The 288,358-nt window shown below is 35.7% G+C and overlaps 3 protein-coding genes and 1 long non-coding RNA gene across 5 annotated transcripts in view; 2 read left to right on the top strand and 2 right to left on the bottom strand.

Moving 5' to 3' along the window:
- Nucleotides 1-18,968, top strand: part of LOC141504384 (centrosomal protein kizuna-like) — a 44,564-nt gene extending 25,596 nt beyond the window's left edge. Inside the window, exons 4-6 of the mRNA XM_074209338.1 lie at nucleotides 1,952-2,048; nucleotides 17,337-17,380; nucleotides 18,809-18,968. Of these exons, the coding sequence (XP_074065439.1) occupies nucleotides 1,952-2,048; nucleotides 17,337-17,380; nucleotides 18,809-18,912 (245 nt within the window). The 3' untranslated portion in view covers nucleotides 18,913-18,968. The remainder of the gene's footprint in view (nucleotides 1-1,951; nucleotides 2,049-17,336; nucleotides 17,381-18,808) is intronic.
- A 105,731-nt stretch (nucleotides 18,969-124,699) lies between these two features.
- On the top strand, nucleotides 124,700-225,868 carry XRN2 (5'-3' exoribonuclease 2). Of its 2 annotated transcripts, XM_074209336.1 has the most exons (31): nucleotides 124,835-124,907; nucleotides 128,236-128,396; nucleotides 148,978-149,105; nucleotides 153,208-153,319; nucleotides 157,742-157,853; nucleotides 159,430-159,488; nucleotides 159,566-159,655; nucleotides 163,332-163,404; nucleotides 163,513-163,563; nucleotides 164,753-164,910; nucleotides 165,765-165,839; nucleotides 165,927-166,060; nucleotides 166,156-166,213; nucleotides 166,298-166,405; nucleotides 170,071-170,115; nucleotides 173,091-173,222; nucleotides 176,233-176,351; nucleotides 178,334-178,469; nucleotides 179,987-180,094; nucleotides 180,181-180,270; nucleotides 180,849-180,921; nucleotides 185,031-185,114; nucleotides 186,935-187,032; nucleotides 187,115-187,194; nucleotides 189,864-189,920; nucleotides 199,260-199,328; nucleotides 199,412-199,543; nucleotides 202,079-202,203; nucleotides 216,634-216,697; nucleotides 221,319-221,454; nucleotides 223,580-225,868. In XM_074209336.1, exons 2-31 carry the CDS (start codon nucleotides 128,328-128,330, stop codon nucleotides 223,640-223,642), a joined length of 2,838 nt encoding a protein of 945 aa, XP_074065437.1. In that variant the 5' UTR covers nucleotides 124,835-124,907; nucleotides 128,236-128,327; the 3' UTR covers nucleotides 223,643-225,868. The 2 variants fall into 2 exon arrangements, with proteins under 2 accessions (XP_074065436.1, XP_074065437.1); XM_074209335.1 differs by lacking the exon at nucleotides 128,236-128,396 and having other exon boundaries at nucleotides 124,700-124,907; nucleotides 223,580-225,866.
- On the bottom strand, nucleotides 222,650-227,546 carry LOC141504381 (uncharacterized). Its single transcript, XR_012473339.1, has 3 exons — nucleotides 227,408-227,546; nucleotides 226,943-227,096; nucleotides 222,650-224,852 (listed from the first exon to the last, which is right to left on the bottom strand). It is a non-coding gene; the product is annotated as an uncharacterized LOC141504381 (long non-coding RNA).
- Nucleotides 227,547-231,268: 3,722 nt separating this feature from the next.
- NKX2-4 (NK2 homeobox 4) lies at nucleotides 231,269-233,669 on the bottom strand. The gene is given in 8 exon segments (XM_074209337.1): nucleotides 231,269-232,383; nucleotides 232,385-232,815; nucleotides 233,156-233,213; nucleotides 233,215-233,250; nucleotides 233,252-233,344; nucleotides 233,346-233,399; nucleotides 233,401-233,500; nucleotides 233,502-233,669. Coding segments are annotated over 8 exon segments (1,170 nt in total). The 5' UTR covers nucleotides 233,642-233,669; the 3' UTR covers nucleotides 231,269-232,125.
- Between the last annotated feature and the right edge of the window lie 54,689 nt (nucleotides 233,670-288,358).

The raw sequence follows: 288,358 nt of genomic DNA, 5'->3' as shown, positions 1-288,358 counted from the left end.
CTTATTGGGAAAACTTCCATGAATTGATGTAGAATGAAGTAAGCAGAACAAGAGAACAATTTATACTATAGCATTAAAACTGTAAAAAGAAATAATTTTGAAATAATAAATAATCAATGCAGTGATCAAATATGATACCAGAGGACTGATGATAATGCATGCCATCCACCTCCTTTTTAGATTTTGCAAGGCAATGGGGTTAAGTGGCTTGCCCAAGGCCACACGGCTAGGTAATTATTAAGTGTCTGAGGTCAGATTTGAACCCAGGTACTCCTGACTCCAAGGCCGGTGATCTATCTACTGCGCCACCTAGCCACCCCACTGAACCACCTAGCCGCCCCCATCCACCTCCTTTTTAAGAAATAATTGACATATATACAAAATGAGACATTTTTTGTCATAGGCAATATAAGAATTTGTCTTGCTTAACTATACTTATTTTTTATCAAGATTTTGTTTGTTTGTTTCCCCCAGTGGGAAGAAGGGGGGAAAATAAGTTATTGATAATTGGAAAAAATAAAATTTAATTTAAAAAAGCACTCATTTTCTGTATAAAATTGGCCAGGTTCAAGATATAAATAAATTATTATCTATAATTTTTGTACCACCTGAGACATTCCTTAAATATTTTTATACTATTAAATATTTAGCAGAGTAGTGGTAGTTGATTAGCCTAAAATAAAGTTCCTTGTCCACAGTCACAAACTGAGTTGAATTCAGGGGATATGTAAAACAAAACTTAGTGTCCATACTGGCTAAGTTACTTTTTCCATTTGACCACTCTGCATTATTTACAATATTTTCTTACATTAAGATTCTAAAAGTGCTTCATATTTAGTGTGTGTTAATGGAGTTGTAATCTAACTATCTTCTTATTCATCTCTTTCAACCATTATCACATTTAAGCTTTTTTTTTGGTAAACTACTAAATCTAGTATTAGTAAACTAATGATCTAAAGAAAGAGAAAGAATAGATATTTGTTGAGGAAGGAAAAATATATGGTACAGATTACTATATTTGATATCAAGAAGTCTTTCTAGTAGGGTTTTCAGCAAGATGTCTGACTTTTTTTTTTTCTTTGCTCTTGAACTAGTTATGAGACTAATGCCTTATGCCTCAGGGTCCATCTCAGTAACCTCTGACTCATTAAACTCATTGATATTAGCAATGTTCTTGACAGAGGTAAATTTTCATTAGAATTGTTTTACTATTGGGGTTAAAAATGGACTAAGCTTGTAGATTCTGCAGATTAGAAATTTATCAGATTCTTTTCTCAAAGAGGCCTCTCTCTGGTCTGTATTTCTCAGGAATTAGCTGTTGAGGAAAAAACTTGTAGCAAAAATATACAGGAAAGAAGATCATAAAGATTCAGGAGTCAAGGATTCCGTCTACAGGCTAGGAGCACCATGGTGACAGTTCACCAGACTCCTGGGAAAAGACTGACTTTTATATTGCCCAGCAGTGACCTTTCAAACTGGTTAAGGAGTGTCCTTGGTGGGTTTCAGTGGGAAATGCATTTTGTTATTTTCAACTAGAAAGATAGGGCATTTAGCATTGAGGTTTGAGGGTGAGTGACATAGATAGTTCAGTCCAAGCAAAGTCTGTCATTTTTCAAGTCTGGTAAATGATCACTGACCATGTATTATAAAACTTATTTAATATGCATTGATATAAAACATTCATAAGGCTTCTCTAGTCATTTATCGACATTCAGACTAGAGCATTTATGGTTATTTTATTCTCTCCTTATTGTTACTTTGTCTAAGTATCAGAGTCTACAGATAATTCCACCATGGGCTTTCTACAATGTATGAAGGTTCCTTATTTTTGTGCCTTAGTAATCTCTTCTCTTGACAGGGTTCTCAAAGTTATTGTGTCTTTTTTTATTCATCTCATTTTATTGTTGAGGATCAACTAAACATTTATATTTAGCATTTTTGTTTATCACAGGCTTGAATATTGGCAGCAGCACTTTCAAGACAAAGACAAGTAACGAAATTGGTTCAGAAGCTAGTTTTTCATCTAGTGAAGGAAGTCCTTTGTCAAGGTAAAGTCATTTGAAAAGCATTACATTTTTAAAGGCTTTAACAAGATGAGAAATGTCACTAGAAAATGAATAAAACTGACTATATATTATTTTGTTTAGAAACTTGATGGAGGGTTAAGTCTTGTGTTTTTGTTTATGTAAAAATAGCAACTTAAACTTTAGTAATACCTTTGAAAATATTTGCACCAAAGCCAGGTATTGTTTTGCAGCTGTTGTTTTCTCATTTTAAGACTCAATTGACATCTCAGTGAACCACAAATTAGCGTGTACAGCTGCTCGCAGTAGGGCTACTTAGAGACCAGACAATAGAAGTTGTCAGGAAAAGGGCAGATATAGAACATAAAGTCTTCAAAAAATAAAGAGGTACATTTCTCTTTTTCTAGAGGCTTCTGAGATATAAACTAGTCATAGTTGGATATTCATTTTTGTTTTCCTTTTTAAAAAAAATTCTTTAGTGCTAGACTATACTTTTATCTGCCTTTTACTTTCAAATTGAATACATTTAATTAATTACTTAGTTTTCCTAAAGGATACTGTTTATCTCTTTTTTATATGTGTTAATCTAAACACTTCCAATTCTTACTTTGTTGTTCCCCTAGTTTTTCATCAGTGTGAAATTCTAATCAAGCAGTAATAATCAGGTTACTGTTGGGGAATCCCTAGATAAAACTGTAGAAAGCCAAAATATTCCTTTGCTTTAGCTTAAATGTTTAAAGAGAAATTAGAGTAAAGTCTGTGGTGTACTATAGCCTTGTGGGACTAAATATTCTTTATAATATTTCTATTTCAAATAACTTGTAATGTTATTTTTAAACTTATCTGTTCAATTCAAATAATCTACATTTTATAAAATCATATTCTGAAATGTTTTTTCAAATTAAAAGTTTTATTTTAATTTCTATGAAAATATTCAAGTTTTTTTCTAAATAAAGATAAGGAAAATAGATTGATTTTAATTAAATTCTATTCTTTGTAGAAACTTGATAAATTACAATATTCGGATTAATACTCTGAATTAAAATTTTTTTTATTTATATTAATAGTAAATGTATTTTTCTATATAAGTAATGCTTAATATTTTATCATGGGTAATTTTTAAAAAGAGCTTTTTAAATAATGATTCAATAAATTAAAAGCATGAACCTTTCAGAGAGGAAGGGGAGACAGTAAATTCTCCCAATACTTTGTTTTTACCATGGGAATAATCCTACAAATTCTTAATTTGTAAAGGTTATTTTGTTTTTTATTGAATCTATAAATTGGGCAAATTAATTCATAAACTTGGTCATTATACATGGATTTCAGCAAATTTTCAATTATGTTTCTAAATTTTGGAAACCAGGTTTTATGCAATTTTAGTTTTATGTTCTATGGTGCTCATACCTGTATCATGCACACTAAAATCATGTTTTGTTGTTTTTTCTTTAAGAAGAATACACTTTATTATTATTGCCTAATAGTTTTTTTCTAAACAAATGACATATAATACTTAAATAAAAGCATGATTTGTTAGGAATAGTTGATTCTGAGTACTTGACATTTATTCTATACTGAGGAAATCTATAAATTTAGTGTTTGGAATCTTGTTTTTGTTTTTAAAGAAAAGAAACATGCATATTATACCAGGGAGTTCAGGTTGTTGCTTATTTGTGATTGGGACACACTGATATTTCTTCAAGGCTTACATTTAAGGATTCCACTTATTGCAGTCACTTCTTGTGCTTTATTGCTTTTACAAGTGGTCTCGAAATCCAGTACTTGAGAATAAACATAACAGTGCAAGACTGCTGTAGTACTTTTAAAAATTCTTCTTTGCTCTATTTTGTCAGTGAGCTGATGAGTGACCTTAAAAAAGACCCTGTTGGACCTAAATAAAAAATGGCTTCCTCTGATGTCCTAGAGACAATAATTATGATGTGCCAGTTAAGCCCAAACTACAGCTGAGGGATTTTACTTTAAAGCAGAGGCTTGGGCGCAAAAATGCATTTATAGCTCTTTGTCTGGCACCTCATTATGTGTGGGCCTGATTCATTAAGTAATTGGTTTGCAGTTGTTTACATGAGTATTAAGGCTTTCTATTCAGCAGCCTTTGAGAGATACATTGTGCAAATGTTGCATGTTATGAATGCAGAATGAGGGGCAGAGGACGAGTCCTATTGGCTAAACACTGCACTCTGTTGAAAACCAAGAGAAAGAGATTGGGTGCTGCTTTGCATAGCAATGACTTTCTTAATAAGCTTTACAGATTAATACACACAAGCTATAAAAGATGCAAAGAGATACTCTTAGCACATTTATACATGCTCATTTCATTATTATGGAAGTGGAGATGGGAAGAATTGAGTTCTTTCATAGTCAGTTTTTCAGTGCAATGTCTTCAGTGCATGAGACTTAATAGAATCCGATGTTTATTGTATTATAAATCATGGGGAAGTAGGCAGATCTGCAACAGTTTATTATTAAAGATTCTTTCAATGTAAATCTTTTTCTACTATTGTATTTCCTACAGCAAAATCATTTTGTGGTTGAGTGGGGATGAAAGGCATAATGTACGAAGGAGTGAGTCTTAATAGGAAACTGCTCTCTGAGTAAAGACCACTTGTTCCCTTTTGTTCAGAGGTGCATGCCAGAGCTTCCTCTTCTCTAACAAACATTGTCTTGTTTTACCTTCACCAGAAAACTATTTTTACTCTCCTGGATTCATTTACTCAACTGAGAATATATTTTAGCAGTCTGACATGTAACTTAAGTTTAATGGTTGGATAGAGATAACATTTTTCCAAAAGAAAAGAATGTGCTCATGTAACATAATTGCCTGGGGAAAAGGTATCATAAGTCACGCCTGCATCTCCCTGGAAGAGCAAGCAGCATGCTATGTGTGTGGCATTTTATAGCCTTGTAGCAACAGAAACAGCCAGTGGAGGTCACTAGCATTCTAGCTAATGTTGCACTGTAGTTCAGTGATTTATTTCTTCTTGCTTGATTGACTTTGTCATTTTTCTGGATTACATAAACATGGCAGAGGATCAGTAAATAAGCATATCTGATTTTAAAGGCTATTTTATGGCTATAAAAATGTATGTGTATAAATATATGCAGTTTTTTATTTGTCTTAACAAATAAGTATTATCTATAAATTCTATCATAGCAACTGCTTTCTATGGGAAGTCATAAATTTTGTTTTTTGCAACATAAATAATGCACAAAATCACACTTATCTTATTAATGAAGTAAGGTCATTAAGAAAGTTGATAACAGGATACCTTTAAAAGGGGACAATGTATCTTAGTGTAAAGAACCTGGTTAGCCATCAGGGGGCACTCAGACTTTATAAAATTAAAACTTCATGCATTCGGTTACTCAAAACTAGAAAATACATTGGGATTTTCTTTTTCTGTTTTTCTTCTTTCTATAATTCTTACCATCAATGCTCTTTATTACTTTTAAATATTTCTAGGCAATCACCAGAGAGTCAGAAAACAGACAAAATGAATAAAATAATTAACAAGTATTTATTGTCCTTTCTTTTCCCCAAACTTGTTGCACTTATTTTAAGCTCCATAAAAGTATTTGGGATCTTGCTTTTTCTCATAGCAAGGCATATTATCTAATCTTTATAAACATTCTATAAAATCCTGTGCAGTATAAACCTTAGACTGATAAATGATGACACAGCCACAAGAATTTACCTCCTTTTCCCTCTGTATCCCATGGACAGGCTTGCAGGTATCAGGGCACCTGTTTTCACCCACTTTTTTTCCCAACTCTCTGTCCCCCATCTAAATTCCTGTACATGCCTCTTTTTGGATTTTAGTTTGGGGTTATGTTGGGTGAATTGAGGGAAGTCGCATTTGACAAGTAAAAGGAGATGGAAGAAATTTAGTGGAGTAAGTGATTAAGGAATCACTTATGTACTATTCTAGGTGTGGAAGAAGTCAGGGCCAATAAACACCTCTATGTTTTAGGCTTTGTATTAAGTACTAGAGATACAAAGAAGAACATAAGACAATTCCTGCTCTTAAGGAACTCACAGTCTCATGGAATTTACAATTTCTAATAAAAAGAAACTAAAAAACCAGAAAGGTGGGGGCGGGTAGAGCTCACCTTTCTTACAGCAGCTGGGATGGGAGATGTTCCAAAGAGGGCTAATTCTCTGAATTGGTTTCATCTTACAAAACAAATTTCAGGATTTGATGTAGTGCAGGAAAGCAACTGGGTGAGAAATGATGAGGACAATTCCCTGGGTGCCATCCTTAAGTAGAGGAAGATGAAGAAGGAGCTCCCAGATGTCCACCTACTATTCTTCAGCTAGAGGCAAGGGTTGCGGAAGAGGCTGAGTTTTCCTGGTGATTTCATCTTGTTGAATGAGTTTCTGAAGTCCAGGAAAGTAGCTGGGTGGGAAATAATACTATTAGAAGAAATGCTAGAATCTTCAGCAGCCAACTGATATAGCCAGCTATATCTAGCTCTAGATATAGAACTAGAAAAGGCCTTAGAGGTATCTTGGCCAAGCCCTTAATTTTGTAGATGAGGAAATTAAACTACAGAGAGCTTCAGCTACTTGCCCAAAGTCACACAGGGTTTAAATGGCAGAGCCTGGATTTAAACTCTAGACATGTGACTCCAATATACCGTGGTGCACATTTTCAATTTCATTTTCTCTTATCAAGCATCAATTTGCCAACTTCAAGAAGAAAATTAAAACTGCCAACTATTACACTACTACAACACACTTTATTCCTCACCAAAGATGTCCATCCTCACGGAAGTTGCCAACCCATGAAAAGGATTTTTTCTTGGCAAGAATTCTATTCCCTTGACACTCTGGTCAGTAATTCATTTATTTGGTGATCATTCTAATGAAATGAAGGGTACAGGTTCAATTCTGAAATGAACAGTAATAAAAAAAAATCCTTCCATTCAGCATTTAGCAGATATTTATTGAATACTTAAAGTATTGTGTAGAAGTGTGCTGGGATTGGGGGCAAGGTTTATTGATCAGGACATCCCAAATCCCTAAGTCCCTTGAGTTACCCCAATCCACTTGATGAAATTAGAAAAATGCTGAGCAGGTGGAAACAGTGAGATTGTTAAAGTTTTTTTCCTATTCAGATTTAGGTAGTTACATTTACATCTTATAAAAGGTGAGCTCCTTACCGATTTTGAAGCCTTTTTAAAAAAATCTTATAAAGGGTGAGTAGCTCACCTCCTAGGTGGACTTTCTACAGATTGCAAAGTCAGGTAAAGAAACATTTCCATTTCACTGTTCCTTGTGGAAATACAAAAAAAGTTACTGAATCATTTTGAAGAAATGAAATGACTGAGGAATCACATATATTCATGATGAAAGGCAAGCTAGTCAGTCCTACAGAATCCTAAAAGATAATCGTCCATAACAGTCATGAAGAAAGCCTTCTGTGAAGGAATAACCTAACTCTTGAGAGGGAATTATACTTCAGCTTTTCCCTTGTGCATCATCCAAAGTATAGTGTGGAGAAGGAGATTTCTCACTTTCCACTTAAATGGAGCTGAAGAAAACAGGCCCGAAGATTCTAGGTTTGGAGTAGATTTGAGCTGAGAGGAGGAGCAGATCCAGGACAATGTCCACCACTACTAATCCTTTGATATCAAAGAGGACCGTATTAACCAACTAAATAATTGGAGGCATGACTTGCACAATTATGTTTATTATAGTGAGGGATATGCTGTGCAAGATATCTTTCTTATTTGCCTATCCCAGGACCTGATTTAAAGGAAACAGTTCTATTGGAGATGGTTTGGCTGCTGCAGGAGTTTCTTGGTCTTAAATTGGTTTTGCTTCTTTTCATATCATCGAGGAACCATGGTGCATCATCAACTTCAGGCAAGCATCAACATGTACTATCTAGTGACAAAATGTGACTTCCATGTATATACCAACCTGTCTCTCAATGGACATTTTGACCTTCCCTCACAGACCTTCCTTGGTTTCTCTTCCTCCCATATCAGTGAGAAACCACAGTGCACCCCCCAATGCCAGGCAGTACTTATCTGGCAGCAGGATGAGACATTCTTATGCATCCTAACCTGTCACTCAATGGACCAATCTTCAGTATGGTCTTTCCCCTCAAACCTTCCATCTTTGACTTGTGAGCTACTCATCAGTATGATGCAATTAGCAATAGCTTTAACACTAGGACAATGTCAGCTTGTTTTTCATAGACTTATACTGCTCCATTGTCAGTATATTCCCTAGAGCTCAATCTCAAAGGACAGCACCAGAACCATATTTGTAAGAAAGTACACTGCAGGTTTGTAAGCAAGAGATTTGTTACTATTCTTACTAGGCCATTTCAGTTAATGCCTTTGCTTCAAAGCCAAGTTTTAGGAGTGCAGCCCCAAAGAGAGCCTTGAACTTTAGATATTTGCCATTTTGTGGATGTAGGTTGGAAGGCTATCCCCAGAACGGGTGCTCATTATGCAAAGCACTATGCTAACCTATGTGAGATACACAAAGACATACATGGTCTTGACCTTGTGAAATTTGTAATCGCTATTTGCCATAACTTCCTATTTACCAAACACATGCATATGTATATGAAAAATTCAAGAGGTAAGTAAAGAAATTGGAAGAAAGATGTACTTCTAACACCTCAGAATATTTCCATTCCCTGGCTTATTCATTATAGACATAATAGATGTAAATCCGTTTTCCATCCTACAGCATTGTGTGCCTTCTTTTTTTTTTAATTTAAGGCATTGGGGTTAGGTGACTTGCTCAAAGTCACACAGCTGGGTAATTATTAAGTGTCTGAGGTCAGATTTGAACTCATGTCCTCCTGATTCCAGGGCTGGTGCCCTATCCACTGTGCCACCTAGCTGCCCTTATAAGTGTGCCTTCTTATAATGTATAGAGCTAGAAAAGATCTCAGGAAATCAAAAGGTCTGTTCTTTCTTCCCTGCTCCCCTTCTCTGTCTTTAGCGGGCCGTTATAGTATAATCATCCTGATTTCAAGGTGAGATACCTTTCTAAATACCTCCATTCGTAGATTTCTACTCAACATTTGTCTATATTATCATGACTTTTGAAGAAGGAAATCTAAGTAATTTTCAACCCCTCACTGATATTCTCTTTAAATGTCTTCTCTACTACAAATTTACCTCTTTTTCCTTCATGATAGCCTATGTTTTCTCTTTCCTTTCTAACTTCTATAGCCTTAGTTCCATTCACATCTCACAGCACCTGAAACAGTGTTTAAACAATTCTTGAAAAGTTCCAGGTTTGTCCCACCTTCCTCCAGTCCTTAATGTCACAACTAAGGTGTCTTCTCATTTTGACAGTGTACTTTTTATCTTCTCCAATATCCCAACTCCCTGCTTCATAACCCTTCACCAGACTAGCAGAAGTAACATAGATCTCTTGTTTTTACCTCTATGAGGGTTTACTCATTCTCCTATTTGTAGATTTTTGGGATGGAGAAGTAAGTTTTGTCCCCTTCTTCTGAGAATTTAGCTATAATTATTCTTATTTGTTCAGAATATCTTTCTTTTGGGATTGAGATGATTTTGAATGGTATGGCCAGAGCCTGCCCTAGAAAATTTTGTTAAATTAACAAAATATGGGGGTTTTGTCCTACTTTTTTCTCACAACCCATCTTCTCAGTTGAGGGAAAAAGACATTTAGCTGCCTAGGCTGTTTTCTTGCTGTCACCTGCAAGTCAACTAAGGTATTAATTGAAAAATAAGATGTTAACTGACAATGGCTTATGATGTATTCCCTTCTCAGGCATTTCATTTTTTAAAGGAGATTCTTTAGGACCTCTTATTCCTAAGGCCCTTAGCATCAAAGATTTATAGTGCAAAGTATAGCGATCTTCCCATGGGATGTCCCCTACCAGACTTCTGCTAGTTAAATCTACTAATTTTATTGTCCTAAAGCAGTTTTTTAAAGGAATGTGGGGGAGAAAGTAAGAAAGGCAGATGACCATTTCTTCTTTTTGTGAAAGAGAACAGTCTCATCTATACATGCCCAAGTCAGTATATACACGTTTATAAATGAAGACTTCACTTTCTATCAACAGTCAGCAACAATCACTTCTGACCTGAACTTTACCCTCTTTACTCAAAGGCACATTTATGTGGTACTTTCTTTTTTTTAATGTAGTACTTTCTTTATCTAGTCCTGCCATTCCCACTCTTCATCCTTTTAACTTACCCTACCAAGAACAGACTAAACCAAGTATTTTTGTTCCTTTTCAAGCAACTTCTTGATTAAATAGACACCACAAATTTCCCACAGATGAAACTTCAACTACTGTTACTTCACTCTTAGATCTTTTCGTTCAGTCATTGTTATTTTCTTCTGGTGATAAGTTTTGTTTTTGTTTTTGTTTTTTAGGTTTTTGCAAGGCAAATGGGGTTAAGTGGTTTGACCAAGGCCACACAGCTATGTAATTATTAAGTGTTTGAGACCGGATTTGACCCCAGGTACTCCTGACTCCAGGGCCGGTGCTTTATCCACTGCGCCACCTAGCTGCCCCGTGATAAGTTTTTAGAAAGGCAAATACAATTTCTGATTTCAACTACAGTAGCAAGAAAAGTACTTAAATTATCTTTTTGTTGATCAAAGATGCTCAGAGTTGGAGCTTCTTTGAGACTAGAATTGAATTCAGTCCAATTCCTACTTGAAAAAGAATTTCTGTCACATCATGCCCAACAAGTTCAGGGCTTGCTTGATGGCCTCTGATGTAACCTCCTGAGTCAGCCCATTCCACTTTTGGACTGCTCTATTGTTGGAAAGACCTACATCAAACTCAGTTTTACCTCTTTGCTACTTCTGCTAGCTGTTTTCAGTTTTGCCATCTGGACCTACACTTAATAAATCTAATCTCTATTCCACATGTTAACCCTTTAAATACTTCAGGATAGCTCTCATTCCCCCCCTGGAGTCTTCTCCACAATAACATCCCCCATTCCTTCAATATAATCTCATGATCAAGGTCCTTCGCTTTTTACGTCTCTGGGTGGTCTTTAGCTTATCAAGTGTCTTTAAAATATCCTGCAAGGAGATGAGCATGGTATTCTAGATGTGGTCCAATCAAATAATAGGTTCTGCATCTTTAGCTGATGGATAGTTTGCCTTTCTTTTATATTCCTAGTACTTAGAATACTGACTAATATATCATAATCACTTATTCTTATTGACTCACTGACTGATAATTTGGCCCCATTTTTGTTTCTATTTACTGGCTACTCCTAAAGAATGAAAGCATTTTCCCCATGAATCTTTTCTACTGGAAAGATTATATTGCTTTAAAAAAATTACAAAGTAATATTCATGAATGTTTCATGGCTTCTCAATTAATGAATTTAAATGTTTTAATTACTAGTAGTTTTCCATGTCAGTATAGTTCACAGGAGATACCTCTAGCTACAAAAGTTAGGGAAAATAATTGGTTTTATCCAACTACTCAATACAAAGAGATCCTTTGTTATGCATTAATTATGCCATATTTATAAAATGATGCATAAAATGTTTAGTCTTTATGGTGAAAAGAACCTCATTTCCATTGTTTTATTTAGTCCTGACTCAGTGAATTTAGTATAAATATTCTTATCAAGATAAAAAGGGGGAGAACCCATTTATGCAAAAATATTCATAGTAGCCCTTTTCATAATGGCAAAGAATTGGAAATTGAGGGGATGCCCATCATTTGGGGAGTGCCTGAACAAGTTGTGGTATATGGTTCTAATGTAATATTATTGTGCCTTAAGAAATAATGAGCAGACAGAAAAACCTGGAAAGATTTATATGAACTACGACAAAGTGAAATAAACAGAACCAGGAGAACATTGTATACAATAACAGCATTATTGTACAGTGACTTAGCTGTTCTCAGCAGTTGAATGATCTAAGTCAATTCCCAAGGATTAATGATTTTAAAAATGCTATCTGCCTTTCAGAGAAAAAAAAGCTTTCCAAAAAAAATGGAATCCAAATGTAGATTGAAACAAACTAATTTTCACTTTCTGTGATTTTTCTTAATGTTTTTCCACCTTTGGATCTATGTCTTTCTTATACAACATGACTAATTGGTAATATGTTTGTATGATTGAAAATACATATTTCAAATTGCTTATTGTCTCAGGGAAGGGGAAAGCAAGGGAGGGAAATAAAAAATTTGGAGTTCAAAAAGAATTTTTTTAAGTAAATGTAAAAATTGGAGAAAATGTAAACACTGAGTGAAAAATAAAATATCTAAAAATATTCCTATCTCTATTTTGTAGTTACTTGTCCAAGTTTACTTAGCTAAATTAGTGGCAGAGCTAATACCCCAAATTTTCTCGTTTCAAGTCCCTGCTGCCCCTCCAATACACTTACCCTGATATAGTATCATATCAACATGGACTATTCATGTTTGAATAGAATAATAACAGACTTTGCATTTATCAAGTCTTTAATCAGACAGAGAAAAATGTCTTTTGTTCAGCTACCAAAAAAGCAGAACCTTTAGATTTAGGTTTTGATGTTGTATTGTATTTTGTTTTTGCCCAAAATGGATAATTTTGAAGAGATTTGTATTTTCATTCTAGATATGTATATAATCTTGAACCTGTTATCTCAGTGTCAAATAGTTACCTGTAAAACTTGCTCAAGGAAGAAACATGATTGCTATAGTGTAATTATGTTGCAGTAATGCTTTCCAAGATATATGCATTGCTTTCAAACTTCATAAAAGATTAGCCAATATGACTCTAGGGATTTTATAGTACTGTCACCACATTCCTTGACCTAAAACCTTTTCTTTCACTGTGCATGCTTTCACAAGTTTTTTTCTTTTTTTCAAAAAATTTGCTACAGTAGTTGAATAAATTTTTGATTTCCATCACTCAAAGAAAAGCTTTCTAGATCTGTATTGCCTCCCCATTCTCTCAATTAAGCAATCCACAAACTTTCTTCAGTGAGTGAACCCCTTCACTCAAAGTAAAACTTAAGTTGATTGCTGAAGTAAAATCTTGTTAAATGATTTTTTTATACACTTTCTACCAGTATTAACCAAATAGCATTAGGGGAATGAGGAAGGAAGGAAGCCAGGCAGGTAGACCTGTGGAACAACAGAACTCCTTTGGTTGACTTGCCACAACCCCAAAAGCACTCTGAGGGCAAGGCAAAAGAAGGTGGACTTATAGGAGAGAAGGATGAGCATACAGAACTAAACGTGGCAGGTCACCTCAGTGTGTGTAGAACTGAAGTGGGTTGAGAACACTCCTATTTCCTTTAGGGTCCACTACAGGTAAGAGACTTACAGGGCTAAAATTACAGATAAGAATATCCAAGAGGAATCCTTGCTCCAGATTTCCTCTCTAGTTCACTCAAGGGACTCAGTTTTACTATTTATACATTCTCTCTCTCTCTCTCTCTCTCTCTCTCTCTCTCTCTCTCTCTCTCTCCATATATATATATGTGTGTGTGTATATATATATATACATATAGATATCTTCATATGTATGCACATGCATGTAAGTACATGTGTATTTTGGTTCATATATACATGTGTGTATATATATATACATATATATTTCTGATTGGTAAATGGGAAAAATATTTTAAATTAAGATTTTTCTTTGAAAACTCTACTGGCATTGTCACATCACACATGGGGTGACCCCTGGTATAGGGAGTAAATAAAGAGAAAGGAATACAGAACAAGTACATAAATAGAAAAAGTGGTGGAGGATGGGGATTAAGGGATATCATATTGAGTGGAAAGGTTGGATTTTTGGCAGGAAATGGACTTGGGGAAAAGACACAGGCACATGCTGGGCTAGCATAGGGAAAAACAGGAGTTGTTGCAAAGGTTCCTGTCAGCATGTTCACTTTTTTTTCCCAATTTTTGTCCCTGAGGTTGCACGGTTACCAACAGCTCCAGAAAGAGGAGATTGCCCTTCCTCTAGCTCCTCCTTCTTATCTTTAAACCCCTGGGATTGCATGAGCAAAATTTCAAACTGTGGGAGACTTAGAAAGAGGAAACACTTCAGGCCTGCTGCCCTTGTTGATGTGTACCAAACAGGAAGCTGTGACCATTTGCCTCTCCTGGTCCTAGTGCTTAAAACTAACTTTGATGACCATCATAACCGAACCAAGGAGCAGACAGAGCAGCCCCTTCTGGAGCTGCATCCACATTCAGGGGCCAGGAGGCCTGCAGGATGGGCAGCTTGTCCATTGTCACAAGTTTTCTTTGTTGAAAAAGCTTTGAACTGCTTCAGAGAACTCTTAAGATCTGTGGGATACAGATTGAAGAATGACATGTCATGTGCATTAGTTGTATGCTTGGTGGGGGAAAGCGATGTGAAAAATACAAGTTCCTTTATGGAATATCATCCTATTAATTTCAGGTTAATTTCAGAAATGTTTTCCTAAAAATTAATGTTGAATCTAGCATGAATTTTAAATCCTCCTTATATGCCTGACTTAGGTAGAAAGAGTTGGACCCGGCACTGGAAGGTCAAGTTTCAGTCTACCATGTGTAGCTTTGTTACCAGGGGCAAAACCCCACCTTTGCAAGCATACTCTTCATCTTCGTCCCTGTAAAGAAGCATAGTTCTTACATTGCCTACTGACAGTGAAATGTGAAGATACTTTGTAAAGTGCAAGATGCTGTGGGAATGCAAATTGGTCTTAGAATGTTTGCACAATTGCATGGAATGCCTACTACCTCTAGGGCCTGATTGTGTAATGTGGGATATCAAGGATGGATAATATTAGTATTTTAATATTTGCATTGGTTCTGGCTCAGCACTTGAGTTTTTCCAATCAGTTATGTGACTTATTTGACATTTTAGGACATTTTTTTAAATTTTGCTGACTAGGAAAGCTGTAAAGTAGAAACTGTAGTATGCTGTCACTGCATTTATTTATTAAATGTGCTAAAAACAGAATCATGAAAAACAAAATATCCATTTATTCTATATTTACTGAGACCTGACTATAGATAAGGCACTGATGAATTTCATTTTTTCTGATTGGTAAATGGAAAAAAAATACATTTTGGATCATAACTAGGCACCTACCTCCACCCCCTGCCTACTGAAAAGTTCAGTTCTTATGAAAATGAGGTTAGCTTTACTAATGTTCTTTTTTATGATTTATTGAAAGATCTTTAGAAAGAAACCATCTTCCTCACAGTACCTTGTATCAAATGAGTCATGGGTCATAGATTATCCTAAAGACTGACCTAAGGCCTCAGAGGTAGGAACCACCAGAAGTGGGATTTGATCTCAGGTCCTCTGAGTCAGAGTCAGAGTTTTTGCTATTGCACCACACAGTGCTACAGAGTCCTATAGCCTCGTGGTTATTTTTGTTTTTCTTTTTAGCCTCATGGTTTTTTATAGCATTAGTTCATGCACTCCCCCACCTAGAATTACTCCATTTTTACCCTTGGAAATTTTAGCTGTCTTTCAAAGGGCCAGATGTTGTCCTCTTCAAGTGTAGAAATCTTCTTTCCCACTTCTGAACTTCTCTAGCACTTGCTATTTGTACCACTTACATGGCATTTATCACATTTTGCTTCACATAATATACAACTTTTTCTATAACTAACTAGATAGGATGCCTCTGAAGGGCAAGTAGTTAACTCTTCAGTCCCCCAAAATCTAGAGCAGGTCTTTTTTTTACAGAATGAGCACACAGTAAATGTTTGTTTAATGAATTATTGAATAATATAAAGTCTTTACCATAATCTATCCTTGTTGTTATAATGAGTTGGCATACTGTCATTTTTAAAAGTTATTTTTGTCCTGCCACTTGTGGTACCCATTGTATGAGCAGCAGCAATCTGTCAGCACCACCCCAAATGTTCACTATGAATCATGTTTCTCCTGACTGGAAATGGTAGCCATAGGTCAAAAGTCTTCAAGTGAGACCCATTAGGGTTTAATTAAAAGACTCATTACCTGATCATGGAAAATGAAAATGTAAACAGTGACCTAAAGTGAGCTCTTGAGCAATGTTTATTTATCAGTGAGCCTCATGAGTCTTCTCCTATAATATTTAATATTGACACTTATGTAGTCCAAGTCAAAAAGTTAGTTAATAGCTAATTCTTTGTCAAAGAAATTTAAATTCTAAATGTTTAACTTTAGCTGCATTGCAGAAAATATTCAAGATTTAATGAAGGGAGTACCCTCTTTTATGGGTTTTAGTTGGATTGCAAATCAATATATTCCATTTTAAGGAAATAGTTCAAAAGCCTCACAATAGGTTATTTGGCAAAAATCTAAATAGACAAGTCAAAAGGTCAAATAATATACACATACTGTAACTTTTCATTTTGAGACTTTCCCAGGTTTTGTAGTCAATCTCACAGAATTAAACAGTGCTTTATAAAGTAGAGGAGACTTTTACTTATTAAAAGTAGAAAACCTACTAAGAGTGATAATAAACAAGCACTAATTTTCTTTGTAAATACTCTGTACCTTAGTATAAATTCACTTATACAAGTAAATTTATAAAGTATTTTCTCTAAAAGATTCCATATTGAACTACAGATATAAAATATTTTGATAAATAGAAACTTCTAAGATTTCTGTAATGTAATTTTTCTCCATTAGTTTTAAATCAATCTTTTTTTAATTAAACTAAATTTATGGATTTATCTTGTAAAATCTTTTGTGAGACTCAGACCTATTTTGAATGCAGTATTTCCAACTTGTATTTTCTATTCTATTTTTATTCTAATATCTTAAATAGTCATATCATATATTTCATACTCTATCTTTACAAACAAATTGAGATGAAGCTTTGTTTTTTTCTACTTATCACAAGATTGTTAAGGTGGCAATTAATTCCCCTACATCACTGCCCTCGCATGCTTATTTCATACCAACCTCACAATACACATGCAGCACACAAAGGATCAAAATGATTGAAGCTTATTTGAAAGATTCAAAAGCATCCGTGATACTCTAGATTCCAAAGGATCTGTGATACTCTAGACATGAGAGCAGTCATTTAAGCAAGAATAGAACAACTGCTCATGCATCATAGTAGATAAAAGACTCTAGAAGCAGATTTACTTAGAGGCATGGGAAATAATTTGGGAACCTGTCAACCAAAGATATAAGACCTATCAGATGACTTTTTACTAAAGAGGAAATGTGGTAGTTTTCTTTTTTTTGTAATCTTTTGATTATTTTCTTATTGGGAAAAATCTTTTATATTGCCCTAACTTCTCTTTCATGAACATTAATTAATCTCTACATTTTTGGTTGCTATTGTTTCAGTACTTACACCAATACTTTGTTTTATAGGGATGAAAACAAAAGGAAAGTAACAACCAATTTAAAATCAAAAGGTAAGCAAAAAATATATTTAAAGAACATGTTTTCATTTTGTCTTTTTATCCAATAACCAAAACTATTTTCTAAAACTATTGCATCTGATGTAATATACATATATAATTAACCTATTTGTAAATTAAACAAATATAAATCAGAATTTTAGTTAAAGATGACGTGTTTATGACTTTGTTTAAGACAAATGAATCTTTTGTGTTATAAGCATCCTAAATTCTATAGGATTCAGAATTCTGGGAGGCAAAGATTTACATGGTTTAAATACTTCCATCTTCTTGTTTAAACTACACTGTAGACTATTAAAATTAGGTAAATTTTAAACTAAGGATTTCAGATACAGCCTCAGGATGGTAGATCTCAATGCTCAGAGATTGAAACTCAAAGAGACAGGAAAAGAAAGAAGCCAAATATAGTGAAAAGGAGGTTTGTTTTTTTTCCTTTTAATTTCTGAGTTTTGAGATAAGTAACAAGATTTTCAGACTAGTAAAAATTTATCAAAGACAACCAAGCAGGAATCTACCTTAGATGACATATAAACAAGCAAATATGACCTGGAGTGAATTTAGTAAAGTTTTAGGAAGTAGTTTAGAATGAGCATGATACTAAACAAAACTTAGAATAACCTTTCCCCTGAAAGAACCTACCTGCCTCCTATTCCCTTTACATGATTAGTACTAGGGGTGGCTAGGTGGCTTAGTGGATAAAGCACTGGCCTTTGAGTCAGGAGTACCTGGGTTCAAATCCAGTCTCAGACACTTAATAATTACCTAGCTGTGTGGCCTTGGGCAAGCCACTTAACCCCATTTGCCTTGCAAAAAACCTAAAAAACAAACAAACAAAAAAACATGATTAGTACTAAATTCATCAAAAAGCAGAGAAAAATGGAAGAAAGGAGCAGTATGGAGTGAATATTATTCCCTAAAGGAGATTCTGTTTTTTAGATTTTAGAGTTACTCCTTGATTGCTTTCATTTTCACACAGTTCAAAAGGATGTGTGACCCTTACTCTTACCAAAGAGAGTCAAAAAACCATGTTATTTTAAATTCAATTCAGCAAACATTGGGCCAGGCACTGTGCAAGATGTTACTGGTGCAATAGCAAGGTGAAAAACAACCCTGCCTTCAAGTGGCTTACATTCTAATGGAGAAAAATAATAAAACTATTATAAGTATATCAATAATATACAGATAAGTTTATAAAATATAAAGGACCATCCTTCTCTACTACTGTAAAACAAACAAACCAAAAAAGTATCAAATGGTTTGCCCTACTGATAGAATTTAGTGAGATTTTTGGGAATATATGTTTAAGTCTATCACTGCAGCCTGAATTACTATCGTTTGTGTCTGCTATGCTATATTTGATAATATCTATTCCCTTGACTAAGATGAAATATTGTTAAATAGCTGTTTGTTTTTCTGTCTTAGCTTTTTGGGGAGAATCTGATGATAGCAATTCTGAAATTGAAGCTGCTTTACGTCCTAGAAACCACAACACCTCTATTGATGATTTTGATGACTTCTATGACTAACAAATATCACCAGCTTGGAACTGAAAAGATTTTAAATAAAAATATCAAGTGTCAAACTGTATTATGCTTTGTTTGTGGTTAAAACTCTTATATAGGTTTGATGTTCAAAATTAGCATATCCTTTTAAGTTATCTCTTCAAATATGAAATTACATGGCTTTTTTTAAAATAATTAGCATCTTGGGATCCATGGAATAAAATATAGGTTCATTTCTTAAGTTCTCCAAACTAAATGGAATCTTTGTTTGGAAAACATGCTTCCACTGAGAAGGAAGGAAATGGGAGGGAGAATGGAGAAACGTTTTTGAAAGGTCAGAATATCCTACTCTCCATTTCTCCAAACTAGCTCTATCATAACTTTTGAGATGGTTCAAGTATAGCCTTGTAAAGAATCTGATGGATTGACTGTTACTTTTCCAGGTTTTTTCCTAGCTCTATGCTTTTTAAAAATTTCATTAAATCAATACTTCATCAAAAATTTTATCCAACTCCTACTTTGTGCCAGCATTGTACTAAGCACTGGGAATATAAAAAGAGGCAAGAAGATAGTCCCTGTTCTCAAGGAGCTTATAGTCTAACAGGAGAAACGTGTGTGTGTGTGTGTGTGTGTGTGTGTGTGTATCTATCTATATATATAAAGCAAGCTATTTACATGATAAATAGGAAATAATGTAGGGAAGACATTAAAATTAAGAGTGCTTGGAAAAGTCTTCCTGTAAAAGATGAGATTTTAGTTGGCAATTAAAGGAAGCTGGTGAGATCAATGGGCAGAATGGAGGAGGGAAAGCATCTGAGACACAGAGGACAGCCAGAGAAAATGCCTGGTGCCAAGAGATAAAGTGTCTTGTTTATTTGTAGGGGGGTGAGGGGAGAGAATCAAATTCAGATAGTAATAAGTGGTTACAAATGAAGACTTTTTAAATACCACTTGTCATTGTGATAATCCAATGATCGAGAACACTGAAGACTGTAATTTCCTTACTGTTTTGGATTATTTATTCAAAATAGGTAAAGTAACAACTCTTCAGTGTTTAGGAACCAATCTCAAAATAGAAATAGATTTTTTAGCAGTAGGATTGGGAGTGAGGAAGGGACAATTTTAGCCATCAGTGCTGTTCTTAGATACTCCAGCTTTCTCTCATAAACATGGTTATGTGGTTGGGTGCAGAGAGGAAATGGTTAGAAATTGAGTTCTGCTTTTTTAGCCTACTTTGCCATAGGCAAACAAAGACACAGATACCATTATCTTTTTTTAGGTTTTGTTTTGTTTTGTTTTGTTTCCGAAAGGAAATGGGGTTAAGTGACTTGCCCAAGGCCATATAGCTAAGTAATTATTAAGTGTCTGAGGCCTTATTTGAACTCGGGTACTCCTGACTCCAAGGTCAGTGCTCTATCCACTGCACCATCTAGCTGCCCCCCACCATTATCTTTTGAGTTGGAATTCATAGAACAAAAAATCTTCAATATGGTTTTATGAAGACTTCAAATTTGAATAAATAAAGCATTTTCACTCATGAAGAGAAACCAACAATAATACTATATAAGACATACTGAAAAATGTAGATACATTGTAATTATGATTCCATACATTGATTTGGGCACCTTCTTGTTTTAAAAAACACTTTTACATGCAGTGTCTCATTTAATCTTCACAACAAACTCTCAAGCAAGGGAACAGATTTTCTGTTACTATTTCTGTTGTATAAATATGGGAACTTAATTGCGTTCATCAAGTTTTAAGTGACATGTCCAGTGTCACAAAGATAATATTCAAATTTGAGTGTTGAAAATTCACAATTAAGGATTAGACAAATGCTAAAGGGAACTGTTCCAGTCCTAGTTTTGTATTAACATTAATGTTGGGAAAAAACCAGAGACCAGAACCAACAGAGGCTTTATAGACTTCTAAGGATAACTATTTGTTAGTGGCATGATTCATTTTAAAAACCTTAGTGAAGAATCAAGAAAACTAATCAAGACAGTAGTTTCAATAAGTAGCAACATACCAATTAACCTACAGAAATAATCAGCATTTCTATATAAATAATGACAAAATTAAGGAAGAAAAAATAAATTCCAGTAAAAAAATTACAAACACACACACACACACACACACACATACACACATACACACACACACACACACACACACACACACACACACACACATATATATATATATATATATATATATATATATAGGAAAGAGATTATGATAGCCACAATTCCCACATCTCCCTTCTATTCCACAGCCACCAATTCAAAGGAATTTAACTTCTTTATTTTTATTTAAGGCAATGGGGTTAAGTGACTTGCCCAAGGTCACACAGCTAGGCAATTAAGTGTCTGTGGTCAGATTTGAACTCAGGTCTTCCTGACTCCAGGGCCGGTGCTCTATCCATTGTGCCACCTAGCTGCCGGGAATTTAGCTTCTTAACCTGAAAGTGAAAGCATAATTTCATGTTGACCCTCATAATCCCTGTGGGTAGAGTCTTACATGTTCTCTAGTTTTGGGGAGATCAAGTTTCCTCTATAAAGAAGATAATTCTACTTTCTTTTCTTTTTTCTTTATTGTCTTTCATTTGGGCAAATGTGTAAAACACTTTTTAAATTGTGGAACTATTAATTTGGAAATGAATGTGAACTGCAGGCCTATCAGCTGTGGTAGCCCCAGATCCTCGAACAATCTCAATTTTCAGATTGTTTGTAGACTGTGCCATAAGGAGGTGGTGTGGTTCAATAGAAAGAACAATAACTCTGAGCCAAGGATTTGGGTTCAAATTCTGCCTCTGAAGTCCATTATTTGTATGACCTTGGTTCAACTTCCCTAAGCCTCAATTTCCTCATCTATCAAATGAGGGATTGGATTAGAGGACATCTAAGGTCTCTTCCAGCTCCAAAGCTATGATTCTATGACTTTGCCAAAAAGTCATACAGGTTGATTTTCTTAAAACAACAAATATTGGACTTGGGAGAGTCTAAAGGGGAGGTGCTTTCCCACCTCCTAATTCGCTTGATATATGGTCACTGATGATGAAGAACTGTCACAAGGTGTCAACACATGTCTTTGAAAAAACCCTTGAAAGTATTTCTGCCTATTTTTGTACTCACCTCCATCAGGAAGTCTTCTAACAGCAAACTAGTCACACACAATGAGATTTCCCTTCAGCAATTGGAAAGTCAGTTCAAGATAGTTCAAGGCAAGTTTGAAGGATCAGCTACAAATTCCAGACAGAAAAGGGTACAGGTTACCAATCACTGGAAGCTGTATCCAGGGCCAAGCCTATAGAATCAATGAAGAGATCCAAAATGGTCCTTAATAGTGTGGCTGCAGAGAGACCTGCACAATGAAAGAAATTATTTCAAGGTCAAACAATGTCAGTTGTTTGTTAGTTGCCTTGGCCACAAGTCCTGTACTTAAATGCCTCATTACATTTATATTTAGCACCTACTACCCATATACACTGTATTAGAGGAAGAAGGTTTATGGGGATGGTAGAAGAGGGAAAGGAAAGAAGTAATATTTTGTAGTTACTGTTATTACTTTGCCCTCTTGATAAATGTTCATCCTAAGAGCTAATGAGATCTACTGGCTGACTATTAATGGAAAACATGTAGTGAGTGATCACAGGTTTATACTAAGTTAACTACTCTCTGAGGACTCTTATCAGTGTATATGAGGAAAGAAAGTGCAGTCATAAAATATTAAGGAGTCAATCTACCAAAGCACAGTAAAAACATAAAGATCAAAAGAATATGACTTAATAAAAAGGATATTCATTGTTCATGGCTGAGCCATGCCAATATAATAAAAATATTACTCAAATTTGCCTATGTAAAATCGAAATAAAGAAATAGCATCTAAATATCATGTGTATTTATGTGTCTATGTGTACAGATAGACAGATTGAATTATTAAAATACCAAGGAAATTCTTTCTTGTTCTATCTGTCCAACTCTTCATGATCCTTCATGAAAGTATTGCCTTTCACAGGGTTTTCTTGGCAAAGATTTTTGAAGTAGTTTTCCATTTTCTAAGACAAACAGAAATTAAGTGACTTGCCAAGGGATCATTCAGTTAGTAACTGAATGACTGAGGCTGAATTTGAGCTCAATTTTCCTATGTACTTTATTTTATATATTATAAAAAATTCTGATAATGGATCCATTTTTGTCACTAGATTGTGAATGCTTACTTGATACAAAAAGGGTTCAGAATCCCTATGCTAGTCTCCAAAGGAGATGTTATTCTACTCTTCACCAAGGCTAAACCTTCTACTTATATTCTTTTTTTAAATAAAATTATTTTTCCAACTACATGCAAAGATAAATTTCAACATTCATTTTTTGTAAGATTTTGAGTTCCACATTGTTCTCTCTCCAATATCCCCTTGACCATGAGTATTCTAATGTAGGTTATACATGTATAAGTATGTTAAACATTTCCATATCAATCATGTTGTGAAAGAAGAATCAAAACAAAAGGGGAAAACTATGACAGGAAAAAACCATAAAACAAAACATTTTAAAAATTGAAAATAGTATGTATGCTTTGGTATTTAGAAGTGGTTTTTCCTCCTTTTTCTTATGATCTCTTTAGAATACAGTCCTAGTATCAAAGGATATGCAAAGTTTTATTTTCCTTCATGCATAGGTCCAAATTGTTCTCCAGAAATGATGGACCAGTTCACAACTCCACCAACAATGCATTAGTATCTCAATTTTCCCACATCCCCTCCAACATTGGTCATTTTCCTTTTTTGTCATATTGGCCAATCTAATACATGTGAGATGGTACCTCAAAATTGTTTTAATTTGGACTTTTTTCATCAATAATAATAGAGCATTTTTTCATATTACTATAGCTAGCTTTAATTTCTTCATCTGAAAATTGCCTGTTTGTTCATTTTCATCATATATCAATTAGAGAATGACTTGTATTCTTATAGATTTGACTCATGAATTGGGTATTCCTGTCTCCAGACCCAATTCTCTATCCACTGAGTCATATAGTTGCCTCCAGAAACTTTTTAGAACTGGAAAAAATACATTTGGAGGAACAAAAAGTCTAGAATATCAAGGGAAACAGCAAAAACAAAGTAGAGATGAAAAAACCATAGCACTTTCAGGCCTTAAATTATTTTTCAAATAGCAATAATTATGTAAACTTTTTGGTCCTCATTAGAAATGGAAAAGTTAGATCAGTGGAACAGAACACATGAGGAAAAATCAGAATTAGGACACCTAGATGGTGCAGTGGGTAGAGCACTGGTCCTGATGTTAAGAGAACCTGAGTTCAGCACTTACTAACTGTGTGACCTTGGACAAGTCACTTAACTTCACACTCAGTACTGGACATACCTAGTCCTCCCAATTCATATCTGACCATTTGACTCAGATGGCTCAAGAAGAGAAAGTGAGGCTGGTGACTTAGTGCAGTACCCCATCACTCACATCCAATTCACATGCATGTCATGGCATCACCTCCGTGAATTCATGGCTTTGAGAACAAAAGACAAGCAAAACATCAGTAAGGTCTCAACCAAGTCTTGTTATTTGGCTTATTTGACAAAAGAACTGCTGGGAAATTTTCAAGTCATTTGATGGAAAATTGGCTTAAATTCAAATCCTAATCATATATTGTCACAATAAGCTCAGAACCTATACAAGTACTGAATATAATCGCTCACACCATAAAACAAAATTAGAAAGCAACTAAATCATATGCCTTTAATAACCACAGCTAGGTAAAGACTAGAGAAAAGAATAAAGAAATAACAAAAGATAAAATAGATCATGATCCATGTGAAACTGAAAGACTTTTACACAAAATCAATGAATCTTTGGATAAGAAGGGAAAACATTTTTGAATCAAGGAACTGATAAGGATAAGAGTCTGATATTTAAGATTTATAGGAAACTCACTTAAGATAAGCAGTCAGTGGACAAGAGAGATTTGAAAATAAGTGAGTGTGGGGATGATTGAGAGGGCAATCTGTTGGAGAAGATGGAATTGAATGTTTGTGTCCCTTTATCATATCATTGGAAAATAGTTCTTGGTTATATATCTTTGTCAGTTTCCTGTAAGTCTTAGACTGTTACCTTTAATTTTTTTTAAAAAATTCTGCTGTATCCTTAAGGATATGATTTCTCTCTCATCACATTCAACTTAGATCAATGCATATCATGGGAATGATGTAAAGACTAAAAAACTGCCTTCTGTCGTGTGGGGGGAGAGAAACAAGATGGGGGGGGGGAACTGTAAAACTCAAATAAAACCTTTCCAAAATTAAACAAAGAAATTTTTTGTACCAAAGAAACAATATGGAGTGATTAACCTTGATTGACTTGCTCCCTCCATCAGTACAATAATCAGGGATCTATGATGGAGAATACCATGTAACCAGAGAAGTAACTGAAGTTTAAATGGAGACCAAAGATTATTACCTTCAATTTTTAAAAAGGTTGTCTTATGTACTACATAATTTTGCTATCTCTAATATTTTATTTATTCCTCAAGGATATGTTTTTTTCTCTCAACACATTCAATTTTGATCAATTCATATCATGGAAATAATGTAAAGATTATCAGATTACTTTCTGTTGGGGAAAGGGGAAGTAGTAGAAAAATTGTAAAATTCAAAACCTAAGAAAGAAATTATTGGTAGAAACTACTATTGTATGTAATTGGAAAACAGATAAAGTATATAATTTTAAAAAAATCTTCATAGATTCATCCAGCCCTGCTAATACACCATATCTATTCTACCTTTTGTGAGTAAACTCCTTGAGATGGCCATCTGCAATTCCTATCTCACTCTCTTTTTAATTCTCTATAATCTGGCTTCCATATATCATTCAATGGACACTAATCTCCAAAGTTATTAATAATCTATTAATTGCTAAATCTAATGGCCTTTTCTCTATCCTCATCCTTCTTGACCTCTCTGCAACATTGTTGATCAATCAATCAATCAATAAAAATACATAAAGTTCCTGCTTTGTGCCAGACACTATGCTAACCCCTGGGGATACAAATAGCATAGCAAGAAAAAAATAGTATAAAATTTCCTCCAATAAACATCAAACAGACTTGTACACACACTAAAGTCTGTGTGACTTCCCTACACCATCAGTAAGAAAATTTGATAACATGTAGAAAGGTTATCACTGGTGAAGGAACACAAATGTAGGAATCACATGTAGCCAGAACACACATGGAGAAGTCATTCATATTGCTGTTGATACCTTTCTATTGCCTCCCCTAGACATACTCTCTACTGATCCCATATGTGATTTAGTCTTTGGTAAGTCACACTGTCTTTTTCCAATTTCTGGGAGGCAGTGAAGGTGGGGATGAGAGATGCAGTCAGCAAAATGTTCTCAAGCTAAGTCTTTTATTTTAGCTTATATCTGTGTTTGAAACTGAATCAGTCCTTTAACTCAGACAACTATCTTACTTAGAAGTAGAAATTACTAATTTCCTCTCCAGCTTGGAAGGAAAATGAATTTAAGCTAGAACTAAAGATTAAGGAAGCAAAAAAGGACATCGTCCTCTATCTGGGCTACATTCCTGCCTTTATACAACACCTGACCATGCGCCTCATAGACTTTGAACTGTTCTACCTTTAGGACTTGGAAAGATCTTTAAGGAAGCAGTGACTTGTCCAAGAGGGAACAATTTTTTGAGTAGAAATCCCAAACTACATTCTCCAATGCTAAAGTTCTTTAGATTGTACAATACAACTTTTCGAAAGAACATTCAAGATTTGCCGTGAATACAGCCTACTGTTATTACAACTAATAATAATAACTGCAACTTAAAATGTTCCAGAAACTCTGATAAGTGCTTTAAAAATATCTGATTTGCTCCTCTGATGAATAATGGTTAATATTAATAGAATAACTTAACGTTCATTATGATTAATTTTGACTTCTGTACTTCAGTAAAGTTATTAATCTCATGAAGAAATGAAATTTTGATAATAGCGATAATAATATTTATAAAACATTTTGAAGTTTACAAAACACTTACAAATATTACCTCATTTGATGTTTACATCAAACCTTGAAGATAGGAGCTATTATTATCTCTGTTTTTTAGGTGAGGATAAACTCTTTTGACTTTCAAAACTTCCATGTTCTATTGATACATATTATTGTAACAGTGTTGATTTATGCAATTTTTAGCTTTATAAAGCTCTTTCCTCATAACAGCCTATGATGTTGATAGTATTAAATGCAGTTATCCTTTTTACAGAAGAATAAAACAAGTCTCAGAGAAATTAAGAGACTTGATCAATCTTATATAAAAGAAAGTAGCATACTTGAGGATCAGTCCATCTTTGAACTCCAAGTCTAGTGTACTTTCCTTTTCATCACACAATACAGTCTCTGTGAGTTCTGGATTTTTTCTCCATGAAAATGAAGCAAGTGTCTCTAAAAATCCTAACCAGTTTTATATTGTTCTCAAGCCTTTGTCCACTTTTAATATTCTTGCAGCTAGTATTTGTGTCAGCAGCAGAGTGCTTTTGTGGAAATCAGATTTTGACGTATCAAACTGTGCAAAAACACATTAAAGAGGCGACCAATAATTCCAGCCAAAAACCACAACAGATAAGGATTATATTGCTCAAGAATTTCCAATGAATGGCAGAGACTAAACTCATCTGGGGGAATTCTCATTAGCATTCAGGAATCAAGATTTGGTGGAGTTTTATATAAATAGATATAGATATAAATATATATGTATATATATTTCAAAATCATCTTGAAATCTCTGGCTCCTCAAGGTAAGCTCCCTTTCAAATCTCTTTAACTGATGCAGTGCCATTGTCTCCATACTAGGTGTTTTCCATTTCCTCCATCCAGTACAACCATTGACACAAAGACTAATATTTGATGACAGATGGCTCTGTGAGCTTCTGCTATGGCAATATCTCACTTTGGGAATGCAAGTGATAACCGAGTTCCTCTAGAGCATTATTTATTATACTATTATTGTGCACAAACTCATTAGATATAAAACATTCTGCCAGTCAACTTTATCCTTCTTTTTCCCAACTGTCAACCTGGCAGCTCAAAGATGGTGACAGATGATGCTGATGGACAGTAGGATTGCCATCTCCCCAGCCTTAACAGATTAAGATTTGGATGCTATTCAACCAAGGAAAAGTGCTATAGAAAAGAGGATACTGATATAACTGAACCATAATAGTTCAATCACCATGATGGTTAACTAAATTGTTTTTGTAGTGCTGACTGCAATTAGGTACATAGGATTCCTATGCTCAAATATAATAGACCATAATTTCAATTGGTTTGCCTGCATAGGTTTCATTGAAGGATTCTCAAAGACAAAGAAGTTGGCAATTTCTAGATAATCCTGATAAGTCAGAGCTGCTCTATGTGGCTTTCCCCGGCCTCAGGATCCTACCCACTGTTAGGGAGGTGAAGATCTAGGTTGTAAACTCATTTCATATAAGACTAGATTAATTTTGAGCTGAAGGACTCACTCCTCTAGGAGCCCTTGAGGGACTCAGGACCAAGGACCACATGACAACAAGGATTTGACTTAAATTCAACCTGGTCCAGGTAGTGTCCTGGCCTACACAACCTGGCCTAGGTAGTATCCTGGCATGCTTTTTTTCGCCCTGGGTCAAGTCCTGTATGTGTTCCCAACCTTTGGCAATACATAGACCTGGGAAACTAGAGCTATCTAACTATAACTATAATAACTCACAAATTGAATCTTGCACCACAGTAATTTCAATAGCTACTGAGTTATGAAATGAGATATTCTGCATTACTTTGTGTTGATGACCATGATCATAGGGTTGCTAGGAGTTATTTAACCATTAAATGTTTTATATCTGGAAACTGAGGCTCAAGATAGGTCATACATTTGTAAATGACAGAGCTGGGATTGAACTCCAAACTTTAATGGTACTTACCATATAATGTTCTTTCCAAAACTGCTATAATACATTCCTACAGTAAGTCAGAAGGCAACCTCTTTCACACTTGTTTTGTTCTGCAACTGAGGAAGACTCACAGAGCTCATTAGGCCTGCCCTTTCATTTTATGTACAGAAAACTTAGGCCTAGTCAAATTAAGGGAATTGTCCAGGGCACACAGATAATGTCAAGGACAGCTGAAATTCCAATCCAATTTCTTCAGCTCCAAATTCAGGGACCTTTCCCCATTTTTTTGTACTTTAAAAGCACCTTTTATATCACTGATATAGGAAATCCCTCCAAAGATTCAGATTCCAAACTATTTATGTCTTCTCAATCTTTGTGACTTGTCCATATCCTCCAATAAATCCTTTTAAATAATCCACTCAATGTACTGGTGTGAGTGTGAAGGAGGGGAGGAGAGAGAGGAAGATGAAGGATCTTATACTACTTCTATTAAAATTGTGCAGCCTGCAGTGGGGAGCCACATGAGGTACTACTGGTTATCCCTGGATCTTGCTCTATAACAGACCCATCTTTTCCTGGTCAAACATGTTTCTGATGGCTCTCAGAAGTGAGTTAGGTAGCTCAGTGAATAGAACATGAGCCTGGAGTCATGAGACTCCAACCTCAGATATATTATTAGTTTAAGTCACACTAATGTGTCGCACTCTGATAAAGACTCATTTCTGTCTGCCTCTGTTTCCTCAATTATAAAATGGAAATTATAAAAGGATTATTAAGAGGATCAAATAAGACTATCTTTGTAAAGCATTTAGCATGATGCCTGACTCATAGTAGTAATAAGGTAGCATATTTAATAACTACTTATTCCTTTCCTTTCCCTCTACTGATGACCTTTATACCACTTCTCTTTTTCAGTTCTAGCTTGGTAATATGCTTCAGTCTATATATATCCAGAATGTCCATTGCCTTGTGGGAATGTCTATCAATTTTAATTCTTAGTATAGCAGTATAAGGTAAAATATGGATAACAGGAAAGTGCCCAGGTCTTTTGTCTACCAGGGCTGTATTTAGGGTGGCTTTCATTTGCAAGCTTTCTGCTTCTAGTATGAACCTTCTGTTAAACAGTAAGCTTTGGATATTGACTGAAGACTTTTTTCCCATATTCATTACATTCATAAGGTTTCTCTCCAGTAGCAACCTATTGATGTTCTATTAATCAACTGCTGATAGCTTCTGTGCATTGATAGGGCTCTCATGAATGTCATAAATATTTTAAAAAATAAAATCAACTTTCTAAATGTTATACATTCAGGCTACCACATCCCCCATCAGAGTTTCATTATCTATCACAGGATCTATTTCACTAACCTCCTAACCTTCTGGCCATTTTACTTGAATTTTCCTCTCATTTGCAATCCATCCTACCCAAGACTTCCTAAAACACAGCTGTGATCAATGCTTGTTGACTGAATTATTTCTCATTGTTCACCAAATTAAACATTGTCTGATGTATAAGACCCTTCACAATCTTGTTTCAAATTAACTTTCCACTTGGAAATAGGTATTGTATAGTCTTACCTACATATGTATGAATATACATATATATGTGTGTACATATATGTGTATATATATTTATAGATATCTATGTATATGCTATTTATCCATGTTTAATTGTGGCCTTCTTTAGGGAAGACTAGGAAAAAATAAAGTAATAAGTGCACAGCAGAGAACAAAAGAAAACATACAAGGTAGCACAGAAAAGTCAAAAAGCTTTGAAAACAACTAGTAATATTTATTATATAGATTTTCTTGAAATGGAAATATATTATTTTTGGTTGAATTCTCTCTTATGTCCTGCTGTATACATGACTATTATATGTTTAAAATAAATAAAAATAATAACAAAAACAGTTTAACTTGCTACAAATTGAGAACAGAGGGATTCTAGACTTGAAATTTCACCACTGTGGGTCAGTGCTGTCAAACTCAAATAGAAATGGGGTCTACTAATCTGTATATAAGAATACCTGTGGACTGCATGCTAACATTTTGAAAATATAATATTACCTATATTTTGTTGTATTTTTATTTGTTTTGTTCAATATTTTCCAATTATATTTGAATCTGGTTAAGGATCATATGTGGCCTGCAGGTAAAGTGTCAAAACACCTTTGTATAGAACGTTTAGAGTGTGGAAATTTCCCTGATTGATGTAGATGAACAACTTCTGCAACTTATAGATCACCAAGAGGTTAAGTGACTCACAACTAGTATCTGTCCATGGCAGGCCAGGTTCAAGACTGGTCCTCTATCCTCTAATCCAGACTTCTACCCTTTTCTCACAGAACCTTGCCTAAACTCCAGTCAAATTAGACTTTATGTCATTCCTTTAATATGTCCTATATTTTTCTAAAGTCTGTACCATTATTCATGGCATATTGTCCACTAGAAATATTCTTCTTCGAATACTTGACTATCAAAATCTTGTGCATTTTTCAAAGCCCAACTCAAATGACATGTCTTTCATAAAGCTTTCGCTGGTCCCCATTATTCTCCTCCAAAAGTGACTCCCAAGGGGCAGTTAGGTGGTGCAGTGGATAAAGCACCAGCCCTGGAGTCAGGAGTACCTGGGTTCAAATCCGGTCTCAGACACTTAATAATTACCTAGCTGTGTGGCCTTGGGTAAGCCACTTAACCCCATTTGCCTTGTAAAAAACAAACAAACCCAAAAGTGACTCCCTACCTCACTATTCAGCTGAGAGTGTTCTATCCAAAGTTACCAATGATCTCTTAATTGCCAAATATGATGGATCTTTTGTCATTCCTCAAGTCTCCTTGAGGCAGCCTAAGCACCATCTTCTGAATGAAGCTTTTCCCACTCTTCCCAACTGTTAGGGACTACCTTCCAAAATTAGGTCAGTATATGTGTAGCATATAGGCTCTGGATTCACTTTTCCAACACATTCCGACCATCAGTTCAAGGGGATTACTTCTTGCCTCAGAACTCTAAGGTAACCTTAAGAAGTTGTGTAGTTGCTCTAAATCACTAATTATTAGAAAAATGCAAATTAAAGAATCTCTGAAGTACCATCTCATTCTTCTCAGACTAGCCAATATGATCAGAAAGGACAATGATCAATATTGGAAGGGATGTGGGAAATCTGGGACACTAATACACTGTTGGTGGAACTATGAACTGATCCAACCTTTCTGGAGAGCAATTTGGAATTACACTCAAAGGGCAATAAAAATGTGCATGCCCTTTGATCCAGCTATACCACTACAGGGTCTATACCCTGAAGAGATTATGAAAAAGGGTAAAAACACCACTTGTACAAAAATGTTCATAGCAGTTCTGTTTATGGTGGCAAAGAATTGGAAATTGATTCCCCATCAATTGGGGAATGGCTTAGCAAACTGTGGTGTGTAAATATATATATATATATATATATATATATATATATATATATATATATATATATACATACATATATATATATATGTGTGTGTGATAGAACACTATTGTTCTATTAGAAACCAGGAGGGATGGGAATTCAGGGAAGCCTGGAGGGATTTGCATGAACTGATGCTGAGTGAGATGAGCAGAACCAAAAGAACATTATACACCCTAATAGCAACATGGGGGTGAAGATCAACTTGTTCATTGTGGACTTGTTCATTCCATCAGTGCAATAATAAGGCAAAATTTTGGGGTATCTGCGATGGAGAATACCACCTGTATCCAGAGAAAGAATTGTGGAATTTGAACAAAAACCAAAGACTATTATCTTTAATTTTTTAAAAAACCATTATCTTATTATATAAATTTGATATCTCTTATACTTTATTTTTCTTCCTTAAGGATATGATTCCTCTCTCAGCACATTCAACTGAGATCAATATATATCATGGAAACAATGTAAAGACTAACAGACTACCTTCTGTGGGGGCGCGGGAGAAGGGAAGCGAGATCGAGATTAGGGGGAAAATCGTAAAATTCAAAATGAATAACTTTAATAAAAAAAGAATTTGTGTAGGTCTTGTAGTACTATTTATTCATGATCCTCCCCATTTTTTGTATTCATTTTAATATCATTTGACCAGTTGAAGCATCCCCCAAATCAATTAACTTATTAACATCACTTAGCTCTGGCAAAAGGATATTTAGTGAGAAAGTGTAGCAAAGTGCAGCTTTTTCTCAAATGGGGAGCACCCTCTCATCCCTATACACCTTAGTCTCTGAGAACAATAGGTTCAGGTTTGAAGTTGCTACAAAACATTCATTCCATCAAATTCACTTCTGGATATGGCATATTCAATGGATAAGTTGCTCTCTTGCTCATTAACACAGTGTCCTGAACACTAGGTCAATTTGCTTGCTGATCTGGGTCAAACATGTCACTTCTCAAGGCTAGTTCTTCATCAGACTCTGCTACTGCAAGGCATAAGCTAGTCTGTTCCAAATCTGATGTTTATTTAGCTATCTTAGAAAAGAATAAATATAAACAAAAGAAATGGCAATACCATGCACTCATGGTATCTAACAGTCAGCAGATATAGTGTGGACCTTGGCTATTGCCATTACCACTCCTTTTTTGTTAAAGAGCCACAGCATTTCTCTTTCTTTAGTGAAAGCTGCCTAGAGAATTTCTTTTGAAGCCTTTTTCATGCACCCTCAGATCCAGCTTAAGTCCATTAAAACATTCCATCATTATTCAGTAAACCAACAGGAGATAATTAGAGACATACCCAAGCTCTAAAATGAGAAAAGAAAAAGTCTTTCCATCACTAGAAGGAGACTCAACAAGGCTCCATATTGATATTGTATATGTTTTGAAGACTAGATGATCTTTGGCAAAGTTTTCTTTACTACATTTATTTTTACCCATCTCATATTTATACAATATACTTATATGCACTTGTCTCCCCATTAGAATATAAGCTCCAATACATAGTGTTGTTGTTTTTGTGATTAGTAAATCTTTGCTTTCCTGTGGATGAAGCTGTTTCTATGCTAGGCTTAGCTTGTTGCCCTTTCTCAGTTCTACTCTTTGGGCTAGGTACTAAAGAATCCCTTGATTTTTTTTTATTTAAGGCAATGGGGTTAAGTGACTCGCCCAAAGTCACAGCACTCCTGACTCCAGAGCCAATGCTCTATCCACTGTGCCACCTAGCTGCCCCTTCTTTTCATTAAAAAGTGAAAAAAGTTCCTTTAAGCCTTGGAACCAATAAAACTATTTAAGTCAACTCCCTAGCCTTTCAGGTGGTTTCCCTCCCAGATACTACCCTACAGAGGACAGTATAGGTCAACATAGGGCAGACATGTAAGGGGATTCTCCTTTTTGAAGTCATATATGTCACTAGAGAGTAAGATAACCTTTCTCATAGTTTTTCAAATAGTGGAGGATTCCACTTTCATCATGAATATCAGAGTTTTCCTCTTCAAACCATTGCCCACCATGACCTGCAGAGCCTCTTTCTATTCAGTAAATTTGAGCTTTGCTTTGCTGCTGTTCTCTGAATTCTGTTATCTCAAGTTCTATAAGCAGTTTCTCTCATTGGTTTCTCCCTCTGTCTTTCCTGCCTCAAATCAAAACCTCCTCTTGTGCAATAACCTATCTTTAACTTAGGTTAAGAGACCTCAACTCTACCTTTCTGCCAGATGACACAGTCAATATGCAATTGTTTCCAGAGTCTGCCAACTATTTTTGAATTCAGTTTCCCCAGCAATAAGCTTCCAAGTTCTAAAAATAGGCACATGTTAATTAGCTTTGGGGAAACAATGCATTAGAGCCATCTTTACCAGCAGTCAGTACTTTTGTTTCTGAAGAGCTGCTTTCACTCAAGTCTCTCAGAACTGTATATGTCTCTCCCTAAATAATTTTATCTGAAAGGCTGCTTTTCTCTCAGGTCCTCTTATTACTGTCCATATTTCTCCTCAAGCTGGTGTTCCCTTTGTTTCTCGTACAAATGTTCCTTTTTCTGCCCCTTTTAGTAAATAACATTTCCTTTATGTTATCATTGGCTAATATCTCAGCATGCTGTCTATATTTAGGCTGTTTTATTATTAATAATGATAATGGATATAAATCCATATTTCAAATAACCCTCATAATTATTTCAATTTTTTTGTTCAACTTCTTTGGTCAATTTATTGACCGACCTCTGACTACACCATCATCATTTTTACTTCATAATGGGGTTCATGAAGAGCTCATACAGGAGCAGGAGAGGGTCACCTGTCATTTTCTTTTTTAATTGGTCTCTGTCATATCTTATAGAAAAAAAATTGAAGCCATTGGCTCTGACCTCCATCTTCTCTCCTCTTTCTCATCTCCTTTCATCTCTTCCTTTCCCTTCTCAAGTGGGCTCACTTCTTACCCCTGGGTAACTCCTCAACTTGTTCAAGTGATCCCATTCCACTTTATCTCCCTCCAACAGATCACTCCCTTTGTCATTCCCACTTACCATTTATTTCCAATCTCACTCTATTGCCTCATTCCTTACCTTTTTTAAATCCTCATTCTTTTCAATCTGTCTGCAGGCTTTGACACAGCTGATCACTCTTTTCCCCTTGATAGTCTCTTCTTTTTAGTTTTTTGAGACAACTCTTTCCCCTAGTTTTCTTCCTACTTATCTAATCCTTCTCGGTATCCTTTGCTGTATTCTCTACTAGAGCATACATTCTCTAACCATAGGGGTCCTTCAGAGTCCTGTCCTGGGTCTTCTCATCTCCTTCTATAATACTTCACTTAGTGATTCTCAATATTTTCCACAGACTTAATAACTATCTTGATGCTAATAATTCTCAAATCCACCTATTCTGCCCCAGATTCTCTGCTTACTTCCAATATTACACCTCCAATGACCTTTCAAACAAAACTAGATGACCAGTAGCCATTTTAATACTAAATATATCTAAAACTGAAGTCATTATCTAGAAGTCTAGAAAAGGAAACAGATCCAATTGTCTTTGAATGTAAATATAGTATTCTTTGAGCTTCTCTTCCCCTCATTAAATAAGGATTTGGGAATTAGATTAAATGTCTCTTAATAATTTAACGTTTTCTCAACAATGATGTTATTGACATTAATAGATTGATAGCTTTGAGCTTTTTACTTGAGATCATGCAAATTTTTATGAACCAGACTTGTGCCTCTCATTTACATTGCCTTACCTTTAACTCACTTTTCTTTTTTAAATTATTGATAACCTTTATTTTTACATCATTATAACTTACTAAAATGTGCTTCCCAATAGTTAAGCAACAATAAAGTCCAGTAGGGATATTACCTGAGAATCATCACAAAGACTGATGGCATCAGTGCTGACTACAAAAAAGGCCAGGTTCATTCTATAAAATTGATCTCCATCCCTGAAAAGAAGGGAAGCTGTTGTCTTCTCATATTTCTTCTTGACATCAAGCTGAATCATTATAACTCCACAACATATATAACTCTCAATTATTTTACATGGATATGTAATATGTCCCTTCCACTATTCCATCCCTGTTTGAAAAACAAAGAAAATTAACTGAATAATAAAATTGTCATCATAAGCACACAATCCTACAATAAATCCCATTTCAGCCATGCCAAACATATACATTTTAAGTTCATCCCCTTTCTGGCAGGAAGTGCATGGCATATTTTATCTTCAGGCTTTTGGACTAATGACATCATTACATTGACAAGAACCCTAAAGTTTTTCCAGGTTGTTTTTCTCTATAATGTTGATGTTATTCTATAAATGTTTCTCCATGTTCTTCTTACTCTATTTTGTATCTACCTATTTATAGAGGTTTTCTTAGTTTTTTAAGAATCTGTCTTTTTTTTTCATTCTTATGTTCCTTTATAATATTTTATTATATTCATGTAGCATTTTTGTTTAGCCATTTTTCAATTAGAAGATAACATCCCAAGTTTCCAATGAAAGACTACCTTGAAAAGAGCTGCTATAAATATTTTGTCCACATATGTTCTTTTCCTATTTTTTATTTCTTTATGGCAAAATCTAGTAATATCTCTGAGTCAAAAAGGATGTGCACAATATAGCACTTTGGAGTCGTTATTCCAAGTTACTTTCAAGACTGACTGAACCAAATTAATAATTCCACCAAAAGTGCTTTAGTTTGTTTAATTTCCTACAACTCCTCCAACATTTCTCATTTTCCTCCGCTATCTTTTTCCAATCTTATGGGTTCAAGGGAGAATTTCAAAGTTTACTTAATTGCATTTTTCTATTGATTTGTGATTTATATCATTTTTTCATATTGTTGTTGAGAACTTAAATTTCTCCACTTGAAAACTATCTGTTCATATCCTTTGACTATCTATCGAAAATGGTTCTTAGTCAAATAAACCATTCTTCTTTTCCATTATCACAATCATTTTCTTTATAAAAAGTGAGGGGAGACCCCAAACCAACCAAAATCCTAGGGAATTCATGATAAAATATACTACTAAGTCCTAATAGAGAATGAATTCAGGGTTCAGATTGAGATAAATTCTTTTTTAAAAAATCTGGTCTTTGGGCGGAGCCAAGATGGTGACAAGAAGGAATCTTAGGAGCTCTCTGATAAAATTCATCACCTAAGGACTCTAACTAAACTTTCGAGAGATAGAACCCACAAAGGGACCCAGTGAGGCAGTTCTCCTACTCAAGGTAACCTGGAAAAAAGCAGAAGGGCTCTGCTCCCCGGGGTCAGAGAGGTGGCCTGCCAGAGGGGTGGCCCCGCCAGAGCCAAAGAACTTCAGCCTCCCGGAGGCAGCCCCAAGGCACTGGGGGTCTCAGCTCACAGCAGCGGGGGAGTCTCCTGAGCTGCACCCCGAGGAGCAGCGGGCACAAAGTGGGGGAACAGTAGGGGACCTCTGCCAGAGCAAGCACATGGAGCCCAGCCCTCAGGGCACACAGCAAGTGGCATCATCTTTCCCCAGCCCTGATCCAGGAAACAGAAGCAGGCGGAGCTGGTAAGCAGGAGCCCCCAGGGCATGAGCCCATGGAGCTGAGGGAGGGGAGTGAAGAGAGACTGCCCAGCTCTGTCCTCTGCCCCTGGAACAGGACTCTGGGGCTCTGACCACATTCAGATCCTGATCGCAGTCTAGGCGCCCCCATAGAACAGCAGGGCCCCCCCCCCACCTCAGCCCCATGGCAGAGGGGCGCTTATGGTCATTCACAGACCAGGAGGGAGGACAGAGCCCCACACACTGAGACCCTTGTGGGAGTGTCCCAAAAGCTCAAGAAACACCCCAAACCAGGCCCAGGCTGGGAAAATGAGCAAGCAGAGAAACAAAAAGAAGAGTATTGAGAAATGTTTTGCAAATGAGCCCAAGAAGGACCAAAATACTCAGTCTGAAGATGAGGAAGCACAAGCCCCTTCATCTAAAGACTCCAAGAAAAACAGAAATTGGGCTCAGGCTTTGATAGAGCTCAAAAAAGACTTTGAAAACCAAATGAGGGAATTGGAAGAAAAAACTGGGAAAAGAAAGGAGAGAGATGCAGGAAAAACATGAAAATCAAGTCAGCAGCTTAGTCAAGGAAATCCAAAAAAATGCTGAAGAAAATAGCATGCTAAAAACTAGCTTAGGTCAAATAGACAGAACAGTTCAAAAAGTCATTGAGGAGAAGAATGCTTTAAAAAGCAAAATTGGCCAGATGGAAAAAGAGATAAGAAAACTCTGAGGAGAACAAATCCTTCAGACAAAGAATAGAATTCCGGGAGATTGATGAATTTAACAGAAATCAGGAATCAATACTTCAAAACCAAAAAAAATGAAAAATTAGAAGAAAATGTGAAATATCTCATTGAATAAACAACTGATATGGAAAACAGACTTAGGAAAGATAATTTAAAAATTATTGGAATACCTGAAAGTCATGATCAGGAAAAGAGCCTTGACATCATTTTCAAAGAATTACTACAGGAAATTGCCCTGATATTCTAGAAGCAGAGGGCAAAATAGAAATGGAGAGAATACACCGATCCCCCTGAGAAAGAGATCCCCAAAAACCAACCCCTAGGAATATTATAGCCAAGTTCCAGAACTCCCAAGTCAAAGAGAAAATATTACAAGCAGCCAGAAGGACACAGTTCAAATATCGTGGAGCTGCAGTCAGGATCACACAGGACTTAGCAGCAGCTACATTGGAAGCTCGTAGGGCTTGGAATACAATATACCGGAAGGCAAGAGAGCTTAGAATGCAGCGAAGAATGAACTACCCAGCAAGGCTGAATGTCCTCTTCCAGGGAAAAAGATGGATTTTCAATGAACCAGGGGGAATTTCAAATGTTCCTTTTGGAATGGCCAGAGCTGAGCAGATACAGGACCCAGGTGAAGCATGGAGATTGGAGGAGAGGGGGAAATATGAGGGACTTAATGAGGATGAACTGCATGTATTCCTGCATAGAAAAATGACACTGATAATACTCATATGAACCTTCTCAGTTAATAGAGCAGGTAGAGAGAGCATTTATAGTTGAAGCACAGGAGAAAGCTGAATTCTAAGATAAAATATGGTGTAAAAATGGAGTCAGTAGAAAAAAAAAAGGGAAATGGAATGGGAGAAAGAAAAAGGAGAGGGGGAATAGTCCAAGATATTTCACATAAGATTTTTTTTTATTACAATGAGCTATTGCAATGATATGGAAGGGGGGGCAAGGGGGAATGAGGGAAACTTTGCTCTCATCAGAGATGGCTAGGAGAGGAAACAGCAAATATACTCAATGGGGTATAGACATCTGGAGTAAGAAGGAGGGGGGAGCAGGGGGAAGGGGTGGGGATGTGAATAAAGGAGGAGAGGATGGACCATGGGGGGAGAGTGGCCAGATATAACACATTTTCTTTTTTACTTCTTGCAAGGGGCTGGGATTGGCAGGCCTGTCCAGGACCATAGGGCCAGGTGGATTCTGGGCCTAAGGGGTGGTATGGGGGCTCAGGGCTTCTTGGCCCCGGGACCAGGGATCTGCCTGCTGTGCCACTCACCTACCCTACAGCAGAGTCAGAGTGAAAGGAGAGAGAAAATAGAGTACATGGTAGTGGAGAAATAAGAAAGGAGGGAGTTGCAATCAGCAATGGCAAAGGTGGAAAAATATGGAAATAACTTTTGTGATGGACTTATCATAAAGAATGAGATCCACCCATGACAGAGTTGTTGGTGTTGGAACAAAGACTCAAGCACATTTTTTGTTATGATTATTTGGGGGAGGGTGCAGGGCAAGTAGGGCTGGATGGCCTGCCTGGGGCCACATAGCAGCGTGATCTTTGGGTGTCTGGGGCCGGATTTGGACCCAGGTGCTCCTGGCTCAAGGGCCAATGCTCTGTCAGCCACCCAGCCACCCCTACTATTATTACTATTTTATTTTATTTTGGGTCTTTTTTATTTTTTTCTTTTCTTTTTTTTTTTTTTTGGTTTTTGCAGGGCAGTGGGGAATCGGGTGGCTTGCATGTCACACGGCTGGGTGATTGTTGGGTTTACGAGGCTGGATGTGGACTCGGGTGCTCGTGGCTCCAGGGCTGTTGCTTCGTCCATTGCGCCACCTGGCCATACCTACAATTATTACTATTATTTTTTTTATTTTAATTTTTTTCCTCTCCCTTTTACTTTTCTCGCCCAAACAAGTCTATCTATATTCATCGGGGAGGAGGAGGGGTATTTTGTTTACTTGTAAACAAGAATATTTTATTAATGTAAAAAAAAATTTGTACAAAATGAGAATAAAAAAAATTTAAAAAAATCTGGTCTTGGGGTGGCTAGGTGGTGCAGTGGATAGAGCTCTGGCCCTGGAGTCAGGAGTACCTGAGTTCAAATCTGGCCTCAGACACTTAATTACCTAGCTGTGTGGCCTTGGACAAGCCACTTATCTCCATTTGCTTTGCAAAAACCTAAAAAGAAAAAATCTGGTCAGTGCAAGAATCGTGCTTGACTATACAGATTTGTTACAAGGATTTTCAATTAAAGTTGTGGAGGGGGTAGAAAACAAAGCAGAAAGATTTTTGTTAACTAAGAAAAATAAAATAAAATTTTTAGAAAAGTAGAATGTGACTAAAAAGAAAAATGGTCAATTCAGGAGGAAACTTTGCTGAAAGTTTCTTTGATAAAAGTCTAACTTCCAAGATATCTAAGGAACTGACTTAAATTTCTAAGTATAAGAGTTGTTCCTATTAAATGATCAGAGGATATAAACAGGCAGTTTTCAAAAGAAGAAACCCAAACTATCAATAGCCATATTTTAAAAAATTCTTCAAATCGCTAGTAATTATAGAAACAAATTAACAAACCCTGAGACAACACCTTACACCCATTAGATTGACTAAGATTACAAAAAGGGAAATAAAATATGTTGAAAAGTCTGTGGGAAAACAAGGACAGTAATGTGCTATCACTGGAGTTTGAAATTAGTCCATGCATTCTGGAAAGCAATTTGGGATTAATTCTCTAAAGTCATTAAAGTATATTTTTAATACATCAAACTAGTAGGCCATAGTCATAGAAATCAGAGAAAGAGGAAAAAAGAATTCATATGTACAAAACTATTTATGGCCACCCTTTCTTCAGTGGCAAAGAACTAGAAATGAAAGGAGTGTCCATCAATTGGGTAATGGCTGAACAAATTATAGTATATGGATACAATGATTATCTTTGCACCAAAAGAAATGATGAAAAATGGTTTCAAAAGAAGCTAGGAAGACTTATACAAACTGATGCAGAGTGAAGTGACCAGACCTAGAACAGTTCATAAAAATTATAAAGAAAACAACTTTTGAGAGGCCTAATTCAGATCAACATAATGGCCAGATACAATTACAATATTAGTTGTAGATGTTGTAGAATGTTGAAGAGTGTTACTATCTCCTGATGAGGAATTATGAACTCAAAGATGCTTAATGAGACATACACATAGCCAAATGTTTTGGCTCATTATGTAGATTTGCTATAAGAATTTTGTTTTTATTTTTTAATGGGCAGAGGAAGTTGTAAGAGAAAGTAAATACTTGTTCATTGAAAGAAAGTCATAAATAATTTGGTGTAAATGGGTCCTTCATTTTTATCACTAAGATATATGCCTAGGAATATTATCTCTGGACCAAAGGGTATGGGTATGTTATTCATTTCCTTAATATAGTTCCAAATTTCTTTCCAGAATGATTGGATCAATTTAAAGTTCTAGGGATATAGTAATATAGTAATGCTGTATTTCCACAAACCCACCCCAAAACTGATTATTCCCATCTTACATCATCTTTGCCAATTTTCTGAATATGAGGTAAAATTCAGAATACTAATTCACTCTTATCTCACCTCCATCTTAACCTCAACTTCTTCAATTCCAACATGTACTTCTTGTCCTTGAGAAGGCAACAATACAATTCAGATTATTTGAAATATAAATTGCATTTTAGAAAGAAAAATTCTGAAATACTAATTTTTTAAAATTAGTCAAGATTCAATTACATGAAGAAAGAAACTTGGACAGCATGTGCAGACCTTAGTGAAGAAACGAAGGGGGATAATTGGATGAAGAAAGGAAATTATGCCTTTCTTCTGTGCATTTAAAGAAGGTCTTGTGAAGAAGATGCATTTTATTATTTTTTTATTTTTCTTAAAATTTTTAAATTTTATTTATTTTCCCAACTACAAGTAAAGATAGTTTTCAACAATCATTTTTTGATAAGGTTTTCAGTTTCACTTTTTTCTCCCTCCCTTCCTTCCCTCCCCCTCTACCTAATATAGGATATATATTATATATGTATATATATATAATATATATATATATATATATATAGCCATATTAAACGTATACCCATATTAATCATCAGTCCATGCAAATCTTCCCAGGCTTTTCTAAAGCTCCCCCCCACCATGATTTCTTTCTTTTTAGAATAGTATTCTTTATCGTAAGTCCATCAGAAAAATTGCTCCAATATTTTCTTTTTCCATAGAAGCTATTACTAGCTGTATTTCTCTCCATTCTATTCCACTCCACTCCCATTTATTCTATTCTCTCTTTCCTGTCACCCTATCCCTCCTCAAAAGTGTGTTGTATTTGACTGTTCTCATCCACGATCTTCTCTCTCTCTCCTCTCCCCTACACCCCCTCCTCCCCTCTCCCTATCCTCTTGCTCCCATTCCTTTCCTCTCTTATTTTCCTCTTGGTTAAGATAGATTTCTATACCCAATTGAATGTGTATGTTTTTTCTTCTCTGAGTTACTTACAATGAGAGGGAAGGCTTCCTCATTCCCCCTCACCTTCCCCCCTTCCACTCCATTGCAAAAGCTTTTTTCTTGCCTCTTTTATGTGAAATAACTTAGTCCATGCTATCTCTCCTTTTCCTGTCTCCTAGTACATTCCTTTCTTGCACATTAATTCCATCTTTTCTATTTTGTTAAGATTTTATTTATTTTGAGTTTTACAATTTCCCCCCAATCTTTCTTCCCCCTGCCCCAGAAGGTAGTCTGTTAGTCTTTACAATGTTTACATGGTATACATTAATCTAAGTTGAATGTGATGAGAGATCACATACTTCTGTTCAATTATGTTTTAAGGGAGAGTTCATCCCATTCACATTCAAAGTTATAATTTCTAACTCTTTATTGCCCTCCATGTTATCTTCCCTCTGTTTGTCTTTTTCCTCTTTTTTCCCTTTATCCATATTCCCCAGTATTTTGCTTCTGGATACCACCACCTTCAGTGTGTTTGCCCTCCTATGTCAACCCCCTCCCCTTTCTTTCCCCTTTCCCTTTTTCCCTTTTGCCCTCCCTTCCTTCTGTTAGTTCCCCCTTTTTTCACCCCCTCCCCATCTCCTCCCTCCTCCTTTCCCCTATTAATACTTGAAAGGTAAGAAAAGTTTCTTTTTTTTTTTAAGTTTTTTTGCAAGGCAAACGGGGTTAAGTGGCTTGCCCAAGGCCACACAGCTAGATCATTATTATTAAGTGTCTGAGGCCAAATTTGAACTCAGGTACTCCTGACTCCAGGGCTGGTGCTCTATGCATTGCACCACCTAGACACCCCATAAGATAAGTTTCTTAACTGAGTGTTTCTGTAAATTAACTTTAAGCCAAGTCTGATGAGAGGAAGATTCAAATGGTTCTCAGCTTCTCCCTTCTTCCCCTCTATTACAATTGGTCTTTTGTACCTCTTAATGTAATGAGATTTACCCCATTCAGTCTCCTCCCTCTTCCCTTCTCCTTACTGTTTCCCCCTTTTTAAGGAGGCACTGTTTATAAATCATTCTATCCGGGTCACAGAAAAGTCATGAGTGTTCATCACTTCTGGCTAAGTATATTCTCTCTAATAGAGTTACAGTTCTCAAGAGTTATGAGAACCTTTCTCCCAAGTGGATATATAGCCAGTTTCATCTTATTTGATAGCAGGTTTTTTTTTTTATCCCCCCCCCCTTTTTTAACCTTTTCATGTGTCTCTTGAGTCTCCTGTTTGATGTCCAAATTTTCTATTAAGTTCTGGTCTTTTCATCAGGAAATGCTGGAAGTCTCCCATTTCATTAAATGTTGATCTTTTTCCCTGGAAGAGAAGGCTCAGATTTTCTGGGCAGTGGATTCTTGGCTTCATTCCAAGCTTCCTTGTTCTTCGGAATATCTCATTCCAGACCCTTCTATCCTTTAATGTTGATGCAGCCAGGTCCTGTGTAATCCTTACTGTGGCTCCTTGGTATCTAACTTTTTTCTTTCTGGCTGCTTGCAGGATTTTCTCTTTTATCTGATAGTTCTAGAGCCATTAATTCTATAATGCCTTCATATTCATCTCCCTCCTGTGCCTTGTCTGCCCTAATATATGAGAAGCTTCACATGAGTTACCAGTATCATCTCCCCATACAGGAATACAAGCCCTCATGATTTCTTATAGAAAAAGAGTCCTCCATCACATTCATATACTAAAATTTGTTCTTCCATTCACCAACTGATGGACATTTCCTCAATTTCTAATACTTTGCCACTGCAAAAAAGCTGCTATAAATATTTTTGTACATGTGAATTTTTTATCCTTTTTTGTGATCCTTTTGGGATAGAGACCTAGTATTTGTATTACTGAATCAATGGATAAGCATAGTTTTATTGCCCTTTGGGCATAGTTCCAAATTGCTCTCCAGAAAGATTGGATCAGTTCGTAACTCCACCAATAATACATCAATGTGAGGAGAAGAAGAAATGTTTTAAAGACATTTTTGAAAGAAATCACAGAATTCCAGAATCATAGAATTGGAAAGAACCTGAGATAATATCTAATCAAAACTGAAATCTTTACCATAATATACTAGACAATGGTCATTCAGATTTTACTTGAAAACTTCTAGAGAAGGATAAACTATTGCTTCCTGAAACATTATCAGCACTGCCTATTAAATATTTCATGCTATATGTCCCAGAGATGTATGAAATTCAACACATTCAAAACAAAACTCATTATCTTTTCTGCTGAATTCACTCATGTTCTAAACTATTACTATAAGAGGTACTACCATATCTCAATCTTCCATGTTCTGAAGCCCAGGATTATTCTGGATTCCTTACTCTCATGTATCTCACACACCTAATCTGTTGACAAACTTGCCCCACAACAGCTTTCACATTTGACCCATTCTCTCTACTCACACAGCTAGGATTTTAGTCCTTGTCCTCATCACCTCTCACCTAGACTATTGCAGTACCCTCTGGACTGATCTCTTTGTCTCAACTCTCTGCACTCCATTCTCCACCATAGGATGAATTCTTCTAGAATACTTTACTTGACTTTATAAACCCTTTAAAACCTGGCCCGCTCTACTTTTCTTTTTTTTCTTTTTTTATTTTGTTATTCTCATTTTGTACAAATATTTTTTTACATTAATAAAATATTCTTGTTTAAGAGTAAATGAAATACCCCCTACCCCCCATGAATATAGACTTGCTTGAGCGATAAAGTAAAGGGGAGAGAAACAAAAATTAAAATAAAAAAATAGTAATAATTGTAGGTATGGCCAGGTGGCACAATGGATGAAGCACCAGCCCTGGAGCCACGAGCACCCAAGCCCACATCCAGCCCCATAGACCCAACAATCACCCAGCCGTGTGACATGCAAGTCACCTGCTCCCCACTGCCCTGCAAAAAACCAAAAAGAAGGAAAAAAAAGACCCAAAGTAAAAAAAAATAGTAATAATAGTAGGGGTGGCTGGGTGGCAGACAGAGCATTGGCCCTTGAGCCAGGAGCACCTGGGTCCAAATCTGGCCTCAGACACCCAAAGATCACCCTATGTGGCCCCAGGCAGGCCACCCAGCCCCATTTGCCCTGCACCCCCCAAAAATAATAATAAAAAATGTGCTTCAGTCTTTGTTCCAGCACCAACAACTCTGTCATGGGTGGATCACATTCTTTATGGTAAGTCCATCACAAAAGTTACTTCCATATTTTTGCAACGTTGCCATTGCTGATCGCAACTCCCTCCTTTCTTATTTCTCCACTACCATGTACTCTATTTTCTCTCTCCTTCACTCTGACTCTGCTGTAGCGTCGCTGAGTGGTACAGCAGACAGATCCCTGGTCTTGGGGCCAAGAAGCCCTGAGCCCCCATACCACCCCTTAGGCCCAGAATCCACCTGGCCCTATGGTCCTGGACAGGCCTGCCAATCCCAGCCCCTTGCAAGAAGTAAAAAAGAAAATGTGTTATATCTGAACACTGTCCTACCATGGTCCATCCTCTCCTCCTTTATTCACATCCCCACCCCTTCCCCCTGCTCCCCCCTCCTTCTTACTACAGATGCCTATACCCCATTGAGTATATATGTTGTTTCCTCTCCTAGCCACCTCTGATGAGAGCAAAGGTTCCCTCATTCCCCCTTGCCTCTCCCCTTTCATATCATTGCAATAGCTCATTGTAATAAAGAAAAATCTTATTATATGAAATATCTTGGCCTATTCCCCCCCTCTCCTTTTCCTTTCTCCCATTCCATTTCCCTTTTTTTCCTATTGACTCCATTTTTACACCATATTTTATCTTCAAATTCAGCTTTCTCCTGTGCTTTGACTATAAAAGCTCCCTCTACCTGCTCTATTAGCTGAGAAGGTTCATATGAGTATTATCAGTGTCATTTTTCTATGCAGGAATAAATGCAGTTCGTCATCATTAAGTCCCTCATATTTTCCCCCTCTCCTCCAATCTCCATGCTTCACCTGAGTCCTGTATCTGAAGATCAAACCTTCTGTTCAGCTCTGGCCATTCCAAAAGGAACATTTGAAATTCCCCTGGTTCGTTGGAAGTCCATCTTTTTCCCTGGAAGAGGACATTCAGCCTTGCTGGGTAGTTCATTCTTGGCTGCATTCTAAGCTCTTTTGCCTTCCAGTATATTATATTCCAAACCCTACGAGCTTCCAATGGTAGTTGGGCTAAGTCCTGTGTGATCCTGACTGCAGCTCCATGATATTTAAACTGTGTCCTTCTGGCTGCTTATAATATTTTCTCTTTGACTTGGGAGTTCTGGAACTTGGCTATAATATTCCTAGGGGTTGGTTTTTGGGGATCTCTTTCTCAGGGGGATCGGTGTATTCTCTCCATTTCTATTTTGCCCTCTGCTTCTAGAATATCAGGGCAATTTTCCTGTAGTAATTCTTTGAAAATGATGTCAAGGCTCTTTTCCTGATCATGACTTTCAGGTATTCCAATAATTTTTAAATTATCTTTCCTAAGTCTGTTTTCCATATCAGTTGTTTTTTCAATGAGATATTTCACATTTTCTTCTAATTTTTCATGTTTTTGGTTTTGAAGTATTGATTCCTGATTTCTGGTAAAATCATCAATCTCCCTGTATTCTATTCTTTGTCTGAAGGATTTGTTCTCCTCAGAGAGTTTTCTTATCTCTTTTTCCATCTGGCCAGTTTTGCTTTTTAAAACATTCTTCTCCTCAATAACTTTTTGAACTGTTTTATCCATTTGACCTAAGTTGGTTTTTAGCATGCTATTTTCTTCAGCATTTTTTTGGATTTCCTTGACTAAGCTGCTGACTTCATTTTCATGTTTTTTCCTGCATCTCTCTCATTTCTTTTCCCAGTTTTTTTCTAACTCCCTCATTTGATTTTCAAAGTCTTTTTTGAGCTCTGTCATAGCCTGATCCCAGTTTCTGTTTTTCTTGGAGTCTTTAGATGCAGGAGCTTGTGTTTCCTCATCTTCAGACTGAGTGTATCAATCCTTCTTGGGATCATAGATAATGTATTTCTCAATGGTGTTCCTCTTTTTTTCTCTGCTTGCTCATTTTCCCAGCCTAAGCCTGTTTTTGGAGTGCTTCCTGAGCTTTTGGGGCCCTGCCACAAGGGTCTGTCCTCTGTGTGAGGCTCTGTCCTCCCTCCTGATCTGTGAATAACCATATGCGCTCCCATCTGCCATGGGGCTGAGGTGGGGGGGGGGCTGCTGTTCTGTGTGCGGGGCTAGACTGAGATCAGGATCTGAATGTGTTCAGAGCCCCAGAGTCCTGTTCCAGGTTGCAGAGGACAGAACTTGGCAGCCTCTCTTCACTCCCCTCCCTAAGTTCAATGGGCTCATGCCCTGGGGGTGCCTGCTTACAGGCTCCACTGGCTTCTATTCCTGGATCTGGGCTGCCAGAAGACCATGCTGCTTGCTGTGTGCCCTGAGGGCTGGGCTCCACATGCTCCCTCTAGCAGAGGTCCCCCGCTGTTCCCCCACTTTGTGCCCGGTGCTCCCTGGGGTGTAGCTCAGGAGACTCCCCCGCTGCTGTGAGCTGGGGCTCCCAGCACTCTGGGGCTACCTCCGGGAGGCTGGAGTTATTGCGCTCTGGCAGGCCGCCCCTCTGACAGGCCACCCCTCCGACCCCGGGGGAGCAGAGCCTTTCTGCTCATTTCCAGGGTACCTTGAGTAGGAGAACTGCCTCACTGGGTCCCTTTGTGGGTTCTGTCTCTCAAAAATTTAGTTAGAGTCCTTAGTTTAGAAGTTTTGTCAGAGAGAGCCTAAGACTGGATCCTTTCTTGTCATCATCTTGGCTCCACCCCCCACCCTACTTGTCAATATACACTTTGAAGTCTAAGATCTGGCTAAACTGACCTTCTTTCGGTTCCATTCAGACAAGGCACTCCAATTCCTAGACCCATAACTTTTCATTAACATTTTCCATTTCCCCCTCTTCTGGAATGTCCTCCCTCCTCAATGCAGCATGGTGTAATTGATAGAGATATGGACTTAGATTCAAGAAGACCTGGGTTCAAATCCTGCCTCTGATGCATACTGTGTGACCACTGGCACTACCTCTCTGAGCCTTAGGTTCCTCATCTTTAAAATGAGAAGGTTGAAATAGGTGACTTCTAAGGCTCTTTCTAGTTCCAAAGTTATGATCATACAATTCTTGTCTTTCTCAAGATAGGCTTAAATATGACTTTCTACACAAAGCTTTTCTGATCCACAAACTGCTAATTCCCTCCTTCCCAAACTAATATTGTATTTATTTCATATTTATTCTGTTTTCATATATATATATGCCATCCCCCCAATGGAATATAAGATGCTTCATTGAAGAGATGGCTTCATAATTTTGTATGAGTAATCCCAGAATCTATCTTGATATCTAGTACATTGTAGTTACTTAAATGTTCGTTGATTAGTCGAATGATTAATTGAAGCAACAAATTCTATTTTTAAAGTTCTATTAGTTAAGTTTTTCCTTATATGAAGCTTAAACTTGATTGTCTGAAATTTCTACCTATTGTTTTTGGTTCAGTAAATCTAATCCCTTAACCACATGACAGACCTTTAAATACTTGAAAATAATTTTCAACCCACCTTCCTCCCCTATAAATTTTCCCTTCTTGTGACTAAATATCATTAACTGCTTCATTCAGTTCTCCTAGTGTGATATTGAGATCCTGACTGATTTGGTTGTTTTCCTCAAATTATATTCTAGTTTAACTGAACCTAATATGCCAGTTGTTACCTGATCAGGCCCTAGTATACAGAACTATCACTTCTCTAGGGCTAGATATCCCCTTTATTTTAATGTAGGCTATGATCACCTCAGCTTTTGAATACAACACAATGTTGATTTACTGAGATTATAGTCCATTAAACTCCCAGATATTTTTCAGGTAACTAGTGTCTAGTTCCAACTTTTACTTGTGAAATTGATTTTTTGAACCCAAGTTTAAAACTTTATGTTTCTTTTTATTAAATTTGATCTTATTACAATTAATTCAAAGATATATAGCCTATTAAAACCTTTTTTGGGGTCCAGTTAGATATCTCTCACAGTTTTATGAAAATAAAGTTTCACTATCTAAACTTTTATCTAAGTCTTTGATAGAAGTTTTAAATAGTGTTATTCTTGTTCAGTCACTTCTAATTATTTGTGACTCAATGGAGCAAACTATCCATGGGTTTTTTTTGGCAAAGATAATGAAGTGGTTTGCCATTTCCTCCTCCAGTAGATTAAGATAAACAGATTTAAAGTGACTTGCTTAGGGTCACATGGCTAGTAAGTCTGAGACTGGATTTGGATTCAAGTCTTTTTGATTCCATTGCTAATACTCATCCAGGGGAGTCACCAAGCTGCCACCTAAGAAATATCATAGGGATATACAATCTACTCAAATAGTTTTAACTTTGGATTGAGGGGAAAGATTGAGATTTTTACATCATTGTCCTTTCTGGATGGTCCAAGGACTCAAGGTGTTTAAGAGAGGTAGCAAAACTAGGTAGATTCTGGAATGTTTCTGAATAAAAGACATACCCATGGATGCTTTTATAATAGAGAACATTGTAAAGGTTAATGTGAATGGGGTGAAGCACAATATCAGAGAGAAAAGATTTAAAATTCATCCTTACCCAGAACTTGTTGAGAACCACGAGCATCTGAGATGAATCCTGCCTAGCAACCAACTAGGATTAGACTGGGTGGATCAAGAATCTGATTTTCCTTCTCTCCTCCACTCCCAGACATTTGGACAATGTTGTTAGCATTTTAACTAGAATAGCTTGATGCCATATGAGAATAGAAAATATATTTGTTTTACATCTAATTGTTTTATTTTTCAAATTAAATGTCAATAATATAGGGGGTAGCCAGGTGGCACAGTGGATACAGCGCTGGCCCTGGAGTCAAGAGTACCTGAGTTCAAATCCGGACTCAGACACTAAGTAGCCTTGGGCAAGCCATTTAACCCTATTGCCTTGCAAAAACTAAAAAAAATGTCAATAATAATTCCCTGAGTAAATTCTTTGGAATTGTAAGGGCAGAAAAAAATTTAAAAAGATAAATATTCAAAGAGGAAGAGGGATTGAATTAAGAAAATTGGAGCTATCAACTTTAAAAATATTGTCATAATCACTGCTGGGAACTTAGGAAAATAGATAGCTGTAAGTGAATAGACTATCTCAGGTTTTTATTGTCCTCTAGTGGTTAGTATGGATAGGGCAACCTACTGAAATGTTGAGACACCTGCACATGGGTAGATCAGGAAAGAGAACAGCACAAGAATACTACTCCTTAGGGATGAGTAAATTTTACACACTGAATCATACCACCACGTTTTAGTTTCATTTTGACCCATTTAATAACTGTGTCTCTATATGACTAAGATAGCACCATCAGATCACTTAATTATAACATTTAGCCTGGAAATGTATTGCATGAATGAACAATTCTGGAATCTTCTCTGCCTAGGATCAAAATAACATCAAAAGAAACTAGGCTAAGAGAAAGAGAAACCAGAATGTCAATAATGAAAGAAAAGACTCAAAATATACAAAATATTTCCCAAAGCATATTTCATGTTAGAAAACAACTAGGGTGAGGGGATGGAATGGTAGAATAGACGCCCATCAGATGGGGAAACTCATAAACAAATTGTGGTACAGGATTGTTATGGTAGGGGTTGTGTTAGCTTTGTGGAGGCTACTAAATGGTCCCTGCAGTCCATCAATCTCCACCAATGGTGGTCTCTATGCATTGCTGAGGTAAAAGTCCTATTTTTGCTCTCCTATAGGCTAAGGATAGGAGTCTTTTTTCCCCCCTCTTCTCCTTTGTGCCAATGTCCATTCATTCTTCTTCAATTTCAATGGGTATCACTATTCAGCATCCTAAATGCTGGTCTGTAGTTCCATTGAAAGATGAACTAGGCAGATCTTTCAAAGGGGGGGGGGGGTTATTTGACTTTCCCCAAAATATAGATAATCTGGGTCTAGAATGATAATGAGGGGAAGAAAGTCTCTCTCTCTCTCTCTCTCTCACACACACACACACACACACAGAGAGAGAGAGAGAGAGAGACAGACATCCAAGGTTCCAACTTCCTGTGATTCTTATCTGGTAACTGTAGAACTATGGAAGAAGGGGGTGTAAGTAGAAAGAGCAATTTTTTAATATCTTTTTAACTTTGAAATCATATTCTTTTTTATATACCTTCTGAGTAAATGAAATTTTATTGTCTTCTAGGGCCTTGGTGCATTTTAGCTAAGCCTAGGATCAGAGGACTAGCCTAGGTTAATCTCAGCCCAAAATAAATTTAATGTAACATTACTATGCTATAAGAAATAATGAATACATTGAATACAAAAAAAGTTTAGAAAGACTATATCAATAACTACAATGAACATGGAAACAACAGCAATGACTATAATAACCACAAAATAAATGAAACTTTTTTCTTCTTTATTAAAAATAATTGCTCTTTGGGAGAGAAAGGAAGAAATAAAGTGGGAAATAAAGGTAATATAAAAATGCATCAGTAAAAATTTAATTGTCTAGTTTTGATTTTTCTTTGTCCAAGATGATGATTGCAACTCCTGCTTTTTTTTACTTCAACTAAAGCCTAATAGAGTCTTCTCTAATCCCATATTTTACCTCTCTGTGTATCTTTCTGTTTCTTATGTGTTTCTTGAAAACAATGTATTATTGAATTCTGGTTTCCAATTCATTGTTATCTTCTGTTTTATGGGCGAATTCATCCCATTCACATTTCAGTTATGATTGCTAACTGAATAGTTCCTCCTATACTTATACTTTTTTACTTTATACTTCAGGAATCTATTTTATCTGTGTCTAATGTCTCCTTTAAACTTATTTGTGGTTCAATCATTTGGTCACATCAAACTCTTTGGGACTCAATAGACTCTTCATGGCTCCATGGGCTATTCTGTCCATGGACTTTTCTTGGCAAAGATATTGAAGTGATTTGCCATTTCCTTCTCCAGTGGATTAAGGTATACAAAACTTGTTTTTGTGCACTAGTTAAGTGCATGAAACCAGATTTGAACTTGATTATTCCTGACTCCAGGCTCAGTGTTCTATCTACTGACCCAGCTAGTTGCTCCTTCCCATAAAATTCCTTTCCTTTTAAGGAACCCTTTGCATGCTATCTTTCTCCCATTGGAATTTAAACTCCTTGGGGGGTAGGGATTATCTTTCCTTTTTCATGCATTTGTATTTCCAGGATTTGTCCATTGATTGGCACTGTACAAATCTGGTCTCAGTCACTTACTAGCTGTGGGACCCTAGACATTTCATTTAACCATGGTTACTTCACTTAACCATGTTCTTCATCTATAAAACGAGCTAGCAAAAGAAATGGCAAACCATTCCACTATTCTTGGCAAGAAAACCCTAAATGGAATCTGGGGTTGGACATGACTGAAAAACAACAATGGCACAGAGAAAAGGTTTAAGAAGTGCTTTACTTAAATCTTATCTAGGCTTTTTTGGGGGTTCTCCTTTTATGATTTTTGTTTTTGAATTATTAGAGTCAACATCAATCAGCTGACCATTACCTATTTTTAATTATCAGTTACCTTTTTAAAAATAATTTAGGATTGAGTTGCTTTTTAAAAGGTGCAATACAAAAATAAAGGGTATACCACAGAATCAGAGATAACTGTAACCAGAAGAGAAGTTAAAAGGATTAGAGTCCAAATTCTTGAATTTATAGATGAGGAGACCATGAATGTGAGAGCTTATGTGACTAGTCATCAACAGCTAGGGCACTGTCCTGGAGTCACATGGGAACCACAAGCATGTCATGCCTCTCCACTAGCACAATATGTTCATCTAGCAAACTATGATCATCAGAGTAGATGGAATTCAAGAAGTGGCAGCTGAGACAGAATATCAAGGACAAGGACAGATTTAGTGTCTTTTAATCTGAATCACAGAGCTGAGGCAGGTCCTAAACTAAAGAGCTTGGATTCCCTTTTTTTATAGGCAAAAGTCTTTGTAGTACCTGAAATTATGTAGAAAACCAGAAGATGGCAGCACAATGGAGAGAACTACCAACAGAGACCCACCTCCCCTTCTCTCTCCCCCCCCACGCCCTCCCCCTCACCCTAAACAGTTAATAGAAGCAGAAAATGAAGTTCTGTGTCCATTGACAGCCCCAGACCTGGAGCTATTGGCAGTTATGCAGGAAAACCAAGACATACAGGCAGAAAAATATTCTTTTTGTGTGGGAACACAGCCCTGAGATGATGAATTAGCCTAGCTTTGCATGTTCTTTAGTTAAAGGGGTTCCCTAATTGAATCTTCTTCAAATGTGTCACCCTGACCAAGTGGGCTCTGGGTGTGTAGGACCAAACTAGCCTGGATTCCCTGTTCCCCCATGTTTTATATGTGTATTTCTATGTGTTCTCCATGTACCTAAATATATGGTGGTGTGCACTCTCTTGTGCATGTGGATTTTTTTAATTTTTTCTTATTAAATGTCTTTTTGCTTTAAACTGATTAGATTAGTAAAAAGGAAAAATAAGGGGAGAGGTTTCAAGCTGTGGTTTTGAGCAGATGCTGATTTAAAGCAGTCCTTGAACCTCAAGTAGCATTAGGGGAGGGAAGAACAGGACATGCCTAAGAAGGGCCAAGGCTATCCTCATTCAGTTTTTGTGGGGAAATTCTATTTAAATACATGCCTTAAAGCAAAAATATGCATCAGCATCTAGGTAAGAGGCACATTTCATAACAGAGCATGTCTCTATTGAGACTTATGTAGAAGTCAAAGCAAAAAAAAGAGTTAGGGAATGTGAAACAGTAATTTCTTTCTATTTTGTACATTAAATTACCATGATTTTTTTCCCTTTACATGTTGTAATTGATTCACAAAAGCAAAATGGGTCTTTTGATGATTTTTTTAAAAGGGAACAATTTTATTTTTTTCTGTAAATGCCACTTCTCATTTTTACAATTGTAGTTACACTGATGAAGCCATACTTTAGACCCAGAACATGTTATATGACCAAATCTTTCACAAGATAATCCCATTTAATAGCTGGAGATTTTATCCTATTTCAGCATCATCAACTGAAGATTTATCTTTATTTGCTTAAACAGTGAATGAATGATGTGACAAGGTAGGCTGGGCTGTTCTTTTTCCTTGCTCCTTGTAATTGTCACGAATCATGCTTTCCAATTTTCCAGTTTGTGCTTCTGTTAAAATTGCATCAGCCTTCTTAAGTACTTCAGCCTCTCTAGGAGCAATCTTGGATTTTTTTGCTCCTACTAGAGTGAAGTTAGTGCCTTACTATTTGCATCTCCCTGGGAGACAAAACAATTTTGTATCCCCATCATGCCTAGCTGGTAGCAGATACTCAAATATTTATTGAATGAACAGATTTATGAACTCTCTATGAGGGGGAAACGTGCCACACACCCCTACTGCTGCCTGCCAAAAAGGACTTTTAAAATTCTAAAAGGGTTTTCCTTTTAAGTGTATCTTTACCTCAGTATCAAAGAAAAGTTCAAGATTCATAATGCCTAGTCAACTTGCCATCAGAGAACTATCCAATGTTGAATGGTGTGCAATTCATTCTGATCTAACTCTTTCTAATTAGTTCTGTAATTGTGTCTCATTGAGAATGATGAAGATGGGAGTGTGGGAAGGAGAACAAGACAAAAAAAAGAACAAAAAAAAAAGACCAATACTTGATTGAAACTGTTTTCTCTAAGGTTACTAATGATCTCAATGGCTAAATCAGATGGTCTACTTAGACCTTTTCTTATCGGCTCCATCTGCAGGTTTTTAAATAGTCAAATATCCCCCTCATCCTAGATCTTGTCTACCTTTAGTTTCCATGACATTGATCTCTCCTGGTTCTCTTACCTGTTTTTCTTTCCTCTGTGTCCTTTTTAGTCCATCATGATCTATCTCTAGGCCCCAGAGTATGGATACTGTTCTACCTTGGGCTCCCATCTCTTTAAATGCCTTTTTTTCCTCTGGTAATCTCATTTGTTAAGAATGTTCATTGTTCACAGAAAGTAAGGATGTGTGTTTTAACTGATATTATGGTAGCAATATTTTTCATTGTAGATGACCTAAATTTTATTTCCATGTGTTACTTTTTATTTATATTATTGTGGTCTTTGTGAGTATTCTTTTGACTCTATTTTCTTCATTCTGCTTCATTTCACATAAAGTTTTCTGAGTTTCTCTCAAATCTTGACATTTGTTCATATTTAAAGCACAATAATATTCATTACATTAATGTACCATAGTTGTCTCAGCAATACCACAAGTTTGACACACATTTTGTTTGTTGTTATTGGAACACCTCCTTAGATAAGTTTGTTTTTTTCCTTTACCATCTCCTAGTGATTACAAATAACAAAAGGAAACAGGAAATACATAGTATCAGGAATAGATTAACTGAAACTGTTAGTATAAGGGGAATTGCCCATTATTGTTGTTAATTAACATACTGAGAAAATATTTAAAAAACCAAAGCTCTGCTAGGGAATGACTGAACAAATGATGATATATGGATACAATATGATGTTATCATGATATTAGAAATGATAAAAGGCATGTGAAGACTCATCTGAATTGATACAAAGTAAAAAGAGCACAATTGGGAAAATAATTGATTCAGTAATAATGACATTGTAAAGATAAGCAATTTTGAAAAATTTAAGAATGCTAATTATTGTAGTGAGCAACCAAAATTCCAAGGAACCAATGATAATGCATTATGTTAACAATCTCCGAACAAAGTGGTTATGTATTCAAATTATAGAGTAAGACATTTTTGAACAAGGCTCATATAAGAATTTATTTTGCTTAACTATACATATTTGTTACAAAAGTTTTGTTTTTCTTCCTTTTTTCAGTGGTAGGAATTAGAGGGTGAGAAAAAAAAGTTAAATCTTCTTAGTAGAAAATAGAAAAGAAAGTTCTGAACTACTCTTCTTTTAGTGTTTTAAGATTTTTTATTTATTTGTTTTCCCACCAGCATGCAATGGTAGCTTTCACCAATCATTTTATGTTCAAGGTGTTGTTTTGCATTTTTCTCCCTCCATTCCTTCCCCTCCTCCTGACAGAAAGCAATTTAATATAGGCTCTACAAGTATAATTATGCTAAACATAGGCCCATACAAATCATGTTATGAAAGAAGAATCAAATCCAAATGGAAGAAAAAACAAACATCTAAACTTATTTTAAAAAAGTGTACCAGGTGATTTCCGGCCAAGATGGCAGAGAGAAGACAGGCACAGTTCTAAAGTCTCCTGATCTTTCCCCATCTATCATATGAAATAAACCTCTTGACAGAAATCCGACCCACAAAACCCAGAAAGAAAAGGCAGGAGAAAGAACATCTACCTCAGGATTTGTCTCCCTCAGCAGCATCAGACAAATTCAGGCCAATGAGTCTGGGCTCAGAGGGAGGATCAGCCCAGATCAGCCAGATTAGCAGCTGAATTGGAGCCAGGGAGTCTGAGAGCCCTAGAGCTGGACCTGCTGGATCAGTGGTGGGGCTAGACAGCAGGGGCTTGAGTCAACTAGGGAGCAGGGGTGCGCTGACCCTCTGGAACTTGCCAACAGGACTGGGGGTAGAGGTCCAGTGCAGGATAGCTGTGGACACAAAATCCCTGGGCTCCTCTGGTCTGAGGAACTCAAGAGTCCGCGTCTCCATTACAGCTGAGGCCTCTTCCCAAAACAAACAATTCCAGACTACTTCTGCCTCAGGCACAGGTGTATGAGCAGAAGAACCAACCCAGCTGACAATCCAGAGAGAAATGACCTCAGGCCAGGGTAAAGAGCACCATTGATTGAAGGTAAAAGAATTCAATAGCTCCAACTCCTCATCTTTAAGCAAAGGGAGCAGGCCTCAAGCAAGGTCACAGACACTCCAGAGAAAGCAAACAGAACTTCCTACTGGCCAACCAGAGAAATTGCATTCAGTGAGTAAAGCCTCTAGTGATCCCAAGCCCCTGGGAACCAACCACACCCCAACTCAAGGTCTTAGCAAAATGAACAAGGGTCAGTGGAAAGGTGGATCCATAGAAAAATTTTTGGAAGGGAAAGACCCTAACTCAGAAAGACCTATAATCTCTGAGGAGAATACGATCTGGTCTTCAGCACAGAAAGACTTCCTTGAAGAAATAAGGAAGGAGCTTAAAAATCAACTGGAAAATTTGGGAGAGATAATTAATGCCTTGCAACAAGAAAACAAATCCTTAGAAAAATACGATTGGACAAATACAAAAGAAGAATAAATCTCTCAGATCATCAATTGGACAATTACAAAATGAGAATAATTCTCTCGGATCCTCAATTGGGAAAATGCAAAAAGAAAATAATTCTCTCAAAACCTCAATTGGCCAAATGGAAAGCTCTTTCAAAAGTAGAATGGACCAATTGGAAAAGGAGTTGCATAAGGTTAATGAAGAAAACTCCTCCCTAAAAAAAAGAATGGAGTCTACAGAGACTGATGACTCCATGAGATAGCAAGAGTCAGTTAAACAAAATCAAAAATTAGAAAAAATAGAAGAAAATGTAAAATACCTCATCAACAAAACCAATGACCTCGAGAGTAGATCGAGGAGGGGCAACCTGAGAATTATAGGACTTCCTGAAAACATTGAAGAGAAAAAAAGCCTGGACTTAATATTACAGGATTTAGTGATGGAAAACTGCCCTGATATCATGGAACCAGAGGGCAAAGTAGTTACTGAAAGAGTACATCGATTCCCTCCAGAAAAAGACCCTAAAATGAAAACACCAAGGAATGTTGTGGCTAAATTCAGAACTATCAGATAAAAGAGAAAATCCTGCAAGCAGCCAGAAAGAAACAATCTAAATATCAAGGAGCCACAGTAAGGATTACTCAGGACCTGGCTATGTCAACATTAAGGGATGGAAGGGCCTGGAACGAGATATTTCGAAGAGCAAGGGAGCTTGGAATGCAGCAAAGAATCTACTATCCCATAAAGCTGAGCCTTCTCATCCAGGGAAAAAGATGGACATTTAATGAAATGGAAGAATTCCAAGAATTCCTGATGAAAAGACCAGAACTAAATAGAAAATGTGGCCATCAAACAGGAGGTTCAAGAGATAGATGAAAAGGTTAAAAAAAGGGAGAGGTGGTTAAAAAAAATTGCAAGCTGTGGTATATGTATGTCATAGAACACTATTGTTCTATTAGAAAGCAGGAGGGATGGGATTTCAGGGAAGCCTGGAGGGATTTGCATGAACTGATGCTGAATGAGATGAGCAGAACCAGAAAAACACTGTATACCCTCACAGCAACATGGGAGTGATGATTAACCTTGAAGGACTTGCTCATTCCATCAGTGCAACAATTGGGAACAATTTTGGGCTGTCTGCAAAGGAGAGTGCCATCTGTATCCAGATAAGGAGATGTGGACTTTGAACAAAGTTCAAGGACTATTCCCTTTAATTTAGAAAAAAGAACTGATATCTTATTGTCTGATCTTGTTACCTCTTAGACCTCTTGTCTCCTTTAAGGATATGATTTCCTCTCATCACACTCAATTTGGATCAATGTACAACATGGAAACAAAGTAAAGACTGACAGATTGTTTTCCGTGGGGGGGGAGATGGGGGGGAATTGTAAAACTCAAATAACATCTTTAATAAAAATAAATTAAAAAAATAAAATAAAAAGGTGTACCAAGGGGTTGCTAGGTGACACAGTAGATAGATCACTGACCCTGGAGTCAGGAGTACCTGATTTCAAATCCGGCCTCAGACACTTAATAATTACCTAGCTTTGTGGCCTTGGGCAATCCACTTAACCCCACTGCCTTGCCAATAAAACCAAAAAAACCAAAAAGGTGTGCCAAGATTTTATTCCAGACAGTCATGGCAGAGGCATACTAAAGAGAAACCACAAGGATAGTGAACTTGCAGCCAGCTGGGTGGGGGTATTTCTATCTGAAGAGCGGTCTCCCCTTACTTCTAAGTATTTGGGGAGTTGGAAGTTGTAGCTGCTGAAACTACAGAAATATCAGTGATAACTGTTGGGGCCCAACTGGAGAAGAAAGAGACAGTGCGACAAATTGCTAAAAGAGATTAGGTGTGTTATGGAGATTGGGGAAGTTGGGGACAGGAAGGAGAGTTGGAAGGCAGAGAAAAGAAAAATCTAGCCTTGGTTGAAAACCAAGATAGCTTCTCATCCTGAATACTCAAATGATCTTTTAATGAAGTCTGGGAATTAGAGTATTTGCTCTTCATTTCCCAATAGTGACACTCCCAGATTCATCTCTACATCATTGTGTCAACTCCAGGAAAAGTTCATCACCTGGACACTCATCATTCTGGAGAGTACATCAGCTTTGAGGTATGAGTACCTCATCAATACCTTCAGTGGCCTCTACCTTCTTGAGGACTTGAAGGCAGAGCAAAAGATTTCTCCCAAGCCTTCTATTTAAAGAAACCTCTGAAGTTCAATCAACCCTTCATTTACCACATGCTGCCCTTGGATTCAAGTGTGGTGCCACTGGTACTTTTTGTTTGGCAAGTAGTAAGTGCTTTATAATTGTTTCTTGAATTAGGTTAAAATATTTCTCCTTGGGGGACAGAGCCAAGATGGTGGCAGAAGAGTCTCTCTTAGGTACTCTCTCCAAAATATTTCAAAAACCTTAAAATTATGACTCTAACTAAATTTTCAAGAGATAGAACCCACAGAAAGATCCAGTGAGGCAATTCTCCAACCCAAGGTAACCCAGAAAATAGTGTAAAAATTCTGTTCCACGGGGGTTAGAGAGGCAACCCTGCCAAAGCAAAGGAACTTCAGCCTCCCAGGAACAGCCCAGGGTGCCTGGGAGTGCCAGCTCCCCACAGCAGAAGCAGTTACCTGACCTGAACCCCAGGGAGCACCAAGCACAACTTGGAAGATCAGTCTGCCAGAGAGAGTGTGAAGCCCAGGCTCTCAGTGTGGTCACAGCACTCTGCAAAGTCCAACCAGTGTGGCAACCCAGATCCAGGCAGCTGTGCCCTGAGTGCCTAGCCCACTGAAGGTAAGGGAATGGAGGGAGACTTTTGAGGTCTGTCCTCTGTCTCTGGAACAGGGTTCTGGGGCTCTGACCACATTCAGATCTTGATCACAGTCTAGGTCCCCCATAGAGCAGGGAACCCCCCCCCCCAGTCCTGTGGCAGAGGGGAGCACTTGTGGCCATTCACAGATCAGGAGAGCAGTCAGAGCCTCACACACTGAGGTCCTTGTGGGGCTATCCCAATAAAATGGAAAAGCTCAGGAAGCACCCCAAAATCAGGCACAGGCTGGGGAAATGAGTTAACAGAGGAAGAAAAGGAATCATACTATGAACAATTATTTTGTCTGGGATCTCAAGAAGGATCAAAAATATTCAATCTGATGATAAGGAATTACAAGCTTTTGCATCTAAAGACTCAAAGAAATATAGAAGTTGGGGGGGGGCGGCTAGGTGGCGCAGTGGATAAAGCACTGGCCCTGGAGTCAGGAGTACCTGGGTTCAAATCTGGTCTCAGACACTTAATAATTACCTAGCTGTGTGGCCTTTGGCAAGCCACTTAACCCCATTTGCCTTACAAAAATAAAACATGCCTTGGTTAGAAATATAGAAGTTGGGCTCAGGCTATGATACAGATCAAAAAAGATTTTGAAAATCAAGTAAGGGAGATAGAAGAAAGATTGGGAAAAGAAATGAGAGAGATGCAGGAAAAACACAAAAAAGAAGTCAGCAGCTTAGAGAGATCCAAAAAATTCTGAAGATAATAACATGTTAAAACCAGCATAGGTCAAATGGATAAAACAATTCAAAAAGTTATTGAGGAAAAGAATGTTTTAAAAAGCAGAATTGGCCAGATGGGAAAGGAGATAAGAAAGCTCTCTGAGGAAAACAAATCCTTCAGATTTAGAATGGAATTAAAGGAAGCTGATGACTTTGCAAGAAATCAAGACACAATAGTTCAACACCAAAAGAATGAAAAATAAGAAGAAAATATGAAATACCTCATTCAAAAAAGCAATTGATCTGGAAAACAAATTCAGGAAAGATAATTTAATAATTATTGGGATACCTGAAAGCCATGATCAGGAAAAGAGCCTTGACCTCATTTTAGAAGAATTCCTACAGGAAAATTACCCTGATATCCCAGAAGCAGGGGGTAAGATAGAAATTGAGAGAATCCATTGATCTCCCCTGGAAAGAGATCCAAAAAAACCCCCAACAACCCCCAGGAATATTATAACCAAGTTCCAGAACTCCCAAGTCAAAGAGAAAATATTACAAGCAACCAGAAAGACACCATTCAAATATCATGGAGTTGCAGTCAGGATCACACAGGACTTAGCAGCAACTATATTAAGGGCTCATGGGGTTTGGGATATAATATTATTAATATATTAATATATTAATTAATATTAATATAATAATAACATTAAAGGCTCAAAAGAGCTTGGAATGCAACCGAGAATCAGCTACCCAGCAAAACTAAACATCCTCATCCAGGGGAAAAGATGGACTTTCAATGAAATACAGGAATTTCAAATGTTCCTGTTGAAACAACCAGAGCTGAACAGAAAGTTTGACTTTCAAATACAGGACTTGGGTGAAGCATAGAGAGCAGAGGAGAAGGGTAAATTATGAGGCACTTAATGATGATGAACTGCATGTATTCCTGCATGGAAAAATGAAACTGAGAATACTCATATGAACCTTCTCATTTAATAGAGCAGGTAGAAGGAGCTTTTATAGATGAAGCACAGGAAAGAGCTGAATATGAAGATATATCATAAAAATAGAGTCAGTGGCTAAAAGGGAAATGTACTGGGAGTAAGAGAAAGGAGAAGTGAAATAGGCTAAGATATTTCATATAAAGGATATTTCTTTTGCAATGAGCTTTTGCAATGGTATGGAAGGTGGGAAGGCAAGGGAGAATGAGGGAACCTTCACTCTTATCAGAAATGGCTCAGAGAGGAAACAGCATACATACGCAATAGGGTAGAGACATCTAGAGAAAAAAGGAGAGAAGAGGTGGGGGAAGGGGGGATGTGGGTGATAGAGGAGAAGGTAAATTAAAGGAGAGAATAGTCAGATATAACACATTTTCTTTTTCACTTTTTGCAAGATTCTAGAATTGGGTGGCCTGTCTAGGACCAAGGGGCTGGGTGGTTGCTGGACTCTGGAGTGGTATGTGGGCTTGGGGCCTCTTAGTCCCAGGACCAATGCTGTATTCGCTGCACCACGCAGCTACCCTACAGCACATTTTAGAAGAGGGACAGAGTGAAAGGAGAGAGAAAATATAGTAGATGGTAGTGGGGAGGAATGGATGGAGGGAATCAGCAACAGCAACTGTGGGAAAATATAGAAGTAATTTTTGTGATGGACTTATGTAAAAGAATGTGATCCATCTAAGACAGAGCTGATGGTATCAGAACACGGACTGAAATACATTTTTTTCTTTTTCTTTTACTTTACTCCTCATGAAGTTTTATATTTTTTTGGGGGGAGGGCATAATATGTTTACTCTTAAGAATATTTTAGTAATGTGTAAATAAAAAATAAAGAAAAAAATTAAAAAATAAATTCATATCTTCAAAAAAAATATTTCTCCTCTTTTTGTTCCTTAATTTTGAAAATGAACAGTAAGAATTAGTTTCCCTAAAAGGATACATGGTTGACCCTTAGGGATACCAAGTTGCAGATTTAGGGAAGTGAAAGTAGAGATTTTTCTTTATTTCTTTTCATTATTGAAACAACTGAGAGAGTAGAAGTTTTAATAGTGTAGCTTTTTAATTTCAATTTCATCTAATAAATCTACTATAATATATATAAACATATATGAATATGCATGTTCTTTACATATATATATGTGAAGCTGGGAAGAAGCTAAGAATCTTAGTGGGAAATGGGCATGAACTGATTGATAAATTTATCAAATATATCTTAATTATTTTACATTTTATCCTATTAATAAGGAGTTGAAGTAGTAAAGGCTTGAAATAAGCTAAAACTGCAAAAATAAATTCCACCAATAAGCTGGAAGAAATTAAAGGAACTATAGTCAAGATCACATTATATTTATCAGTTATGAGAAAGAAAGAAAATGGTATACAATATTCCAAAAGATATAAGATAAAAGCTTACAACCAAGAAAAACTTCCTCAGCAAAACTGAATGTAATCCTTATGGGGGAAAAATAAGTCCTATTTTAATGCCTTGCTGTCCTAAGTCCTTTTCAATAGGATGAACCATAAATATTAATACAATAGAAGATTTTCAAGCATTCCTGATAAAAAGATCAGTTCGGTAGAAAATTTGAAATAAAAACACAGGAGTAAATATAGACATAAAAAGGTAAATATAAGTGAGTAAATGGAAAATATTTCATAAAGATAAAGGGTTTCTATTGTAATGAGGAATTGGGGCAGAAGACAAGGATCCCCTAAGAACTGTTAAGTCTGTGAGAGTCATAGATGGAGTCAGTATGAAGGATCTGTGAGTCTTCTTATGCTCTTATCAAGATAGAACAAAGCATCTTAAAAGGAGAAAAGAAAAGGTGAGAAGGATAAAAGGGGGAAAAACTAATGGAGGAGGTATTTATCTCACATTCTCAAAGGATGCAAGTAAAATTTTATTCAAATGATCAAATAGAATTATCACTGAACTGAGAGAGTAAATTTAGCACATTATCTTGCCCCAAACTAAGACTCTGCCTTGTTTCCCCAGGCACTAGCTTCAAACACACCACCACTACATAGAGTCTCTCTCCCCACTGATATCTTGTTCCCCTTTATATGTTATCTTTACTCATTAAAATAAACTCCTTAAAAGCAAGGGCTACTTTCCTTGCTTGTATCTGGTCCATGTTGTTTTTCAGTCATTTCCGTTGAGTTTGTCTCTTCCTGACCCTGTGGGCTTCTGTCTATTGGTTTTTCCTGGCAAAGATAATGGAATAGTTTGTCATTTTCTTCTCCACTGGGAAACAGAGGTTAGTAGTTTGTCCAAGGTCACTCAGGAAGTTTCTGAGTCTGGATTTGAACTCTGATCTCTGGTACTTAACAAGAGCTTAATAAATATAGTAGACCCTTAATAAATGCCTTTGTTCTGGAGTAAGTTTCTTTTGGTCTCTTCTCCCCCATCCTCAGCTGCTACAGCCTTCTCCTAATTCTTTTTTTTTTAACCATGATTCAAAAAATACCTTAGTCATATTCTGACATTCCATTCCTTTTCTCTACTGATAATCTCTCTTGCAGCAAAGAGAAACTATTCTCTCTCTCTCTCTCTCTCTCTCTCTCTCTCTCTCTCTCTCTCTCTCTCTCTCTCTCTCTCTCCCCTAAATAATTATCTGTTGATTACTTTTTAGGGGTCAGCCAGAAACCTTAATTAGTTCAAAGGAAGAACATTTAATGGAATAAACAGGCAAGAAAAGTAGCAAAGTAGCAACCAGTCATTTCCCAGATAAACCTGGCACTCCATACCTTTTGATGCTGAAAGGTCACTTAAGTGTTCTGGTGAGGATAGGCTTGCTCCCTTATGTTGTCAGCTGAATGCTATGGAGATGAATGTATCTACACCAGACATTGCTTTGCTAAAAGTATAATCCAGTACCTCCAGGCTTTAGTTTAGTTGAAATCCTTACTAGTCTCTTCCTTAGGGAAATATTGGATACTGCCTGTATGCTTCCAGCCTAATTAGAAAAGATAGACATCCTTGCCCAAGACCAGCAAAAACAAAACAAACAAAAACTTTCCTCTCAAGTTCTTTCTGGTTCCCTCAGAGCCTTTGCTATTAAAACCTCTAAGTACCCCTCTAAGTACATTGTCAACAGCAGGTGTTAACCTCTTCAGAACAAAGTGCATTTTCCTAGTTAGTTAATGACCTCATGATTAATCTTGGATTATTCTGTCAAAGATTGCATTCAAGTGTGTGATGGACATTCCATATATCTCCCAAATTTAATCTCTGAAATCTAGTCTATAAACCAGTTAATAGTGACTACAAAGTTCTAGGTTTGAGATTTCCCAGATTTTTAGCCTTGAATCTTTTCTGTTCTTTCATGTAGATGAGTAATTGCACAAAAGGCTGAGAATAAACACTAGGCCTTGGGTGCAAGGTCATTGTCTCTTCTCTATCCTCAAATTTTTCCTGGCTCTTTCATTTGCAGATATGGCCAGCAAGCATATAAACATTTTTTAAATCTTATTTTTAAATTTTAATTTATGGAATAAATCAAGCATTTTTCTTATAGCATAATTTTTAAAAAAGATTACACATGCAAATGTGTTATGTAGAATTTGCTTTTCCTTTTAAAGATATACTATAGTAATCATGTAAATTGATATTTTTATCTTTTTAAAATAAAGTCTATGACTTTTTGATATCTTCCCTCTTGTATGTCTCAAAGGTCAGTCTTTTTATAATATTTTTATCTATTTGTTTTTCCAACAACATGCAACAATAGTTTTTATCAATAATTTTTGTGAGGTTTTGAGTTTTGCATTTTTCTCCCTTTCTCCCTTCCCTCCCCCTTCACCAACTAGTATAGGTTCATATTAATCTTGTTGTGAAAGAAGAATCAAATCCAAATGAAAGGAAAAAGAATTAGAGAGAAGAAAAACAATTTATTACATGATAACTTTTAAAAATTGGAGATATTAAGAAGGGTAAAATATGAGGGACTTAATGATGATGAACTATATGTATTCCTGCATAGAAAAATGAAACTTTTCATTTAATAGAGCAGGTAGAAGGAGCTTTTATAGATGAAGCACAGGAGAGAGCTGAGTTTGAAGATATAATGTAGAAATGGAGTCAATTCTAAAAGGAAATATAATGGGAGAAAGAAGAGGTGGAATAGGCTAAGATATTTCATATAATAGATGTTTTTATTACAATGAACTATTGCAATGATATGGAAGGGGGAAGGGGAGGGGAAATGAGGGAACATTTGCTCACATCAGAGGTGGCTAGGAAAGAAAATAGCATATGTACTCAATGGGGTATAGACATCTAGAATAAGGAGAGAAGGGGGACGGGGAAGGGGGAGGATGTGAGTGATGGAGGAGAGGGTAAACCATGGGGGAGAGTGATCAGGTATAACACATTTTATTTTTTACTTCTCGCAAGGGGCTGGGATTGGATGGCCTGTCCGGGACCATGGGGCCAGGTGGTTGCTGGGCCTAAGGGATGGTATGTGGGCTCAGGACCTCTTGGTCCCAGGGCCAATAATCTGTCTGTGTACCGCTCAGCTACCCTACAGCACATTTAAGAAGAGGGACAGGGTGAAAGGAGAGAGAAAATATAGTATATGGTAGTGGGGAAGTACGAATGGAGGGAGTTGTGATCAGCAATGGCAAGTAGCAATGGAAGTAGCTTTTGTGATGGACTTATCATAAAGAATGTGATCCACCCGCAACAGAGCTGGAGGCTCTGAAGCATATTTATTATTATTATTATTATTATTATTATCATCATCATCATCATCATCATCATCATAATCATCATTGTTGTTATTATTGTTATTATTATTGTTATTATTATTATTATTATTATTATTATTTGGGGGGTTACAGGGCAAATGGGGTTGGGTGGCTTGCCTGGGCACACAGTTGGGTGATTGTTGAGTGTCTGAGGCCGGATTTGGACCCAGGTGCTCCTGGATCCAGGGCTGGTGCTCTGTCCACTGCACCACCTGACTGCCCCATTATTATTATTATTATTATTTTCATTCTAATTTTAATTTTTTTCCTCTTTATTGCTCATGAGGGTCTATATTTTGGGGGGTATTATGTTTACTCTTAAACAAGAATATTTTAGTAATGTATAAAAAAACCATCATTTGTACAAAAATAAAAATAAATAAATACAAAAAAAGAATCAGTCTCTTGATGAGAACCTAATTGGTTCTCCTTTTAGGAATCTCGGATTGTCAATCAGGGGTAAAAATAAAAAGAATTGCTTAGCAAAAAAGCATAGTTGTCTTTAACAAGGGATTTTGAATTAGCATCAAGCATAGATAGGTAGAAGATAGATGATAGATAGATAGATAGATAGATAGATAGATAGATAGATAGATAGATGATAGATATAGATAGATAGATGATAGACAGACAGATTGATTTAGTCTGAAGCTCTACTCCAGTTAACTTTTATAGACTCTTCTTAGCTAGATATAGTGGTGGATAACGACATTGGCTAAGCTGTCATTCCGTCTTCACCAGGATGATGTCTTCTACTTGTCCCTTAGAATACTTAAATGAAGAGCAAACAGATGGTCCTAAAAAAGATGAAGCATAGTAGATTATAGCACAGGTCACCTTGGCAATCAAAGAGCCCAGAAGAGAACATATGATGCTAAGTGGAGATGAGATGCCCAACAAAGAGAGGTAGCACCCAACAGAAATGACAAAATTTATGGAGAGAAGAGACATGATGACACCCAGCAAAAAATGTAACAGAAAGCAAGCAACATTTATCTAAGATATTAACAGCTCTACAGCTTTTGAATTACAACACAAGTTACCTGAGCATGGGTATATCCTGACCACAAGTTTTACTTGCCAGTGTCCTTTTCTCCATGTACCATATCTATAGGTGTGCCTTAAGTTTCTGGGAGATGTGTATATGTTCTGATCACACAGGTTTTTTGTATCTGCCTCAAGTTTCTCCCCACTACAATCTACCTTCTATTTGGTCACTAAAGTGATCTTTTTTTTAACTTTTATTTATTTAAGGCAATGAGGTTAAGTGACTTGCCCAAGGTCACACAACAAGGTTATTATTAAGTGTCTGAAGTTGAATTTGAACTCAGATCTTCCTGACTCCAGGGCCAGTGCCCTATCCACCACATCATCTAGTTGTTCCTAGTGATTTTTCTTAAAATGCAGATTCAATCTTATTACCACCATCCCCTCCACAGATACATACACATGATAAACTCCAGTGGCTCCTTCTTGTCTCTAGGATCAAAAAAACCCATTCAGAATCCTTCATAACTTAGTCTCTTCTACCTTTCCAATCTTCGTACACCTTACAGACTACCATGTACTCTTTAACCTAGTGGCACTGGCCTTCTATTTCTTTTTTTATTGTTTCTTTTCAATTTATTTTATTTTATTGTTTTTAGAAAGATTTAAGTTATTTTGAGTTTTACAATCCCCCCCATTCTTGCTTCCCTTCCCCCATCCCCACAGAAGGCATTCTGTTGTTCTTTACATTGTTTCCATGGTATACATTGATCTCAGTTGAATGTGATGACAGAGAGAACAAATCCTTAAGGAAGAAAAATAAAGTATGAGATAGTAAAATTACATAATAAGATAATTTTTTTCCTAATTTGAAGGTAATAATCTTTGGTCTTTGTTCGAAGTCCAAAATTCTTTCTCTGGATACAGATGGTATTTTCCATCACAGATACCCCAAAATTGTCCCTGGTTGTTACACTGATGGAAGAAGCAAGTCCATCAAGGTTGATCATCGTCCCCATGTTGCCATTAGTGTGTACAATGCTTTTCTGGTTATGCTCATCTCACTCAGCATCAGTTCATGCAAATCCCTCCAGGCTTCGCTGAATTCTCATCCCTCCTGGTTTCTAATAAAATAATAGTGTACCATGCTATACATATACCACAGTTTGTTAAGCCATTCCCCAATTGAAGGACATTCACTAAATTTCCAATTCTTTGTCACCACAAACAAGGCTGTTATGAATATTTTTGTACAACCGATGTTTTCCCTTTTTCATAATCTCTTCAGGGTATAGACCCAGTAGTGGTATTGCGGGATCAAAGGGTATGCACATATTTGTTGCCTTTTGGGTGTAATTCCAAATTGTTCTGCAGAAAGTTTGGATGAGTTCACAGCTCCACCAACAATGTATTAGTGTCCCAGATTTCCCACATCCCTTCCAATATTGATCATTGTCCTTTCTGATCATACTGGCCAGTCTGAGAGGTGTGAGCTGGTATCTCAGAGATACTTTAATTTGCATTTCTCTAATAAGTAATGATTTGGAGCAATTTTCCATATGACTATGGATTGCTTTGATTTCCTCAGCTGTAAATTACTTTTGCATATCTTTGACCATTTGTCAATTGGGGAATGGCTTGTTTTTTTGAAAATTTGACTCAGTTTTCTATATATTTTAGAAATGAGTCCTTTTGTCAGAAATACTAGTTGCAAAAATTGCTTCCCAGTTTACTACATTTCTTTTTATCTTGGTCACAATGGTTTTGTCTGTGCAAAAGCTTTTTAATTTAATGTAATTAAAATCATCTAGTTTGCTTTTAGTGATGTTCTCCATCTCTTCCTTGGTCATAAAGTGTTTCCCTTTCCATAGATCTGACAGGTAAACTACACCTTGATCTTCTAGTTTGATTATAATATTGTTTTTTTATGTCTAAATCCTGTAATCATTTAGATCTTATCTTGGTATATGGTGTGAGGTGTTGGTCTAATCTAAGTTTCTTCCATACTAATTTCCAATTTTCCCAACAATTTTTATTGAAGAGAGAGTTTTTATCCCAATAGTTGGACTCTTTGATTCTATCAAACAGCAGATTACTATAATCGTTTCCTGCTGTTGCACCTAGTCTATTCCACTGTTCCACCACTCTATTTCTTAGCCAATACCAGTTTTGATGTATAATATAATTTTAGATCTGGTAAGGCTAAACCGCCTTCTTGTGTGCTTTTTTTTCATTGAATCCCTGGAAATTCTTGACTTTTTGTTTCTCCATATAAATTTACTTACAACTTTTTCTAACTCATTCAAATAAACTTTTGGAATTTTGATTGGTAGGGCACTAAAACAAGTAGTTTAGTTTTGGTAGAATTGTCATTTTTTATTATATTAGCTCTACCTATCCATAAGCAGTTGATGTTTGCCCAGTTATTTAAATCTGATTTTATTTATGTGAGAAGTGTTTTGTAACTGTTTTCAAAAAGTTTTTGAGGGGGCAGAGCCAAGATGGCGACAAGAAGGAATCCAGTCTTAGGAGCTCTCTGATAAAACTCATCAGCTAAGTACTCTAACTAAACTTTCGAGAGACAGAACCCACAAAGGGACCCAGTGAGGCAGTTCTCCTACTCAAGGTAACCTGGAAAAGAGCAGAAAGTCTCTGCTCCCCGGGATCGGAGAGGCGGCCTGCCAGAGGGGTGGCCCAGCAGAGCCAAAGAACTTCAGCCTCCTGGAGGCAGCCCCAGGGTGCTGGGAGCCACGGCTCACAGCAGCGGGGGAGTCTCCTGAGCTGCACCCTGAGGAGCACCGGCCACAAAGTTGGGGAACAGTGGGGGACCTCTGCCAGAGTGAGCACGTGGAGCCCAGCTCTTGGGGCACACAGGGAGCAGCTTGGTCTTTCTGCAGCCCAGAGCTGGAAACAGAAGCAGGCTGAGCCGGTAAGCAGGAGCCCCCAGGACATGAGCCCATTGAGCTGAGGGAGGGAAGTGAAGAGAGAGAGAGACTGCTAAGCTCTGTCCTCTGCCCCTGGAACAAGACACTGGAGCTCTGAACACATTCAGATCCTGATCCCAGTCTAGGCCCCCCACAGAAAAACAGGGCCCCCCCACCTCAGCCCTGAGGCAGAGGGAGGTGCTTATGGTCATTCACAGACCAGGAGGGAGGACAGAGGCTCACACACTGAGACCCTTGTGGGAGTGTCCCAAAAGCTCAGGAAGCACCCCCAAACCAGGCCCAGGCTGGGAAAATGAGCAAGCAGAGAAACAAAAGGAAGACTATTGAGAAATATTTTGCAAATGAGCCCAAGAAGGATCAAAATACTTAGTCTGAAGATGAGGAAGCACAAGCTCCTATATCTAAAGACTCAAAGAAAAACAGAAATTGGGCTCAGGCTATGACAGAGCTCAAAAAAGACTTTGAAAATCAAATGAGGGAGTTGGAAGAAAGACTGGGAAAAGAAAGGAGAGAGATGCAGGAAAAACATGAAAATGAAGTTAGCAGCTTAGTCAAGGAAATCCAAAAAAATGCTGAAGAAAATAGCATGCTAAAAACCAGCTTAGGTCAAACGGATAAAACAGTTCAAAAAAGTTATTGAGGAGAAGAATACTTTAAAAAGCAAAATTGGCCAGATGGAAAAAGAGATAAGAAAACTCTCTGAGGAGAACAAATCCTTCAGACAAAGAATAGAATTCAGGGAGATTGATGATTTTACCAGAAATCAGGAATCAATACTTCAAAACCAAAAAAATGAAAAATTAGGAGAAAATGTGAAATATCTCATTGAATAAACAACTGATATGGAAAACAGACTTAGGAAAGATAATTTAAAAATTATTGGAATACCTGAAAGTCATGATCAGGAAAAGAGCCTTGACATAATTTTCAAAGAATTACTACAGGAAAATTGCCCTGATATTTTAGAAGCAGAAGGCAAAATAGAAATGGAGAGAATTCACCGATCGCCCTGAGAAAGAGATCCCAAGAAAACCAACCCCTAGGAATATTATAGCCAAGTTCCAGAACTCCCAAGTCAAAGAGAAAATATTACAAGCAGCCAGAAGGACACAGTTCAAATATTGTGGAGCTGCAGTCAGGATCTCACAGGACTTAGCAGCAACTACCATTGGAAGCTCATAGGGTTTGGAATATAATATACCGGAAGGCAAAAGAGCTTAGAATGCAGCCAAGAATGAATTACCCAGCAAGGCTGAATGTCCTGTTCCAGAGAAAAAGATGGACTTCCAACGAACCAGGGGAATTTCAAATGTCCCTTTTGGAATGGCCAGAGCTGAACAGAAGGTTTGATCTTCAGATACAGGACTCAGGTGAAGCATGGAGATTGGAGGAGAGGGGGGAAATATGAGGGACTTAATGAGGATGAACTGCATGTATTCCTGCATAGAAAAATGACACTGATAATACTCATATGAACCTTCTCAGCTAATCGAACAGGTAGAGGGAGCTTTTATAGTCAAAGCACAGGAGAAAGCTGAATTCGAAGATAAAATATGGTGTAAAAATGGAGTCAATAGAAAAAAAGGGAAATGGAATGGGAGAAAGAAAAAGGAGAGGGGGAATAGTCCAAGATATTTTACATAAGATTTTTTTATTACAATGAGCTATTGCAATGATATGGAAGGGGGGAGGCAAGGGGGAATGAGGGAACCTTTGCTCTCATCAGAGGTGGCTAGGAAAGGAAACAACATATATACTCAATGGGGTATAGGCATCTGTAGTAAGAAGGAGCGGGGAGCAGGGGGAAGGGGTGGGGATGTGAATAAAGGAGGAGAGGATGGACCATGGGGGAAGAGTGGTCAGATATAACACATTTTCTTTCTTACTTCTTACAAGGGGCTGTGATTGGCAGGCCTGTCCAGGACCATAGGGCCAGGTGGATTCTGGACCTAAGGGGTTGTATGGGGGCTCAGGGCTTCTTGGCCCCAGGACCAGGGATCTGTCTGCTGAGCTAGTCAACGACTCTACAGCAGAGTCAGAGTGGAAGTAGAGAGAAAATAGAGTACATGGTAGTGGAGAAATAAGAAAGGAGGGAGTTGAGATCAGCAATGGTAAGAGTGGAAAAATATGGAAGTAACTTTTGTGATGGACTTATAAAGAATGAGATCCACCCATGACAGAGTTGTTGGTGTTGGAACAAAGACTCAAGCACATTTTTTGTTATTATTATTTGGGGGAGGGTGCAGGGCAAGTGGGGCTGGATGGCCTGCCTGGGGCCACAAAGCAGGGTGATCTTTGGGTGTCTGGGGCCGGATTTGGACCCAGGTGCTCCTGGCTCAAGGGCCAATGCTCTGTCTGCCACCCAGCCACCCCTACTATCATTACTATTTTATTTTCTTTTGGGTCTTTTTTTTTCTTCTTTTTGGTTTTTGCAGGGCAGTGGGGAATCGGGTGGCTTGCATGTCACACAGCTGGGTAATTGTTGGGTTTACAAGGCTGGATATGGGCTGGGGTGCTCGTGGCTCCAGGGCTGGTGCTTCGTCCATTGCGCCACCTGGCCATACCTACAATTATTACTATTATTTTTTTTTAATTTTAATTTTTTGCTCTCCCCTTTACTTTTGTCACCCAAGCAAGTCTATCTATATTCATGGGGGAGGGGTATTTTGTTTACTTGTAAACAAGAATATTTTATTAACATAAAAAAACATTTGTACAAAATGAGAATAAAAAATAAATTAAAAAAAAGAAAAAAGTTTTTGAGTCTGCATTGGCAGGTAGATTCCCAGGTATTTTATTTTCTCTGAAGTTACTTTGAATGGGATTTCTCTTAGTTCTTCCTGCTGTATTTTGCTAGTCATATATAGAAATGTTGAGGATTTATGAGGGTTTATTTTATATTCTGCTACTTTGCTAAAGTTACTATTTATTTCTAGTAGTTTTTTAGTTGACTTTTTTTGAGATTATCTAGGTATACCATCATGTCATCTGCAAAGAGTGAGGGTTTTGTCTCTTCCTTCCCAATTCTAATTCCATCAATTTCTTTTTCTTCTCTTATTGCTGAGGCTAACAGTTCTAATACTACATTGAACAGTAGTGGTGATAACGGGCATCCTTATTTCACCCCTGATCTTATTGGGAATGCCTCAAGCCTATCCCCATTGCATATAATGCTTGTTGATGGTTTCAGATAGATTCTGCTTATTATTCTAAGGAACAAAACTTTTATTCCTACACTCTCTATTGTTTTTAATAGGAATGGGTGCTGTATTTTGTCAAATGGTTTTTCAGCATCTATTGATATGATCATATAATTTCTGATAGGTTTTTTGTTGATATGATTGAGTATCCTAACAGTTTTCCTAATATTTAACCAACCCTGCATTCCTGGGATAAATACTACTTAATCATAATGTATTATCCTAGTGATAACTTGTTGTAATCATTTTGCTAAGGTTTTATTTAAGATTTTTGCATCTATATTCATCAGGGAGATAGGTCTAAAATTTTCTTTCTCTGTTTTAGGTTTCTGGTTTAGGTATCAGCACCATATTGATGTCATAGGAAAGAGTGAGACAGAGTTCTGTCTTCACCTATTTTCCCAAAGAGTTTATATAGAATTGGAACGAGTTGTTCCTTAAGCGTTTGATAGAATTCACTTGTGAATCCATCTGGTCCTGAAGATTTTTTCTTAGGGAGTTCAATGTTGAATTTCTTTTTTCTTAGATAGGGTTATTTAGCTTTTTAATTTCCTCTTCATTTAATCTGGGCAACTTATATTTTTGTAAATATTTGTCCATTTCACTTAGATTGTCAAATTTATTGGCATGGAGTTGGGCAAAATAATTCCAAATTGTTATTTGAATTTCCTCCTCATTGGTGGTGAATTCATCTTTTTAATTTATGATACTAGCAATTTTGTTTTTTTCTTTCTTTTTTTAATCAAATAGACCAGTGGCTGATCAATTTTATTTTTTTTCATAAAAGCTGCTCTTGGTTTTATTAGTTCAATAGTTTCTTGCTTTCAATTTCACTAATTTCTCCTTTAATTTTTAGAATTTCTAATTTGGTATTTAATTGGGGGTTTTTAATTTGTCCTTTCTCTAATTTTTTAATTGCATATTTAGTTCATTGATTTCTTCTTTCTCTAATTTATTCATGCAAGCATTTAAAGATATAATGTATCCCCTGACAGCTGCCTTGAGTGTATCCCATAGGTTGTGGTATGTTGTTTCATTATTATCATTATCTAGGGTAAAATGGTTAATTCTTTCTATAATTTGTTTTTTGGTCCACTCATTTTTTAAAATGAGGTTATTCGGTTTCCAATTAGTTCTGGGTCTATATCTCTCTGGTCTAATATTGCATATGATTTTTATTGCATTATGATCTGAGAAAGAGGTATTCACTATTTCTGCCTTTCTGCAATTGATCATTAGGTTTTTATGTCCTAGTACATGGTCAGTTTTTGTGTAAGTGCCATGTACTGCAGGAATAAAAAGTATATTTCTTTCTATCCCCATCCAGTTTCCTCCATAGCTCTACCATATCTAGGTTTTCTAACAATCTATTTACCTCCTTTACTTCCTTCTTGTTTATTTTATGATTAGTTTTATCTAAATCTGAGGGCAGGAGGTTGAGGTCTCCCACTAGTAGAGTTTTGCTGTCTATGTCTTCCTGTAGCTCTTTCAACTTCTCTAAGGATCTGGATTCTCTATCATTGGGTGCATACCTATTTAGTATTGAAATCACTTTATTTTCTATGGTACCTTTTAGGAAGATATAGTTTCCTTTCTTATCTCTTTTAACACTATCCATTTTTGCAGCTGCTTTGTCTGAGATAAGGATTGCTACCCCTGCTTTTTTCACTTCAGCTGAAGCAAAATATATATTGCTCCAACCTTTTACCTTTACTCTATATGTATCTCTCTGCTTCAAATGAGTTTCTTGTAAGCAGCATATTGTAGGATTCTGGTTTTTAATCCATGCTGCTATTCATTTACATTTTAAGGGAGAGTTCATCCCATTCACATTCAAAGTTATAATTACTAACTCTTTATTGCCCTCCATGCTATCTTCCTTCTCTTTGTATTTTCCCCCTTTTTCCCTTTATTTATATTCCCCAGTGTTTTTTTTGTACTGCTGCATTCAGTGTGTTTGCCCTCTTATATCAATCCCCCTCCCCTTTCTTTCCCCTTTCCCTTTTTCCCCTTCTTCCATTCCTTCTGTTAGTTCCCCTGTTTTCCCCCCTCCCTGTCCCCCCTCCCCTTTTCCCCTTTTTAATTCTTGAAAAGTAAGATAAGTTTCTTAACTTATCTGGGAGTGTCTAAGTTTACTTTAAGCCAATTCCTCTGAGATGAAGATTCATGTGGTTCTCACCTCCTCTCTTCTTCCCCTCAGTTACAACTGGTCTTTTGTACCTCTTGATGTAATGAGATTTACCCTATTCAGTCTCCCTCCATTCTCCCATCTCCTTACTGCCCCCTTGTTAAGGAGGTATTGTTTTTAAATCATTCTGAGTTACAGAAAAGTTATGAGTGTCCATCACTTCTGGCTATGTATATTCTCTCTAATAGAGTTACAATTCTCAAGACTTATGAGACTTTCTCTCAAGTGGGTATATAGCCAGTTTCATCTCATTGTATTGCAGATTTTTTTTCTTTACTCTTTTTTTTAACCTTTTCACATGTCTCTTGAGCCTCCTGTTTGATGTCTAAATTTTCTATTTAGCTCTGGTCTTTTCATTATGAAATGTTGGAAGTCTCCCATTTCATTAAATGCACATCTTTTCCCCCCCAGAAGAGAAGGCTCAGCTTTGTCAGATAGTGGATTCTTGGCTGCATTCCAAGCTCCTTTGCTCTTTGTAATATCTCATTCCAGGCCCTTCAATCTCTTAATGTTGCTGCAGCCAGGTCCTGCTTGATCCTTACTGTGTCTCCTTGGTATCTAAATTTTTTTCTTTCTGGCTTCTTGCAGGATATTTTCTTTTTTCTTACAGTTCTGGAATTTGGCCACAACATTCCTTGGTGTATTCATTTTAGGATCTCTTTCCGGAGGGAATCAGTGTATTCTTTCAATAACTATTTTGCCCCCTGTCTCCATGATTTCAGGGCAATTTTTCATCACTAAATCCTGTAATATTAAGTCCAGGCTTTTTTTCTTCTTCAGTGTTTTCAGGAAGGCCTATAATTCTCAGGTTATTCTTTTTTTTTCATTTTTAACATTTTATTTGTTTTCCAATTATATACAGTAGTAATATGTACCCATGATTTTTTGCAAGGCTCTGAATTCTACAGTTCCCCCCTCCCTTCCTCCCCCCCAGAGAATGCTGTCTGACAGTCTCTACATTGCTTCCATGCCATATATTGATGTAAATTAAATATTTTAACAGTAAACATAAGAATAAACATAAACCCCCTCCCCCCAAGAAGATGGGAAACCTCAAGAATAGAGAGAGAGAGAGAGAAATTTTCTTCAGTCTTTGTTCAGATTGCAATGGCTCTGTCTCTGGGGTGAGTTATTTCCTTTATCATAAGTTCACCAGAGAAGTTGCTTCAATATTTTTCCCTCAGTTGCTATTACTAGCTGTACCTCCACTCTATTTCTCCCCACTCTCATTTATTCTATTCTCTCTCTCCTTTCATCCTGGCCCTGTCCAAAATTGTGTTGCATCTGAGTACCCTCTCCCTCGATCTTCCCTCTCTTCTACCGCCTATTCCCCCCTTCCCTCCCTCCATTTCCCCCTCATCCCATCGCTTTCCTCCCATCCTTCTCCAGGCAAGGCAGATTTCTTCACCCTATTAAGTGTGTATGTCATTTCCTCCCTGAGCCATTTATGATGAGAATGAAGACTCACTCATTCCCCCCTTGCCTTCCCCCTTTCCACTCCATTGAAAAAGCTTTTTCTTGACTCTTATGTGAAATCTCTCAGCTTCTTCTTCATATCCTTTTCCTTCATCCCAGTACTTTCCCCATCTCTCATTGACTCTATCCCTTTACCACATCATACCATTATATTCTGCTCCTTCCTATGTCCTGTCTATATATGCTCCTTTTAACAGCTCTTATAAATGAGAAAGTTCATATGAGTTATCGATATCTTCTTCCCATGCAGGAATATAAACAATTGAACATCATCAAGTTCCTCATAGTTCCTCTCTTCCACTCCCTCTATGATTCACCAGAGTCCTGTACTTGAAGATGAAACTTTTTGTTCAGCTCTGGTTGTCTCAATAGGAAAGTTTGAAAGTCCCCTGTTTTGTTGAAAGTCTATCTTTTGGGCAGCTAGGTGGCGTAGTGGATAAAGCACCAGCCTTAGAGTCAGGAGTACCTGGGTTCAAATCGGGTCTCAGACAATTAATAATTACCTAGCTGTGTGGCCTTGGGCAAGCCACTTAATCCCATTGCCTTGTAAAAAAAAAACTTAAAAAAAAAAGTTTATCTTTTCCCCTGAAAGAGGATGTTCAATTTTACTGGGTAGTTGATTCTCAGTTGTAAACCAAGATCTTTTGCCTTCCAGAATATCATATTCTAATCCCTATGAGACTTGAATGTAGATGCTGCCAGATCCTGTGTAGTCCTGACTATGGAGCCACAGTAGTTGAACTGTCTATTTCTGGCAGCTTTTAGAATTTTCTCTTTGATTTGGGAGTTTTGGAATTTGGCTATAATATTCCTGGAAGTTTTTCTTTTGGGATACCTTTCAGGGGGTGACCGGTGAATTCTCTTGATTTCTATTTTAACCTCAGTTTCTAGGATCTCAGGGCAATTTTGCTGTATTATTTCTTGAAAAATGAAGTTGAGGCTTTTCTCATGGTCATGGCTTTCAGATAGTCCAATAATTTTTAAATTATTTCTGCTGGTTCTGTTTTCAAGGTCAGTTGTTCTTCCAATGAGATATTTCACATTTTCTTCTAATTTTTGGCTTTTTTGGAAGAGTTTTATTTCTTCCTGCTTTCTCACAAAGTCATCAGCTTCCTTTCTGCATTTGAAGGGTTTATTTTCTTCAGAGAGCTTCTTTATCTCCTTTTCCAGCTGGCCAATTCTGCTTTTTAAGGCATTCTTTTCCTTATTTGCCTTTTGTTTTGCTTTTTCCATTAGACCTAAACTGGTTTTTAACTTATTATTTTCTTCAGTATTTCTTTGTGTATCTTTCACCAAGCTGTTGATTTGGTTTACATGATTTTTCTTCATCGCTCTCATTTCTCCTCCCAAATTTTCCTCCACCTCCTTTAATTGCTTTTCAAAGTCTTTTTTGAGCTCATCCATAGTCTGAGCCCATTTTCTCTCTTGGAGGTTTAGGATATGGAAGCTTCAATTTTTTCCTCATCTGAGCATATGTTTTGATCTTCCATGGGACTAAAGTAATTGTCTATGGTCAGATTCTTCTTTTTCTGTTTACTCATTTCCTCAGCCCAAGACTAATTTATAGCACTTCCAAGGCTTGGGGTTTTTTTTTGGGGGGACACCCCACTGGGACCTTTATTCTGCCAAGGTCTTATGCTCTCTAGCCTGTGCTTCGATATGTAGATGGCCCAGTACTTCCCTTTTCCCTGGGGCTATGAGGGAATCCAGCTAGTTATCTTAGTATGAAAGCCCAAACCACAACCTGGGTCTGAGTGTAGGCAAACAGCAGAGTCCTACCCCAGGGAGAGCAGAGAATTCTCTGCAGACTTCCCTTACTGTCTCTGGGGGTGCAGGCTGCCTTCTCCTGATTCTTGCTTCAGATTCTGCAGCTGTGCTCCTCACTCCACACTTATTCTGGTGAAGCAGAGTTCTCTCCTTACTCCTTCAAGCTGAGTTGGGCTGCACTGCAGCTTTTCTTCCAACCCTCGGTCCTGATGAAGCACACTTTTCCCATGGAACTTCTAAATTATCTTGGACTGGGAAAATGTATCACTCAGTCTTACAGTGGGTTCTGCCCCTCTAAATTTTGGCTAGAGTCATAATTTGTTGACTTTTGGAGTTGGGGGGGTGGAGTTCCTGGGAAAAGCTGCCATTATACCACCATCTTGGCTCTGCCCCTCAGGTTCTCCCTTCTTGATCTGTTCTTGAGGTCCGTGGTTTTTCTGAGGAGGTATTTTACCTTTTTTCTATTTTTTAGATCTTTTGGTTTTGTTTAACACAATCTTGTTGTCTCATGAAGTCATTAGTTTCTGCCAAATTCATTCTTTTTTTTAGAGAAGATTTTTCTTCATTTATGTTTTGCAACTCCTTTTCCAGTTAGTCAATTGTATTTTTGAAGTTTTCTATTTGTCCAAGTGCAGTTTTGAGAGAATCATTTTCTTTTTTGCATTTGCCCAATTGAAGATTTGAGAGAGTTATTCTCATTTTGTATTTGTCCAATTGTATTTTCTAAGGATGTGTTTTCTTGTTGCAAGATGCTAATTTTCTCTTGCAACATGTTAATTTTCTCTTGAGTTTCTTTTCTCAGTTTTTTCCAATTGATTTTTAAATTCCTTCCTTATTTCTTCAAGGAAGTCTTTCCGGGCTGGAGACCAATTCATAGTCTCCTCAGCAGTGCTAGATCTCTCTGGGTTAGAATCTGGCTCTTCTAAGTATTTCTCCATGGGCCCCCCTTTCTCTGGCCTTTTTTCCAATCTTTCTAGGATCTTGTGTTGGGGGGATGGAGCTGACTCTCAGAGGTTTGCTTTTGAAGATCCTAGAGGCTTTGTTCAATTGGTTTAGTAATTCGAAGGGTCAGTCAGTAGGAGGTGCTGGTTGATTTCTCTGGAGTGTTTAAGGTCCTCAGCAGCAGGGTCTGTGTTGACCTTGAACACTGGGCTGGGCCCTGAGGGAGGGAGTTAAATCTCTTTCCAAGAGTGTATTCTGTTGCCCTGAGGGGGTGGAGGGGTTGTTTATTGTTTGTTCTGGACAAAGGGCTCCACTGAAAGTATGGAGCTTAGATTCCTGGTCCAACTGGTTGTTCTCCAAGCATGTGCTGAAACTCTGTGCTGGAACTCACCCTCCTGTAGCTCCTCTCCCCTCCTGCCCGCCCCCCGCCCCCAGTCAAAGATTCCACATCTAAAGTTGGATCTTGTACTCCCACTCACCGAAGTTTCTATGGCTGAGGCTGGCTGTCTGGCTTGCCCCAGCTGCCTTCCCTGAGCTGATCCTCTGCTCTTGTCTCCTGGATCACCCACAGACCCGTGAGACAGACCTTCTTGTTAGGTGTTCTTCTCCTAGCTTCCCTTTCTGGGTTTTGTTGATCCAATTCCTGTTAAGCTATTCCTCTCATGGTTGTTTTTGAGGGGAAAGAGGAGCACTTAACACAGTGCCTGTCTTCTCTCCACCATCTTGGCCAGAAGTCTGCCTTCCAGCTATTTCACAAACAAATCCATCTCTCAGCTTCAGGCCTTCTTCCTGGAATGTTCTCTTTCTTACAACTGACCTTTCTGGCTTCCTTTAAGTCCCAACTAATACCATTCCTCTGTCAAGAGGATGGGAATTTGAATTTGATCTCAGACACTTGACTCTTACTGTGTGACTTTGGGCAAGTCACTTAACCCTGATTGCCTCACACTCAAGATCATCTCCAGTTATCTTGACCCATCTCTGGCCACTGAACCTAGATGATTCTGGAGGAGACAGTGAAGCTGGAGACTAAGCACAGCATCTCCTCACTCCAATCATGTGCTTGTCATGGCATTACCTCCTTGATGAGATGGTTCTCCTCAAAAAATGAAGGATAGGTGGAGCTAAGGTGGTATGCAGCCTGTAGGCAGGAATTCCCAAAAACTCTTCCCCAGAAAACTCCAAATGCCACAGAACTATGACTTTATCCAAATTCTAGAGTGACAGAACCCACAGAAAAACTGAGTGAAACCATTTTCCGGACCAAGACAACTTGGAAGATCTGCGGGAAAGGTCTATTTCACCTGGATTTGGGTTGGAAAAAGCCGCAGTGTAGCTTGTAGTGGCACAACTCCAGAGCAAAACAGTTCCAGCCTTCCAGGAACAGCCAGTGGAGAGCCTGGGTCCCTGAGGGCACCTGAGTCAGGGGCAGCAGGAGCAGTTTCCAGACATCCCAACCTAGGGGTCACTAAAGACAACTTGGAAGGCCTGTAAGGAAAACTGTCCCACCAGAGTAAGCACAGAGTCCAGATCAGCTGAGGTGTCAGGGAAGCTCCACCTCAGGAACCTGTGGAGTCACCCAACAGCTGCTTCCAGAGCATTCAGCCCACAAATGGAGACGGGATTAAGAGAGACTGCAAAGGTCTCTCTGCTCTTCCTGGGGCAGGGCTCTGTTGCTTTGCCCATACTCAGATCTAGGTTGCAGTCTGGGCCTCATACTTCCATAGAGGAGCAGGGACCATCCTCACAGCTCAGGGCAGAGATTCTGGTCATCCAATTACCACAGCATAGACCAGGATTTGGAAGTAAGTTAAAATTAGATTATAGGCTGGGGAAATGAGCAAACAACAGGAAAAAAAAAAAAGATCTGACCATAGAAAATTACTTTGAACAACATGGAGGATCAAATATATACTCAGAAGATATCAAATTCAAGGCTTCTGTATCCAAAGCCTCTAAGAAAAATAGGAATTGGTCTCAGGCTATGGAAGAGCTCAAAAAGACTTTGAAAAGCAAGTAAGAGAGGTAGAGGAGAAATTGGGAAGAGAAATGAGAGCAATTCATGAAAACCATAAAAACCAAGTCAGTAGTTTGATGAAGTAAATACAAAAAAATACTAAAAAAAATAATATTTAAAAAACTAGCTTAGGTTAAATGGGAAAAAAGCAGTCTATAAGGTCAATGAGGAGAAGAATGCCTTAAAATGCAGAAATGACCAGATGGAAAAGGAGATAAAAAATTTTCTGAAGAAAATAATTTCTTCAAATGTAGACTGGAGCTAAAGGAAGCTAATAACTTTGTGAGAAATCATGAAACAATAAAACAAATCCATGAGAGCAAAAAACTAAAAGAAAATGTGAAATTATCTCAATGGAAAAACAATTGTCCTGGAAAAATAGACCCAGGAGAGTTAATTTAAAAATTGTTGGGACACCTGAAAGTCATGACCAGGATTAAAGAGCCTAGATTTCATTTTTCAAGAAATTCTCCAGGAAAATTGTCCTTATATCCCAGAAGCAGAGGGTAAAATAGAAATTGAGGGAATCCACCAACTACCTCCTAAAAGAGATCCCCAAATGAAAATTCCCAGGAATATTATAGCCAAATTCCAGAACTCTCAATCAGAAAACAAGTTACCAGCAACCAGAAAGAAACAATTCAAATACTTTGGAACTACAGTCAGGCTTACATAGGATTTAGCAGCATTTATATTAAGGGCTCAAAGGGCTTGGAATATGATATTCCAAAAGGCAAAAGAGCTTGTATTACAAACAAGAATCAAATTCCCAGCAAAACTGAACATATTCTCTCAGGGGAAAAGATGAACATTCAATGAAATGGAGGACTTTCAAACTTTCCTGTTGAAATGACCAGAGCAGAACAGAAAGTTTGACCTTCAAGTATAGTACTTAGGTGACGCATAGAGAGTGTGGACAGGAAGGGCAAATTATGAGCAATTTAATAATGAGGAAGAAGATACTGATAACTCATTGGAATCTTCTTATTAAAGCAGTTAGAAGGAGCATGTAAAGACAAGGCACAGTAGGGAACTGAATATAAAGGTATATAATGTATTATAAAGAGGGAGTCGGGTGAAAAAAAGGAATGTACTAGAAGAAAAGGTAAGAAGAGGTAGAATGGGCTAAGATATTTTATGTAAAAGAGTAAAAAGAGGGGCAGCAGTGGATAGAGCACCAGCCCTGGAGTCAGGAGGACCTGCATTCAAATTTTAACTCAGACACTTACCTAGCTGTGTGACCTTGAGCAAGTCACTTGCCTTGAAAAAAAACAACAAAAAAGAGTAAAAAGAGTGGAATGGGGGAAGGTGGTTCAACAAGAAAATGATACACACACTCAATTGAGTATAGAAATTTATTTCACCCAAGAGAAAAAAGGAAAAGAAAGGGATGGGAGAAAGGGACCAGGGAAAGGGGAGAGGCAGTTGTAAGTGATAGGAGAGGAAAGATCACAGGAGAGGATAGTCAGATACAATACACATTTTGAGGAGGAACAGGGCAAAAGAAGAGAGAGAGAGAGAGAGAGAGAGAGAGAGAGAATAGAATAAATAAATGGAAGTGGGGAGGAATAGAATGGAGGAAAATACAGTTAACAATAGCAACAGTGTGAAAAAATATCAAAACAACTTCTCTCATGACTTAAGTACATTTTTTTTTCTCTTACTTAGAGGGGCAATTATGTTTACTTTCATGACAAGATTATTGTAGGAATGTGAAAATGAATCATGGCGGCCAAGATGGCTGAGAGAAGACAGGCACAGTTCTAAAGTCTCCTGATCTTTCCCTATCTATCATATGAAACAAACCTCTTAAAAGAAATATGACTCACAAAACCCAGAAAGAAAAGGCAGGAGAAAGAACATCTACCTCAGGATTTGTCTCCCTCAGCAGCATTGGATGAATTCAGGTGCGTAAGTCTGGGCTCAGAGGGAGGATCATCCCAGGATCAGCCAGATTAGCAGCTGAATTGGAGCCAGGGAGTCTGAGGGACCTAGAGCTGGACCTGCTGGATCAGTGGTGGGGCTAGACAGTAGGGGCTTGAGTCAACTAGGGAGCAGGAGTGCGCTGACCCTCTGGAGCTTGCCAACAGGACTGGGGGTAGAGTTCCGGTGTAGGATAGCTGTGGACACAGCATCCCTGGCCTTCTCTGGTCTGAGGAACTCAGAGTCCACACCTCCATTGCTGCTGAGGACTCTTCCCAAAACAAACAATTCCAGACTACTTCTGCCTCAGGCACAGGTGTGTGAGCAGAAGAAACAGCTCAGTTGATAATCCAGAGAGGAATGACCTCAGGCCAGGGCAAAGCCCACCATTATTGAAGGCAAAAGGACTCCTTAGCTCCAACCCCTCCCTGCAAGCTAAGGGAGAGGGCCTCAATCAAGGTCACAGACACTCCAGAGAAAGCAACTAGCACCTCCTACTGGCCAGCCAGAGAAATTGCATTCAGTGAGTAAAGCCTCTAGCAATATCAAGTCCCTGTGAACCAGCCCCTCCCCAACTCAAGGTCTTAGAAGAATGAACAAGGGTCAGTGGAAAGGTGGATCCATAGAAAAATTCTTGGAAGGGATTGACCCTAACTCAGAGCGACCTAGAACCTCTGAGGAGAATACAACCTGGTCTTCAACACAGAAAGACTTTCTTGAAGAAATAAGGAAGGAGTTTAAAAATCAACTGGAAAATTTGGGAGAGACAATTAATACCTTGCAACAAGAAAACAAATCCTTAATAAAATACAATTGGACAAATACAAAATGAGAATAAATCTCTCAGATCATCAATTGGACAAATGCAAAAAGAAAACAATTCTCTCAAAACCTCAATTGGTCAAATGGAAAGCTCTTTCAAAAGTAGAATGGACCAATTGAAAAGGAGTTGCATAAGGTTAATGAAGAAAACTCTTCTCTAAAGAAAAGAATGGAGTCTGCAGAAACTAATGACTCCATGAGACAGCAAGAGCCAGTTAAACAAAATTAAAAAATGGGAAAAAATAGAAGAAAATGTAAAATACCTCATCAGCAAAACCACTGACCTTGAGAATAGGTCAAGGAGGGGAAACCTGAAAATCATTGGACTTCTTGAGAGCACTGAAGAGAAAAAAAGCCTGGACTTAATATTACAGGATCTAGTGATGGAAAACTGCCCTGATATCATGAAAAACCAGAGGGCAAAGTAGATATTGAAAGAATACATCGTTCCCCCTCCAGAAAAAGACCCTAAAATGAAAACACCAAGGAATGTTGTGGCCAAATTCCAGAACTATCAGATAAAAGAGAAAATCCTGCAAGCAGCCAGAAAGAAACAATCTAAATATCAAAGAGCCACAGTAAGGATTATTCAGGACCTGGTTGCATCAACATTAAGGGATCAAAGAGCCTGGAATGAGATATTTCAAAGAGCAAGGGAGCTTGGAATGCAGCCAAGAATCCACTATCCCACAAAGCTGAGCCTTCTCTTCCAGGAAAAGGATGGACATTTAACAAAATGGAAGAATTCCAAAAATTCCTGATGAAAAGACCAGAGCTAAATAGAAAATATCGCCATCAAACAGGATACTCAAGAGACACATGAAAAGGTTAAAAAAGGGGGGGGGGTGGTTAAAAAAAATTGCTATTCAATAAGTTGAAACTGGCTATATTCCAGCATGGGGAAAAAAAGATTCTCATAAATCTTGAGAACTGTAATTCTAACAGAGAGAGAATATACCTAGTCAGAAATGATAGACAGAAAGGATTTATGCATGAGACTGCTATCTAAAGAGATGTAACTGGATTTAACCCCATTTGGGAGAAAGACTCTAATAACTCTCAAGAATTTTAACTCCATTAAACAGAATGTACATAGCTAGAAGTGACAGAATTTTCTATGACTCAGATAGAGTGATCACTACCTCCTTAAAAACACTACTACCTCCTTAGAAAGGGGGACAGGAAGGAGACAGGAGGAGGGAGGGGATTGAATGGGGGTAAATCTCATTACAATAAGAGGTACAAAATACTTATGGTGATAGAGGGGAAGAAGGGAGGAGATGAGAAATACCTCAATCTTTTTCTCATCAGACTTAGCTTAAAGTCAACTTACACATATTTAGTTAACTTAAAAAACATCTAACCTTTCAAGGATTAAAAGGGGGAAAGGGGAGGGGGGATGGAGAAAGGGAGGGGGAGTGGGGAAAAAGGGGAACTAACAAAAGGAAGGGAAGGGAAAAGGGAAAAGAGAAAAGGGAAAGAAAGGGGAGGGGTGATATAGGAGGGCAAACACACTGAAGGGGGTGGTATTCAGAAACAAAATACTGGGGAATACAGATAAAGGGAGGGGGAAGGGGAAAATACAAACAGAGGGAAGAAAGTATGGAGGGCAATAAAGAATTAGTAATCATAACCTTGAATGTGTATGGGATGAATTCTCCCTTAAAACATAAATGAATAGCAGAGTGGATTAAAAACCAGAATCCTATAATATGCTGCTTACAAGAAACTCATTTGAAGCAGAGAGACACACATAGAGTAAAGGTAAAAGGTTTGAGCAAAATATATTTTGCTTCAGTTGAAGTAAAAAAAGCAGGGGTAGCAATCCTTATCTCAGACAAAGCAGCAGCAAAAATAGAAAGCATTAAAAGAGATAAGGAAGTAAATTTTATCCTCCTGAAAGGTATTTCAATACTGAATATATATACACCCAATGGGACAACATCCAAATTCTTAGAGCAGAAGCTGAAAGAACTACAGGAAGACATAGACAGCAAAACTCTACTAGTGGGAGACCTCAACCTCCCACTCTCAGATCTAGATAAATCGAATCATAAAATAAACAAGTAAGGAGTTAAGGAGGTAAATAAGTTGTTAGAAATACTAGATATGGTAGACTTATGGAGGAAATTCAATGGGGATAGAAAGGAATATATCTTTTTCTCTGCAGTACATGTAACTTATACAAAAATTGACCATGTACTAGGACATAAAAACCTAATAATCAACTGCAGAAAGGCAGAAATAGTGATTGCATCTTTCTCAGATCACAATGCAATAAAAGTCATATGCAATATTGGGCCAAGGAGATATGAACCAAGAACCAATTGGAAACTGAATAACTTCATTTTAAAGAATGAGTGGACTGAAAAAACAAATTATAGAAAGAATTAACCATTTTATCCTAGATAATGATAATAATGAAACAACATACCAAAACCTATGGGATTCACTCAAAGCAGCTCTCAAGCGATATATTATAGCTTTTTAAATGCTTACTTGAATAAATTGCAGAAAGAGGAAATCAACGAAGTAAACATATAACTAAAAAAATTAGAGAAAGAACAAATTAAAAATCCCCAATGAAATACCAAATTAGAAATTCTAAAAATTAAAGGAGAAATTAATAAAATCGAAAGCAAAAAACTATTGAATTAAAAAATAAAGCCAAAAGTTGGTATTATGAAAAAACCAATAAAATTGATAAACCTCTTGTCAATTTGATTAAGAAAAAGAAAGAAGAAAATCAAATTGCTAGTTTCATAAATGTAAAAGGTGAACTCACTACCAATGAGGAAGAAATTAAATTAATAATCTGAAATTTTTTGCCCAACTCTATGCTGATAAATTTGATACTCTTAAGTGAAATGAATGAATATTTACAAAAATATAAGTTGCTCAGGTTAAATGAAGAGATTAAAATACCTAAATACCCCTATCTCAAAAAAAGAAATTCAACAAGACATCACTGAACTCCTCAAGAAAAAATCTCCAGGGCCTGATGGATTCACAAGTGAATTTTACCAGACAATTAAGGAACAATTGGTTCCAATTCTATATAAACTCTTTGGAAAAATAGGGGAAAATGGAACTCTGCCTAACTCTTTCTATGAAACCAATATGGTGCTGTTACCTAAACCAGGAAGAGTTAAAACAGAGAAAGAAAATTATAGACCTATCTCCCTGATGAATATAGATGCAAAAATCTTAACTAACAATCATAGCAAAACGATTACAAGTTATCACTAGGATAATACATTATGATCAAGTAGGATTTATCCCAGGAATGCAGGGTTGGTTCAATATTAGGAAAACTGTTAGTATACTCAATCATATCAACAACAAACCTATCAGAAATTATATGATCATATCAATAGATGCTGAAAAACCATTTGACAAAATACAGCACCCATTCCTATTAAAAAAATAGAGAGTGTAGGAATAAATGGTCTGTTCCTTAGAATAATTAGCAGTATCCATTTGAAACCATCAACAAGCATTATATTCAATGGGGAGAGGCTAGAGGCATTCCCAATAAGATCAGGGGTGAAACAAGGGTGCCCATTATCACCACTACTATTCAATATTGTATTGGAAATGTGAGCTTCAGCAATTAAAGAAGAAAAAGAAATTGAAGGAATTAGAATTGGGAAGGGAGAGACAAAACTCTCACTCTTTGCAGATGACATGATGGTCTACCTAGAGAATCCCAAGAAATCATCCAAAAAACTACTGGAAACAATTAGCAATTTTAGCAAAGTTGCAGGTTATAAAATAAATCCTCAACTTTTCTATATATGTCTAGCAAGATACAGCAGGAAGAGCTAGAAAGAGAAATCCCATTCAAAGTAACCTCAGACAATATAAAATACCTGGGAGTCTATTTGCCAAGACAGACTCAGAATTTTTTTGAAAAAAATTATAAAACACTTCTCACACAAATTAAATCGGATTTATACAACTGGGCATATTATCAACTGCTCATGGATAGGTAGAGGCAATATAATAAAATGAGAATTCTACCAAAACTAAACTACCTGTTTAGTTTCCTACCAATCAAAATTCCAAAAACAATTACTTTAATGAGTTAGAAAAAATTGTAAGTAAATTCATATGGAGAAATAAAAAGTCAAGAATTTCCAGGAGCTTAATGAAAAAAATACAAAAGAAGGTGGCTTAGCCCTACCTGATCTAAAATTATATTATAAAGCATCAGTCATCAAAACTGTTTGGTACTGGTTAAGAAATAGAGTGGTGGACCAGTGGAATAGACTAGGTGCAAAAGCAGGAGATGATTATAGTAATCTGCTGTTCGATAAACCCAAAGAGCCTAGTTAATGGGATAAAAACTCCCTCTTTGATAAAAACTGCTGGGATAATTGGAAGTTAGTATGGAAGAAACTTAGATGAGACCAACACCTAACACCCCTTACCAAGATAAGATCCAAATGGTTACAGGACTTAGACATAAAAAAACAATACTATAAGCAAATTGGAAGATCAAGGACTAGTTTACCTGTCAGATCTATGGAAAGGGGAGCAGTTTATGACTAAGGAAGCGTTGGAGAAAATAACCAAAAGCCAACTATATGATTTCTATTACATTAAATTAAAAAGCTTTTGCAGAGATAAAACTACTGTAACCAAGATCAAAAGAAATGTTGTAAATTGGGAAACAATCTTTACAATTAATGATTCTGACAAAGGACTCATTTCTAAAATATACAGAGAACTGAGTCATATTTTTAAAACAAAAAGCCATTCCCCAATTGAGAAATGGTCAAAGGATATGCAAAGGCAATTTACAGATGAGGAGATAAAAGCAATCCATAGCCATATGAAAAATTGCTCTAAATAATTAATTATTAGAGAAATGCAAATTAAAGCTTCTCTGAGGTACCACCTCACACCTCTCAGATTGGCCGATATGACTAGAAAGGATAATGATCATTGTTGGAAGGGTTGTGGGAAATCTGTGGCACTATTACACGTGGAGCTGTGAACTCATCCAACCTTTCTGGAGAGCTGTTTGGAACTATGCCCAAAGGGCAACAAAAATGTGCATACCCTTTGATCCAGCAATACCACTATTGGGTCTATACCCTGAAGACATAATGAAAAAGGGTAAAAACATCACTTGTACAAAAATATTTATAGCAGCCCTGTTTGTGGTGGCAAAGAATTGTAAATCAAGTAAATGTCCTTCAGTTGGGGAATAGCTTAGCATACTGTGGTATATGTATGTCATGGAACACTATTGTTCTATTAGAAACCAGGAGGGATGGGATTTCAGGGAAGCCTGGAGGGATTTGCATGAACTGATGCTGAGTGAGATGAGCAGAACCAGAAAAACACTGTACACCCTAACAGCAACATCTGAGTGATGATTAACCTTGAAGGACTCGCTCATTCCATCAGTGCAACAATCGGGAACAATTTTGGGCTGTCTGCAAAAGAGAGTGCCATCTGTATCCAGATAAGGAGCTGTGGAGTTTGTACAAAGTTCAAGGACTATTCCCTTTAATTTAGAAAAAAACTGATATCTTATTGTCTGATCTTGTTACCTGTTAGAATTCTTGTCTTAAGGATATGATTTCTCTGTCATCACACTCAATTTGGATCAATGTACAACATGGAAACAAAGTAAAGACTGATAGATTGCTTTCCGTGGTGGGGAGGAAGTAAGATTGGGGGGAAAATTGTAAAACTCAAATAATATCTTTAATAAAAAAATTTTAAAAAGAAATCATGAAAAAAGTAAATGAAGGGAAAACATAATTAATTATTCTGCCCATGTACATATTTGCTTCATATATATTTGTTTGTGTATTATCTTCCTCATTATATTGTATACTTCTTAAGGACAGGAACTATATTTTACCTCTTTTTGCTTCCCTGGTGTTTAGCATAGTTCCTGACCTGTAAGAAATGCTTAATATTTTTTTTATTGCTTGATGCCCTAATCCTCTCTCTTTTCTTAGAGTGCTTTGACATATTTTGAACTCATCTGTTAGCAGCCCATGATTGTCTGTAGATAACTTTCAAAAATTTAAGTTGGTTTGTTCGTTCCCTATGCATCCACATTAGTGTTTTTAAACAAATTCATTTTATCAGAAGTTTCCTTTTGTATATTTAGAATTTCAAGTATTTAGTGGTTGAAGTATTTTCTGGTCATTTTTTTGTCTCCTGATTGTGGTAATTGATTCATATACATCCATTCAAGTTCTATAGGAAATGGTGATAATCTGGCAACATCTTGGATTTTTTGAATTTGACATGTTGATGGGCTAAAACAGCTGGTTTAAATAAACTGTTTGAAAAAGCTGTACTTGATGCCTCCACTTCCTTTCCTCTCACATACTTGTAAAACTTCTGCAATTCACAGCATATGTAGAGCTATTTGGAACTATGCCCAAAGGGCTATAAAACCATGCCTACCCTTTGACCTAGCAGTTTGACTGCTGGGTCTATATGAAATATGGGAAGAGAAGAATCTATATGTATAGGGATATTTAAAGCAGATCTTTTCTGGTAGCAGGGAGCTGGAGATTGAGGTAATGCCCAGCGGTTGGGGAATGACTGAACAAATTGTGGCATGTGTTTGAGATGAAATGCTATTTTCTTTTGTCTTTTTTTTTTTTTAGGATTTTTGCAAGGCAAATGGGGTTAAGTGGCTTGCCCAAAGCCACACAGCTAGGTAATTATTAAGTGTCTGAGACTGGATTTGAACTCAGGTACTCCTGACTCCAGGACCAGTGCACCAGCTCGCTGATCCGAAATGCTATATTCTCTTATGGGAAATGATAAACAGGATGTTCTTAGTTTTAAAAAAAAAATACTATTATGAGTAAATGCATTCAGAAATATATTTTATGCAAAGTAACAGCAATATTCCGGGATGATCAGCTGTGAATCAGCAATGCTGTGATGCCAGAAAACTTTGAAGGACTTATGACAAAGAATACTCTCTAAACCAAAGACAGAGTTAATAGTGTCTAAAAACAGATTGAAGTATTTTTAAAATTTTATTTTTCTTGAGGTTTCTCTTTGGGGGGGTTATATTTACTTTTACAACATGACTGTAGATTTTTATGACTACACAATTTTAACCTACACCATATAACTTGTTTTCTGGAGGTGGAGAGTGGAGTGGGAGGAAGGGAGAGTATTTGGAACTCATGGTTTTGGAAGTAAATATTTAAACTTGTTTTTGCATGTAACTGGGGAGGGCGGGGAATAAAATAAAATGAAATTAGAAAAAAAAAACTTCTAAAATCCAGCTTCTGATCTCATCACTCAAATGAAACTACTTTCTCCAAAGTTATCATGTATTCATAATCAGCTCTATATTTACCTAGATACACATTCAGCCATACTCTTTCCTGAGCTACAATTCTACTGAATTAGCTATTGAACATGATGTGCTATAGACTAACTCCATCTCAATGTGCCCCAAATAAAACTGTCTTTCTCCTTGATATCTTCCTCTTTCTCATTACTCTTTGAGCCCCACTATCTTCCCAGTCACCAAGGGTCCCCAAAATCCTCTTTGTCTCCTCACTTTCACTACACATAGCCAGTCCAAAGATAAATATTGTCATTTCTATACTCATCTCTTCTACCTTCTCTCTTCTCATATAGCAAAAACTCCAATTAAGGTCCTCATCACCTCTTACCTGGACCTCAATTCTATTTAAATTCAATTCAAGATGCCAAAATTTTCTAAGATCTAGTTTTGATCATTTCACCCTTTGATCAATAAACTCTAATGACTCTCTATTACTGTGACTATCAAACATAAAATCTTTTCTTTGTAATTTAAAGTTTTTCACAATCTAACCACTTCCTACCTTTCAAGTTTTCTTACATGATATTCCCCTTCATGAATTCTGTGACTTAGCTCTACTGATCTGTTTGCTATTCTTCACATATAATACTCTATCACCCATCCATGTGCCTTTGTACTGGCTGTCCCCCATGCCTGGAATACTCTCTTACTTCCCCACTGCCTCTTAGAATTCCTGGTTTCCTTCCAAACTTAGCTCAAATGTCATTTCCTGCAAATGCCTTTTACAGTTCCCCCAGCTGCTACAGCCTTCCCCTCTAAAGTTACCTTCCATCTGCTGTGTGGATCATGTATATGTCTCTTTATTTTCATGTTCTCTCTCCCATGACAGTGTAAATTCCTTGAGTGCAAGGACAGTATTTTTTTTGCCTTTTTTATTAGTATTTGATCCATAGTGAGCACTTAATAAATGCTTGCTAACTTGTGGACTTTTAATAGGCTCCAAAATGATCTCTGTGCTTCCAGCTCCAGCTCCCCTCTTCAATTCATGTTCTATACCACTGCCAAACTGATAGTCCTAAAACATCAACCTTACCAGTTTGAAACTGAATGAACCAATTACAAGTCATTTTTTTAGAAATGTACATCTCTTGTCTTGGGTCCAAGAATCAAATCATTGAGTATGTAACCATCAATTATTGATAACCCCCTAAACCTGACCTGGTGCTCCTTACTGGATTAATGTCTTTTTCCTTTGCATTTAAAAGAATACAACTTGCACCACCCTCCATCACCAAAGAGCCCTAGTTGCTAAGAGTTATGTTCCATTGGCACTTAATGCATTTCTATCTTTATGATTTCATTCACATGTTTGAACCCACATGAAATTTGTCTTTCTTTTTTCCTCTTTAGTTATCATTAAAGACTGAGTCCAAAATCCAACTTCCTCCATAAAGCCTTTACTTATTATTCAAGCACACAGTGTTCTCTTCTGCATCTTTCTTATACCTCTTATTACCCATATATTTTGTTTTACCATGAATCTATGCTGTCTCTTCTACTGTTTACTGCTACTCAAATCTTTTATTTCTACTTAACGTTTTTCCTTGCACAGTATTCAATGTATATTTGATTTTGATTTTTAATATCAAAATTGGATATAATTTAAAACCTGCATTGACATAAATTGGGGATGGGAATATTGACTCATGGATACAATATATCTTTCTATTATCCATATTTCTACAGAGCAAAAGAAAATATTTAGGGATGAGGGGCAAAGATATTTGAATATCATTATGAACCATTTAGTATCTTTCCTAAATTCCCCATATAGAACGATCACAATTGCTGTAACATAGCCAGGACTCTTCTTAGGAAATATTCTCAACAAGGAAAATTTGAAATATAGTAAAATAGAAGTTAGCCAAAGATTTCATTTTTCCCATCAGGCCATAGCAGTTAAATTTGTATTCTAGGTCTGCCAACACTCCCCAGAAATTGGGTCTCAGAATAAAACTCACCTTGACAAGTGGATTATAGATGTTCTAGTGAAAGGCAGATAAATGTCATTCATGTCACTATAAATAAAAGCCTGGGCTTCCTTATCAGCTTGTAGGGTTGAGGTCTTACCTACAACACTTCTCAGAGTGCTTAAAATTTTGTTATCCTCAAAATGATGACTTTCCCATTCCTCCTTTCTATCTAATGCTCCAAAGGAAAATGTTATTAAAAACTCTTGAAATATGGGTTCTATCAAATTTGTATCTTTTTTCCCCTTTAGGTGATAATCCTACCTGATATCTTAAACAGCAATCTTCTCTAAGATTTTCTCAAAAAATTTAGAGCTATAAAATGCAACGGAACCCCTCTACAACACTGATATAAATGGAAAAGATGAGCATCTGGTGGCAAGTTTTTGTTCTATGTAATTATATTTTGACCAAATCCATAAAAAAAAGCACTGTTATACTTAGGACACCATTAGAGTAAATAGAAGTATGAGTGCATCTATTACCTACCCATATAGCATACCTATTGGACTTAAATGGAACAGAAATTGGGAAAAGTGATTATCAAGTACTATTTCATGATTTTTATTAGCATTAGTGCTTGTCAAGCCCTTTCTAGAAACTCTATACTAGACTATAGGCTTCCATATATTAGGTCTTTAGCTGAATTTATTTGTTTTGACCTCACTACATAGTATAATGCAAGTTAGTGTACTTAATTTTACTATCTACTATTCAAAACACAATAAACTTAAATATTTTCATCAGCTTGTTTTAAGTCATGGGTGAGGAATGGTGAAGGGACAATATAATAACTCCTAAAGTTGACTTGGTTCCTTCTTGTTCAGCTTTAGGGAGTTTAATTTAGATGAAAAATTTTGAGTTCAGGCATAATCACTCTAATTTTCCTAATTGGGCTCTCTGCCTAGATTTACATTTATGTTCATCTCTAGTTAACCCCTGGCCTCCATGCAAATGAAACAAAAATAAGTTTACTGGGATACTTAGGTAACAAAATAGCAAATTATATTATTGTATCACAGGTCAGACAAGACTAGGAGTAGAAATTTGGTAAAAAGTCATCTTTGTGTGGAGAGGATTTCCCTGTCTGTATAGAGTCTAATGACATTCATTCAAGTCTCCCTTCTCTGCTCACCCTTCCCTTTGTTCTTCAAAAGTACCTGAAATTCCATGTTTGCTCTACTTCTACAAACCAAAACCTCTGAATCTCTCCTCATTATGAAATAGCTTCTTTTTGTAAAAATTCATTAAGTCATAACCCACTCTCACACAATGACTTTGATCATTTCAAGAGGTGTACAGGCCCTGTTCATATTTGGCTCTAATTTCATATTTGGTTTGATTCAATCAAAAAGTATTCTTACTTATAGAAGATTATTATTATTTATGACTAGGTAGGGTAGCCAATTAGGCCCTACCCTTACATACTAAAATCCAGGTTGCTTGGAAATATAAGGTTTGAATAGGTTCTAAGGCAGACTATAGTTGTTCTTAGTCTCTAAACATTCAACTCAATTCAATTCTGCAAGTAATTTATTGAGCACTTTATGTATATCAAAGTATACTTCAAAAGGCGTATAAAGAAAGGTCCTAAATGTATGTGTGTGTGTGGAGAGGGAGTATCTTAAGGCAATGCCCATAAATTGGAGAATGACTGAACAACTTGTGGTCTATGAAGACAATAAAGTAGCATTGTTCAATAAGAAATAAAGAAAAGGATATTTCAGAGTAAACTGAAAATACTGTGAAATGAGTAGAATCATGACAATTATTTATAACAATATTGTAAAAAGAAACAATTTTGAAAAACTTTATAACTCAGATCAATGCAATGATCAAATGTGACTCCAAAGGATCAATGATAAAGAATGCCAACCACTTCCTGACAGAGAAGTGAAGGAGAAAATATTCAGAATGAAATACAGTTTTGAATAGAGCCAATAATAGGGGCAGCTAGGTGGTGCAGTGGATAGAGCACCAGCCTTGGAGTCAGGAGTACCTGGGTTCAAATCCAGTCTCAGACACTTAATAATTACCTAGCCGTGTGGCCTTGGGCAAGCCACTTAATCTCATTGCCTTGAAAAATCTAAAAAAAATCTGAATAGAGCCAATAGGAAAATTCATTTAGCTTAACTATGCATATTTTTTTCACAAGTTTTGTTCTTCTTTATGCTTTTACCCTTAGTGAAAGGGAGAAATGGGAAGGAGAAAAATAAATGTTTGAGAGCTCAAAACATTAATTTTAAAAAGTACCAATATAAAAAAAAGCCAAATTCAAGGAACTCGACAATTCTCCTACTTTCCTTAACTTATTTAGGTCCTTTAAGACTTAGCTCAAATGCCATTTCCATTGTCTTAGCCTATAGGGATCTCCTCCTCTGAGCATCTAGACAAGCAACTACCATCTAAATAATTAATTTGTCCATTTATTATACACTACCTTATGACATCTTTTTTACTATTACACTGAACTACTGCGGAAATCTTTTATTGTAGGTTAGTTTTTCACATGTCTGCATTTTCTCTCTTCATTTATTATACAAGTCCCTTCAGGTCAGGGACTGTCTTTCTTATAAAGTACATTCTCTAGTGTCTAGGATAGTGTCTATCTCAATCAATTTGTTGATTTGGTATGATTAACAATTCTGTATTTTGTGAAGAAAATAATTTTGTTAAGGCACATACATCAGAGCAAGAAAAAACTTCCTGACAATTAGGTATCCAAAATTTGAATGCACTACCTTTGGAGTCCTTCAGATGAAGACTGGATGATGTTTGCTGAAGATATAATAGAGATAATTCCTTTTTTAGATATGTGTTGAACTACTTTGCCTCTGCAGTTCCTTTCAGTTGAGATTCTCTTAGGTAAACAGACCTAGTGCTTGCTACCTAAAGCAATGTCTAGGTCTTTTGTTCTCCTTATTCTGGAGACTAGTTAACATTGGTTAAGTTTCTCTGAGAAATGTTGAGAACAAGTCATTAGCTTTTACTGTTATCCAGTACTCATTTTTTCCTCCAGAGTCAAACAGGTAAAGTTAGGGTAAAACAAGTCAGAATGTAGTTATTGAAGTTACATGTAATTTCTTCTCAACTTTAGTCTTTCCTCTAAGGAGGTATGTGCAATGGAAAACTTTCCATGGTGCAATGGAAAGAAACTTGGATTTGCAAGGACAGCTCCTGATTTTAGATCCTGGCTCTACTATTTAGTACCTGTGCGATCTTCAGGAAGTCATTTAACTTATCTGAATTTATGATTCAAAATTGGGAAGTGAGCAAGAAAGATGTAAGTTGTCACTAAACAAAATATTCTGTTAAGTGTCTGGGACTTTCTCTTACCCTGGTACAGGGGCTACTTTTGCTGGAATGTTTTTTGCCAAACCTCATCCCCTGTACCCACAGACCTTCTAAGTCTGTTCCTTTATGATGACATAAACTAGATTTCTCTCAACAGGATTCACTCAGTGCATTTTTTTATACATGTTTGGGGTAGTATTTTGGGGGGGATGGTGGAGAAAGAGGAAAGCTCACTGTACTTCTTCCTAATATTCTGTCATCTTAATTGAGATAATTACATGAATGGAAATGATATTAAAGAAGGTGAATTGCTATCTGTTTTGTCTTTGCAACCTAAGGACTAAAGTGCAGATCCATCTGACTTATAACTAAAATATTCCATATGTATTGTCTCACACATTGGAATGTGAATTTCCCTAGAATTTTTAACATCATGCTTCACCATAATAAGTATTTAATAAATTCTTTTTCATTCCTTCATTTGTTTATTCATTCATTCATTCATATTTCCTTATGGAGAAAACAGAAAGATATAGATAAGACAATAATGCATTCAGGAGTTAGAAGTTATCAGATAGCTAGACAAAAACTAATGTTTCAACACCAATACAGCAAGTGTTCTTCAGTGGGACACTCCTAGGATCTGTGCTGGTCTTGTAGGGTGTTTTCTTTTTAACTAGTGACTTGGAGAAAGAAATAGATGGTATATTCATCAAATTTGCATATAACTGAAATCTGAGAAAGATAACACAATTAGGATCCAGAACTATATAAAAAAGACATGATTATTGGGTTGAAACCTAATGAGGTAAGATTTATTCAGAATAAATATAAGGTCTAGAATATTGGCATACAAAATTCAACATCATAATTATAATATAAGGAATATGTGGTTAGATGGTAGCTGAGAAAGATTTGGAGTTTTAGAGGGTTCCAGGATCAAAATGAATCAACAGTATGATATGATCTTCAATACAATACAAACTTGGGTTAAATTCTTAAAGGAATAGGCTGGTTATAATTACACTGTCCTTTACCCTAACTAGTTTTTTCTAGAATACTGTGTTCAGTTCTGGATGCCAAAGTTTAAGATAAAAAGAGAGTGTTCAGAGGAAGGTAACTAAAATGGTGAAGAATCCTGAGTCAGATGAGGTTAGGTTGAAAGAAATAGAGATGTTTAGATTGAGAAGGGAAAATAAGTGTTCAGAGAGTTGTCATGTGGAACAGTGATGATATTTGTTTTGTTTGGCCCCAAAGAGCAGAGCTAGGAATAAGAGTTGAAAAGAGGCACATTTAGCCTTGATGCCAGAAAGATCTTCCTGATAATAAGAACTGTCAAAATATGGAATGATGGGGGCAGCTAGGTGGCACAGTGGATAAAGCACCAGCCCTGGAGTCAGGAGTACCTGGGTTCAAATCCAGTCTCAGACACTTAATAATTACCTAGCTGTGTGGCCTTGGGCAGGCCACTTAACCCCATTTGCCTTGCAAAAAAAAAACCCTAAAAAAATATGGAATGATGACAAGGCAGATGGTGGACTTCCCTTTCCCAGTGGAGAGTATAAGAGGCTAGACTAAGACTGTCAGGTAAGCTATAATAGAAATTTCCTTCATGTAGGGATTGGTCTAGATGGCTCCTGAGTCCTTCCCTTAAAATAATGTCTCTGCCCTACCCATTTTCTTAACTGTAACTGAATCACTTGGAAGCTGAAAGACACTAAATAGAGCTGAGGCCCATTTAAAAAAATTTTAATTTATTTCATAGATTGCTATGGCTTCCCCCCAAAAATCCTGTGTTCTTAGCTAGTTTGCTTCTTATGCAATAGAAACAGTCTGTCCCTTACATTGTACTAAAAGCTTTGCTAGCATGATAGAATCTGTTACAGCTTTATACTTTGACCACATACTTTCAAGAACCCAGTGGAACCTACACATTATATCAGGCAGAATGGGACATTGTGTACTTCAATTACAATTTGTTTAATTTTGTTTCAGTTCAACCCTCTTACTAGAGATTATTAAATATATACAATGATGGTAGATTTAGGGTTATAAATCTGACAGAAGGAGAATAGTGGATAATGAAAACTTAGAGTCTGGGAAAAATAGGTTTAAATCCTATCTCTGACCTTCATGTCTCAGGAAACTGTCTAAAACTAATTTATAGAAGGTTGCAGATCCGTTTCAGCGGAGGGAATTTCCTTACCACAAAATCCCTATACTGATTTAATCATGTATCTGGAATGAAAAAAAATCTATGACTAGAAAATCTATTCTCTATCAAAACATGTACTTCATATAAAAATAATTTAAATTCTAAACCATTACAAGAATGAAAAAATGAAAATAAGACTACTGTAAATTGTTGGTAGTTCAGTCAGTCATTCAGTTAGCATTTTTTGCTAAGCAATGGGATCGCAAAAAAGGCAAAAGGTATTCCCATTCCTTAAGGAGTTCATAGCCTAATGAGAGAGACAACAAGCAAATATGTTCAAACTATATACACAATAAATAGAAAATAGTTAACAAGAGGAAAGGCAAAAGAATTAGGAGGGATTAGGAAAGACTTCCTACAGAAGATGGAAGTTTATTTTTTCTTTTTTAAAAATTTCTCTACTTACTATCTTATTTTTACCAGTTATATGTAAATACAATTTTAACATTCATTTTTAGAACTTTGAGTTCCAAATTCTTTCCCTTCCTCCCCAATCCCACCCCCCATTGAGAAAGCAAGCAGTTTGATAAAGGTTATAAATGTGTAGTTATGCAAAACAGTTCTATAAGAATCATATTGTCAAAGAAAACCTAGACCCCCCCCCCAAAAAAAAAAACCTTAGGAAAAATAAGAATGTTAAGAAAAAAGTATGCTTCAATCTTTATTCTGAAAATAATCAGCTCTTTCTCTGGGAATGGTTAGTATACTTAATCATAAGTTCTTCAGAGTTGCCTTGGGTCATTGCATTACTGAGAAAAGCTAAGTCATTCACATCCTCCAATATTGCTGTTACTTTGCAAACAGTATATTTCACTTTGCATCAGTTCATGTAAATCTTTCCAGGTTTTTCTGAGTGCATCCTGGCTTATCATTTCTTATACCAGAATAACATTCAAAGATGGAAGTTTGGTTGAGACTTAAAGGAATCCAGGAAAGCCGGTAGGTGAAGATAAGAGAGAGAATTTCGGGCATGGGGGACAAAGAAAACATCAAGGAGACCTGTGTCAAAGAGTGTGTGGTGAACATATTTGTTTGCTTCTTGTCTCTCTCATTAGATTGTGAGATCCTTGAGGGCAGGGACTGTCTTTTGCCCCTTTTTTGGGTGCTTAGCACAGGTATAAGAGGACAGGAGAAGTAGGAGGGGGCTAGGTTTTGAAGAACTTTGAAACCCAAGCAGAAGATTTTATAATTGATTCTGGAGGCAATAGGAAACCATTGGAATTCATTGAGGAATTGGGGTGACATGACTAGATCTTCAATTGAAGAAAATTATTTTGGAGAGTTAATGGAGAATGAACTGGAGAGAGATCTGAGGTAGGCAACCCCCCAACAGACTACTGTATAATCCAAGTATGAGGTGAAGAGAACCTGCACCTGGGGTGGTGGCAATAGAAAGGAGAGTTAAATCGTTTTTCATAAATATGTCAAGACTGTCAAAGATCCCTGGATAGATGACTAAGTATTTCTTTAGAACTTAATATATGCCAAACACTGTTATATATTACAGACATGTGTTCTAATAGAGGAAGACAAAAACAGAGGAAGGTTCAGTTTCAAGATGAATTCTAAAGATGAATGGTCATAGAATCAAAATTTTAGAGCAGAGAGATCTTAGAACTTAAGAAGTTCAACACCTTCATTTGACAGATGAGTAAATTGAAGTCCAGAGAGATTGGTACTTGTCCAGGCTCACATGACTGGTGTCTGGGGAAAGAGTTGAACTCAGGTCTTCCTGACTCCAAGGCTAGTGTTTCTATCTACTATGATATGATAACTCTTAGAAGTCATTTGTGGGTAAAGTCTTAGGGTTATAGAGGGTTCATCAGTATAGAATTGCAACATCTGGTAGGCAGAGGTCAGGTCTGACAGTGGGATGGAAAGGCTCCAGAATGCAGAGGATGCAGTGGAATTATGTTATGCTACTAAAGAGGAGGATGCTCAGCATGTTCAAAGATGCAACAGAAGAGTTTTTTTATTTAATTCTCTGATTATTACTATCAGATGAGGCTGGTATCACCAGTCTCCCTCAGCATCTTCCTAAACTTCTCATTTTTAATCATTGCACATATCCAATCTGTTGTCAAATCTTATCATCTCTACTTTCACAGTATCTATCATATATGCCCCCATATACTCTCACACAGTCACAATTTCTATTTATTTATTTAGGTCCTCATCATTTCTCACCTTCACTATTTTAATAGCCTTCTAACTGATCTCCTTGCCTCAAATCTCTCCTCCAATCTGTCCTCAGTTGCTAAAGTGATTTTCCTAAAGTGTAGTCCTTAATATGTTATCTCTGTGCCCAATAAACTCCAATGGTTCCCCATTACCTCTAAGATCAAATATAAATTCCTTTTGCATTTAAAACTCCTCACTACTTAGACTATTCAAGTCTTCTCTATGAACTCTAATGGTTCAGTAATAACATACTGTTCCAGGGTACATCACAATTCTTCTCTTCAAGCTTTCCATTGGTTATCCTGCATATTTGCAATAATGTTCCTCTTTGCTGACACTTCTTGGTTTCCCTGGATTCTTTCAAGACTTATCTCAAAAACTACCTTCTACAGGAAGCCTTCCTGACTCCTAGCTATTTGACCTTCCCCCCCCTTACTTCCACACATACTCAATAAGTATCTTGTTTGCATATTATTTCCCACATTACTAAGTAAGCTTCTTCAAGGAAGAAGTATCTTTGTGGTCTTGTTTTTCTTTGTATTCCCAGTCCTTTGCACATTGTCAGGCACATTTAATACTTATTGTTTGATTGATAAAATAGGGAAGGACCATCTGGTGCATTGGAAAGATAGTGAATTTGGAAGTCTCACTTTCCGTTTCTGGACCTGTTTCTTCAACTATAAAATTAAGGTGATCTATTAGATTATACTTGTTGTCCCTTTATGTGATAAATTTTGCTGTTTCTACCTTTTTAACATCTGCCAATTGTGACCCTTTCTATCTACTCACACAGTTATCAAGGTCAGGGCTTCAACAACCCTGATCTCATTTGCTTTTCCCTTGGCATAATCTTTGGGGAAAATATATTACTTCCCACCAAGATCAACTTTACTACTCTGTCTTTTTCCACATCTTTCCCTCTCATCTCCTCTGAAATCTTACCCTTTCCATCATTTTCAGTCTCTTCTTATATAATTTTGTTTTCCCCCTATGCTTCACCATTCAAAAGCCTTCACTTAACATCTGTATCTCTTCTTCCCATCACAGTCAAACACAAAGGAAAGTTACTCAGTGGCACCATGCTTACTAAAACTGGAATGACACAAAAATTAACATGGACCCTAAACAAACATGATGTGTAATTTGCAAAGCAGTTCGTTAAAAAAAAATTGGGGGGGGGCAGCTAGGTGGTGCAGTGGATAGAGCATTGGCCCTGGAGTCAGGAGTATCTGAGTTCAAATCCGACCTCAGATACTTAATAATTACCTAGCTGTGTGGCCTTGGGGCAAGCCACTTAACTCCACTGCCTTGCAAAAAAAAAATTGTCCACATTCATTGTCTGTTTTGTGCCACTCTACTCATTTCTTTAAAAAAAAGACAAATATTTTATTATTGCTCTTTTTTTTAAAGATAAGTGTCACTTCCTCCCCTCCAAAACACAACTATGTATTGGGGGGAAAAACTATATCTAACCAATACAAATAACCATATGGATCATATCTGATAGCACATACTTCATCCCACACCTATAGTCTACAAAAGTGGTTCCCATTTAGATTTCAAGGGGTTCATGCTAAAAGAAATTTCATGGCATTAAATAGTAAATAAGTGCCCAATCATGTTACAGATTTGGTTTTCCTGTTTTGAAATCATCATTGTCATACTTATGTTGATTTTGTATTGTTCATTAATTACATCAAACTCTGACCACTTCTAAATAATTGCAATATACTCTTACAGTTTCTCAACCTATCATCAAATTGTTTCCAAACTGCCATAAAAATTCAACATTTGAGTACAAACTGATTCCTAATGGATAGTCAGACTCATTTGAATACCCTCTTTTGCATGCTGTGTATTATGCCAGAATAGATTGTCATTCTCTTCTGTTATCCAATAAACATATCTCATCAGTTGTGCAACCAGGTTATCAGAATAATATAAAGATTTGATTTTTTTGCAGTGCAAATGTCAGGCTGTTGTCTAATACTTATGATTTCTGGGCATATACATTATAAGTCATTTTAAAATCATCATAGACTACCACAAATGATCTTTAGAAACAAATCTTTCATCATCTCTTGTTATATTAAAACTGTTTTTTGGTGTAAATTTAGCCTTCACATATTACTATTCTTCTATCTAATGTATTTTGAAATGAACTAGTTGGTCACACTGGTTGTTCACTCAGGGGAGTTTCTGCAAGAGTGTGGCCATTGGTAAAAGAAAAAGAAATCATATCTGAAAAGGTTTTTTTTCCCCTATACAAAAGTTAATTCATATATAAAAATTGTTTAAAAAATAAATTAATAGATATAATTGAACTTTTAAGTCATTCTGATTCATATCTGGTCACAGCACCTCCTCACTCAAATCCAAATCATGTCCTTATCATGCCATCACCTCCTTGATATTATGGTCTTCTTTAAGAATAAAGGTCAAGGGGGCAGCTAGGTGGCACAGTGGACAGAGCACCAGTCCTGGAGTCAGGAGTACCTGAGTTCAAATCTGACCTCAGACACTTAATAATTACCTAGCTGTGTGGCCTTGGGCAAGTCACTTAACCCCATTTGCCTTGCAAAATCCTAAAAAAAAAATAAAGGTAAAAAATCATCATCATTAAATATTTCATAACAAAATTAATTATTAGTATTCATTGATTGGTTAGGTAACCTTATCTTCAAGAGTTCACGTCCACAGGTAACAAGAGTGTTTAAATGAGAGTTTTGATGCTTGTCTATGGTTTAGAAACAAAGTTGCTTGAAGGAATAAATACAAGCATTAATTGTACTGATACAGTATTGTATTGCTATATATATTTAACAAAATTTGAATATAAAAAATACTTTTTAGAAATAAATAAATTTTAAATTATAGGATCCATAGTATTCATTGGAAGCAGACCTAAAAATAATATTGAAAAATGTGTTAATAAGGAATCACAAAATATTCATTAAGATTCAGCACACTAAGAACTTAAAAGCTATTTGATAGATCACAGTTCTGAAATAATACAAAAATATGACCAGTATGCGTGTTTTAGGATGAAAAAGAGGGAAAATATTAGAGAATACATTAAATTTGCTTTTTTATTTTTTGGAGGTAATGAATATCCACATCAGCAAATCTGTGGACATGATCTTGCCAATATCAGCTTAAAACCTTCTGCTTTGTCTACAAGTCTTAGTTGATGTAAATTTTTAAGTTGAACAAACAAGATTTTTAAAACATACAGTATTGATTTATTTTTATGAATAAACAAAAATGAAGAAAATCAATCAAAGCTTCATTTTAGGAAGTTTTCAAAGTGTAAAAAAAAAGATTTTCTTGCCTTTCACATATATGTGTGTGTTTATATCTGGATATATGATTGGTTCTTGTCATTAGTTATCGAAGAAAACCAAAATGATGTCACTATGTTTAAGACAAATCACAGTGTGGCTGATCAGCCCCACACAAGCTCAGAGTGCTCTACCACTAGTTGGACACAAATAGTCCATGAGAACACCTGGGATGCTTACTCTAAACATCTGGATAAACACACATATATATTATATATATGCATACACACATACATACATAATATAAGAGCTATATGTGTATATATATATGTACATACATATCTTTGTGTATTATTTCAGAATTGTACCTATCAAAAGACTTTTATTAATTTTCTGGTCACAGTGTGATAAATCTTAATGAATATTTTGAGATATCACATTAACACATTTTTGAAAATCCTTTTTTTTGTACCTTACCTCTTTAGTACCTTTATCTCTATCCTCATACCTTTCTTCTTTCCCCTAATTACTAGGGGAAATTACTAATTACTAGGGGAATTAATTTGGGGTACTTTAATATCCTTTGTATTTGCATACTTGTATGTATGTTCTATTCCATCAGTAGAATGTAAACATAGCACCTAGCCCAATGCGGATATATAGGATATTCAGGGAGGACTAACACCTTTGGAATGAGGGCTTGAATTCTTTTCAGGGATGCTTATCCACCTTTGGCATCTACCTTCACCTGTCACTCACCTGTCCCAAAAAGCTATAGCATGAACAGCATCTATACCCCAATAAACCATCTGGGTGGGTGGGTGGGTTAAACCAGGTTGAGAGAACCAGCAGGCCTCAGACTTGTCAGTGAGTTAGAAGGATATTTAACCTAGGCATGTGAAGACTTTCCCTGGCAGAATGGACAAAGGGAACAATTTGTTCCCATGAAGGTGGCTGAAGCAGGTTCTGTGGAGGACTTAAAGCTCAATCAGACATGAAAGATACCTGTGCATCCTGGGCGATTGTTGGTCATCTTGATTTTTGTTCTGCCATTGGACTTTGATGACTCTGGAAGAGATAGTGAGACTGAAAACTGTGCAACTCTGCCTCACTGAAATCCAATTCATTTGCAAGTCAAGCCATCACCAGTGATGTCACTGGTCCAAACAACAACACCTAGCACAACACCTTTAATCAGTCAATAAGCACCTACTATCTGCTAAGTACTAACTATATATGGTTATAAGTGATGTCCTTTCTCCCATACCTTTTAGCATGATGTTTTCAGCCATGCTATCAAACACCTTCACAGAGGATGAACATGGCCTCAAAGTCAGTTGCCGCACTGATGGAAAATTCTTCAACTTGAAAAGACTACAAACCAAGACCAAAGTGGAGGGAGTGTTGGTGCATGATCTTCTGTTTGCAGATAATTGTGCACTCAATGCAGCTGCAACAAGATATGGATCGATTCCCTGCTGTGTGTGCTAATTTTGGTCTAATAATTAACACCAAGAAATCCCAGGTGCTCCATCAGTCAGCATCACTCCATCCATATGTGGAGAAATTTTGAGGACTGTGGACAAGTTCACTTACCTTGGCATTGGCTTTTCCACATTGACCATGAGGTTGACACTCACATTGTCATGAACTAGCTCAGTATTTGGGAGGCTCAGAAAGAAAGTATGGGAAAGAAGAGGTATTAGACTGACTACCATATTGAAGGTCTACAGAGCTATAGTACTGACCTCATTGCTATATGCCTGTGAAACCAGGACAGTCTACCAGTGTCATGTCAGGAAACTGAATAATTTTCAATTAAATTTTTTTAGGAAGAGTTTGAAGATCACCTGGCAGGAGAAGATACCATACATTGAGATCCTTTCTTGAACTAAATTGCCTAGCATCCCAATATTACCTCAGAGAGTGCAACTACAATGGGCTAGACATGTTGTTAGAATGCCAGATGTAAATTTGCCAAAATAACTATTTCATGGAGAACTCACACAGTGAGGGCACTCACAATGGGGGGGGGGGATCAGAAGAAGCAATACCGAGATATCCTGAAGGTCTCATTGAAGAACTCTAGAATTGATTGTATAACATGGGAGACACTGGCACAGGACCACCCAGCATGGCATGCCCTCATCAATGAGGGTGCTGTGTTCTATGAGGAAAGCAGAATTGAAGCAGTTCAAAAGAAACATGACATTCATAAATTTAGAGACCTCCCCCCGCCAGGTGTTCACATGGAATATTTATACCCAATCTGTGGTAGAGCATTCCAAGTTTGTATAGCTCTGATTGGCCACAGTTGGACACACTGTAATTTGTCTCAAACTGCGATAATGAAGAACAAGAACCAACCAACCAACCAACCAACTAGGTATTCAAAGAAAGGCCCAGAACAACCAACCAAACAAAAACTAGTTCCTGTTTTTATAGAGTTCACAATCTTAATTATGGGCAGGAAGGTCAATAAGGAACAACATACAAACAGGATATATTCAGAGTAAACTGGAGATAATCTCAGAGAAAAGGTACTCAAATTTAGGAGGACCAGGAAAGGTTTCTTGTAGAAGGTGATAATTTGGTTGAAATTTGAAGGAAGCCAGGGAAATAGGAAGTAGAGATAGAAGAGTGTTCCATACATAGGCTACAGTCAATGAAAATACCCAGAGTTGGGAAACAGACTCTCCTGTACAATACTCATATGTATTGTAGCCTTACAGCGAGTGATTTATATATTCCCTCCAATGATGCAGATTGCAGCCAGTTCATAACTTCCTTCCTATGTGAATACTGTCCATGTATTTCCATAATTTTGTCACAGAGGTTCTACCCAATGTGCTAGAGACCTTCCTAACTTTCCTCTAGACATTACAAAAAGTGAAGACTCTTATTACCTGTCATCCATCCCCTCCACCCTATGATCAGTACATCTTATTTTTCTGTCACTTATTTCCCCATTGATATCTCTTACTCCTGTTCTTTGAAGTTCTAAATATGTTATATATTGTTGCTTGCTCTTAACTATCCTACACCTCTCCTTTGCCCTATCAATTCACATATTTTCCATTGGAATGAGAACTCCTTGAGGGTAGGGATTTGTATTTACTTTTCTTTGTAGCCTGAGACCCTTAATAGGGTCTTAATAAATGCTTGTTGACTATATATGACATTTATTTTTCAATTCCTTGAAGGATATCATATTTTATTTTTCATCATCAAATTAAAAACAAATGGAATATTGGTATTTGTTTCTGGGAGAAATTTAGGGTCATTAAAACAGTGTTAAAGTTTCATTAGCTAATCTCCTCTTGTTTGAGTCCATTTGGTTGGCTGTATGGTAAAGATGTTGTTCACAATGGAATATTGCTTGTGAGAGCTTCTTTGTATTCAAGGCATATATACAGATGAATCTTAAAAAAAATCTCTAGATAGGAAAATAGGAATATAGGTTTTAAGTAATATATCTGAGATTTTTCCCATGCTTTTGATATCTTCTGATATTTTGGGAATAAAACCCTTCATAATCTGGTTCCAATCTATTTTTCCTAACCCTTTTATTCACTCTGCAATATAGGTAAATTAGCTTTCTTGCTTTTGCTCACAAATAAAATTCTATCTTTTGTCTTTGTACCTTTACATAAACTATTTCATTCCCTCCCACCAATTTCCTCCCTGCCTTAATCCCTAGGATGCATCACCTCTTCACCTCCGTCTCTTGGGATCTTTATTTTCCTTCAAGGCTCAGTACAGATAATACCTCTACTCCTGTTTTTCTAGTTTATGTTTCCTGTAAGGCAGAGGTGATTACAATTTTCATTTGTTTAATCCCAGGAACTAGCACAAGATTTTGCGCCTATAGGTGCAAGGTACCCTTGTTTCCACAGACTAAAACTACATGCATCTTTCCTTATTTATTTCCTATTACTATCTTCTTTTATCCAGTTTAAAGTTTCAATTTTTTTCAGAATATTGGTACTTAATAAATATTTGTTGAATTGAAATGAAGTGTTGGCACATGGCTGTAATACCTGCTTCTGGGGAACCTGAGACTAGTGAACCTCAAACTGAGTTTAAGAGTACTGAGCTACACTCTGTTGTGGCAAAGAATTAGAAATCGAGGGGGGTATCCATCCACTGGGGACTGACTGAACAAATTGTAGTATGTGTATGTGATGGAAAAGATTGCTCTATTAGAAATCAGGAGGGATGAGATTTCAGAGAAGCCTGGAAAAACTTACATGCCTTGATGCTGAGCAAGATGAGCAGAACCAGAACATTGTACACCCTAACAGCAACATGGGGTGATAAACCTTGATGGATTTGCTCACTTCATCAGTGCAATGATCAGGGATAATTTTAGGGGATTTCTGAAAGAGACTACCATCTGTATCCAGAGAAAGAACTGTGGAATTTAAATGAAGACCAAAGATTATTATCTTCAATTTTTAAAAAGTCATCTTATGTAATTACAAAATTTTGTTATCTCTAATATTTTCTTTCTTTCTTGAGGATATTTTTTCTCTCTTGACACATTCAATTTTGATATATGCATATCGGAAATAAATGTAAAGCTATCAGATTGCCTTCTGTGGGGGGGGAGGGCAGGAAAAAATTGTAAAATTCAAAACCTTGCAAAAAATGATTGGTAGAAACTAATGTTATACATAATTAGCAAACAAAATATTTACATGAAAAAGAGTACTGAGCTGCAGTGGGCAAATTATATTTAGGTGTCTATTAAATTTAGAATCAATATGGTGAACCCCAGAGAGGTGGCCACCTAGGTGTCTAAAGAAAGGTAAACTGGACCATATCAGAAGTTGAACAATTCAGAGTTCCTATGTCAAACAATGATGGAATCCAGACCCATAAGTAGCTTTTATATTTCCAGTCTGGACAAAATAAAGAGACCCAGCATTTTATACACACCTACGTGTATCTGTATTATACAGATATGTGCATATGTGCTAAAATGAATTGAAGGGAAGATAACATAGATAACATTCGGAAATAAGTATTAAAAGATGAATGCAGGAGAAAGGCATAGGATAGCATACTTTGTCAGGTCTTATTCAGTAGGTAAGATTATTATATAATGCTTAACACAATGAAAGACACTTAATAAATATTTGTTGATTAATGATTGGAGGAAGAATGTAAATTTGCATGAATGGGGTGGCATATAAGTTAGACTTTATAGGATGGATAGGAATTTAACAAGTGAAGTAGGAGAAGGAAGGATATTGTCAACACAGGGAAAGGAAAGAGTGTGTTAGGGAGACAGAGTAGTTCAGATTTTTTTTTTTTTAAAGAAGAGAGGTTTGCAGACTTCAGGGAAGGAACCAGGTAGATAGCAAGGGGACTGAGCTTAGGGTGATAGAGGGAATAATTGTGGGAGCAATCTGCTAGAGGAAATGTACCAATCATATAAGTATAAGGAAGAAATTTCATAAGAGTAGTAGTCTAGAAATTTATATTTGTGATCCATCTGCATCAAAATAGTCATTACAGAAGGGAGGGTGAATGAGATTGCCAAAGGGTGAATGTAGAGATGGAAGAGAGAAGTGGGCCAAGGACAGAACTCCACGGAACATTTTGATTATTGGTCAAAGTGTTCTCTAAGCCTGAGTTCTTATCAGTAAAGTTAAGGTTTTATTCTTAATTATCTCTAAATTGCCTTTTTGTTCCAAAAGTTTAATACTCTGTTGTGCTTGGGTAGTCTAGAAATGCTTTGTGAAAGAGAAGTTTGAGTTTTGGCCTTGAAAGGTAGATGGAGAAGGGTCCCTTGCCTCCTAGAGTTAACGATTTTGTATGGAAATAAGAATTATGATTATGATTATTATATTCTATCTTGTTTATATCTTCTATCTTGTTTATTACTTATAAAAGCTAAGTGACACAGAATATAGTAAGTGGTATGAGGAAAGAAATATAATTTTTGTCTCTGAATTTGTTATAAACTTCAAGAAGGTGTTAGTTTTTAAGCTGGGTCGAGGATAGGTATGAGTTCAAAAGTAAATAGATTATCCCTCATACTTCTTTATCTTCACCTCTTGGAAACTTTAGCTCCCTTTAAAGGTTCAGCACAAAGGGCACCTCCAAGAGGCCTTTGTGGACTTTTAATTTTTAATGATTTTATTCTGGAAGCAGCTTGATGGCAGTGGAAAGAATTGGACTTGATGGTAATAGCATCTAAATTCTAATCCTATTAAAGACACTTCTAGCCATATAACCTAGGCAAATCACTTAACTTTCAACCTCAGTTTTCGTATCATTAAAATTCCTCACAGGATTGTTTTGAGGATTAAGAGTATGTAAAGTGCTTTGTAAACTTTAAAATAAATTATTACTAGCACCTATTTTATATTTTATTTTTGTACATCTGCACGCCCTATGGGGAAGAGAAAAATATACACACATATACATAATATATTTATATTCCTATTATGGTCCAGGTAATTCTTAAATGCTTTACAGATAGTTTCTTATTTGAAACTCACAACAAGGTAGGTGCTGTTATCATTTCATTTTATAGTTAAGTAAATTGAGATAAACGGAAGATAAATGATTTGCCTAGTCACACATTTAGTGTCTGAAGCCAGATTTGAACTGAGTCTTCTTGACTTCAAGCTTGGTGCTCTCTTCATTATACCACTTAGGTGAAAGTAATCTAGCTCCTTGAGAACAAGGACTGCTTCAGCTCCCCATTCTCTTAAGTTCCTGGCACATACTAGGCACTAAAAAATATTTCCTGAATTGAGTTAAATCAGACTTTTCAGTCTCTGCTGTGAGATGAATTAGTCTGCTCCCATTATTCTGTACAGTTAACAATAAGAGAAAGGCATGGAGACAAGAAAGTGTAGTCTGAAAAAGCTAAAGCCTCGGAGTGAGTAAGGGAAGGAAAGTAATAAGAAATAAACAAGGAGAGATGCATGTAGTTTCATTCTGTGAAGGGTTTTGATTGTCAGATTGAGGAATTTAGAGTTTGATGGGCAACAGGAACCCATTAAAGTCACATCCCATCACCAGTTCCTGTAAGCCCCAGCCTTAGAAGTGGTACTATTTATTTCCAGAGGCTCTATTCAATGAATAGACACACTAAAACTCAAATTAACTTGCTAGGCAACGGTATTCTGAAATGTTTGGGGATTCTTTTAGTCTTGACCTCTGATTTAATTGGTGTAGGAATTGCTGGTGACGAAAGACTTTCTTCCAATGTCTGGGTCACTGACAGGTTAAGTGATTTGCCCACTGCATTCACATAAGTGGACTTCAACTCATCTTTTTTTATATAACTCCAAGGTCAGTGCTCTATTCACTCTACCACACTCTGTCTTTCATAATCTTTTTTCTATGATAAGTTAAGCAAATTCTTTTTTTGAAGATAGAATGATTCTTAATGCTCATCACTATCCTTTAAAATACAAGTTTTAGAGACTTTAAAGATAAAGAATTAAAAGCATACTAAAAATTCCAATTCAGCCACCAAGAAGTCAAGAAGTCCTTTATTATACATAATCACAGAATTAACAACTATTAAATATGATGCTATTTACATGACCTTTTCTGCCTTACACAGAAACCAATGCTGCTTATAAGCACTAAATATTTAGCCTCTTGCTTTAATCTTATTAGAGACTATAGAGAAAAGGTCTCTATGGTTACACTTATGCTGCAAATTAAAGAATTAATATGAAAAGTAAAAACTAATATTAAAGGTTATAATAGATGACATAGGACTAAAATGCATATTCTTAACTCTTTTCCCTTAGCCTGAAAAATACATTAGAGGAAAAATAATAAAAGACCAAAGGAGACTATGTTGATTTGAAACCAAATGGAGAAGACTATTACCCATTAACCTTTAATTAAATTAAATATTCTAAAATAATATTTAGGCCGATGATTCCTGGCAATAAAGCTGTACTTACAAAACCTTTTTGATACCTCTTGAAGGAAAGGCATCATATAAATATAAGTAAGCAATATCTTCATGACCTAGGAAATTGTAAGGAAACAGTTAAGGTTTATGAACATTAAAGTTCAAAGACAAATGCTAACTAAATTGCCTTCACATGGCTTTCTTAATCTCGCTGTCAAAACCTTTTTTGGTACACACAATTAGGTTGCTGAAATCTTTATAAAGGAGATATGCTGATGATAGCTTTAGAATAGCAAATAGAGAGAAAAAAAGGTCAATTATAGCTTACAATGGCTGTTTTCACAATCTATCCTTATTTCTACTTTGGGAGAAAGGATTTTATATGATGTACATACTTCATTAATCTGAGCTCTAACATTTATTATGTAGCCCAAGCAAGTCACTTAACTTCTCTGAGAGGTGAGTTTCTCATCTGCAAAAAGAACTTAATACATGGTCTACCTACACACACACACACACAAATATATATTAGCACATATAGATTGAATTGGATTTTCTAACCTATACATGCTTCTTGAAAGGGAAGATTACTATCTTTTTTAAATAGTGCTTTGGTAGAAGTTGAGCAAGGCTCTAAAAGGAAAGTGACTTCTAAAGAAAGCATCTCTTTTTAAAATTTATTTTTGGTTACATTTTAAGTTCCAAGCTGTATGCCTCTGAGTTGCACTAGAGAAGGTTAACTTTTGACATCTTCCCATAAACATGAGAAATCATATGATTCATACTTTCATAAATTGATTCTTTCTCTGGAGATGGATAACCATCTTCATTGTTATTCTTTGAACAATATTATTGTTACTGTTTCCAACATTCTCTTGGTTCTGCTCATTTCATTCTTTATTATTCCATGCAAGTCTTTCCATATTTTCCATGATTTCCAAAATCAACTTGCTGATCATTTTTTATAGCATAGTAATATTCCATCACAATCATGTAACTTAGCCATTCCTTAACTGATGGACATCCCCTCAATTTTTGGTTTCTTTGCCAACACAAAAAGCGCAGTTATAATATTTTAAAACATATAAGTTCTTTTCCTTTTTTTCTGATCACTTTAGTAACAGAACTAATAGTGGTATGACTGGGTCAAAGAGTATACATAATTTTATTACTCTTTGGACATAATTCCAGATTGCTCTCCAAAATGGTTGGATCAGTTCACAATTCAATCAACAGTGTGTTAATGTCTCAATTTTCCACATCCTCTCCAATATTTTTCATTTTCCCCCTTCTATAATTTTAGTCAATGTGATAGTTGGGAAATGATAGATCAAAATTGTTTTACTTTGTATTTTTCTAATCAACAATTGTTTAGAGCATTTTTTTCATTCAACTATATATAGTTTTGATTTCTTCATTCAAAAACTGACCATCCATATCCTTTAATCATTTATCCATTGGTGCATAAATCATATTCTTATAAATTTGACAAAGTTCCATATATATATTTAAGATATGAGGTTTTAATCTAAGAAACTATCTAATTCTCTCCCAACTTCAAATTTCTGCTTTCTTTCTAATATTGGCTATGCTGGTTTTGTACAAAATTTTTAAATTTAATTTAATCAAAATAATCATCAAAAGTATTTCTTAAAGACATAGTATCTCCTTGATTCCATTGGGGAAAAAAAGCTGTTCCATGAATTCAGGGAGCCTTAAGAGTTTTTTGAAGACATCCCTACTTTACAATGTCAATCAGTCAATCAAAAAGGATTTAGTATATACTTACTAACTGCTAGACTCTATGCTAAATACTAGGGATATAAAGAACCATTAAAACAGGTCCTGCCTTCAAGAAGCTGATATACTAAGAGGAGAGACAATATATGAATAATATAAATTTACATGCAGAGAACTGGGAAAGGCCTCCTGCAGAAGGTGGCATCTGAGCTGAGGCTTGAGGGAAGCCAGAAATTCCAGCAGGTAGACAGAAGGTGGGAGCATCCCAGGTAGGGGATGGTCACTGCAAAGACATAGAGATGAGAGATGGAGTGCCATATAAGGAGTAGTAAGGAGATTAGTATGACTGGATTGTAGAGTTTGTGGAAGGACATAAAACATGAGAAGGTAAAAAGAGAAGAAATTGTGAAGAAATTTAAATGTCTAAGTTCCTTACATTTGTTCCTGAAGATAATGGGGAAGCACCATATCACCAGATAATACTAACAGTGCTCCTTTGAAAAAATTGCCAATGATGTAATCAGAACCTGACCAGTCAGAAAGGAATTAGCAAGGAGCATCGACAGAATCATAGGGTACAGCTTGATCCAAGCTCTACCTTGTGGCAGAAATAGCATATATTAAAGAAAGTCTAGGTCTTTGTCAGAGTCAGAAAGAGAAAGATTACATTGATGGCTAGAGAGAAAAAAGGAAGAGGGTAGCAGCAAACCTTGGTATTGCAGTTAAAAAAATGCAGGACAGGCATGCAAGAGGAAAAAACCTGAAAGTTTATTGTTAAAAAATTGAAAGCATGGTTGCTTTTCTAGCCTGGTGGCCTAAGATGGTGACACAGTAGTGGGTAAGAAACTTTCAAAAATATTGTTAAACCATAATTATACAGCTAAGTGGTGCAATAGTGGAGGACTGAGCTGGAGTCTGGATTATCTGAGATCAAATTCAACCTCAAACATTTACTAGTTCCATGTCCCTAGGTAAGTCACTTAACTTCTGCTAGCCTCAGTTTCCTCATATGTAGAATGAGAATAATAATAATGAAAGCTTTCTTCCAGGATTGTTTTGAGGATCAGTTGAGATATTAACCATAAAACACTTAGCATAGTATCTGGCACATATTAAGTACTATATAAATAGTAGCTATTATTTTTTATTAGTAGTAATATGAATTCAGGTTTGTTTTTTTTTTTTTTTTGCAAAGCAGTGGGGTTAAGTGACTTGCCCAAGTTCACACAACTAGGTAATTATTAATTGTCTGAAGTCAAATTTGAACTAGGTACTCCTGATTCCAAGGCTACTGCTTTACCCACTGTACCACCTAGCTGCCCCGGTAATATGAATTTAGGCAACAGACTAAACTATGCCTATAGTTTTGCTTAAAATACTAGAACATCTATGAATATTTACAAACATTTTAATTTTTCTATTTCCCTAATGTATTCAGCACTGCTTTCCATTTTCAACATAACTTGATCTCCATCCTGTCATATATACATGCATATGCAAACTCATATTCAAATAGTTCATTAAAGGATATAACAAGAAAATTTTTGTTGGATTATAGAGGTACAGTAATCAAAGCAATCACTCATGAGCTTCCCATGATCTTTACCTAAAGCAAACAGAGAACATACTAGTTCCAAGTAAAGCCATTTAATTAAAAAGCATAGCAAAATAATGACAAGGAATATCTCTTCCTCCAAATGAAAGACAAAATAATACAGGAATGCACTATTCCAGATTCCATACCACTGGTGCAAAGGGGAATGAATACATGTAGAGGACTTGCTTGGCCTGGGCACATTTTACAGGGAACATGCATATTGAGGGCAACTCAAGACTAGCTCTAACATTATTTTTTGTTTCCCTAAAAAGTTGCTGAGTAGCTATGTCTATTGCTGAGTATCTATGTCGATGATCTTTTTTTCTTCCTCTGTCTCTTTCCTCTGCTGTAACTATCTATCTGCTTGGTCTCTACTGAATTCAATTCAATGAGCATTTATTTAAACTCATAGTAAGAACAAAGAACACTGAGAGTTACTAGAGATTGAAAAATAAAAATGCAAAGGTTTTCATCCTCATAATCTTTTTATTATTTAGTATTTGTTTTTATATTTTAGGGGTGGAAAGGCATATAATATATACCTAGAGAAGTAAATACAAAGTTATGGGGGGGGTCACAAACAACTAAGATCAGGAAAGCTTTTGTGTATGTAGCAGTTGATAACTTGAGCCCAGTCTAGAAGGGAACTAGGAATTCCAAGAAGTGGAGGTGAGAAAAGTAAGTAGGATGTTAAGGGAGAACTAGCATAGCTGGTAAAGGACTAGCCAAGCCCTTTTCAGGTCTGCTTATTCACCATTGGTATCTGCCTGTCACCTAGCTCTCACCTGTGGCTCCAAGAAGTGTTAGCATGTGTAAGTGGCCACATCCCAGTAAACCATCTTGGCTGATGGGCTAAACCAGATTGAGGGGAATTAATGGGCCTCCGACCTGTCAGTGAATGGGGGAGGGGGTGTTCAGCTCAAGTATGTGAAGACTTTACCCAGTGGTTTGGGCAAACGAGAAAAATTTATTCCAATGACCATGAAGGTATCAAAAATGCCAAGGTCATATTCTGCATCCTGGGATTTCCTAATTCTACCTCACTGAAATCCAACTCTTGTGAAACTGAAGACATCACTTATCATCCACTACTATGTCATTGGTTCTCTTCAAAAATAAAGGGCAAAGGGGCGGCTAGGTGGTCCAGTGGATAAAGCACCGGTCCTGGAGTCAGGAGTACCTAGGTTCAAATCTGGTCTCAGACACTTAATAATTACCTAGCTGTGTGGCCTTGGGCAAGCCATTTAACCCCATTTGCCTTGTAAAAAACCTAAATAAATAAATAAATAAATAAATAAAGGCCAAACAATAATGCCTGTGTAGCTCCCTCCTCTCCTCCAAGGGAGACATGGTCTCAATTCTTCTAGCTCTTGGCCCTGAGGCTATCTCAGCTTTTTTGAAAGTCAGATTCCCCACTAGTTAGATATAATATGTGAAGAGAAGTTAATGTTTCATAAAACTGGAAAGGTAGGTTAGGGGACAAGTTGTAAAGTGCCTTAAATGTCAAATAGAGTTCATATTTATTCCTAGAAGTAATAGGCACTGGAATTCAGATATTGAACCAGAGAATGAAAGTCAGACCTACATTTTAGAAAAATCCAAATCACCTGAGGATCTTCACTTAGAAAAATTGTAATTGAATGGACTGATGACCTCAGCCTTGCTATTCCTATATAAAAATCATAGCTTCAGAGTTTGAAGAGGATTTAGAGGTTATTTAGCCTAATCTCCCTCATTTTACAAATGAATGAATTGAGGCCCAAACTGACTTGCTGAAGGAAAGGAAGGAAAGAAAGGACAGAAGCAAACAAGCATATAAGTAATTATAATATGCCTACACTGTGTTAAATACTGGGGATGGAATACAAATACAAAGAAAAAGAAAGGCAATCCTTATTTTCAAGTTTAATTCTAATGGGAGAGTCAAAAAAGAGGAGGGGGAATGGCTTTGAAGTCCAGAAGTCAGCATCAGAGCCAGGATCTCTCCACAAAATGGGGTCCCAGAAAGAACTCAACAACGGGCAGAGGGAGATTCCAAAGTGATAAGGGGACAGGGATGATCTCATGTTCCAAAGTGAGGAAACTTCTGAGGCACTGTGGGAAATTTCAGTATTAGAGAGTTGTCTGAAGTTCAGAAATCAGGATCAGAACCAGGAAAGCAATGAAGATAATACTTGTTTTAAGTAGTAGAGTCAGGATTTGAAATTAGATCCTCAAATTTCAAACTCTGAGCTTTCTACTATATAATATTGTTGTTCCTCAAATTTGATACTCCAAACTGCTACAAGCTCCCTTTATTCCTTAAATAGTCAAGGCTATCTTTCAGAATTGAGTCTTTTAAAGTTTGATTTACAGGATAATGATTCTATGAAGCCTTCTCTAATTTTCCCACTTATTAGTGGTCTTTCCTTTAGTTTACCTTGAACTCACATCTGACTCAGTAACTGTGACCATGAGCATTCCTGAGCCTGTTTCCTCAACTGTAAAATGGAGGTAAAAGGGCCTAACTCATAGGATTGTGAGGTTGAAATGAGATATGTTTTACATATTAGCTACAGCATCAAAAAGATTCAATTTCTCTAATTCAGGGTTTCCTAACTGATAACCCATTCCTTTCTAGCCCAATATTAATCAAATCAGTTCTTGAGTATTTAATAACTTTATTTTCATGGCACACCTAATAAATTAAAATGGGTTATCCTTCTGATAATAAATTTGACAACACATCTAGTTTATCTAAGGATGAAGAATTTTTGTCATCATTGTTGTTGAGTTTAGTATTTATTTAGATATCTGATTTTATATTCCAAGATATGCAATTACTTATACCTTAGAATTAATTCAGAGTTCTTATTTGGATATATAGACTGATATTTAAGGTAACATTCCATCTCTATAAACACTATATATACACAAAACACTGCAAGTATAATCTCTAGTAGTTCTGTTCTGTTTCATCCTTCATATAGCTACCAAAGTAATTTTCTTAATACATAGGATTTATTTACCTTATTCAGAAACCTTTATTAGCTTCTTAACATTTACAAGATCATTACAGGATAGATTTTTTAAGATCTTCCTTTTAAAACTTTATAATTTTGTTATTTCTGAGTACAATTTCCTTTCCCAATGAGCTTTCCCTTATAACAAAGATTTAAAAGAACAAAAAAATTGATAGTTCACCAAAGTCAATACTTGGTTCTGACAACACCAAGCAACATTCCAAATCCAGTCTTTTAAAAATGAAGCTGAATTTGAATTATATTCTTCTCCATGGCTATGATCTTTAATTTCACAGTTTTATTTCAGTTTCCATTTCAGTCATTATTATTTCCATGTACCTTGCTGTAGTCACTATGGGCATTGTATTCTTGTAACCTATCTTTTTTTGACTTGTTTCACTTTATTCCTCATCCATATATTTCTCTTTCCCATCATATTGGATTTGTTTTTCAATCTTGTTATATTGTCTCTTAATTTTACAGATCATCCACCATTCCTAAAACGTACTTCCTCCACATTTTGGAATAGTCAAAGTCTCTTCTCTAAGATTAAACTCAGAATTACCATATGTCCTCTGAAACTCCCTAAATGTACTTTATTTTACAGCAAATTTTCCTTGAATACTTAGTTTGGCATGGCCTTGGCCTATTATAGTTTGTATCATACTTATCTGTATAATTATGGTATGGTATTCTTTTCTTCTTCCTCATCCTTGACTTCTCTGCAACCTTTAAAACTTATACATCACCCTCTTTACCTTGGTATTCTCCTCTATGTAGGTTTTCATGATAATATTTTATTGTGGTTCTCCTCCTTTGTTGGATCTTCATCCACATCAACTGATAAACCTAGTTGACCCACAAGGGTCTGTTCTGGTCTCTTGTCTTTATTATATTTCAATCGGTAATCTCCTTAACTACCATGGGTTCAATTGTCCTAGGCTGATGTTTCTTCCATCTACTTATTCAGCCCTTTAGTGTTTCATCTCCAACTGCCTATTGAGCATCTCAGACTGAATGTACTAAAGACATTTTAAACTTAACGTGTCCAAAATTTAATTATTTTTTTCCCTAAACTCTCCTCTTCCTAACTTTCCTGTTACTATCAGTCACTATCATCCTACTGCTTACCCAGGTCCCCAATCTAGGTGTTATTCTTGATTCAAGTCTCTCTTACCCTCATATTTAATCAGTTGCAAAGGCTTATCACTTTGTAACATCTCTCATATATGCTTCCCTTTTTTCCTCTGCAATTGCCACCACCTTTGGGTAGCCCTCATCACCTCATGCATGAAGTATTTTGATAGCCCGCTGGTTGGTCTCCTTGTCTCAAGTCTCTCCTCAATCCAGTCCATTCTCTACTCACTTGTCAAATAGATCTTCCTAAAGCATAAAGGTGACCACGTTACCTACTCTCCCCTAATCAATAAACTTCAGCTCCCCATTGCTTCCAGGATCAAATAAAAATTCTCTTTGGTACTCAAAAAACTACCCTCCCATCTCTATATTTTCATTCTTCCCACACTTTCTACTCCCCATGAAGTCTGTGATTTAGTGACACTCCTTTACACACAACAAATGGACATATTCACTGTTCCTCATGCCTGGAATACTCTTCAATCTTATCTCTGCCTTCTATCTTCCTTGAAGTCCAGGTAAAATTCCACTTTTGCAAGTAGCTTTTCCTGATTTCCCTGAAAGCTAGTGCCTTCCATCTGCTGATCATCTCCAAATAATCTTTGAATGTCTGTACATAATTGCATTGTCTATTTGACTGTGAGAGGAGGGATTGATTTGTCATTCTTTGTATCCTCAGAGCTTAGTTCAGTGTCTGGCACATAGTAGGGACTTAATAAATGAACACTTATTGATTGAGCATTTAAATGACTATTTTCTATCTTTGTATCACTAACGAGTAGGACAAAGCTGGGTAAGTGAATGCTTTTCCTCATCTCTAATTCCTGGTTTCTCTGAATTTCAAGTCCCAACTTCTATAGCTTCTATAAGGAATCTTTCCCAATTTTTCTCAATCCTACAATCTTCTCTCTTATTTCCTATTTATCTTGTATCTAGATTGGAACATATTTTCTTGTTGTTTCTCCCATTAGAATGTGAGTTTCTGCCTTTTTGTGTCCCTATTAGCACAATCCTCTGCACAGTTTATCAATAATCATCTAAGAAAAACCTAACTAGTAGGTGATTGCTGAATTGAAATTTCATTAACTTGTTACCAATAACCTTACTTTTCACCTTAAAATAGTTTCATCATAAAATATGTTGCTGTGGAAAACACCTTGGCTCTGGGTCTAAGAACCAAGTTCAAGGCCTATTTACTATATATATATATATATATATATATATATATATATATATATATATATATGTATATAGCCTGCTGTTAATCTCTCTGGATCAGTTTTCCCATTTTTCAGATGACAGAAATGGCCTCTGAAATCCCTTTCATTTCTAGAGATATGATTCTATATATTTATATTCAATAGATGTAAATATTATTTTCAAAATTTCCAGAAAACAGGGTCATATAATATCCTTAAAAATAATTCGAGTTTTAAAATATTCTAGAGCAAGGTTATTTAATCCTGAGTTCCTAAGGATAGATTACAGGAGAGACTGTGAACTTGCATGGAAAAAAATTTTCATTTTTATTTTAATATAATTGGTTGTCTACATAATCTTATTTAATGCATTTTATTACAAGTTCTGAGAAGGCATGCATGCCTAGACTTTACTGGTCTGTCAAGGGGGTCCATGACAAACCAAAAGTTTTAAGAATTCTTGTTCTAGGGCGGCTAGGTGGAGCAGTGGATAAAGCACCAGCCTTGGAGTCAGGAGTACCTGGGTTCAAATCTGGTCTCAGACACTTAATAATTACCTAGCTGTGTGGCCTTGGGCAAGCCACTTAACCCCATTTGCCTTGCAAAAACCAAAAAAAAAAAAAAATTCTTGTTCTAGATACAGAATTGGCCTACTTCTTTATCTATAAAATAAAGGGAAGTGGCCTCTAGGATTTTAAAGTTCTTTCCAACTCTCACAGCTTAGGCTTCTAATAGCCTGCTTAACACCAGGTTTAAACTTTATAGGTTTTGTAGGTATATATTAAAAACCCACAAGAATTGCAATTTCAGAAATAGTGGAATGCACTTTTAATTAACATAAATGAAAGAGAAGACATTTATGATGGTTAAAAATATATCTTACCTTAAAAATGATTGCAAAAAGAATTAGTCGTCAAAAAAACCTAAAGAAATTTTAAAATATTACTTTTGACCCAAATAATGGTAGCATGTGAATATAAACGTCTGACCCTTAAAGATGAAAATGAATGGGTATAGTAGTTTACTTGTCTTCAACACTAAGACTTGGAATCATTACACATGAATTTAAATCGAGGCCCTATTAAAGCCACATATGACCTTGGGTAAAATTGAAATTCCACAGGCATGTTGGCTCAATTTTTTTTTAGGTTTTTGTTAGGCAATGGGGTTAAGTGACTTGCCCAAGGCCATACAGCTGGTAAGCATCTGAAGCTGGAATGGAAGTCGGGTCGTTTGCTCATTTTTTAATGGGGGATCTGAACAAGTTATTTCTCTAAGACGCTTTCTTTCCAGTGCTAAATCCTGTAATTCAATGTTTCTTACACTTATTACTATTTTGTTGAAAAATCCATTATGATGATGATGATGATGATGAAAGTATTTGACTTCGAGACCCTCAGAAAGAATCTGGAGCGGGGAGGGGCAAGGTTCTCCGGACCACATTTATGAACCCCGCTAAAGTTAGGAGGGCATTTCCCTAGGTGAGCAGCACCGGAAGGATGTGTCTACTGGGTTACCCGTGACCCAACGGCAAGCTTTTACTTTCCATTCTATACCACTTCATTTTTCGACTGAGCCATAATTAATTATTATTATCAATCATTAATTACTCGAAGGCGGCGGGGAGGAGTTCGGACCTGACACCAAGGGGCTCCAGCTCCAGAAAGGCTTCGCGAGGCTGCGGCGCTAGTGTGGGCAGGGCGGCGGCGATCAGGGGAAGGAACCCCTTTTGTGACCACCCCCCTCCTCAAAGGCCAAATTCCCGGGCTGCCAAGTGGGGCTGGATCCAACAAAGGCGTTCCCCAGTGGGCACGGGGCAAAGGCCTCGACCATGCCCGGCCTCCTCCCCACCTGCGCCGCTCAATCAGGCGTGGGGGTGGGGAGCAGCTGCCGCGCGGGTCGCTCCCGCGAGGCCTCCACCCGGGCAGGGCCGGGGTTGGGGGCGGGCGCTGCACGCGCCCACCCGCTCCCGGCAGCCGGAACCCCGCCCCGGCCGGGCGGCCCCGCCCCCTTGGGCGCCCTTTTTTTTTTTCCCGCCGTGCTCTGCCGCGGCGGCCGTGTGGCGTCACTTCCCCCCGCTCGGCCCGAAGGTGGGCGGAAGTGCCTGCCCTCCGCCGCCGCCGTCGCCAGTCTCTCTGGTTACGCTTTATTTTTGTCCCCGGGACCGGGCTCGTCGATTCAAAAAGCGCCCGGCCGACGCCATGGGAGTCCCGGCTTTCTTTCGCTGGTTGAGCCGCAAGTATCCGTCCATCATCGTGAACTGCGTGGAGGAAAAGGTAAAGGGGGCGATCGGTAGGGGGTCGTCCGAGGCGTGGGGGGAGGGGGGCTCCGGCGTGACTAGGCCCCGCGTCTCCCGCCGTTACTGCTCCGCCTGTTGGGGAGCCCGGGTCGAGCCCTGCCGGCGGCGCCACCTCCAGCGTAGCCCGCCGGGGAGTCCCCGCGCGGAAACACGCGGCCTCCTTCCCGAGTTGCCCCCGCGGCTCGCTCTGGCGGCGTCCAGGGGGCTGGGCCGCGGGGAGGCCTTGGGGGGGAGGCCGGCGGCGTGCGCGGTCGGCCCCCGCGCTCCCCGCCTCCTCCACCCCCGGCGCTGCCCGCTGTGTGGCCCCGTACTTGGCGGAGCCTCCGCCCCGCGCCCACCGACTCTGCCCCGGTCGTCTTCCTTGCTGGGCACTATTTATCGTCCAGAAAGCGCGCACGCAGGCCTCCCTGATCGGGGTTTGCCGTCTTATTTGTGTCCATCCGGAGTTAAAATTTATTTATTTTTTTCAATTACCAAAAAAAACTTAACCTTCGTCGCCCCAAAAATAACGTGAAAAAAGCCTTGTCACAAATCTGCCAAGTGAAAATGGCCAATGCCATGCCTAAAAGGTAAACTTCTTAGTCAGCACTTGAATCTATTCCTCTTTTTTCAGGAGGTGAGAAGTCTTTCATCATCTCAATTCACGACTGATCATTTCATTGATCCGACTTTTAAAGTGTTTCAGAGTTGTTTAACTTTGCAGCGTTTCTGTTATTGTAGAAGTGGTCCTCCGGGTTCTGTTCAGTTTATTCTGCATCAGTTCATTCATGTTTTTCCAGGTGTCTTTGAAACCTATGTCTATTAGAGAATTATAAACGTTCACATGCCATGTGTTCGACCATTACTCAAAAAACTGGCACCTCTCAAATCTGTACTACAAAACTAGCTGCTGTAATTATGATTTTTAAACATGGGTCCTTTTTTTTCCTCGTCTTATTGACATTTGGAACTTTCTTGGTCTACAGGATAGGCTCGGTTTAATAACTTTGGGGCATGATTCCAAATTGCTTTCCAGAATAGCTATATCAATTAACAACTCTACCAAGCTTTACATTATTTTTGTGAACTTTTTAGTAAGGTGTCAACAACTTGTTGTTGTTTGAAACTAACAATTTCCACCCTCTCCAGGAATAAGCCTAAAGAAAAATTAAGTAAGAAGGAAAAAATCTGATTTCCCTGAGATTTTGGAATCGTTAACTTTTTGACTAGGGGGAGTTAAGCAGCCTCTCCTTTTTGCTCCTGTTTTCATTTTGAATTTTGGTAATTTTGAATTGTATTTTTTTGTCTGCTTGTGATACTAATCAGACTTTATTTTTTAATCTCCTCTTTGAGTTAAAGGCAGGAAAAGCATTGCAATATCTTTCTTTTTGCATAAAATTGACAATTTACTTTTTTTACTCTTTGCATTTTGAATTTTAATAGGACCTCAATTTTAGTTTTTTCACTTCTTTCAGGACAAATCTCATATATTGCCATGATTAATTCTTGTTTTCCTAAATTAATTGTTTTCCTAAAAGAGAAAAAGGTTCCTTATTTCATTTTCTTTTGAGTTTCTTCACATGCACACATTCAGATGCCAATCAAAATCAAGGTATTCAGATAATTGCAGTGAAGTTTCACTGGACTCCTCATGTTTATTATGCTGATAAAGCAGTCCTTTAAAGTAGACTCCATTGAATTCAAATTTCTATAAATTGGGATTAATGGTTGAGTGAGTATTAATTTAAACCTTGCAGGACTCCAATCAACTCTCTCGTATTCCAGTAATTAAATTATTTTAGTTTTTTTTTGGGGGGGTTGCAAGGCAGTGGGATTAAGTGGCTTGCCGGAGACCAGCTGGGTAATTATTAACTGTCTGAGACCAGATTTGAACTCAGGTACTCCTGACTCCAGGGCCAGTGCTCTATCCACTGCACAACCTAGCCACCCCAAATTCCAGTAATTATCAAGAACTTATTGAAGAGCAGGTTAAGTAACTTTTAAAAACTATGCTGGATGGCAGCTGTTACCCATGTAAGAGTCAAAACCATTAGTAAAAAGAACCCCTCCCCCCATTTATCACACCATGACCCTTTCCTCACTAGTTTGAGATAGATTGCTGGTTATTACATCTGCACTTTCCACCGCATTTTCACTATTTTTGTGTTTCCTCTTCAGTTTCACTTTTTTTTTCTCTCTTGCTTTTCCAAACCCTGCCTTATATGTTGACACTTGGTGGAAAAAGGTTATTGATTGCAGCACTAGGGTAATAGTGACCATCTTCTAGAAGTAACTGAAGGCAGGTAAATGGAGAGATGGCATACATCAGAAAGATCAACATTCTGGAATGTGAAGTAGAAGAAGGCTTCATGAAAGAAGTGAAACTTGAGACTTAAGCTTTGGATTGGCACAGGAAAAAGACTGAAGATGCCTTATCTAAATTTTTTTTTTGTATTCCACAGAAGTCAGTGCATGGCTCTAAATTGGTTGAAATGATAAAGGAAGGGGAATGTTTAACATTTGTCAGCAAGTTTTTCCCCCCCTTAAATTTGCTTAGCACTATACTAAAAACTTTGGGAGATCAAAAAAAAGGTATGGTAATTCTTCCCGAAGGGATTTGCCATCTGCCTGGGCATTTACAAAGATGAATTCATTTAGAACAATACATGACAGTATACCCTTTTGTTAAATTATATGGCATAATATATTAGAGATGGGGATTAATGCTGTAATTTCATTGTCCTGGATGAGAAAACTCTTCTAGGGCATGGTGGTATTTTTGAAGCTTAAAAATCTTATTGAGAGTTGCCTTCAGCACATGCCCAGGGACAAGTAGCCTGAATGTGACAGAGCCTGCTCTTGAACCTTTGTCTTCCAGTCTTACAGTGATCTGTTCTTTGTTTATTATGTCTCTTCACCTTTCATAGTAACAATATTAATAGCTCATATTTAATGGTTTTTAAAGTTTTCCCATGAAATTTTTTAAAAATACTTACAACGTTTTGAGGAGAACTCTTAAGTCTCATAGGAGCTTATTGTCTCAGTTTTACAGGTGAGGTTACTGGTTGAACTTGATAAACTTACTTGCTTGCAGTCACCATGTTAGTTAAGTGCCTTAGACTGAATTAACCCAGATCTTCTTGTCTCTTAAATTCTTTGTTCTTTCCCTCCTACTACTCCAGTGTAATGATTAGGAATTTAGAAAAAGGAAAGATTTATCTCTAGAATCAATGGGAATATTTTCCAGAAGAAAATGGGGCTTGTGCTGAACTGTGGAGGGAGGATGGCTGATATTGGGATCCTTACTTTCCTTCTCTTACCCAAAGTTTGCACTGAAGGCTTTTTGTTATGGATATGGGAGATATAGAAGACTGGGAAATGGAAAATCCCTACTCCCAAGGATCTTACATTCTATAAGATGAGATACCTCCCTGTTTCCTCAGGACTACCAGTGGCACAACTATCCTGCCTTTCCACCCTCTCAAATGTAAGTTAACATTCTTCCTCACTTTTAATTGGCTATCAGATCTTACTGATTCCCTTACAGTGTCTCTTACTTTGCTTTTGACTTGGAATCTCAGTTTCCTCACTAGTTAAATGGAGATGATAATACTTGTCTTATCTACTTCGTGGTTTTTGGGGGAAAGGAACCTCTTAAAATTTTTTTAAAGTGCTTTAGTACTATAAAAGGTTGATATTGCTTACCTAGGTTAGACCCTCTCATTTCACTTGTCCCATTCAACTATCCTCTTTTCCTCTTCAATATTACTTTTAAGTACATTAAACTTTACTGTTTCCTGAATACTTTTACCTGATATTTAATATTTTCCTTAGAATGATACCCGTGAAATATTTAGGTTAGATTTCTTATTCTTTATAAATGGTAAACTAGAATCCAAGTGCTTTTAAGCTTTTATTCCACTGTTTTTTTTTCTTACCAATCTTAAGACTTCTGAAATTTCTTTCAGTTAAGTGGTCTTTTAAATTCTGTTTTTGTTTTAATATTTTGTTTATTTTTATTCTGAATTTAACAAACACAAAATAATATGAACAATTCTATGTATATAGTAGTACAGAAAAACTTATCTAATGAGCCTTTTTCTTAAATATATATATATATATATATATATATATCAAATTCGACATTTAACTGCTTAAAATGAAATTATTTTCTCAGTTAACAAGTATTTTTGTTCTCTTTCCATGTCCTCCCCCACTGGGAGAAGAAAAATGAAAATCCTTTAACAAATCATTTTGAATACTCTGAACACACTCTGAAAAATAGATAGTATGCATTGTTGGTCTGCTGAAGTCATGGTGGTTGAAAATTCTTAAATCTTTCAAAATTGTTCATTTTTATAGTTGTAGAATAAATTCTTCTGGTTCTACTCACTTCATTCTGCATCAGTTCATACAAATTTTCCCTGATTTCTTTGAACCTGTTTTTTGTTGTTTCTTATAGCATAATAGTATGACATTCATGTGCCATTTGTTTCAACATTTCACCCCAAATGAGCAATCCCTTATTTTCCAGTTCTTTTCTACTACCAAAAAGAGCTTGCAATAAATACATTTTCTCCAGTGAAATTTTTGGGGCATGGGCATAGAATTGATATCTCTTGGTCAAAGGGTATATACAATTTAGTAAAATTTGTGGCATAGTTTCAAATTTCTTTCAGAATGATTGTCCAATTTATAGATACACTAATTTTGTGTCAGTGTGATTGTTTTTCGTGCAACACCTTCAACACTATTCTTTTTATTTTTTTTTTTTTGGAAGGTGAATGGAGTGCTCTCCCAGATTGATGGGTAGAACCTCAATTAATTTCCGTTGGATTTCTCTAAATATTGGTTACTGGAGCATTTTTCATAAAACTAGAGATTTGAATTTCTTTTTGAGTATTCTCTGTTTATAGCCTTTGATCTATTGAGAAATGTTTCTTTTTTATTATAATTTGAATTAATTCTTTATGTCTTGGAAGTGAGATATTTTTTATTTTGCAAGATAATGGGGTTAAGTGACTTGTCCATGTTCACACAGCTTAGGTAATTTTTAAGTTTCTGAGATCCGATTTGAACTCAGGTCCTCCTGACTTTAGGACTGGTGCTCCATTCACTGTTCCACCTAGCTGCCCCAGGAAATGAGATTTTTAAAAAGAGAAACCTTAAGGTTTTATCTTCCTTAGATTTATTGTGTAAAACCTTTTAAATTTTATATAATGAAAATGTTACATTTTATGTTTTGTTAGCCTCTCTCTGGTCATGAAGTCTTCTAGTATCTATACAACCAATATAACTTCCTTGTTTTTCTTATTTGTTTATTATATGATATTTTTAATTTTGGTCATTTGGATTTAGTATATTTGTTTCTTTACATTGTATACTTGTAATCCTTTCCACTGCTCTCTTTTTCCCCCTTCTAGTTCCCCCACTTCCCCTCCTCCCCTAACTCTGTCTTGTAAAATTGTTTTGATGATTACTGTCCAGTGTGGAAAATAGTTTAAAATCTGGTATTTCAAGGAAGGTCTCTTCCTGCAAACTTTTTTTTTTCCATTATTTTCTTTGAGATTTTTGATCTTTTATTCTTCCAAATTATTTTTTTCTTTAATTTAGGTAGTATTGTCATTTTTATTATATTGGCACTGACTACCCATAAATGAAGATTTCTTCAACTATTTAGGTTTGGTTTTCCACACAAAATGTTTTGTAGTTGTATTCATAAAATTTCTGTGTTTACATAAAATTGGTAGATAGACTCAAGTATTTTTCTATATACTGTAGTTATTTTAGATAGTTTTTATTCCTGCTAGTTTTTGTTGGTATATGCAGAAATTTTGATTATTTATATGTATTTAATATCTTGCAACTTTGCTGAAGTTGTGTCGATTAATTTTTCAATTGACTTTAATGTACTTTAAATACTCATCTGTAGAAAGTGATAATTTTGTTTCTTTGCCTGTTTCCTCAATTTCTTTTGTTGTCATATTGTTATAGCTAGCATTTCTAGCACTATATCAATAATAATAATAATAATAATAATAATAATAATAATAATAATAATAATAGTAATGTTTGCCCTTCATTCTCAAAAAAGACATTGATATCAGGGAGATGCCATGGCAAACATATGAATTGGATTGGGGGGGGGGGTGACGGCAGCATCAGTGGCAGCAGGGTGTGCTAAGTCACCAGACTCACTTTCTCCTCTAGAGCCATCTAGGTTCAGTGGCCTGGATATCCGGCAATCAGAGTTAAGTGACTTAGTTGCCTAAGGTCACACAGTAAGCAGTAAATGTATGAGGCCAGATTTGAACTCTAATCCTCCTGAATCCAAGGTTAGTGCTCTATCCCCTGTACCACCTAGCTGCCCTAGCACTATATCAAAGAGGAGTAGTTTCAGTGGACATTTTTGCTTTGCCCTATCTTACTGGGAAGAATTATGTTCTGATAGATACAGTATTCTCTTGATTTTAGAGATAGCCTGCGTATCATGTTATGGAAAGGTCCATTTATTCCTTTTTCACAGAACAAGTTGTTTTTCATCAAACTTTTTTCTGGTTTTTAAATAGCATAATTTTTGTTTTTCTTTTTATTAAAGCCACTCATTTTTTATAGTTTACCTAATATTGAACCATTTTGGCATTCATGACATAAATTCAATTTTGTTGTATAATCTTTATAAATGTCATAGTTTCTTTGCTAATATTTCCTTTTTAGAATTTTTTTATTTTAGGCACTGAGCTTAAGTGACTTGCCCAGGGTCACACAGCTAGGCGATTATTAATATTGTGTCTGAGGCCAGATTTGATCTTAGGTCCTCCTGACCCCAAGGCCCGTGGATACACTACGCCACCTAGCTACCCCCTTTGCTAATATTTTATTGCAATTTTTGCATTGATGTTTATTTGAGATACTGATCTATAGTTTTCTTTTGATTCTCTGTGGCTTAGGTATCAAGACCATGTTTCTCTCATAGAAGGAATAGAATGGATTATTTCCTTTACTTGCAAACATTTTGTATAAAATTAGAATTAATGTTTGAGTATTTGCTAGAATTTTCTTGTGAAAATATGTAACTTTTTGGGGCACCAGGTGGCGCAGTGGATAGAGCTCCAGCCCTGAGGGAGGATCTGAGTTCAAATGCTGCCGTCACCCCCCCCCCCCCCAATCCAATTCATATGTCTGCCTCAGACACTTAAAAATTACCTAGCTTTGTGACCTTGGGCAAGCCACTTAATCCTATTGCCTTGCAAAAACCAAAAACAAAGGATGAAGGAAAAATATGTAACTTCCAAAGTTTACCTATTTTCTGTTTTTACTGGTATTTTTATTGTGATAGTCGGTTTGAAAATATAAACATTTATCATTTGCTGCCGAGGCAGATCCAAAAGTAGAGCCCATGATATTCTATAAAATGAAGGAGCTAGTAAGCATTTGCCTTATAGTTAGGTAAAAAAAGTTTTGCAAGTGTCATCCTTGTTTTATATATGAACAAACTTAATTACAATAAAATGATTTGCTTACCAGAACTCATACAAATAGTAAGTGGTAAAACCAAGGCTCTAATCCAGGTCTTTAATTCAGTGCTTTTCATTGCACTATGATCTTCCATAGTAATATTGATAGTGATATCCTTAAATTCATAGTATTAGTGCTAGAAGAAAATAATGGTCTTTTTTTAAGAATGAAGGACAAATATTACTGATATAGTGCTAGAACTTGCTATAGCAATAAGAACAAATGAAATTGAGGGAACATAGGCAAAGAAGCAAAATCACTTTTTACACATGGGATGAGTATTTAAAGAACATTAAAATCAATTAAAAATGAATTAATACAAAAATCGATACAACTTTCAGCAAAGTTGGAAGAAGTGTCATGTGGAAGAGAATAGAGAAATTTTTCTAGTTTGGCCTCAATGTAAAAATTGCTTTTTATGTCATTTTTGTCAGATAACTGCTGACAGAATCTAATTGTTCGAGATAGAAAAGCAATAAATGTAAAATTTTCCATTTAGTTAAAAAAAATCAGTTTTGGTAGTACAGGAGAAAATATGAATATAAAAGTTTCAATGGGAAAGATGTAGGCATGTGAGTGGCCTATAAGCTTATTAATATGAGTAAATCAGCAATTTAGTATGTTAAATGCAAAGAATTGGGCCAGGTTTTCCACGAGTAAAACAATCTTTACTCAAAATGAGCATACTTTGTAAGGGGAGGATACAAGAAGTCAGTATTAAAAACACAACATGAAAATAGCCTCAAAAACATACTGAGTAGTTTAAATATAAGTTAGTGTGGGATGGGAAGCACTAGTTTTTTTGAGGAGAGAGTGGGAAACGAAATATTTCTCACTGAAGATTTCATATACAAGAAGATGTTGCTTTTGAACGGTATTTTAAAAGAAAAGAAGGAATCTCTGAGGCAAAGATAAGGAAGGGAGTATGTATTCCAGGCATGAAAGAAGACCTGTGATTTTTTTTGTGGAGATGGGAGGTAGTGTCATGTGTGAAAAACTGAAAGGCCATTTTGTTTCAATTAATGATTAACAAGCATTTACTGTGAGTAGGCACTGCTAATTACTGGGGTTATAAAGAAAGGCAAAAAACAGTTTCTACTCTCAGTGAACTCAATTGAACATGGTAAATAATGTGTGAACATCTGTACGAATAAGATATATACAGAATAAAGTGGAGGAAGTCTCAAAGGAAAGTATTTAGTTTAAAGAAGATGAGGAAAGACTTTTTGCATATGGTGGAACATTAATGAGATTGGAAGGAAGCTAGGGAAGTCAGCAGGTGGAGATGAGGAAGAAAAGAATTCTAAACATAGGGAGACAAACAGTGAAAATACTCAAAAGTTGGGAGTTGGATTGTGTGAAGAACAGCAAGGAGACCAGGATAATTGGATTAAAAAATTTAAGTTTTCAGAAAATTGGAAAGGTTAGAAGGGACCAGGTTTTGAAAGTCTTTAGAAGCCAAACAGGAGAGTTTATGTTTAGATCTTGTGATAGGGAGTCATTGGATTTGGGAGTTAGGGAGAGGTGATTTAGGCAAATCAATTTTGAGAGAAATTAGACTCAGAGATTTAAGTTAGAGAAACTAAATAGCTGATTATTGCATGAGGTAATGAGGTCCTATACCAGGGTAGTGGCAGTGTCAGAAGAGAAAAAAGGAGTATGTAAAAGATATTATAAAGATAAAAGCCTGAGTAACTTGTGAGGATGGTGATACCCTCAACACTAATAAGAAGGTTAGGAAGAGGAAAGATTGGTAGTGGGTTGGGGGAAGAAGGAGGAAAAGATTATTAGTTTAGTTTTAGATATGTTGAGATTAAAACATCCAATGGATATCCAGTTCAGGATGTTTAATAGTCGAAGTTAAGAAGCTGGATGTCTGGAAAGAGATTAGGATTGGAATAATAGATTTTAGCATTAGTGCTTAGCACATAATAAAACTTATTTGTTTTTGCAAGGCAATGGGGTTAAGTGGCTTGCCCAAGGCCACACAGCTAGGTAATTATTAGGTGTCTGAGGTTGGATTTGAACTCAGTTCCTCTTGACCTCCAGGGCCAGTGCTCTGTTCACTATGCTACCTAATTGCTCCTATAATAAAACATTTAATAAATGCTTATTGACTTGATGGGAGATTTGGGTGAGGGAAAGTGAGGAATCTAGGATAATGCTGTGATTAAAAATCTGACACACTGTAAGGATGGTGGTACTTTCACCAGAAACAAGGATTTGGAAGAAAGGAAAATAGAGGAACAGTAATAAATTAGTTTTAGATAATATTGAGTTTTGGTCTGTCCAGGATGTCAGTTTTGAAATGTTTATTAGGCAGTGGTTGATATGAGTTTGAAACTTAGGACAGAGATGGAGGCTAGATGGAAGTTTTCTGCATATCAATAATAGTTGAACCCACCAAGAGAGAGGCACAGAGAGTATGGCTGGAAAAGAAAAGATCCTGAACTTAACTTTGGGTTTAAAAGCATGGTGAGGAATTTTATATTGTGATGAGCCAGCAAGAGAGACTGATAAAGTGTAGTCAGAGAGGTAAAAGGGGAACTAAGAGAAAGGAAGGAGGAGTATGAAAACTCCAGAGAGGGGAGAGTGACTAGAGTCAATAGAGCCTGGGCCTGAAGTCAGTAAGATTGAATTCAAATCTCACTGCGAACAAATATCAACTGTGTGACATGACCCTGGGCAAGTCACTTAGCCTGTTGTTTGTCTCACTTTCCTGAACTGTAAAATGGAACTGACTTCAGCTCCTGCCTTCCAGGATTGAAGAGTAAATAAGATAGTAGTTGTAAAGTGTGTAACTCAGTACCTGACATGTAGAAGGTGTGATGTGAATCCTGAGACCCTTCCTTTTCCTTTCTTCCTTCCTTCCCCTTCAGAGTTAAGAAGGTTTTTAACTTTGAGAAAGTACTGTTAAATCTGGTAATTAAAGACATTACTAGTAACTTTGGACATCAGTTAAGTGATGTTTGATGCTGAATTGCAGAGTTGAAAGTATGTGAGAGCATAGGAAGCGAGAGCACCAAGTTTCAAAACTTGCAGAGAGTTTGACTTGAGGTAGGAAGAGATATTCATTAGATGATAGTTTAAAAAATGCTTAATGTATTTATAATACATTTTGTTTTGTTCTATTTTCCCTTCAAAATGAAAGAATGGGGTTTGTATGAAGATGCGGAAAAGGAATTAGGTAATAGAGTTGAAGATTTAAGAGGTGGGGATGATTGAAGATGAAATCTACTGGAGAAGATGGGAGGGCATGGGATCAAGTGTGTGTATATATATAGAAGGGTTGACCTTCGCTATACTGTTGTAGACTAGGATACAGGAGGATACAGCTAGGTGGCATAGTATATAGGGAGCTAGACCTGGAGTCAGGAAGACCTCAGTTTGAGTTCTAAGGTACTTATTAGGTTTGTGATCCTGGTCATCATTTACCCTTTCTTTACATATGTTTCCAGAATCACATGAAGTAAGTGCTTCACAACACCCAAAATATTGTGGTAACTATTGATATTATTATTATCATTATCTTGAAAAGTTTTGAAAGAAAGATGGGAAGAGAGGAGCTTCATTTTTTTTTCCAAGGTCCTTAGCTGAGGAACTAGTGTGATCAACTAATGACTGAAAATAAGTTTGGAATAACTTTGCAGAGTCAGGCAATAAAACAAAGTCAGGCACTGAAATAAGTGACTTGGGTTTAAAAAAAGAAAGATAAAAGACTGCCCTTGTTCTTAAGGAACTCATAGACTAATAGGGGAGAGACAACATGGAAAAAAAAACTATACAAAAAGTCAGTAGAGGGAAGGCACTAGCATTAAAGGGGATCCAGATAAAACTTCTTATGAGATTGAGATGGTACTTTAGTTGGGACTTTGAAATTAGGGAAGCCAGGAGATAGATATGAGGAGGAAAAGAGTTTCAGAGATAGGGATTAATCAGTAAAAATGCCTGAAGGTGGAAAATGGAGCACTTTGTCTGAAAGAACAGCAAGAAGGCCAATATTAGATCTCAGAGTATGTTGCAGGATGTAAAGTGAAAGAATTCTGGAAGATAGGGGAGGGAACCAGATTATGAAGAACTTTGAATGCCAAATAGGATTGAGCTGTTGGGTGACATGGTCAGAATTTTGTGCTTTCACAGCTGTGAGCAGATGGATTCGAGTGGGGAAAAGTGATGAGATCAGTCATTAGAGCAGACTATTTCATTAGTCCTTCTATGAAGACCAGACCAGAGTGGTAGCATTATTGGAGGAGAAAAAGGAGTTTGTATACATGGCAAAGTAAAAGGTAAAATAAACCAATTTTTTGCAGGAGACTAGTAAGAGAGTTTAAGGAATCAGTGATGACCTAGATTGTGTGTCTAGGTAAATGAACTGATGGTGGTAGCCTAAAGAATAATGGGGAACTTTTGAAGAGGGAAAGTTTTGGGGGCAAAGGTTCACTTTTGAAACTGTTGAGTGTAAGAAGTCTATAGAAGCCCCAATTTGTGGGGTGGCTAGGTGGCACAGTGGATAAAGCACCTGCCCTGAGTAAGGAGTACCTGAGTTCAAATCTGGCCTCAGATACTTAATAATTACCTAGCTGTGTGGCCTTGGGCAAGCCACTTAACCCCATTGCCTTGTAAAAGCTAAAAAAAAAATACCAATTTGAGATATAAGCAATTGAACATTTGAGACTAGAGAGTGATAGAATGGTTAGGGCTAGCTAGATAGGTTGATTTGAGATTATTTGAATAGAGATGATGATTGAATCCATTGGGGCTGATGAGAAAAGAGCCCAAAAATGAGCCTGGGGTAGGTGGAACACCTGTAGAGGGAGAAGGGCTACCTTGTGTGAGATAGTGGTGAAGGAAGAGGTACTGGCAAATGCCATCTAGGTGTTATTGAGGAAAAGGAGAGGAGAGATTTCAGGCCAAATGCCTGCAATTTTTTCCGTGAAATCTATGGCAAGGCTTTCAGTTGAGAGTGTTGGGAAAGTTTCGGGAGGGATGAATAACTTTGGAAGATCCATTATGGTGAGTTAATTAGGGAGATGTAAACGGATTGCCTTGGTATGTAGAGAAGAATAGCTCAGTGGCACAGTGAAGAGCTCATTAGACCTGGAATCAGGAAGATTCAAGTTCAAATGTGGTCCCAGACACTTTCTGTATAAACTGGTTACCTAACTTTGTGCTTCCATTTCCTTATCTATAAAATGGGGAGAGTAAGAACATTTACTAAAGGTTGTTGAGAACTAATTGAGATAATCTTTGTAAAGGGTTTTGCAAACCTTAAAAAGTACTATGTAAATTATTAGGCAGTTATTAGTTTGGTATTACTGCAAAGTTGCCCAAATATGATTCAACATTCTAGCCCCTACTCATTGTATGTATATTGATAGACTAATTGAATTGCTGTTGGTTCTTGTCATAGTGTTGGGAACCTACCTTTAAAAAATTCCCACTGTCCCCTCTTCTGTCTCACCACTCCCTTCCTTCATAAAGTGTTTGGTTAGACAAATTCATTTGTAATTTCTGTACCTTTCTTTCACTTAGAAGGGTTTGTGGTATTCGAGGGCTTGATGCAGAGAGCAGGATAGCAGTAAAGGGCAAATTTGAACATTTGGAGATTAGGGGTGCTTTTGTTTGAATTTGGGCAGAATATTATTGTGGTATCTTAGGTGAACCTAGAGTTAGGTCCCTCTGTTATAACTCATCTGATGTCAGTACTCAGGGAAATTCTTGAACAGTTGTCCTGAAAAAATAAACCTACTGCAAAAGGTCAGATTTGAGCTGTGTTTTAAAGGACGCCAGGTGATAGAGATGAGGAAAGAGAACATTTAGGCATAGGGGCACAGCTAGTGAAAGTAGTGAAAGGCAGAGAGTTCTTTGTATAGAGAATAACAAGAAGACCAGTGTTCATGGATCACTGGGTAGAGGTGGGGTGGGGGAACAAATGGCTGGAGAGTAACTTTAAGAAAGGAAAGATTACTGACAGTTTGAATGGAGGATAGAAGAGAGTGAGGAGAACCTTGAAACCTGGTGGTGGTGGTGGTGTGGGGTGGGGGTGGAGGGACGACTAAAAAGCAGAAAGCTATTCTAATTGTCCCGGTATAAGATCATGGCAGTTTAGTGAGGCAGGTGCTATTATTATATCCCCATTTTAAAGATGGGGGAGGCTGGGATGGTTGAGTGATTTGCCTAGGGTCATACTGCAGTTAAGAAAAGCTCAAAATGAGTCAGTCAGATCCAGAGCTCAATCCACTGCACTATGCAGAAACACTAAAGTGTTAACTAACCAGAATTTTTACTACCTAGAAAAGCTTTTAGTCTCCTCTTTGAAATTAGTCAACTTTATAGCCCCTATAATATTGGTCCTCCATTTTGAAGAAGACCAGGACATCAGTAAGATGATGCTATGACAAGCATGTAATTCCTGTCCTCCTGAAACCAAGGCCAGTGTACCACCTAATAACCCTTATATTCTTGGGAGGAAGGGAAGGTATAAAGCAAATATCTTGCTTTCATCTTCCTCTCAGTAAAATATAAGATCATAGCAGTTGGAAGTGGTTTTAAAGTTTTATTGATGGTTTATTTCGAATTACCGTTATATCTTAATATAGCTTTCACAGAGAGCCATTTCCTAAAACAGAGCCCTCCAAAAGGAGAAAGTAAGGAAAGCAGTTCAGTAATACTAACCAGTTCAGCAACTAAACCTAACATATACAATGTTCCATGATGCAAGTGACAAGAGCCCAAACTATATGAATGTTAGAAATTTTTCCATTTGGGAATTCTGAGTTTTTATGATTATATTAATAACTTTTTGTCTACTATAAATTATCAGATAGAGAGAAAGGGGATCATTTGGATTTGAGGGCCATTATATTGCCTTAATTTAATCTTCAGAGAGAGAAAAAAAAGGGTGGGGAAGAGAGGGCATGACTATAAGAAAGAATATATCTTTATTTTTCTCTAATTTATGGAGTTTATATTAGATGAAAAGTTTTTGATAAAATCATAGCTTAGAGCCCCTAGTTAGGAAGTTTTCTAATATACCAATAGTGCTTTGGCTCTCTATACTCATTAAAGTATTTTTTTATCTGTAGCTAACCCTTAAATTTGAGGCAAAAAAAAAATCAGTACTTAGTAAACATTTAGGTACAAGAAGTAAGCAGAATATATTTCAGTATTTCTTAATTAGTGTGCATAGAGAGTACTTGAAAAGATGAACACAACTTTTATCCTTTATTTTTACGGGGAAAGAGTTGGGATCATTCTTGATCATTTTAATTTCACAAAATTCAGATTCAGGTTTTTTCCTTTGTGCATACATTATTTTATTCTTGACCAAATAGCCAGTTTCATTACATATTGTCAAATCCCTTGTCTTCTATTTTGTTGCCAATTATCCATTGGCAAACCTTAACCCTGGATTTGTCCTACTGATGGTCTGACCCTGAATGGAGCTTGGAGGAGGAAGTAGGCAAATAAACTGCATAGTCCATGACAAATTTGTTAATGTAGGGGCAGCTAGGTGGCACAGTGAATAGAGCACTGGTCCTGGAGTCAGGACCTGAGTTTAAATCCTGCCTCAGACACTTATAATTAGCTGTGTGACCTTGGGCAAGTCACTTAATCCCATTGCCTTGCAAAACCCCAAAAATTTAAAAAAATTGTCATTGTAAGCCATTAGGTTCTACCCTCAATGCAACGAGACAGTTATTTAATTTATTTCTAATTAACTCTTCATCTCATTCCTCATAGCCTTTTCTAACTTTTCTTTGCTCAAACTGTTTATATTTTCTTTTTCTGTACTCAAGTAATCATCTTGAGAAAATTGGGACCATTAGTTATACTTTTTGCCGTCTTTCTGTCTCATTCTTAAAATCATATACTTTTTTCTTTACTTCAGACTCTGATAATGAGGTAGCTCTTCTCACAAAGGCCAACTTCATCATGGGCCCTTAAACTCATCCCTTCCCCATGATCACAATCTCAGTTATCCCTCCCAGTTTTGATTCTTCAGTCTTTCCCCAGCTACTGCTGGTTCTTTCCATTGCACATTCCAATATACTCAAGCCTCTCCTATCCTTAAAAATCCTTCACTGAATTTCCTAATATTCTTTCGAGCTATTATTCTACAACTTTTAGCCATCACTTAGGCATCCTTTTAGGAGAAGCTATCTTCAATTCATTGTCTCAATTTGCTCTCCTTTTAGTCAGATTACTTAAGTAATAATATTAAGAGATGTTATTGTTTAACTGAAATTGCTTGCTCTAAATTTACAAAAAAAAATCTTTTAATTCTTAAATCCACTGGTCTTAGTCTTTATCTCTCTCTTGACCTTTCTGTAGTATTTGTCTTGTTGCTGAAAAGGTGGAACCAAGATGCTGTAGTAGAGAAGCTTTCAGCTAAGCTCTCCCCAATTTCCCTCTAGACAACTTTAAAATAATGCCTAAAATTGCATTCTATATTGGCATAACCAACAAAAGTTTGAGTAAGACAATTTTCTAACCCCAGGAAACTTAAGAGATTGACTGGAAAGCTGTTTCTTAATGGGGTGGTGGTCAGATGGGCTTGGAGCATAAGGCAGCATGCAGACTATGTTCCTGCCAAGCCAACAGTGGACTTTTTAGCAGTAACTTTTGGTCTCTCATCATGGGTTGTGGGAGTTGGGAGGTGTCAAAGAGATTGCAGGATATTTTTACATGCACTGAGTTCAGAATTCTGTCCTTTTTTTGCCCTGGGTCACAGTCCCAGGGTCAAAAGAAGGGATAGATAGTACTTGTAATTGCAGGTCCCAGAGAAGTACTTGTGATTGCACATGGGGAAAAGGAATCCTAATCTCAATTCCAAACCAGAAGGGAGGGGCAGCTAGGTGGTACAGTGGATAGAGCACCGCCCTGGAGTCAGGAGTACCTGAGTTCAAATGTGACCTCAGACACTTAATAGTTACCTAGCTATGTGATCTTGGGCAAGTCACTTAACCCCAATGCTTTGCAAAAACCTTAAAAAAAAGAGCCAAAAGGTAGCACTAGCAATTGTGGTTACATGAGACCTGGGCATCAGATCACAGTTGAGCCAGGAGATGTACTAATGCTGGTGTTTGCAGGGAAACAAGGTCCCTTTTTGTTAAGACTAGAACCAGGCCAGGAGAGCAGGGACCATACCTCTCCTTAGAGCACAGTATCTTGGAAGAACTAAAAACCTATAGGACTGAACAATCCATTGACACACACTACAAACATACTCTGAAAATAGCAAGAAAGGCCTAAAGCCCCTAGGAGTAGAGAGCCCAATTTTAACATAAAGTAAAAATGTCAAGAAATAGGGTAGACAATTGAGCAAACAGCATTGGCCAAATGGTAAAAAAAAGCACAAAAATCCAGTGAGAAGAAAAACCCCTTAAAACAGAATTGGCCAAATGGAAAAAGAAATATAATAGGTCACTGAAGGAAAGAGTTCCTTAAAAATTAGAATTGGGCATGAGAAAGCTAATGGTTCCATAAGACAATTTTCTTCTAATCCAAACAGTAGGACAAATCAAAGAAATGAAAAAATACTTCAAAATGTGAAATACCTCTTTGGAAAAACTGTCCTAGAAAATAAGTAGAGGAGAGATAATTAAGAATTATTGGATTGTCTGAAAGCCATGATCACAAAAGAGCATTATATTTCAAGAAATTATCAAAGAAAACTACTTTGATATCCTAGAACCAGAAGGTAAAATTAGAAATTGAAAGACTACAACAATCATTTTCTGAAAGAGATTCCCAAATAAAAACTTGGGAATAGAGTAGTGAAATTCCAGATCTCTGAGGTCAAGTAGAAAAAAATTCAAGAAATGGTTCAAATACTGGGGGAGCCACAATCAGGTACACATAAGAATTAGCTCTCATATTAAAGAATTGGAGGACTGTAATGTGATATATTCTGGAGGACTTAAGGGCTAAGTAATAACCAAGAATCAGTTACCCAGTAAAACCAAGTATAATTTTTTAGGGAGAAAAATGGTCAATCAAAGAACTAGTAAATTTTTGAGCACTGCTGTTGAAAAGACCTGATCAGAATAGAAAATTTTGACTTCCAGATTTGTAACTCAAGAGAAGCATAAAAAAGGTAAACATGAAAGAGAAATCAAAAGGAATTCAGTAGGGTTTACATTTCTACTTGAGAAGATACTTGTAACTCTTAAGAACTTCCATCATTAGGGCAACAAAAGAAGGGACTGTTCATAAGAGAAGACATGACTATGCTGGAAATAGTGGGATGATTTTATTTGTTCATTTGCTCGCCCATTTATTTATTTATTTATTTGTGCATGCATGCATGCATGCATGCATGCATGCATGCAAGTGGGGTCAAGTGGCTTTTGCCCAAGGCCATACAACTAGGTAATTATTAAGTGTCTGAGATGGGATTTGAACTCAGGTACTCCTGACTCCAGGGCTGGTGCTCTGTCCACTGTGCTACCTAGTCTCCCCGGGATGATTTTAAAAAAAAATAAAAATTAAGGAGTGAAAAAGACAGATGCATAGTGGGTAGGGCAAAAGGAGAGTAAGAATGGGAAAAATTATCTTAAATAAAAGAGGTATAAAAGGAAAACCTTTACAGTGGAGGAAAAAATGGGAATAGAGGAGTGATAATCTGTCCTTGAATCTTAATCTTACCAGATTTGGCCCAAAGAGGAAATAACAAGCAATCACTCAAAAATAGAAATCTATTTTACACTACAAGGAAAGTATCAGAGGGAAGAGAAATGAGAAGGGGAGGGGCCTTGACTGAAGGGAAGGTAGATTAAGGGAGGAGTTGGTTAGAAACAGAACAGACTTTTGAGAAGGGACTGGGTGAAAAGAGAATGGGAAAACTAGGATGGAGAGAAATACAGTCATGATTCTTTTTTGTTTGTTTGTTTTTGCAATGCAAATGGGGTTAAGTGGCTTGCCCAAGGCCACACAACTAGGTAATTATCAGTGTCTGAGGCCGGATTTGTACTCAGGACCGGTTCTCTATCCACTTTGCCACCTAACTGCTCGGTACTCATAATTCTGAATGGCATGAACTCATTCACAGAATGGAAGTAGATAGCAGAATGTATTCTAAAACCAGAATCCAATAAACACTTTTTGTTGTGGTTTTAGTCATTTCCTGTCATGTTTGATTTTTTTCTGGCCCCATTTTCAGGAATTTTCTTGACAAAGATATTAGAGTGGTATCACCATTTCCTTCTTTAGCTCATTTTACAGATAAGGAACTGAAGCCAGCAGGGTTAAGTGACTTGCTCAGAATCACATAGCTAATAAGTGTCTGAGATGGGATTTGAACATTAGTTTTCCTGATTCTAGGTCCAATATTTTGTCCACTGCGCCAGTTAACTGCACATACTAATAGAATAAATATAAGGGACAGTAGCAGAATTTGTTATGCTTTAGTTGAAGGAAAGAGAGCAGGTGTCATGATCATGATCACAGAGAAAGCAAAAGAAAAAAATAGACCTAATAAATTTAAATAAGATAAATTTAAATAAATTTAAAAAGATAACAGTATTTTACTGAAAAGATCCCATTGGTAATGGAAGTTATCTTAACTAAATGTGTACCTTAATGGCATAACATCTAAATTCTTAAAGGAAAAGTAATGGGAGAAAATAGGAAAAATTAGGAAATTTTAGGAAATTAGAAAATTTAGGAAAAATTAGGAAAAATATTTGGAAAAAAGTAGGGGGATCTCAACTTCTCAGAACTAGATAAATCTTTTTTTAAAAAAAACTATTATATCATTATTATTTTGGTTTTTGCAAGGCAGTGGGGGTAAAGTGACTTGCCCAAGGTCACACAGCTAGATATTTAAGTGTTTGAATTCAAATTTGAACTCAGGTCCTCCTGACTCCAGGACCAGTGCTCTATCCACTGCGCCACCTAGCTGCCCAGAACTAGATAAATCTAACCATAAAATAAACAAGAAAGAAATTAAGATGAATAGAATTTTAGAAAAGTAAGATATGATAGACTTAGAGAAAATTGAATGGAAATAGAAAGGAATATACTTTTTTCAGCTGTATGTGGAATCTTGATAAAAATTAGCCACATACTAGGGTATAAAAAAATCTGACAACCAAATACAGAAAAACAAATATTAAATATATCCTTTTCAGATCATAATGCAATGAAAGTTATATTCAGTAAAGGGTCATGGAGAATAGATTAAAAATTAATTTGGGACCAAATGATCTAATTCTAAAAGTGAATGAGTCAAAACAAATCATAGAAATGATTGATTCATTAAAATGACAATAGTGTGATATACCAAAGTTTATGAGATGCAGCCAAAGTAAAACTTAAGGGAAAATTTATATTAAAATGCTAACATCAGTAAAGTGGTAAAATGATTTGGATATATAACTACAATAACAAAAATAATTTTAAATCTTCAAACACAAAAAGTTCTGAAAGTCAAAGGAGAGATTAATCAAATTGAATATAAGTCATTGAATTAATAATAAATAGTAGCTGGTTTTATGAAACAAACTATTGATTAATTTGATGAAAAGGGTGAATTTACCATCAGTGAAGATGAAATTAAAGCAGTTGTGACAGTCAGATTTAGATTTTAAATAAAATGGATGAATATTTACAAAAATATAAATTGTCAAGGTTAACAGAAGAAATAGAATACTTAAGAAACTCTACTTATACAAAGAAGTTAAACAAAACCATAATCTCCCTAAGAAAAAAAAATTCTCAGGACCAGATGGAGTCATAAGTAAATTTCATCAAAGTTTTAAAGAACAATAAATTCCAATGCTGTCTAAACTACTTGTGAAAAATTGGCAAAGGAATCCTACCAAATACCTTTAAATGACACAAATATGGTATTGATACCTAAATCAGGAAGAGCAAAAACAGAGGGAAAAAATTATAGACCAATTTTCCTAATGAATATTGATTTAAAACCTTTATACTAACATGGATCCTGTGACCAGAATGGATTTATACCTAGAATATAGGACTGGTTTAGTATAAGGAAAACTGTCAGCATAATTGGCCATTCAATAAGAAAAACCAAAAAAATCATATAATTATTTTAATAGGTGCAGTAAAAAATTTTGACAAATATAACATTACTTTTAATAACACAAGAAAATATAGGAATAAATGGAACTTTAAGTAGCATTTATATAAAACCATTAAGCATTATCTAAAATCAGCAAGCATTATCTGCAATGGGAATAAGTTAGAAACCTTTCCAATAAAATTTGACGCGAAAAACAAAGATGCTCATTGACACTTAGGTGTCAGTTATCTAGTATTTTTCTCAAAATACTACTAAAGACATAGGAATTAAAATAGACAGTGATGAAACAACTGATTTTTTTTGCAAGTGATTTGATCATATACTTAGAGAATCAACTAAAAACTAGTTGAAACAATTTCAGAAAAGTTACAGTATATAAAATGCATCCATATAAATATCAGCATTTTGGGGGTGGCTAGGTGGCGCAGTGGATAGAGCACCTGCCCTGGAGTCAGGAGTACCTGAGTTCAAATTTGTCCTCAGACACTTAATTACCTAACCGTGGCCTTGGGCAAGCCACTTAACCCCATTTGCCTTGCAAAAAAAAAAAACCAAACTAAAAAATAAATATCAGCATTTCTTTGTATTAAAAACATTGTCAACTGCAGACAATATAAAATAAGTTTACCTAAGACAAACTCAGAATTATATGAACACAATTGCAAGCCATTTTTTCACACAAATACAGTCAGATCTAAATAATTGAAAAAATATTAATTGCTTGAGATAATTCTTTCTAAATTAATTTATATATTTAGTACCATACCAATCAAATTACAAAAAAATTATTGTTTAGAGCTAGAAAAAAATACAAATAGAATTCATCTGGAAGAACAAAAGATCAAGAACATCTAGGGAATGGGGATGGGGAGGGTGAAGCATGAAAAAGTACCAGACCTCAAATTGTATTACAAAGATATATCATCAAAACTAAAGAATAGAGTGGTGGATCAGTGGAATAGATCAGTCATATTATACACAGAAGTAAGTGACCGTAGTAATGTTGCATTTGACAAACCCAGGGATCCAAAATTTTGGGGCAAGAATTCATTCATTCATTATCTGACAAAAATTGCTGGGAAAAGTAGAAAGTCAATTGGCAGAAAGTAGGTATAGACCTGGGACAGGTAGGTGGTGGCAGTGGAGAAGGGTGATGGGAATTCAAATCTGATCTCAGATACTTATTAACTGTGTGATCCTGGACAAATCACGTAACCTTTGTTTCCCTCATTTGCCTCATCTGTAGAATGAACTGGAGAAATGAATTCCCAACTACATCAGTTTCTTTGACAAGAAAATCCCATAAGGGATTATAAAGAGACTGAACAACAAGAGAAATGTATTGTTGATCTGAGCTGTGAAATGATCTAGCCATTCTGAAGAGCAATTTGGAATTATGCCTAAAGGGCTATGAAAACTCCATCCCCTTTGTATCAGAAGTACTATTACTAGCTTTGTATCTCAAAGAAATTCAAAGAAAAAGGAAAGGGACCTTATGTATAAAAAATGTTTGTAACAGCTTTTTTAATGACGAATAAAGAATTGAAAATTCAGGGGATGCTCATCAATTTGGGGAGTGACTGAACAAGTTGTATATGATTGTGATGGAATACTATTGTGCTTTAAGAAATGACAACCAGGATGCTTTCAGAAAAACTGAGAAGATATACATGAAATGATACAAATGAAGTGAGCAGAGCCAGGAGAACATTGAACACAATAATAGCAGTATTGTACATCAGTTAACTGTGAATGACTTAGGTATTTTGAGCAACACTGTGATTGAAGACAGTCTGAAAAATGCTGTTTACCTCCAGAGACAGAACTGATGGAAACTGAATGCAGATTGAATCACACTTTTAAAATTTTCTTTATTATTCTCAATTTTTTTTTATCTTTTTTGTCTTCTTTTACAAACTGACTGTTATGGAAATGTTTTGCATGAATGCAAATATATAATCTATCAAATTGCTTGCCATTTAAGGGAAGAGAAGAATAGAAAAAATAAGCTCAACATTTTAAAGAAATAAATATTAAAAATTTTTGTTTGCATGTAATTGAAAAAATAAAATACAAATTAAATGTAGTATTTAACATGTTATACTGATTGAGTGATAAATGTTAATTTCTATTACTGTTCAGAGTTTTCTTGACATTACTTTCCCCCTCCTCTCCATCCTGTGAATTTTCTCAATCTTTTTTGCTAATTCATTCATATCATAGTTTAACCTTGGGTATACAAGACTTTGTCCTGAACACTCTTCTCTCCTTGTAGTTTCTCTCTTTTTTTCATTTCCTGTACATTGTTTTCATCTCTATGCTTATTTACTCTTTGGTCTTTATATTCAGCTCTTGTCTTTTTCTTGAACTTTAACCTTGGGTCCTTTTAACTTGGATGACATTCCAAACTCAATGTCTAAAACTGAACTCATCTTTTCTTCTACTTACCAAAATTGCTCCACATTTTCTATCAAAGGCATCTCCTGGTTTTTGTAATTTTGTTGTGTTTTTCAGTTCTTTGGTATCTTATATTCTAATATCTGGTCAATTGCCACCTTAGTTCAGGAGCTCTTCACTACTTGTTTTAGGCTTTGTATTGACTTCCTGATTGATCTGCTTGTCTTAGATCTCCCCTCCCCCCATTCCATAATCTACACAGCTTGCCAGGTCTGACAATTAATTCTCTCCTCAGCAAACTCCATTGTCTTCTTGTCTTAAGCTTAAATATAAACTTCAGTCTAGCTTATAAAACCCTTCACGCTGTTGTGCTATTCTTCCAGACTCTGCTCTAACCAAACTTTTGATCCCTCTCCAGATCCAGGCTCTGTACCTTTGAGCTAACCACTCCTTGTACCTGGAATGCACTCCATCCTCACCTTCTCTCCACAGAATCCCATACTTAATTTAAGTACTTATGCAGTACCTTCTAAATGAAGTTTTTCCTAAATCCGCTCACCTGCAAGAACCCTTCTTCCTTGATTACACTGTATTTATTTTGTTTGTACACACACACACACACACATGTATGTATGTGTTGTCTCACAGAATTGAATGTATTTTGAGGGCAGAGGCTAAGTCATTTTTTCATTTTTGTGTCCCCCAGTGCCTTGCCACATAGTAGGTTTTCACAAATCCTAGTTGGTTAATTTACTGAAATTGTTTCGCTAGTCCTCCTCACTACATTTTGCATTAGTTAAAGCAACCTTTAAAATTACATAGCACAGAAAACCTGCCTCTATCTCAGTTGTAAAGGTTATATATACTAAACAATAAAAATGCACCTCTTTTTGGTAGGACACAAACTTTTACTAGATTTAGCTTTCCTGGCTAACTTACTTAAATAATGATTTCTGTCTAATGTAAATTTTTATTTTATGTTGCTTTATTTCCTGTCATCAAAAACATGTTACTCCCAGAAGCAAATTATAAATCTCGCTTTAGGCTTGGATCTAATTTTTAGAGTTGTAAATAAAACTTGTAAATTACTTTCTTATAGCCCAAAGAATGCAATGGCGTCAAGATCCCAGTTGATACCAGTAAACCTAATCCAAATGAAGTGGAGTTTGATAATCTATATTTGGATATGAATGGAATCATCCATCCTTGTACACATCCTGAAGACAAGTAAGTAATTGTGGAATTTCAGAGTTGAAAGGGGAACCCAAAACTTAGACCAATCTATATTTTAATAAAGATCCCTTCTACTTTGTAGCAGCAAATAGATCCTCAGACTTTGCTTAAAGATCTCCTGAAGGGAAACACATTATTTCCTGAGGTAGTCTATTCCCCTTATAGATCATACTACTCATCAGAAATTTTTTTTCTTACAACAACTTTAAATCTTCCTTTTTGTAATTTTTACCCAGTGTTCCTAGTTCTATCCTCTGGGAAGATCTTGAAGTCTTTCATCATTATTTCTTCCACTCTCTGCACACTTTCAGCTATATAGTGTAGCATCTTGAATTGACCATAATGTTCCAAATGGATTTTGACTTGGCAGAGAACAATGAGACTATCACTTCTCTCCTGGATATATTAAAACTTATATTAAGCAGCTTGCCATTGTGTTATGGATTTTATGTCTTATCAAGTTGTGACTCATTAGATTTACAGATGACTCTGTATGCCTTTTACAAAACAAACTCTGTACCCATATCTCCTTTATAGTATAAAAATGAGTTTTTTAAAAATTCAAGTGTAAGACTTGGAAATTTGACAGAAATAAATGTTTAATCTTAATGAATAGGTTTAGTTTTGGACTTTCACCATGTTACTAATATTTTAGCTTTTTTACCTAGCTTTCTGTCATCTGCAAATTTGACAAGCATGACGATATATACCTGTACTCAAATCATTTGTGTGATAATAAGTTTAGGGTCAAATACTTGTTCCTGGTGAGTGCAGCCATTAGGGAGCTTAGAAGTTGACAGTAAATCATTTCATGGATACTCTTCGGGTCCAGTCATTCATCAAATTTCATTGTATATGACCATACTATTGCCTTGCTTTCATCTTGTCACATGAGTACTATAAAAACATTTATGAAATGAATTGCTAAATTGTAGATAAGATGCATGTAATGATAGTCTTTTGGTCTATCAGTCCACTGAACTCATCAAAAACATAAATGATACCTGATTTCCATGAAGCTGGGTTGCCTAATTTTGATTATTTTTTCCATTTATACATATACTCAGAGGAAAGATTAATCTGAGAATTAGTCCATTGAGACAAGTTTGGATTAGTAATGTTGTTGCAGATTGATTTTACTGAAAAGTCATGGTGCTAAGAGTTGCCATTTCATCTCCAAATATCACCTGCTGGTGCTTTGCATGTTGCTTCTGGAATGCTGAGTTGCCTTGCTGATACAGGAGGAAGAAATCATAATTGTGGATTAAAAGATCCCACAGCACCAGTCTTTCACAAAAATCCTGTTACCTATCAAATCAGGCCATAGGGTTGAAATGATAGAGGCAATTGAGAAGGATGTCTTTGGACAACACTCCTCTCATTATAATAAACATAGTTGTGTAAATCATGTCTTCGTGTTATGACAGCATGATCCTCATCGGCATCATTCACAGAGTATTTTTTTAATTATATGTTACAGAATTTTCTAAGTTATTGTCATTTCCCTGTGATTTGCAGTAGAACCTTTTTTGAAAGACCTTGATAGTGTTTCAATACTCACATTTGCCAGAGTTGGATTTTTTCTTTTGTGTGTGTGTGGGGGGAGGGTTTCTAGGTTTGTCTAATCCTAGTAGTTTGAATTCATCAAGGATTGCTAGGGTGCTTTTACTTTCCATCTACTTGTTTTGGGCTGAAGTTCTTTCTCAACCACTTGTGGATTTTCAGTCTTTGGAAAACAGATGAAGAACAGAAGATTTTTTTTATCATTATCATCTTATCCCTGGTCGTCATGCCTTCATTCCCTTTAATCTAATATAAATAAAATATGCCCCTATTGACTTTATTTTTCTGTGACCATGCAAGTACATTCTCAGCATTGGCACTTCAGACATTATTAAAGCATCATGAACTATTTTGTATTCTTTCTCCTTTACCTATTTTACTTTCATGTTTTGTACAAGTTTAAGTTGGCTGATTAATTTTTTGTGGTCCATACATCACCTCTATAGACAACTTAATCTTTTCCTCTTCATTAGTAATGCTTTCCTTTGGTCTTCAGCATTTCTTTACTTCTATTGAGGTTACTTCCTCTGTAGAATTTTAGATCAAGGAATCTCACCTAGTAATTCTTTAAGCCTTTAGAAATTAGCTCTCCAAAAATTTAGATTGCTTTTTAGACCATGTTCTGAGCTTTTTTCCCTCCCTTCATCACAGATAGTAAGATGAAGTTCTCAGCATTTCCATTTTATCATCAGTTTCTCCATTTTGGGGAGAATCCAGCCTTTGGTTTCTTTTAATTTCTCTACCTTTTGCAACCTATTAATGAACATTTTATTTAACACTTTCCATGTGCTAGATACTGAGGATACAAAGACCAAAGATTTTAGATTTTTTGGGGGGGAAACACAGTGTAGATGGTAATTTCAGGGAAATTTGAGGTAGACCTTGCAAAGAAAGCAGCTCTTGAAGTTATAAGGAGAACTAGACTGAGGTGAGGAGGGAATACATTCCAAGTACGAGAGTTACCCTATACCAAGTCATGGAGTTGGGAGATAGAATGTTTTGAATCTGACTGGACTATACTGGATAGAGTGCCAAATATCTATAGTCAGCCTTCTTTTCCTGAGTTCAAATCAGGTTTTAGACTTTTTGCTAGCTGTGTGACCCTGGATCCTCATTTATAAAAGAGCTGCAGAAGGAAATGGTATACCACTCCAGGATCTTTGCCAAGAAAATTGATTCACAAAGAACTAGATACAACTGAAGCTACTGAACATCAAAAGTTTGGAAGATTATATTGGTGTAAGATATTAAAGAACTTTTAGTGAAACAATGGAATTTGTATTTTAGCACCATTAAGTAGATATAAGAACTTTTTGGTCGGGGTAGTAAATAGTTAAATATGTATGTTAGGAATATTATTTTGACTTCTGCTTGAGAGATGAATGGGAGTGGGGAGAGACTAGAATCTGAGAAACAATAAGAATATTGAAGGTAGTATAGGTTGATAGTGATGAATTACTGGAGATGGTAACTTTGAATAGGGAGAATGAAACAGAGATAATTTAAAAAGAATTAGTAACTCGTTGGGGGAGGTTTGGGGAGTGAGGAGTCAATTTAGTTTTTTGAATTTTTGTAACTAAAATATGCTTTTAGCCTTGAGAAATAAGGAAGTTTGAAAGAAGGGTGGTTTCGGAGGAAAGATAATCTATTAGTTTCGTTTTGGATAGATGGAGTTTAAGTATCTATAGGACCACTAGTGGGAAATTTGTCCTATAGGCAGATGATAATGGAGAACTGGAGTTTGAAGGTGATAGATAAAGATCTGAATTATTTGTGTAGAGATAATTAAACCAATGAGAACTGTTGAGATCATTGAAAAGTGCAGGGAGATCAAATCCAGTCTCAGACACTTAATAATTACCTAGCTGTGTACAGGCCTTGGGCAAGCCACTTAACCCCATTTGCCTTGCAAAAACCTTAAAAAAAAAGTGCAGGGAGAGAAAAAAAATAGAATTATTGCTAAGATAAGCCAAGAATTAATAAGCCACTCTACTTTTGACAAGAAGTAAATTTAAACAGATGTCCAAAAATTAAATTCCTCTCATTTCTCTCATTGTCATGGTGTGGCTTTGTTCTAGTCTTGTGGATTGTTTCCAGAATTCATTTCCTATGCTCATGTTGACCTCATAAGCCTTTATTTTGGTACTTAATAAAACCATATCCTTTTGTTTCCCTTTCTCTTGATTTTCACCTAAATGTTCTCCATTGTTTCCATCTACTTCTTTTAATTCCTCAGTTTCTTTGCATGAGCATGTTTTAATCATACAAAATCCCTTCCTTTTGAAATATCTTAATGTTGTATATAAGCTGTAATCTTCCAAAACCATATTTTAGTCTTGTCTTTGTCATGTCATAAAGTATCAGTGATACATACTGATGAAAATTTTCTATTTTTATATACAATTTTTGCAAAGTGCATCTAAGATGATTTGTTTCATTATAAGAAATCTCTAAATAGGATAACATGATTATTTCTATGTGTTATGATGTCATAAAATAATGTGAATATTATTTCATTTGCTTTAAATTATAGACCAGCACCAAAAAATGAAGATGAAATGATGGTTGCAATTTTTGAATATATTGATAGACTCTTCAATATAGTAAGACCAAGACGACTTCTCTACATGGCCATAGATGGAGTCGTAAGTATTCAAACAATTTCATTCATCTTGTGATATATTATTAATGTTTAGATTAAAAGCAGACTCAAACACTGACCTTCATTTGTGGGATAAGAGCTAGAAATCAGTTGGGAAAGGGACTTAGTCTTGATGCTTTGTTTATAATGAGGAGATTTTTTTGAGTACTGATAGCCCAAGACCACATAAGTTACTGTTTTTGTATAATGATATCAACTAACTAAAGTTAGAAAAAATTAAAACATTATGTAAATAAACAAAAACTGATAAGAGATTCCATTTTAAAAACACACTGTCATAGGAATACAAGTCAGTCTCCAATTGATGAATGGTCAAAAGAATATGAACAGACAGTTTTCAGATGAAGAAACTAAATCTGTCTATAGTCATATCAAAAAAATGTTTCAAATCATTGATTAGAAAGAAATACAAATTAAAAACATACCGTCTCATAACTACCACATTGACTGAAATGACAAAAAAAGGGAAATGATTGATGTTAGGATGTGAGACAGCTGGGATACTAATACACTGTTGGTAGAATTGAGAACTGATCTAACCATACATTCTGGAGAGCAATTTGGAACTATGCCCAAGGAAAATAAAACTGTGCATACCCTTTGATCCAGCAATACTACCTCTTGGTCTTTATCCTAAAGAGATTGTTAAAAAGGGGGAAAGACCCACATGTTCAAAAAATGTTTTTAGCATCTCTTTTGTAATGACAAAGAATTGGAAATTGAGTGGATGCCCATCAATTGGGGATTGGCTGAACAAGCTATGGCATTGATTGGATGGTTTATTTTTGTCTGTCCTTCTCGAAGAAGACCAAAATGGCATCACTACATTAGAGTTATAGTGAGTCCAACTATGGCTAATCAGACCAAAATAAACTGGGAATATTCTACTACATGTTGAGCACAAATAGTTCATGTGAACACCTGGGGTGGGCACTTGGGCATCTCACATTTCCTTTGAGCTGCTTCAATTCTGCCTTGCTCATGGAGTTGTGATTTATGAATGTTATGGAATGCTATTGTTTATAAGAAATCATGAGTGGCCTGACTTCAGAAAAGCTTGGAAAAACTTGCATGAACTGATGCTCAGTGAAATGATCAGAACCAGGAGAATATTGTACACATTAACAGCAACATTGTGAGATGATCGAGGATGATCCTGGAAAGACCTGTCAAGGAAAATGCCACCCACATCCAAAGGAAAAACTGGATACTATGTTCACTCTTTAAAACTTAGGTTTTTTTTTTCTTCTCTACCCCTTAGTTCTAATTCTTTTTTTTCCACAGTATGTTGAATACAATTGTACATGTACAGCTTATATCAGATTGTTTGCTACTATGGGGAAGGAGGTAGAAACATATGGAACTCAAGAACTTGTAAAGACAATTGTAAACTCTCTTTGCATGTAATTGGATAATAAATTAGCATAATAAAAATTACACATGAATAAGAATTAGCCAATGTAACTATTGATAGCTTCCTTGTTTAATTTTATATTATGACTTCCCTGCCATTCCTTATCTGTTCCCTAGGGCTAGAATAAGTTTAGTTTTGAGAATCCAGACTGCTTGGATGTGAAACTTATCAAATACTTTCTAAATTCTTTTAGTCAATAAAAATACTTGACTAGTGTTTTAAAAAAATTATAGTTAACCTATCTTAATTAGTAATTACATTTTTCTCTTGGGTAAGACAAAAGGGAGAACAGGAAATTTTTTGTCTTCTGTTATGTAGTCCATTTCATGATGTGAGAGTTGTTCATGGGGTATGACTTTCTTCTTCCTACCTAATCCTTTATTATGGTGTACTTAATGAAACCATCATCATATTTTGTTGTTAAATTCAGGTGACAATACAAATTAGACAGTTTATAATTTAGAATTTTTTTTTAGCACATGGGGATTTATTTTGTTTACTGATCATGGGCTTACATACACTAGAAAGAGTCCAGGATTAAGAGAATAGTCAATGTGGGGCTCCAGGAATAAAGAGTAGCAACAGGGCTCTGGCTTTTAATATGGATTCAGAAATAATATATTAAAGTGATTCAGCTCTATGAAACATGAGTTTGTCAGCCTTACATAGAAGTCCTTGAACCTGAGGATAGGGTCAAGTTGAAGTCAGTTGATTTGTGACTCTTTTTTTTTTTTGGATCTCAGTTTAGGAACTTTTCCTGAATATGAAAAGACCCATTAGTCTTCTGATTCTTCAAGATGAATGTTTTTTCAGTGTTTGGTTACCATATTTATGAAACCTAGAATTCTAGAGATGGAAGGGACTTTGGAAATTATCTAGGCAAGTATTTTCCTTTTACAGATTAGGAAGCTAAGTCAACCAAAATGTGCTATATATCCTAAGTCACTCAATCAGACCTATAAAAATCCAGAAAGTTCAGCCCAAAGTTAAATTTGATGACTTAAGGCTTATTTACTAGTTTATATTTTTCTCACTTTTGTTTCAGAGCTTCATGGTTTCCTACTCATTTTTTTTTTAACATTCTCCTTTCAAGGGTGTTATGCTAATTTTAAAACTAGATTTAGGCAATTTGGGTAGCCAGAAGTCATCACAGAGATAGTTTGTTGGGATACAGTTAATTATATCTAAACCTGGAGGGTATTGTTTATTTTATTCTTTTGAGGATAAGGTAGAGAAGTAACCTTCCACTATCATCTTATACTGTATTTTCTTTCTGCTTAGAATTCCCTCCCAGCAAAGAAACAAAAGTAAAATTTGTGCCTGTTGAAATTTTACTTGAGCCCCTGGTTCCACTAAGTATTCTGATAATCCCACAACCAGAAGTTTCTCTGTGTCTTTTCCCCTGCAAGACTCTCATAGTACTTTTATCTTGTAAAAGAAAGTTTGACTAAGTCTGACTGTAGGCCTTTTGTGTTTTTTTTTATTCCAAAGGGGGGAGGACTTTATTATTAAAGAAGTCTCTCAGAGGCAGTGTGACATAGTAGATAATCACCACTCTGAATTCAGTTTTTAGGTTCTTAGGGAAGTTGTGCAATTTGTGATTTATAATTTTAAACAGTAGGTTCTATTATTAGAAAATTTGTCAAATTAATAGAAAATTATCATATTATTGAATGTCTACTTTTCCCTCCAAGTCATATACGATGATTATAATCTAAAAATATTTTTGTTCTTTTTCCTCCCTCTTTCTGACCTAACCAGTTTCTGTTAGAATTACCTGTTTTTCTCATTGTTCACATTTACAATTCTGATATTATCTTTCACTGTTCTTCCTTGTCCCACATGCCCAATCAGTTGCCAAATCTTGTAATATCTTGCTCCAATATATTTCTTTCCTTTCTACTGTTATGGCTACCACTCTGGTTCAAATTCTCAACACTTCTTTGGACTTTTGCATTAAAAACCTTTTTGAATTCCTTGCTTGTAATCTTTCCTCTTACAATCTTATCTTCCATACAACTGTCAATGTGATTTTTTTCTTTTTTTTTGTACTTTGTTATATTTTTACCCAATTACATGTAATGAACAAGGTTTTTTTTTGTGTTTTTTTTTTTTTTTTAGTTTTTGCAAGGCAGTGGGGGTTAAGTGGCTTGCCCAAGGCCACACAACTAGGTAATTATTAGTGTCTGAGACTGGATTTGAACCCAGGTACTCCTGACTCCAGGGCTGGTGCTTTATCCACTGCACCACCTAGCCACCCCAACATTCATTTTTTTAAACTTCGAGTTGTGAATTCTTTCCCTTCTTCCCATTCCACTCCCCCTTATTGAGAGAGAAAATTATTGATATAGATTAAAAATGTGTAGTCCTGAAATTATTATCATAATGGTCATGTTGTGAAAGTGAACATAGTCCCCCCCCCCAAAAAAAAGAGGAACCTCAAGAAAAATAGAGGACATGTCTAACCATGTCATTCTTCTCCTCAAGAGACTATTCATATGCTACATCTATTTCATATATAGAGTCAAATGCAAATCTTTTACATCCAGGCTGCCACTTATGCTCTCCTTTCTAGGTTTACTTGCTAAACCTCTTAATACATTGTTTGATCTGGTCAGGCTGCTCTTTTCCCAATACACCCATCTCTTCTCTGATTTTACTCCCAGGCATAGAAGGCACTTTACTCTCAACTCTGCAGTTGTCACATTCTAAATGCAGTCTTAACTGATCACCCCAACTCATAATGTCTCATCAGTTAAAAAATCAAAATTATTTTGAATCTATATATTTTGTGTATATTTTCCTATACTTATACATGTGCATATTATCTTTTCTGAAAGACTAGAGTTCCTTGAAGGCAGAGACTACTTCATTTTTATATTTGTGTCTTACTCTTTGTTTTGAATCTCATTTCCCAGCTAAGTACTGGGCACTTACTAGAGTGTTAATTTGAGGGTTATCAGTCGAACAATAATACATTTTTGCTTTCAGGCTCCACGTGCTAAAATGAACCAGCAACGATCTAGAAGGTTTAGAGCATCAAAGGAAGGAATGGAAGCAACTATAGAGAAGCAACGAGTCAGGGAAGAAATACTGTCAAAAGGTCAAAATTGTTTTTTGTTAAATTTCATTTTTGTTTTAGCTGTTTACTCATTAGAAGTTTTTTGGGGCAACTCGGTGGTGCAGTGGGAACCCTGACTCTGGAGTCAGGAGAACCTGAGTTCAAATTTGGCCTAAGACATTTAATAATTGCCTAGCAGTGTGACCTTGGGAAAGTCACATAACTCCATTACTTTGCAAAAATAAAATACAAAAACAAAGGAAGTTTTACAAATTCTTAGCTAGAAAATGGTTTTCCTTAAGTTAAACAAAATGTAAGCTCAAAATACCTCAGTCATATTTGGCCTTCAGGAACAAATTTTATTGCTTCTTCTTTAAGCCAGTTAAAAGTCTTTCATGCTTTTTATTATCTCTACCTTATTTTTCACTGTAGTTCACTCTCAAGTTACTGTGATCCTCTTGGTTTCTTGAGAAACTTAGTCTCTTTGTGATGTAATGAAGGGTCTATCTTTGTATTGAATGGATATTTTAAGTCCCCCCCCCAAATTATTATTTATTCAGATTGTCATTAGCTACAATGATTCATTCCATGTCCAAAGACATGCAGATACTCTTGTGTTTTTATGTGTATGTGTGCATGCACCCATACATTAAATCAAAAGTAATAGAATTCACTAGATCAGATCTTTCAACCTTAAGGAAGAGAGAAGAGAGAGAGTATATATCTGTCTGTGTGTGTAGGGGTGTCCTGTTGTTGCTTCTGCTATCTAATGAATTAGAAATTCAGGGCAGTAGCTTAGAGGAAGTAGATACAACAGCAGTAAACTTAAAAACTTCTAAAGTAAGTATGAATACCTGTTTGGGTTTCTACTATACAGCAGAGAAGAACTAGACTGATCAATTTTTTAAAATTTTTGTATCATATTTCAGTTTTCTCCCTGTCAAATTGCATGTTAGTTTTTTCTAGAGTTTCTCATCTTCCCTATGTGTGTGTGTATACACTATCTTTTTTCATTTTATTGATATCTTTGTTGTTTTAATATTTCATGGTTATGTTTTTAAAAATAACATAAATTAAGTTTTTGTAATATCTTGAGGGAGAGCTGAGTACAGAGAGAATAACAGTTAGCAAAAGACAAAAAGAAATGGATAGAGACCACTGGCCCTGAAGTTAGGAATCATTTATTAGCTGTGTGATCCTGAGCTAGTCACTTAACTCCAGTTGGCTCCAGAAAAGGAAGGAAAAGGGAAAAGAAATGATATATTTAGATAATTATTAATTTGTGATTAACTCAGCTTTTCATATTTGCTTTGCAGTGTACTTATATCTGAATTGCATTTTTTTTGGCATGTAGGTACATGCCCTTTAATAAATATGCATCATTTTATTTACTTAAGAACTAATTGATATTATTGAATCTATTTTTTGTATAGTACATATTTTAATATACACTTATCAAAAACTATTAGTCTATTTGATGGAGGTTTTTTAAAAATAACATGACTTGAGATGAAGGGGTTCAGTTCTTGGGGTTATACATTTTGTTCTTTAATATTTTGTTAATCATTTAGCTATTTGAACTGATTTTTTAATGTGGAACAAAATGTTTCTTCTCCAGGTGGATTTCTTCCTCCAGAAGAGATCAAAGAGAGATTTGACAGCAATTGTATTACACCAGTAAGTAGTTTTGTACTTTGCTAGCTGTTGTTAACTCTAAAATGACAGGTTAACATATTTTCTTCCATCTCTTCTAGGGAACTGAGTTCATGGATAATCTTGCTAAATGCCTTCGTTATTACATTGCTGATCGTTTAAATAATGATCCTGGGTGGAAAAATTTGACGGTAAGTTTCACATTTTCATACTTGAATCAAGATTGAAGTGATTGTATTTGTGTGGACTTTGGTGGTATTGAACAGAAAACAAGACCTGGTGTGTGTGTGTGTCTGTGTGTATATTAGGATTGAAGAAATAGCATTTGTACATGTGTTTTCTTTTCCAGCTCAACCTCAACATTTGAATAATGTAAGCAAAAAATAAAGCTTATATATATATATATATATATATATATATATATATATATATATATATATATATATATAGTTATTATAAATGAGTATTCAAATGGGTAAGTTAGAGTGCTTTTCATTGAAAATTTTAGAATTGGGGCAGCTAGGTGGCACAGTGGATGGAGCACCGGCCTTGGAGTCAGGAGTACCTGGGTTCAAATCCAGCCTCAGACACTTAATAATTGCCTAGCCGTGTGGCCTTGGGCAAGCCACTAAACCCCATTATCTAAAAAAAAAAAAAGAAAAAAGAAAAGATTAGAATTTCTGTAATGAGTGACAGTTTAAATTTCTCTCTAGAGATGAATTTGAAATCCTATCTATTGCTTGGAGCCATTAAAGAGTCCCATTTATATAGGATCTGGATTAATTAGATTTTGATATAAGTAGATTTTGTATTTTGATTGCCTTAACTTAGACATTTTGATACCAAACTAGTAAAAATATATTTATTTATAAATTTCCAATTATGGCTATATAATATGTAACTAAATTTTCTGGTACAATATAGATTAAGAATAACTATACTTACTTTTGGGATCCCATAATTATATTGTTAAGGATATCCCCTCCACCATTGATAGTTATAGATGAGTTTTATGCAGTACTTTTAAATATTTTGGGAAATACGCTACATCTATAATCTCATTTAAGCCTCACAAGCATCTTGTGAAATAGATACTACAAGTATTTTTCCAATTTTTACAGGTGTAGTAACTGACTCAGATGGCTAAATGACTTCAGCCATATAACTAGTGGCAGAGATGGGAATTGAATCTCAGTCTTCCTAATTCCAAGTTCAGTACTCTAGCCACTTCACCATGGTGTCTTTCTTGTGTATTATTGAAAATTATAGCCCTTCCTTTGCTTAATAGATGGTTTTAATGAATTGCTGTGACATATCATCTTCATTCTTAGTTGCCAAGTCTGAGATTTTCCTTGCCAGAGTTTAAACACTTGCCCTTTATAATGATTATAGGAAATGTATGTAGTAAATGTCACATCCTCTAAAAATACAGAAATTGAGAATAGAGATGGATATTAGCAATCATAGGCAAGTAGTTATCTAGTCTGCTTAAAGACCTTCAAGGAGAGCACACTCTGAAGCCAAGCCATTTTACTTTTATATCGATCTAGTTGTTCAAAATAGATTTTCTCAAATCAAGCATAAATTTTTCTTTTTCTAATTTCTACCCATTATCCATGGTTCTGCCCTTTAGGACCAAGCAGTAATTCTTCTACATGATAGCATTTCAAATACTTGAAAGATTATATCAGATTTCTCTGTGTTATTCCTCATCCCCCCAATATCTCTCATTTCTAGCCCCAGCATACCTATTTCTTTCAACTGACTATCTTCTGACATGAGCACAAGGAACTTTCTAACTTAAGATGCCAACAAATGACTACAACACTCAAAATGAAATCTGACAGAGCAGAGTATGAAGAGATTATCATTTCCCTCTTCTTTGAATGGATGCTGCCCATAATGCAGCCTAAGGCCACATTGGCTTTTTTTGACCATCATAAATATATTCCTGGTTGATATTGAGCTTATAGTCCACTAAGATCATTTTCAGTCCAACTTAATTGTATAACTATGCCCCCTCCATTCTAAATTTGTGAAGCTGATTTATGTCCTCAAAATACTTCACATTCACCCTGTTGAATTTTATCTTGATATTCAGCCCAATGCTCTAGCCTAATCATGTCATGATTATCCACTATTAAGCTATCTCTCCCAAATGTGAATTATTTAAATTATTCAGAATCATTGATAAATCTGTTAAACATTAAAGAGCTGAGCACAAATTCTTGAGGTACTCCACTAGGGTGGGAAGGGGTACCAACCACCACTTTGACAGTGAATCAGTATCAGTCATTCTTGTAGTATAGCCATCCAATGAGGTCCATATCTATCAAAATGGATTATTATCTAATCTGTATCTCTATTTTCTCCACAAGAACAGTGAATTATATTGTCTAAAGTTTTGCTCAATAGAGGTAAACTACAAAATATGCCTCATCTTGTTAGTTTAGTAAACCTATTAAAGAAAAATCAGTCTGGTGCCTCTGTATTGACTCCTCTTTCTCTACATTTTCTCCAATCATTTCTTTAATAATCAATTCTGTAGTTTTCTTAGAAATCAAAATCAAAATCACTAACCTCAATTCTTTTCTCATTTTTGGAAATTGGGACATTTGCCTTTCTCTGATCCCATTTCCACCATCTTTCAAATATCACTGACTGAGCAACAACAGCATCCTGATCTTTCAGGATCCAAGGATATAGTTCATCTGAGTCAGGTGACTTGAATACTTCAAGGGATGCTCTCTCCTTACTTATGTTGGGTATCAATTTTTATTCTTTTGTTCTTACTGTAAAACTATTTATCCTTTGCAGAGCAAACATAAAATTAGAATTAAGCAACCTTTGTGAGTTTTATAGTCCCATCTGCCTCGAAATGCTTCTTTGATTTTTTTCTACCAGTATAACTTTAAAAAGCCTTCTTTGTTGTTCTTGACTTTCTTTTTAGCCTCAATTCATTCTTAATGTCAGCATTCCTGATGCTTTTACAAGTGCATGTTCCACTTTTTATTCATTTAATGTTACAGGATGAACATTGTACATTTCTTAAAATCCAGGTTGGTTACTTAATTTGTGTTATCAACATCAGTCTTTCAGACAAATATGCTTTTTTTCCTTATTGAAATTGTTGAATATAGAATGGCAATTTTTGCGAGCTGGTAATTTTTTTAAGTGAGTACCATTATTTGAAAGATGGATAACTAGCTATATATAACTTCTCTTAAGTACTTAATATATTCTGGGTACAATGCTAATAAATAAAGAAAATATAGTCCCTGACTTCAAGCAGCATGCTCTTAAATGGAAGAAGAAAATACACAACGAGAACTAAAAAAGCAGGGATAGGTAGAATACACTCTTAGGAAGAAGGTAGAAGAGTCCAGAGTCAAGAATAGAGCCATAAGAGAGTCGAGTATGACTGCCCTGCCCTGAGTCCATCATGAAATATTGGTTCTAGGCAGGAACTCACCAATGAGGAACAATTTAGGGATGGAGGCACTTTAGGATGAGAGGACAGTTGGTGAAGGGATGCTATGAAATCAAAAAATTGGACTTGAAACTGAGAGAAGATACTTTAACTCAAAATGTCATTAACCCCTAATGTAAAATAATTTGACTTCAGAACAAATTGATAAACTGATTCTGAGTCAAACTGTCTATTGATGTCTGTTTTAGGTCAAATGTAGTAAGTTTTATTTCCTTAAAAAATTTAAAGGGTGTAAATTCTGAAAATGAGTTACCTTTACTAATAAGTTCTGAAGTGATTAGATCTTAGAAATGATCAATTAAGTTTATTTTGTTTTCAAAGGGAAGAAGGGAATGGATTAATTGTGTTAAAAATTTTAAGTACATTTTATTTTGCAGGTTATTTTATCTGATGCTAGTGCTCCTGGTGAAGGAGAACATAAAATCATGGATTATATTAGAAGACAAAGAGGTAAAACCCAATTGTGAATGTTTATAAGGTTATTTGTTAACATGTTGACTTGACTGAGACTACCTTTGATAAATATATAACTTTTTATTTTTTTTGGCTTATACCTAGCTCAACCTAACCATGACCCAAATACTCATCATTGTTTATGTGGAGCAGATGGTAAGTTTGTGATTGAATCTTTGAAAGCTGATAATTTTTTTTTAATTAAGATAGGCAGTGAATTTGATGCATGTTACTCTTGTCGGCTTCACCGTCTGTTGCAACATACATTTTAAACTTTCATGATCTCTTTTTTTCTTAATTTAGAAAACTTTGTTTTAAAGTAATCTGAAGTGACAATTTATCTTTCAGGCCTACTATCTTTGCACTTTTGCACTTGTAGCACATTCATCTTTCTTTGGTCTGTCAAAATATTCTTTTTTTATTTTGATGTATATGTGATGGAGTGTGAAAAAGTTCCTCGCCTAGCATAAGTTGGGGAAAACATGGCTACACAGAAGTTTGTTGGGGGTAGCTGGATGACTTATTGAATAGAACACTGGCCCTGGAGTTCAACTAGCCCTTAGACATTTAATAATCGTCTAGCTGTGTGACCTTGGGCAAGTCACTTAATCCTATTGCCTTGCAGGAAAAAAAAAGTTTGTCTCCCAAAGATAAAGTGATTTTAGTGGAATGTCAATATTAGTTGGCAGTGTGAGGTGGAAGCCAAAAAATCTAATGTGATCTTGGAGTTAAAATGAGAGATGTGGCTTACATGATAAGCAAGTGTTCATTCTCCTATATTTTGTTCTATCCTGTTCACAGTTTAGAATGAATTATTGCTAACTGGAGAATATTCAGAGGAGGTTAACCAGCTGGCAAGAGAACTTTGAGTCTGTTTCAAACTTGGTTGTAGAAATTAGGAGTGTTGAGCCTAAGAAGAAGTTCAAGAAGGTCCTGATTGTCCTGTGTTCCAGGAAGAAGAATTTGATATTATCCTATTTACCCAATATCAAATCTAGGTTTGATGTTGCAGAAAACTTGCTAAAAATTAAAGCTGTCCAAAGAAGAATGAACTGCCATAGGAGAGAATGAATTTTCCTTCATTGGAATTATTTAAGCAGAAATTGGAAGACTACTTTTTCGTTTTGTTATTTGTAGGATTAATATTTTAGGAATGGATTGGACTACTTTGCTGCTGTTATTTCTTACTATAAAGTTGTGTAATATAATACTGTATAATTCTGTATATTATTGTTGGAAATCTAATTTTCTATCTGAGGGGAATAAGGATTTATTGTCATATGTAAATCCATAAGTTGCTATCATTTCCAATTTTTATTGATTTGGGTATATGTTTATTTGATAGCTGATCTTATTATGCTTGGACTTGCCACACATGAGCCAAATTTTACCATAATTAGAGAAGAATTCAAACCCAACAAACCAAAACCATGTAGTCTTTGTAATCAGCTTGGACATGAGGTCAAGGACTGCCAGGGTTTGCCAAGGGAAAAGCAGGGAGAGGTAAGTGCTTCAGAATTATTTCTTTCTTTTCAATTTAGAAGAGAATTGTTTGGATATAACCCTTTCTATGACCACTCACTAAGATATTTTTTGATTTATATACTTCTATATTGTTATGTTTAAGGTCTAGGATTCTTACTAGCTTTACAATTAAGGATTATTAGTAGTTTATTAATTCCTGAGGGTTTATCCGATTGCAGTTACTTAATATTTCTTCTCTCCATCCTGCTTTGGTGCTTTTGTTTTTGCTGAAGGGATATTTGTGCTGACAGTCAAATCCCTGAACTTTAGCAAGTTGCATATGACTGTTATATTTCTTACTATGATAGGAATAGCTCAATGTGGAGAGAGGAATATGGTAACTGCTATAAACTATGTAGATCTTGCTAAGGAAGACTTCAAATCACTGGTTAGAACACCTGTTTTTCATGAACTATAGTGAACCACTGAGAAAAAAATTTAAAGTAAAATGAATTTTGGTGTCCAAACTCATTAAAGAGAATTCTGCCATAATTAGAAAAGTAACAGTTGTGAAGAATCACAAGTTTTTAAACATCAGTATTTTCCTTCATTTGAAACTTATAATTTAGAAAATAAAGGCTTTTTAAGAGACTACACTTTGAGAATATATTCTTTGAGAAATGACCATGGTTTAAGGTAAGCATGTTTGGTTTTGCACATATATTAATTTATATTAGATTGCTTGCCATCTTGGGAGGAACTTAATTTGGAATTTGAAATCTTATATAAAATGAATGTTGAATGGTTTCTTTACATTGCAATTGGAAAGAATAAAATATTTATTAAAAAAAGTAAACATGTTCAGAATTAATAAATCAGTTCATTTCTCGTAGCATGATCAGTTTGAAGAAAGTCTGCCTGCTTCAGAAGGAGAATTTATCTACATTCGGCTAAATGTGCTTCGTGAGGTATACAGAAATAACCATTGGAATTGTAGATTCAGTTATTTGTTTTTTAGTATTTTTAATTGTCCTCCTGTTGAATTTTTTGTGTAGTATTTAGAGAGAGAATTAACTATGGCCAGCCTGCCTTTTACTTTTGATATTGAGAGGAGCATCGATGACTGGGTTTTCATGTGTTTCTTTGTGGGAAATGACTTCCTTCCTCATTTACCATCTTTGGAGATTAGGTATGTAAATTTCAGTGAAATGACGTGAATGAGATTTTACCTTTTTTCAGTGTGTATTGAGTAAATAGTCTAAATGCATGTTTCTCTATTTATAGGGAAGGAGCAATTGACCGTTTAGTTAATATATACAAAAATGTGGTACATAAAACAGGGGTAAGTTCCAAAATGAATGATTTCTAAAAATAAGAATTTGCTCTTTGATGTAGATAATTTTAAATTTATTTTTATCATTTTCAGGGCTACCTAACAGAGAATGGTTATGTCAATCTACAGAGAGTACAAATGATCATGTTAGCTGTTGGTGAAGTTGAGGATAGCATTTTTAAAAAAAGAAAAGATGATGAGGTAAAATAGTTTTTGCCAGTATCTAAAATGCCATATCCAGTAGAATATATTATTTTGTCATGTTATAGGACTTTTTAGTTAACTTTTGTACTGTTGTATTTGATAATTATTAGTGATTACATTTTTAGAATGTGATGATGTGATACACATGGCACATGACTGCTTCAGTAGCTCACTTTACTTTTAACTTCTTTTCTCATTACTTTTCCTGGTAAAAGAAAAACATAATTACTTAAGTATACTATGTGGAATCAACATTCAAGACCAGAGCTATGTGATGAATTGTTCTAGCACTTAGAATCAGAGTATAGAGATTGTCCTTTATTGAATTCGGAGGCAGAAAATTCTGAGTTGAAATCTCCTCTCCAACTTAATAGTTGTGTGTGATTCTGGCCAAGTCATTTAACCTCTCTGTGCTTCACTTTCTTCATTTGTAATAATGGAGTTAATTATAGTAGTTAGATTCCAGAGGTGTTAGATTAAATTCTAAAGTAATACCCAGATAGATACAGATGCTAGTTATTTTTACAGTGATGGTGGTATAGTATAATAGTCAAAGCAGAATCACCCTGTAGGAGATTTAGGGATTGATAGTTATCTGTATTGTCTGAATATACAAAGGATATCCTTAAGGTCCCGAAAGTGTTAAAGTAGCAACTTACTTTAAAAAGTCTGAGAGAGAACAAAGTACCTATGAAAGGTGGCAGCTTTAGTAGAATCTAGATAGCCTGGCTATATATAAGACTTGATTTCGTGCTCTGTAGATGCTGGGTTGTTTAAAAAGCCAGCTTTTTTTTTTAAGATAAAGGAAAAAAGTCAGCTTTTTATAAAATAATTTAAAATTACTGCTTTCTCTAAAAGGCATGTGATTATTAAAAGTCTTTATTTGACACTTTTTTTAAAAATTTATTTTTCTTAAAGATATTTGAGTTTTACAGTTTCCCCCCCAATCTTACTCCCCCCCCCCCACAGAAAGCAATCTGTCAGTCTTTACTTTGTTTCCATGTTGTACCTTGATCCAAATTGGTTGTGATGAGAGAGAAATCATATTAAAGAAGAGACAAGAAGTCTAAGGTAACAACATCAGACAATAAGATATGTTTTTTTCTAAATTAACGGGAATAGTCCTTGAACTTTGTTCAAAATCCACAGCTCCTTATCTGTATAGACACTTCTTTTTTAATAAAATATTACAAATTGGAAATATTTGGCACAAACTTATAAAAAAGATGAATAAAATCGAAGTTCCTTAATTTTTAACCAGTTATTTCTGTTGTTGTACTATCTTCCTTCCTAAAACTAGCATACCACTTTGATGTGTTTTGTTGACTGAAAATCAGATCTCCTATCACCACATCATGTGTTCTTTGTTGTAAACATTGTTCTGGGAAAAGACTTCAGGGCTCATTTGACTCCCTATTGAAGCTAGTAGGTGTAGCTTGAAGTACCTGAGTCTTAACTCAGGAAAACAAGTAATTCTTAAGAGTGTGTCCTGAGGATTTGTAACAAAAAATGGTTTTATTTTTTTGCAAATTTAGAGTATAATTCTTAAAGGAACCCACAAGATACAGATAAATAAGAATGTCAGTAAAGTTGGGTTTTTGAATTAGGCCTCCTTTTTTATCTATATTTTCCTTGACTTAAACCCAAGAAGGGCCTTGTTACCTGGTCACTAGGCAAGAGTGTGGGAGAAGAAAGGCAGCACTTTAGAATAGTCATAGGACTTATGCTCTCTTACGGAGAAGAACTACCCCTGTCATTTTTTACAAATAACAAAACAGCCAGAGAGGTGATAGTGGCAAAACTGGGAGCAAGCAGAAGAGGAGAATCACAACTTGGAACAGCTTTTTGGTGACAGGAAAGAGAAGACTCTTCAGGAGAGAGAGCAGGGGTCCTGCAGCGATTCTAATTGTGTTCTTTCTCCATTGCTTCTAAGTTAGTTAGGGTGAACATTTACACAGAGCATTATGTGCCTTTGACTGTGCTAAATCTTATCTGATCCTTACAACACTTCTTACTGCAGATGATTTTACAGATGTCTTCATTTTATAGATGAGGAGACAAACAGGTTAAGAAACTTGCTGAATGTCAAACAGTTAGCATTTGTGGCCAAATTTGAAATACCATCTTCCTGAGCACTGTATCCACTGTGCCACCTACTGTATCTCACACAACTTTTATTAAATGCCTTCCATGCACCCCACTGCTGAGTGCTTTAAAAATAATTTTATCTCATTTGATCTTCACCCCAGCTCTGGGATGGAGGAACATTATTTCCACATTAACAAGATGAGAAACCTGAAGCATGCAAGTTAAAAGACTTGCTCAGTCATATAGCTAGTAAGTTTCTGAGGCTGGACTTGAAATTGGATCTTCTGTCTCTTGGTCTGGCCTGTCATTTTCCTTGCCACCTAGTTGCCTCAAGATTAGATTGATTTTGGATTAGAAAACAGTAGTAGTACCCTGCTAAGAACAAAAACACTGCTTTGATTTTCATATAACCGCACTGCCTTTCCATTTTCTGAGTTTTGTAGTTGTGGCAGTTAACTAGGGAAGGTAGAAGAAGGGTCTTCCCAAAAGTCAGAAAGTTAGTATTAATACTGTTAAGAAATGTTTTAGGGGCGACTAGGTGGTGCAGTGGATAGAACACTGACCTTGGAGTCAGGAGTACCTGAGTTCAAATCCGGCCTCAGACACTTAATAATTACCTAGCCTTGTGTGGTCTTGGGCAAGCCACTTAACCCCATTGCCTTGCCAAAAAAAAAAAGAAAAGAAATGTTTTAGCAGGAAGGCACCTTAAAAATGCTCTGACAAGTGGTAAATGAATTTGTGATATAGAAAAATTTTTCATATTTAAAAATTTAGAGAGAGGACAAACTTCATTTGGGGATGATATGTTGGAACAATCATTTTAAAAATGTACATTACTATGTGTGCCTGACTAAATGTTATACTTAACAGTTATGCACATTGCATGTAAAATAGCAGCAATTAACATGTATTAAGTTTTTAAAGCATTTTTATATAGTAATGCAGTTTGAGGTACTTGAACATTGTCACTTTGAGGGACAAAGTTGTATTGGATTCTAGTTATATTTTGAATTTGATCAATAAAGTGCTCAGCACCTTAATTTTTAGAGGTATGCTATACTATTTCAGTCAAACAAAGAAGAGCCATAGTCATAGTTTGTAAAATTGGTGTTAGATTGATCAGTGTAGAGAGATTCTTATTCCTTTTAGGTCTATGACATTTTTGGTATAAAAGGAAAACTATTTGGTCATGATTGTTTAATTCATTTTCCTAATATTTAATATCCAGTGTCTCAGATGTATTGTGAAATATTAGGAAAAGCCTAAATTCTTTATTAATTTTGTTTCTAATCCCATAGTTTTCAAGATTTATGATTTGTCCCTCAAATCATATGAGCCATAAACTTGATAATTGTTTATGCCATACTTTCCTGTATCTACTTTGAATTGACATAGGACAAAAGTTATGCCTGAGCTTAAATTTAGAATGATAGACATCATGTAAAGCAACGATAGATAGCATTATCAAGGTCTTAGTATTTAAGATTTCTTTCTAAAATTCGTAAATTAATACTGGGAATACTAAATTATACTGGGTAATGGTAAGTTGATTTTAATGTTATATTTTGTTTTAGGAAAGTTTTAAAAGGAGACAAAAAGAAAAAAGAAAAAGAATGAAGGTAGGTCTTACTGGTTTCCTTAAGCATTGTTTTAGTAGAAAATTAGAGTCATTTTTATATCTTTCCCTATAGGCATCAATGGCAATATCTGGCCAAGAGTGTGCCTATACTATACTAGGTCTCATTGAAAGAAATAGCTATATTTTCTTGGAAGTTGCTTAAAACTGCTGGTCTCCATATCTTCAGTATCTCTTTATCTTCTCTTTCAGCCTTCATAGTATCATTTAGATTAGTCTTCTTTAAGCAATGATTTCATTATATTCTCTGCTTTAAAATATTCATTGGGTCTACTTGGGAGCAGGATAGTCTAAAAACTGCTATTCAAAGCCCTAATAGTTTTTATCTAGTCTCATTTTTTCCTGTTTCTCAACATGAATCTTTTATTTTAGTCAAGACTCTTTTCTAACTAGTAATGAGTCCTAGTCATCACTGGAATGTTCTCTTCTATCTAAATCTTAGTTAACTTTCACCCATGATCTTGATTTGTCCTGTCTTTTTAAACTATTCTGGTATCAATCTTACCCTTTTCTGATGAATACTGTACGTTGTCTGAATTGTCCATTTTATTTCTTAATTATTTATTCCTTGTATTGTTACTTGTTTTTCCTGTATGGATGTTTTGAAAGGCAACAAATGCAATGGATAGAGATCCAGTCTTGGAATCAGGAAGACCTAGGTTCAATTCCTCCTAGCTCTTTTATGACTGAAGACAAATCTTTTAACCTTTCAAGGCCCTGGAGCAAGAATCTTAAGTTGTAGAGCAGTTGAACTCTGCATTAATAAATGGAATTCCTAACATCAATGAAATAAATTCATAGCACAAACATTTAAATATGAAAATGGAAGCAGAAGCTCAAGAAAAATGAAAAATATTTGCTTTTAACATAACGTAACATCATAGTTTTATGGGGAGGTAGAAATGGTATTAAAAAAGAGTAAAGTTTAGAAAATAGCCAGATTGGACTAAATGTTTATAGATGATGTACGCTTGAGGCATCATAATTCTGAGGGTATTGAGGCTTTGGTTTATTAAGTACCTTCTATTTGCAAGTCACTATAAAGGAAAAGGAAGATAACAAATGAATGGAAAACATCTCACATCTCAAGAATACCCCCCCCCCCCATAAAAAGGCTTCTGAGAGAAAAATAGTAATAGTCAATCAATAGCATATAAGTATTTATTAATTGTCTACTTTGTGCCAGGCTTTGTATTAAGTATTGGGGATTTAAAAAAATAAGGTGGACAATCCCTGACCTCAAGGATCTCACAGGTGAATGAAGAGACAATCTGCAAACAGCTGTGTACAATGAGTTCTATACTTATAGGTAAGGCAAAAAGATTAAGGAAGACTAGAAAGGTTTCTTGACGAAGGTGAAATTTTACCTAAGACTTGAAGGAATCCAGGAAACAGACATAGGGATTGAGTTCTAGGCATGGGGGAAATAACCACTTGAAATGGCCAGATTAGGGGAGTGTTGTTGTGTGAAGAACTTTAAGGAGGCCAAGGTTAATGGATAGCAGAGTTAAATCCATAGAGGTAGGTATGGTATAAGAAGTCTAGAAAGACAGAATGGAATTAATTAAGTTATGAAGGCTTTTTAAAAGCCAAATAGAGAATTTTATTTCTAATCTTGTAGGCAGTAGTGCACCACTGGAATTTATCGAATGGGAGAATATTGTGGTTAGACAAATTGATTAGAGGACAGATAGGAGTGGTGAGAGACTTGAGGGTGGGAGGCTATCTAACACAATATTTTAGTAGTCCAGGTATGAAGTGATTAGGGTCTGCAGTAGGATGGTTGCATTGTTAGAAGAGAATGGTCAGTATAAAAGATTTTTACAAATGTGGAAATGTCAGAACTTGACCACTTAATGGATACGAGGAATATGACAGTAAAAGCATCAAGGATGACACTGAGATTGCAATCTTAGGTCTTCAAACAGATGATGGTACCCTTGATAGTGACTAGAGAAGCAAGAAGGGAGGATTTGGGGGCAATGAGATTCCGTTTTGGACATATAATGAGTTTAAGATGTCTTCAGCAATTCCAGTTAAAGATGTCTAGTAGGTAGTTGAAGATGAGAGACTGAGGATCAGGAGATGGTTAGAATTAGATAGATCTTTAGCCAATGGAGATGGTGAGAATTTGAGCAAGGAACATGATCTTATAAAATGGAGTGGAGGAAAGTGGATTATATGAGAATTGTTGATAAAAGACTTGAGAAACAACTGAGATTTAGATAGTAATAGTAGTGTCTAACACATAAAGCATTAAGGTTTGTAAAGTATTTTACATAACATTATTTTACTTGAGTATCACAACACCTTGTGATTGGTTGGTGTAGTTGATGTTATCTCATTTTACAGATGAACAAATTGACTTAGAACCAAAAAAATAGAGAAAATTGGAGAATGGGCTGTTTTATAGAAATAAGCTTATAAAGAGTGAGTACCATTTTGAGACCTGATGAATTTTAGATCCCTTATAGAACATCTTCATGGAGATAGTTGGTGATTTCTAAGTTTAGGGGGGGAGAAATGAAATCTTCACATGGTTTTGGATTCATATACATCGAAGAGAATTGAATTCATTCAATCCAAGAAGACTGACCACTAAGAGTTATGTAGAAAAAGAATAGAAGAATGCTCAGTGCAGAGCCTAGTGAGATACCTAAGGGTATTGGGGGGGGGGGGGGAGACCTAGAGAAAGTAGTGCCATCAGACAAAGCCTAAGGCTAGAGATAATTATTCATTTTTGTGCTATACAAATGAATCCTGAAAAATGGTTTTGAACATAGAAAAAATACAGGATTTCAAAACAAATATGTTGAGATTTAGTTACTGGAATATTAAAATTCCAATTAGCATACTTTAGAGGTTCTACTACTCTATAATTTATCTGTTACTCCTACTATTGAATTTGCTTATCTCGATTTTTGTTTTAACACATTTGTGTATTTCTATTCTTATTAGAGAGATCAGCCAGCTTTTGTTCCTAGTGGAATTTTAACTCCTCAAGCCTTGGGTGGAAGAAATTCACATGGATCTCAAGTAGCCAGTAATCCAAGACAAGCAGCCTATGAAATGAGAATGCACAATAACTCTGTAAGTGACTGTTTACTTTCTCTTTGCCCCTTAGGAATGTAGTAAATGGAAGATATAGTAGTAATGATTTGAAATTGTTGGTATAATTCAGGTATTAATAATTAAATTGAAGGTTTTCTTATTTTCTCACTTAAAATCAGGTTTTCTTCTGATAGTTGCACAATTGTAATATAAAATATTTAATTGACAGTGTTATAACCTCATATGTGTGAGAGGTGGTGTGACAGAGTGAATAAAGAGCCAGCTCTTTAGATTAGGAAGTTCAAGTTCTACCTCTTGTATGTACTGGCTGTATTAGTCCTTGATAAATTAATCATTTAACCCCTGGACTAGACCATTTTCTAAAGCTCTTTAAGTTGCAAGACAGAGGAAGCACTCTTATAAAGATGAAACCATAGGTTTGGTCTTATTCCATCCTGAATCAAATACTACCTACATTTTAAAGAGTATTATAAAAAAAATTACAAAGATGTACTAATGAATTTGAGCAGACCACAATGGAATATATGCTACTGGCTGTCACTTAATAAGAGTGTGGGGAATGGAGCAGGCTTGTCAGCCTCTAGAAAGCAGGTTTCCAAGCTTCTTCTGGGTCTTCTTATTTCTAGAAGTCTTTTCTGAAATATTCATCACTATAGACATACAGAATAACTCTTAAAATATTTCTTTTGAAAGTTTACCCTTGTAGGGAAAAAAAATATTAAGTATTCTTTGGGGAAAAGTTCAGGAGGGTATACTGGGTGGGAAAGATGAGTCAGGAAAAGATATGTCAGTATAAACTAACAAACATTTCTTGCATGAGCTTTCAGCAAGTTAGTGATTTATAATCCAGATCCAGTAGTGCTTAGGTAAAAGAGGAGACATGTTTGAACAGTAGTACTCTCATACTTCCAGTTTTTGTTATTTTAAGATTTGAACCTTGTTCTCTAAAGCTTGCCTGGCAGTTTATCCACAATTCTTGAAATGTTTCTTTGAAGGCTAGTTCCAGTATAAAGAACTTTTGACACAAAAGGATAATAATTCCCCTTGATAATTCCTTTTATGTTAACTGAAATTTAGAATATTGTTATCTTGAGGTATCTTAAATTCTAAATTCTAGGATTGCATCTGCTTCTTTTATCTTATCCTCATGGTGTCCATTATTTTGGTTCTTCTTGGCTGCATCACCCAGAAAAACTTGTGAAGAACCACGTATGTCTACAATGTAATTCATATTACCAATGAGTATAATAATAAAATGTAATAAAGTTGCATGAATTGGGCTTTGAAAACCATATGTGGCTTGCAGGCTGTGGGTCAGTCATATCTGCGAACTTCAGAACTGTTGATTCTTGTGAGAAGTGTAGCGGAGAGGTTAAAAAAATGCCTCTTTGAAGACACCTAGAGGTGATTTGGACAAAGCATTCACCAAGTCTTACATTTATTATTTTTTTAATTGAAAAGTATCTTAAAAATGGAAAAACTATTCTTAGCTCATGGACTATATAAAACAGAAGGAAATTTGACCTTCTGGTCACAGTTGACCAATCCTGCTCTAAAAGATTGAAAAAAATGAGGTAAGAAAGACAACTGCTGGTAAAGCAGCAATACAGTATTGACACAAAGTAATAGAAGGTCATTTAAAGAGAGGGAAATTAGTAATAACTTGAGGGGATTAGGAAAATTTTTGTATGGAAGGTGGCTAGCATCTAATTTGTGCATTAAAGAAAACTAGTGATTATAAGGAAAACATTTCAGGAATGAGTGGTAGTCTGATATGAGATGAATTGCTGAATTCTGTTAATGACTTGAGAGCAGTTTGGTTGGAATTTAAAGAAGTAATAGCAGTGGAAAGGCAAGCCCTGCCTATTTTCTCTCCTCACTGCTCCCCCCAAGGTATTTTAATAGAGTTATTTGCTTAATGAAACCATGTTCCTCAGGGACAATCTTAAGGCTAGGATCTTGAGTGAAATTTATTTAGTGACTGAATAGCTAAGAATATTTTCAATAAGATCAGATTGAATATCCTAGAGGCAACAGTATCATAGGGAAAGTATACTTAATTGGAGTCAGAATTCCTGGGTTCATATTGCCCCTCTGCTATTTATTATCTATGTGATGTTAAGCAAATCACTTCACCACTGTGGTACAATTACATAGAGAGGTTTGAATAAGGTTTTGAATAAGTTCTTTGTAGACCTCAAATCTTGTGAATATGAGACATAAAAATGTTCATACTTATATTTATTATTTTCTTCCTATCTTTTATACTTTGGAAATTTTTATTAAGGTACATACTACCCGGTGTTTATGTTCTTTGTGTTTAAACTTTTGAACTTTAATCTCTTTAAACGTTTCAATATTAGTTATTTATTTTAAGTACCTAGAACGTTTTGGACTAAAATTTATTATTATGTAAATCGTGTTAGTTTTTATCTGTAATATTTTCTGGAATTTTTATCCACCTGTATTATGTTTGTACTCTGAATGTCATTGTTGTGTTGTTATTTTCTTTCAAAGATTTAATTTTATTAGATTCTGTCCTTAGTTTTTTCTATGGAGAGAAATATACTTAAGATTTTGCTTTTTTTTATCCATATCCTCTTATTCAAATTTTTGCAACTGTGTTAAGTTATTTTTCATTTATTTGACTATATGTTAAAAATATTCCAAGAATTGTTTTCTTTCTCAATTGTGATTTTGTCCTGATTGACCTCAATTTGGGAAACTTTAAATAATAATAATGAATTTAGGGACTATCATAATTGCAACTTGGGGTGTGTGTGAGAGAGAGAGAATGCAAGAGATATGGGACTTGGTATTCTCTAACTTTATTGGTCAAAACTATCTACTAGCTGTTTAGAAGACATTAATGAAGTTAATTATATAATAAAAATAGTAATACCCTGCATGTTTGTAATTATTTTTAAAGTGAGTATTCAAACCTTTTATTGTTAATACAATAACTTTATATTTAATGTTATATAATATTTAATCATATAATATTTAATATAATAACTTTTGTCCCCAGAGTCCTTTAACATCTCCCAATACTAGTTTCAATTCTGATGGCTCCCCATCTCCAGGAGGAGGAATTAAGCGAAAAGCAGAAGACAGTGACAGTGAACCTGAGCCAGAGGATAACGTCAGGTGAAGCCATTTTTTTGTAGCACTTTGTTAGCAAATTGCTGAAATAGATGCAGTCTAATTAATGCCATTTAGCTTAGAGCAGCAGTGCCTTCCGATGCTTTTCTGTGATCTTTTTATCCACCAGTAATTAATGTGGAGGGTTAGAATATTCTGCAAATTCCAGTGAGATGTGTAAGCTATAGCTGTTAAACCTAAGTATCTAGATTAGTATGCGTGCAGGTTTTCGTCCTCCAAGCCACTTCTCCCTTTGAGACCAGGCACTAGATTGGCTAGACGTTCAGTGTTTAGATTTGATTATGTGATCTGAATGTCACTGTTTTGAGATTGAATTTTTAAGCTGTTTAACCCATAAAGTTCAGTTATCCTTAGATACATAATATAACTGATTTTGATTATCTTGGTAGAAAAACTTTCAAAAAAGGTACAAAATCATAAATACTCAAGATGTGTACAATTGCATAAATTAAAATATATGACCTTTGAATTTTAATTCATAAATTGATTCATAAGCTTGGATTTTGTGTTAATGAGAAGTTATTTCCTTGGTATGTACTTAAATTTTAGGAGTGAGTTTTCATCAACAAAATCTTGAATTTGAGGTTTTGATATACAGCCTTACTCTCAAAAATAAAGAAAAACTTTGAAAATCCAAAGATAAAAGGCTAATAATTTATATTTCTTAGAAAATATGTGAAGACCTAGCAAAGAATAAAGTCCAACAGATTGCTTTCATTTTTTTATTGAACATGAAAGTTGAGGTTTTGGGTTGATTAGAAACTTAAATGAAAATTCTTTTATTTGATAGCAGACTCAGAATTGTGTAATTGGAAATATCATTAAGTGTGTTTATCATTCTGCCTGACATATCAGGATGTTACCACTTTTCTACTTTTAGCTTACACGTAAGATTATTTTTAGTACTTGGTAGAAAATACTCCTAAATTTCTGTAAGTGTTTTAAGATGTATCTTTTTTTTATTTTAACAGTGGTAAGATTGATATTCTATTTTACTCAGAGAAAATTGGCCATTTGTCCTTAAACACATAAAAATGTACATTAATACACATTTAATATACAAATATGTAAAATATAGATAGTAGATCATGGCATGTTGTTAATTTTTATTTTAGTTAGGTTTTTTTTTTACCTTTGGCCTTTTGACATCTTTTTTGGTTCTTTTTTTTCTTTTGGTATGTTTTCTAAGCGTAAGATAAAAGCGATATTTATAGAAATCTCATTTTTTATATTAATTTCCAAATTTGATTAGGAAAATTTAGTAAGAAACTACTTCAAGGATTAACTCAAGGTACATTGTAAAACAAACTGACTTTCTGATTTGGTGCAATGATTTAAATAAGAATACAATGAATTGTCAGTTGTACTTCAGTGCTTTATCAGCTTTGAGGAATTAATTGCAAGAACCTAAGACCTCCTTCTTTTCATATACACAGTAGCCCTTAGTATTGAGGTGGGTCCTATGATAAAGTGAATTTACTTTTTACATCTATTCTAAAGCCAGTTATAAATTATTTTCATATGACTTATTGTCCTGGTTATCCATTCCTTTTTCCTGTCTGTTTTCAGTATTATGAAATCAAGATTTTCTTGGCATTGTTTTGTAACAGATTGAGCTTTGTATGCTCCTTTTATATGCCAAAAGCAAAATTTGATTAAAAAAAAAAACCCCATGAAACTTGGCTTACATAGGGTCTTATATGGGTCTTGAAACCAGTATTACTGGTTTGAATGAAATAAAGGATTGTGTAATTATTTTTGTAGACACTTTTAGGATGGTCAAATACACTTGCCATTTGGGATTTTTTTTTTTAGAACTATGCAGTTAAATATATTTTTGGCATTACTACTTATGTCCTCGGTGTGTCTATTCTTGTGTTAAATTGCTTTGTTTTTATTTTAGGATATTTAGACAGTTTTCATAATTAGTATCATAATTGAGCACATATCAATTACTTGGGTTTTAGGTTATGGGAATCTGGTTGGAAGCAACGGTATTATAAGAACAAATTTGATGTTGATGCAGCTGATGAAAAATTCCGTCGTAAAGTTGTGCAGTCTTATGTTGAAGGACTGTGTTGGGTTCTTCGTTATTATTACCAGGTACTGAGATATTTTTTCCAATTCTCTTAACTACTAATTTTAAGAATAAATAATTTTTCTGTATCCTAAAACAAAACCTATTTTTTAAAATTCCCTATTCCTGAACTGAATTCAATGTCCTGAATGTTTTCGTAAAACTTTATTTATTTCTCCTGAGAATAGTATATAAACCTAACACCCCCCCCATATGCACACACACACTTTCTTTCTCTCTCTCTCTCATATTAAAGAATTTCACTTTATCACATAAGGAAGACTGACTTAAGAGATTATTAAAATAGATCAGTGTTCTTTAACTTGTAATAAAAATTAAAATAATGAAATAGCAAAATTAATTAATTGAAAGTGACTACATGACTATGACTTTACAATGAGCAAGTATGCAATATACTAGTAATAAATAGAAAGGAATTGAATTATGTCACTCTTCTGTGTAATGCAGTGATGTTACATGAATTACATTATAATTGAAGTAATCTGGGTTTGGTTTAAATCTTTTGATAATTGAGATGTCAGATTGGAAAGAGATTAGTTAGACATTGGAGGTGGTAGAACTGATTGTTAATAACTAATTTTGTGCTCTGAGAGCAGAGGGAGTTTTGTGTGGCCTAGGAGTGGATGAAATGTGCCTACTAAGCAGCAGAATTGTGTGATGCAGTTAATAATATTTGTAGAATTTATTCCTATTGATAATACTGTAACCTCTATTTAGTGTCAAAGCACTTAAATATTTGAAAGGTTTTTTCCACTTTTGTGAATACTGTTTAGTTTTTCATTAGCTTAGGAGGTTTGATTATTATTTTATAGTGATAATGGAAATTATTTTGCCTCAATTGGGACAGCATTGTGTACTTGACATCTCCTATATTTTGTCTGAAATAGGTTTACCTTGGCTACCAATAAAGGAAAGTTGAAAGTTAATGTGTTAAGTAATGGTCATCTTATTTTGTCAATTCCTTCCTGAAAGTTATCATCTAAGATAATATATTTGAGAGTAGAGGGTAGACTCTTTGGCTAAATGTGTAGTATGTTGAGTTGTCAGCTGTAAAAACAGATATATTTTAAAAGCTTCATGGCTCAGAGACTACCTTTTTTTTTTGTTTTGTTTTTGCAAGGCAAATGGGATTAAGTGGCTTGCCCAAGGCCACACAGGTAATTATTAAGTGTCTGAGAACTGATTTGAACCCAGATACTCCTGACTACAGGGCTGGTGCTTTATCCACTGCACCGCCTAGCTGCTGCAGAGACTACCTTTTGAATGCTTTAGATTTATTTCTTCAAGCAGCCTAGACTATTGCTCTTAAAACTGCTTTTGTAGTTATTTTTTTTTAACCACAAACTTTTTATCCCTTAGAAATTAGAGTTTAGTGATACAATTGTAATAATGACAAGATTCCTAAAAGCATATGGTTGACATGTGTTTATATGAACTACATCCTTTTTGGTAGTTTGCTAAAAATGTTAACTTCTTAAAGCAATCTGATTTTCACTATAGTATAAATATTTGATATCTCTAGGGCTGTGCTTCCTGGAAGTGGTATTATCCTTTCCATTATGCACCATTTGCTTCAGACTTTGAAGGTATTGCAGATATGCCCTCTGATTTTGAAAAGGGTACAAGACCGGTAAGACTGATTATTTAGAATCATAGCATTTTGCCAATTAAAAAAAAAATTTACGTGTTTTTAATCATTTGCCTTTCTTTTTTCAGTTTAAACCACTGGAACAGCTTATGGGAGTGTTTCCAGCTGCAAGCGGTAACTTTCTCCCTCCTTCATGGCGGAAGCTTATGAGTGACCCTGTAAGACATTTTTTCTACTTAACAAAAAGTGTATAGATGTATGAAGGACTTCTTTTTGAAAATTGTTATTAATCTAAGTTGAATCACTGCCACTTCTATTATCTAGTTTAAATACTGTTAAGAGAAAGAGTAGAATGATTTGAAATTTAACTTTAGCCTACCTAATTTCATTGTTACTTGTCCAGAAATTTTGAAAAACTTTTCCTGTCTAAAGCGACTCTAAATTTCTTTTTATGTGCTTTCTCTGTCCATGACTTTCAAGATCTAAGAAGATAATCCTGAAATTATGTCTGAATTGCTCATTTCCTTAATGTGATCATTAGTGTGTTAAAATATGATATAGGAGCAGATTGGTATTTTCAGTTTCAAAATTCTGGCATCTATGTCATTTCTTCAATTTCTAAAATGCAACTTAAAAAATCAAATTCATTAATAGTAGCATTAGCTTATCTCTATAAAGTGTGTTAATTTTATGAAGCTATAAAAATCATAATCTGAAAGATAAGCACTTGTAAAACTTAAGACATAACAGGTTTTCCTAATTGCTTTTAACATTTTGCTTTCATCTTTCAATGTAGGAATCCAGTATAATTGATTTCTATCCTGAAGATTTTGCAATTGATTTGAATGGGAAGAAATATGCTTGGCAAGGTAATACACATATTGACCTCAGTTTTAGAGAACCTAAATGCTTATGTGTGTATATATGTGTTTGTATAGGTGCATACACATATATAAATAAAACCATAATGAATTTCAATTTGTGTGCTATACTTAAAGAAAAGTCTTCAAGTGAAGGTTTGAAAAATTAAAACTTACAATGAAGTATGAACTTGGATTGACCTCGAATTGACATTGTGTAATACTAACTTTTTTCTTGTATCATTTTTACTTAACAGTCTTGATTTATCGCTGAATATCTCCTTTACATTTAATTAATAGATATTGCTCTACAGTGTTCATTGCTATGAGCACTGTTGAAGAAAAAGAATATACATACAGTTTCTGTTTTGGGGATTTGCTTATATAGTAATGAAATAGAGGAAGTATTTTAGATATTAGTTTTATATAATTTTTGTTTTGTTTATTCTTTAATGTCTTCCTTCTGGCTTATTTTTCTTTTCTGGCTTATCTTAATGTGTAGAAAAATATCACTGTAATTGGGACAAATTTTAGGACACATTCATTTTTTTTTTAAGTAACATTAAATTTGGTAACAAAATTTGTACTTGAATGACTTTCTTGTATGTTATTGATAAAACCTGACTTTAATCATTTATTTTAACCTTTTTCTGAGTCATACATTGCATTGGTAAAGCATGGAAGGTAGTAAAAATTGACTGACATCTAGTACCTTTTCTTTCCTCTGACCATTCTCCTTAGTGCTAATAAACAAGTAATACGTCAGAAAGAGAAGTAGGAGATTTAAAAGACATGGAAGAAACAAATGCCAGATGTGATAACCAGTACTTGATAACTTTCATATTAGTTTTATTTAGAATGGGTTTTTGGAATATAGGAATCCTTTGTGACATTCAGTCAGTGATGAAACTAAGGTATAGGAAACCAATAGTGAAAAGGAAAGTAAAATTAGATAATTAGAATTTTATCTGTTTCATTCTTTGAGACATGAATATTAGAACAACTAAAGTTATTTGTGTATTAACAAAAGAACTTGGGAAGGAAGCATTCGTAAGAAATGGAGAGTACTTTTTCTGATTCCTAATTTTAATACCAAATTAAATTGAATTCTTGAATTATCAAAAGTATGTTAAATTGTCAAACACTGAATGGAAAAAACCAAATCTTTTACTACTTTTAACTGAAGTTGAAACCCTTTAATTTAGTAAAAAATGAAGTAAATAAAACCACAGACATAAAAACTTACAGAACTTTAACATATTCCATGCTTCTAGTTGATCAGTGAAGTCATTGTAATGCTAGTTGACAATGTGATATTTAAATAATTCAGTCAAAACACTTAATTCTTTGTTCTGATGACACTGCTTGAAACCCTAAGGAAATTACTAATATCAACAATTATTCTTGGTAGTATTTTGTGATTTTATTTGAGGATAGTCATTTATTAAAAACATAATAGTGATTTTTATGAAGTTTCTTTTATGTAAGTAAATTGGCTAGGATTGCTTGAGTTGAATACTCCATTGTTAAAGTATAGCTATTAAGATACCAGCAAAATATGTATATTTATTAAATATTTTTCAGTGAAATGTTTATTAAAGTATACGTTCCTTGAGATAAAGTTCAGCGTCCTTTTAATCACTTCTGAGTGATGGAAGATGATAAACAAAGTTTCCTAGCATTTCCATTATATCATGCATTTTCCCAGCATTATATATTTTGTGTGGCATGTCTTTTGCATTGAGTGTTTTGTGACCTTACTGCTGCCAGTAGAATTCCAAGTTTCTTATTTGATAAGACTTAACTGCTAGAATCTTTTTATGTCACAAGGAAAAATTTCTTTAACAGAGATTTTTAGTTTTGATAACACTCTGGATAAGAAGTGAGAGAGAGAGAGAGAGAGTGAGTGTATATGAAAACAATTCTATGTTCCCAATGTTACTTCTCAGTGCTGGTTTAAATTTTCTTTTATTTATTCAAACAATATGGTTAATTGAACTTGTCTTATTGTTTGCTATATTTCTCTCTTTTAATATATTATCCTTGAAATTTTCAGATACTAATACATGTTGTGTTGGGAATTTTTTTTTTTTTTCTTTTGCTTTTTGATATGCTATTGGTACAGCTGGCCTTGGAGTCAGGAGGATGGGAGTTTGAATCTAGCCTCAGACACGTGATGCTTATTTGCTTTGGGCAAGTCACTTAATCCTGATTGCCCGCATTCAGGGCTAGATGACTCTGGAGGAGAAAGGGAGGCTGGTGACTTAAGTATAGCACCCCTTCACTCAAATCCAATTCATGTGTTTATCATGGCATCACCTCCCTGATGCTGTGGTCTTCAAAAATGGAGGACAAATATTATTTATTATTATTGTTGTTATTATATAAAATATTATCTTATCAATAAGCAAAATTGTATCTTGAGAGTAAGTTTGTTTAGAGTCTGTTCTCAGGCATCTTTAAAATTTTCTTATGTTTTTTGTTGGCTAAAAATATAGTCACTGAGACAAAATCCAAAAAGTGAAATCATCTGTAGAGAAGAAAAGCAAAAAAAGCAGTTGGAAATAGTAAAAGCTTCAAAATCACCACTTTTGGACACTTAGCATTTAGTATTTTTATTTTGTTAGGTATTAATTTAATTCTAATTTGGAAATAAATGTGTCTCCAGTCGAAGAAAGTATAGCTTTGATGTTTTGGAAATTTTTAATGTCTGGCCTAAATTTGTTTGTACTCATTGTTTTTGGATCAACCATCTTTCATTAGACGAGCCAGTTAATTACTCTTCCATAAGAATAGCACTTCTAAGACTTGAATGCAATTATCATTTTCCTCTTAAGTCTTCTTTTTTCCCCGGTTAATTGAAAACAACTTTTCTCCAGTATATTAAACTGAGTCATGGGTGCCATAGACTCCAGGCCCTTCATCACCCTAGTTGTCCTGGTATCTCAGTGTACTTTTTCAACTTTCCAGCACTAAATGCAATTATCCCAGATGTATTATAGTTTGAGAATATAGGGGGATAATTACCTTGTTATTCCTAGAAGCTATGCATTGTTTAATATAGCTAAAGATGTTTGGCTTATCAAGTTTACAGTCCTCTTAAGATTCCCATATCTTTTTCAGAAGCTATTTTTAGATAACCATCCATTTTACAAGTGAGGTCCAACATTGAGATTTTTGACCAGAACCTCAGTCCACTTTATTTAAATGTAAGCACCTCAGCCACAGACTCAGTAAAAGTATCATATTTGCTCATTTGAAGGAAGAAGGTATCCATTTTTACACTTCAACAATAAATGGAGAATGTTTTTATTTGATACTTTAGTGTTCTACATACATGAGACAGGGAATTTGACTTGATTTCCTGATGGATTTTTTTTAATTTAAAAGAAAATTGTTTTATTTCATTAATAACAATCTCAAGGACAGTGTTGTTTCCATATTTGTATTAACCAATAAAAGATGCCCGGCCATATAATTTTAGAGTATCCAAGTGCTATCAGTTTTTAAAAATCAACTGCATTGTCAGCTAATATTTTATATATATATATATATATATATATATATATATATACATATATATATACATATACATATATATACATATGTGTGTATATATATTACATGTCTATTGTTTATATATGTCAAACTTAGGTTGATATGTTCTTAATTTCTGGCCATTTTTTTTTAAAGAACTAAAGTGTCTTCTTTAATAGATGGCATTCTCAAATAAGTGGTCATAAACTGTTCCATTATTCCATAGCATTAGAAATTTTACTGCTATTAAAAATTTGTCTCATTGTTTTTTGAAGGGGAAATTTTGATGGGTGATCTAGTAAAAGTGAGTAATTAAAACATTTGAAGTTAGAAGGTATAGAAGTCTTCAGCTGTATCTTTTCTGCCATTTTGACTTTAAACATTCTAGCAAAGAATATTTAACTTCTAGTTTGAAAAATTAATATTAATAATGGTCAGTCATTTTTGAATCTCTCCCATCTCTGTTTTGGTCTTTAATTCACACACATATTTTTTTCTGTACTAGCAGGACACTTTTATTAGAAATACTCATTTAAACCAGAGGTGACAACATTTTACTCATTCTCATTTTTAAAAACTAGGTGTTGCTCTATTACCGTTTGTTGATGAACGTCGTCTCAGAGCTGCTCTCGAAGAAGTTTATCCTGACCTTACATCTGAAGAAAGTGAGAATTACATTTTAAAATATTAAATACTTAACATACTGTCATGTACTTAAAATTTCAGTTTTGTATTTTTTCTACTTCTATTACATTAGTTATGCTTCTTCTAATTAAAATACTTAGTTAGCTTATTTTAAAATGTCAACTTTGATGTTATTAAATTAATGAACTAACAATAGTCAACATTTTCAGACTATTCATGAACTTTAAATTCTTTTGAGAAATGAACATGGTGAAATTATCTGTAAGAATATTGATTTCTGCACTGTTTCACCCTAACAAAAGGAAAAATGGTTGAAAAATACTGTTTTTAAAAGGAAGGCATTCAGGGCAGCTAGGTGGCACAGTGGATAGAGCACTAGCCCAGGAGTCAGGAGTTCAAATCCTGTCTCAGATACTTAATAATTACCTAACTGTGGGGATGCCTTGCAAAATCCCCCCCCCCCCCCCCCGGCCATTCAGTCAGTAAGCATTTATTACTACCTATGTATCATATATGCGCACTGTGTTAATACAGTTAATACAAATAAAGGTAAAAGGCAGTGCTTGCCCTCAAGAAGCTCACAGTCACAGACAACATCAAATAACTATGTGTAAACAAGTTCTCAATGGGATAAATTAGAGATAATAACAGAAATAGTGCATGAAAGGGTCATCTAGATGTTTCAGTACATAGTGTGTCAGGCCTGGAGTCAGGAAGACTTCTTTTCCTGAGTTAAAATATGGCTTCATACTTCCTAGTTGTGTGACCCTGGGAAAGTCATTTAAACTGGTTTCCTTTAGTTTCCTTATCTGTAACTTGAATTGGGAAAACAAATGGCAGATTATTCTAGTATCTTTTGCTAGGAAATTCCTAAAACTCATGAAGAGTTGGACATGACTGAAAAAAATGACTTATTAAGAGATATTCCAGTAAAAGGTAAGAGTTCAGCTGCATCTTGGGGAAAAAACAAAGGAACTCAGAGGTGTAGATGAGGAGGGAGAGTATTCCAGGCATAGGGGACAGCCAGTGAAAATCAAGAACAACCCAAGAGACCAGTGTTTGAGTAAAAGAATGAGCAGAGTATGACAGAAAACTGAAAAAGTAGGAAAAGGCTAGGTTTTTGAAGGCCTTTAAAAACCAAAGAGGATTTTATATTTGATTGTGGAGGTGAGACGAACCATTGACTTGTAAGAGTGACACGCCAGATCTGTGCTTTGGGAAGATCAGTTTAACAACTGAGTGAAGGAGGGAATGGATTGGTAAAAGATTTGAGGTAGGGAGATCAACTACCATGGGCTCTTACCAGAGCAATGATTATGTCCAAAGAGAGAAGGGGGCATATAGGAGAAAGTTTATTCAAGTAAAATTGAAAGGACATGATAGCAGATAAAATTATTAAGATGAAATTTAATATACTGTCATAAATAGAATTGTTTCGACAATTCTATAAGCTATACAATTAGAAACTGCAAAAATCTGTGTTTTTCAGAAGATAGAATTTATATGAATATTTAAAATGCAAAAAAGCTTTAAAAAATATTTTAAGTATTTATTGTGTGTTTACCAAAACCTTCTGTATTCTCTTCATTGTTCATTAAACCAAAAAAAAAAAGCCACTGCCCATCTGTATTTAAATAAATTCTAGAAATTACTAAATTCTTTCTTAGATTCAGAGATTTTTGATACAGGCCATAAAAAGATAATCTTAAAAACAAATGATTAACTTTGATTAATTTCTGAAAATTCAGCCGCTTTTATTAAATGTTTTTTAAAATGGTTTGACTTAGCTCTTCTTTCCCTCTTTCTGTTTTCTCTACCCTTTTTCCTCTCTTTTTCCCAGCTAGAAGAAATAGTCTTGGTGGTGATGTAATGTTTGTGGGGAAACACCATCCACTTAATGATTTCCTTTCAGAATTGTACAAAACTGGTTCCACAGAGGTAATTACTATCAGTTTTTTTTTTTGTTCTGAAATGATAGTTAATTATTTTTCTATTAAATTGGTCATACATTTCTTCACAGGCAGTAGATTTACCACCCGAACTTTGTCATGGGATCCAAGGAAAACTTACTTTACATGAAGAAGCCATTCTTCCAGATCAGTGAGTATTTTAAGATTTAGATATTCCCATCATAGATTTAAGGTTGGAAAAAACCTTTATTTTATGGAAACTGAGGTCCAAAGACTTCACATGACATATTTTAGCATAATTTAATTTTATATTTTGAGCTTTATGGTGTTTCCCCATTTTTCTTAAAAGTTAAAAATTTTAATTTAAAAATTATTAATAAGGGGCGGCTAGGTGGCACAGTGGATAGAGCACTGGCCCTGGAGTCAGGAGTACCTGAGTTCAAATGCGGCCTCAGACCCTGTATAATTACCTAGCTATGTGGCCTTGGGCAAGCCACTTAACCCCATTTGCCTTGCAAAAACCTAAAAAAATTATTAGTAAATTTTGTATATTAAAACTAGTACATTAAATTTATGTCAAAATAAGACTACCATCTACAGGTTAAGATATCATGTTTTTATAAATATATTTCTCCTTTGCCTTTTGGACGCAATAATTCTAAGTCTTTAAGTGTGATTTCATGTTTTGGTGACAAGATCTTAAAATATCAAGATTGAGGAGACATTAAAATAATAATAAAAGTCATAAAAATTTTCCTTAGTTGAAGAATGATTTGATTTTGTTGAAGTAAGTCTGTCTAGTATTGCATGGCATAAGTTACTTTTCTTTAAACATCTTTCGATTGCAGCTTAGCAGACATAGATAAAAGTGACAATTTAGTGCAAATTATTCCTGAACAAAGATGCTCTTTACATTATACTAAAGAAATGGTCTTTCAACCTTTGCTCAAAGACCAAATGAAGAAACTGTCTCCCTCTGCAACCTATTTGAGATGACTTTTAGGAAAACTTTCCCTATCTACTTCCTCAGAATTTTTTCTCAGTCTTCCTATTTCTGCCTTTTGGGGCCAAGCAGGAGCAGCTCTTCTTGTGGCAGCTCCTCAGTTCTTTGAAAATAGCTGTCTTGCCCACTCTAAGTCATTTTCCATATCCTTGAGCCTAAAAGTTTTCACTATCCTGGTTGCTGTCCTTTGGATATTTCCCCAGCTAATCAGGGTCCTTATTACAATTGTCAAGAACAAAAACTTCTTTTTGACTTTTAAAGTTCTCTGCAGCCTGGCTCAATTTGATTGTAAGATTATTTCTACTCAACAGCACAGAATCACTGGCATTCTTACAGTTGCTTGAGCACAACTTTCCATTTCTTGCTTTTGTATATTTTCTCTGGCTACCCCTACAGAACTCTATGCCTTACCTCTGCCTTTGTCTTCAAGCTTCCCTGGCCTCCCTCAAGATTCACTTCCATTCTCACCCTCTGCAACATGTGGTAGTGCTAGTGCATTCCTTCTGAAATAACTGCCCAGTTAGGCTGACACATATGTCTTCTGTGGATAGAGGACTTTGCATGGTGTTTCTTCTATTAGACTGTAACTTCCTTGAAGGCAGGGAAAATGATTGTACCTTCTTTTTCCTATCTCTGCTCCTCATTTAGCACAGAGCTTGGCACATATTTAATAAATAAATGCTTATTGACTGGTTTTGTAATATATTATTCCAGCTTTGGTTTGATTTGAGATTACGGTGGAGTTGTTCACTTATTCCGGAAGTTAGAACTTTTCATGAAACCTAAAGTTGTTTATTCACTGAACCTCCTGCCTTTTAATCCAGATCTTCAGTGAACTTAATCAAGTCTCAGCTTCTAATGAGATGGATTTTTGTAATCCAAATATATTACTTTATATTATTCATTCTTAAATTTTACCTTATTAGATTCTATCCTACATCCCCAGTGTATTAACTTTACTTCACAACTTTATTGTGGTTTCAAATATCTTAAGTATGCATTTATAAAATCAGTATTAAAAGTTTTAAAATCACTAATAAAAATATGATACATATCCTTGGAGCATATCATATATTCCCAAGTTGACACAGAATCATTAGTGACTTCTCCTTGGATCTGGTTAAGCAATACTGAATCTATCTAATTGTATTGTTTAGTCTTTAACTTTTCATACTTGTCCACAAGAGTAACATGAAAGACTATATTTTGCTGAATTCTTTGAAAAGTTTGTGCTTAATTCTAGCCTAGTAACAAGGTAAACATGGAAATCTTCAAGTTGATATGTCCTGTTTTCAATGAAGCCATGCTGAATTTTTATGAAATATAAATGTGTGTTTATATATGTGTGTATAATATTTAATAATTTAAACTCAATATTTAAACTTCTCCAAATGTTTCTTCTCCTGCCCCTCCCAGAGAGTTATTCCCGAAAGCAAATAATTTTTTGAAATATTCACACCAATGGATTTCCCCTTTCCCCCTCACCCCTCCTGGTCAGTTAAGTGTCTTTTCATATCTCTTCTTTGGGACCAAGATAATTCTAAGTTGATTATATTCATTTTTACTTTTTTTTGAGCTGATCTTTCTATTTTCACTATTTACAGTGTGTTTTCTTGACTCAGCTTACTTTACTTTCACATCAGTTCAATAGTTTTCCCTGCTTCTCTGTATTTGTCATATTTATAATGTCCTATAGTAGAGTAATTTAATTCTATAACATTAGAAAACAGAAGCAACAGGAGATTTATTTTCTCTTTGTTATCCATTGCTTATCTTGGTCCTATCCATCCCTCAACATCTTTTTTACTCATTTGGAACAGTTCTTAATGTTTTGTATCTTTTTTTTTTTCTTTTAGAATAGTATATTCTCCTGTTCCAGTGTTACGAGATTTGACACAGAACACTGCAATCAGGTAATTGAGCCAAACTTTGGTATTATGGGTAAAATCAAAGTAAAATTCCTGTCTTATTTTTGGATTAGATTTATGGCAATAAACTGCCACAATGGTGATTTAATAGTGATTTAATGATTATCTAGTTAACATTTTAATATTTTGGATTAGAAGACCGAAGTACCAAACAATTAAGTTAACTCTCCAAAGTGATACAAATAATACCTAGTAGAGCTGAGATTCAAAACTCAGTCTTTCTGACTCACAAAGTATTTGAAAGGAATTTTCCCAAAACTACTTCTAATTTCAGTCATCCCCTAATAACTATGAACTTAGAAGAGGATTCTGGTAAAGAAAACAACTTTATAAAGCCTCTATTTTACCTAATGTTAGAAAGCACAGGAAATGTCTGACTGTATATATTATAGAATTGTTTTTTTAGAATCAGACTGAATTGAAGGGACTTGACATCTGGTCCAAATCTATACCTGAACAAGATCTCCTTCAACAATATAACCAATTAGCTTAATTCTTAGTCCTCTTTTTTTTAAAAAAAAAATTTATTCATTTATTTATTTAAGGTGCAATTATTAAGTGTCTAAAGTTGGATTTTAACTCAGTTTCTCCTAACTCCAGGTCCATATCTAGTATGCCACTTAGCCTACCCTGCACTCCTTAGTCTTTGGTTGAAGATCTCTAATGAAAAGAAACTTCTTTACATTCTGAGGCTGCCCATCCTTTGGTATAGCTCTGATTGTTAGAAGTTGCTGCTTACGTCAATCTTAAATGTATTCTCACTAGAATAACCATTGATTCATTGCTCTCACCTTTCCTGATAGCCCTTCTTCAGGATAGCCCTTCCAAATTTGAAATCAGCTATTGTTTTTTTCCCCAAGTTTTTTCTTTTATGTGAAAGTTTACAGTAAGAGAATCAGCACAATTACCTTTTTTTTTAAAGCACAGATTTAAAGTAATTTAGTTGAGGTGTAAATAATCCTACAACCTTCATTTGCCGGAGGGCCATCACAGTAGCAATTGTTGGTTCCTAATAATGACTTTAAGACATTAAAAGTTGAATGATAGTGGAATAGTCTACCTGTAGGATTAGTGATTTGTGATCCCTGGATCTAATTTCCCTGGAAATTTAATTACCACCTTCTTAGGGATTTTATATTCAGGTTTGAATTAGAACAGATGTCTTAAGAAAACTCTTCCACATCTGAAGATCTATAATTTTAAGAAGTATTTAGAATATATTAATAATTCTATGCTTAATAGTCAAATATCAACAAGGACTATCCTTCAATACCTGAATCAGTCTGATCCTGTTATGACTATTCACTGGTAAGATAAGAATCTATTACCTTTCATGCTGTTTATTTTTGTTTTTGTCCATGTCTTTCTATTGGTCCCCCACAGAGGATATAGTTAACGATTCAAAACAAATTCCCTTATATTTTATTCTGCATCTTGAATCCTTCACACCTCTCTCAAGAAGGGAGTAGCATATTTCATAGTCCTGTGGAATTTGCATTGTAGAAAATTCAGTATTCTGAAATATCCAAGACTATTCCTAAAGACTTATGACGAAAAATGGTGTCCACCTCCAAAGAAAGAACTGATAAGAATTTTAATAGTGATGAAAACATGCTATTTTTGACTTCAAATTTATTCATGGGGATTTTTGATTTGTCTTGTTCTATGTTTTCTTTCATAAAATGACATGGAAAATAAGTTTTGCATGACTGCACGTGTATAACCTATGCAAAATTGTTTGCCATCTCAAGAACATTAAAAATTGTTCCTACACATAATTGAATAAGAATTTTTAAAAAAGAAATGTATCCCTAAATATTTTAAGATTTTTTTCCTTACAATGATGCTAAAGTGTAATTGATAACTTTATTCTGCTTAGTTCATTTTGCATCCATTTTGTCAGTTCATAGAAATCTTGTTAGGTTTCTCTGAAATTAGCACTTTTATTTCTTACAGCACATTATTATATTTGTGTATATTCAACCATTCCTCAATTGATACACATCCTTTTGATTTCTAGTTACTTGCCATTATCAAAAAAAACAAACCCCAAAACAACCTTGCTATAAGAGATTTTGAACATCTGGATCCTTTTCCTTTTTTTGTTTTAATCTCTATGTGGGATAGGTCTATTTGTAATATCAGTCCATATAAAAGTTTTGCACCGCTGAGTGACATTAGGTTGCTATCCAGAATAGTAGGGTCAGTTCACAACACTACCAACTATGCTTTACTGTGACTCTCCCCACAGTCCCTCCAGAATTGTTCATTTGAGTTTTTTTCACTGTTCTTTGCCAAAAAAAAAAAGATGAATGTGATAGTGGAATCCCTGAATTGCTTTGAATTTCATTTATCTAATTATTAGTTATTTGGAACATTTTTTTATATGGTATTTGATAGCTTGGCTTGAAAATTTCCTGTTTATAAACTTTAAGTGTTAGCAATGGTTGTTATTATAAATTTGAATCAGTTCCTTATTTATCTTGGATTTAAGACCTTTTTCGGGGAAACTTCACAGAAAGATCTTTTTCATTTTCATATTTCCTTTCTCACCATAATTATGTTGATTTTGTTTATAAAGTGTCACACTTTATGCCTAGCTTAGCTATCTATGTTAATTTATACCTAATATTCAATTTCCCCATCAATTTTTGGGGATAGCAATCTTATCGATATCCTAGTTGCTGTAATCTTTAGGTGCATTAAACACTATGCTATTGTGTTTGCTTCTGAATGGGGTGTACCTATAATCAGTTTCAAATAGTGTTAATGATTTCTTAAAGTATACTAAAGTAAAGTTTGGACTCTGGTACTGTGAGACGTATCCCCTTCCTTGCTTTCTTATTTACTTTTTTCATCATTTCCCTTGAGATACTTTAAACTCTAGCCTATTTGCGAAAAAGTGTAATCCACAAGACCAAATGCATCACTGATCCTTAATCACCCCCCCCCCCCCCAGGTTGGACATATTTCCCCCAGATGAATTTTTTTAAGTTTTTGTTTTTTTTTTTTTTGCAAGGCAGATGGGGTTAAGTGGCTTGCCCAAGGCCAACACAGCTAGGTGTAATATATTAAGTGTCTAAGGCCAAGGCCGGATTTGAACTCAGTCCTCCTGACTCCGGGGCTGGTGTTCTATCAACTGTACCACCTAGCTATCCCCTTCCAGATGAATTTTTAAAAATTATTTTATATAGTTCTCTAAAATTGTTCTTTTAATTACCCCAGTTATTTAGAATCTTATTTTTTCAAAAGTAGTTGTAATCATAATTTCTGAGTATTTGTAGATGAACTTCCAAATATGTTTTGCTTTTGTAGATAATTTGAAATTTCTAGTTCTATTTTTGCTGGATTCTGTTGAGAGTGATGTATAGAAGTGACTAGATGTTTATGTGAATTTATTTTCTGTTTTGTAATTTTTCTGAGATTCTTCACTTGGTTTTCAGCTAAACTCCTTTGGGTTCTCTAAATAAGCCATCATATCATCTGTAAGGAGAGGGATTTTTCTTTCATATTTGATTATGTTTATTTCTTTGATTTCTTTTTCATGTCTTTTTATTATAGCTATACTATCTAGTGCCTTATTTTTTAGGTGATGGCTATTCTTGTTTTTATTCCTGCTATTATTGGAAGCTGAATTTGTCAAAAGTCTTTCTGACACATAAATTTCGGTTTTTATTTTAAAAATGATTTTTCTGTGTATATGATTTGTGACTTTTCTTTGAATTGATCTTGCTTTATAGCTATAAATCCAATCTGATTATAGTGTATACATAGTGTATACTTCTAATATATAATTTTTATATTCATTAATAGTATGTTGTCTCTGCTCTTCTATTTTGTTATCAGGTCCTTATTTGAATGAGTCTTTTGAATGTTTAGTAGAATTCACTTGTAAATCTATTTAGTCCTTTGGTTTTTTTTCCTTTGGGGGTTCATTTTTAGTTTGTTCAGTTTCTTTTTCTGATGTTATTTAAATAATCTTTTTTAGTTTGTTACTTTAGATATTTTATATCTTTGTAAGATTTCATCTATGCTATCGGTTTTCTTGGCATATAATTAGACAAATTAATTTCTGATAGTTCTTGATTTCTTTTTCAGTTGTGGAATTTTATTAAAATGTTAATACAATTTTGATTTTTCCTTTTTTAAAAATAGATTAGCTGTTTTAATTTCCTTCAAAAAAGAGGTTTTAGTTTTATTTATGTCACTGTTAAAATAGTTTTCTCTGATTGAAATTTTCTTTGGTTTCTATGATTACTTATAGTTTCCAATTAAATTTTAAATTCTTCAAATTACTTATAGAAATAGAACTTTTATTACATTGTGGTCGTTTGAGGATGTATTTAGTATCTGCATTCATCACAGGTTTCTACTTCAGTGCATGGTCTGTTTTTGCAAAGGTGATTTTCATATCTGAGAAATATATAAATTCTTTTCTTATTTAATAGTATTCCCAAAATTCAAATTTTTCCAGTGATTTTCTTTATTTTATCATAGAGGATTATTTTGAAGAATCTTTTGTAAAACCTTAAGGTGCTGTATAAATAATAGTGATGATAAAGTTGATGGTCATGATTTTGTTGTTGTTGTTGCTAAGTTGTCTCAGTTGGGCTTGGGTTACCTGGATGCTTGTTTGACCCTTTCTCCTTTGGTAGTTTGGTTGTAGGCTGAGTGCACAACTGACTCTTATCTCCTGCTGGGTGTTTGGCTTGGTACTTCCCTGCTCAGGGCATTGTATCAGCCCTGTATCTGGTTCTTGATTCACTTTCTCTTTCTATGCAATATACTTGTGCCTTTTCCTTATCTGACTTGTGTTTACTCAGAGCTTTCACAGGATTCTAATTATGTTTTTTGTGCAATCCTGGACTAAATGGAAGAATTTATACCTGTTTCCTTTTGGCTCTCATTGTTCTTTAATAAACAGTTTTTGATTTTTACAAGCTAGCTGTTGATTGAACTCTTAGATCTTAGATCTTAGTTAGCATCTGCCATCTTCCTACAATTTTTCATTATGGTCTGTTTACTTTTTATTCCTTCTTCCTGGGATTGTATTTTGAGAGGTATTTCATATCTCATATCATAAGTTTTTGTATTTATAGTGTTGAAAGGTTATTTTTGAAGGTGTCACAGGAATTCACAAAAGAACTCAAGAAAGCATAAGAATATGTGAAATAAGATAGGTTTTTTTTTGGCAAGATAATGGGATTAAGTGACTTGTCCAAGATCACATAGCCAGGTAATTATTTAGTATGTCTAAGACCAGATTTGAATTCAGATCCTCCTGACTCTCAAGGCTAGTGCTCTTTCCATTGTACCACCTAACTGCCCCATAAGATAGCTTTAAATGGAAGTTCATGAATAAACTTTAGTCCTAGTTGTAATACTTATTGTTGATAAGTGGAAAGCTTAAAGATTTTTAAAAAGTCAGTAAGAAGTAAAGACTTGTTGGTTCTAATTATTTAGTAGAGTTTAACTTTTGGGTGCCTATAATACTTTACGGGATATTAAATTGGATCCTGCTTTTGATAGAACGAGAGGAAAAAGCCCTCAGTCCTAGAAACTGCCTTAAAATGACAAGTGTATATTTATCATAAACTGTTTAACCTAAGAAAAGGTAGAATTTGTATTTTTTAAACGTATTGAATTTAAATGAATTGCATAAGTATAAAGACACAATAGAGATATAACTTGATAACTAGTGTTTTCTCTTTTCACTGGATATATGCTAGGAGCCCCAGAATAGTACTTTAAAGATATTTCAAAGGATAATTCTTAAAAGTGAATTGAGTTAGAAAAAGGTTGTTCACTCCACTTTTATTTTCTATTGAGGCTTCAAAAAATGTGTCAGAGCATTTCATTCTTAGGGATATTGTTTAAAGTACTACTTGTAGTACAAATGAAAAATCAATTTAGCATCCTCATAACAAAGTAGACTTTACAATACTAGTGATGTAAATGATTGGAGTAGTAGGTATATGTCAAGAATTCATTATATAATGTTGTAAATGCTGTAGGTCTGTTGGTATTGGACATTTTGTAGTGCCTAAGTTCATGTTGTGCCTTCCTGCAAATGCAAGTAGCAGTTACTTAACTAAAAGCACTTAAATAAAATCCAAGTGGGAAATCTTGGCCATTAAAAGCAGAAAGTGTATTTTATGTTATGGGCGGTAAAACTTGTATTTATCTGTATAAAATCACTTTATTTAAATTTCTTTTATTAGGATAATTTTATTCAAACTATAATTTGGATGAAACTATATTAAGAATTAAATGTTAGGTATATTCAGTTAACCTGAATCTTAGGCAATGTGGTATTGTTTTATTGCAGAATGTGTTTGTGAACTCTAACTTTCATAGATTTATAGCCAAAAGGGACCTTGGGGAAACTTAGGCTATCCTTTTCATTTTTTTTTTTTTTAACAGTAAAGGCTCAGCAAGGTGAAATAATTTGTCCACAGTCATAGAAGAAGCCTCTGGTGGTACATAACAAGTGGTAGGGTATAGTAATCTGGCCTTGAAATTCAGGACCTCATGATCGGATGTAATATTCTTTCTACTCTCTTAGGTTGCATACAGCTCTAGAAATCCTTCTCAAGGATCTAAGAAAAAGGAATATTGCTGTTTGAAATTTAAAAAAAGTTTGGGGACAAAAATGTTTGCTTTTAATTAATTAATTTTTCTCTTTGCTGTAGTTCTTTTATTTTTTCCATCCGTTTGAAATTTAAATCTTTTATCATTCTTTGCAAAATGGAGAATCCATGAAGACATTAAGTTGAGGTTTTGTAAATTTTATTCCTTCAGATAATATATTTAGAAAAATTCTTAAGTCATGATATGATGAAAAAGTTGAATATAAAAAAAGTTGGTTTGAAAAGAAAATCAACAATAATGAACTTTTGTCATATACCAACTACTTAAAACTTTGAATAGTAAAAATGAGTTAGGGGTGGCTAGGTGGCATAGTGGATAAAGCACTGTCCCTGGAGTCAGGAGTACCTGGGTTCAAATCCGGTCTCAGACACTTAATAATTACCTAGCTGTGTGGCCTTGGGCTAGCCACTTAACCCCATTTGCCTTGCAAAAACCTAAAAAAAAAATGAGTTGGTGGTTTATGTATTTTTTTTAAAAATAAATTTAGAAAGACTTATCATTTCAGGAAAAAATTTTAGAAATTGCCATACTTAGCACCAGGATACTTTAGAAAACAATGAAATTTAACAAGAAAGCCTGTGTACCATACTCGAGAATGACAAAGCATTTGTCATGTGTCAGAATTTTAAAAAACAACTATTAAGACATTTATTCTTATTTTTAACTTAAAATGAAGAAGCCTAATCCAGGAGGAGGAGGTAGAGAGTGTATGTACATTTTCCCATTATTGTCTCAGAAATATTGGGAGTATTGAGTGAAAAAATTGAATGCTATTTCAATCATCTGTTAAAAGGTTATAAATCTCTTCTGGCAACCTGCATATTTAGAATTTTCTTTGGAACTATTTTGCTCTTTTGCTGGCTCCTTACTTGGTTGTCAATTACTTCTATTTAAAAACATTATAAACCCTCCGCCCACCATGAATGGATATTAAAAAAAATTTTTAAAGTGATAAAATCCAGAGGAGGAGTTCTTGAAAATGAGTTTCAAAGTATTTACTGAATTTGATTTAAAGTCTATTCTTAGGCAGAATGCTTTGTAATTGTGGCCGTAATACACCTTAACTCCAGAGAAAATTTACCATTCTCCCTTCTTTGCAGAGGTGTGGAGACTGTGGGTATGGAGTACTTAAACATGCTGTCAGATTTTGATTGAGTTTGCTGAATTGACCCGTTTTCTTTTTTTATTCTTTGTTATAAGAGATGGTACATTTGTAGATGAGGGAGGAAAAAATATACATTTGGGAATGAAGATGATATAAAAACAAAAAGTATTCATACAAATTTAAAAATTACTATCATTAAAGTTTTTAAATTTTTACAAGAAAATGGGATTAAATGACTTGCCCAAGGTCACAATAAGTAATTTTTAAGTGAATTAAATAATTATTTCTTAAAGCATCAAATATACAAAAAAATAGAAAAATTCTTAAAAGATACATATCTGGGGATTACTCACATTTCTGCTACTATTAACTGTGCACGCTACTATTAACTGCACGTAATTTTAAAAAGACTAAAAAACTTGACTAATTTAATTTCTGGTTTCAATTATTTACTTTTTTTTGGTGTGGATAAAAAATACAGTGACCACAGCTAGAGGAAAGGAAGAAAAAATTAGAGAAAACTAGATTAGCTTAGACTGTGGATTTCTTTTTTCTGAATAAACATTAGCTTTTTTATATTCTGTGATTAGTTATCATTTATTCTAGAAAAGCTACCATTAATGGTATTTACATATTAAAGTAAAAATATTTCTTCAAAGTAGACATTATCTTCATTATTCTATGCAAATTGCTTGTTTTTTTATTTAACAACTTTTGAACATGGTTAACCTGAACTGGTCTAAGTAGTAAATTTCTCCAGTAATCAAGAGGTTACTAATAAATGCCCACTTTGTATGTGACACTGCTTTTTATCTGATATATGGACTGAATTTTGTGCAATTAAAATAGTATAGAGATCAGATCACATTATTGTGAAATGGACTATAAAACAAAATGCCTACAAGATCATATCCTGGGAGTGACTTCTTAGCAGTAACTTTTTCTTTAAAAAAGCACAAATTTCACTTGAAGAATTTTAGTGTAATGGAATTTGACCCCTATTAAATGCTAAAGAGAGATCTGCAGTGTGTGTGTGTGTGTGTGTGTGTGTGTGTGTGTAGTTAAAGGTTTTTAGCATTTTAGAAAGTTTGTCCTGTTTCCTAGATAGTATAATAATGTTTTTAAATTTTACTTTATTAACATCTTGAAAGTTATATGTATATTAATGTATAGTGATCTTGACACAATTTTTTTTAGTTTTGTTTATTTAAGGCAATGAGATAAAATGACTGACCCAAGGTCACAGTCAGGTGATTATTAAATGTCTGAGGCCAGATTTAAACTTAGGTCCTCCTAACTCCAGGGCTGGTGCTCTATCCCTTGTGCCACCTAGCTGCTCCCTTGACATAATCTGGACACGTTAAATAGATTCTGTTGTCTGGTATCAGTTTGGAAAGGAAAGTGCCTAAAATGGTCTACCAAAGGGAGATATAATTAACTTGAAAGTTTAGGTATTTGTGGAATTCATTGGTTCGCATTAATATAGCTATTTGAGAGTTAAACTATGTGATTCATAAGTTGTACTTAATCTAACCTTTTAATTAAAGGGTTTGTTTGCTCTTTTTCAGTATTAATTTTAAAGACCCACAGTTTGCTGAAGATTATATTTTTAAAGCTACAGTGCTACCAGGAGCAAGGTAACAAAGTTTATTTTTTTTTCATTACTTCATAAGGGTAATGCATTTTAGGTACCTAATATGTTGAATTTTCAAATCTTCAGAAAGCCTGCAACTGTACTCAAACCTGGTGATTGGGAAAAATCCAGCAATGGACGGCAATGGAGGCCACAACTTGGCTTTAATCGGGACCGAAGGCCAGTTCACTTAGATCAGTCAGCATTTAGGACATTAGGGTAAGTAACACATTTCCCATTTCCTCATATACTTTTCTTCCCTAAAGACTTTTTTTTTGCCAGAAAATCATAGATAATCCTAGTAATCATTCTTAAATGAATTCAGTAATGAAATCATTTTAGATATAAGCTTGAAAATTGATGGAATGCAGTTTAAATCCTTTATAGTCCAAATTAATGTTGCCTTTGGTTTTTTTTTTCTGTGAAGCATTTTAAAATTTGCTTATCTGGTTTGGTGTTTATTAATCTTTTAAAATGATTTAAACCATAATGTTACTGTGTTATGATTTTTTTTATGATTCGTATAAAAGGGAGGCAAATTCTTTCAAAAACTAGCAGTATTTTGTAACTTTGTAATTCATTTGTCTCTCTATATGTATAAACAATATATTAAATGCAGGAGATAAATAATTGAGAAGTCACAGTCCCAGGAGGACTCTGCATGGATTTTATTAGTACAGTGGAAGGTAACAGAAAAGTGACTGATTGGTGTATCATCAGCTAATCATTAAATATTGATTAAATGCATGTTATGTGAGAGACAGACTAAAAATAAACAATTCCTGTCTTCAGAGAGCTTATGCTGCATTGGGCTTTATAACATGTATGTTTGTAAATATATACAAATTAAATACATACAAGATATTTTGGGAGCCCATTTGGGTAATAATCAAAAAAGGTCTCAGAGAGAGGGGGATTAGGCAACCTTTACAAGGAGAAAGGAGATAGGAGTGTCATTAGAATAGTCATTATGGTGGTTTACTGCCCAATAACTCCAGGAGAAATGTCAGGAGCTTCAGGTCTCCAAATAATAATACTGTCAGTCATGAGGAAGATCATGGTAAAAATTGGTTGCCTAGAGAAGTTTATCAGTATTATGTGCCAGTTACATGGTGGCATGCTTTCAGGGGTTCTGTATGAAGGATGGTGTTCACTGGAGTTCACCAGTGGAATAAAGCAGGGTTGTGTTCCTGTATAATACATGGCAGTAAAGTCAACTACTACACTGATTTTATAAACTTAGATTAAAGTGGAAGGAAAGTTGGTGTGTAATTTTACAGGTAAGTGTCTTTGAGACTGAGATGCAACAGAGTATGGCTCAGGTCTCTGCCACTTGTGCTAACTTTAGCTTGATAATTAATACCAAGAAAACAGAAGTTTCTCCATGAACCCACACACCACCATCTATACATGGGAACCATTGATTATACCATACTATGAATATATTCTTTTCCCTGGGAAGTAAGATTTTCCAGTGAGTTTATGTAGATAATAAGGTTGATACACACATTACCAGAGCTAACTCAGTGTTTGGGGAAACTGAAGGAAAGTGTGAGAAAGAAGTGTTATTAGACTTCCTGCCAAACTGAAGGTCTAATGGACCATTGTGCTGACTTCATTGTTGTATGTTTGTGAAGCCTGGAGAGTTATAGTGGCAACATTCTAGGAAGCTGATATGTTTTAGGGAGATTCTGAAGATTACCTGGCAAGATAGGGTATAAGATTTTTTTTGAGTTGAACTGCCAAACATTTAAACTCTATTGCAGAAATTAAAACTTGAATGAGCCTCCCCAGGATGTACAAAGGTTTGCCTATATGGAAAACTCACATAAGGTAGGGACTTACAGAGGTCAGAAGAAGCAATGCAAGGATACTCTCAAAGTCCTCTGAAGAATTTTGAACATAATTGTGAAACATTATAGACACTGGCACCAGACTGCCCAGCCTAGTGTACCTACATAAAAGAGAAAGCACTGTGTTCTATAAGCAAAGCATTGCTTTGGCTCAGAATTGTATTAGCTCAAAAGAAATATGAGATGCATCTAATAAAGAGGCATCTCCATTATTTCTAGACTGCTTGTTCCTGATCTGAGGTGTAGTCTTCCAAACTTTATTGGTCTGATTAGCCTCAGCTGAGCACATATACTTTGACCCCAACTTAGGGGTGTCATTTTGGTCTTCTTTTGAGCACAAAAGACAGCAAACCAACTAGCAAGACCATTTTGGCTGGACATAGTATAAAGTACATTGAAGGGGAGTGATGTATTATAAGGCTAGAAAGCTAGGTTGAAGTAAGTCAGTTTGTTTTTGATCCTTGAGGTGTAGACAGGGAGCACCTGTAGTTGATTGAGGAGATGAGTGGCTTGATCAGATTTACACTTTAGTATGATTATTTTGACAACTGCGTGGTGTAACATGAACTTTGTGGAATATAGATTGTAAAGGGAAGATACTTGAGGCAAGGACACCAATTAGGGAGAAAGATGATGAGGGCCATTGTTAGTTTGTGAGTTATAGAAAAGGGGATGGATGTGAGAGGTAACATAGAAGAATAAGCGCTGAGAGTTGTAATTAGATCCTAAGATCATAGATTTAGAACAGAAAATGAACTTAGAAACCATTGATCTTTGACCTCATCCCCTTTTTATAGAGGAGAAAACTAGGCCCTGTAGAGGTTAAGTGGCTTGAACAAGGTTACCATTTGTGTTTAAAAGAAATTTTTCTAATTTTAAATGATTTTTTTGCACATTATAGTCACGTCATGCCACGAGGTCCAGGAGGTGGACCTTACAGTAATGCTGCACCACCTGGAAATTATCAGGGAAATTTATACAGGCCAATGATAAGAGGACAAGCACAGATTCCAAAGCTTATGTCAAGTAAGTTATTAGTTTCTTCTACAATTTTATTTCTAAATGAAAGATTTTCCAGATTTTCTTTACAAAGATAATTTTTTACCTTTGACTGATGGTGAAAATTTAAATGTGAATTTTTAAGGGCCCATTATGCAAATACCATTCTTGGTATTTATAATCTTATAATTTTGGCACTTATACCTAGTTATTGTTGAAAAAGCTTTTATTGATTTGCTTTTTCTTTTTGCTTTTAATATAAAAATCTGTTTTTGTATGTTTAGAAGTTATACAAGGATGTTGTTTTTACTTTTCCCATTATCACTTTAAAAAATAATATAGTGAGTACATGATCTCTATTGTAAGCCATAGTTCTACTAAATTTTTAAAAATTGTTCTTCATTCTTTTATAGATTACTTTTTAGTGCCTTATAGTTCTTCATATACAGAAATTGTTGGGACTAGTGTAAAGAATTAAGAGGTTCATTTGGATTGTTCTTTGAAATAGAAATTCTCTTCTTCCCCATTGCTGACAGCCTTAACTGTGCTTTGATCTCATGTGTTTTGTCTAGACCTCTTAATATTCCTATGTTCACTTTCGTGCGTTTTCTGGTTTTGCACTGTTTCTAAAAACCCTTATGCTTGTTCACAAGTACTTCAGAAAAGCACTCCCAAGAGGTTGTGTGTGTGATGAATTTTAAATATTTTACACTTGTTATTGCAATAGCAATAATATGTGACAGGAAAGAAATCCCATTAAAAAGGGGTCCTTTTGGACCTCTTATCTATATTTTACAAATCTAAAGCTAGCTATTGTGATTCTTAGACTATCCTGTGATCTGATAGTAAGGGCTCAGATATACAATTTTTTCCTGTATAAAAATGTTTTTCTAAAACTGATGCAGTGAATCTTAACTTGGAGGAATCTTCCACTTTAAAGTTTTCCTTTTAAGGAATAAGGGAAATGGCACATACAACGGGAAGAAAAATGACTATTTTGTGATTCTGAATTTTTGGAATTAGGTGCGTGCATACATGTGTGGCACACACATGAAAGGGCAGAAATACTCAGAATTGTCATTTTCTAAGGCTTTGGGAAGTAACTTGTCACTTTTTGTATGATCTACTGTCTTGCTGCCTCCCCTTGTGATAGCTTCACACAGTTCAATCTCACTTTACAAAATCATTTAAAGTGAAGTTGTCTTCTTGTACACAATTGTGTGGTACTTGGAATTCAGCTGGGAATATGATGATGATGATGATGATGATGATGATGATGATGATGATGATGAAGAAGAAGAAGAAGAAGATGAAGATGTTTGTCCTTTTTTGAAAGAAGCCATGATACCAGGGATGCCTTGATAAGCATGTGAATTAGATTTGAGGGGGTGCTGTACTAAGTCACCAGTGTTACGTTCTCTTCTGGTGTCAGCATCAGCCATCTGTGTCCATTAGGCAGATAGAATTTGATAACTCTGGATGCAAGGTAATCAGGGTTAACTGACTTGCCCAAGGTCTCACAGCTTATAAGTGTCTGACCTGGGTTTGAACTTTGCCATCTAGCTACCAAGAGTAAAGGTCCTAATGAAGATAAAGAACTGAGAGATGAGAGAAAGAGGAGTACTTTAGGAACATTTGGAGATCTGGGGTGGTAGAATTTTTTTAATTGAGTAGGGGCAGATAGGTGACTTAGTGGATAGAGCACCAGCCCTGCACTCAGAAGGAGCCAAGTTCAATTCTGACCTCAGACACTTAATTACTTAGCTTTAATTAATGACCTTAATAATATTGCCTTGAAAAAGAAAAGAATGTAGTCTTGTGAGATCACTAAGGTGTGGCTAAAGTAGGTATGGGGGTGGAGTTTGTTACAGTTGACAATGTAAATGAATTATGTGGTCAAGGTGTTATTAGGACATTGATAGCCTCAGGAGTAAAGGGAGATTTAGAAACAGATGATAATGTTGAGATATTGGCATATAATTATATGAAAGAATATAAAGTACTTTATGCTTTCTCTTTTTTTGATTTTTGTGAGGCAATGAGGTTAAGTGACATGCCTGAGATCACACAGCTAGTAAGTAATAAGTATCTTGAGATAAGATTTGAACTCAGATCTTCCTGATTCCAGACCTGGTGCTCTGTTTACTCTGCCATTTGGCTGCCTCTTCATTTATAATATCTCCAAAGTATTTTCTACATTTTCATACTCCAGAGAAATTTAGTACAGATAATTCTCACTTTACATCAATTTTACATTACCAAATATGTCTAGACATAAAGATTCTGAAAAAAAATCTGCACTTCACAAAACTATTTACTAATGTAATATACAAGTACTGTGTTCTTCCTCTTTCTGTTCCTCACCTCACACTATATTGGTTCCCCTCATCCCCCCCAAACAAAAAAACAACCCAAGTGAAAGCGGAGGAATGAATATGTAGAGAGAGGTCAGAGGCCACCATCCTGAATGAGAGCTCTGACCCCAACATTTGTCCACTCCACCAACCAGTATGCCTGGCATTTCTGTCTGTCCACCCTGAGGTTCTGCATGTCTGTCCTTGGCTTGTGAGTGTCATCCTTCCATTCCTGTTTGTATCCATGTCCAGTTCCTACATACCTGCCCCCAAAAGAATTTTTCCTCTCCAATCTAAGGTGCCTCTCACTGTCTTAGAGTCCTATGTGTTAACTTTCCTGCTTTCACTTTTCTGTCCCTGGCCCTCAGGGTCCTTTAATCTTTAATCTTGTGCCAGACTCCTTCCTCCACAGGCTCTTAGCTTTCTTCTCTCTTACCCTTTCCCCACATTTACAGGCTTATGCAATTCTCATTACTGAAAAATCACCTTATGTAGATGTCTGCAGAATAGTCCACTTCACTTGAAGCAGGAACTGTCCATGTTTTAAAACAATTATGCATTTGTCTAATGTCTTTTTAATTCTCCCTATACTATTATACATTACATAAGCATATACATTTTAAGGTTGTTGTCTCAAAGTGGACCAATGGCTTCATGAAGGTATGTTTTGACTTGCATATGAATTGCATTTATGTGAGACAGAATTGTGGGAAATTATCAGCTTCACTTTTCCAGAGTCATCAAAATCCAGTGGTAAGACAAAAGTTAAGAAAATTATTCTTGGCCCAGAATGCAGTGGATGATCTTGGTGTTTAAAAATTAGATATTTTTTTGGTTTCTAGTCTTAGTTTGAGGCAATTCTCATTCAGTGACAAAAGACTAAACAAAAGAGGTGACATCAGAAACCATCAAATAAGGAGGGAAAGATCCTTAAGAATTTCTTTTTTTTATTTGTTAACATTTTATTTGTTTTCCAGTTATATATAATAGTAGTGTTGTCTATCCTTTTTTTTTGTAGGGTTTTGAGCTTTACAATCCCCCCCCCCCACAGAAGGCTGTCTGATTTTACATTGTTTCCATGCTACACATTAATGTAAATTGAATGTGTTATAAGAGTAAACACAACCCCCCCCCCCCCAAGAAGATGAGAAACGTCAAGAATATAGAGTGAGGAAAAAAAATGTACTTCAATCTGTGTTCAGATTCCAGTAATATCTGGGATGAGTTGCTTTCTTTATCGTAAGTCTAACAGAGAAGTTGCTTCAGTATTTTTCCCAGTTACTAGTTATACCTCCACTCTATTCCGCCCCACTCTCATTTATAATATTCTTTCCTTTCATCCTGGCCCTGTCCAAAAGTGTGTTGAATCTGAGTACCCTCTCCCTCAATCTTCCCTCTCTTCTGTCACCTCTTCTCTCCCCCTCCCCCATTCCCTCTTATTCCATCCCTTCTCATTTTTCTCTAGGGTAAGATAGATTTCCTCACCCTATTAAATGTATATGTTATTTCCTCTCTGAGCCATTTCTGATGAGAATGAAGGCTCATTCATTCCCCCTTGCCTTCCCCATTTCCAGTCCATTGAAAAAGCTTTTTCTTGACTCTTATGTGAAATTCTTAGCTTCTCCTTCCTCTCCTTTCCCTTCCTCCCTGTGCTTTGCTTTATCACTCATTGACTCCATCTTTCCCTTCCTCCCTGTACTTTGCTTTATCACCCATTGACTCCATCTTTTTACTTTATTATACCTTTATATTCTATTCCTTCCTATGTCTCGTCTATATATGCTCCTAACAGCTGTTACAAATGAGAAAGTTCATATGAGTTATCAATATCTTCTTCCTATGCAGGAATACAAACAGTTCAGTATCATTGTTCCTCATAATTAGTCCTTCTCTTCCACTCCCTCTATGGTTCACCAGAGTCCTATACTTGGAGATCAAACTTTCTGTTCAGCTCTGGTTATTTCAATAGGAAAGTTTGAAAGTCCCCTGTTGAGAGTCTATCTTTTCCCCTGAAAGAGGATGTTCAGTTTTGCTGGATAGTAAACCAAGATCTTTTGCCTTCCAGAATATCATTCTAAATCCCTTCAAGCCCTTAATGTAGATGCTGACAGATCCTGTGTAATCCTGACTATGGAGTTGAAGTGTTTCTGTCAGCTTTTAGAATTTTCTCTTTGATTTGGGAGTTTGGGATTCGGCAGTAATATTCCTGGAAGTTTTTCTTTTGGGATTTCTTTCAGGGGATAACTGGTGAACTCTCTTGATTTCTCTTTTACCCTCTGTTTCTAGGATCTCAGAGCAATTTTGCTGTATTATTTCTTGAAAAATGAAGTCTAGGTTCTTCTCCTGATCATGGCTTTCAGATAGCGCAATAATTTTTAAATTATTTCTTCTGGATCTGTTTGCGAGGTCAGTTGTTTGTCCAATGAGATATTTCACATTTTTCTTCTAATTTTTGGCTTTTTTGGAAGGGTTTTATTCCTTCCTGATTTCTTGCAAAGCTTCCTTTAGTTCCATTTTGCATTTGAAGGAGTTCTTTTCTTCAGAGAGCTTTTTTTATCTCCTTTTCCAGCTGGTCAATTCTGCTTTTTAAGGCATTCTTCTCCTCATTTGCCTTTTGTTTTGCTTTTTTTTTTCCATTAGGCCTAAACTGGTTTTTAACATATTATTTTCTTCAGTATTGTTTTGGTTTTTGCAAGGCAGTGGGATTAAAGTGGCTTGCCCAAGGCCACACAGCTAGGTAATTATTAAATGTCTGGGGCCGGATTTGAACTCAGCTACTCCTGACTCCAGGGCCAGTGCTCTATCCACTGCACCACCTAGCTGCCCCTTCAGTATTTTTTTGTATATCTTTCACCAAGCTGTTGATTTGGTTTTCTTAATTTTTCTGCATCACTCATTTCTCCTCCCAATTTTTCCTCCATCTGCCTTAATTGCTTTTCAAAGTCTTTTTTGAGCTCATCCATAGTCTGAGCCCATTTTCTATTTCTCTTGGAGGTTTTGGATATGGAAGCTTCGATTTTGTCATCAACTGAGTATATGTTTTGATCTTCCATGGGACTGAAGTAATTCTCTATGGTCAGTCTTCTTTTTCTGTTGTTTACTCATTTCCTCAGCTCAAGACAGCACTTACAAGGCTTTGGGGTTTTGTTTTTTTGGGGGAGGGCACTCCACTTTATTCTGCACCTCTCTATTCCTCCAAGGTCTTATGCTCTCTTGCCTGTGCTTTGCTATTTAAATGGTCCCCTCACTTCCCTCTGCCCTGGAGCTATAAGGAGGGTTCCAGCTTGGCTACTTAGTATGGAAGCCCAAACTGCACCCTTTATCTGAGTGTAGGCTAGCAGCAGAGCCCTACCCTGAGAGAGAGCAGAATGCATTTTGCAATTTTTTTAAAGTTTTTTTGGGGGGGGCAAGGCAGTGGGGTTAAGTGACTTGCCCAAGGTCACACAGATAGGTAATTAAGTGTCTGGGGTTGGATTTGAACTCAGGTCCTCCTGATCCTGACTCCAGGGCCAGTGCTCTATCCACTGTGCCACCTAGCCGCCCCCATCATTTTGCTACTTCTGATGCATATGTGCAGCTCTTTGGCCCTTATGCTCACCCAATCTCAGCAAAGACATGAAGATAAAGTGAAGAGACAGAATTCAAATGATCTGAGTAGTGGCTGAGTAGTGACTAAACATTAGTATTACACTCTGTAGATAGAGTTAAGAGTAGGCATACCATTTAAATCGTAGAACAAGTTCACTACTGCCTAATTCAACAAATGCTAGAACAAGAGAATTCTTTAGTGTTTTAGAAAAAGGACACTTAAGCTAGAGTCCCAATCTGTTCCTGTGCTGATAACTAGTTGGGGTCAAGTACTGTCTCTATTATTCATTGTGAATGTCATATTTGATTTTTGCAACTTCCAGTGTTTGATTTGTGATTTTAATTTTGTCAGTAAACTTGTCATTTAACTGCATTTGAATAGTGATTTTTGATTAATGCAATCTGTAAACAGGAAATCTTTTGATTGCTATGCTCACTAGATATAAATTGAAAATATAGGTTCAAGAAGTGCTTAGCTATTAATTGCTGTTTATTTGATAATAGTTTTTAAGAAAAACTAGAGGTATTTAGATTTTAGAGAAGCTTAATTTTGGGGGGTTCACATAGTAATAATTGACATTTATTTGAGGCTTTAAAGGTTACAAAGTACTTTGTAATTACTACCTTGAATGAGATTAGTGTGCTTTATCAACCCTTAAGGCACTATAATATTTTGCTGTTATCTCACTTGAGCCTCCCAATAATCCCATAAGGTAGCTTCCATGGGTATTATTATCTCTATTTTACAGATGAAGAAACCTAACTGTAGAGGTTGTCCAGAATGATAGCAGCTACTAAGTATCAGAAATGGGATGTTAATTCAGATTTCCCCTGACATAAGATCTAACATCTCTCACATTGTATCTTTTAATGAAATGTAGCCACGCCATCCCAAAACTCATTCCTTTGTTCTCCAGCCAAAGCTAAAATACTGGGACACTGTAGACATTTAAATCTACAGTTATTGCTTTTGTGGGTTTTTTTTTATTTTGTAAACTGTACCCCGTTAAGGAAATTCATTGATTTGTGATTTCTTTGTGTTAAACATCTTTGCTCTAAAGTCTTTCCTTCCTATCATTTATTTTTAGGTTCTTCTGATCTAAATCTTTTTTTTTTCATATTTATATAGTTAATTCTTACATTAAATTAAACACTGCAACACATTTTCCTTTCTATTTACTCTATTGGTAAGTTGTATTCATTTTTATTGTAATCCAAATATGGGTAGCCGTATTTGACCTGAGTTCAAATCCAGCCTCAGACACTTAAATAATTGCCTAACTGTGTGACTTTAGGCAAGTCACTTAACCCCATTGCAAAAAAAAACCTCCCTAATAAATCACTTTAAAAAAAAGCAACCTCCTTTGTAAATAGTTAGTTTGAAAGTAACTACGTATTTTAAAATGGGAAAATAACACTTATGCAAAACGATAGTGCTTTACCTATTTTAGTGCAATTCTTTAGTTATGTAGTTTAAACTGTACTGAAAATTTTTGTCATCACTACAGATTATTTTTTAGGAAATTTCAAATCTATTCTGATTTGTTAGTCCTTTAAAATGTCTTAATATCACTGCTGTGGGATTTTTGTATATGGTCATATAAAATCGTGCTCAAGAAGGGCAGTTTGGTCAATCAAGCTGCCACCTCTTTTTCAAGTGTCTGCTCTGCGTTTTTCTTATTTTTGTTCTGATTTGACTTTGATGTACCAATTTTCAGCTGATGAATAATTGTCCCTCTACTGATAACTTGTTGGAGTCAAGTACTGTCTCTAGTATTCATTGTGAATGGCATGTTTGGTTTTTGCAATCTTCAGTATCTGATTTGTGATTTTAATTTTAAGTCAGTAAACTTGTCAATTAACTGCATTTGAAAAGTGATTTTTGATTAATGCAATCAGCAAATATGAAATCTTTTTTTTTTTTTTTTGATTGCTACTACACTGATTAGGTAAATTGTCACTTGAGAAGCAATTGAAGTAGCCTTGGTGGATATGGCCTTATTGTGCTAGGAAATGCCCAACTTTTAAAAAAGCCAGAAGAAAATATTAACTGTCATTTTTTTCCTCTCCTGCTGAACCTTTCTGAAGTGCAATTCACACTCACACTCTCAAATTGATCTTCTGTCAAAGCCATACAAATGAATGGTAATAAGTTTGTTTTAAATTCTACTTCATTACTCATACAACTGGATATTTCTGCTTATGAATACTTAAGGACTGTGTATGTTCCTCAGAGCTGCATAAAGAGATTTGATTAAAGGTGGTCTTGGTGTTTTCTTTTATCCTTTTTTTCCCCTTTGGATTAGAAAATGATTCTTAATAGTCTTCATATGTTTTCTCTTGAATTGCAAAAGTTTAATTTGAAAATATTCACATTTGGTTTTAGTTCAAAGAAAAGGGTATATTTAGGTTGGGGGATAGAGAATAGAAAGTAACTGACAACATTTCTAACCAATCAAATCCTTATCAAGGCAAATTGTGCCAGGTAGTTTAGAGCAAGGGTTATTAACCTGAGCATTAAAAAAAAAGTTTTCATAGTTTCATTTCAGTATAATTGATATTCTTTATAACTCTATATCTTTTATTTTTATACATTTAAAAATAAACATTTTGAGGAGTCCATGGATTTTATCAGATGTGAAAAGTTCATGGCCTCAAAGCTTTTGCTCTATTGGGCAGAAAAGGATATACTTAGTAAAACTTTTTACATTTAAATACTTTCAATGAAAGCTTTGACTTTTAATATACAGTAATTTAATACATATATGTTTGATGGTATTCTGCAGTTTTGCTGATATTTGTAGGAGATGGAATTTCCTTTTTATTTTTTTTAATTTTTTATTTTAATTTCATAAGCTGTATTGTGGAAAGATTTTATGTTAAAATGTGCCTTTAAAGATTGACTAGACTCCTAATTCTATGTCTTAACAGTCACAGATCTTGAACTAGAAGGAACACTTCTCCAGTTTCTTTGTCCACTTTTATGTCCACACCTGTCTCCTTTTCTAGATCTTTATTCAGGTCATGCCTAGTAACCTTGGATTTTCCCAGGGCTCTTTCCTTGGTCCTCTTCTATCTCTCTATTATTTTGCTTGGTGATCTCATCAGCTACCATGAATTTGGTTATCATTTATCTCTATATTGATTATAGATTCCAAGATCTACTTAACTAGTAGTTATAACTTCGTTCTTGAGCTTTAAGATTTTCAGTTTCATGTCTCCAGTTGCCTGTTGAACATCTCAAACTAGGTGTCCCCATAGATATCTTAAACTTAACATGGCTAAAACTGAACTCATCTTTCCCTCCAAGGCTTTTGTCTTCCTACATTCCTTCATTACTGTCTAGGCTACCATCTTCCCAGTCATCCTAAGGTACAACCTAGGTCTCAGGATCATTTTCTCTTCTCATCCCTCTATCAAGTCAGTTGCCAGCCCTATTGATTTTACCTTCATAACTTGTTTGTATATATATCCCTTTCTCTCCTCACACTTCCACCCTGCTGCAGTTGCTCATCTCAAGCTAGAACTATGGAAATGACTTGCTGGTTGATTTCTTTGCTTCAAGTCTCTTTCTACTCCAGTCTCTCCTCTACTCAGATGTCATATTGATCTTCTCCCTTTCTCGTCAGTAAACTCCAATGGCTCCCTATCGCTTCTAGATCAAATATAATATCCTCTGATAGCCCAAACCCTTCATAGCAAGGCCCCTTCCTATCTTTCTAATCTTTTCCCCTTCCCCTCCTCTTCATTTTCACTTCCTGTCTTTGATGACTTTTCTTCAATTCTTCAAGGTCCATTTTTTACAAATACAAACTTTACCCAGTTCCTTTTAATGCTAGTACCATCCCACCATGATTATTAATGTACATTGTCATTTGCATGTTATCTCTTCCGTTAGATTATGAAATCGTTGTGAGCACGAATTCCTGGGGGCAGCTAGGTGGCTTAGTGGATAGAGAATCAGCCCTGGAGTCAGGAGGATCTGAGTTCAAACCTGGGTCTCAGACACTTAATAATTGTCTAGCTGTGTGACCTTTGGGCAAGTCCCTTAACCCCATTGCCCTAAATACAAAAATAACAAAGAATTCCCTCCACCCTACCCCAGCTTTTTTTGCCCTCAATGCCTGGTGCACAGTAGATGCTTTATAAATACTTGTTGACTGATTTTTGCTAACTCCTCCATCCCCTCTCATCTTTACAAATGACAAAATTGAGACTAAAAGTTACAGTTTCCCTAGATCATACAGTTAGTAGTTATCTGAGGTGGAATTTGAGCATAAATCTTCTGACTTCAAGTCTAGCACTTAGTTTACCATGCCTTTCTATGAAACCTTTTACAAATACTCAAGAAATAAATATTTTCTGATTTTTATCACACACCATAACAAAAAGATTGTATGAATCACAAACTTTTTAAATGTATACAGGCATATTGCTAAGGGGTGACAGCAGTATTTCAGTGGCTTCTATAGCGGGGACTAATATGGGTCAAAAATGGCATTAAGCTTCATTTTTTGTCTTTTATTGATATTTCTATTACTATATTTCCCCATGTATAAGACCCACCCACCCTTTCTTGAAAAATTTGGGGTCTAAAAACTGGGAGCGTCTTAACATGGTGGTTAATTTTTTTTTTGCTTGTATTTCCTGCTTTTTTTTGCACTTATTTTCTTTGCTCTCATTGTTTTGCATTTGTTACCAGTATATTGTTACATTTTGCTATATTTTGCTCAGAAAAGATTTTCATATAGTGCTGAGTTCAAGTTAAAAGTGATCCAGTTTGCTAAAGTGAATGAAAATCGTACAGATGACATGTTTGGTTCTCCTCCAACTGAGAAAAGCAATCTGAGACTGATTTTGGGAAGAAGAAACCCTACTGAAAACCCTACGCAGAAGAAGGCCATGAGAGACAAGTCAGCAAAATAACCTGATTTAGAGAGGGAATTGAAGAGATAGGTTGAAGATCAACAATTGGAGTCCCTGTGTCCACAAAGATGGTTCAGCATGAGGCAAGAAGAATTGCTGATGAAAAAGAAGTGACTGATATCAAAGGAGGACACAATTGGTGCTTCTTGTTCATGAAATGAAATGGACTAACTGTGTATCCACACACCAGACTTGCCCAGAGAGTGCTTGTGGTCAACCATAGATCAGAGCACAGTCAGGAGAGCATTGATGAAGAGAGTTGTATAAATTTTTTGATGAATAAGACTTAAGTTCAGTAACTTTATGTAATACATTTTTCTTTCAAAGTTTGGGTGCCAAAATTAAGTTGTCTTATGTGGGAGCATCTTATACATGGGGAAATATGAAATGTATAGTTGCATTTAAAATTAAGCAGTTCTTCTAGGAGCAGTGAGTCATTCCTAGTTATTCCTTTACAGTTAGTTAACTTTGTTTATAAGAATATTTTTAAAAATGCATTTTTTGCAAATAATCTGATGACACTTTTTATATTTACACAAAGTAGGAATTCTTAACCTAAGTTTCCTGAGCTTGGTATTCTTTAATGGTTTGTTGACTAAATTTCCTCTACATAATTCAAAATATTCTGAGAAGGGGTCTGCCATGGATTTCCAAAGGGGGGGGGGGAAGGGCAGGGGTTCATAATCCCAAAATCATTAAGAATTACTGACATAGAAGCAGTAATTCTGTCATGTGGTGAATATATATTGGAAAACTTTTAGTTCCTTAGCATCTTGCAGAAGGGTATTGCTCTTTGAAATGTATGAGTTTAAAATATTTTAATGGGCTCTATAAAAATGAGTTTATCAAGAAATTTTAATTTATTTTTTAAAAGAACAGTTTCTTGATAACAAATTCTGTCACTAATTTCCATTTACCACTCCTAGATGATATCTTTCATAGCTTTAACTTCATACTTAATACCAGAGGTACTATTATAAGCAAAGTTAATAACCTGACAAAGGTGTTTATTCAGTGGAGACTTCTTTGGCCAGACTAGAGCAACTACTGCAGTTCCATTGATGAAACATTAAAGATAGTACGTAATACTGAGGTAAATATGCCTTATCAGTAGAAAGAAACCATGTTGTATCCTTTGATCCAGCAGTACAACCAGGTCTGTATCCCAAAGAAATCATAAAAAATTAAAAAGACCTACGTGGACAAAAATACTTATAGCAGCTCTTTTTGTAATGGCAAAGTATTGGAAAATGGGATGCCCATCAGTTGAGGATGGCTGAACAAGTTTTTGTAATGAAATAATATTCTGTGAGAAATCATGGTCAGACTAACTTCAGAAAATACTTGAAAAATTAGTATGAACTGAATATGATCAACTGATGAACTTCTCTCAGCAGTTCACTGACCATGGACAATTCTATAAGACTTGTGATGATGGTAAATGCCATCCACATCCAGAGATAAAAACTAAAATGAAATCTTATGCAGACTTATTTTTTCCTTTTTTTCTCACGATTTTTCCCTCCTTTAATTCTGATTCTTCTGTCACAACATGATGAATGTGGAAATATGAAACATGATTTTACATATATAATCTGTATCAGATTACTCAGGAAAAGCTATACATTTATAAACTACCAGATTATTGGGGATGGGGGAGGGAGATAGAAAAATATGGAACTCAAAAGCTTACAGAAAAATGAATATTTAAAGTTATCTTTGCATGTAAATGAAAAAGTAAAATTTTAAAAGGGAGATATCTTGCTGGTCAAATGGTGGGTTTTCTTTAAAAAACTTTAACTATTGTATGTCATATAATCACCATTTTCTTACTGATTCTGCCTGTGAAATTGTAGTAATTAAAAATAAAAGACTTTACAGATTGGAGATATTTTACATATATATATATATATATATATATATATATATATATATAGAGAGAGAGAGAGAGAGAGAGAGAGAGAGAGAGAGAGAGAGAGAGAGAGTATGGATTGAGATATATAGATATACATTCTTTTTTCTATTTTCTGTCATTTATGTGATTTGAATTTCCATTCAAATTTGGGGTATTACTTATTTATGAAAATTGGAAAACATTGGCATACAAAAGTATCCTCATATACTCATCATTTTCTTTTGATTAAAACTTGCTTTAATTTCAGAACTTAGGTTCTACTTTTCGTCACTAAATGAATTCTGTATTTAATTCAAATTAAAGGGGGAGTAATCTCTATCCTATTGACTACTCAGATTCAGTTTTTGGATTTAGTTTTGAAATAATACAAATGACAAAGGATGGGATTCCAAAATCTAATTAGTTTCCCTGGTAGAAAAATCTAGTGCTTGCAATGAAATTTTGCTCTACCACACTTACTTGGAAATAGGAAGGAGAAAAAAGGCCAGGTCTTTGTATTATAACTTTAACGACATGTAAACTTCAAATTTAGCGTTGCTCAGATCTAGTCCACAAGTATAACTTATCCACATATAGAAAACTTGCTTCAATGTGGCATGCTTATTAGCTTGTGTTTTGATTGGAAAGAAGCCCAAGATAGAAGTAGCAGAACTGCTGAAGATGAAAATTAATGTGAGTTGGGAAAATATCTTGAAAGCAAAAGCACCTGCCTTGTGCTGTCTCTCTCCTTTGTCTTGTGATTTCTTTTTTCATTTTCTAGTAGTTTTTAGAACACTATTGTAAAATAAAGCATAGAATGTGTCTCATCTTTTTTTTAAGGGATAAAGATTCCAGTTTTCTTAATGCCTGTATTGCATATGTGGTTTGAGAAGGAGAGTAAGTTGTAGCTTCTGTTTTCCTTAAAATGTGAGCCTGAATACATTATGTTAAGCCTTGTTGTCAGATGCATATTGCCAGTTTTAACAGGGTGTTAACTATCAACACAATGTTCTCATTAGACAACTCCTGGAACCAGCTGTTTTAATTAGGTCACACTTAAATGCCATTGAAGATCATCAAAGATGTCACTGAAACTGAAGCTTTTGATTGATACACAATTTGCTGAGTGCTGTGAACTGACCAGGGAGCTATTGATTGGTTGTTTCTTTCATCCTGTTATTGGTCAATTTGTTTAGAAGAACAGCAGTCATTTAATTGTGTCTTGTTAAAGCAATGTTGTTGGTTCTACATCTTTGTATTAGCATTGAAGTTTGACTACAAGAGAACAATAGAAAAGTGGGTGGTCTTTATAATTTCTTCGTGATCTACTGCCATGTATTTAAGAGAGATTTTGGGTCTCTTAATGTAATGATACCTAGGTAGATCAGCTTGCTTTTCACTTTTACCATTGTATAAAAGAGAATTTTAGATTATTAAACTTATTTTTCTCTTATTTTACATATTAACTGAAATAACTAGCCCCAACCAAAAGACTTAAATAATTTATTTTGTCCACATCAAATGCAAAATGTAAAGATTAGTCTTTTAAAAGGAATTGAAGTATTTTGGGGGCTTTTATTCAGTGTTTGTTATTTCTCGGGGTTTTTCCCCCATCATTAGAAAATACATATCTTAGCGGTGACTTATGTTTGTGCTCCCTTTTTAAACCTTCATTTTTTTCCATCCATTTTATAGATATGAGACCACATGATTCCTGGAGAGGCCCCACTCCCCTTTTCCATCAACCAAGATTTGACAGGTAATAATTAATGTAAAGAGATTTTTTTATGTCCAATTTTTTTTGGGGGGGTAATTAGAAGTCAAGATTCTTGTTTGAAATTTTCTTCTAAGATATTTAAGATCTCCTTTGGATTTATAATTTAGGAAAGTATGATTCAATTCTTTTGAAAAGAAAACATTTTGCTTTAGAAATCTTAAGTTTTATGTAACTTAATGCTTTCTTGGTTCTTGCCTTTTTATTTTATTGAAGCTATTGAGGTCCATGAAATTCAGCACAGAGAGCTTAAAACTGCATTAGATTTTGGACAGGCTAAACAAATTTCTTTTTTGGAGGGTTGTGGAATTTAATGAGGCATAACTAATGGTGTTCCACTTTTATCATTTCTGTGCTGGTAGGACAGCATTAGCACAGACCAACCATTGATTCTTGCTACAAACCTCTTGAAGTCCTAATCAGCTTCTTTGGTACAACTTTTTCAGGGCTGACAAGCCTATTGTAGGGCAGTGTCACTGTAGGTCAGTAGTTATTAGTTGCCACTGAAAACAGTTTCTTTAACTACTTAAGACTGAACTGAATTAAATGCAGAAGGGACTCAGAAGAGGATTATGGAATCTGCAGTCTAATAAGTACCATGGAATAGAAAGAATGTGACATGGTTTAGTAATAAGGGATGTTTTACATGTGTTCCTTCATTGATAAGTTGTGTGCCCTTAAGTCAGACTACAAATGACAAGCTATGAATGTTATGAATAATTATATTGATATCCACAGAATACCTTGTAAAGTATAGCTTGCAAAATAGTTTGTATACTTGGCAGCACCAATAAAGCTAAGAAATGACCTGTACAGGCTTGTTGAAATACCTTTTTTCTTCTAAATTATTTATTTTGGATTGTAAACTGCTATCCCATTTGATCAAAACTTGACCAGGAGTTGCCTTAGAAGTACCAGTTTTATAATTTCTTTAACCAATTTTAGAATAGTGGCACACTGAAAAAATATTTTGGTTAATGTCCATAACTGACAATCTTACAAATGCTAGTAGTGTCCATTGTATTTATCCTGACTCTTATTTTATTGCCATCTCATTTATTCTGTCAGTTTCCCAGTTTAGAAACACTAAATAATCTACATTTAAGTGTGCTGAATGACATACATATTACTAAAAATATTGTGTAAAAGTTTGCATTGAACACATTAAGGTTGATTTGGACCTGATGTTTCCTCCACTGTTGCCTTTCTAGATTATCTGCTCCTCAAAAATAATTTTTTCTCTCTGTTCTTATGATTCTATGCCTTTCTTTACCTTGAAACTGTTCTTTTAGCACATATTTATTTAGCCTACTTTATCTTTGATGCTTACATTTCAGTTGCAAATTCAAAGGATGTAAAAGAGGTAGTTCCTGCTTTTGAGTAACTTTCTATTCGTTAGATAAACTATTTCTTTCCTTCTTCAAATAATCTTGTCAGAATTTGATTTCTTACTAGAAGGCTTTTGCAGATGCCCAGTTTTGCCATTGTAATTCTCCAGCTTTTTTTCTTATCAATCTTATTTTTTCTTTAAATCAAATAAACAGTAATATATCTTTTTAAATGTAAACTTGGTTTTCTTACTCTAAAAAATAATTTGAGAGGATAATATAAGTTACTCTAGAAACTCCAATTTACCATGAAAACCAACTGCAAAAATTAAGAAAAAGGGTGACATTTTTAGAGTTGGAAGTTAAAACTTGCTACTCTTAAATAACTTAAACTATAACTTTGAATAACTTAGAATATCATCTCAATTTTTAAAAAAATTAAATATTTTTAAATTGTTGGAGAAGCAAAAGATGGAGAGACAGGGAGGAGAGGAGAAAAGCAAGAATGTGCATGTGTAAATTTGACTTTGGCATGTGCTTTGCAAGTATAAATATATTATGTTGGGAAACTAGAAAATAACTAAATGTGCATCAAATTGTACTTTCTTGTACCTCTTCCTAATTTATTTTGTTTTGATATTGCATTTTATTCCACATATTAAAAATGTGATTTTCTAAAATCAGTGTTAATCCTAAACCAAAGAATTTAATTGCTTTAAGAATCAGAAAATCTAATGCTAAGATTCCCATGGCAACTTGAACTCTGCCCCACTCTGTGTTTACTTGCAAATGGAGGCTTTCATTACTCAATTGCATGCAACTGGGCAAATATTACAGTAGAGTTGAGCCTTTACTATAGATTCTCCATTGTTTTTTCTACTTCCGTTTATAGGTTTCATTTCTGATAGGACAAAAGATTCACTTGTGATTAATACACATAAAGAGATAATTAAGTTTGCCATAAACCTAAGCTTCCTGAGAATTTAAAGTATATAAGTGGAAAAATCAAAATAAAAGCATGAACTGTTAACTACTTTTTTGTTTTTGCCTTGTGTGTATTTCATTTTTAAGCAGTCTTTTAAAGTCATTTCAGAAAAGAGACTTAATTTGTCACAAAACACTTGCTAAAGACCTCTCACTTAAGAAATATAAATATTAAAACTATTCACATTGCTATCAGTGATCATCAATAATTTGGATGTCTGAAATAAGATTTATTTTAGTTGTTAAATTTTTAAATGAGTAGTTTAAATAATTATTAAATTAAAAATATTAATTTAGACTAATTTTAAAAATCTGCTTTAATGAAATTCTTAAAATCATTTCCTATATGAGGAAATGTTCTTATAAATATCTCTTTCTAGAGTAATATTTACAAATGAATGATCAAATATTGATAATTCTTTTTGCACAATAAGTCTTCATGCATGACAGGGAAAGATCACATACAGCATTCCTATTTTAACTACTGGTTTGAGGATTTTGTCATCTCAATTTGTAAAACCCCATAAAAAACATGTTAATCAGAGATATGAGTTTTTTTTAAACTCTTAATTTTTAGTTCAAAGCAAAAACTAATATTCAATCCATCATCGAGTTTGGGGATAGTAATCATTTCAAAGATCAGTAAGTTTTTTTGAAACTTGAAATTAAAATAAAATATATACCTGACACATGTATCAAAACTAAATTGCCTTAGGTAAACCATTTCTTGGAAATAGATTCTGCTTATCATTGTTTACAATAACTTTCACTTTTCACTTATATAGCACTATCAAATAATGATTTAGTCTTATTTAGTCTATTTTTTAAAAAATTGAACCAGAAAAAAATTTAAACTCAAAGCTAGATCTGAGTGTTTTCTGAATCTTGGGATCCAGAGCTTGTTCTTTTGAATTGTTGTATTTTTAGAACCATATAACAATACATTCATTAATTAAGTTATGGTTAAAAGTATTAGCTAAAAATAATCTTAGCTATTGCACAAAGTTCTCCAGAAAGCAGCCCTTGTTTTCCAGACATCATACAGGAATAATTATCTTTGGTATTTAAAAAAAAAAAGCCCCCCAAACCCTTGAAGTTTTTTTTTTTAAAAGAGGGGTTTAGACAGGGGAAGGGAAGCTGAATCAGTCTTGAATTCATAGTTAACAGAAGAATATTTAACCCACCAGACTCAAACATTCATCTGTTTTAATACCCAGATCCCTAAAAATGCTCCAGTAAGACTTAAATTGTAACTTTGACCACAATTCCTGGCTATTCAATAAATAGAGCACTTTATATAAGAAAGTATGCCTTCTTGAAAATGCTAACTTTATCATTTTTGTCCCTTGAAGTAAATGTTCTATTAAAAAAAATCATTTTATGTGAGGGAAAAATGTCTAAAGGATCAAGGAGGAAGTTATACATTAAATGTTGCTTGCCTTTAGAGGCTATATCATTGCTGTATCATTTTTCATGAAAATTTTTAATTAAGCCATGATTTAGTACATTATACCTGTTGCTTTATATCCATAAAGTTAAAATAGACACTTGAAGGCAATTAAAACATTTCTTTCTGTTAGTAATCTGGGGTGACAAACTGGGTTATAATAGATGTTGAATTTGTGTTCCCATATAAACTGTACACCAAATGTCAGTCAGTCCATGCCAATTAGTGCTTATGTTGCTAGGTCACCATGGTCAATTGAAAGCTGCATCAATAGAACTTGAAAAGGTTTCTTCCCGATCAGACCTTCTGACATATTGAGCAGAATAATGGATGGGAAAAAACAGCTAAGGCCCCTACCCTAGATTCAAAATACTCAGCAGTAAGAATTCATTTGCAACCTGCAATTAACTAGAAAGAATGGACTCCAAGAAAGAGTCTGGACATTTTAAAAAAATAAAGGCTCATTCTCTTGTATTTCACATGTTTATTCTTTGCATAGTGTCTTAGACATCGCTAACTTGATCTTTGAATCTAAATCTACATTTCAGGTTGCTGAAAACTGATTTTTACAAAAAATTCATTGAACAAAAAACCTTTTAGAAAAGTCAGGCTTAATTTACTCAATTGAGTTTAGCTTAGATTTTGTTTTATTTTAATACTACTTACTGAAATGTCAGGCTGAAGAGGATGTAATGAATAAATGTTCCTATTTATGATAATGGAAAGTTGTTCCTGACATTTCAGTGCCATAAATATGAGATAAATTGAGTTAGCTGAAAAAATTGTAGTTTTATATAAGATTTTCCATTTAGAATTTTTTTCTTCTCTCCCACCCCCACCCCAATAGAGCTGCAGCTGAACCTCTCCTGCCTTGGAATCGTATGCTACAATCCCAAAATGCAGCATTTCAGCAAAATCAATATCAACTATTAGGAGGCCCAGGCGGTTATCCACCAAGACGTGATGATCGAGGAGGGAGACAGGTAACTCATCATGGAATATTCTCTGCTACTAGGCTTCTTATGAAGCTTTAAACTAGGTTACATGATAAAATCTGTTATGCTTACTTTATAAGCTTTAACTGCACTTTAGAGATGGAGATTATAAATGTTAACTCAGTGCCACTCCATTGAACTTGGGTGAAGATTATATACTATTATCGACAGTATAATATGGGCATCTGTATAATTAAAGGGTTGTCCAGTTACCAGTGCACTTGAGAAACTCGATAAACTCCAAATGAGGGTCCATTTATATAAATTTTTAGAAATTAGTGGCTACATTAAAGAGAATCAAACACTGAAATCTATCAGTTCATTTAAGTGACACTTGTTTCAATTCAAAAAGTATTCAAGGATTTTGAAATATGCCATATACTTATTCGAGGATTTTGAAATATGCCATATACTTTTTTATTTAAAAGAATTCTGTATCTGAAACATCAGAAGTTCTTTTTCATGAATCACATTGGCATTTTGGTTAGCATTTATTTATATGTCCTTTTTTTTAAGTGACTTCCAAGGAATAGTCATATCATTTTAATTAATGTGGCATAATATTTGTTAAGAGTTTGGGATTAATGATGTGAAATATTTAAATAATGCATATAGCCCAGAGGTCACTTTTAAATATTCTAAATGTTAAATTGACATTTTTCTAGGCTAAGTTTTTTTGCTACCATATATCTTTTTTAATCTCCTACCATTTTTGTTTCCATTACTAGTTTTTTCCCCTCAGTGTTTAAACATTCATATTTTCCCCTTTGTTTTATTCATGGAGCATGTGGGATAAGTCTTCATAATTAGAATGATTAATTAGTAAAATTGTTGAACCAGTTTAAAGGATTTATAGACTTTCATTGAATACTATCATCTTAGGATCCTGTTGATGGGTTCTTTTGTATATAAAGATGCGTAATGTATATTCTAGAATCATGATATTAGAACCAGAAGAAACTTTTAAGGATCTTACGGTCCAATTCCCCTGTTTTCTAGAGGAGAAATCAGAAGACTTAGAACACTGCCAAATCTGGAACTGTTTTTTTGTTTTTCACAAAATTCTTCTTCATACAAGCAATTTGAAACCACAGGTCAAGTTATAATCAGTCATTAGTTTAAAATAGGTTTATTTTGTGTTATAAATTTCCTCTTATGGAAGGAGAAGTATGGTCCTCCATTGTAACTATTCTATAATGCAAAGTTTATATCATGGATTACATGGCCAAAAATCGCTGGCAAAAGCATAGTATTCTTGCAAAACCCAATTAACAAAGACCTTAGCTTACATTGTGAACTTAAAGGACTGTACATGTTCGTATTATTAAAATTAAACCACTTCACTGATCTGAGTAGAAGTAAAAAGCATCAGAAACTGGTTTGGGGATCTATTTCAGAGTCCTGGAGTCTTGAAAAGGGAATAATAATAGAAATAGTGACACATTTATCTTGTGCTGAAATTTGAAAGGATGTTTATTTACAGGCACACTGAAAGTCTGAAATTTAATTGTTTCATCAGTAATTGATTATTCTGTAGCATTGGTCTTTGTGACCTAAAAGGATTGTTCAACATCTCACTGTATCATGCATGTTATGTTAGGAGAAACAACCTCCAAAATTAACTGACCCTTTAGTTCAGAGAATTTTTAATTGCTCATTTATTTAAACCTCATAGTTGACCTGCTTAACTACCAAAAAAGTGTTCTAAGCACATTACTAAAATGTGTTTGTGATTTTTTTTTTACAAATTTTACAGGTGATCATTTTTTAAAAAATTTTTTTGTGCTTTATAGTGTCATTGAAGCCTAAAGATTCTGAAGAGAAGCTGGGTTATATGTTAATACTCAATTAAAATTTTAAAGTCAGTTGTCAGTCACTTTGTTTTTAAGCAGCTACAATCTTGATATCAAGTAGTCTAATACAACTTTTTCTGGGTAAAAATATTTGCCTTTAGGAAACCATCTGTATATTCTGTTAAGACATACTTAGATCTTTCTTTGCTACCTTTATCTTCAAAATATACTGTCTTATAATTTTAAATAGAACAAAAAAGTTAGTTTATTCGTAAGGATGTTAATCCAAAAAATAAACTCTTCCTTTTGTTTATTTACAGGGATATGGCCCTGGAAGGAATTACCCTTTGCCACCTCCCTCAGGAAGATACAACTGGAATTAAGCTTTTGTAAAGCTTTCTTAAATCCTTTCATCATTCTACGATTTTATGCTGTTTGTGGAAAAGAAGCATCTTTATCAAACAGTAGTTTAAGAACTACAATACTTGATGTATTTGTTTTAACCGTGTATATTTCTTACAGATCTGATTTTCAGTGTTTTATGTTGCTTTCCAATTGTGTAATGCATAATACAGTGGATTTGAATTTACTACTTTACTTGTGAGAGATATTTGATGAATAGAAAAGTACTGGTTTTTTAATCGTAGCTAAGAATCAATCTGTATTACTGTGAATTTCAAAACAGTGTACACTAGCTCATCCAAAATACATACTGATTTTTTTAATTAATGCACAAAAATTAGGTCTGAACACTTCAGGTAGAAGCTTCAACCAGCTAGAAAACACATGTTTAAAACAAGCTACTGTTCAATATTCCTTTGAAAAAACATTATTGTATCTGTCTGAAAATTTCTGGACCACTTTAGTAAAAAAAAAAACAGTTTTTAAAACACTGGTCTCTTGTGTTCTTTTCTCTTTCCTCCCAACATTTCAATATTTTACTTTTTTAGGTGTATAGCAGAGTCAAAGCCAAAATGTGTTAATTTTTAGGAAGTGTTTGCATAGATTATTTTAGTTCTATCATTACATAAAAAAGAATCATTATTAAAAAGCAGGCTAATAATACAGTTGGCACTTTATGATTTGAATTTGATTCAGTCCTTGAAATGATTTTTTTAAAAATACATATTCCATAGTGCTTGTCAACAATATTAGCTTGACTGCTTATATTTTTGAAATTGTGATGTTACTTTATGTGTTTTTTGAAATTCATATTTCTGTAAAGTTTCTGCATTGTCAGAATTTGGGGGGAAACTCTTACCTGTTCTTAATTTGTAAGGATTTGTTCCAAGTCCTTAAGAAAATACTGGGAATTTCAATAAAAGTTAGGTATTCTTTGTTCTTTAAGCATAGCCACTTTTTTATGCGTAATCTGGATTACATTTTTAGGTTGCACATTTCACTGATTTCATATTTGTTTCATTATTTTAGAACATTTCATCTTTTGCCATTTTTTTAATTTATAAAATAAATTGTAGCCTTTTGAAGCGTTTTCCCCTTTTTTTCCAGTCCTTGTTTGAAGAAATAATTTCTCCTGGACCATCTGGTATGGGCATTTTGCTTGAGCCATCTTCAAGGGCACAGATGTTAATCCTAGTGAATAAGGAAAGAAACACCACTTTAGCCTTGAGAGGAAGATATTTTGAAATTAGGCTTTTTTTTTTTAACTTCCAAATGATGAGCAGAACAGAATGTTTGTGATAGAATTTTTCATCTACGTTATTGACACTGTAACCATCATATTTTAGTGCAATAATGAAATATGTAATAGTACATATTAAAGTGAATGTGAATTCTGCCATGGATAAGCTGAACACAAATTTTTGTGTTATTGTTCCATTTCATTAAAAATTCCTTGCTATCTAAAATTCTGCAAAACCAGTAGATGTGTCTGAAGGTAGCACATAGCCCCAATAGTGCATTTAATCCTTTTTTTTTTCATATCTGGTCTTTGTGTGAGAGGTTTCATAGCATTTTCTTTTCTCAAAAATAGAAATTAGCAAGTTTCATCTTGTTTCACCCGTCATATCATGTTAAGCTGGAAGTACCTTGGATTTTTAGATCAGTTTTAAATATAAATTTTGAATATAAAGTTTTTGGAAACCATTTTATCAAAGCATGTGGTTTTAGGAAGAAAAATAGTCTTCAAAAATCATGCCATGTAAGGATCATGTTCTGTTCAGTGAGTGGTGTGGTAAAAATCATTTTGGAATGAGATGACAAATAATATTAACTGCCATTTGCCTAGATGACTGGACAAGTTAGTTTCAGTGAGTCCGAGTTAGATTCGAGTGAGGGAGAGATTGGGCTGGATGATATCTAAGGTCCCGTTAACTCCAAATCTTATTTCTGCATAATTATGTAAGTTTAAATGTTTAAACTATTGCTGTTGCTTCAAGGAGATGCTCATGTTCTTCTCTGATACTTTTTCTTTCTCATTTCCTTACTCTTTTAATAACTGTTATTCATGTAGATGGGATGTATATCTTTTTATAAATCCTTCAGGGAAACTGTTCCATTTCTACATACATAGAAAATAAAAAAGGTTTTGTAGTTTTAAATATGTAATAAATACTGCAAATAAAATGGTGTAAAATTAAACCAAAAAAGTTAATATAAATGTCATTTGTAATAGAAAATCTCTGGAGAACTTGGCAATTTTGTTTATAAATTTTAATATAAATAACTCCTGGAAGCAGATGCACTTCAGTGTTGAGGACTCATATATGTAGTTCTTAAAATGTTTTTTCTATAATTTTAGAACAAGGGTGGTTTCTATTAGACCAGATTTACATTGTAGGTTTTTGTTACTCTTTATGCTCTTGCTTGTTATTTCTATAATGAAAAATAAGCTTTTTCTAATAGATTAAGTAGCATAGCAGATTGCTTTGCCGCTTGGAGAAAATTGTATAACCTGATTACAAGGTGCTTGCTGAAGTCAATTTGGTTTGGAAACTTTTCAAGGTTTCCCAACTCCTCAGTAGAATGGCCTTGGCTTAATCAATTGGGGGGGGGGGGGCTGAGCATACACAAATGTCCTGGTTTCCAATTCTGAAGATTGTAGTTTGCAGCAAGTTATTAAGCCTTAATATTCAATGTACATTTATTTCCATTAAGTAAAATGTATTCCTAATGCCTGTGAGAGAATCTACTTTTGAATGAAGATAGGGAGATGTGTTCTTGCTTTGCAAATAAAGCAGCTTTTCAGTTCCTGGCAATATTGAATTTCAGGCCTCTCCCCCACCCCCCACCCCGTTTTCGGTCTATTGTGTTATTCTGTGCTCAATTCCACTGCTTTTTAAGGACTTGGTTCCTGCACTGCACAGTGGTCCCTAGCCTCCCAGCCGCCTCTGGCCCGAGAGCTTCATAGTCTCTGTGGGTGTGGCCTTTAAAAATGGCCCACCCACAGCTTCTTGGCTTTAAGAAGAATACAAATTGGGAATGGGGGGCTGGGAAACGTCCCTCGGGAAGGCAAAAGTCAAGTAGAGATTTGACATCAAAACGCAGTTTTCTTGAAGTACTACGAAGAACTGAGAAGAAAGGGTATTCTTTTACCGGATAGGGGATTGAAGGAGCTAGTGACTGCTTGGTTTGAAAGCCTTCATGCATAAGAAAAACAATGGAGAATTAGTCGTGTTCGCGTTCAAAGAAAGGATCGGGATGCCCGAGCCTGTGCGGCCCACCTTGTCCAGCCCGCGTGAGACGAGGAGGGCTGCCTGGAGCCTCGGCCTCTTCCCGTCGCGGCCCTGGGGCTGCATTCTAGCGCGCGGTCCCTGCCCCGTGCTCCTTTGCCAATGGTGCGGCACCTGCGGCGTTAGAGCCGCTGTTACAGGCAGCCTAGAAGAGAAAAGGTGACAGGAAATCCTCGGCTTTAGGAGCCTGGTTTGTTTCCAGCAAGATTCGGGCCATGTCCCTGATTCTCTGGCGATCCTAAATAAAGCGGACGGACTTAGTGCCCTGCCCACGGCAGAAGGTTAGGTATCTGGGTACGGACCTTGTCTGATAGAGTTAGTTACGGAGTTATGGAGTTCGCAAGGTCGTGATAGAAAATGTCATTTTAAAACACCCGTCCCCATCTTGGCAGAAAAAAATAAACTCATCATAAATGCCATTTTCCAGCAGGAGTGGCCCGACGTTCACCTGTTTACCTTAAGCTCGCCTTAGGAAGTGTTTGCTCGCCAAAATCACGGCGGGCTCCAGGCTGCCTGGGGAGCCAGCCGAGCCGCCCTCCCCTCTTCCATTCCAGGGCCGGCCCGGCCTAGGTGAGCGGTCCTCGCTTCTCCGGTCATGACGTCACAAACACTTGGCTCTTCCCTCCCCAAAGGAAAGGATGCGGGTTCTAAGGAAGGAAAAGAAACCTCCACAAAAGCCGATTTGGTGGTCGACAACGTGAACTAAAGTCATCCAGTGCCGGGCACCGCTTCCCCTCCGTAAATACTCGGCGGCCACTAACCCCAAACCACTCTCCTCTCCCCTAAGTTTGTGTTAGAGGCGATGAGAACCGGTTTGAGGATTACGACTCTCCCTCCCGTCTTCTCGGGGAAACTGCTGCCTGAAGCGTGCAAAAGTTATAATTTTAAACATTATCATTTGCTCTGTACAGCCCTTCTGGCTGAACTCACTCCCATGAATGCAGCTGGCACGTGGCGCTTTTAAAATACAGTGACCCTCTCCCCCGCCTCAATCCGAACCCAATCTTTTAGATTTCCTTGTTAGGCTAATTAGGCTTTGTAAATTTGAAATCTGGGTACCTTCAACGATCCAAATTAGATTTTCTCTACCTCTAGTTCTAGTTCTATTTTCTTCACAGAATCTTAATGATAAGATGCCTTTGTTTTCCATTATCTCAGCCTTTAGCTAAACATCTCAACTTCTTTCTGTTGCCATACAAAAATCATGGCTGATGCCATCTAATTTAATTCCTTTATATTGACTGAACCAAGAGGTTAGTATCTTGAAGAATAGCTTATTCTCTGTATCGACTATATTCCACTAGGAGTTCAATTTCCGTTAAGTTTACTTTCTTTGAGTTATTGTATCCTGTCAATTATGCAACTAGAAACAATTACTGACAAATTTGTCTTTTAGATTATATTCTTAGATTAATAAGTAACAAAGATATACACAAATGCCTGTAAAATATATGCCTACACAGACAATTCAAACGCAGTGGACAAAAGGTAGCTAAGAGTCAACTGAAAAAAAAAATTTAAGGTAGGTAATTTCTTAGGATCCAAAAGATTGAAAAACAAATACCACATGTCCCTGAAATATGTCTTTCAACTTTCTCTAGACTTTAATAAACATAAACACACCAGGAACTGACCTAGAAATGAATGTATCTCAGTACTTCCTATATCCCATCTATTACTGAACACCTGTGTAACAGGAATTTCTCAATCTGCCTATGCTCTTCGTTTCTCCCCCTGAATCTCACCAATTCAGATAAAGCATGGGGGATCATTTACATTCTTTTTTTGGTTCTTCCCTCTTTTTTTCCTTCCTTTCCTTCCCAGTTTTGAAGTGAAAAGTTTGTGGCATTCCAGTAACTAGCCTAAAAAAAAATTAAAACTACACATCAGTATGCTTTACAGTCCTTTGGAAGAAACAGAAAAAATAAGTATAAAACTGACACATTGAATCCACAAAATAGTCACCATTCCTCTCTCCTACATGGAAATTCATACTACAAATTAAATTGTATACATAAATCAAAGTGCAATTTATGATGCATATACAAATTATTCTCTGAATTAATTTTATGCAATCTAAACTTGCCAGATTAGCTGCTGGCGATTAATGGAATCGAATTTGATTAAAGCATCTGTATAAATAGACATTTTTCTGACCCATAATCTTTTAGATTAAAATTAGAAGGGAAAAGTTAGAAATAAAACATTCAGTTTATCCCCAAACTCCCATACATATACTGATGGTATTTTCTACATTTAAATACACACACACACACACACACACACACTCTTTCTCACATATTTTAATTTACATTGCAGTTTTGATTTCAAAAATGTACCTGCAATTCCAGCAGTTTCTTCTTTATGACACAGATTCCTCACTTGAGTTTCCATTCCTTAATTAGAAAAATAAATTAGATTTTAAGAAATATTTAGAAAAGATGGGCTTTGGCCTGTCTGCAGATTTAGGGATTCTGATGCAATTTTTAGCTCCTGCCACTGTTAAACTTTGAGGTGGCTTTGTTCCACTTGGACTCTTATTAGATGTGAAGCTACTTATCCTCCTCTTCAGTTAATGGGTTTCACCTAGTTTGCACATTTGTATTCTGCAAAGTGAAAATTGGACCAAAAAGTTCTAGGTTTGATTAAATCAGAAACAAAACATTTTGTTTTAATGTCTCAATCCTCAAAAATATTGAGACACCAAACTGCCCAACTCTGTGCAGAATTTTAAGCTGTTGCAATTTTTGAGTATTTTCTTTTATTACTTGCCTGACTATAAAAAGGGAAAATTTGTCCTAAGCATATTGTGAGAAAGGCTCCTAGAACTTTCTTTCAATTTTAGCTAAAAGTTTAATGATTACTTTGTAGGTGGATTTCTTTAAATTTTTTATTTCTGCATAAGAGTTGCAATTCCAAGAAACTCCCAAATAAATTTAGAAGGAAAAAAATGCCCAAGTGGATATAGTTTTCTAAATCTAAATGGGTTAGTTGGACAATTTGACTATTTTGATTCACAAATCAATGGTTTTTTAAAATACTGAACCACCCCAAAAGTTATCTTCATGACATAATTTTATGGTATCAAATCCAGAAATACATATTCAAAATTCTGACACAACTGCAAGAGTCTATGTTATACACACCAAAGTACATCTGAAAACAGAAAAGTTAAAAGTAGTTATGATCTTTTGGTACACATTTCCTTAGTTAATCCTATTAACACTCCCTAAACAAAACTGTAAATGTCTACAAGGGCCATGATTCACAATATTGTTTTTATCCCCCTATCCTTCCTTGTAATGCTTTAAATTTCATTTAAAAAATCTGAAGCTCATTGGCTGATATGCTAAGAAATTACAACATTGTTAGATCTGCTGCTTGCAAGGTCAATAGAGGTCTTCTTTCAAATGAATTAAAATTTGAAACTTTTCTCATAAGAACATGTTTTGCAATTTGGAAAAAGGAAGAATTTATCTTCTTAACCCAATTTCAATGCGATTCTGTTTTCTGGAAGCAACAGCACAAAAAGAAGAGCTGTCAGCCAAACCCTGTTTGAGCCTCAAAATTATCATCCTGAAACCTCAAATAATTAAAAAAAATAAAAAACCCTCAAGGACATTCTTGGTAATTTGTGTAATTTATAGATCACACCTGGTTAGTGATATTCATTTTATTTTTCATTATTAAATAACACACTTTCTTCGACTTTCTTTGAATATGTTTACTCCAGAAATGACTTGTTTGAATTATTGTGTAAATTGAGCTTTGAGGCAAACATCATGCAAATAAGTGTGGGAAAAAAACAAAAAACAAAAACAAAAACAAAATACACCACCCTACAAAACTTAGTCAAATAGAAGTAACCACTTGACTTTTTTGGAGCAAAGTACTCTTTTTAAAAGTTGTAAAAAATAAATTTGAGAAAGAAGAAATAGAAATTGGTATAATAAAGGGTAAATACAGTGATTATACAATACGAAAGGAGCAAAATTTTTGAGCAACTTCCAATTAATGTGTTTGCAAAAATGCTATTAGAATAACTTTGATAATGTATCTTTTTATCTTAATCTTATCTTTAGTTTTGATTTAACAATATGTTAATTAGTTCTTGTTAATTACAGCATTTTTACATGACTAGTAAAATTTAGAAATAGATGATACTTCTCAAGGTATTGAAATCTACAATAGCAAATATTTCAAGGAAGAGTATATTAAATGAAAGATAGATGAGTCTTTCAAAAAACCAAAACTTGTCTGATTGTTATTTAATAAAAGTAGTTTTAAGAACTTCTTTAATAGGATTTTTACCTGTATTGAACTTACATATATAAGACCTCTCTAAATAATAGCCATGAATAAATAGTCAAGTATTAAAATCTAAAATTTATTTGGTAATAAATCTTCAACTGTATAGGTAGTGTTTTGATGACCTAATTGTTGACTTTTTCCTTCCTTTTTGTTACCCAATTGACAATGAATCCTCTCAGATCTCATCTCTACATACCTTGTCCACCCTGAGTTACAATTCAATTTATTTTAAATCAAATAATAATGAAATTGCACTTAAGGGGGACCCTTATAAAATTAATTTTTCTGAGATAAGTTGCACTTCAAAAGGTTTATTGTTAAAGCTCAATTGATTTTATATTTACATCAACCAACACGATTTCAAACTAAACTAGAATTCTTAGAAGTGTCTTGTTAGCATTGCAGTAGACAATCCAGTCAATCAAATGGAGTTAATCACCTTAATTTTTGTCATGGTAATTCACGATAGGAAGAAATAAACTAACTCAAAGATCATTATAGCAGATTCTTACACTGATTTGGTCCCTTTTATACCTGTGTTTTTGAGGGGTTTAGTTTGTTTTTGTTTTTGTTTTCAGAAGCAAGGTCTCACAGGAGTTTTTTTTTTTTTTTGGATCGTTTATCAGCATATACATTTATTTGTCCAAGGAAGTTCAAAACCATAGTTGCTGCTTGGTTCGACTGTTTCACGCAGTTTGTTGCACTTCATTCTGGGGGGTGGGGGGTGGGGGGGGGAAGGAGGGGAGGTCATGTGGGAGATAAGTAGGAATACACTCCAGGAAAGGGTGGGCAGGCAGGCAGATCAACAGGTGAATCCTGTGGATGAACTAGGGAGAAGCGCAGCCCGGGGTGATTCCACTCCGTTACCACGTCCTGCCATAGAGCAGGTTTGGGTTGACCATGCCACTGTTGTAGTCGACCGCGGTGGCGTCCATCTGAGCCAGACTGGTGACTTGGCTGTGCAGAGAGGGCGGGCTGGGGGACATCTCTTCCAGGTCGGGCGCCTGGGTCAAGGAGTTAACCTGGGGGTTCTGGTGCTGATGGACAGCGCTGTTGGAGGCGGGCAGCACGCCGTTGGCCCCGCCGGGCGGCGGCGGCGGCGGCGGCGGCGGGCGGCGGCGGCCCGGGCTGGCTGGGCGTCGGGGTGTTGGAAGTGTTCTGGCACGGCTTGCCGTCCTTCACCAGCACGGGCACCGCCACCCGCCGCGGGGACTGCTGCTGGCACAGGCTGCTCTCCTGCTGCAGCTGCTGCGTGACCTTGTCCTTGGCCTGCCTCTTCATTTTGTACCGGTGGTTCTGGAACCAGATTTTCACTTGCGTCGGGGTGAGGTGGATCATGCTGGCCAGGTGCTCGCGCTCCGGCGCCGACAGGTACTTCTGCTGCTTGAACCTTCTCTCCAGCTCGTAGACTTGCGCCTGCGAGAAGAGCACTCGCCTTTTCCTTCGGGGAGCCGCGTGGAGAGGGGCCATGGACTTGGCGGCCTCGGCGATGCCCGTCAGCGTGCCCATGCCCGTCATGTTCATGCCGGTGGACGGCCCCATGAACCTGGAGACTGGGAGCGCGAGGGAGGCGAGCCGTGAGCTCACGTCGGGCGGCGCCCGTCCTGCGGCCCCCCCCGCCCCTCCCCCCCCCCCCGCCGGGGCCCCGGGGCGGGGAGCGGGGCCTCCGCCTGCGCACCTGCCCGCGGAGGGGCGCCCGGGCGGCCCGGGGCCGGAGGGCGGGAGTCGGGGCGCGGGGCCGCGACGCCGCCGCGGCGGGGGGGGGAGGGGGCCGCCCCGGGCCGCGGCGGGGGAGCGCTTGCCCCCCTCGGCCCCCCCCCCCCACGCCCTCCCCTCCACCCTCCTCCGAGCCCGAGTCGCCCCCGCCCCCGCCCGAACGCGCGCCCGGCTCACTTGTGGAGTAGCGGGGGTCCGGGTTGGCCCCGTACCAGCCGCCGGCGGCGGCCGCGCTGCCCCCTCATGCCGTCCGGGTAGGCGGGGATGTCTCCCCATGTTGCCGATGCCCCCGTTGCAGTAGCCGCCCATGGCTCCGTGGGGGAACTGCGAGACGCCGGGGGGCATGTGGTAGGTGGCGGCCGCCGCGGGCCGCGGCCGCCGCCGCCGCCGCCGCCGCCGCCGCGTTGTGGCCCGCCATGGCGGTGGGGGGGCGGCGGCTGCATGCCCGCCGCCGCCGCCGCCGCCGCCGCCGCCGCCGCGGCCGCCTGCGAGGAGGAGCCGGCGGGCTGCTGCCGGTAAGCGGGCCGCCGCCGCCCCCAGGGGCGAGCCCAGGCTGGGCGGCGCGCCGTCCATGGCGCCGCCGAACTTCTTGTAGCTCTCCTCGATGGGGCTGAGGATGTCGGACACGGAGAAGGGCGTCGTGTGCTTGGGGCTCAACGACATGGCTCGGCGGGCGGGCAGGTAAAGGGGGGCCCGGGGGCGGGGCGGGGGCGGGGGAGCGGGGGCCGGCGGCGGGGGGAGGGCGGGGGGAGGCGGCGGCCGGGGGCCGGCGGCGGGCGCTGGCCGCGGGCGCTCGCTCCCGGCCCCGGCGGTGGGGGCGCCCCGGCGGGCCGCGGGGCCGGCGGCGGGAGCGGCGGCGGAGCGGCGGAGCGGCGGGCGCGGGGGCGCGGGGCGCGGGGGCGCGGGGGGCCGAGGGACGCGGCTCCCGCGGCCGCTCGGGCGCCCGGTGCCGCTGCCCGCGCCGAAGGGATCGCCCGGGCAGGAGGAGCCGGCGGCCGGCGGCGGCGGCGGCGGCGGCGGCGGCGGCGGCGGCGGCGGCGGCGAGCCCCCCCCCCTAAAGCTCTCTTATCTCGGGTTTATTTTAGTCCGGCGCCAGGTTTACGACAGACACGGGGGGCGGAGCAACATCCAAAACGAGCAAACAATGGTCATTGACATCGCCCCCCCCTTTTCCCCGGAATGGAGGAGGAAAAAAAAAAGAAAAGGGGGGGGGGCAGTTTTCGTTTCTCATTAAAAGATCGGCGGGCGTCTCCAGCGCTGGCTGCCTCCCACCCCTCCCACACCCCCAGCGGAGGCCGCCGCCCGGGGCCGCCCCAGCCCGCCAGCCCACCGCCGGGCACCAGAAACCTCCGTCGAGGCTCCGGGGGGCATCTCCCCGCACTCACCCTTTACCCTCTGGTTTCGCGAGCCGGCCGGTGGCAAACTTGGAGCTAATTGAGGGGAATTGTGCGGTGAAGTTTGGAGGATTTGGGGAGCTCGCTTCTTCCTCTCCGGCTCCCCGGTCCCACACTTGCTCCATCGTCTAAAGGGTTTTTTTTTTTTTTTTTTTAAAGAGGCTCTTGGATGCCCCACACAAGAGCACAGAAGAAGAATAGGTACAATGACCGCGCTCTGCCATTGTAGGCTACCTAATTTATGCATCTCTAGACTCTTAAGCTCGTTTTGTGGGCAACCAAACGGGCACTTCCAAATTAGCTTAAAGTATCAGAATCCAAAGGAAAGAGAACACACACACACACACACACACACACACACACACACACACACACACACACACACACACAGACAATGTTGTATGCATTCTGTTTTTACATTGTGGGATTGGTGATTAGAGTGGGCCAAGCAGACCCGGTATTTTTTTTTTCCAGCCAAACTGTTTCCAGTTTGATTAATTAGGTCTGGAGTTCTGTGCTTTAGTGTTTTTACTTTGTCAAAATTTTAAGCAAAACAAACCTCCTTATCATTCATCTTCACCGTCCTAAACTGAGAGCACATATACACACGATCCAAATTCTGAAGGATAAGGGGGGAGATTCATTTACTTTAGGTTACAAAAGAATGACAAATTCAGGAACTTAAAAAGGCCTTTAAAACCCAGGAGAAAGTGGGACAATGTTTTGTTTCACTGGAAAAGAGACGTCTTCAAACAGAAAAAAAAAAATGTTTTCATTTCATTTTGGCAAGTAAATCTCTATGCACCTGTATGGTAAATAAAAAAGCTCATAAGCTGTGGATACTACAAGAAAGGCTAAAAGGTAAAAGTGTTGAAAATAATACTGGATATGTGTGTATCCCAATGATTTAGAGGAATACTATTAAGACTAAATAGTTATTGAAAAATTGTTATGCAAAAGGTTAAAGGGGGGGCATGGATTGAAAGAGTAATACTTTAAGAAATGAGGGGGAGTTGGTGAGAGAAGAAATGGAGAATTGTATTTCAAGAAATGACTTTTACTTGAACAGGTGAAAAGAGAAAACTGATGATTTAAGTTTAATAGACAGGGAAAACTCCGATGATGTAATGCCTCCTATTCACTTAGCAATTTCTGTTTGAGTTCTTTGAATTACCTTTAAGACAATGTTTTGCTCCGATTTTTGTATAAGGAATCACCATCCCTCCCTCCATCAGCTACGTGAAGAACTTGATAATAATGCAGGTTTGGGAAGTTGTCTCTAAAGACATTAAAAGATCAAATACAAATATCTAAAATTTTTACTAATGTTATTTTCACAGTAAGAAAATTTACTGTAGTTTTAACATTTTGTTAATATCACAGGTTCTTCCTGAACTGGAAAAGCTGCATTATGTCTTCGCCTTTAGCTGCACTCTCCTTATCTACTTTATTTATCATAGCACAAAGAAGTTGTTAAGATTCTGCTGGGATGCTCCTGAACTACAGCTTACTTTAGGTCTTTGCTCTGATTCAGGTTTTTTATTCCAATTATTATATCAGTTTTAATAAAAATTAGTTTGAAAAATCTTGCATTCCAAACTTTCCTTGGAACACAACATATATATATATATATATATATACATATGTGTGTGTGTGTGTGTATATATATATATATATATATACAAATATGTATATATAAAGTTAAAAACTATTGTGCTGGAAATACTGTGGATTACAAATCACTTCTGGGCATATGATCTTCCTTTTTCCAGCCCAAAGTCATATATATATATATATATATATATATGTATATATATATATATATATATATATGTTACATACATATATATGTATATATATATATACATAACATTTCCATTCACAATGGAAATGTTAAAAATAATGATTTGAACATCTTACCTTCTAGTAGTTTGCAAAACTGCTACATATATCTGCTGCTTAATTTTATTCACAGATTCATAACAAAAATCTAATTATTATCTTACAATTGCTTCCAGATCTATAGCATTTTATTTTTTCAACAGAAATTTACCTGAAGTTGCAGGCTTTTCAGAACTGCCTTCTCTAGGGGCCGTAATACATTTTTGAATCGAGAAACGGCAACAGAGAATACATACATGCCTGTTAACCCATGTACAATAAAAATTAAATTACAGCAGTGCAATCAATTAGGTGATCGATACTTGCCACACTCTGAAAGTCGATTGACACGCAGTAGGCTTCCATCTTTAAACAGAACTGCACTTTATCTTCCTGGCAGCTCTTTGCAGCAGTCCACTCTCTAACTGCCTATGAACTTGGTGCTCTAATAGTTCTCCCATTCACAGTGATAAATACTTTCGTAATTATCTCGAGGTGAACAGTTGAGGGGTGGGAAGGAGGCGGGCATGTTGGTTGATCGTGGAATTCAAATACTCTTAGGAGTTTTCTAACCATATCCTATCTACTTGATGTTCACTGTAGGCTTAATAAAGAATTTCAGTATTTATGCATCTTACAGCTGGACCATAGGATGCATTGAATCTTAAACCATTTATCAGATAGTTGTATCTTAGTAAAAGTAACAACACTAAACTATCAGAACTAAAACATTGTACCAAAACCAAGTAATTGCATAAATTGTAAACATAAATGTGTTTTAGCTGGTAGATTTGTATATATGCACATGCATAGATACTATATTGAGATAATTATAACTTTTTTGCCTTCTAATTAAACTTATTTTGCAAGAATTATGTCTATATACACTACAGAACATGCATCCATTAGGTGCCCAATAAATGTTTTTTTCATCAATTGTTTTCTTAAGTAACATATTTGAATTCATTAAATTAGGTTTTTATCAATTTGTGCACTTAAAGCATTTATAGATTGAAAATATAAGCAGATTGGTGGCAGATTTTCTTAGGAAATTTTCATTAAAAATTGGTTTACAGATTTCATGTATTCCTAATTTTTTCTAAGCTGATCTTTTGTTCTTCTGAAATTTAAAGCTTTTCTCAAGATTGTGATATTTGACTATCCACATTGTGCTAGTTAACTGAAGGGCCAAATTACACAGGACTCTTTAGCAACAAATTTACTGGCTATGAGAATCCTGGGTCAGGTGCCCACTTTTACTTCTTTCATAGCATTGGAAATTCAGTGGTTTGACAATTGTCAGAGTCCTAGAGAAAGGGACCTGAGAATAGCTAAAGGTTTGTAGCTATCTACAAACAGATAACCATTTTGAAGGTTGGGAAAGATTGTAATGTTTTCCTTTGGGGGGGGGGGAACTGGATCTTTGTACCTCCATTAAGAGTCTTTATCATCTTTCCAAACAAAATTTGTTTAATGGTGTAGAAATGTCTGCTAAAATATAGTTACCCTGACACAAAATGTTCAAGAACTGACTACATTGACACTTAATATTTTTATGAAGATGGAACTTGTTATTTTGTGAAATTATAAAAAACAGAAACTTTCTGAAACATTTTTGAATAAGGGAGAAGTAAGAGAATTAATGAACCAATATTTTTAGCAAACTTTGATTTTATAAGAAAGAAGGGATCATAAATACAATAGAAAGAAAGAAAGAAATGAGCAAAGTGCCTACTGTGTTTTAGACAGATGGAGTATTTTACATTTTTGCTTATTCTAATTTCCTTTTTTTTTCTTTCTTTGTGGTCTTGTTGAAATTAAAAAAAAATGTTTTAGGGAAGTTGCTCTAGTTATTTTTGGTCAACTCAAACCCACAATTATAAGTATAGGAATCTTATCTAATCATTTTTTCTGTTTTCTCCAGTGTTCAGCACAGGTCCTTGCACATAGTAAGTGCTTAATACATAGTTGTTTAATCACTTCTAATTATATCATAAACTTTTCCTCTATAATTATTTTTAACTATTTGCACAAATAATTTCTTTGCAAACTTGTAGCATATTAAAATTAAACCACAAGAAAAATATCTTTAAAATTGTCTTATTTACATCTATTATCTATATTTTATTCACTTATCTAGGATCAAAATAGTATAATAGTCTAACAATAGTTCTATTTCATCTCTGAGATGCCTTTTAAAATTAAAATGATGTTCATGCAAAACTGTGAAAGCAGTTAGTAAAGAGTTTCTTCCTTCTGGAAGTTATCAGAATTCCAAAATTCATTAAGATTTTTGTCTACCTTGTTGTTTCTCTAGCCTTGGTAGAGTAATCAGTTTTACCAATGGGAGCAAAAATATGAAACTTGCTTAAGGAGACAAAATTTTTCCAGAATGGTGAACATGATCAAGAAAGCAAAAATTGAGCACCTAAAAAAACAGAATCTTTCACTATAAAGATGATTCTTGGGAAATGGTGAACTATCATTTTTATTTCTGAAAAATAAATCTATTCATTCAGTTTGTCTGCTTGGAAACTATAATTTTTTGAACATATTTAAACTTCTTTGGACAATAAAAAAACTTGATATTTTTCATGGAGATTTTAAAAATATTTTGATATTTTCTAAGATTTTAGATAGAAGATTTTCTAAGAAAAAAATTTATTAAGCAAAACTAAAATATCAAAAACTAAGAAAAATAGGATAAGTATAAAGAGAATCAAAACCATTTTCTAAGGTTCTATCCTAGCCCTACCACATTCTTGGTTAGAAAAAGCATACTGTGTCCAACTTTTTAAGTAAAAATATTACTCATATTTTCCTCATATTTCCCTAAAGTTTTGAAATGAGCCAATTGCAAATTAAAATATCCATTCCGTTGAATTTCTCAGATATTGCAAATATTCCAATATCTACTCTGTAACATTTGATTATATGATATTTCTTTGGTAATTATTATTATCCAGGTCCTAGCTAATCATCTTTTTACCTCAGCTAACTATGTGGATTATAAATATCGCTCTCATCTGCTTATCTGAAAATTTAGCTTTTAGATTTTCATGAATTATTCTGAACCAACTTAGATTGGTCCATTAAAATAATAAATTTTTAAAATTATTATATTATTATAATAAAAGTAATCAAACAAGGTTATTTTGTGGTCCATGGATATATGATTAGTTACTGAAGAAAGATATTCCACAGTATTAAAAGGTAATATAAATTAGATTTTAGGTTTAAGTGTATAAATAGACGTCTAAGCTCTTCTCTCCAGAATGTTATCAACCATAATGATTGATGAAATAGGTATGAACAAGAAAGTCTAATTTCATATGTGATAGCAATATGTTCCAATTTCTTTTACAAATTAGCATTAATAGTGCTTGGACCTTAAATTAGATATTGATGTATTTCACTATAAAGATTTCAGACCTTTTAAAAATATACCTTAATCAAAAATACATGTCAGGTCAAACTTGATTATATAATTAACATATGATTCCCCCCCCAAAAAATAGTAATATGGGAAAAGTTTTGAACCATAGCAATCTGACAGAGGGGAAAATTTTAATTCCTGGCAAAAAATTTGTGAAGCAAATTGAATCAAAAACACATACCTTTGGAATCTAGTGTCTCAGTAACTCTAGTTAGTGAAAATTGATTGCTTGAGAAGTGCTGAATATAAAAAGCAATTAATTTTGTCATGATGCAGCAAATTATATCAGGATACTGGTGAGAGTGTGATTGATAACAGCACTTGGAACTGTATCAAAAGAATTCAAAGGTATTTGTGCTAAATTTTTGTATTTGCAAATTTAGTGAATTTTTTAAAAACTTGAATTTAAAATTTCAACATTTTAGATTACAAAATTATGAACTATTAGTTTCAAATTCCACTGTGGAGTCATCACAAATATCTGTGCACCAAAGAAACAAGAGAAACAGTCATCTTTTAAAATATTTATTCTTTTATGATATTCCTTAAAATAAAAGACCCTAATATCTAATAATAGAAATATTTTATATTTTGTCCAACTTTTTAGGAATAAAGACTACATGGTAAATATGCCTCTACTAAAATACAGTTTTATGTGGGTTTGATATAAATTAATAAATACTACTTTCTAAATATATATATAATGTATATTTATATAAATTACATGATCTCTTTATAAAGGTAGGAGTAAATATTCAAGAAAAAGTGGGGAAATTAAATTCATTTACAAATCTCATTTGTAATATGTGTCTTAGTCTTCAGAGTGAAATAATCTTGAAGAAATGCTAATAAGCAAAACAATTTATGAAATGCTTATATATAGTGTATATATGTGTGTGTGTGTGTGTGTGTGTGTGTGTGTGTGTGTGTGTGTGTGTGTGTGTATCATTAAGGTTAAAAGCTGCCATAATAGTTCCAGTCCCTAGGTAATGGAAAAGTTTATAAGGTATATTTTATATATATATATATATATATATATATATATATATATATATATATATATATATATATACACACACACACATATATATATATATATAATTATTATTTGTCTGTGTCCCTATTACTGTAAAGATATTGAAGCCTTTAAAGAGATAAATGATGCAAAAGTAATTATAATAGGTATAAAATTTTCTTTTTACCTGAACTATTCCAGTATATTTGATATTTCTTTCACATGGACTCCTAAAAGCAAAAACTTTTTTTTTGTTCAAGTAATCGATAATGGTACAAATGTGATTGAGTTGCAAGTCACATAATTGATGACATTTAGCCTCAAGTCAATTCTTACCAACAATTTACAGAGATTAAAAAGACATTGGAAATGGTGATTTCGGAAATGCTTTTTAAAGATATATCAGTGGGTTGAAAAGAAACCTGGAGTTTCCACTGTTCTCTATAATCATTTTCACATAAATTCCAGGTATAGTACTTACAAGTGCTGTTTAAGGGCCCCATTCAGAAGGGGGGAAAATGGTATAAAGAGATCTTGTCATGGATCTTTGAAGTATGTATCACATTATCTAATGTAGCTACCTTTTATAAAAGAAATAATGCACAACATAGAGAACATACTACTACATGTGGTTGCATTTCTCCATACAATGTTTAAATATAAAAATTCAACACTTTATTATGCTTACCAAAGTTTAATTATACATTCACAAATTGTTCATAAATTTGTTATATAATCCTGCATTTTCATGTTGAAAGTTATAAATAGAACTTGTGATTTTCTTACCCAGTTAGTCTTTCAAAGAGATTAAAAAAAAACTAAAAATAATAACCAGGGAAACTGGATTTTTTACACAATTAGAATTCAGATATGAGGGGGAAGGGAATACTTTGCTTTCCTAGAGTACAAAGTGAGAATAGCAAAATTGTGTGTCAGTATTTATCCAAATATAAGAATTAAAACTAAAATTTTGCAATAAATATACAAATATTTCCTCATCATGAAATGACCTCTTTACTCCTTTTCCTCCTCCCCTTCCCAAGGACCTTTTATTTGCCAGATTGTGCTAGAGCTAATGGTCAACTGGACCTGACCCTGATTTTTCCAAAAATAATAAACCATATCTTAGATTATCGGAAATTACAAAAATATCTTGATAGTTGCAGAGATAACCACAGCTGTGTAGGAGTTAATTTGTAAATTTTTTTTGCTAATGTGGAGGTTGTATTAGAAGTGATAGGAATATAGGCAGTTAAAATATGACCAGATAAATGGGCACAGGAATGGGTAATTCAGATAAAACATGTCATGATAGATGAAATTTAAATCTTCTGATCCATGAGAGCCTACTGGTCTACCTGTTGACTGCCAAGAAATCCTTGCAGTAGGAAGCTAAGACTGGACCCAATTAGCCTAGTTGATTGATTCACTGGGGATGGGTAGTGAGGTCTAAGTAGTAGTCTCTACCTTTCATTTCTTCACTTTGATATTTGATATCCCTTGTCTCCTCCTTCTTCTTAGTATAGGGGAGCTGACTCATTAAAGCTAGAGCCTAGCCAGGAGCAAACCCTCCCCTCCCCTAAGCCAGGATCTTGGAAGTTAACAGGTGGATCAGAAAGAGAACATTTAGTAGGATCAGACCTGAGAGAGACTCTACATTTTTAGCCTGGGCAAGATGGGATAACCCATCTTCAAATAAAAAAATATGGATGAAATCCCCCAAAAACTCAAGAGCGGTAAAATCTGTACTCTATGTCATTGAACATGAACAAAGAAATAGTGATCATCTGGAAAAAGCACTGATTTCAAAGAACCGATGTGGCTTCATTAAAAATGGATTATGCTGCTTTATCAGATTTCCTTTTTAACAGTTACTTAATTGGTCAATTAAGGCAATGTTGTAAACACAATATATCTACACTTTAGCAAAATATTTGCTTTCTAATGTTAATTTTTATGGACAAAATGAATAAATCTATACTGACACTACAATGAAATTGGTTCAGACCTACTTAAATATTCTGACCTAAAGAATAGGTATTAATGATCTGGTGCCAACTTGGAAGCTTTCTCTAGAGTGCTTAAGAGATCGGTTCCTAGTCCTGTTGCTTTTAACATCTTTATCAGTGACCTGAATAATGATATGGAAGGCATTCTGATCAAAATTGCAGATGACCCAAAACTAAGAGGGGAAAATTAACACTATGAATCAAAATCCAAAAAGATCTTGATGTGTTAGATCACTGAGCTGAAATCTAATGAAATTCAATTGATTGGGGATGGTATCAAATTCACATAATGAATTTAAATACAGATTTTTAGATAATTAGCAATTCTTCAGTAAAAGATTTGGTGTTTTCCTTCTTCAAACCCAATATAAGTCAACAATGTGATGCAGCAAAGAGTTGAATTTAGGTTTAGTATCAAGACACATCTTTTATATTCTAGTCGATCTTGAGTCTTCCCACAGTTTCATAGAATCTTTGTCACCCTGTGTTTGGGAATCATTCCAAAGGAAAAAAAAATTAGTATTACTGAACAAGAAATTTCCTACCTATTGAATTTACTCTGCCTAAATAATTCACTAGCTTTGCTCTCCGACTATAATATTTTTCACATGGGCAAGTCTTTTTTCCAGGAAGCATGCTACAACAGGAAATCTCTCCTCTTCCTATCAAATCTGATACTGGACTCTTTATTTTGAGAAACCTTGAATTTTGGGTTAGCCATGAGGTAAGACTGGTATTACCATGAAAATCTCTAATCCCTAGATCAATGGAGAGATACTGGGATCATGCTGCCTACGGAATTAAAATGTTCTTCACACAGGAATGTCAAACATTTTCAATGAATTTCAGATTGGGAGGATACCACATGTCTGTCCCGCCATGTACAATTGCAGGCAATCTATTAGTCCCTCAGCTGCTGCCAACTGTCAGACTGGGAAAATCCACTCTCATGATTTCTCCTCTTAAGCCACCTGTACCTCCCACATTGATCTATTCCAAGGCAATCATATCCAGTTTCTATAAGGAAATACTGAGAATGACCCTAGACTTCTTCTCCCACCAGAAGCGAGTTCACTCTGATGCATGCTGAGCTAAAAAATTCACAGACTTAGAAAAGCAGATCATTCATCAAAGGTACATTTAATATACAATATAAAATATGGATTAATGAATTAAAGAATATAGCAGTTCAATAAAAATGTGACAAGTCATACCCTTAAGAAGCTTCTGACTTTTGCCTATGATCTAAACAAAATATTAGCATTCAAATGTTTTGTCATTTTTTCAAGATAATTCTAATGCTATAATTTTATCAAAAGCTTATTAGTGATGCATCTTCAATCCTGGATTTTTCTGCACCACTATATCTAAAAAGTATACTAAAATAATTTCCATTTGAATTATAAATTTGTAAACCAATTATCCTTAAATTATATACTTTAACTACAATAGAAGTTTTGCATATTAATACATTTCATACTTTAAACCTAAGCATCCTGAATAAACATTTTAATTCTCTTCATCATTGATTGCCACAATATGTGTGTGTGTGTGTGTGTGTGTGTGTATGTATGGTGTGTGTCCCTTCAGCTTAACCACTAGACCAGAGTCTAACCTAAACAATAGGTTGTTCCAAAAGTTCCAAAAGTTCAATTAGTCAGTTTGGAACTGAAAATATAATCACATTGTAAATGGTGATTAGTTAATCAGACTATTTAGCTAATTGACATAGCTAAAAACTGTTAGTCGATAGAGTAGTGACCTGGAGCCAAGAAATCTTAGGTTCAAATCTTGTCTCCATTATGATCCACTATGGACAAATTCTGTTATCCTTAAAACTCTATTTTATGGAATAGTACCAGAAAAAAAACTTCTGTGAGAGTATTACTTTATAATCTGAGCCATAGGTAATCTGGTATAAATAACTGTCTTGATTCACTGAAACTCCAACTCTTGAACTCAAGAGCTGAACTTTCAGTCTTATTTTCCCCAATAGCAGGAGTGTAAGTGTGTGCTCCAGTGCCTAGCTCTATGATTTTTCAAAGATTAGTGCTGTTGGTTTAACATATTTTCTAATACACAAAGATGATTCATCTGAGTCATGTGACTCAGATTCATCAAGGCTTGCTAGATACACTCCTCTTGGTATTTAATTATCTTTGGTGTTCCTTATTTTACCATTTTGATTTTTTTCCCTTTCCAGACCAAATATCATCTTTGACAGAGAAATAGAAATAAAATGAAAATTGAAGAGTTTTACCTTTTCTCTATTTTTGGTTTTCCTCTTTGCTTCCATATAAAGGACATATAAAAAATGACAAACTGTAAATTTCAGCAGACATAGGTAGATGAATGTATGGGTATGTGTGTGGAAAATTACATGACATTATTCTAAGAAGGCAGGTCATTACTAATCAATGTGATCAAGAAAGATTTCATGGAGGAGACAATATTTGACTTAAAGAATTTAACAGGTGAAGAGAAGGTATTCCATGGGTAAGAAGCAAAAGGCAAGGGAATGTGATAATGCAAGGGACTTGGGAGGAAAAGAATATTTTAGCCAAGGAAGTACAAAAGACTATTATTGGGAAGAAGAGAGAGAAAAAAAGGTAGAAGATTAGACTCTGTTAGATTAAACCTTAATATTAATGGGACTTATATTTGAGACCCTAGTGGAGAAGACAACTGAAGGCAGCTTTTCTTTGCATTAGGACTTAGCAGAGATTTGAAACTGGCAGAGTGCTTGTCATGGTTCATAAATTTCTTTATGCACATTATCTCATTTGATGTTAATAATAACCCTGTGAGATTTAGTTACTACAGAAGAAGGGATGAGTTATGATTGTTCTGTCAACCTGACAACAGAAAGGGTTCTCCTTGTAGACATATGTTGTGGGCATGAAAGGAAAGCCTTAGATTTCAACTCCTATTACCTTTACCCTTTCCTGGTGCTTCATTGGGGACCATGATTCTCCCAGAATGAATCTGGAGGACAGTTCTTCATATTTTGATGTGCTGAAGTAAATGCTTAGCATTCAAGTGCAGGGAGAAATTGTGATTAAGGCAAGAAGAAATCCATGATTCAGTATAGAGGGACCTAAACTTGTGTAGGGTACAGGTATTGCAGTTTTCAAGAAGTACATATTTCTTAGAGGTTCCATGGAACTTTTACAAAAATTGACCATGTATTGGTACATAAAATTGTATGTTTTATTTAGAGTGACCTAAGCAGCCTATATGTTTAAAAATAGGAATAGATAGAAAAATGCCTGCAGAATATATAATGTATTGGAAAATTTGAACACATAAATTATATGAGAACACATAATTATATGACAACTACAAAACACTTTTTTTTTCAAGGCAAATGGGGTTATATGGCTTGCCCAAGGCCACACAGCTAGGTAATTATTAAGTGTCTAAGGTCAGATTTGAACTCAGGTACTCCTGACTCCAGGGCTGGTGCTCTATCCACTGCACCACCTAGCTGTCCTACAAAACACTTTTACAAAAAATAAAGGCAGATCTAAACAATTGCAAAGCTATTAATTGCTCAAGGTTGAGCTATATCAATGTTATAAAAATATCTCCTATTAAACTGTAAGCTCTCTGAGAGCAAATCAGTTTATTTGAATTGTATTCCAAGTAAAGTGGTTTTTATTGCATTTTGTAGTCTAAAAGTACCTTATTTCATTTTAATTTTAAGATTGCATTAATTGATTGAATATATTTCACAGGATAATATGAAAGACTAAGTCCCACAATAGTCTTGGTCAACTGATTGATTCCCTAAATGATGATAAATAGTTGCAAATAAAAATCCACTATCATATAAACTTACCTATTTGAAGAGGGAAGTCTCCAGATCAATCCTATTCTGGGTCCTGTAGAAGAGTCAATAGCACTCATTATTTTGCTTCTATTGCCTTTGAGTGGCTACAAGTATAGTCACTAGATTGGGAAAGAATGAAGCAAAATACATTACATGCTTTTTTGAATTTTGATTCCCAGAAACATTAATAGTCTTTGGAAGATTATGGAAAAATGAGAGATCCTACCAGATTGGAGCAGTAATGTCCCCTGATTTTTTTTAAAGCTGTAAACTATTCAATTGAATATATATTTTAACCACTATGAACTAGGCAATGTACTAATCTCTGAGGATACAAAAAGAGGCCAAAGACAGTCTCTACCCTCAATTAGTTTCCAATCCATTGGACAGACAACCTGCAAGATATGTGGAAAGCAAAATACATATAGAATAATAAGAAATAATTTTAAAAAGGGTAAGTAGCGGAATTAAGGACTAGGGAAGGCTTCCTATATACATTCCATGGTGTAGAAGGTGGAATTTCAGTTGAGATTTAAAAGAAGCCAAAGACAATAGACAGAGAAGAGAAGAGAGAGTATCCAGGCATAAGCCACAGGCAGAGAAAAATACCCAGAGTTAAGAGATGGAATGCTTTGTACATGGAAAACAAGGAGACCGGTGTCATTGAATCAAAGAGGACTTGTCAGGGAGTAAGCTATTGAGAATATTGGAAAGATAGGAGAGAATCTGAATGCTTACTATACCATTTTATGTTATTGAATGATGTGTGTGTTTGTGTGTGTGCCACTCTGTGTGTGTGTGTGTGTTCGTGCATGTGCCACTGTGTGTGTGTGTGCACATGTGCTTCATGATCAGATCTACATTTTAGGAAAATCACTTTAGTGATTGTATGAAGAATGGATTAGAGTAGGGAAAGACTGGAGGCAGAGCCACCAGCAGGCTATTGCAGTTATCAAGATGTGAGGGGATGGGATGCTTGCTCTAGAGTTGGTGGTTGCCAGAGGACAAAGGGGCTTATTTGCGAGATATTGCAAAGATGAAATCAACATCTTTTTTTTTCTTTTTTTCTTTTCTTTTATCTTAATTCTCATTTTGTACAAATGTCTTTTTTACATTAATAGAATATTCTTGTTTAAGAGTAAACAAAATACCCCTCCTCCCCATGAATATATAGACTTGCTTGGGTGATAAAGTAAAGGGGAGAGAAAAAAAATTAAAATAAAAAAATAGTAATAATTGTAGGTATGGCCAGGTGGCACAATGGATGAAGCACCAGGCCTGGAGCCACGAGCACCCAAGCCCATATCCAGCCCCGTAGACCCAACAATCACCCAGCCGTGTGACGTGCAAGCCACCTGATCCCCACTGCCCTGCAAAAACCAAAAAGAAGAAAAAAAAGACCCAAAATAAAATAAAATAGTAATAATAGTAGGGGTGGCTGGGTGGCAGACAGAGCATTGGCCCTTGGGTCCAAATCTAGCCCCAGACACCCAAAGATCACCCTGTTATGTGGCCCCAGGCAGGACACCCAGCCCCATTTGCCCTGCACCCTCCCCCAAATAATAATAAAAAAATGTGCTTCAGTCTTTGTTCCAACACCAACAAACTCTGTCATGGGTGGATTGCATTCTTTATGGTAAGTCCATTGCAAAAGTTACTTCCATATTTTTCCACGGTTGCCATTGCTGATCGCAACTCCCTCCTTTCTTATTTCTCCACTACCATGTACTATATTTTCTCTCTCCTTTCACTCTGACTCTGCTGTAGGGTTGCTGAGTGGTGCAGCAGACAGATCCCTGGTCCTGGGGCCAAGAAGCCCTGAGCCCCCATACCACCCCTTAGGCCCAGAATCCACCTGGCCCTATGGTCCTGGACAGGCCTTCCAATCCCAGCCCCTTGCAAGAAGTAAAAAAGAAAATGTGTTATATCTGACGACTCTTCTCCCATGGTCCATCCTCTCCTCCTTTATTCACATCCCCACCCCTTCCCCCTGCTCCCCACTCCTTCTTACTCCAGATGTCTATACCCCATTGAGTATATATGCTGTTTCCTCTCCTAGCCACCTCTGATGAGAGCAAAGGTTCCCTCATTCCCCCTTGCCTCCCCCTTTCCATATCATTGCAATAGCTCATTGCAATAAAGAAAAATCTTATTATGTGAAATATCTCGGACTATTCCCCCTCTCCTTTTTCTTTCTCCCATTACATTTCCCTTTTTTCTATTGACTCCATTTTTACACCATATTTTATCTTCGAATTCAGCTTTCTCCTGTGCTTCAACTATAAAAGCTCCCTCTACCTGCTCTATTAGCTGAGAAGGTTCATATGAGTATTATCAGTGTCATTTTTCTATGCAGGAATACATGCAGTTCATCATCATTAAGTCCCTCGTATTTTCCCCCTCTCCTCCAATCTCTATGCTTCACCTGAGTCCTGTATCTGAAGATCAAATCTTCTGTTCAGCTCTGGCCATTCCAAAAGGAACATTTGAAATTCTCCTGGTTCATTGAAAGTCCATCTTTTTCCCTGGAAGAGGACATTCAGCCTTGCTGGGTAGTTCATTCTTGGCTGCATTCTAAGCTCTTTTGCCTTCTGGTATATTATATTCCAAGCCCTATGAGCTTCCAATGTAGTTGCTGCTAAGTCCTGTGTGATCCTGACTGCAGCTCCATGATATTTGAACTGTGTCCTTCTGGCTGCTTATAATATTTTCTCTTTGACTTGGGAGTTCTGGAACTTGGCTATAATATTCCTAAGGGTTGGTTTTTGGGGATCTCTTTCTCAGGGGGATCGGTGGATTCTCTCCATTTCTATTTTGCCCTCTGCTTCTAGAACATCAGGGCAAATTTCCTGTAGTAATTCTTTGAAAATGATGTCAAGGCTCTTTTCCTGATCATGACTTTCAGGTATTCCAATAATTTTTAAATTATCTTTCCTAAGTCTGTTTTCCATATCAGTTGTTTTTTCAATGAGATATTTCACATTTTCTTCTAATTTTTCATTTTTTTGGTTTTGAAGTATTGATTCCTGATTTCTGGTAAATTCATCAATCTCCCTGAATTCTATTCTTTGTCTGAAGGATTTGTTCTCCTCAGGGAGTTTTCTTATCTTTTTTTCCATCTGGCCAATTTTGCTTTTTAAGGCATTCTTCTCCTCAATAACTTTTTGAACTGTTTTATCCGTTTGACCTAAGCTGGTTTTTAGCATGCTATTTTCTTCAGCATTTTTTTGGATTTCCTTGACTAAGCTGCTGACTTCATTTTCATGTTTTTCCTGCATCTCTCTCCTTTCTTTTCCCAGTTTTTCTTCCAACTCCCTCATTTGATTTTCAAAGTCTTTTTTGAGCTCTGTCATAGCCTGAGCCCAATTTCTGTTTTTCTTGGAGTCTTTAGATGCAGGGGCTTGTGCTTCCTCATCTTCAGACTGATTATTTTGATCCTTCTTTGGCTCATATGCAAAATATTTCTCAATGGTCTTCCTCTCGTTTCTCTGCTTGCTCATTTTCCCAGCCTGGGCCTGGTTTTGAGGTGCTTCCTGAGCTTTGGGGACACTCCCACAAGGGTCTCAGTGTGTGAGGCTCTGTCCTCCCCCCTGGTCTGCCACGGGGCTGAGGTGGGGGGGGGCCCTGCTGTTCTGTGGGGGGGCCTAGACTGGGATCAGGACCTGAATGTGGTCCGAGCCCCAGAGTCCTGTTCCAGGGCAGAAGACAGAGCTCTGCAGTCTCTCTTCACTCCCCTCCCTAGGATCAATGGGCTCATGCCCTGGAGGCTCCTGCTTATGGGCTCCGCCTGCTTCTGTTTCTGGATCTGGGCTGCAGAAAGACCAAGCTGCTTGCTGTGTGCCCTGAGGGCTGGGCTCCATGTGCTCTCTCTGGCAGAGGTCCCCCGCTGTTCCCCCACTTTGTACCTGGTGCTCCCCGGGGTGCAGCTCAGGAGACTCCCCCCGCTGCTGTAAGCCGAGGCTCCCAGCGCCCTGGGGCTGCCTCCCAGAGGCTGAAGTTCTTTCCCTCTGGGGGGCCACCCCTCTGGCAGGTTGCCCCTCCAACCCCGGGGAGCAGAGCCTTTCTGCTCTTTTCCAGGTTACCTTGAGTAGGAGAACTGTCTCACTGGGTTCCTCTGTGGGTTCTGTCTCTCGAAAGTTTAGTTAGAGTCCTTAGTTTCAAGTTTTATCAGAGAGCGCCTAAGACTTGATCCCTTCTTCGAAATCAATAGATCTTGACAACTTCTTGGATATGGATGGTTGTATGTTTGAGAGAGATAAGTAGAAATCCAAAATATCTCCTAGGTAGTGAATCTGAGGGACAGGGAGGAAACAGGGAGCAGGGGGAGGAAGGGTTTATAGAGAAAGATAATGAGTTTTGTTTTGGACAAATGGATCCTTACACAGACCTAAAGAAAAGTGAATTTTTTTTTTACAGAATACTAATTGTACCAGTGTACTAGTACAAGGTTAAAGGTGTATGTGGGGGGAATAGAAAAGAAGAGGAGGAAGAGGGAGGCAGGGTCAACCACATAGAGTCCTGACTAGAATCAAGAGAAAGAAGGGAGAGATTGGATCTGAATACAAGAGAGGATGGATGAGAGTACCATGAAAATCTTCTCTCTGATCTCCAGGGGTTTCAAGTCAAGCCCCCCTCAGGTAGTGGTAGTTTCTTAGCCATTTCATTCTTCTGCTTACATTGTTTTATAGGATTTTGTTTTGTTTTATGGGGAGAGGTTTGAGAGACCATTGACATAGGAGCCAAGAGTTAGTAGCAGAGAGAGAGAGTCCACTATATGTTACAAAGAAATTAACATAGGAGTTTTTTGGGAATGCAGATTTTTTTCAGAATTCTTTAGTAAAGTTGCATTTGCATAATGCAAATTTATTAAAAGGAGAATTGTCTGTATTGAGTTTAAGGTAGACACCTTAAGGCAGTTGGAGAAGTGAAACTGGAGGTCTGTGAGAGAGGGGCAGGAAAGACAGATTTGAGATTCATCAGCATACAGATGGTATTTAAATTCATTGCTGCTAATGAGATCACTAAATGATGTAGTACAGAGAGAGAAGACCCAAGCCAGAACCCTGAGAGAACTATGAGTAGAGGGTGTGATCTGGAGGAAAATTTAGCAAAGAAGACAGAAGAGCTTAATATTGATATCTGGAAAAAATTTAGAATATTTTGTCAAGATGTTAAGACTGTTAGAAAAGAAAGTGATTAATATGAAGTCACTTAGTTCAGCATGGTTTTTATCAAGAATAGACCATGACAAATTAAAGAACAAGGAGATTGGTAGATTAGTGGAATGCTGTATACGTAGTATATGTAGATTTCAGCAAAATGTTCAACGAAGTTTTGTAATATATTCTTGTGAATGAGATGGAAAAGGTAAAAGTTTCATGACAGGAGAGTCAGATTGATCTGGAACTGGTTGAATATCCAGACCCAAAGAAAGGTCATTACTGTTCAATGTCAAATATGAAGATCTATTTAGGGCAGTGTTCTGGGAATCTGTTCTGAGACCTTTGCTGTGTAATATTTTTTAACAATGGGAGGCAACATTAAGAAGGAAGAGTAACAGAAAACTGTTCAGCATAGCTTCTCTCCACAGAATTCCTCCAAGCAGATCTAGAAAGTGCACCAGACTGAATCCCTATGGAGAAATCCAGGAAAAGTCACAATGAGTCATTTGTCCAGCTGAGGGAGACAGGGATCTGGAGTCTATTAGTTCAAGACAGTCTGGAAACACTTTAGTGCTCAAGAAGAGGTTGTGTACCAGGGCAAGAAGAGATCCCTGAGCCATACTAGAGTAGTCCCAAGATACGTGTCAGGACACCATGTTGGGGACAGGTGCCAACTGGCAGTTTTGTTGCCTATTACCCAATTCAGAGTCATATAGATGCAGGGAAAATTGAGAAGGGGACCTGTCCTGGGGTAGGGGAGCAGAATTTCTTGGGTAGGAAGGTCCCTGGGTGCTATACAGAGAAAAGTTCAGAAAAAAGAAGCAGTAGTTTGGTTCAGATCCCACAGCTGAGTAGAGACTCTGTTCTAGAATCTAGGCTACAGAAGAATAACCTGGTCAGGAATCCCAGACCAAAAGGGATCATATAATTCTTTTGCTCTAAATACAGAAACATTCTTCTATTTCTCAGATTGAAATGCAGGTAAGAGATTTACAGAGCTCAGCCTAGGGCAATCAGATTTTGCCTTAGATTAGTTCACTTTGAAAGCACTGAAAGAATGCAGAACCCCTAGTCTGTCTTGGAATAACACAACAATCAATGCTCCATGAGAGCAGGAACAGGACTAACCCAGACCTTCCTTCTTGAAATATTACCTTAGTTTTAACATCAAGTCTGAAGATAGGAAGGAATTTGAAAGAATGAGCAAATTAAAAAACCCTACCCATAAAGAGTCATGAAGCTAAGACACAAACCCAGAAGAGAATGATTCCAAAATATTTACAAGCAAAGCCTCAGGAAACATTGCTTGGAAACAAACTCATTTAGAATTCTTGGAAGAGATAAAGCAAACTTTTTAAAAGTTTAAAATATTACAAATGAAATGAGAACATTTAAGGAAAAAAATGCAAAAAAAAAATGGAAAGGGAATTAACAGTTCGAAACAAGGTTAAAAAATAGCTGAAAGTTGAAATGAACCAAATGAAGCCAGTGATTCCATGACCCTATAAGAAATATTAAACTCAAGACTGGAAAAAGGAGATAATGTGAGATATCAACTTATTTTGTATATTAGTTGTTTTGTTATAACTAATATGGAAAATAGATTGATAAATGGAAAATAGATTAATAATCACTGAACTATCTGAATTCTATGACTACAAAAAAGAGCCTAGATATATACTTCAAGAAATATTAAATGAACACTACCCAGGAAAAATGGGGGTGGGGGGAACTGAACTGATCACCTCCTAAAAGAAATCCCTAATAAAAAATTCCCAGGAACATCGTATCCCAAATCTAGAGGTTAAAGATCAAAGAAAAATATAAATAGCCAACAAGAAAGAATTCAAATACTGAGGTGCTACAGTCTGGATCATACCCAACTTTCTAGGCACCACTACAAAGAAATGGAGAACTTGGAAAACAAAATTCCAGAAGGCAAAGTCTTGCAGTCAAGAATAATTTACCCAGCAAAACTGAATCTAATGCTTTTTTTTGGGGAAAAAAAGAGATCTTCAATGAAATAGAGGATTTCTAAGCATTCCTGATGAAATGATCAGACATGTAGAAACCTCAAAGTTCAAACAAAGGAGTTAAGAGGAATATAAAATATGATGAAAATGATAAAGGACTAAATAAGTATAAACTGCTCACATTCCAATATGAGAAGATGATATATATGTCCTCTATCATCAGGGATCATAGAGGGAGTTAAATTAAACAAGGCCTGGAAGTTGTTGTCTTAATGATATTAAGAGAATATAAAGAGAGACAACATGGAAGAATAGAGAAAGGAAAGGAAGATTAGGGAAATTTACCTCAGATAATCAAAATATGCAAAGAGACATCTGTATAATTAAAGAGAAGGGGAGGAGGGATATGAGCTAACATTTCAGTCTCACATGTGTTAAAGGAACTGTATAAATGAGGAAAGAGAGGTAACTACATATTTATCAAATTTTTAGATAACACAAAACTTGATATATTGACATATTGGATGGCAGAATCAGGTTCAATATCAGTAGGCCAAATCTATTTAATTTTAATGGAGATAAATCTAAATTCTGTTAAAAAATGAATTTCAAAAAAATATGGAATGAGGAAATATCAGGTACAGACTTTTTAAAAAGATAATCTTTTTAAATTGTTTTCACATTACAATAGTTATGTTGTAAAAGTAAACATATCTCCCCCCAAAGAAAGATAAACCTCAAGAAAAATAAAATGAGGGAGGGGTGTGTATTCAGATACCATCAGTTCTGTCTTTGGAATGGATAGCATTCTTTATCATGAATCCATCAGAGAAATTGTTTCAGTATTTTTTTTCCCACAGCTGCTATTGCTAGCTGTATTTCCTTCCATTCTATTCCTCCCCACTTCCATTTATTCTACTCTCTCCTTTCACCCTATCCCTTCTCAAAAGTGTGTTATATCTGATTAACCTCAACTGAGATATCTCTCTCTTCTATCATCTACACTCCCCTCCCCTGTCCCTTTTCTCCCATCCCTTTCCTCTCCTATTTTTCTGTAAAATAGATAGCTATACCCAATTGAGTGTGTATATTATTTCCTTTCTGAATCACTTCCAATGAGAGTAAAGGCTCACCCATTCCCCCCTCACCTTCCCCTTCTTCCACTTCATTGCAAAAGTTTTTTCTTGCCTCTTTTATGTGAAATAACTTACTCTCTTCCACTTCTCTTTTCCCTTTCTCCCAGTACAGTCCATTCTCTTCCATTAACTCCATCTTTATATTATACTTTCATATCCAGCTCCCTCTTGTGCCATGTATATATATACATATATATATATACATATATATATATACATATATATATATATATATAATGAGAGAGAGAGAGAGAGAGAGAGAGAGAGAGAGAGAGAGAGAGCATATATTCCTTCCAACTGCTCTAATAAATGAAAAAGTTCCTATGAGGCAGGAATATACACAGTTCAACATCATTAAATCCCTTATAATTTGCCCTACTTGTCCACCCTCTCTATGCTTCATGTGAGTCCTTATAATTGAAGATCAACCTTTCTCTTCAGTTCTAGACATTTCAACAGGAAAGTTGAAAAGTCCCCCTTTTCATTGAATGTCCATCTTTTTCCCCTGAAAGATATGTTCAGTTTTGCTGGGTAGTTGATTCTTGGTTGTAATCTAAGCCTTTTTGCCTTCTAGAATATCATATCCCAAGCCCTATGAGCCTTTAATGTAGATGCTACTAAATTGTGTGTAATCCTGTCTGTAGCACCAAGATATTTGAATTGTTTCTTTCTGGATGCTTGTAACATTTTATCCTTGTCTTGGAAGTTCTGAAAATTGGCTATAATATTCCTGGAAGTTTTCATTTTGGAATCTCTTTCAGGAGGTGATGAGTGGATTCTTTCAATTTCTATTTTATCTTCTAGGATATCAGGGCAATTTTTCTGGAGAATTTCTTGAAAAAGAAGTCTTAAATTCTTTTTTTTCAAGATAGCCCAATAACTTTTTTAAAAATTTATTTATGGCAATGGAGTTAAGTGATTTGCCCAAGGTCACACAGCTAGGCAATCATTAAGTGTCTGAGGTCAGATTTAAACCCAGGTCCTCCTGACTCCAGGGCCAGTGCTCTATCCATTATGCCACCTAGCTGTCCCCCAATAACTTTTAAATTATCTCTCCTGGATCTGTTTTCCAGGTCAATTGTTTTTCCAATGAGATATTTCAATATTTCCTTTTAGTTTTTCATTCTTTAGGTTCTGTTTTAATGTTTCTTGATTTCTCACAACATTATCAATTTCCCTTAGCTCCATTCTACATTTGAAGGAATTATAAAATTTTTTTGTAGGAGATTTTTTTAAATCTCCTTTTCCATCTGGTCAATTCTTCTTTTTAAGGCATTATTCTCCTCATTGACCTTTTGGATTGCTTTTTTAAAATTTGACTTAAGCTGGTTTTTAAGATGTTATTTTCTTCAGTATTTTTTATATCTCCTTCATCAAACTGCTGGCTTGGTCTTTATGGTTTTCCTGAATTGCTCTCGTTTCTCTTTCTAATTTTTCCTCTATTTCATCCTTACTTGATTTAGATTCATATTTCTTTTGAAGGCTTTGGATAAAGAAGGTTTGACTTTGTCATCTTCTGAACGTGTATTTTGGATCCTCCATAGAGCCAAAGTAATTGTCTGGTAGAATTTCTTCTCTTCTGTTGTGTGCTCATTTCCCCAGCCTATGAATTGATTTTAGCTTTTTGTTAAGGTCAGGCTCTGTTCCCAGCTGCATGTTCCAAGATTTAGGGGTTTTGCAGTAAGGATACCCCGTCTCCCCCACTTCAATTACTCCAAGGTCTTATGAGAGGCTCTGACTGCTCTACTGGCCTGTGCTCTGGTCTGTGGATGATCACATTTCCCTCTACCCTGGAACTGTGAGGAAGGTCCTTGCTCTGCTATGAAAGTATGGGACCCCCAGACTGCAGCCTGGATCTGAGCTTGGGCAGAGTCACAGAATCCTGCCTCAGGGATAGATAGCAGAGAGATCTCTGCAACTAGATCCCCTTACTGTTCATGGGTTAAGTGCTCTGGAAGCAGCTGTTGGACTGGGTAGACCAGGCCTATTCCTGGTCCTTGGGCTAAGTCTGCTCTGAGGTCTGCATTGTACTGAGGCCTGCACTGAACTGGACTGTGCACTCTCTCTCTCTGGTGTGGCAGTTTTCCCACTGCCCTTCCAAGTTGTCCTTAGCAATCCTTGGTCTGAGAAGTCTGGTATCCCCCCCACTGTGTGTGTTGTCCCTGTTCAGCCAGCATTGCCCAGGCTGCTGTGCTGCAGGCTTTTCTAACCCTGGTGTAGTAGACCTTTCCTGCAGATCTTCCAAGTTGTCTTGTTCTGGGAAATTGTTTCACTCAGTCTTTCTGTGAGTTCTGCTTCTCTAGAATTTTGTAAGAGTCATTATTTAAAGGTATTTGGAGTGGATTGGGGGAGAACTTCTAGGAATTCCTTTATCAGCTTGCCTCCACCTCCTACAGACAACATTAAATAAAAAAAAAGATATTTTGGGCAATGGGGCTAAGAGCTACTTGCCTGAAGTCACATAGTTAGCTAATTATTAAATGTCCGAGCTTGGGTTTGTACTCAGGTTCTCTTGCCTCTGGGGCCAGTACTCTATCTACTGCACCACCTAGCTGCCCCCTTTAACAACGTTTTTTTTTTTTAAAAGGTTGAAAATGGAGTGGATAAGAGCTCATACAGTAGTTGAGTAGAACAGAAAAATCAAGAGGAAGTTATTTTAGGATGGGGAGATTTATTTATGTTTGTAGGTAAATGGAAAGGACCCAGTGGTGAGGAAAAAATTTAATATGTACAATAAGGAAGGGAAGAACTGCTGGAGAAGATCAAAGGAAACAATATAAAGGACACAGGAAGAGAGATTATCCTTAGTGAATAATACATATATTACTTCTTCTGTAACCAGAAGGAAGGAGAAGAAAGGTAATGATTATGATGAAAGATTTAAAGGAATATGGAGTGGTATCTGAAAAAGTTTGTGTTGGATAGCCTTAATCTTGGAAGTGTAGATCATTTGTTATAAATCTGACTGGTGACGAGAATAAAGAAGAAAATATTTCTAAAAGTTGCTATAGATTTATTGAATTGGTAGGGTCGAATAGGATTGTCAATAATATCAAGGCACTGATTATGATATAGAATCAATTTGTAGTATGAAATTAGGTAATGATTTTTTTTTGCCATTGATAATAAGTAACTCTGGATCACAATTGGATAAATAAAATAATGGTAGTTACTTAGAGTCAAGGACACATAAGTTGGGTATGTTGGAAGAGTGAGGGGGTAAAAGGTTATATGGTAAAGTAATGGGCAGTGAATCATTAAAGTGTTACACTGTGGGGTTAAAAACCTGGGCCTAGAAGAAAGTGAAGTAATAGTAAGGAATATGGATTGAACAAATTAGTGTAGGGGTCTCTGTGTGTGTGTGTGTGTGTGTGTGTGTGTGTGTGTGTGTGTGTGTGTTTTTGCCTATGTGTGTTACGGACATTCATATGTCTAAATGAAACTTGAGAGGAAGCATGAAATAGATATTTCTGGAATATCATTCATCTTTCTCTGAGGGAGACTTTGATTCTTGCCTGGTAGGAATTGGAGCCCCCAAGCTGACCATTCTTCTCTGCTCAGAGAAGGGGTACTGGACTAGAATTATATTTGTCTTCTCTCTAAATACTCAGCCTAGAGATTATTAGACAAAAAATTGCTTCCCTAAACACTATCCCTTAAAAAGGAAGAAGTCCATTTTATATCCCAACCTTTCTACCATATTCTAGCCACCCCCCCAAAAGACTATTACAAATAGTCAATAGTCAATAAATAAGCATTTATTAAGCACCTACTATGTGCCAGGCACTTATATTAAGTACTAGAAGCAAGCTCATTTATCCAAGTAAATAGCAAAAATAAATCAGAAAAATTATACAGATCAAAATGTACCAGATAGTGCACAAAATGAATGAGTTCTCCCAGAGTGAGTGAAATATCTCTGCTCAACCAACAGATCTCACCCAAGAGGCAATTCTCTAAACTTCAGGAAAGTAAGTTGGAAACCAGAGTCATGTAGGAGACCAGCTTTCCCCTACATGTCTGCCTTTCCAAAATGTCTCTAGAAACCACTTTGTTCATCAATGAGGAGTCTTATGTAAATTCCCAAGATTGAACCCTTGGATTCATAGGGATTGGTCAAAATATATCTTAATCCTTATGCTATACCTACTTATAAAGGGTATGTATAGTGTAAGTGAAAGGCAGGAGGAGGTAGCAGTTCACAAGATTGTGATTAGAGTGCACCTTCATTCCTTCCACTTATTTTATCTTCCCCCTTATCTTTTCCTATTGATGTTCTGCTCATTCATTCAAGTCTCATGATACCTCCATAAAGCCTTTCCTGATTCTTCCAGCTAAAAGTATTCTTTCTATCCTCCCCAAATACTTCACTTGTAATTTCTCTTGTAGCATTTATCCTATTCTTTTTTAATAATAATTTTTTAATGTGCATCTTTTCTACTAGGCAGTAAATTCTTCAGGGAATGAATTAGGTCTTGTTAATTTTAGTAAATCCATAGTGTCCAGAACTTTTTCCTATGCAAAATAATAGGTGTTTATTAAATGACTGTTGGATTTAATTGAAGCCAGATTAGAGGAATAAAATAATGGAACTAGCTTTCTTGAAAAAACCTTAAGGATATTGAATATCATGGAACTTTTATGCCTTCAGATTATTCAAATAGTAATTATTAGCTATTTCTCCCCATAATTTTGTTAATTGGTTTAACATAGCTATTGTTCTTCCATATTTTTAGACAGACATAGGAAAGTATAATTGATTTTCATCTTATGTAACCATAACTGAAATTGAAATGTGCAAGTTAAATATGACTAAAGAGAACCAGCCTGTTATATAATTAATGCAATAACAACCAGACAATTTAAAATGCTGCAAAGTATTATTTGCATTCAAATATAATACTTTATAGTATTGTATTTAAATTAATAGTGATAGTAAATTTGATAATCCTGACTCTAAAAGACAAAACTATTTTTTTCTAAATTGTCAATATTTCCCCCATTCCAATTAACAAGTGTGGTGGCTAGGATGATAGTTATATCTTTATTATTCTGCTTGATTTCTTTTAATTCAGATTTCATAAAGATAATCAATCTCTGACATAAATGACTGACCCTGACTTTTACTACTTGTATGACCATAGTCAAGTCATTTAACTTCCTGGGTCTCAGTTTTCTCATGTGTTAAATGAGGAAGGTTGATTAGATGACATCTGTGATCCCTTCCATGTAAATGTAGATTTCTAGATAAATGGCCCTATATTGTGTACACCCCCCCACACCTCCACACCTCCACACCTCCACACACACAAAACAGCAAACTCTCTCTCTCTCTCTCTCTCTCTCTCTGAAAAAGCCCAACTTCTTTCTTGTCATCTTGCTCTCCCTTTATAATCTGTGACTCTGCACTATCCTCATTTTCCTTCTACTTCTGTTTTCTCTTCTTTCTCTTGTTCCCTGAATATGGAGATTCCCCATGGCTTAGCCTTCAGCTTTTCTTTGCATCATCAACACTAGATGAGGTTCTATTGCTAAATTCTACCCTTACTGGCTAGATCTCCAAGCTCATCTTTCTTTATTCATTCTGCCAGAATTCTTGGTGAGAAGAGTTCAATCATTAGTGGAGATCTCGCCCATACTCCTCTCCTGCTCAGCATTCCAGACACACACACACACACACACACACACACACACACACACACACAAAGTTGTGAATTCCTGCTTTGTTTTCTCAGAGAGAGAATTCATTTGACTGACTTCAACTTTCACCTCTATGCAGTTGACAGTCAAATTTACATTTAACACCTCTGATCGACTTCTAGCATACATCCTCCCCTATAATCAAGCCAGCATTTTACTGCTGTACTGTTCCAGAAACACATCCTATCCATTTCCACCTTTATGCCTATGATGAAAGAATTTTCAGGATTTTTCTTTCCTATTCTCTCCAACACTAAATGTTACACATTGTTTGTTCATAGTCCAGTTATGAAACCTTCCCAAACCAATATAACCCTTTCCCCTCTACTCCAAACTCCTATTAAGCATACATTCTGTACTATGCAATTCATCATTTAATTATATTTTATATTGTATACTCTTGGGGAGAATCCAGTGCCTTGAAGTGAAAAGAGCACTAGGTCAGGAGTCAGGAAACTTGGAATTTAACTTCTGGCTCTACCCCTAACTATTTGGGTGACCTTGGGTAAGCCACTTAACTATATTGTCCCTCAGTTTCTTCATTTGTAAAATGAGGTGATTTAACTAAATGATCTCTAAGATTCTAATAAAGGATAATTTCTTTATTTCAGACATTAGTCTTATCTCTCCAATTATAACACAAACTCTTTGAAAGCAGGGACTATCACTTATAGTTTCCCCATGGGAACTATCAATACTTAATCCATAGATTATCAATAAATACATGTAAATTGTTGTGTAACAATCACACATAAATGGATGTATACATATATACATATAGATACATCTAGCTTTAACTTTATATGTATATATGTACATATATATTCATTCTAGAATTCTCTTATTCTGAAAGGGAAAATATATGTTCCTATTACTATCAAAGCAAGGAAATTCTTCCTTCACCTTATTCCTTGATTTTCTTTTTATATGGAACAAATCTTGGATCAAATCAAGAAATATTTATCAGAAACAAGTAGTCTCTGCACATTGCAGACCTGCAATTTTTTTTCCTTTGAAGTTAAGTTAAAGAATTTCGGGTCTTAAAGGAAGGCATCTTTAGAAAATATATATATTCACTACCAACTCTTTTGTGTAGGCACACAAATAGGACTTTTGGGGTTGGATAGCTCAGTTAGAGTATAATAATTCTTATAATGCTAAAATAATAGGTTCGATAACAGTATGAACTATTCTTTTACTCACTAATTATGAAGTCCTGAGTAGGTTGAACCTATTAGTCTCCTTTTCTGTAAAATCAGATCATCTCTAAGATACCTTCCAGATCTACATGCACAATTCTGAGGAGTCCTGACATTGTTCTCAAGCAATTATGCATTTTCTGTGGGTAATGGCATGATACATCCAAGTAGAGACAGGGTGGCACAATGAGTGAGTGCTTGATTCCAATCTTGATTCTTCTTTTTACTACATGTTTTACCATGGATTAATCACTTAACCTCCAAGGAAACTTCATTTTCTTTAACTAAGACCTCTTTAAATCTTTTCTAGCTCTGACTATGATTTTATAAGTATTGAGCATAAAGCCACTTACCATCTTCTGCATAAACTTAATATAATGGAGTTTATTCTCCCTAGATTACATTACTTTTTTTGCATTGAGTTTTATTGTTAATTATAACAGAGTAGGGAGAAGACCTTTGATATTGATTCATTTTTTAAATCTAAAAAACAAAACAAAACATGAAAACCCCAAATGTAAAACAGTGGTTGGGTTTTCTTTTTAAATCATTGCCAAGAGTTCTAGGTAACGTCACCTTTAAAACAATCATAGTTACTGGTACTGAGCTGTATAATTCAGAAGCAGTGTGGTATTGTTGAAAGAGCAATGCACTTAAGAGTCAGAGACCTGGTTTCACTTCCTAGCTATTTGGCAATCAAGGTTAGATGCTTTGGGGTCATTCTTGAGTCTTTTCTTTTTAACTGTAGCATGTGCGGCATTATTGTCTCAGAAAACCCCTAGATTTAATACATTCTGTGTATCTGCAGTCAGAAAAAAAACAAACAAACCAAGAACAACAAAGTTCACAAATTCCTAGCATGTGTTTGTTTTCACTAGTCAGCCAGAAGACACAATTCAATGAAAAAGGCATTTAATAAATTAACTTAGATGGAAAAAAAAAAAGTAGTTACAGAACTTTCCTCTGTAACCTGGTATGTATACTATCGGTAACATCTGACAGATATAAAGTGAAGGAGACACAGATTAAAGAATATGTGTGACAAGAACACATGTAAGAAGGGGCTATTCACATCTTCAGCACCGGAGGACTGCTGGTTTCTTCTAATAATAGCATTGCATTACTTCTTTTTGACTGACATGGCATTATCTATTTTTTCAGAAGGAAATTTTCATGGTGATATCATAGCAATTTGCATATCTGTTTTTTAAACATTAATTGAACAAAGTAAAAATATCCATTGGGTGGTGTTCTGCTCAATGCTAGGCATTACTTTATTGGGCATGTTCCTGTTAGGATTGTTCCTAGAAGAACATGATTGCTTCTAAGTGGTATATCTCTGGGCATGTGGTTGTAGAATTTTTACATGCTACCAAGCCTTTGAGCATTAATTAGAGCCTTTAGGACTTGCCACTGATCATTTCAGTTCCCCTCTGCTGGGGTAGACTGGACTAGGAAGCCTCTCTTAATAAGGGTAAACTGACAACTCTTTAATCATAGCCAGAGGCTATATGCCACCCAGAAACAGAAGTCAACAGACTGTTGACATGTTAAGATTATAAATTTTAACTTTTTTAATTATTTAAAGGCAATGGGGTTAAATGAGTTGCCCAAGGTCATACAGTTAGGTAATTATTAAGTATCAGATCACATTTGAACTCAGGTCTTCCTGACTCCAGGGTCGGTGCTCTATCTACTGTACCACCTAGCTGCCCAGAGTAGGATTATACACATACTCTCCCCCCTTTTAAAGTCTTTATCTTCTTGATCTGGAACTGAATCACAGCTCTTTTTCTAGGACAACTATCTGACTTTGGATTGGAAATACGTTAAAGCTTGATATGAAAACTAATTTGAACCACTGGGATTGCATCTTTGCCTTCATAAGTGTCTAGTAACAGACCCTACAAGGAAACACCATTTCCATTTTCCATTTCCAGTCTCTTAATGCATCTTATGGATTCTTTATCTCACACCTGTTTTTTTTTTCCATTTTCAATGCCACCACCCAAATTAAGACCTTTAGTACCTGTCAGCTGGTTTTCTGCAACAATCTCCTCTCTGATCTCTCTACTCTTCCTTCCTCTAACCAGTCCTATACCATTGCCAGATTAACTTTTCTAAAACACTGCTTTGCATTCCTCTTTCGTTTTGCTTCAGTGGGTTCTTCATTATTACAGAATAAAACCAAATCTTTATTTGAGATGGAGAGGAAGGTATATTTTAAAACATTTTATGGCAGCTAAATCAATAAAGAGATGGCATGCTGAGCTGAAAATATTTGCTAATATTAAGCTTAATGTCAACATAATTTTTTCAGTTGTTTCCACCTGTCTGTCATATTCTCAGCCCTTTGTACAGAACTATTCTCTCACCTCATGGATCTTTTCTTCCTCTGGGCATTGAAAAGTAGATCCCTTGATAGGAAATGTGAAGTTACACTGTTACCTATCATTCATTTGGAATCTCGTAATATTTCCTACCTTATATTGTTGCTTACCTGCTGTGTCTAATGTTCTATTTCTTTGTTCATTCCTTGAAGTCAGGGTGGCATGCTTATTAGTCTTGGAGTTCCTAATATATAATATAATGTCTTGAATGTAGTAGTTTTCAGTCAGTATTTAATATTGGTGATGGTGAATCTGGACTTGTCCTAAAAAGTCCTGTATACCCAGTATACATATGCCAAACAAGGAAATAAAAATGGTTGAGTTTTGTTGTTTTCCCTACTTTTAGTCTTCTTGGTTACTGGGAGAGTTGTAGGGAGAAATAGAGAGAGCACTTGGAAGAAAGAGATAAAGTGCTGTGACAGATAATTGGGTGAGTCTCATTGTTTAGACCATTGAAATCCATTAGTAATTGAAATTTCTTCTGGAGTATTGCTAAGTTCTTTGGGAAAATAGTCAATATTACTCGGGATTGAAGTAAGAATCTAGGAGACTCTTGTCCACTGAAATTTTAAAATGATTCATATGGAAGTAGCTGTAAATTCTCAGAAAATGGATGGTAAAAAAACTGAAATCTTTTTAGTAGACTCCTGTTCTCTCCTTACATTTAGATCAAGAAAATGAAAAAAGCCCCACTTCTTGCCAATGTTAACTACTCTATCACTAATGTGAACATTTCTTCTCCAATGATCTTCCCATTTGGCTACCCCTTATCTGCAATCTCACTCTACTGGGTCTTATTTGTTTGGTCAGTTGTTTCCTACCCTAAAATAAGAACTCATCTCTGACTCTTTTATGTAATCAAGCTCTTTCTGTCTCTGTTTCTCTGTGTCTGTCTCTCTTTCTCTGCCTGCCTTTCTCCCTCTCCTTCCTTGTTATATTTATGGAAAGAGGAACACATACTTCTGTTTTCACCTTTTCATCACTCTCTTTCATCACACTCATCACAATTACTGGGGAATATATACATTTCATTCATTCATTCTATTTGCATTTCTAGCACTTGGCACTTAATAATTTATTCTCCTGCTAGATGATAAACTCCTTGAAGTCAGTCATTATTTTATTATATAATAATTATGTTTTTCATCTTTCCATCCCCAGAAGCTAATAATGCTCTGTACATAGAAGGAACTTAATAATTACTTGTTGAATAGAATTGATCCTAACCAATTTTCCCCATAATCCTGGAAAGATATATATTTTCCAGAATAACCAGTACAACTCAGTTTTCTCCCGAGTATTCCTGAGCATTGCCAATTATTAACCAAGTTGTTCAGGTAACTTTTTTGAAGAATGTCCTCAGTCCAGGCCCCCATATCTACCTAGATTTTGGTCATCATCACTATCTGACTTGCTGTCAGGCAGTCAACAAACAAACACTTATTAAGTGCCTACTATGTGCCAGGTGCTGAGCTAGGTGCTGGAGATACAAAGGAAAGCAAAGGCAGTCCTTGCCCTCAAGAAGCTTACAATCTAATGAAGAGAGGTCACATACATAAGGAAGCTGATGGAGAGGTCCAAAGAAGTCTAAAAGTCCTGTAGCTGGTGGGAAATGGGCAGAGAAATTGTGCTTAGGCTTCTTTAACTAGAAACTCTGCAGTCCAGGGCTGTATAATCAGTCAGAGGGTTCAGGCAGAGAGGCAGAGCTATGAAGAGACATGACTGCCAAGAAATTTGAACAAAATGAAAATTCACAAAGATGAGTTTCCTGGGGAAGGAAGTCTTGACAGAGAGTTCCAAAAAAGATTCCTTTCTGTTCCTAGGTTACATTTCAAGTGCCATTTCAAGATGCTAAAGATGTTAAAAATGTTTTCTGGTTGGTTATTTTCACCTCTTATTCCATGAAGCCCAATATATGCTAGGTTTTGTATAAACCTTTGTTTTCTCAGACATTCTCAAGAATGAACTTATGCATAAGCATATGGCATAACACTCGTAGGGATGATTTAAAGAGTCTGTGATGGCCAAACAAACTGCCTCCATGTGCCAGAGAGCTTTAACAAGAGTACATGGACTTGCTTTCAACAGTTAGGCTTAACATAAGGCTTTAAAGGCAATTTACCTATTTAAATCTATTCATACTAAAATGGAAGTGACAAGTGGTGGGTTTTGACAATGGTATAAAGGCCCTGGACCCATAAAAGTAGGGGAAAGGGTGTCTAGAAAGGAGAAATAACAATAAAAAATAGAAGCCAGATCACTGAAAATAATTATCATCAACTTTACCATTTTATCCAGGGCCAGCTGGCACTACAGATTTTAATTCTAGTAGCTCATCTCTAGGACTCAGATATATAAATAGGGTCCAATTTTGAATGAAGAGTCAGATGCCCATTTCAGTTTGAAAGTAAAATAATTGTTTCTCAATTCTATTATTCTGTCTATACTTTATGACCAATGGTAGTTCAGGACCATGTGCCATAACTTTAATAATCAGGTTGCTGAAACATGAATAAAAAGTTGAAAAGAAAATTCTCTGCTTTCTCAACAATTAAATATATATCCTTCTTTCTAAAATATTTTAAGCACTGTAGTCCATTGACATTTATATTTCAGACTAAAATATAGAGATTATATTTGGATCAACACCTTCAATTTTTATGCCCTGAAAGTAATTATATTTTGTGCATTATGAAATGAAAATTTTGCCATATTTAAATCTGTCTTGTGAAAAATAATATTTCAGATATCACATTCAAGCCATTATAGTAAAGGTTATTTCTCTGTCTGTTTCTATAATCATCTCCTCATTCCAAAGAGTTTTGTTTCAACCTTATTCAAGAATAGGACATGATAAGTAAGTTAGAGGTATTTTCTCCAGAAGTTGGAAACATTTTGTTATTTCTTACAGGAACTCTGTAAGCACCTTGTAGCTAGCGACTATTTTGGGTGCTATAGGGGAAATAACATACCCCTTACAGGCCCTATATTCTAATCTTTGCTCTATAAATCTATAGGAGCACAGGCAAATCATTCAAATTCTCTAAATTTTAATTTCATTCTCTGTAAATAGTTGAACAACACAATGGTGACATGAATAGAGTGCTGGGCCTAGAGTCTGGAAAACTCATATTTATGAGTTCAAATCTGGTCTCAGACACTACAAGTCACTTAACCTTATTTACCTGGAGAAGGAAATGACAAACTTCTGTTTGGAAGAATACATCAAATGGGGAAATAAAATGTAGTACGTAACTTTAAAATGACTGAACTGAATTGGGCAAATTATTATTTTTTATTACTTATTTGAAGTACTCAGCAAGCCTAGAAGTTCTATAGAAGTAGAACCATTTATTTTTTTTCTCACAGTACTTAACAGACTGTACATACTTAAAAGGTAGTTGCAACTTCCTGTTCATCCTTGATTATGTACTTTTTCTATGCCTCTTGGATATGGGTGAGCCTTGATTCCAAGAGACTGCAGGCAAAGCACAGACTCTAGCAGATCCCTATTCATCTGGAAAAGTTTTTGCTATAGGCCTAATTACCATTTTTTAAAGAAAGGTTTTATTTATTTTGAGTTTTACAGTTTCCTCTCCAATCTTGCTTCCCCCCCCCCCCCCACAGAAGGCAGTTTGCTAGTCTTTACATCATTCCCATAGTATACATTGGTCTAAGTTGAATGTGATGAGAGAGAAATCATATCCTTAAGAAAGAAACATATAGTATATGATACAGCAGAATTACATAATAAGATAACATTTTTAAAAACTTAAAGGTAATAGTCTTTGGTCTTTGTTCAAATTCCACAATTCTTTCTCTGGATACAGATGGCATTCTCCATCACAAATATCTCCAACACAGATGTGCCTGATAGTTGCCCAGTTGGTATGAGCAAATCCATTAAGGTTGATCATCACTCCTATGTTACTGTTAGGGTGTACAATGTTCTTCTGGTTCTGCTCATCTTACTCAGCATCAGTTCATACCAATTCTTCCAGGTTTCCCTGAATTCCCATCCCTCCTGGCTTCCAATAAAACGATAGTGTTCCATCACCTAACACATACCACAGTTTGTTAAGCCATTCCCCAATTGATAGACATTCCCTCAGTTTCCATTTCTTTGCAACCACAAACAGAGCTTCTATGAATATTTTTGTACAGGTGATGATTTTACCATTTTTCATAATCTCTTCAAGGTATTAATTACCATTTTTTATATTGAATTTATACACTCCCTGAACAAAAGCACTTTTTACACATCAATTTTTTATTGATGACTCTCTAATTCTCTACTAGTACTATTAACAATTTGAACGCAATTATAGGACTTTACATTTATCCTAATTAAGTTTCATTATATGAGATGTTACCTACTGTTTTAGCATGTCAAAGACTTTCTGCATATTAACTCTGGGAACTAATGGAAAATGCTTTTTACTGTAGGACCCTCTCCCACATGTCAGCCTCTTTCTACTTTCCTATTCTTCATTCTCACTTCCCTGTACCTCATTCCTTTCTCCCCATTAATTAGAAAATATTTTCATTTTGTTGCTCTTAGAGATAACAGGACAATCTCCCAGTTGTATCATACTGATTCTTTATCTCAAATGATATTTGATAAACCCCGAAGAACTCTGGACCTTTGACTAAAGAATGACCACTCTGCCTCCTCTGTGTGCCACCCACTTTAGCCATGGAAGCTATATCCCTACTAGTTGTGTGAGTGACAATAAAGTTTGTTAAAGCCTTCTCTGACTTAGATGGTATTCTCTTGTACAATAGGGAATTTTTTGATTAGCATATTAGTTATTCCACATGATTCTATATCATATTCAAATTTACTAAGCTGATATTCATACTTTCATTCAGGTCACTGACAAAAAGTAGAAACTTGGTTTTGGACATGGATGAACTGGGTTTGAATACTGACTTTCCTGCTTACTGCCTGTAGGACACTGAGCAAATCACTTTGTTATGCTGATCTCTGGTTCCTCCTCTAAGGTAGGTCTCTTCTAACTCTTACTGTATCTCCTTAATTATCTATCTTGATCATCAACTCAAAATAGGGGAACCAAATAAAAATTAAGTCCTTCCCTTTCTCTATATCTATTAGCATTATCTCATACATCACACACATTGATCCTATTCTTTTCCTGATCCTTCTTTTCTCCAACAACACTATAAAAGTCCTTTTTTGTTGTTTTGAGTATTTATTGTAGTCACAACTCCTTCTGAGCTTTAGTACTCCTGACAGTAGCTTTACAGGAGCATATCTCTCTTTTGTACTCTTCCTTAGTTATCTACCTTTTATTTTGTGGGATTAGGAATCAGACTTGGGGTCCCTATTTTAGGATTTGAATGTAATTCAGTTCTGCACCTGTAGGTACAAAGTCGGATGTGGGATAGGAATTTCAATGAACAATTCAACTCATCTCTTGGGTCCAGGCATTTTCTCTGCCTTTCTTCCATTCCTGTAATGCTCTCCCTCCTCCACTCTGCCTGCCCATCTCCCTGACTTTCTTTGAGTCTCATCTTTTACTGGAAGCTTTCCCCAAACCTTCTCAATTCTAGTGTCTTCCCTCTATTATTTCTTTAATTATTTTCTGTTTATCCTGTATATAGCTTGCTTTATATAATTGTTTGAATGTTGTTTTCCTGTTAGATTGTGAGTTCCTTGAGGATAAGGGCTGTCCTTTGACTTTCTTTATATCCCCAGTACTTAGCACAGTGGCCAGCACAAATTAGGTATTTAATAAATGTTTATTTATTGATTGATTGCTCTGTCATGGGTAGAAACGTTGACTCTTCACACTGAGAGATTTATGCTGAATGAATCTGACCAGTTTTGACCAAAGTTCCACCTGCAAACACTGCAACAAAAATGGCAATAATAAGATAAAATTATATTTCCCAGGTTACTGAGGCAGCATGAACTGTCAGAAATAATGAAAGAATTCTTGGTGGGGGAAAGTCAAGTTAGGTGGGTGATGGTAATAATAATGATAAATCACTGTTGGTGGAGCTGTGAACTCATCCAACCCTTCTGGAAAGAAATTTGGAACTATGCACAAAGGGCAACAAAAATGTACATACCCTTTGATCCAGCAGTACCATTACTGGTCTGTACCCTGAAGAGATGATGAAAAAAGGGTAAAAACATCACTTGTTCAAAAATATTCATAGCAGCCCTGTTTGTGCTGGCAAAGAATTGGAAATCAAGTAAATGTCCTTCAGTTAGGGAATGACTTAGTAAACTGTGGTATATGTATGTCATGGAACACTATTGTTCTATTAGAAACCAGGAGGGATGGGAATTCAGAGAAGCCTGGAGGGATTTGCATGAACTGATGCTGAGTGAGATGAGCAGAACCAGAAAAAACACTGTACATCCTAACAGCAACATGAGGGTGATGATCAACCTTGATGGACTCGCTCATTCCATCAGTGCAACAATCAGGGCCAATTCTGGGCTGTCTGCAACGGAGAAAGCATCTGTATCCAGATAAAGAACATGGAGTTTGAACAAAGTTCAAGGACTATTCCCTTTAATTTAGAAAGAAAACTGATATTTTATTATCTGATCTTGTTATCTCTTATAATTTTTATTTCTTCCTTAAGGATATGATTTCTCTCTCATCACACTCAATTTGGATCATTGTACAATATGGAAACAATGTAAAGACTGACAAATTGCTTTCTGTGGGGGTGGGAGGAGGGAAGTAAGATGGGGGGAAATTGTAAAACAAAATAAATAATAAAATATTTAATTAAAAAATAATATAAATTATTGACTATGATTTAGTGCCTATGCATGAGCAAAGGTAAGATTGACTAGAGTATGACCTGGATTTTTTTCATTCATAAAAAGAGGGGAATTAGACACAAATGGAATGCTAGATCAAAAAGAAGGTATATTCCAGCAGAATATCAATGAAATCATTACCAAAGAAGCCCTTCTACTCATGAGACTTTTGGATGGATGTCATGAACACATGTCAGAGAATCATAATAATTTTAAGTTGAATGGAATCTCATAGGTTATTTAATCCAACCCCTTCATTTTACTTTTTACTTCATTTATTATTTTAAACTTAAGTTGCAAGAGATTAAATTCTAATTCATATCTTCTAATTCCAAACTGACTCCTTTTGTTTTTAGTTTTTTGCAAGGCAAATGGGGTTAAGTGGCTTGCCCAAGGCCACACAGCTAGGTAATTATCAAGTGTTTGATTTGAACCCAGGTACTCCTGACTCCAAGGCTGGTGCTTTATCCACTACGCCACCTAGCCGTCCCCTGACTACTTTTTAGCACTGGATTTTCAAGTTCATTTATGCCATCTTTTATGTAATAGATACATTTATAGTAACTGCTAATGGGTGAACTGACTCAAATATACTAGAAGCAAGTCAAATTCACAAATTTCCAAATCAGAAACTCTCTATATAGCAGCATTATATCATGCTTCTATTATTGATAGATTTGAAAGATTGAACCCAACCATTCAATATCTCCATAATTGAAACATGTGTTACACATACATTAATTGGATAAGAATGCACATTTCCAGAGAAAAGTCAATCTTAAGGTTATACAAAAGCACATTATATGCATTAAATATTGTTCATTAATTGCAAGTAATGATACTGGGAACTGGGCATGATTTAATTTTAATTCTGACAGAAGTAGAGAAGAGGCTATTGTACAAATGCAGTAAAGAGGTTAAGAAATTTTAGGAGTTTCCTAAACTCCTAAATGTCCCTGAGACATTTCTATACCTAAAAGCAGATATGTGTATGTAAATAATGATTTATACATTCTCAGGAAGGTGCACTCTAATCACAATCTTGTGAACTGCTACCTCCTCCTGCCTTTCACTTACACTATACATTCTCAGGAAAGAAAAGGGTCATGATGTTCATTATGATAAGAGTGTCATAAAAGACAATAGAAATATGTAGGGGTTAAAAACAAGGCTTCTCACATTGAAAGCAAGAACAAAACATTAGGAGGTACCTAATGTGTTTGCGAGAGGTTCCTAAAAGTATAAGGTAGTCCTGCTGTCACAACAGAGATATAAATGCTACAAAGTAGAACTGAATTTAGAGAACATGTTGATGTATGTTCTCTTGGAAAGTTGAAAATCATGTTATGAATAAAGTTGAACCAAGATACCAACTTATTTGCATGTGAGGACCTAGGACTTATGTTCATGCACCATATGTTGACCTTAGGGAGAACCTGAGGCCTTTCTCTTTTTTAGCATTGTCTCTCACTAGATGACAGTAGTTAGCATTGTCTCTCACTAGATGACAGTAGTTAGGAAGAAATCACAAGAAATACTGTTTTTTGAATGAATCTAAAATTCTGGTCAATCGGAGACTGCTATTTACCATAACTTAGCAATCAGTTACAGTTATTAACTCCAAATCTCCTCAAGTTATTTTCAGTAAGAGTCATCAAGTCTCAACCAGATGCAAGCTCCTCAGTCTTTTTTCTAGATGGAGACTTTTATCTTTAGCACTCTTCATATGTTAATAAGAGAGAATGAGAATTCCATCCCTCAGCTCATTATTCTGTACCAGATTTGAATTCATCATCAATTTAGACTCATTCTCATAAGGACTGGATTCAGTGGCTAGTCCATGATTACATTTACATGGCCAGGTATCCAAGTTACTATGCATCTTAAGAGCCCTGAATTGAAGGCTAAGGAAGAACTAATGATTCTAATTTTCTTTATGTATCTTTTGAAATCTAAATTGGTCAATTCCCTATTTATCTATATTGATCTCTTTCAATAGATTTCTCTTATCTTCTTTCATTTATGTTTTTTGTCATTAGAATTGCTTTTTTTAAAGAACTATCCTGCTTGCAAAAACTTTAGGAAATGAATTATTATCCATCCTTTCTTTGAAATCTTTGAAATTCTCCATTCTAAAAATCTAGAGTGCATTTTTTGGCTTTTCCCTCTTCATCTATCAAAAATTCTGAGATGGAGTGGTCATTTTTAACTGAGGTTCCCATCAGTTCTTTAATTATCTGTTCTTTTTTTATTGGTCTGATTTGGAATAGCTGTTTCCCTTATTTCTTCTGCAAACATTCAAACATTTGTTGATCATCCAGTTTTTATGAGAGAAAGAGAGAGAGAGAGAGAGAGAGAGAGAGAGAGAGAGAGAGAGAGAGAGAGAGAGAGAGAACGAGAACACTTCAGAAGCCATCTGGAGAGCTTGGTCTCTCATATCATTTCTCTGTAAGACCTAATCTGCAGGAACCACTCAACAGTATCACTTCTTTTCCTCCCTCTGTTTAGCCTACCCAAATGCTCTTTACCATGCTCCTCATAGGGCATCAGTGCCTGAATTTCCTTAATTCAGTGCATATTATCTTAATACACTGTGTTATTCCATTATCCCTTTTATCTAAATAGTTCATTTTTTATGCTTTGATCTTCAATAGTCATGTACATCAGTCATAAATCTCAGTAATACCACTGATGTTAATTATACTTCCTAATGTTAAGACATCTTGTTGTCTTGTTTATTAATCATACTTCATGATTTTTTGTTTTGGGTTTTATTACTGCCTTACTCTAATCTCCAGCTTTATAAATCTACAGTTAAGAAATCAAAGAACCCTTGTCCAGTGATATCATAGGATGCAAACTAATGCCATTTTGACAAATTGCAGAGGATGTCTTATAGTGACTTGAAAGAAATATCATAAAAGTTATCATTCAGAAGATGAGTACTTAGAAAAGGAGGGTCAGTCATATGGTAAGTATAGGATAACCATTGGATAGGTCAGGTGCTACAATGGTATGCAACTATTCTTAAAAGATCTGGATCTCTTTAGAAAATTGTTCATAATGTAAACAGGAGTCAAGATGGAAGACTGGAGGTAATCTAGATGAATTCTTTCAACATTCCTTTCAAAAAACTTTAAAGTAAATTTTGGGGGCTGGCTAGGTGGTGTAGTGGATAGAGCACCAGCCCTGGAGTCAAGAATACCTGAGTTCATTTCCGGCCTCAGACACTTAATAATTGCCCAGCTATGTGGCCTTGAGCAAGCCACTTAACCCCATTGCCTTGCAAAAATCTAAAAAAAAAAATAGTAAATTTTGGAGTGGCAGAGCCAACAAAAAAGAGCCATCAACTTAAGAGGTCAGGAAGAGAAATTTTTGACAATGGAGTGGAAGTCCATACACGTGGTAACAGCTTTGGGAGGTCTCAGCCCAAATCCTGTAAGGGGGTTGAACAACAGGTAAGGAAGCTATTATAGAGGATCCTTTGTTAGCACTGGGTATAGCTGTCATTGATTGAAAAATCTTGCCAATACCCAATTCTGGGTAACAGTTCCAGGATGGCGAGAAGGTTGGGAGTCAGTCACAAGGGATCAGGGGCCTTGGTCATGGCAAAGAGAGTACAAGTGATTGTATGTACAGGGGATCAGAAGCCTTTCCCAGATAAAGACCAGAGAGTGAATCAAGAGAATACTGATCAGTTTTCTCATACTTCTTCCAAAATCCCACCATCTTGGAAGCATCAAACGCATGCAGACTTCCAGAACTGGCTCTGAAAAATAGTCACATGAAAAAAGTCTAGATCTTGGGATAGTACCCACTCTCCTCCTGGTGAGCAGAGCCCAATTTTAACATAAAGTTCAAAGTCAAGAAATAGGTTGAAAAATGAGCAAGCAACAAATTGGGAAAAGAAATGAAAGTAATGTAAGAAAATTATGAAAAGAGAATTAACGACTTGGTAAAAGATGCAACAAAAAATATAGAAGAAAATAGTACCTTAAAACTAGAATTAAATAAATGGAAAAAGAGGTACAGAATATTACAAAAACTCACTGAAAAAAATTGGAATTGGGTAAGTGGAAGTTAATTACTCCATGAGATTCAGAAAGAATAAAGCAAAGTCAAAAGAATGAAAAAATAAATAAAATATGAAATATCTTATTGGAAAAACAAATGACCTAAAATGGATTGAGGAGACATAACTTGATAACTATTGGACTTTCTGAAAGTCATGTTCAAAAAAGAACTTAGACATATTTCAAGAAATAATTGAGTAAAACTGCCCCAATATCTTGAAAAAGTAAATCTCCTAAAAGATTTCAAAATGAAAACTCCCAAGAATTTTTATAACCCAATTCCAGAGCTTTCAGGTCAAAAAGAAAATATTTCAAGCTGTCATAAAGAAGCAGTTCAAATATCATGGAGCCAGTATAGACAAGATTTAGTGACTTCCATGTTAAAGGACAGAGGTTTAGAATATGATAATCTGAAGACAATGAAATTAGTGCTATAACCAAGAATAACTACCCCAAAAAACTGTGTATAATCCTTCAGAGCCAATGAATATTTGATGAAATAGAGGACTTTCAAACATTCCTGATGAAAACACCAGAGCTGATTAGAAAATTTGATGTTCAAACACAGGATTTAAGAAAAGCATAAAAAGGTAAAGATGAAAGAGAATTCATAAGTTTAAATAAATTTAAACTGTTTACATTCTTATATGTAATTTCTAAGAACTCTATCATTATTAGGTTAATTAAATAGAGTTTACATAGATAGGGGGATATGAGTTTATTATGAGGAGTGATCTCCAAAAAAAAAAAATGAAAAGGTGAGAAAGAGGAGTACATTGAGAGAGGGTGGAAGGGAGAGAAAGAATGGGGAAAGTTTTCATACATAAAAGAGGCACACAAGGAAGGGCTTTTACCTAGAGGGAAAAATATATGGGCATTCCTTGAATCTCACTCTCATCAGAATTGGTTCAATATGAGAATAATACACACACACACACACACACACACACGCACAACAACAACAACAACAACAACAACAACAACAACAACAACAACAACAACAACAATGTATGTACACAATCGTGTACAGAGATATAACTTACCCAGCAGGGAAATAAGAGGAAGAGGATGGGGGTGGGGATGAAAAGGCAAAATAAGGGAGATAGTGGATCAAAAGTAAAATAAACTTTTAAGGAGGAACAGGATAAAATGAAAGAAGAAGAAACTGAAGAAAATGAGATGGTAGGTTATACACAGTAATCATAATTGTGAATGAGAATGGGATAAGCTCACTCATAAAACAGAAGGAGATAACAATGAATCAGAAACCAGAATCTAACAATGTATTTACAGGATCCATGCTTGAAACAGACATACAGACCTGGGACAGAATCTAATGCTTCAGCTAAAAAAAAGTAAAGTAGTAGCAGCAAATATGATCATAGATAAGGCAAAAGCAAAAATAGATCTAATTAAAATGAATAATCAAGCAACTTAGAAAAATTTGTAAAAATAAAGATCATTCCCCAACTGATAAATGATCAAAGGATTAAAGAGGCATTTTTTTGGATAAAGAAATCTGGTTATTTATAGTGAAATGCTTTAAATCACCATTGAGTCTAAGGTAAGGTAATTTAAAACAACTCTGAGGTACCCCCCTCACACTTATCAGAAATGACAGATGATGGAGGGGATAAGGGAAATTACACATTTCAATGGATTGGTAGAATAGTGAGTTGGTCCACCTATTCTGGAGAACAATTTGGAACCCATATATATATGTGTGTGTGTGTGTAGATCCAAAGGGCTATAAAACTGCTTACCTTTTGATCTAGCAATAACACTAGTGAGGGGATGCTCATCATTTGGTAAATGACTAAACAATATGTGGCATATAATTGTGATAGGGCACTATTTATAGAAAACATGGCAAGACCTATTTGATCTGATACACAAATGAAGTGAGGAGAACCAGGAGATCATTATGCACAATAACAGCAATATTGTAGTGATGATCATAGTTTAAGATTTGTTTACTCTGGATTGGTTCAATATTAGGAAAACTGTTAGTATACTCAATTATATCAACAACAAACCTATCAGAAATTATATGATCATATCAATAGATGCTGAAAAAAGCTTTTGACAAAATACAGCACCCATTCCTACTAAAAACACTAGAGAGTGTAGGAATAAATGGACTGTTCCTTAGAATAATTAGCAGTATCTATCTGAAACCATCAACAAACATTATTTCAATGGGGAGAGGCTAGAGGAATTCTCAAAAAGATCAGGGGTGAAACAAGGATGCCCATTATCACCACTACTATTCAGTGTCGTATTAGAAATGTTAGCTTCAGCAATTAGGGAAGAAAAAGAAGTTGAAAGAATTAGAATTGGGAAGGAAGAGACAAAACTCTCACTCTTTGCAGATGACATGATGGTCTACCTAGAGAATCCCAAAAAATCATCCAAAAATCTACTCAAAACAATTAGCAATTTTAGCAAAATTGCAGTATATAAAATAAACCCTCATAAATCCTCAACTTTTCTATATATGTATAGCAAGATACACCAGGAAGAGCTAGAAAGAGAAATCCCATTCAAAGTAACCTCAGAAAATATAAAATACCTTGGAATCTATTTGCCAAGACAGACTCAGAACCTTTTTGAAAACAATTATAAAACACTTCTCACACAAATTAAATCAGATTTAAATACCTGGGTAAATATCAACTGCTCATGGATAGGTAGAGCTAATATAATAAAAATGACAATTCTACCAAAACTAAACTATCTGTTTAGTGCCCTACCAATGAAAATTCCAAAAAATTACTTTAATGAGTTAGAAAAAATTGTCAGTAAATTTATATGGAGAAATAAAAAGTCAAGAATTTCCAGGAATTTAATGAAAAAAGTGCAAAAGAAGGTGGCTTAGCCCTACCTGATCTAAAATTATATTATAAAGCATCAGTCATCAAAATTGTTTGGTATTGGCTAAGAAATAGAGTGGTGGACCAGTGGAATAGACTAGGAGCAAAAGTAGGAAATGATTATAGTAATCTGCTGTTTGATAAATCCAAAGAGTCCAGCTATTGGGATAAAAACTCTCTCTTTGATAAAGACTCTCTCTTTGATAAAAACTGCTGGGGAAATTGGAAGTTAGTATGGAAGAAACTTAGATTAGACCAATATCTCACACCCTTTACCAAGATAAGATCCAAATAGTTACAGGATTTAGACATAAAACACAATACTATAAGCAAATTAGAAGATCAAGGACTAGTTTACCTGCCAGATCTATGGAAACAGGAGCAGTTTATGACCAAGGAAGAGATGGAGAACATAACCAAAAACAAATTAGATGATTTCAATTACATTAAATTAAAAAGCTTTTGCAGAGATAAAGCCACTGTAACCAACATCAAAAGAAATGTAGTAAATTGGGAAACAATCTTTACAACTATTGATTCTGACAAAGGACTCATTTCTAAAATATACAGAGAACTGTCCCATTTTTTTTAAAAAGCCATTCCCCAATTGACAAATGGTCAAAGGATATGCAAAGGCAATTTACAGATGTGGAGATGAAAGCAATCTATAGCCATATGAAAAATTGCTGTAAATTATTAATTATTAGGAAAATGCAAATTAAAGCTTCTCTGAGGTACCTACCACCTCACACCTCTCAGACTGTCCAATATGACCAGAAAGGATAATGATCATTGTTGGAAGGGTTATGGGAAATCTGGGACACTATTGCACTGTTGGTGGAGATGTGAACTCAACCAACCTTTCTGGAGAGAAATTTGGAACCGCCCAAAGGGCAACAAAAATGAGCATATCCTTTGATCCAGAAATACCACTACTGAAAAGATGATGAAAAAGGGTAAAAACATCACTTGTACAAAAATATTCATAGCAGTCCTGTTTGTGGTGGCAAAGAATTGGAAATTAAGTAAATGTCCTTCAATTGGGGAATGGCTTTGCAAACTGTGGTATATGTATGTCATGGAACACCATTGTTCTATTAGAAACCAGGGGGGACAGGAATTCAGGGAAACCTGGAGGGAGTTGCATGAACTGATGCTGAGTGAGATGAGCAGAACCAGAATAACACTGTACACCCTAATAGCAACATGGGGGTGATGACTTACTCATCCCATCATTGCAACAACCAGGGCCAATTTTAAGTTGTCTGCAATGGAGAATACCATCTGTATCCAGATAAAGAGCTGTGGAGATTGAACAAAGTTCAAGGACTATTCCCTTCAATTAATTAATTAATTAATTAATTAATTAATTGATTGATTTGTTTTTTAGGTTTGTGCAAGGTAAATGGGTTTAAGTGGCTTGCCCAAGGCCACACAGCTAGGTAATTTTTAAGTGTCTGAGAACGGATTTGAACCCAGGTACTCCTGACTCCAGGGCCAGTGCTTTATCCACTGCGCCACCTAGCTGCCCCTATTCCCTTTAATTTAGGGGGGAAAAAAACCCCAGATATGTTATTGTCTAATCTTGTTATCTCTTATACTTTTTTGTTTCTTCCTTAAGGATGTAATTTCTCTCTCATCACACTCAATTTGGATCAATGTACAACATGGAAACAAAGTAAAGACTGACAGATTGCTTTCCGGAGGGGGGGAGTAAGATTGGGAGAAAAATTGTAAAACTCAAACAAAATCTTTAATAAAAAAAGTATAAAAAAGATGTGTTAACTCTGGTCAATACAGTGATCCAAGATAATTTCAAAAGATTCATGATGGAAAAATGCTATCTTCCTCCAGAGAGAGAACTAATCAACACTGAGTGCAAAATGAAATATATAGTTTTCTCATTTAATTTTTCTTAAATTTTTGGAAATGTGGCTAATGGGGAAATAAATTTTGCATGATTTTATATACATAATTGATATTTTGTGTCCCTTCTCAGTGGGTGATGGAGGGGTTGAAAGAAGGAGGAAATTTAGAACTCAAAATTTGAAAAGAGGGGAGGCTAGGTGGCACAGTAGATAGAGTCAGGAGTACCTGGGTTCAAATCTGACCTCAGACACTTAATAATTACCTAGCCGTGTGGCCTTGGGCAAGCCACTTAACCCCATTGCCTTGCAAAATCTAAAAAAAAAAAAAGCCAACAAAATTTGAAAAGAAGAGAATATAAAAAAATAAATAAAAATTTAAAAGAAAATATTTTTAAAATACCTAGAAAGACCAATAAGCATGTTTGGTGGCCTCTCCCTCTCCCTTCCACCTTGTCCCAGTGCCTTCCTCTGTCTCAATTTTATTTGATTTTTGAAGGGGAGAGATCGTTCCAATGTAATCAACTTGGAAAGACGAATAAGAGTTTCATAGAATGAGAAGGAATGGATTGTTAATTTTGTACTATTAAGGAAGTACACACACAATTAAAATTATATAAATATATATGTAAATATATCGGCTTTTTCAAGGCAGAGGGATTAAAGTGACTTGCCTAAGGTCACACAGCTAGGTAATTTTTAAGTGTCTGAGATCAGATTTGATTCCAGGTCCTCCGGACTCAAGGGCTAGTGCTCTGTCCATTGTACCACCTAACTGCCCCCAAAGTTAAAATATATTTTGATCATAAATCTATAGATCAATTATATCAGTCAACTGTTTACAACTCAAGAATAATACAATAGTCATGCTGAAACTAAAAGCATAGACCTCACGTACCATGAAGAAACAGAGCCACTTTGTCATTTGATAGAATCTTCAAATAAAATGCAACCTCAGAGGTTATATTATGTGAACCATACCTGTCCAAGAATCTCTTCTTTGATATAACTTTCAAGTGATCTTTCAAATATTGCTTGAAGACTTCTAGTGTGAGAAAGCCACCTACCTAAGGCAATGACTCTATGGACATAGATTTCTTCCAGTGTAACTAGATATTTTTGCAATGTCATTAGAAGCTATACCCAAAGTAGAGACTTTAAGAGTCTTTTTAGGTGTTTGGTAAGGGTTTCCTGTTGAGGTAACCTCCAATGGCTCTCCAGTCATTTATGAGTATAGTCAAGTGAAGTATGAGGCACTAGTCTCAACTTCATGTTCCAGGAAGCCTATCTATTCAAATTTACTGTGATACTGCTACAAAAGGGTTTTAACTTTTTACTATGGAAAAAAATGATTTTTAAATATTTCTATGATAGTAAATACTTTGAAGATCAGGTTGTCTCTCAAGAGAAATTTCACAGATTATCTGGATTTAAATAACTCTAAAAAAGAACATTTTAATAATAAATGCATTAATATTTGGAATGAATTTTTTTCATAAGATAATCAGAAACAATGGTCTGAATATGGACTTACTCTTAAGACAAAGGAGCAAAAACCTGAGATGGAGGGGAGGGAGAAATGTGCCAGGTGTTGTAAAAAACACTAAAAATCAAAAAATGGAAGGGGAAAGAGAATTTTTTTTATATTTGATCCTCACAACAAATCTGTGATATAGATGCCCTTATTATCTTTATTTTACAGGTGTAGAAAGAGGTTTCTAGAGAATAGGTCTCACAAACCACTGTTATGTGGCAAGTATCAAAGGCAGGCTTAGAATCCTGTTTTTTCCTGATTCCAAGTCTGCACAGGAAGGATGCTTTAAAAAAATTTATATCTATACAACAGTTCTATCCAGTAGTGGGATTCTTATAAATTAGCAACCATTTTGCTGCCATAATGACTGTTTTAAGAATACAGAAAGATATATCAAAAGGTAGCTTAATATTTCATGCATTTAAATACTCAAATAAGAATAATAAAAGATTGTTATATTAAAAATGTTAATTATATTATTAAGTTATATTAAAATATTAATATAAATGTTCCTGCACCATATACATAACCCTCTGTATTTGCAAAAATATTTTCTGCTACAAAACTAGATTGTTATATAACTCACAGTAAGCAAATGTATCCTTATGGAGTGAAAGCAGCCAAGTGGCCACAGCAGCCAATGATGGAACATATGCAGAACCAAAACTCATTCTAATGTTTTTTTTCTTCTACTTCCAAGACTTCCAAAATGAAATCTATATTTGAAGTCTATATTTCTGTTGGTTTGTTGTGTCCCAGTTTCCCGTTGGTTTCACCCTTCAGGGAACACCAGCACAATCATAATATCACAGGGGAATTTTGGGTGTAACACAAAGCAAAAATAAATGACAGCTTGTTACCTCTGATTGTTTGGCAGTTTTTTCTCTTTACATTATATGTTTGTTTACTGAAAGAACAAAAATGAGGTAATTAAAGTGTAGTATTTAATCAAATGTATAGTGAGATTTAAGAAACAAATGAATAAATATTACAAGCATAGTTACATAAATTTTTTTCAACTATGCATGGAATGAACATTGCTACAGGCACTTAGAAACCTCTGTTGAGCAGATGAATGTTATGAAAGAGAAAAAAAAGTAACTTTGTGATTTCCACATTGGGTGGCTGCCCAGGTGGCCACCTTAGAGAGAACCCTGAGTATAAGTGCCATTTTAACAACAGGTTTATAACATAAAATTAGTATTGGTTCTGCTGAACTGGTGTGAACTGGCTGAATTTCACTATTGGTTCTATCTCCGTAGTGCTTTAGAAGAGAAAAGAAGGGAGGATTATTGATTGGTTGTACAAAAAATTAATTTCTGGCATAGACAGCCTTGACCAGATTCACAAAGCCTACATTTTTTCAACCTCCTAGGACAGTTAAGCAAAAAATAAAAATACATATAGGTATTTATTAACTATAACACATTATTAACTATAAAATATTCAACTCAAAATTTAAGTACCCTTGGGATTCACAACCTACTCTGAACTTGGAAAGAAGGTACTAATGAGTCATTGTTTTTAGTTCATTTAAGACCTAGTCATAAAATATTCATCTAAAGATATTTTTGCTTCTGTCATACATGAATCAAAAAAACAGATTTGAACAAAGTATTTGAATCCCTGACTCCATGTAGACACAGTCTCACTCAGTTTGAGACTATTTGACAACCTAGACATTTCTGTTGAGAAGGCATTAAAATTATTATATCCAATTCTTTCAGCTCATATTTATGATTTCTTTTGGGGGGTACATTGACCTTGTACTCCACAAATGACCATGCATCTGTTCTTTGGATTTTTTCATTATTTGGTGATTTAGTTACTAATGTGGTATGAATCAGATGACAGCAATACATTTCTTTTTAGAATGCTTAGTATCAAAGCTGGGCTAAACTATGGCTATTTTCCTTTGTGAAAATTCTATTCATTGATATGTTATTTTCTCATTTCCTCCTGAAATCACTCTATCATTGTCAGTAATTTTATTCTCTCTATTTAGGCTGCAGTTACTGCCCTTTACTGCTTGTTTTTCAGACTTTCTGTATTTTGGTATTACCCATCTAACCATTTCCCTTAGTACTAAGCTAAAATGTGGAAATTTTTATTTATCAGTCATTACTGACTTCATTGAAAGTGTAAGTGCCTATTGGCTTATGTTTGATTTCTGTGGATTCTTGGTTTTAGACTGGCTTACACAAATCTGTATGGAAACATTTTGTTTGGAGATGAATTAGATCCCATGAGATGACCATTATTTTGTAAGGCCAATTAAAAATGCTTAGTGAAAAATGAAAATCCAAATTTCACTCATTTTTCAATGCTATGATGATGAATATCTGTAAACCTTGTCATATTCACAGAGACAAAAAACCATTTTATTCCTTTCCTGATTTATTGCTAACAAATAGAGGCCAGAAATCCTTGGTCAAAATTTTTTTTTTAAAGTTTGATATTCTGAAATTTATTTGTAGATAATTAATTCTATATAACTCATGCTTCTTCTGTAGGATTTTCAGGAATATTGGTCACTTTTATTTTCAAAAACCTCTCAAATATGGATTTGTTTTTCCTATCTCATCATTTTCTAGATCAAATTATTTTGCTTGTCCTAATTTTTCAAAAATTATCTAAAACAATATTCCTTTTGAAATCAATAGGAATTTCAAATTTTGATCAAGTTCACACTATATGTGTTCTGAAGATGGGGATATAGAAGATTGTTTTGTATAATATATTTGCTTAAATAAAAATCCATTGGGATAAAATCTTTAAAAAAAAAATATATATATATATACTAAAAAAAGGTCATCCCTAGCTCAAATTTCCTTAGGGAGGAGGGGGGGGAATGTAGACTTTTAAAAAAGTTCAAATAGCAGAAATTTTTTTTCAAATATAAAGGATTATGATTATGGTGCAGGAACTTTATATTACAATTTTTAAAAGAATACCCTCTAATATAAACAAGACTTTAAAAAAGTAAAAAATAATTTGCTCATTCATTTCTCAAGGTAGTGAAATTCAGCTTTTATTTGGAAAAGCTCGACAGGGCTGACATCCAATGTGACCAATATAGTCATTATAATATCCTAACTCCAGATTGCATTCAACACACCTACATGCTGATAATAGAAAGATAGCTCTATCTTGTTCCTCATGAAAATAAATACACCACTAATACGATGATGAAATAATGTTTTAAAAATGTAACAGTGATATTATCAGTTATGGCTTTCATAAAACTGTTTAAAGTATCAGACAATATTATGAACCTCCAATATTGCAATTTAATGTCCTAGTTTATGCTTAATCTCATAAGGTAGTCCTGCAGCATCAGATATTCTTATCTCTTTCGATATCAAAATGTTCCTATTATCCTTTAAGAGGCCTGAATAAATCATGAAGTCTTGTTCAGTGACTACTTTTCTAACAATAACCATCTCTTCCTCTTGGCTGGTACATAAGACTCCAAGATGTGATTGCAAGGAGCTCCCCAACATTTGCTAACATTGAAAAAAAGCTGGTATGGTATTGACAGTGCTCAGGGTTTAAAAATTACACCCTTTTTTAAAGACCCCACCATAGCATAGTGGAAGGCAATTAACTTGAGCATGTTTCCCCTGCTTCTAGTAGTGCTTAGCCTTTCATTTATGCCTAAATGATATTTCCCAAATTGGTTGTTTTATTATTCTTTTTTCCTAGGTGTTAGGCTGATCTTAGGACCTGGAATATATGACTATCATTGTTACATTAAAGTTGAAAGAGCTTTTTGTGTCTGTGGTGATAAACTGCAGAAGGGGAAAGTTGCATTATTAATTTCCTGCCTGGAAAGATAGGACTATATTGTGAACTTCATTGTGCATTAGAATACCTTGTTTTGCATATCATGTAATATGCAACAAAATGAATATTCCTCATGCTACTGGAACAGTTCCTCATGGAATAAGGGGTACAGGGCAAATAACTATGTATCATGCCTAAACTATCCTTAGACCCAAGCAAGTAGCCTATACCTCAAAGAACACCACCCCCACCCCCCTGCCCCGGCCTTTGGAAGGCAAAAGCATCACCTTCTGGCTTGCAGTCATTCAGAGACCTTCCTAACCTGAAATAAGAACATATCACCAACCTTTGATTTTAGAATTAACTGTGCTCATGATTTTAGTCTTGCCCTTGGTGCCTCAGGTGCTTATTGGGTGATTGAGAGAACTCTAGATACCCTGGTCTCTCTAAGGTTTTGGGCTTTTAGTAATTGGAACTGCTCTGACCTTCACTTGATCGAAAGATCATTTTCCTTCATAAAGAAAACTTCTCATCATCCTATATTCCTCCTCCCTTTCATATCCAAACTTCCAGAAAAGACTATCTATTCTTGTTGCCTCTACTTCCTTTCCTCTCATTTTCAATCTTTTGCAATCTAGCTTCTGACTTTATCAGTTGACTTCATCATTCAACTAAAGCTCAGTTCAAACTTCCACTCTCCAATGGCTCTGTGTTTGAAACCTTTGATACATTGGACTGCCTGGGCTTGTTCTTCAATGAATTGGGTTAATCTTTATCACTTCCAGACTATGTCTCAGCTAGCATTTTTCATGATGTACTCAGGGCAGATTAAAATATGTGGTGAAATGGTTAGAGAACCAGAAAGAGAGAAATTCAAGAAGTACTTCTGACTGGAGTCCCTCTTCCTAACAATACCATTATTTTATCTACCATGCTACTTAGGAACAAGGAAGAGCTAGAAATTAAACTTTCCATGAGTGGGTGAGTAGGGGAGGGTGAGAGTAAAATAATGATAATGGGTAGGAGAAACTACTCCTAATTTGCTTCTGTTTTCTTTATTCTTTTGAATAAATTGGATAGAATGTAAATAATTAAGTCAGGAGAAATGAAGTGATTATATATCTGTTTTCTATAACCTCAAGTCATATGTTGGGGAAAAATTATATCCCACTGAAAGAAATTGTGAATGTAACTAGTGACTAATCTTTGAATAATGGTGGAGAAGGGGAGAAGTGATGTACTACTAGAGTCTCAACAATGTCTACATTTTTAAAAGGGGGAAGAGAGCAGATTCTTTTAAGTTATAAACTGGGAAGTAGATTTCAACCACTGGAAAATACTAGAATGAAATAAAGAAAAGATTTGTGAGTACTTAGAAAGGATGGTGGTGACCACTACACATTTATAACAGATCATATCAGACTAATCCCATCTTTTTTTGTTAGGTTGATCATAGTAATGCCATAGGCTTATATGCAAATATTTTAGCGAAGCATTTGACAAGGTTTCTCATAATATTCATATAAACAATATGAAGAGAAGAGAAATGAAAAATAAGGTAGGATTCTAAAATGGTTGAACAACCAGATTCAAAGATTGCAAATTTAGTTTAATGTGAATTTAGAGGGTGGTCTCTAGAATAGTGGTGCAGGCTCAGTCCCTGTTCCCTCTTTTGTTCCACATTTTTATCAGTGATTTGGATGACAGCATAAAGGGAATTCTTATTAAATTTGCTGATGAAACAAAGCTAGGAGGTATAGCTAATGAATTAGATACCAGAATTAGAACCCTCAAAGTCTACAAGCTATAATGATGCACAAAATCTAATAAGGTTTAATTTGGGAATGATTGAAAAGTCTCACACTTGGGTTGAAAAATCATTAGTACAAGTACATGATAGGGAAGATGTGATATAGAGCTGGAAACTTTAATGATCTGCAAGTTCATCCTCAATCAGCATTGTGACATAACCCCTTAAATGTGACTAGAGAATCCATTAATAAAATCATAGTGGCCAGAATAAGGTAAGTGATAATCCCACTTCACTATGCCCGAGTCAGGTCCTATGCAGAATGATGTATCTAATTCTATCTAAATGGTATATTTTAGACATGATTGTGACAATGTTTAAGAATGAATTAGGAGGGGGCGGCTAAGGTGGCACAGTGGATAAAGCACCAGCCCTGGAGTCAGGAGTACCTGGGTTCAAATCCAGTCTCAGACACTTAAAAATTACCTAGCTGTGTGGCCCTGGGCAAGCCGCTTAACACCATTGCCTTGCAAAAACCTAAAAAGAAATGTGCAACTCATAAACTTGCAAATGGATGAATATTGAAAACTACATGAAATTGGAAAAACAAAATTAAAAACTAAAACAAAGGATGAATTAAGAGAACTAGGAGGACAGTTTAGGTGGTGACCATAATAATGTAGATCCAAACAATTTAAAGACTTCATAACTCTTATCAATGTAGTAACCAATCATGGAGATAAAAATATATGATGAGGGGCAGCTAGGTGGCGCAGTGGATAGAGCACCAGCCCTGGAGTCAGGAGTACCTGAGTTCAAATCTGGCCTCAGACACTTAATAATTACCAATAATTACCTAGCTGTGTGGCCTTGGACAAGCCACTTAACCCCATTGCTTTGCAAAAAACCTTAAAAAAAAGCTTTTGAGGGTTTTGGGACAACCCACCCAGGAATCTCAATTCCTTCAAAGTCTTATGAAAAACTCTGACTGCTCTCCTGGCCTGTGCTCTGCTCTGTGGATGACCACAAACACTCCCATCTTCCTGGAACTGTGAGGAGGGTCCCTGCTCTGCTATGACAGTATGGGACCACCAGACTGTGACCTGGATCAGAATATAGGCAAAGAAACAGAGTCCTGTCCCAGGGATAGTGGAGAGACCTCTGCAGTTGTCCCTAACACCCTTACTGTCCCTGGGTTGAGCACTCTGGAAGAGCTGGGTGGCTCCTCAGGTTCCTGGGATCAGGGCTTTGCTGAGGTCTGTGCTGGCCTGGGCTCAGCTCACTCTGGTGGGGCAGAGTTTTCCTGCTGACCTTTCAAGCTGTCCTTGTGCTCCCTGGGGTGATTGCTCTGGAAACTGTCCATGTTGCCATAGACCAAATGCCCCCGGGCTCCCTGTGGGCTGTTCCTGAATGGTTGGAGCAGATTTTCTCTTCCTTGGCCCAGACTGTACTGTGGCCCATTTCAAGCCTGGTGGAAAAGACCTTTGCTGCTTCTAAGTTGTCTTGGCCAGAAAATTGTTTCACTCAGTCTGTCTGTGGGTTCTGTCATTCTAGAATTTGGTTAGAA

Source organism: Macrotis lagotis, chromosome 1 (assembly GCF_037893015.1).
Source record: "Macrotis lagotis isolate mMagLag1 chromosome 1, bilby.v1.9.chrom.fasta, whole genome shotgun sequence".
In the NCBI taxonomy this organism is placed as follows: domain Eukaryota; kingdom Metazoa; phylum Chordata; class Mammalia; order Peramelemorphia; family Peramelidae; genus Macrotis; species Macrotis lagotis.
The sequence above is the reverse complement of the archived record's forward strand: the minus strand, read 5'-3'. Positions and strand labels throughout refer to the sequence as shown.

Bases quoted from the DNA above. Each gene is read 5' to 3' on its own strand.
- XRN2 (XM_074209335.1), top strand. From the start codon at position 124,833: ATGGGAGTCCCGGCTTTCTTTCGCTGGTTGAGCCGCAAGTATCCGTCC. The intron at 165,840-165,926 runs GTATACAGAAAT...TTTTTTGTGTAG, and splicing joins GGCTAAATGTGCTTCGTGAG to TATTTAGAGAGAGAATTAAC. The intron at 189,921-199,259 runs GTAATTGAGCCA...GCTCTTTTTCAG, and splicing joins ACACAGAACACTGCAATCAG to TATTAATTTTAAAGACCCAC.